This window comes from Microcebus murinus, chromosome 14 (genome assembly GCF_040939455.1).
Source record: "Microcebus murinus isolate Inina chromosome 14, M.murinus_Inina_mat1.0, whole genome shotgun sequence".
NCBI lineage: Eukaryota > Metazoa > Chordata > Mammalia > Primates > Cheirogaleidae > Microcebus > Microcebus murinus.
The window spans coordinates 11085233-11365465 of NC_134117.1; the positions used below are offsets into that span (position 1 = coordinate 11085233).

Genomic DNA, 280233 nt, shown 5'->3' on the forward strand with positions numbered 1-280233 from the left:
GCCACAAGGTGATCTCTTATCTGGGGTGACAGCAAGTAAACATGAAAAATGTGCCAGGGAACACAAAAGGACAGTGATCAGAAAGGCTTTTTCTTTCAACCTAAATCATAGTGTTTTGGGCATCGGCTAGAGTTTTCCAAGTTATTTATAACTGTCCATCCCTGTTAGGAGGTATATGTTTTATCTAAAAATAGGTAATCTTTCCTAATCAAATGATAAATGTGTGTGTTCCAAATGGAAGGCCCATAGTTAGCCACCTCATTAACAGAAGTTCAGGTAAATAATGGAAATATTACCAGCATGACACTGGATCAGGTGCCTCAAGATGTTTGTTGTCTGGCCGGGAGCGGTGGCTCACGCCTGTAATCCTAGCACTCTGGGAGGCCGAGGTGGGCGGATTGCTCAAGGTCAGGAGTTCGAAACCAGCCTAAGCAAGAGCGAGACCCATCTCTACTATAAATAGAAAGAAATTAATTGGCCAACTAATATATATAGACAAAAAATTAGCCGGGCATGGTGGTGCATGCCTATAGTCCCAGCTACTTGGGAGGCTGAGGCAGGAGGATCCCTTGAGCCCAGGAGTTTGAGGTTGCTGTGAGCTAGGCTGATGCCATGGCACTCACTCTAGCCTGAGCAACAAAGCGAGACTCTGTCTCAAAAAAAAAAAAAAGATGTTTGGTGTCTGGACACTGGGGCTCTTTGGATTTTCTTGGTGGAAGACCCTTCAGATTGGCAGAGGGCGTCTTCATAAGCCAAGTCTTAGGGAATGACGTTTGAGGTACTTCTTATTCCTGGCAGCTAATTATTGTGGAGGTAGGGGGTTGCGGTGTGTGTTCCTCCTTGGAGTTTCTGTTGTGTAGACTCAGCATCTGGCTCTTTCTCTCCAATCCTTCTTGAGGGATCCCAACGGGGCACCCAGGCCCCAGACTTCATGGGTGCCCGATACTCATTTCCTCTTCCCACTTAAGGACATTCACGGAAACCTACTTCTCAATCCTGGCTGCTCTTCAGCAACATCTGGAAAAGTAAAAAAACACTAATGTCTGACGTTTTTACATCAACCCAACATGTCCGTTGTTTTTATTTTTATCTCCATTTAATAGATAGAGACCTTGAGGCCCAGGTTAAGTTTTCCCAAGACTCCATAGTTGCCTGTGGTGGAGAAGATTTGAACCCAGGTTGCCTAAGTTTAGAGTCCTGGCTCTTAATCAAGCTGGAGACAGGCCTTGACACATGTTGGTTTCCTTCCTCTTCACCAGCGGTTCTCCAGCCTGATTGAGTGTTAGAATCAGCTGGGGAGATTTTTGCAAACACGGACGCCTGGGCCTCCTCCCTGAGCTTCTGGCTTACTTGGTCTGGGGTGGGGTCAGTGCACCGATGAGCTTTTAATATCTCCAGGTGATTCGAATGGGCATTCAGGCGGTGGCACCACTGTTTAAAAGCAAATATGTGGACCCCCTCTCCCTTGCCAGGCGTGGACCCCAACGCCCAGAGGTAAGAGGGGAGCTGGAGGGAGTGCCGAGGCTCCTCTCCTGCTGCCCGATTGTTGACACAGAATGGGCATCTGGTTGAAGGGGGCCCTCGTTTTTATTTATTTGTTTTTTGTTTACATCATGTTTAAAATATTTTTTTAACTGGTTGAGAAATTTAGAAACTGGGAGACTTTCACAGAAAAGTCCAGGTTTCAGAATTCTAGAAATTTCTAGAAATATAGCGTAACACTTGGCTGGATGGAGCTGGCAACAGAATTGTCCTTTCTAGTTAGACATGTCCTCGCTGCCTTCCCCACGGCATTCCTGTTGCTGCCCCCCGAGGGGACGGGAGTTTGCAGCCGGCATCTTGCCAGTGGTAGCCTCCATTATGGAGACCCGTGCACTTGTCTTAGTTGCTCTTCCAGATTGCAAACACCTTAGGGCCGTGGTTTTTAACCTGGGAGCAATTCTGGTCCCTAGGGCTATCTGGCAATGTCTGAAGATAAGTTTGGTGGTTGCAACTCGGGGTAGGGGGAGGGACAGTGCTCCTGGCATCTAGTGGGTAGAGGCTAGAGATGCTGCTAGACATCTTACAGCACACAGGGCAGGCCCCATAAATGAGAATTATCCCGCCTTGCAGGTCAATAGTGCTAAGAACTCTGCCTTAAGGGTAGTGTCTGTGCTTTTCACTTATCTTTGAGTCCCCTACTCCCCCAGCTGGCTTGTGGTACATAGTAGATGGTCAATTAAATGCCAGTTGGCTGCCTGACTCGTGTCAGACTGTTGGCTTTTCCCCACGTTCCCCTGAGTTTAGGCCTGATGCATGGTTGCTTTGCTCGGAGTACACCATATGGTCCCACAATAAGTGAGCAAGTCAATAAAGAGCCTGCCGTACTCAGAGTAAGTGATCTTATGAATGAAATCCAGAGCAGGGACACAGTTATTTCATCCAAAGAAAGAGACTAATTAAACACAAGATTGCTGCACATTTGTTGGGAGACCGGAGGCATTGTGCTGTGGGAGGACTCATTGCTCATTCCCAGAGAAGGGGAGCAGGGAGGAAGTCTTAATCATGCTCTTAATGATCAAAGGTGTTCCTAAGATCAATCCTTTCATTAACTGGGTGAAGAACGATACTGACCTCCTGGGACGTTTCAGGCGGCATAAATTAATTATGAATTGCTACAAATGATCTGCCTGGTATCTGGCGCCCATGCCTTTGCAGGGAAGGGCCGGATGGAATTCAGTTAGTGCTTTGAGAGAGCTGATGTTAAGGAACAAAACCTGGGGCATGCTGCATTAAGGCTCTGTGTCACCTTTTCGGTGACCACTTCGGAATAGAGACCATGCTGTGTCTGGCCTTGCCCCTAAGTTCAGGATGAAATGGCAAACCTGGTGTAGCGGGGACTAGCTCACTTTCAGTGCTGAAAATCCTTTGTCCTGAGAAACCCCTTCCTGGGATGTGAAGAGTCCTGATTTTCAGTAATGGGCATAGAAGCTCATGGGAAAAGTATAAAACCCCTACTATAGCTCAAAACGCAGGGCTGAATGCAACACTGACTTAGCGTCAAATGGTATCAAGTAGGTCATTTGCCTTCTGTGGCTGTGGTTGCTGCTTTTATCCTGGACTGCTGATGTTGGGTGGCCTTTTGAAGGTGCCCCTTGCTCACTCTTGTTCTGTATCCAGCCTGAAATGGACGGGAACAAAGCCTGGCCCCTGGGGTCCGGTGTCTGGCTGGGCGTGTTCTCTCAGGTGAGCTTGTAGGAGCCACGTGGCCTGGGGATGCTATCTACTCCGTCTGAGACTCGGTTTCCCATCTGTACAATATGGAGAATAAGCAGTCCCAGAGACTTGTTATGAGTATCGAATGGGACAATCCTGTAAAATGCTTACTGAAAGGCTTGGCTCAGAGCAAGTGATCCATATACATTAACTGTCATGAATGTGCACATTAATGTATACATGCGTTGCTCTGTTCCCCCTGGATTCTCAGCTCTGTCCCTTCAACTCAGGGATTCTTTCAGGCGCCGCCGGGATTCTGCCCCTTTGTGCTGCCATCTGGAGACTCTCCCAAAGCAACAAGGTGGGGCAGTTGTAAGGTTCATCTGGTCTGTTTCCTGACTCTCCGGGATCGCTGTCTTTTATTGTCTGATGTTCAGCCTCTTGAAAACTATTGTTTCAAATATTTTTGTCCAGTTTTTCACTAGTTTCAGGCAAGGGGGTTATGTGGTCAGATTCTACCTGCATTCTCCTTTAAACTCACTGTTGTGATTGCAAGAATCAGAACATTTTGCCATCTTCTTATCTAATCTGCTTTTACATAATGTTTTGGTGACCTCCATGCTTTCCTCTGAATTCTGTGACTTAATACATTCTATTTTTTACTCACTAATCTTGACTGACTTTCATCCTCTAATGCGATAGATTTCTCTTCTGACCAATACTATGTGATATACACACAATGCATTTTTTTTTTTTATCCTCAAACCCATCAGCTAAGGAACTGGGAGCACTACTCTGCTGTCTCCATGCACGTGTTTGCTCTCTCTGTCTTCCTAGAAGGCTGCCATCGTGGGGTGTTTCTCCCTTTCAAGTTCTTCTCTAACCTTCACTCCAGCATATTCTTCCCTCTCCTTCTTTTCCTGCACTGTCCTTGACCAAACCTTCCTCATCACTGGCCTGGAATGTTCTTTCTAGGCCTCTGCTGTACACATGATGCCATGGTAGGTATATCCATACAGCACAGTTTGATCATAGCACACCTCATGCATCTTCAGTGACTCCCATTGTCCTCAGGAATTATGCCCAAGGTTTTTGAGTTCTTTCCTCCATAAAGCCTTTCACCATCTACCAGTTGGATATATTAATATGTTCTCCTCTGTGCCTCCATGTGGGGTTTCTTCTGTCCTCTAACATTGCACACATCACTTTATTCCTTGTAGAGAGCTGTGGACTTCTGTCTCCTTACTAGCCTGCAGCCTCCTTGAAACCGCACCAGGATCAGAGCACCTCAGAGAGCCTTGCACATCAGGTGCTCACAGAATGTCCCCGCAGGCCGTCTTGTCTCTGGCTGGCATATTTTGTCCTTCTGAAATAAGCCCTTTTCTCCATGTTTCAGGGTAGGCAGCTACTGACAGGCTGATGCGTGCTTTTCCTGCACGGAGCTTACAGCTCCAAATCAGTAAGCATCAGGGGGTATTTATTGGTGCAGCCTGGGCAGCATGGCCTCTTCTGGACCAGCCCCACCCTGGAGAATTGGATACTCTGATTCGTCACAAGTCCCAGATGTGGAGGGAAATGATGGAAGAGGGAGGATTGGAAGGCTTGCATGTCAGACTGACAAGGTGATGGCACGTGGGGCCGCTTCGTCCTGTGCCCAGGAAGTGGCTGCTCAGATCACAACTCAGCTTTGTATTGATGCCTCCGTGGACTCTACACCTAATTCTGGATCTTTAAAGCCCACCTACCCCATTTAAACTCAGGTGTGATTTTAGCCATTTTGAAACTCTTCTACAAATCATATTGAAATAAATGTGATCACATGATCCATCAAACGTGAGCACAGATTAGCACATTTCTACTTCCTTTGAACTACTTGTGGGAAAGGCAGTCTGAATTAGAGAAATATCTGAAGCCTGATATATATGCCAAATCATTTTTCCTTATTACTGATTAGCGTTCTTAATCACAGACAACAAAATCCACCCTGACCTGTTCAAGTAGAAATGATATATAAAGAAATGTAGTCACCAAAGAACGGTCGTGATGGCTGAAGAGACAAACTCAAGGCTACACTCCAGAAAGAACTCCCCAAGCCCACATTGCGATACTGGGCCATCAAGGGACCTGCCACCTCTCCGTGGTCAGAAGGTTGCTGGATGTGGAGGCTGCCTGCCAGAACGCTACCAGCCCTGCTGGGGTCCATGCCAGGAGCTCTCCCTCTCTGTGTAATTCTTTCCTAAGTCAAAGTCTTGTGAGAGCTCCTCTCTCTTTATGCAACTGGGTTCTGAATCAAGGTCATGTGCAAATACATGTGACTATTTGACCTGAATCACCTCTGAAGGTCTAGCTGCAAGAGAGTTTAGGAAACTAGTGCATGAACTTTCCAGCAGAAGGAGGGGGTGGGGACAGATGTTGAATGGGGCAGCTTCCCTGTTTTTGCTCCCCAGGATGCCTCACAGAGAGAAGGGGCCCGGGAGATACTGGTTTAAGAGTGTGTGTGTGTTATGTATGCATGTGTGTGAGTGACATCAGAAAGCACTGAACTCTAATTCATGACTAGCAGGGAATTCTAAGTCCCCTCATCTATCTGGGCATCACTTTATCTTTCAGGTTATGGGGTTTGATTAACGTATCTCGAAGGTCCCTTCCAGTGTGGCTAGTTTGTGACCCTCTGAATTTTCTCATGATAACAGATGCAGAGAAGGAAATCAATGAATCAACAGAAGAAGCTTTCAGTTTTCATTTATTGATGCCTACGTCCCTAAAAGGATCTGAAGAGATGATTGCTCTAGACATTACACATATGCCCATACGTATATTTGCCTAAGGGAGAGTGGCTGTTCTTTTAAAAATGTAAACGTGTTAGTGCCTTAGAAAAGCCAGAGAAATTCCCTTCTGTCACTTCTGCTACCTATTGCAAAGCAGTTCTGATTTTGGGACTCAGAATATCTTGTGCCTTTTAGCTGGATAAAATATGTAAAGAAAATAACTTTAGGGGGCATGGTACAACACGTGCCCTGAATGATCTCACGGTAGAAATCTAATTTTGCTTCTAGTTATTTGGGGTTATAGATAGGATTATATGTCTCAGGCAGAGAAAGTCGTTAATCAAGAAAGGGGCCTCTTAATCCTTCTCCCAATTTTAATGAGACACTGTAAAATGCTTTTCGCTGGTGAATGGCAAGTGTCGGCTGCATGTGATTAGCTGGCTTTTGTGGCAGGTTTGCTGTGGTACTGCCTCCTTAGTTGTTCATCAGTCTAATCCTGCCTGACTGTCACGGGGCAGAAATTGATAAGGATGGCATTATGGCCTCCCTCAAATCGCAGGCTCATGAGGGAGCTTTCGAGACCCTTGGTGCCATGGCCTGGACAATGGCATATGGGATAAGTTCTTAGAAATCAGCCTCCAAATATTAGCGTAGTCCCTAAGCAGAACCTCTAAAGTATATACTGTGTACAGAAATAGACAGTGTCACTATCAGTGTGGGGGTAGGTTCCCCCTCTTTTGGAATCAGGACTTCAAACCTGGTAGAATGATACTAAAGACCTGGGAGTCCTCCTCCTCCCCCCCGCCCTCTCCTCCTTCCAGGTGCTGGTACCTGTGCTAGTCACTGGGGAGATAGCAGTGTATAAGATGTAGTTCCTGTCTGCAAGGAGCCCAAGGAGTAGGAGTAACAGATTCATGATACTGATCAGCAACTGTGGCCTAGCAAACAGCCTCAAGATGAAGTTCAAGGATAAGTGTTTCTTTTGTTCGTGCATCTGCAAGTTGGCAGGAGGTTGGCCGATCTGGACTGGGCACAGCTGGGTGGCTTGGTTGGGGCACGTCTTCTCCACGTGCCTTTTGCTCTCCTCCGAGGCCCAGCAGGCCTGGCAGAGTGTGCCCTCCTCATGGGGAGGGCAGAAGCTCACCAGTACAAGCAGAAACAAGCCAGGCTTCTTAAGGCCTCGGCGTGGGTGGGGCGTGCTGTCACTTCTGCCTCATTCCATTGGCCAAAGTCAGTCACGTGACTCAGCTCAAACTATCAAAAGGTGGGTCAATATGCTCCTCTCCAAAGGGAAGAATTCCAAAGTCACATGACAAAGGGCAGCAATATGGGGAAAGGTAAAAAGTATTGGGGGCAGTGATGCAATTGGTCACCACATATATTAACCAATTAGAGTAATAACACGTCGTATTAGAACTCTTTCAGATGCAAATGTCAGCAAGTCTTCTCAGACAGGCCCAAGCTAGAGTGGCGTTCATAGGCCCTGGAGCCATCAGACGACGTGTGGCTGAGTCCAGAGGCTCCGATATGTTGTCAGGGCTGTTCCGCTCTTTTGTCCTCTTGGCCTGGCTTTTTGGTGTGTTGACTTTCACCTGCAGATGGCTTTTTAAATGCATTTAAGTAAGATGACTTCAACAGTTCTAGGCTTCACCAGTTTATTGCTGCAACTGAGGAAGAGAGACCCTCTCTCCCACCTGGCAAGCATATACCAAAGTCTAGAAAAGAGCTTGACTGGCCTGGGTTAGGCCAGTGTCCATCTCTGATTCAATCATGCTACCAAGACAGACAGAGTATTCTTATTGTCTAGTCTGTGTCACGTGTCCAGCCCTGTGTTAAAGATGCAGAAGGACCCGAAATAGGCAAACCAGGTACAAATAAAGTGGAGAAGGTAGTTCTCTTAAAGGCATGTTTTCACCAGATGGCACTCATAAGCACCAGATGTCCACTTCAGTTCTGGGTCCAGTGGAGCAGACAGACAAGAGTGGAAAGATCCTACTATCTGCCCACCCATGGCAGACACACCCAACTGTTGGTCCTATACAGCCTTTTGTGCCGACACGAGGGCCAGTGACGTGTTTCGGGCAATAGGCCAGCACAAGGCAAGAGCGCTGGCCTGGCAGGCAAAAGACAGGGCTACAAGGTCCCATCCAAAGTACGGCTAATAAGGCCAGGCGCGGTGGATCACGCCTGTAATCCTAGCATTCTGGGAGGCTGAAGCAGGTGGATCGCTCAAGTCAGGAGTTCGAAATCAGCCTGAGCAAGACCGAGACACTGTCTCTACTAAAAAAAATAGAAAGAAATTTATTGGCCAACTAAAATATATAGGAAAAAAAATTAACCGGGCATGGTGGCGCATGCCTGTAGTCCCAGCTACTCGGGAGGCTGAGGCAGGAGGATTGCTTGAGCCCAGGAGTTTGAGGTTGCTGTGAGCTAGGCTGACGCCACAACACTCTAGCCCCGGCAACAGAGTGAGACTCTATCTCAAAACAAAAAAACAAACAAAAAAACAATGAAAAACCAAAGTAGGGTTAATAATGGCTGTGCCAGCCGGGACAAAGCAAAAGCCAAGCTGGGTCACTAGATGATCCGGAAGGGCCCTTCCAGCTCTCGTGCTTTGTGACTCTGACTTTGACCTTGATCACAGGATGAGCCGGAACATCTCCAGTGTGACTATCTCCCCCCAACCATGTTGCTAAGACACTTATGTGGGGTTGAGGTCAGGCAGGGAGCTGCCAAGGCCACCAGTGGCATTTATATCGGTGCATTTTCTGACTCAGCCTTTTGGCTTTCAGAGGAAGCAGGAGCTCTGGTGGGGGAGTATAGCATGTGATTTTGCTTTAAATCCGATTTTATCAAGCGTGAGCACTGGGCGTGGTGACGGCATTACAAGTGTACAAGCCAGACACGGGCCCTGCTCTCAGAAAGAAGTTCTGGGTTTCAGTCTTGGGCAAGTCACTTAGCCTCTTTGAGCCTCAGTTTCTCCATCTGTAAAATGGGGATGGTATCTACCCTGGTTACATGATAGGGCTGTTTATGAGGGTCCGTTTACAGAAAGGCAAATGCATGGCAGTATTTTGTAAAGGCCTCGTGCACCTGCATGGGATCATGTTCAGACAGGGTCCCTGTCTAATGACAGCAGTGATGGCATCATTCTGTAGTGACAGCTGTGCATTCTCAGGAGTCCCAGAAAGCACCTACCACATGACTGAGTGACTTTTTGCCTGGAGAATCTGCGACACAGAGGAGTGGCACGGCAGGCAGGCCCTGAGGCATGATGGAGAGAGGCCTTGTGAGCTCGTCTCTCGTCCTTGTCTGTAACTGCTGTATTGTCAGAAAGAAGGGCTGAGGCTCAGACTAGGCCTGAGTCTTGGACGTGCAGGTTAGATTCATTCCTGGCACCTCTTGGGCCTTGGGCACCTCCGCCCCTCTGCTGGGAGTGTGTGACGAAGGCAAGAGAGACCTTGGCATGAGGATGAGTCTCTCCTAGGGGCTCCCCGTCCTGAGCCCCCTCTGCCCAGGCCTGTCCCTTATGACTGATGTGACACTGCCTTCTGTCCTTCTGCTTTCTGTTAAGGCATTGAGGGGCCATACCCTTTAAGCAGCACATCTGCCCCCTGCGAGGGGTACGTAGCCACCACCGCCCCACCTGCCCCAGGAACACCAGACTAAATGCTCATGGCCTCGAACTCTGTTTGTGGCTGGGGTGGGGGCAGGAGGAGGCTTCAGCCTTCGGGGCTAGGGTAGGACAAGGTCGTCTGCTGGGGCCAGGCTGGGACAAGCCACTCTGCTAGAGCCCACGTTCCTCCTGCTTCCGCGAGGGACCGGCAGGGGTTACAGTACAGAGGCATACGTAGGTGTACAGGGGCGTGCAAGTTAAAGATAAAAGAGAAACTAGACGGATAAGCAGAGATGGTGGCAGAAGCCAGAAATTAAGTAATTACTTGTGATTGAGGTCTAAATTTGGCTCTAAACTTTCTGGCAGACAGGACAAAAAGAGCAATATGACAGGTTTCTTAGTCTCTTTGTCTAATTGAAAGAAGCAGGTGTTCAGAGAAGGCAATTTTTTTCCCTCTGGCACAAAGTTCTAGAAGGAATTTATCACCTGGATCCTTATATAAAGAACACCGGGTCATAGAAGTTCATTCATTGAACAATAAGGGAGGTAGACATGGCCTGGGCCTCATCACTGACACCTTATGAGCATCTGTGGCCTTTGCTGTTTCTTCCTTGTTATAGCGCTCCTCCTCCCCGCCCCTCCCCCTCCTCCTTCCCTCCCCCTCCCCCTCCTCCCCCTGAGCCCCTCCTCCTCCTGTCTCTGCTGTCTAATGTCTGTGTTTCCTGCTAGACTATAGGCTCTGTGTACACACGGGTCTGATTTGTTCTGCTGATTGCTGGGTCTCCACATATCAGAGAGATCCCTGATCCAAAAGCGTTTGTTAAGAGAATGTCATAATTAGTATTTTGGTGGAAAAACGAGTATTTTGTGGGCAATTGGAGGGATATGTAACCCAGACCTGGGAGTCAGTTGAGGGGGGAAGATGGTTTTCTGGGGAAAGTGACATCTCAGCCAAGTCTTGAAGGACAAAGAGGAACCAGGTAGGGGTTGAGGGTGGCGAAGACTGTTCAGGGACAGAGAAGGTCCCAGGGCAAGAGAGGGAGACGTGGCCCCTGCACAGAGGGTGGGGGAGAGGTGAACAGGAGCTATAGACAGCGGGCAGGAGCTGGACTTCACTCTGAAGACAGTGGGGTCCCTGAAGAGTCGTCCGTGAGCAGCTGGGCTCTGGAAGGACGACTCTGGCTTGAACTGGAGGGAAACCAAGGAACCTGGGCGAGGAACAATGGTGACATAGACTAGAGTGAGCAGAGACCTTGGAGAAAAGTGGGCAGGCTAAGAGACAGAGTGAGAGAGTGAGAGAATAAACCAGTTCAGCTTCTAGCAATTGCTGGGATGAGGGAGGCACAAGTCTACAGTCACTCCCACTCCCAGGCTGGTGCTTGGACAACTGGGTAGTACTCAGGTCTCATCAGATTAGAACCCAGGGGGAGAGGCAGGCTTTATTGGGGAAAACAAGGAGTTCGATTTGGATGGTTGCTTTTGAGATCCTGTAGGGTCCCCTGGAAGCAATGTCTGGTAGCACATGGGTGGGCTGCTCAGGAGAGAGCTGGCGATCGAGGCAGGGTTTTGAAGTCATCAGCGTATAGAAGGTAGGTGAACTCAGGGGGCTGCATGAAACCCCCAGGGAGAGGAAGATGGGAATGGGGAGAAGATCAAGCTGGACCCTGAGAATGCAACACTTAGGGGCTTGGTAGAGGAAGAATAACCAGCAAAGGGCAGTAGATCTAAAGACAAGTGATAGTGGTGTCGAAATTGGACTTTGGGATTTGAAGAAGGCTGAAATGGTCAGGGAGGCCAAAGGCCACTAAAAAGAGCAGAAAAGCTAAGGATGGAAAAATGCCTTTGACGTTTAGCAATGAAGAAGTCACCGATGAACGACTGTGGTGGGAGGTGGTGGCGACAGTGGTGGTGTTGCAGTGGGTTTAAGAATAGGAGGGAAGGGGAGCAGGGAGAGGAAAGAGGCCAGTTCCTTAAAAGAGGTTTGGCTGTGGAAGGGAGAGGAAAGGAAGGGAGGTAGTTGGAGAGAGGTGGGGCAAAGAAGGAGAATTATTTATGTTTTTTTTTTTAAAAATGGGAGAACATTTTATGGACAATGTTTTCAGCTGCAGTTCTGCCCAAGATAAAGAAATGGTCTTTGTGTAGTCGTTTCATCTGTGAGTTCAACAAAAATTCCAAGGAGATACTTCTGGATAAAGAAATGTGGTCTAAGAATTTTGTGGGAATCTCACCCAATGGAAGACGGAGTTCTATACACCCTGAGTGGGGCGTGGGGCCCTTCCAAATCAGCTCGGGCGTGTTGGGCTCCGAGTGCCTGGAGCAGGATGGCAGAGCACCTCTAGCCCCAGCTATGGAGTTCTTTGACCTGTGGCCATCAGGCTGCATGGGTTCCACTGCCCAGCCTGACTCCCCGGTGTGACGCTGGAGTCACCTGCCTTGGCATCCCATGGGTGTGTTTGTGCTGAGGGCAGCCAGTGATCAGAACTGGCCATCGGGATCCACGTGGGGCGGATGGGAAGGGAAAATATCTCATGGTGAATGATGTGTAGCAGGAGGCAGGGAAATCATCAATATACATGTCTTTGGACTTAATCCCTGAACTAAATCTACAGTTTTCCTTTCCAATCTCCCAAAAAAAAGGTGGGGGCAGGTGACGGGGAGAGAAGAAAAATCAAACAACCCCATTAAAGAGTAGGCAAAAGAAATGAACAGAAGTTTTTCAAAAGAAGATAGACAAATGGCCCACAACATATGAAAAATTGCTCAACATCACTAATCATCAGGGAAATGCAAATTAAAATAAGACATCACCTTACCCTTGTTAGAATGACTTTTACTAAAAAAGTCCAAAAACAATAGATGCTGGTGTGGCTGCAGAGAGAAAAGAAAGCATATACACTGCTGGTGGGACTGCAAATTAGTACAAACTCTATGGAAAACAGTATGGAGATTCCTCAAAGAACCAAATATAGACCTGCCATTCGATCCAGGATTCCCACTACTGGGTATCTACCCAAAGGAAAAGTCATTTAATCAAAAAGACACCTGCAGTGGAATGTTCATTGCAGCACAATTCACAATTGCAAAGATCTGGAATCAACCCAAGTGCCCATCAATTCATGAATGGATTAACAAAATGTGGTATATGTACACCATGGAGTACTACTCGGCCATAAAAAAGACGAATTAATGCCTTTTGCAGCAATTTGGAAGGAATCAGAGACCATTATCCTACGCAAAGTATCTCAAGAATGGAAGAACAAGCACTACATGTGCTCTTTAATAAACTGGAACTAACCAGTGGGCACACAAATGCACAGAGGGCAGTAAAGGTCATTGGAAATCAAGCAGGGGAGAGGGGTGAGGAGGGGAGGGGCAAACCCTACCCAGTGGGTATAATGAATACTATTCAGGTGATGGGCACTTTTATAGCCCTGACTCAAGCCATGTAACAAAAACATTTCTACCCCCTTAATATTTTGGAAAAAAATAGAGAAATCAATAAACCAGTAAGTGAGGACTAAAGCCTGGGGGTGGGGACGTAAAGCCCTTGTGTCCCAGAGGCCTCTACTTTTGGGGCCAGGGACTTGGGAGGACCAGCGAGTGGCAAGTGTCCTTCCTGAGTCAGCGACGTGCTGAGAGGCCCTTGGCTCCGCCCTGGGCCCGGCTTCCACAGGACTTGCCTGTCCCAGCGATTCCTGGCCAGGGGACTGGGGGAGCAGGGCAGATCCAGCAGCTTCTGATGCCGGAGGAGCAGGCTGGGGCTGAGGGGGGATTCCTCCAGTCCTCTCCCCAGGGGATTATAGAACATGGGTACACAAGCTTCCTACACTAGTGTAACACACTGCCATAAATTTAGTGGCATAAGCATCATAAACTTATGAGGTTGTAGTTCTGCTATTCAGCAGCCCGAAAGCCAAGGTGTCAGCGGGCTGCGGCCTTCTGCAGGCTCTGGCCCTTTCTGCATCCCGGAAGCCAGCAGTGGGGCATCCTCCATCCTTCTCTCTGCTTCCGCCGTCACACACCTCCTCTTCCTCGTGCTCCTCCCTCCGCCTTGTGGGACCCTGGGATTACACCGGGCTCACGAGAATCTCCCCCTAGAAAGACCCTTGGCGTAATCACACCTTCAAAGTCCCATCTTGTAGGTGACATGGTCGCAGCTTCTGGGGAGTAGGACATGGGCCTCTCTGGAGGCCACTATGCTGCCTGCCACAGCGGGTATCTGCTCAGCGCTATTTCCAAGAGACCCGCAGCGTCCTGAGGTTTCTCGATGGTTCTCGGGGTGGGTGGGGGGCGGGGGGCAGCCCTGAAGCCCACCCGTCTCCAACCTGAGCAGCCACATTTTTATCTCTGCGATGTGCTGGGCCCTCCAGAAGGTTTCATTTGAAGAAAAAGTTTGAAAACCACTGATTTAGTGCAGTCTCTACAGAATGAGGCCCAGAGAGGGAAGGTGGTTCACCCAACCATGACCAGCTAACAACGGCAGACCCGGTGCTAAACTCTGGGCTCCTGTCTCCCAGCCAAGTGCTTTTTCTGCTGGCTCCTCTTGGGGACAAAGCAAGACCACATTAAGGAAGGGCTTGTGTCCTCATTTATTGTTGCAATCATCATGAGCAAGAGCAGAGGGTAATTATTTTTTTCTTCTTTTTCTTTCCTTTTTTGGGCCCCATTTATGCAGAGAAAGGCCCTGTCTGGTGAGGACAGGTGAAGTTCCTGGTGTGTCACCCAGATGCACCCCCTCTCTGTGCTTCCTTGGGCCCTGGCTAGTCGCAGTGGGTATTCAGTCACACTCAGTCTCACTCCTGCCGGGGCTTCTGGGCTGCAGATTGTCATTAAATTAGCTGCGAAGGTTTTCTGTGCAGCGGGAGGCAGCGGAGCAGGGACATGGTGGGACTCGGGAGCCGTCGTTTGCTGCCCCGAGTGCCTGGGATGTGATAATTCAATCAGGGGGCGCGCTGCCTGCCCCAGCCTGGGTCTCACCTAGACACTCGCCCTACCTGCCTGGCAGCCAGACAGATTCTCGAAATGGAACAATTAGACCTAAAGCGAGCTGTCCGAACCGATTTTCCCTTCCTCCTCAACCGGTTCTGCAAATCCTCTTCCCAGCACTGTCTTCATTAGCAGCTGAGACAGCCCGGACAGGACCCAAATGGCTGGCTCCAAATCGTGTCCCCTGCACCCTGAAACGCCAGCTCCTGTTTCAGCCGCCACCTGCCTGCGCTGTTTGCGTGTCACTCTCCTGGCTTCCCCGGGTCACAACCTCTGGGCTGCCCTCTGATTTCAGGGGCTTGGCAGCCACGCCGCTGCGTAGGACCGGACTCTGGGGGCAGCGTTGACTTCAGCCGCACGTGTGTGGCGCCCCCTGGAGTTGTGCGGGCAGTGGCTCCCCTTGGGCCACACGGAAGGGACTGTTCCCGAGGCAGCCGCTCACGTCTTTGTGTCTGGCCCACGAACGATGGGGAGGGAGGAAAGGCTTCTCCCTCCAGGAGCTGGAGAAGCTCCGTTTTGCCAGTCACTTCTGTCTGACCCCATAAGTGGACACCAGGTTGGTGGCCCTCTCATCAAGTCCCGTCGCATCTGTCTGCGTGGAACGCCCCGAAGCAGGAAGAACGTGGCAAAGAGAGGAGTCTGGAAGGGCTCTGGGCACTGTTCTGATGGAGTGTCTTAGGGTGATCGAACGTCAGGACTCAAGATAGGGAAACTGAGGCTCAGTGGGGCAGGGGACTCACGAGCATATCCCTGAGCGAGTGGGCCAGGCCTTGCCTCTGTTGTTCTTTAGGCCCTGGGTGCACAGCCTTGGGCCCGAGCACAGAGACGAAGCCACTGTCTTCATCTCTGTCTCCCAGAGCCAAGCATGGGCCCCAAGTGCCGCCGATGCTCGACACAGACTGTGACACAGGTCAGTGCGACTGGGGCCGGATGGCTGGGTCCCGAGACGGAGTCTGCCCTCCCCGTGTGTAGCAATTTGGGGGACTAGAGGCAGCCATGGGCCCCAGGGCCTTCAGCACGGCTGAGGGGAGTGCTGGGAGTGAGGAGTCTGCACCAGCACTGTGCGTGGGGTGGGTGTCCGGATCTCAGGTTCCAGCCCCTGTCGTGGGTTGTGAGTCAAGTCCCTTACCTGGGCTTCAGTTTCCCCTTTGGTAAGAGGAGGGGGTTGGGCTAGGTGGTCCCCACGGTCCCCTCAGCTCCAACATTCTGAGCAAGCCTACAGGACTACAGTGAAGCACAGGGGTCGTGGGCCTGTGGCACCAGTTTCTTGTCCTGATGGGTCTAGGGAAGGTGGAGAGTGTCCCTTTTCTTCCCAGAGACCTTTAGGAAGTAGAGTCTGGAGCCATCTGTGTCTCAGGGACGGGAGCCTAGAAGGAAGGTGGGAACTCGGGCCTGGTCTCTGGAGAAGCTAGGGATGGCTCCCGGCTGCCCTTTGTAGAGGGACAGGGCTAAGTCATTAACTGGACCTTGCTGGCCCTGGGGCAGAGACATCCCAGCTCCACCTGGGACATGTCGCTGACCTTGGGACACCGAGTGCCATTTCGAATGCCACTATTGCTGGTCCTATGGCAGGGGGCACATCTGGGGAGAGGGGCTGGGCCCTAGGGGACATTACTAGGCTGATTAATGTCCACAATGGCCCTTAGGAGGGCTTTGGTTTATCTCTGGAATTGCAGAGTGACCCACATGACCTGGCAATGTGGAGTCAGGTAGAGCTGCCTCCAGGATCTGGGGGGGGCAAGGACTTCTCATTCCCTGTTGGTCCCGAGCACCCAGCACAGGATGGGGCCAGCTTTGGAGGGAGCAGAGGAATAAGGCAGATTTCAGCATAGGGGGCAGAGAGCAGAAACTCAGGGCTGGGTATTGCCCATACTCTGGGGAACAGGGGAGGAGGGGGGTGGTAGGACTTAGGACCCAGGAATAGTCCTGTCCCAGCTCCTGGCTCCAGCAGGCTTGCAGGCTATCCTTCCAGGCCATGCTGGCTGGTGGCCTGGAATCACCTGTAGCCATGGTCACTGTTGTTCTGGCTTTGATCCCTGGTGCAGGTGGTAGTAGTGACGGCTGGAGAAGATGAATGTCCCCCACTGTCAACATCTGTGCTGGGCATGACTGTTGCCCCACAAGCTTGGATGTGTAAGAAACTACCCAATGCCTCATTGAAACCATATTAACTCTGACTCTAAGGCCCTGATCCTGCCAGGCTGGGGGGAGCTTCTGTTCTCATTGGGGTCCTTCCGTTGGCCCAGGGCTGTGTGCAGCAGGTCCCAGGAGTGTCATGCTGAGCAAAGGCCGCTGCAGCTTTCACAGCTGCCCACACTTGGCCCTGCAATTCCTGGTGTCCCAGCAAGCCCCTCGGCCTGCTGCCAGGCGGTCTTTACAGCAACTTCCCCCAGAGGTCCCTCCACCCTCCCAGCTGCTCATGGTCTCCACTCAGAACCCACAGACCTTCCACCCAGGCTTGGAGAATCTCCTCTCTCCACCCCCATTTCCTGCCACTCTTGTTCTCTTCGAAGGTACTGAGCTCACTCTCCTACTTTCTGGGTTATTCAGCACTGGCCTCTTTCACAGAAGCAGGAAGAGACGTTTTCTGCAAGCATCTTCTGCTTCAGGCCCTGTACAAAAGCTTCTTTTGAACCAATGGGATGCTCAGGCTCTGACCACCTTCTTGGAGAGGCGAATGGGAGTGGGGAGTCCACGAGAAAAATGCAGATTAATATCTCAATAAATGCCCTGCCACTCCAGCGTCAGTCATTCCGGACGTATGATAGGAGTTTCATAAATTCATGCCAGTCGGTTGATAACTCAGGCTGGGTGAAAAACAAAACAAAACAAACCCAAACTCTTGACATGACATTACAAAAAAAAAAAAAAAAAAAAAAGGGAGACTTCTGTGGGGTTTTTTGTTTGTTTTGGTGAGCAAAAGACCTGAGAGAGATTAAGTGCTATTTGCAGAGATTGAATTTAACTTGTGCTGCCCAGAAATGCCTTGGAGTCTGCAGGTTGGTTAAAAGGTTTATAATTAATATTGCATTGTTGTTTCGGGTTCCCAAACGGAGAGATCTGTAGCCCCTCTCCCCTCAGAATACCCCTCAAATCCACCACTAAATTGCAGTCGACACAGTATTGATTTAAAAGAACTGCATGAAATCATTCATCAGGCATTGAGCCCAACAAATCGGAGTCGTTTATTCCTAAGTCGTTTAATAGCTAATTACAAGCTGCATAATGTAAAAATGCAGCGAGGCCCCATTAAGAATAAATCCGATTGTTTGCAAGGCGCATTATAGAAATTCAGGTCTGGCAGTCTTCCATTGTCAGTGACTGGGTATTGAGGCTTTTGGCAAGTGAAAGACCCGGAAATAGAACCACTATTTTTATAACAACCCTGTTATACTTAATGCCCATTTTCTTCTTTTAAGTGCAGCAAAATATGGAAATATTGTCATGCTTTTTGGGGGCAATTTTCCTACTGTGATTTTGTGTGTTTTGTTTTTTGTGGGTTTTTTTTTGCTGTTAAAAGCCCCAAGAGAGTGCATTTACTACCTACTTAATGCTACTGTCAAAAGATAGCAAAATTCATAAAAACTCAACTGTCAATTCAATCCCCAACAAATATGCAATTATTTCAGGCTGGTGTTTTAAGCAAAAGTGGTTTTGGTGGCAGACACTTGCTTCTATTTTCTGAACAGGGCTGGAGGGAGGTTCTTGCTTCTGGCTGTTCTGGTTTCTCCAAGGATCTCACAGGAACACCTGTTCTAACACACAGGAGTGAATTTCCACTAGCAGGGCCCTGACATTTGGCTGAATTAAATGCTGGCTTTGGTGCCCTTTTGTGTATCCCTTGGTAAGTGGGGAGCACATGGTAATTTTTCTTCCAGCCTCACGAAGCCCATCATTCTGGGGGATTGCACGGGGGTGCTGGGCAGCAAGTGACAGAAAGGCCGGGAAGGGAGGAGAAAATAGATGATCTTTCCCCATAATAATACAGGGAGACACATAAAGGGAAGTGAGTGGTAATGCTCTTGAAAGATAAACAATTGACTGCCTGTCACAAATAATTGATGACTGAGATCCTGAAGAATGTGGCTATGATAAAAAATACATACAGAAGAGTACACACGACACATTCTCCTGACATCTCGTTGCTTTCTTCTTCGCAGGAATCTTTGCAGGATCAAATTAGAAGTACTGTTTGCTGAAAGGCAATATTCCGCGCGCTCGGCTTGTGAAAGCAGAGCTCCTTGTCTCCCAGGGAGCCTGGGTTTGACTTTCATCTTGATATTGAATTTAAGCCTCGTATTTTTTTTTTTTTTTTTTTTTTTTTTTTTGAGACAGAGTCTCACTTTGTTGTCCAGGCTAGAGTGAGTGCCGTGGCGTCAGCCTAGCTCACAGCAACCTCAAACTCCTGGGCTCAAGTGATCCTCCTGCCTCAGCCTCCCGAGTAGCTGGGACTACAGGCATGCGCCACCATGCCCGGCTAATTTTTTTTTATATATATATCAGTTAGCCAATTAATTTTGTTTCTATTTATAGTAGAGACGGGGTCTTGCTCTTGCTCAGGCTGGTTTTGAACTCCTGACCTTGAGCAATCCGCCCGCCTCGGCCTCCCAAGAGCTAGGATTACAGGCGTGAGCCACAGCGCCCGGCCTAAGCCTCGTATTTTATGATAAATGCATGTAGCCCTTGGCCCGCCTGATAATAACCACCGCACCTAGAGTGGAAGTTCCTTTCGGCGGAAGGGCTGGGAGTGGACGTGTCTGATTATTTGCATCTGGTATTAATTAGCTAAAATCTCCCTCTGGTTTGAGCGGCCTTTGGAGGATTCTTTCTAAAACGCATCTGCTTGCTTTGCTGTCTTGCCTGAGTGAGGAACACCGTGGCGAACAGAATTGAATTCCTGGGGCAGGCGGCTGCCCGCCGTTCTGCACGGCCTCCTGGCCGACGCCCCGGCCAGCAGGTGGAGGCCGCAGGGAGGCTGATCTCAGCGCAGCGAGGGAGGGACTGTCTGCCGCCGCGAGCTCTCTGAGCATGGGATGGCCAGACTGCCCTGGGAGGTGGGTCACGGGTGCCCTAGACTTGGGGGAAACCGCGGATGGGGCTGGGTGAACTCTCAGGAGGGCTGACCTACCGGTTTGCATCCCTGAATCAGACAACCTTTAAATGGGCGACGCCGGTGATGACCTGCCCGATCCCCCCAGTCCTTCCCACGTCAGTGCGGGAAGGTCCGACGTCCGGCCGTCTGCACCTGAGGGCGCTTCTGTGGCGCTGAGACCACTTGGCTTGCTCTCGCTGCTCCTGCTGCAAGTGCTTGGGAAGGAATGCCCCCCACCCACGCGGCCCTCAACCACGACTGGTGGGTGTGTGGACCCCGGCCCTCTCACCTCTCGGAGGGGTTGGCCCCGTTTGTGTCTACACTGCCTTGCAGAGTTTTTTCCCAGGGGGATTAAGCATCAGCTGCCTGTGGTAGTAACGGGCTTGATCAAGCACCATTTATTGGGGTAAGGTTAGAGTTGGGGTTAGGGGTGTTTTTCCTTCTCTGCTTCACATCTCAACTCTTCTACTTGTTTGTTCTTTATCTCCCAAACGTCCTTAGCTCAGGGTCTGCCGTAGGGGAGCCCAACTGGGACGATGGCCACCTTCCCAAACCACAAAGGGCCCAGGCCGACAGTGGGGCGTGTTTGAAGTCAGGCCTGGGTAGCGTGGGCCAGAGCTCCTGGGCACCATGTGGGGAGGGGCCTCTCAGCCCCGATGAGAACAGAAATAATTCTCTGATCACCTCATGCCTGCTGTCCCCGCACCCTGTCCTGTCACAGCAGGGCCCCCATCGGCCCTGCCACCTGCCTGCGGCTGTCACCCTCCTCTGTTGCCCGAGCTCCAAGAGATGATGCTCCGGCTTTGCTTCCTATGGTCTGTCTCTGCCTTGCACCCCCGCTGCTTCAGAACCGAGGGACCCAGATTCGGTACCACAGTCCTTCCAGGTGTCTTGGCCAGCGCTACTGGCCCCTGCCCAGAGTGGCTCTCTGCCCACCCAGCCTGGCCCTTGTCTACTCCTGAGACAGTTGTCACTTCTGGCCGTCCCTTGTCCCGCCGCCTGGGTGTGACACTGAGGAGATGGCAAGGCCAAAGAGGCACCACTCTGAATACTGAATTTCATTATAGCTTTAGAGGCAGAACCATCAAGAAATTGGGCTGAGTGTGCCCAGCCTCCACTGGGTCTGAACGCATCCAGAGTCCGTCGTGTTTTCCTCCTCATGTTGAGTCTCAGAACTCTGGCTAATTGACGCCGCCCAGCGCTGAACACCTGGTTAGCGTCCCCAAGTCCTAAGTTTGAGAGGGTTTCTATGTTCATAAATTTGGGTAATGCCGGTTTCTGGGTGTTTTCATAGAATGAACATCCCCGAGTCAGCTTCTTGTCCAAGGACCGGGGGAGAAACACTGGAATCAAACGCTGCAACTCAACTATAAATGCCAACTATAAATGCTGTCGGCTGCAGATGGCTTTCAGAGCCGCGCCACTAAAACGTTCTGTTTGGGTGGCACATTTCTGGTCGTTTCTGCCTCCTCTCTATGGCACCGAAGTGAGGCATCTCTACTTCTCATGCATCAGAATGGGAGAACCTTGTCTGTTTGTCTTATCGTGAGCCTTTAAAACTCATTTGAAGAATTCATGATCCTTTAGGTTTTTTTCTTTTAATTTTTTAATTTTGTTTGAGACAGAGTCTCACTCTGTTGTCCTGGCTAGAGTGCCGTGGCGTCAGCCTCGCTCACAGCAACCTCAAACTCCTGGGCTCAAGTGATCCTCCTGCCTCAGCCTCCTGAGTAGCTGGGACTACAGGTGCATGCCACCATGCCCAGCTAATTTTTTCTATTTTTGGTAGAGATGGGGTCTTGCTCTTGCTCAGGTTGGTCTCGAACTCCTGAGCTCAAAAAATCTGCCTGCCTCAGCCTCCTAGAGTGCTAGGATTACAGGCATGAGCCACCACACCTGGTCTCAAGTTTATGAACCTTTAAATGACAGTAACTGTTCCTCATTCTAGCTGGGAGAGATTTGATTTTCCCCACTACCTAGTTGGTCTCTCCAACATCACTTGCCTCATCTGTCCTAGAGAACCTTATTTGCAGCATGTATTTAAGCACATTCGACTGTTCTACTGGGAAAGGACACTTCTAATTTCATCAGTTAAGACTGAGGTTTCCTTAGGCGTCCGGTCACCTGCGGGCAGGTGCCCAGTAGGCTGGTCATTTGAAACCTGTGAAAACAGCATTGCATTAAAGTGAACATGAAAGGCCAGTTTCTAAAATTCCCTCGGGCTTCCCCCTTCCCAGCTGCTTCCACTTTGCATGTCCCCTTTTGGCCCCTGTGTCTTCAGGCAGACCCCGCACGGGACCTGGCATTTGCCCTTCACGTGCCAGCAGAAACGGCCCACCTTGTTTCCGCGCAGACCTCACGGCGAGTCTCCGAGCGGCTGCAGAGTCTCAGCGTGCCGGCTGGCACGAACATGCTCACGGGAAGCTGGTGGCTCCCGCTGAGTTACGTCTTTACCATGTAGTCCAGGAGTGGAATTACTGGGTCAAAAGATACGGATTTTTCCTCCGGATTTGATCAATATCTCCACATTGCTTTCCAAAAGGGTGAGTCAGGGTCCTCTGCCACCCCGGTGGGCTCTGCAAAGCCCGTTAGATCCACGAGTGCAGGACGCAGAAGGAGTCCCAGCTCTTTTCTACCCGGAGCCTCTAACGTCCGTCCCCTTCCTTCTGGGGAAGAGTTAGATGTGACATCTTAAGCCACAGAACCCGACATGCCACGCTACCTGACGAAGACCGCAAGAGCCTCCCCCAAATGACGATGATGGTCACGACACACGCCTGGGTGCCAGGCAGTGGCTTGCTCTCTCTCTCTCGATTTATTTTGCTTCGTTCTTATAATAACTCTCCAAGGTTGGTATTTATTATTCCTGTTTAAAGATAAGAAAAGCGAGGCTGGGAAAGATAAAATAGCTTGCCTCGGGCGATACGACTAGTAAGCATCAGAGCCAAGATTGGAGCTTAGGTCTGCCTGACGCCCAGGTCCGCCACTGCCATGCTTGTGTCGCGGGAAGATGCCGCGTGCCCAGGGGGCTGCGGTAAGGCGCTGACATACCTCGGCAGTAACATATTTACAGAACACAAATTGTGACGTCAGGGTATTTCACTGGATAGAGGAAGCAAGCACAAGGATGCCACCCAGCTTCACCACGTCTTCAAGAACAAGGACTGTGGCCGTGGCTGTGGGAGTGAGACAGTGTGTGGGCCAGGCTGGACCAGATTTAGTCTAGACCTACAAGCCAAGGTGACACAGACACTCAAAGGCGTGCTGTCATGATGTGTGGCTGTCCAGGGGAGCTTGCTATCAGTTAATACTCTACAAATGCTATAGTATTAATACTAAGTGAGCATCTAATAGAGGGAATTGGTCTAATCTGGAGAGCCAGGGCAGGTTTCCTGAAGCAGGCATTGTTTGAGCTACAATTCAAATGATAACATTACCTAGAAGGGGGTGGCAGGCGAGGTGGGGAGACCATTCTGGCATAGGGGAATAGTATGTGCAAAGGCCCTGTGGCTGGGGAGGGCTGGAGCTTTTGGGGAACTGAGAGAAGGCTTGTGTGGCTGCAGTGCAAAGCAGGCAGACCCATGTTGTCCTGTCCTCACTGATGCTGGCTTCCATGGGTCGGCAGAGCAGGGGCCACAGGTGTGTGCTCAGGGAGGGGCTCGGGACGGTGATGGACACACAGGCTGAGGGCATTGCTACAGAGTATGGCAGCACAGCACATCAGCTTCCTCAAACCTGCTCCACCCTCCTAGTTAGGGCCATTGGAAAGCTAAACACCCCATTTCCCAGACCCCCTTATAGCTCGTGTCCCAGATGCAAACTAGGTTGTGTCAGTTAGGTGCAGGGGTACAAGGCTGGGATAGGGGAAGTGTGGCGAAGGCCTTCTTCCTGCCCCTTTAGGCTATTTTCTGATGCTGAATAAAGTCATGGAAACGCGCGGATTTCCTGCAGCCATGTTGCAAAGCCCATTCTCTAGTCTCCTGGCTGAGGAGAGAGCGTTGTAGTAGCAACAGCAGCAGCAGTGGTGGCCTCAGAGGTCCAAAATCCCCCAGTGGGTCAGTTCTATTTGTTCTGTGAGTCATTCTTGGAGGCTGGTGTCAGACAACTGCTCTAGCCCTTCCAATAATGTTGTGAGCATCTAATTCCCTGTATTCAATTCCTTCCTGTTAAAGTGCTGCGGGTGCGATGCTGTGAATGCCACACTCCCATCCTCCCCACACCTTTAGCACACCTGGTTCACCTGCAGCTGTGTGGACAGTTCCCTGCTTGTCTCCTGAAATGCCCAAGCCAACCTGGTTCTCTGGTTGAGGGCTTTTTCCAGCTCCTGGAATTTACTCCGCTAAATGCAGATGCAATGGGAGGGGGAAGGTGTTAATGTCCTGGAGCAACTTCCAGTCTGTGGCAGATGGGATTTGGTAGGTAAGTGCCCAGCTTTCTATCCTGGTGGGACAATTTGGGACATGTTCCACATGATTTCTCAGAGAGTCCCCAGTGAGGTTGAGCCCCAGTTGCCCACAGGGATAACCCACTCATTATTACAAACGTTACTGATTTCTCTCCCTTCCTGTCTCACTTTCCCTGCTTCTGCACTTGCACTTCCTGGGCTCACCTCCAAATAAACACCTGTACGTCAACCCTGTCCCAGCATCTGCTCTGGGGGAACTCAAGCTAAGGCAGAGAAATACCTATAGAGGTTTCTATTTTTTTGCATTCTAAATCTGACCAGGACAGGGAAGCACAAAAGATTGATTTACAGACACAGACAGGTATTGACATTTTTTAACCAAGCCAAAGATATTTCAGGCAATCACATTACAGTGTTTCAAATTTATATCCTCAGCTTTTCAGCCTCTTTGTAACATTGTTTTCCTAACACATTAAAATAAACCACTAAAGTTATGTCTCCATGTATCCATTGATCGATCCATCCATCCATTTGTCTATCCAGCCAGCAACTGTTTATCAACCCTCTGCTTGTGCCCAGCATTGTGCAGGAGCTGGAGATAGAGAGAATCTAATAAGACAGCCTTCCTGCTTGCAAGTTACTCACACGTGAGTAGATCTGTGCAAATGTGGTTCTGTCATTTTGAGTGTCATTCTGATTTCTGCACCGAACGCAGTTAGCATGGCTGTACAAACTCAACACTAATGCCAACTAGTGGTCTTATCCTATAAACACACTAATCATAACATTTCCATCTACCCTGAAAAGTATCTTCAACATTCAAACTGTATCTCTGTTTTATTAAAATGATCTGCATTAAGACAGTGCTTCTATGGAACTAAATTTAGTTGGAGAAACTGCACTGAACTTTGGAGTCATTAAATTGTAGTCTTTTTGTATGTGCACATATGACAGAGAAAAATTACAGCCAGCAGCGTCTATATTGAAAATCCTGTATTAGATTGCCATCAGTTGCTAATAATACATCATAATTATTCTTACAGGGTTAAGCTTTTCTCTTTCCTCTTCCACCTGCCTTGCTGAGATAACCTCTAAGGATGTCCTGGAGGATGGTAGGGCTGGAATTCTAAAGCTTTCATGACAGCTGAGCTCTCCATGCAATTCATTATATGAAAAGATGGGGAGGGGGGTTGTCAGCGAAGATAATGGCTGTGCAATTTCCAGCCCATTCTCCTTGCAGCCAGATCTTGGAGGCAGCCCATAGACCAATTTCATCAAGCAGACCCTGCTCAGCTCTCATCCATCTATATTCGGAGAGAGGCTGTGTCTGGCTCCCGCAGGAGCAGACTGGTAGCAGGGCTGGCGTGGGGGAGTGGGGCAGGGAGGTGGTTGGAGAAATAGACCAGGGCTTGTTCCCAGAGTGCTTGGTTCTGGGGTTCTTGGGTGTGGTTCTGGATGATGTCAGTGTCAAGGGGCTTCATCTGGAGGGTGGGCTGGGAACAGGAGGTTAACCCCCAGCCCAGGCTGCAGTTCTGTGCTTTCTGTGTATTCCCAGCTTTGAGCCTACCTCCAGGCAAAGCAGAAGCTCAATGAATGTTTGCTGGTTGACTGAATGTGAGGGAGACTGAGGTAGCACAGGTGTAGGGTTACTTGCAGCAATGAAATCAGCTGTGCACTGCTCCCATGGGAATGGAAGTCATGCTTTTCCCCAGGTACTGCCTAGGGAACATGATTCTTTGTAGGAAAATCCTAGTGTGGTAGCAGCGTCCAGGTTGGATTATCTATGGAGAGGAAGATCTGTGTTTGTGGCAGATGTCCCCAGCACTGTCTTTGCAGGGACTGAAGACTTCAAGGGACTAGGAGTGCTACTGCTACTGAGTCTATCAGTACCGGCTAAAAACAGCAAAATCCTGCAAAAGGAAGCCAAGCTAAGCTTTAGACACAAAGGAGGTGGCTCCTTCTAACTGGAGGTGGCAAATGTCACACATGCCATGTTTCCTGTGCAGGTTTTCATTCACACTTTCGAGGCTGTTTCATTTTCCTTCCCAGTCCTGCTACCCCCTTTCCTTCATGTCCCTTTCCACTTGTCACCCAGCATGCCCTTGGCAGATTCTCAAGGTTATGGTCAATGCAGAAATAGTGGTCTTGCCTGATTACAGTGAGTAAAGGAAACACTGAAAAATTACAGAAAGTAGCATGACAGCGAGAATTAGAAGAATTATTAAACTAAATTATAAGTATTTGAAGTCTTCTTTGAACACACTTCCCTCAAAAGAAGGATCATTTACTTCCTTGGCTAATGACAGGGACTGTTAATTATCCTTCTAAATCAAGTCTCTGCTTCTACAGTGAAAATACCTCCAAATTTTAATCGGGCACAAAGCCACTTGGAATAAAGACTGATTCCCAGTCTCTCTTACGGCTAAGTGTGGGCATATGACCAAATTCTGGTGTTTGGGGTCCATGCAGAAGTGATGTGGTGATGTGTTCAACTTCTTTTGTTCTTTCTTCTTTTGTTGTTTTTTTAAAAAATTGAAGTATAACTTACATACAGGTTTTAGCTGTGTAGTTCTATGAACTTTGACAAATGTATGCACTCCAAGCGAGATGAAGAACACTTTCATTATCCCAGAAAGTTCCCTACATCTCCATTTCCATTTTATCCTCCTCCATGCCCTAGTCCTGATAAACCCCTAACCCTGGGCCAATCATCGTCCTGTTTTCTAGCACATAGGTTAGTGTTGCCTGTTCTTGAACTTCATAGAAATGGAATTTTACAGTACGTACCCTTTTGTATCTAGCTTCCTTCACTGAGCACAATGTCTGTGACAATGATCCATGTTGTTGCTCAAATCTACTGTTTATTCCTTTTGATCACTGAGTAGTGTTCCATTGCATAGATGTGTCACATTTCATCCATTCTCCTGTTGATGGGCATTTGGGATGTTTCTGGTTTAGGACTGTTAGAATAAGGCTGTCACATATGAACATGTTTGTACAAGTCTCTTTGTGGACATGTATTTTCGTTTCTCTTAGGAATGGAATTGCTGGATCAGGGGGTAGAGGCATGTTTAACTTTATAAGAAATTGCCAAAGAGTTTTTCGCAGTGTTTGTCCTGTTTCACATTCTACCAGCAACATAATGAGAGTTTCAGTGGCTTCATGTCCTCACCAGCATTTAGTATTGTCAGTCTTTTTCATTTCAGCCATTCTAGTGAGTATATATTCATATCTTGTATTGATAGTTTTCATTTGCATTTCCCTGTTGACTGTGGACTGTGGACTAGTAACGTTGAACATTTTCTTGTGCTTATTACCTTTTCATATTCTTTCATGAGGTGTCTATTTAAGAGTTTTGCCCATTGTAAAATTGGGCTGCTTGTGTTTTTCAGAGATTCACTTTATTGAGGCATAATTTTTATATAATAAGATGCATTCCTTTCTAAGTGTAGAGTTCAAAGAGTTTTCACAAATGCACATATCTGTGTAACTACCACCACAAGCAAGATATAGAACATTTCCATCATCTGAAAAATTCTCTAAATGCCTCTTTGCAGCCAATCTTCATCCTTCCTTCCCATTCACAGCCCTGGTCGGCCACTGATCTGCTTTTGTCACTACAGGTCAGTTTTGCCTTTTGTAAAATTTCAAATAAACAGAATCATATAGTATATACTTTCTTGTACCTGACTTTCTCCACTCAGCATGTTTTTTTTTTTCTGAATTTTATCCATGTAATTACATGTTTTAGTCCCCCCCCCCTTTTTATAGCTGGATACATTCCATTGTATTGAAGTGCCACAATTTGCTTATCTAATGAAGGGCATAGCAACTGGTGGGTTGGTTCCAGTTTTGGGCTATTATGCATGAAGCTTCTATGAACATTTGTGTACAGTGTGGACATATTCTTTAATTTCTCTTGTATAAAAACTTAGAACTTGAATCACTAGACTATATGTTTAACTTTACAAGAAACTGCCAGATTATTTTCCAAAGTGATTGTACCATTTTCCATTCCCACCACTGATGCATGAGAGTTCTTCTTGCTCCATAGTCTCACCCACACTTAGTATCATCAATCATTTTAATTTTAGCCATTATAATGGGTGTGTAGTGGCACCTAAGTGTAGCTTTTTTTTTTGAGACAGAGTCTCACTTTGTTGCCCAGGCTAGAGTGCCGTGGCATCAGCCTAGCTCACGGCAACCTCAAACTCCTGGGCTCAAGCGATCCTCCTGCCTCAGCCTCCCGAGTAGCTGGCACGACAGGCATGCGCCACCATGCCTGGCTAATTTTTTCTATATTTTTAGTTGGCCAATTAATTTCTTTCTATTTTTTAGTAGAGATAGGATCTCGCTGTTGCTCAGGCTGGTTTCGAACTCCTGACCTTGAGCTATCCGCCCGCCTTGGCCTCCCAAAGTTTTAGGAGTACAGGCGTGCGCTAAGTGTGGCTTTAATTTGCATCTTCCTGTGACTAATAGCATTGAGCATATTTTCATGTGATTAATTCATCCGTATATCTTATTGGTGAAATATCTGTTCAAATTGGTGAAATATCTGTTCAAATCTTTGTTCCTCCTTTTTTATTAGGGTGCCTTCTTTTGATTGAGTTGTAAGACTTATTTATATGTTCTGGAAAGAAGTCCTTTATCAGATTTATATTTTGCACGTATTTTCTTTCAGTCAGTGGCTTGCTTAACAGTGTTTTTCAAGCAAGTACAAGGTTTTTTTTGTTCGTTTTTTTAAGCAATGAGCTTTAAAACACAACTTGGATTTTTTTTTAAGGGTACAAGTTTTTAATTTTGATAAAATACAAATTATTGATTTTTTTATGGTTTATGCTTCTTTGCTCTTTAAGACATCTTTAACTCAAATTTTTGAAATTATTTTCAAACAATTTCTCTTAGAAGCTCTATAGTTTTAGCTTTTACATGAAGGTCTATTTTCCATCTCAAATTATTTTGGGGTATGGAATGAGGTAGGGGTGGAGGTTCATTTTATTCCCCTTGCATGGATGTCTAGTTGTTCTAGCCTCATTTGTTGAAAAGACTCCTCCCTGCAAAACTGCCTTACTGTTTCATCAAAAATAAGTTGACAGTATATATTTGGGTTTACTTCTGGACTCTCTATTCTATTCCATTTATATTTTTGTCTCTATGCCAATACCACACTGTTTTAATCAGTGTGGGTTTGTTGTAAGTTTTGGAATCAAATGGTGTGAGTTTTCTTTTCCAAAATTGTTTTGGCTAATTTAGGTCCTTTGCATTTATTTCCATATAAATTTTAGAGTCAGTATTTCAATTTCTATAGAAAGTAGCATTTTTATTGGGGCTGTTTTGAATCTGGGAAGAATAAATATCCTAAGAATATTGAATTTTCATAATCTAAAAAAATGGTATATCATTTCATTTTTCAGGTCTCTTTTAGTTTTTCTCAGCAATGTTCATACTTTTCAGTCTAGAAGGTTTGCATGTTATTTTGTTAAATTTTCCCCTAAGTAAATGCTATCATAGGTGTTATTCTTTTAAAAATTCCAGTGTGTAATTATTTGCTGCTTGTAGGTAGAAATTCAGCTGTCTTATATATTGCCTGATTATTCTTAATGTTGCTAAATTAAGTTATTAGTTTCATTAAGTAGCTTTTCAGAGATTTCTTAGGTGTTTTTATATAAACAATCATCATCTGCAAATAAAGATAATTTTACTTCTTTCTTTGCAAACCTAATACTATATATTTCTTTTTCTTGCAGGATTTCACTATGTCTGCAACACAATATTGAACAGAAATGGTGAGAGCAAACATCCTTACCTTGTTTCTGATCTTGAAAAGCATTCAGTATGTCATCATTAAGTATGATGTGCATTGGATGATTTTCATAACTACACTTGAGAAAATCGAGGAAGTTTCCTTCCATTTATATTTTCTTAGAGGTGTTTTTTGTTTGTTTTTGTTGCTGTTTTAAAAGATGAATGAATTTTTTTTTTCTTTTCACTAAATCATGGCATGGGAAAAAATGAATGAATGTTGAATTTTGCTCATGTTTTGTCTGCTACTACTGCAATGATTATTTGATTTTTCTCCTTTATTCTGTTAATGTGGTACATTGCATTGATTGTTTTATATGTGAAATTAATCCTGTGTACCTGAAATAAATCCCACTTAGTTATAACGTGTTATCCCTTTTATATATTGCTGAAATTTTGTTAAGGATCTTTGTGTCTATATTAATGAGGGACATTAGTTTGTAATGTCTTATCTTGTGATATCTTTGTTTTAGTAACAAGGTTATACAGGTCCCGTAAAAACATATTGGCAAATGCTCCTTCTTCTATTTTATGGAAGAGTTTTTGTAAGATTAATATTATTTCTTCCTTAAATATTTCTTCCTTGACTAGAATTCATCAGGGAACCCATTTGGGCCTGGAATTTTGTTTGTGGGAAGGTTTTCAATTATAACTTAATATTTTTTTGACAGATATAGGGTTCTTCAAATTTTCCATTTTTACTTATGTCAATTTTGTTAAGTTGCAATTTACAGGGAATTTTTCATTTAATCTAAGAAGGAAAATTTATTGATATAAAATTATTAATATTATTACCTTATTACCCTTTTAGCATACATAAGGTCTATAGTGATGTGCTTTTATTCATAATATTGGAAATTTTCTTTTTTTTTTCTTGATTAGCTTTGCTAGGGTTTATCAGTTTTATTAATCTAGACAAAGAATCAACTTTTAATCTTACTGATATTCTCTATTGTTCACATGTTATATATTTCATTGATTTCTACTTTTTATTATTTTCTACCTTTTACTTGTTTTGTAATGTTTGCTCTTATTTTTCTAGCTTCTTAAAGTAGAGGAATAGATTACTGATTTTAAAAGGTGAAAGATTTATACGCTCTGAAGAGAAACCAGAGTATGATTTTAAATCTTTCTGCTCTAATATAAACACTTAAGAATGTAAATTTCCCTCTAAGTATGCTTTGGCTGCATTCCATAAATTTTGATAAGTTGTGATTTCATTATCATCCAGTTGAAAATATATTCAGTTTCTCATGTGATTTCTTCATTGACCCATGGATTGCCTAGAAGAGTGTTGTTTAAGTTCCAAATACTTAGGAATTTTCTTGATTTTTAAATTATTGATTTATAATTTAACTACATTTGATCAGAGAATCATACTATGAATTATTTTTATCACTTAACATTTTTTGAGATATATCATGGCTTAGTATATTTTGTAAATGTCAATTAGGTAAAGCTAGTTAATAGTGTTATTCAGATTTTCTATATTCCTACTGATATTTTGTCTATTCTATGAATTTCTGAAAATGTGATGTTAAAACATACTTTTATGGTTTTGGATTTGTCTATTTCTACCTTTTATTTCTATTGATTTCTGACACATGCATTTTGAAGTTATGTGATTAGGTATATATGTATTGAAAATTATCACATCTTTTAAAATTATTTATTTTATTGATATATAGTAGTTGTATATGTTTTTGGGGTACATGTGATATTTTGACACCTCGATACAATATGTAATGATCAAATCAGGGTAATGGGATATCCATCACTGTTAAGTCTTTTAAATGAATTGGCCATTTATCATTAATTCCCCCTGATAATATTTTTTATTATAAAATCTACTTTGTCTGATATTATGATAGCCACTTCAACATCCTTAGGATTAGTTTTTGGATGGTATTTTTTCCCTATCCATTCACATTTACATTTGTATTTATAGTATGGCTCTTGTATGCAGCATATAGTTTGGCCTTGCCTTTGTATCTAGTCTGACAAGCTCTACCTCTAAATAGGAGTGTTTAATTTATTTACATGTAATGCAATTATTTGATATGATGGTGTTTAAGTCTACCATCCTGTTATGTTATTTTATGTTCCATCTGTTCTTTGTTCCTTTTTTTCTGTCTTCTTTTTAATTAACTATGTGTATTTCATATTTTATGTCATATTCCATTGGACCATTAGCTATATCTCTTAATTCTTTTGTAAAGGTTTCTCTAGGGATTTGATAGGTATCCTTAATTTATCACAGTCTACCTTGAATTCATGAATATTGTAAGACCATGTATTCCCTTCCCATATTTTGTGCTATTGTTATCATATTTTACTTTTACATATGTTATAAATCCCACAATATATTGTTTTTATTTTTCAGTTATAGAATTTCTGTTTGGTTCTTTTGTTAATTTTTATTTTCCTTTCTATTTTTATCTTGAAATAACCTTCTATTCAGCCATTATATTCATCTTTTTATATAACTTATTTAACATATTTATAACAATTGATTTAAATGTCTTGTCTGTCAATTCTAACTATTAGGCTGTCTGTGGTTCTGCTTCTATTGACTGTTGCTTTTCCTGACTTTTGGTTACACATTCTTGCTTTGAAGGTTTCATAATTTTTTTATTGTGGAGACTGAAGAATAATTTGTTTGTTTGTTTGTTTCGTTTGTTTTCCAGACAGCACAGACTCACTCCTCTGCCTTGAAAACAGGGCGAGTGCTAATCATTCAAACTCCTCCTAGAGTCTGGTTGGCCTGCAGCCTTGATAAGTTCATCTGTCATTAGTTCTTCCCAACCTCCTGCCTTTCTATCTGGCCAGTATTTGAGTGGGGCGAGGTTGGATTGCAGTTTCAGATATTTTTGGTTCACTTGTATTCAATTTCTCAGCGCCCCGAAATCTAATCACTGTGAAGTCAAGTAGAACTAAGTCATTTGTCTCTGCTTACCTGCCCTTAATTCATGACTCCTTTCTTGGCAAAAGTTTTGGCAGTGGGAGAATTGTTGGTCAGAGTAATTTATTTTTACATTTGGGTCTCTCCCAGACTCCACCCCTGCCAGCCTACACAGTTTGTGGTAGCTCTATATTTCATGAGTTTGGCTGGAGCTATGCTTCCCAAAATTTCCTTCCCTGTGCTTCTGGATTAATTTAGGCCACAAGAGACATTTTGCACAAGACTTGGAAGATAGATGTGAAGCTGCCACTATGTCGGTTTATATTCTGAAGGTCAGCGAGGGCACCAGGAATGCTAGTTGGTGGGGGCAGCACCTGACCACCGGCTTCTCTAGCTCCCATGAGATCCCTTCCATCTTCTCCGAGTTGTGGGTCAACTGCACGTGCATCTCTAAGGTGAAAGGTATTAACTTTTCTAGTAGGTCATTCAGAGCATTAAGCTTGGAAAGAGTGAGTGAGCAATGGGGATTCCAGTTTGTCCTTGTGGGTTCAGCTGTCTTCATAGGCCCCAGTTCATCCTTTTAATTCCAGTTTGTCCTTGCCACGTTCAGCTTTCCTTTCTGACTGCTGATCTGACTGACCTCTAGTGACTTCAGGCTGAACACTAGTTGCAGAGGCAGCAGTTGGCGTGGACTGTTCTACCAGCTCCCCTCGTTGCCTAAGGCCAAACCTATGAGAAACATCCCTGGTTCTATGCCACAGGCAGTATCTTTGGTTGACTCTTACAGGCACAGCCAGCTAAGTCTAGGCTCATTTCTCCTCATCGCTGGAAAATCTCTCCTCTCCTAACATGCCGAGTGTGCCCAGACCAGCTCCCCAACCCTTCTCTGGTGGGGAAGCTGCAATGACCTTCTACTCACCTATGAAGGGCTCGTTTCCTTCTGCAATTCAGTTCATCAAGGCTTCCTTGCATCCTTTGCCCTTTGCTAGACCCATAGAAAAGTGTGGTTTTTATTTTGTCTGTGTTTTTCTTGGCGTTAATACAAGATCAAAAGCCTTTTCATCCTTCTGCATCCTGAACTTTAGCAAGACTCTGGGAAGTATCCTTAAAGGTGGGTGTGTGCCCTTCTCATCCCCTTTCTCCTTTCTGAGGCTGGGAACATACATGGTGGCTGCTTGCTGCAGCAGCTTTCTTAGGCCTGGCAACAGAGGCCACTGCCAGATACAGCAGAGGGGAGAGTGGAAGGTGTAAGGGAACTAGTATACAAGCCCTTGATAGATGACTTCCAGAATTCTGATATGCAAGACTAAGACCTTGAGTGTTTAAGCCACTGATAATTTTAGTTTTCTGATTCATGCAGCCAAATGTGTTTCCAATGGCTGGAGCCAGTTGCTGGGATTTTGTGGTGCTATTCAGGGTAAGTGGTGGAGAGGAGAATGATAGAAGCTGGGGGCCAGCCAGAAGCTCTTACATAAGACGGGCTAGTTGGGGAGGGGACAGGAAGTGAAGATAACTAAGGTTAAGGCCAGCTAGGCTGTGGGAGAAGGGAGGCTACACAGTGTGTGGAGGAGAAGACGAAAATTATTTTGGGGCAGCCTTGGTATGTGTCATGTATGTAACCTCCCTTTTGCTGCTTCATCAAGAGAGCTTCTGGAAGGACTTGTTTCTTTCTAAAACTTTAAGGAATTGGATTGGGTTTCTTTGGATGCCACCCTGTGCTGGGACAGGCCTGGAAGAGGCTCAGTCTTATTTAAGTTCTAGCAAATAATTTGAAGAGAACCCTAGGAATGGGGATGGTTCTGTTACTGAGACTCAGAGTCCCCCAAATAAATGTCCTCTGTGGGTGGGTGTGGTGGTTTCAGCAGCCGCAGAGAGTCACAGAATAGCCGATCTGCAAGGGTCCTGGGCAACCGTCCATCCACAGTCCCCTGCTCCCGGTGAAGGCAACGTCTGCTTTGACTGAGACTTGCTCTCGCTGCCCACTTTCTCCTCTGGACCTGCTGATTTAATGGTGGGGCTTCCCTCCTGGGCTGCTTGATCCTCCTGGGGACCTGTCTATTCTCAGCCTGGCTGGAGCAGACGATCAACAGACTCTATCTGGTCTATGTCTATGTTTCCCAATTGGGAATTCAGCTGTGTGAAGTTGATGAGTATGACTCTTAGTATTTCTAGGATCTTCACTGAATGATCAAACTGCAAGAGACATGACTCATTCAAAGGCAAATAGCCGACAGGGACTGAGCTGGCATTAGCACCTATGTCTCATGGCTTGCAGTCTAGAGCACTTCCCACCACCCCTGGCTTGAAGTGGCTGGTGCAGTGGGAATCGCATGGGCTCAGAGGCCAGAGAGGTGACATCTTATCCTGGCTTCCTTCTAGATTATTGTTGGCCTTACTTCCATCCCTCTGGGGTTCTCCTCTCTTTGGTGGCAGCTGAGAGCTGAAATGCGATTGTAGTAGCAAGTTCACACCCTGACCACAAATCCAAACTCCACCATCTTGGGGTTTGCTCCATGCACTGATGGTCCCAGGTAGAACAGGTAAGGCAACAGGAATTCATGACACTTGCTTTATGTAACTCAGTGGTTCTTAATTAGGGGTGATTTCGCACATGTACACACACATCCTCTCCTCTGCCTGCCCTGGAACATTTGGCGACGTCTGGAGATAATTTGGGTTGTCACAGTTGGAGGTGGAGTGGAAAGAGGAGGGAGAGAATGGAGAACACTACTGGCATCTAGAGGGTGGAGAACAGGGATATTATTAAACCTCCTCCAGCGCACAGGACAGCTCCCATGACAAAGAACTATCCAGCCCCACCTGGCATACTCTGATGACCTAACTACCTCCCAAGCAGTGACAGCTGCATCAGGTTCGTGGCACCTCAGAAGTGCCGACTGTGCATCTCAGTACAAGCCTTTAGTTTATAGTGTAAGTCCCTCCTGCCTTATCTCGTCCTTCACCCCCATCTGAATCATTTCCTCAACTTCCCCCTGTTCCCAAGGATGAAATTACAAAGATCCAGAGCTTTGCAAACTGTAACATGTATGTGAATCCCCCGGGGATCTTGTTAACATGCAGACTCTGGCTCAGTAGGTCTGGGCTGGAGTCTGAGATTCTGCATTTCTAACGAGCTCCCAGGTGATGCCAGAGCTGCTGGTCCACAGGCCAGACTTTGAGTGGCAGCGACTAAGACCACATGTTGCTCTTCCCCTAATTATATTTGCTTCTTGCATGTGGCTTTCCTCATTAGATCATTCACATGCTGGGGGCGGCATGTTTTGTATCTGGGATACCCTGGAGAGGCGGCTGGGGAGTTCAGTCTCAGAAGGACTCTCTGCCCCACTGGGCTGTGTTCCACCTTGGCTCACCTCCTCTTGAGGAGGTAAGAACTTAAACAAAAAGCTCAAGAGATTTGATGTAGTAGCACTGTCAGGTATTGGCCAGCTATTTTGTCAGGTTTCCCCGATATCTCCTTTGGATATACTCACAACATATTTCATTTCCACTAACTGAGCTTAATACATTTCCCTCCTAAAATAAAACTTATTTTACTTTTGGTTAAGGGAATCCAACTGTCCCACCACATAGCAATATCTTGAAATTTTCTTATATCTGTATAAAAAGAAGTCTGCTGTGGCATCCTCAGCTCACGGTCAGTATTTCCTCCCAAACAACATCAGCAAGTTACTCGGCCTATTGAGATCGACTTTTTCTCACATGTAGAACGGAGCTAATAATCCCTACTTTGCAATGCAGTAGGCATGACCTGGGATTTTGTTTTAATGGGGTGTGGTAAGGTGACAACGCAGAGACAAATGCCTCCAAAGGAGAGTTTATTACTTACAGTTCCCAGAAGGACGGGGCATGCCATGCCATGCCATGCAGGGCCACATGGGGGCGTGCCAGGGTCAGGCAGGGAGCAGAAGGAGTGAAGGGAGAGCATGGCCCAGAGCCCTTATTGGGGTTTCCATGGGAAGGAAGGGGTGAGGCAGGGTAGGCAAGTTTAAGCAAACTTAGGATTGGATAGTTTGAATAATGCCAGTGGGCTCTGAGCTGTAGAAATGGTCTCTAGTTGGCTGGTACCTGGGGAAAATATGGTTTGGTGCGTGAGAGTCAGATAAAGAAGGTGGCTGGGGATATGGGCTTTGGGCTGGCTGGTCTGCATATGGAAGGTGTGTTTGCAAACAAGTTATTTACCATCTCTAGGCATTCGCTCACCCTGGGAGGGGAGTCTCTCTAGGATTTGCAAGGCCTCGGGATGTCAAAGCCTCATAAAATACAGAAGATAAAAAACATGATTAATGCATGGTGTCTAGCATAGCTCAGGGTCATTAACACCCCCTGCGTTGCAGCCACCTCAAGTGAAGAGACACCTTGTATAAACGAAGTGACTTCCTACCAGATGGCTGCCCCCATGTCCCTCCTCTGGAAGACTTCTCCTGCTGCCTCTTCATTACAGGAAGTCCATGGGTGTGCCGCTCCCAACTCACAGCATTTCCCAATGACTGTGTAATCACAGACCCATGCAACCCCGAGCTCTGCTGTCCACAGAAAGACAAGAAGAATCCTACATTCTTACCTCCCTGAAGCCAAGGGACTGCCTCTGTGTTTCTATTTCATGCTGGTAGAATGAGGCTAATTTTGACTTCCCAGCAGCTCTGATTCCAGCTGAATAAGTAGAAGCAGCAAGCAACAGGATTGGAACCTGCTGGAGCAGTTAGAAATAAATTGCATGTGCGTGGATTCCAGAGGAAAGCTGCCCTGGGCGGGGGCGGCGGGGGCAGGGAGCAGACTAATGTGCCTCCCGCCTCAGCGCCATGGCTGCTGCTCCCAGGGATGACTCACAGCACCGCCGAGCAGCCTTCCCTGGGAAGTTAAAGCAACTCCATAGATTGGATGCAATAAACCCAGCAAACAAACCGTTTGGGGGAGATGGGGGGATGCAGGGCTTCGGTGAGGCGGGTGTTATTATTTCGTTGGAGCTCAGCGGGACACTCCGGGTGCTGGGCTCCCTGCTGCCAGGCTGCCTCTGGGGAGAGGGTGCCTGCACCCAGTAGGGTGCTTTTAGCTGCAATTCACAAGCCAACTTAACTCAGGTTAAAGCTTAAGGAGCTGTATGGCCTTACCTGGGTGGACATTCTCAGGTAGGACGGGCTTCAGGGTTGCATGAGGCCGAGCTTCATGAGGTTGTCAAAGACACCCAGTTCTTTCTATCTTTTCATCAGAGCGTCAGCTTCATTTTAGGACTGATCCCCTTCTTTGTAGGTTTGCTGCCAGCAGCATATGGGGCTACCTTCTTCCGCATTTATTCTAGGAAGAGGGAGAACCTTCCTAATCTTACTCTGTAAGGAAAAATCTTCTAAAATCCCTCAGCAGACTTCATGTCTTCTTGCCCAGGACCAAGCCCTGGGAGCAGGGGAATGGGGCATGTTGCAGGCTTAGGCCTGGGCTCTTGATCCAACCACTGCTGAAGGGGAAAGGGGGTTCCAGAGTTCATATTGACTAAGTCCCCAAAACCGCTGTGGCCACACAATGGGAGAGGGGTGGGACGGATGTTGCAGAGTCAACCACGGCGTCTGCTGAAGCGTGTTGTTGGAGCCAAGAGGTCTGGGCTTACGTCTGGGCTTGAGCTCTTGTTAGCTGTGTGACTTTGGGCAAGTGACTCCACCTCTCTGAGACTTTGTTTTTGTAAAATTAGGAGAAGACCTGTTTGACTTAACTTTCGGGTTGTAAAGGTCAAACGAGGGATGGGGTGTAAAAGCCCTTCTAAGGTGCTCATGTAAAGGATCAGGAACTTTCTCTCTCTCTTACCGGCTCCTTCTGGATAAACTAAGCAGACCAATCTCTGCCTCCTCAGAGCGACAGTCCAGATAGGGCAGAAACAGAGAGCAGAAGAGTTTACAGATGAGACTGGGCTCATGGCAAAATAAGAAGCCTAGAGCAGTGGCAGGAGTCAAGTGTGATGCTGTGTGCTGTTACTTCGGGGTGAACCTTGATGGCTCGGGAAAGGTGGCACTTCATTTTCATGGCTAATATTCTCCCCTTTGTAAGTAATTAGTATGTTGTGAGAGGTATTTTGAGACTACGAAAATATCTTGTTCATCCTGAAATTTTCACATGCAAGTTTTGGAATCCATTAACAATCCTTGCCTGAATCAATTGTCACTATGATTATTGCAAACTGTCATTGTCTAATTGTGTCACTCTTTCTACATGTATTCAATGGCATTCTGAAGAAAGCACTTTATTTTCAAATTCAATGGCTGAAGCAGGATATGCCTTCATACTGACCATTCAATATCATTTTCATCACATGGTACGTCCTTTCAGTAGTCAGATTTAGCGATTCCTTCATTTTGGGGGCGTCTTCCCTGAATGATACTTCTGAATACAATTTCTTTGTATTTCTGTGTGTTCTTATATTAGGGTCCTCCAGACAAGCAGAACCAAATTTATATCTATATATATCCACGTTTCTATATATATGTCTACATCTCTCTCTATATATACACATATACTTTGGATATATATATTTATACACACACACACACACACACACACATATATATATATATATATATATATGGAGAGAGAGAAAGAGAGATATTTTAAGGAATTGGCTTATGCAATGGTGGGAGTTGGCACATCCAAACTCTGCAGGGCAGGCAGGAGACCCAGGGAAGCGTTGATGTTTCAGCCTCAGGTTTGAAGCCAGTCTGGAGCCATAATTCCTTCTTCCTCAAAGTCTTTTTCTCTTAAGGCCTTCAACTGATTGGGCGAGGCCCACCCACACTGAATTACAGATAAGAGCACTGGGGTATGAGGCCCTCTCTGTATGTACTTGAATGACATCTTGTCTAGATTTCATAAAAAAAGAGAGAAGTGTTGGTTGCCCAGAGGAAGGAGGTTTGGCCAACAAAAAGCAATGTCCTAATTTAGCCAGGCATGCCAGGGTGGCAGTAGGAGAACGACAAAGGCCATTGGCTAGGGACTCGAGAACCCTGGGTCTCACTTCCTGTAATACCCTCTTACTTGCTAAGTTGCTCTGTGACTTTGGACAAATGACATAACCTCTGTGGGCTTCAGGGCCCTCACGTGTAAAATGCAGAACTGACCCTCCGAGGTCCTTGTCGGTGCTCGAGTTCCTGGGGTCTATGGAGGATTGTTTAATACACTGTTCTCTGTTACAGTCGGGAGGACTTTGGAGAGTATTTGCTCAGTTCAGGCAAATGGTAAATGTGTCGGCCATCTAATGAAATGAGTACGTTTTTGCTCTAAATGTCATGGATGTTTATTATCAGATTAAACTACAGCAGGCCTAATTTTAGCTCTTCCAACTCAAGTGGAGCAATGAAGATTAAATGTTAGGCATAATTAAAGATGCAGATGTAGTTACATTGAATTATAAACCTCATTAAGTGCAACGTCCCAGGAAGGCCCCTGAGACCAGCTACAAAGGACTTCCAGTCACAATGCTGCAGTTATTAAAATATTATAAAGTAAATCTCACTCCCAAAATATTATGACTTGGATGGAAGGATGTTTTAAAAGCATGGTTGGAGTTGGTTTCACAGATAATTTCCTTGCTGTGTTTGCAGACAGCTGGGAAGGGAAACTCACTCCTTGGCATCTGCACAGGGGGCCTCCCTGGGGCCTGGCACCCCCCAGCCCCTCCACACACACAACACGGGTTCGATTCTCCTGGGCCAGGGAGAAGAGCAAGCTCAAGGTCAGGGAGATTCTGTCCCCAGAGCTGGCAGCAGGGGACCTGGGCATAGGGAGGGGTTTTCTGAGGACTAGAAGGCTGTGTTTTTATATATAGGGAGAGATAATTTTCCTTGGTGACATTTCCATTTTTTTTCTGTCTATAAAAGAATTTTAAAAATTCACGTAATACAGAATACGATAAGAAGTAAAAACATCCAGCTACTCCAAGCTAATTGCTACTAATATTTTGGCGTGTGTATCTCTCTCTCTCTCAAATTCGACGAAAATAGATTATACCTTAAAAGCTGTTTTGCAATCTATTTTTTAAAAAATTTAACATGGAATAAATAGCTTCCATGTCAATAAATATTGATAAGGATTGTCTTTTTAATGGTTGACATTCCATTGTATGGACTTAATATTTTTAAATCAACCCCATTATTGAGCATTTAGACTGTTTCAGAAAGAGTTTTGTTTTTTTCGAGAAACTATTGTAAACAGCACTGTCTTTATTCACACATCTTTTCATATCTGTTTGATGAGCTAATGTAAGAAGTTCCTAGAAAAGGATCAGGCAAGGCCAACAACTTGGTGGTTGACGCCTGTAATCCCAGCACTTGGGGAGGCTGAGATAGGAGGATCGCTTGAGCTCAGGAGTTTGAGACCAGCCTAAGCAAGAGTGAGACCCTGTCTCTACTAAAAATAGAAAAAAATTAGCCAAGTGCGGTGGCACATGCCTGTAGTCCCAGCTACTCTGGAGGCTGAGGCAGGAGAATTGCTTGAGCCCAGGAGTTTGAGGTTGCTGTGAGCTAGGCTGACGCCACTGCATGCTAGCCCAGGTGACAGAGTGACTCTCTCTCTCTTAAAAAAAAGAGAAAAATCTATGTTTATTCTATACTGTAGTCTATTAAGTGTGCAATAACATTAGGTCTAAAAAAATTTATTATATATAGTTTAAGTAAAAAATACTTTATTGCTAAAAAATGCTAATGATCATCTGAGCCTTCAGCTAAGCATGCTCTTTCTGTTGGTGAAAGGTGTCACCTCAAAGTCGCTGGCTGTTGACTAATCAGGGAAGAGTGGTGGTCGCTGAAGGGTGAGTGTCTGTGGCAATTTCATGAGATAAGACAAACACAAAATTGCCACGTCAATTGACTCTTCCTTTCATGAAAAGACTTTTCTGTAGCACGTGATGCTGTTTGATAGCATTCGACCCACAGTGGAACTTTCCAAAAGGAAGTCAATCCTCTCGAGCCCCACTGCTACTTTATCAGCTAGATTTATGGAATTCTCTAAATCTTTTGTTGTCATTTCGACAATGTTCCTGGCATCTTCACCAGGGGTAGGTTCCATTTCAAGAAACCTCTTTCTTTGTTTATCCATAAGAAGCAACTCCTCATCTGTTAAAATTTGAGGTTGCCACAATTCTGTCACTTCTTCAGGCTCCACTTCTGATTCTAGTTCTCTTGCTGTTTCTGCCACATCTACACTGACCTCCACTGAGGTCTTGAACCCCTCAAAGTCATCCCTGAGGCTTGGAATCACCCTCTTCCAAACTTCTGTTAATGTTGATATTTTTGACCTCCTCCCATGAATCACAAATGTTCTTAATGGCATCCAGAATGGGGACTCCTTTCCAAAATGTTTTCAATGTATTTTGCCTACATCCATCAGAGAACTCGCTATCTGTGGCAGTTATTATAAAACGTATTTTTTAAATAATAAGGCCTGAAATTTGAAATGACTCCTTGATCCATGGGCTGCAGAGTGGATGTTGTGTTGGCAGGCATGAAAACAATATTAACCTCCTTGTACATCTCCATCGGAATTCTCAGGTGACTAAGTGCATCGTCAATGGGCAGTGATATTTTGAAAGGATTTTTTTTTTTTTTTGAGCAGTAGGTCACAACAGTGGGCTTAAAATATTCAGTAAACCTTGGTGTTAACAGATGAGCTGACATCCAGGCTTTGCTGTTCCATTTATCGAGCATAGACAGAGTAAATTTAGCATAATTTTTAAAGGCCCTAAGATTTTCAGAATGGTAAATGAGCATTGGCTTCAACTTCAAGTCACCAGCTGCAATGGCCCCTAACAAGAGAGTCAGCCTGTGTTTTAAAGCTTCGAAGTCAGGCTTTGACTTCTCCTCTCTAGCTATGAGAACGCCAGATGGTGTCTTCTTCCAATAGAAGCCTGTTTTGTCTACATTGAAAATCTGTGGTTTACTGTAGCCACCTTCATCAGTGATCTTAGCCAGACCTTCTGGATAACTTGTTGTAGCTTCTGCATGAGTGCTTGCTGCTTCACCTTTTATGTTATGGAGATGGCTTCTTTCCTTAAACCTCATCAACCAACCTTGAACCTCTGCTAGCTTCAAACTTTTCTTCTGCAGCTTCCTCACCTCTCTCAAACTTCATAGAATTAAACAGAATTAGAATTAGGTTCTGGCTTCAGGAAATGTTGTGATGGTTTGATTTTCTATCCAGACCACTCAAAGTCTCTCCCTTTCAGCAGTAAGGCTGTCTGGCTCTCTTATCATTCGTGTGTTACCTAGAAACACTTTTAGTTTCCTTCGAGAACTTTTTCTTTGCTTTCACAATTTGGCTGACTGGTGCAGGAGGCCTAGTGTCAGCCTGTCTTGGCTTTCAACAGCCTATCTTGGCTTCCTCACTACACTCAATCGTTTCCAGCTTTTGATTTAAGGCGAAAGACACGTGACTCTTTCTATAACTTGACCATTTAGAGGCCATTTTACAGGGTTGTTAATTGGCCCAATTTCAGTGCTCTTGTGTCTCAGGGAATAGGAGGCCCAAGGAGAGGGAAAGGGACAGAGAACAGCCAGTAGGTGGAACAGTCAGAGCATACACGACATTTATCAATTAAGTTCGTCTTACGTGGGCATGGTTTGTGGCGCCCCAAAACAAATGCGATAGTAACATCAAAGATCACTGATCACAGACCACCAAAACAGATACGATACTAATGAAAAAGTTTGAAATATCGTGAGAATTGCCAAAATGTGACCCAGAGACATGAATCGATCACATGCTGTTGGATAAATGGCGCCCACACACTTGCTTGCCACAAACCTTCGATTTGTAATAAGCGCAATATCTGTGAAGTGCGATAAAGCCAAGTGCAATAAAATGAGATATGTTTATTTAGCTAACAAGTCTGCTAGTTGGCAGTTGAAGCTGGCCTCAACTGGGCTGTTCTTCTGGGCTATCTGGGCTCACTCACATGTCTGTGGGTCAACTGCAGGTTGGCGACCTCAGGTAGCCTCAGCTGGGACAACTGGCGTGGTTTGGATTTGCTCCATGGCCCAGATATGTTCTCAGGTCAAAGGCAGAACAAGAAGAAGAAACATGCAGGGCTTTTTCCAGTCTCTGCTTGAGTGGAGTCTGCTGACACCCCGATGGCCAAGGCAAGGCGTGTGGCTGAACTGAAAATCGAGAGGTAAAGATGGAAGCGTTGCCGAGTCACATTGCAAAGGGCACAGATGTGGATTGGGGATCTTAATGCAGTCACCCTCCGACAGGCAGTCAAAGCAGACGCACATTCAACATTCTGATACGTATTTGCAAACTGTCCAGCAGATGGGACCTGTTTACACTGCACCAATGCATTGCATTAGGGTATCTTTGGTGGAGTTGAACCCTTGTCTGCTTCCCAGTAGACACTCTCTGCTCAAGGGCACCCATCTCCCCACTTCCCTGAACGTCCTGTGCTGGTCTTCTCGGCTCCTGCTGGCCTCTCCTGTTTTGAATGTCCCACCCACCATATATGCAAATCCTGCTCTTTTCTAAGGCCCACATCTGTCACCTCTTTGACTCCAGTGGATTTTACCTTGTTCTAAGCCTCTCTAAAGCAGGTATGGGGACCAACGTGTCCTAGTTTGCCCAGGACTTTACTGGTTTTAAAATGTGAAGTCCTGCATCTTCAGTCCTGGGCAAACCCAGCCAGTTGGTCATCATAAGAGAAGAGGTTGGCAAACTTTATGGGTCATCTTTAGGCTTTGTGGGCCATATGGCCTCTGTCGCAATAACTGAATTCTGTGCGTACAGTATGAAAGCAGCCATCGACAGTACACAACAGGTGAATGTGGCTGTGTGCCAATAAAACTTTATTTACAAAAGCAGGCCATGGGCTGGTTTTGGTCCACATGCTGTAGTTTCCTGACTCGTTCTCTAGAGCTTAACATTTGTACTGCACAATAGAACCCTATGCTGTGTTTTTTTCCATTGTTCCACGTGGATTAGTCTTGTCTCCACAGTTGGAATATATGGGAAAGTTAATTTCTTGATGTTATGTTCTTGTTAGTTCACAGCTGTGTAAACTTGGGTGAGTTACTTAACCTCTCTGGTCTTCATTTCCTCATCTGTCAAATGGGGCAATAATGGTACTGACCCTGTAGGCATCTGTGAAGGTTAAATGAGTTCATCTTTGCACAGTGAGTGGCACAAAGTGCTCAGAAAATGTCAGCTGCTGTCATCCTCCTCTTCCCCCCTTGTGTCTTCTTCAGTGGGTAGCTCAGTGCTCAGTAAGTTGAGTCATAGAGACAGATGGTGCTAAAGTGGGAAGGGACCTTGAGGAGTGTTTAATTCAACACTCTAATTAGAGCTGAGTGTACGGGAGCCACCCCTGCGTTCAAGAGTGCTGGGTGCTGTGGATCCCACTGACGGGGCCTCCCTCAGATGCCGCCCCTGTCGTTTCCATGGTGTCTTAGTTCGTTTGTGTTGCTATAAAGGAATACCTGAGGCTGGGCAGTGTATATAGAGAAGAGGCTCATTTGGCTCAAGCCCAGTACCGCACAGTTCTGCAGGCTGGGCAAGAGGCAGGGCACAGCATCTGCTTCTGCTGAGGGCCTCGAGCCGCTTCCACTTGTGGAGGGTGAAGGGGGCTGGTGGGTGCAGAGATCACATGGCAAGAGAGGAAGCAAGAGAGAGGGAGGGGGAGTGCCAGGCTCCTTTTATTAATAACAGCCAGCTCTAGCAAGAACTCACTCACCCCTCCCACCCAGGGTGGGCATTAGTCTACTCAGAGGTGTCCAGCCCCATGACCCAAATACTTCCCATTAGGCCCCACCTCCCACACTGGGGATTAGATTCCAACATGAGGCTTGGAGGGGACAAACATCCATGCAGTGGGCGTTTGTAGCCTCCAACCTTGGGCCCAGGGTGGATAGGCCGGCTCTCTCGGATTTGTGGCCGTAGGGATGGGGTCTTTTTTTTTTTATTTCATCATATTATGGAGGTACAAATATTGTTAGGGTTACAAATATTGCCCCTCTCCCCGATGTGTCCAATCCCCCGGTGGTGTGCATCACACACATTATGGAAGCATACACCCCTTTCCTCCTCCCCCATACCGCCTGCCCACCACCCGATAAAAAGTTTTGTTTTGATTTTTTTTTTGAAATTTTGGTTACATTGTATATCTTTGCCTCTCCCTAAGAAGGGTTAGAGTTATGCCCTTCCCCTCCAGAATACTCGCCACCTCCCTAAGATTGGGCCCCCCCCCCCGAATCCCTGGTGAGCATTGCCACCATTTGAAAACCATAGTTTTAATCAGTCAGTACCAATTTGATGGCGAGTAGATGTAGGGCCCATTTTCCATGTCTTGTGTTGCCTCACTTTGGATAATGGGCTTAAGCTTAATCCAGGATAGCATAAACGGTGCTAGCTCACCGTCATTTCTTAGGATTGAGTAATATTCCATTGTGAGCATATACCACATTTTAATTATCCACTCATGAATTGATGGGCTCTTGGGTTGTTTCCATGACCGTGCAATAGTGAATTGTGCTGCTATAAACATTCGGGTGCAGATGTCTTTATAATAGAATGTCTTATGCTCTTTTGGGTAGATGCCCAATAATGCTATTGCAGGGTCGAATGGTATTTCTATTTCTAGCTGTTTGAGGTATCTCCAAATTCTTTTCCACAAAGGTTGCACTACTTTGCAGTCCCACCAGCAGTGTAGGAGTGTTCCTGTCTCTCCACATCCTCGCCAGCATTTGTTGTTTTGGGATTTCTTGATATAGGCCATTCTTACTGGGGTTAGGTGGTATCTCATTGTGGTTTTGATTTGCATTTCTCTAATAATTAGAGAAGTTGAGCATTTCTTTATATGTTTGCACGCCATTATTCTGTCTTCTTTGGAGAAGTTTCTTTCCATTTCTGTTGCCCATTTCTTGATGGGATTGTTTGCTTTTTTCTTGTTAATTCTTTTAAGTTCTAGATAGATTCTTGTTATTAGATGGGATGGGGTCTTTACTTAGCCATTCATTACAAAGAAAACAGCAGATCTCAAAAGGCATTTTCAGGAGCACAGCCCAGATGGTGTGGGGCTCCTGCCTGGGATTCTGCTTGCAGGACCCCGAGAGCCACTTAGACACTGGCTTCTGAAGCCCTTAGAGCTGCCCAGCAAAGGGAAGTTCTTGATCCATGTGCCAGCAGTTAAGGTGTGTGTGTCCACAGCACTGACCCGTCAGTGTCTGTCTTTACTGTGTTTGTCTTCTGATGTAGCCCTGCAATTCCCTCTACTGAGCCCTCTCTATATAGGATAAAAAACGGTGTGGAATAACCAAGGTGGTCTGATCAGACATCCTACCTGGAGTGACCTTGAACTCATCCATAGTCTTCGAAGTAAGGAGAAGACATTTCACATGTCACTTTTAATGAAAAAGAAAGAAAGCTACTGCTGGAACTATTTACCTTCATCTCCTAAGCCGAGAGATGGGGGTGATTTGTTGGCTTTGATCTCCACTTGTTTAATTACCGGGAAATGAACTGTGCTCGAGCCAGCGGGACCGTGAAGTCTCACTCTCGCTGCAAACATTGGCAGCAGGAGAGGGGCAGCCTAGCCTTTCATTTTCCCAGATCAAAGCTGAGCCAGCGCCACGACGGAGGAGGTGTCCCGATGAGATGCGCCTGAAGAAGGACCAGCAGTGGGTCCTGGCCGGAGAGGTCGCCAAACCGGCATCTCCCAGGAGGTCCGCCCTCCCCCTCCCTCCCCAGGGCAGAGCAGGGCCCTGCGTGGCCTGCCTGGGCCAAGTGCCTGCCTGCACACCGCACACCAGGCTCCAACTCCAGGCAAGCCCGGCACACCAGGGTACCTGGCGTTAGTTCCGACACTGTCCGGCCAGTCCTTTCCCGAGCCTCCTCCCCTCCCCCCGCACAGCCCAGTCAGGTGGACACCATCCCAAGGCAAAGACCAGGAGGTGGTCTGAGGGGTCTGAGGTCCAGTCTCCTGCTGGTGACAAGGGGTCTGGTTTGACCTTTCTGGCAGCCCCCGAGTGCCTGAAAAGAACCTGCAAACAACAGACCCAACTCAGCTTCCCCAAGCCAAGGGTGGGTGTCACTGTGAAGACATCGTGGGAATCCCAGAACAGGAATTCCAGCACCACTGGTCTCAGGCAGCCCTTGGAGCTGAGAGAGAGAGAGAGAGAGAGAGAGAGAGAGAGAGAGAGAGATGACTGACCTAGTCCCGTGTCTTGAGCCAGGCTATTGAAGTCACAGGTTTCTGGTTAGCCCGTGGGTGTTCCAGGGACCCACCCTTGATCCAGTTAGCTGCGGGGGCAGAGCCTCCTCCCTCTGCCCCTCAGCAGCAGGTGTGGGCAGTGAAGTTCCCCTCAGGCTAAGATCAGCATTGTGAGTGGTGCAAGGCACTAGAGGCTGACTGCTTGGGTTGGACACTTGGCTGGGTTTTGTTTTTTGAGATGCAATTCAAATACTATAACATCCACCCTTTTACAGTGCACGATTCAGTAGTGCTTAGTGTACTCACCAGGTTGTGCACCCACTACTTCTATCTAATTCCAGAACATTTTCATCACCCCCAAAAGAAACTCCATTAGCAGTCACTTCCTTTTCCCCCTCCCGCAGCCCCTGGAAACCACTGGATTATTTTCTGTCTCTGTGGATTTGCCTATTCCTGGACATTTTATATCAACAGAATCTACAATGTGTGGCCTTTTGTGTTTGTCATCTTTCACGTAGCATGTTTTCAAGGTTCATCCACATGAACCTGAATCAATATTTTTTATTGCATAATATTCCATTTTATGGATATACCACATTTATTTCATCCATTCATCAGGGTGATGGACATTGTGTTGTTTCCAGTTTGGGGCTGTGATGAGGAATGCTGCTATGAATATTTTTGTACAAGTTTTTGTGTGGACACGTTTCAATTCTCTTGCATATATCCCTAGATATGGAGTTAGTCATATGGCAATTTTAAGTATAACTTTCTGAGGACTTGCCAAACTGTTTTGCAAAGTGGCTGCATCATTTTATGGTCCCTTCAGCACAAGGGTTTCAATTTTTCCATATTAACCATCTTGCAGATTATAGCCATCCTAGTGGGTGTGCAGTGGTATCTCATTGTGGTTTTTATTTGCACTTCTGAAAAATGACTAATGATTTGAGTATCTTTTCATGTGTATATTGGCTGTTTGATATCTTCTTTGGAGAAACGTCTATTCAAATCCTTGCCCATTTAAAAAAAAATTGGGTTGTGTGTTATTGTTGATTTACTGGCTGTTTGACCTTGGATTAGTTGATCAGTCTCTCTGGGACTAAATTTCTCATTGTCACAGCGGGGACACCTACCAGCAAGGTTGTTGGGAGGCAATACATGAGGTAGTGCATGTCAGTGCCCAACATAGTGCCTGAGTCATGGAAGAAATTCAAATAACTTATTGTGCCAGAGTCAAGACTAGCTTATTTTCTTGATAGCATCATCTCTCCTCTGCCAAGAAACCTTTTGTTGGGGGGACTCCGGGGGAGTATTTTGATACACAGCCTAGGGTAGGGATGGACCCACATCCCACCAGGGACAAATGTCAGTTACAGTAGATGGTTGGTGCCCTTTTTGCTCAATAGGATTTCAGAGAAAGGCCAGAGCTGGGAACAATAGAAGAACTTGGGAAGGGACAAAAGAAGACAGGATGGCTCATGCCCGGGAGGACATTTGCAGGGAAGAGGGAATCTTTAAAGGTGGTTTTTATGACGCTTCCCCTTGTGGTGTGTAATATGAAGTGTCTTCCCGCCGAGGTGTTAGTAAGGTCTCTATCTCACTAAGTATTACAGAAGTGGATGCTTTTTGAGGAAATGTGTGAAGTGCTTCTGGCTGGAGGGGGTGGGCAATGGGGCAGCTGCACATGGAGTTGCTGGGATGAGTGGAAGATGCAGACCATGGCGGGCAGAGGCCAGGACCTTTTTCCTGGCTGCTCTCGGGGCTGTTTGGGGTGGGAAAAGTGGGCATGTGGATATAGAGTGGGTATAACCAGGGCAGAGACCTCCTTGTCCAGCTGTCTGTGGGCTCAGGATCTGGCCCCACCTAGACTAATGAGTGTGGAGGTTGTACTTCTGCCCCAGAGGTCCCCCTGAGGCTGGTCTGCAGCCAGCACAGCTCCTTGGAAAGTGCTCTGATCTGGGGGATGGTCATGCTGGAGACTCAGACTTGTGGGGGGAGGGAGGGAAAGGGCATTTATTGAAACCTTAAAATCTGTATCCCCATAATATGCCGAAATTAAAAAAAAAAAGAAAGTGCTCTGAAAACATCATCCTCTGGGGCCACAATAGGGGTCTTAGTAGGGAGGAGGCTCTTTTTGGCTGGGTACTGTCTGGAAGATTCCTATTGGCCACCATAGATGCTCCCCACAATGCTCCACTGAACATTTGCAACCTACCCCAATTCATATGCTGAAATCCTAACCCTCCAGGGGATGGCATTGAGTGGTGGGGCCTTTGGGAAGTGATTAGGTCACAGGGCAGAGCCCTCATGAATGGGCTTAGTGCCTCTATAAAAGGCAACCCCAGAGAGCTCTCTGGTCCTCCGGAGAGAAGTCTGCAGTCTGCAACCCAGAAGAGGGACCTTGGCAGAGCCAGCCATGCTGGCATCTTGATTTTGTACCTCCAGCCCCCAGAAGTAGGAGAAATAAATTCTGCTGTTTGTGAGCCACACAGCCTATCGCAATTTGTTACAGTGGCCCGAACTGACCGAGACGCCATCCCCTTACCGAGGAAGTACTGCCTTGCTGGGGCCTGCCTGTTGCATGCCCCCATTGTGGGGATTCCATCTCAACTCTCGATCACCCGTCCTGGGCACCCGTGGTGGCTGGCATGCGTGCAGGCACCACCTGAAAAACACTTAGAGATTAAGTTCTCCTTTTCCACACTGGGGAAGACAATTTGGTCACGACAAGCACAATGAAGCACCCACCACATAACAGACACTGAGCCAGGCATTGTGGAAGGGACAGAGATGAACTGAACGAGACTTGCCACTTTCCAAAAGAAGCTTCCATCCAGTGGGAGGGATAGAATGAGACGGACATGCAGACAACACCCGGGTTCATGGCAGAATGGAATAAACCCCATATACAGCTAGAAGGAGCCTGCTGTGGGTAGAGAGAGCAGTTTGTTTTGACTGGGGCCCCAAGGACAGTTCGGGGCAGGGGAGGGTGCTCCTAGCTGAGGGTCCGGCAGAAGCAAAGGCGCAAGGGGGAGACGGTGTGTGGTGTGTGGGGTGCGCAGGGCAGGGTGCGTGGACGGTGGGCCGGGCGCTGGGTGTCAGGTCAGGAGGTCTGGACTTTACTCTGGAGGTAAAAAAGAGGAGCCTGAGGAGGGCTGTGGCATGGACCCCCTCATTTTAGGAAGAAAGAGAGCTAGGAGAGAGGAGAGGCTGGGAAGAACAGAGTGGAGGTTATTGGAATGGCCCAGAGCAGGGCCGGGAATGCAGGGAGGGGAGGGTAGGAGAGGGTAGGGTAGAGGAGAGGGCTGGGGAGACTGAGTCCCTCAGGGGCAGGGGACGGGTCTTCTCCGGAGTTGGTGTTTCCTGCAGAAGGTCTCAGGCACACAGAAGGGGCCGGCTGATCATCCACCCCCTCCCTAAGTCACCTTTCTGCCAAGAGATCCCTCCTTCTTGGATCCACAGGAAGAGAGGGCATCCGAGTAGTGTGAAAACCTCTGAATCAGATGGTCAGAATAGTAGGGAAAGGACAAAAACAGTGGATTCACTGCGATGACCATCACCCGGCCTGGGCACGCGCTGCTGTGAGGCTCCAGCAGCGTCAAGACAGAGGGAGCATTTGCCTTACGGGACAGAGGCGCGGTGGCCTCGCATGTCCTGAGTTGGAACCAACGGGAAGGGCAGGGAAAGATGGTCTCATTTTTCTTTTTTGCTTTGAGCCAGAGAACAGCCTGTCCTGGAGGCCTGAGGGTTTGTTAAGGGCCCTGGTTCTCGCAGGCCCACGCACAAAGGTCTGGGCTTGGGGAGGGCCCAGAACCTGTAATTTTAACAAGAATTCTGGTGCCCTCCACAGTTGGAGCACTACTGGCCTGAGAAATGTTTGCTCAGAAAAAGGAAGGGGCCCTGTTCTGTGGACCCCTGGGCTTTACTCAGGGCTCAAGCATCCAAATACACCAGGGTTTAAATGACCTTGAGGAGAGGAAGCCATTGGGTTCTCTCTTCCTATAGGAGACTGCCAAGTGGAATGCCTAGAAAATGTCCTTCCAAGTTTGCGCCAGAAACTTTTACCTTTTTGTAAGTAATAAGCCACCCGACTTTCTGTAGACCTTGCCAGCCTGTGCCTCTAGAAGAGTCATGTTACAAGTAATAATCCCAATTCTGGCTCTACCCCAGCTGTACACACAGGATCTCTAGCTCCCTTGCAAAACCACCCAGCAATTTAGGAGGTTCTCCCCAAAATAACTTAAACATGCTAAAGATTAAGCCCTCTGCCACCAGGTGGCGCCACGGGCTACCCCATGCTCTGGTGTGTGGCTGCCATCTTTGATGAGGCATCCACTGGGTACCACGTCACCCCTCCCTGGAGCCCAGGCACCGAGGGCTTCCAGGGGTCAATACATTCAGGGTTCAACTGCAGAATCGGGAAGAGGAGTCCCAAAGCCTCATGCTGAAGGCTTGATGGAGTTTTCACAAAAAAGTGCATGTGCCATTTCTCCCAATAGCTAATGGTTTTGGGGACTGTCTGCCAGTCATTGTTCTAAGTGTTCTACATGTCTGATCATGTATGATACCTTATTCTCTCTCCCCTCCCCTTTCGTAATGGAAAATTGAACATATACAAAAGTAGATAGAATAATATAATGAGTTCCATGTTTCTCTCATCCAGCTTTCACAATGATCAATTCATAGCCAATCTCTTTTTCTCCCATACTATTTATTTTATGAGCAATATTTATATCTCATACTTTCAAAAATTTTAATTTTTATTTATTTTTAATTGACAAATAATAGTTGTATATTTATGGGGTACAATGTGATGTTTTGATATCTGGTTACAACGTGGAATGATGAAATCAGTCTAATTAACAAATCCATCACCTCACATACTTATCATTTTTTGTAGTCAAAATATTTAAAAATCTATTCTTTTAGCAATTTTGAAAATATACAATGTGTTATTATGCATCACAGTCACCATTCTGTGCAATAGATCACTAAGGCTTATTCCTCCTAACTGAAACTTTGTACCCTTTGATCAACACCTCCCCTTTCCCCACCTACCCACTTCCTCATCCACTCCCCTCCCCTCCTCCTGCCTCCGGTAACCACCATGCTCCTCTCTACTTCCATGAGTTCAAATTTTGTAGATTCCATATACAAGGAGATCATGTGATATATTTGTCTTTCTAAGCCTGGCTTATTTCACTCAGCCTAACGTCCTCCAGTTTCACCCATGTTGTTGCAAATGACAGCATTTCCCTCCTTTTAAAGGCTGAATAGTATTTCATTGTGTATATAGACCACATTGTCTTTATCTGGTAACCTGACGCTGGACACCTTGGTCGCTTCCGTATCCTGGCTGTCGTGAGCAGTGCTGTAATGAACACGGGCCTGCAGGTACCTCTTCGGCACACTGCTTTCAATTCCTTTGGATGTATACCCAGAGGCAGGATTACTGGATCATGTGGTAATTCTATTTTTAGTTTTCTGGGGAACCTCCACACTGTTCTCCATAATGGCTGTATGAATTTACATTCCAACAGCGTAGAAGTGTTCCCTTTTTCCCACACTCTCACTGAAACTTACTTTTCATATTTTTGATAGTAACCATTCTAATATGTGTGCAGTGGTATCTCATTGTGGTTTTAATTTGCATTTCTTTGGTGCTCGTGATGATGAGCAATTTTTCGTATACCTGTTGGCCATTTGTATGTCCTCCTTGGAGGAGTGTCTATTTAGGTCCTTTGCCATTTTTTGGCTGGGTTCTCCCATATTTTATTTTGAAGCAAATCCTCAACATCCTATTTTATTTGTAAATATTTTAGTATGCATCTGATACAACGATGAGTCAGATAAGGACTCTATTTGTACAAAACATATTCATAACAGCATTATCACCCCAAAAGTGATTAATAATTTCTTAATATCATCAGATTTCTAGCTGTTTCACAGATGTCATACTTTTTCAACAGTTTGTTTATTTGAATCAGGATCCACGAAAAATCCAAACATTGTGATTGGTTGATTTGTCTCTTAAATCTTTTTTTCTCTCTCTCTAGGTTCCCTCCTCTGTCCTCCTTTTCCCTCTTGTAATTTAATTGTGGGGGAAACCAGCTTGTTTGCCTTGTGGGGCTTCATGCTTTGCAGTTGCCTCCCTTCATGTCCTCTAAGTTTCTCCTCAGTTTGTTGTATTTCCTGGAAGTTGGTACTTGAATCTAGAAGCTTCATCAGATTCAGGTTCATTTGTTTTGATCAATACTATTTCATAGGTGGTAGTGTATTCTTCTGCCAGGAGGCACATAATGTCTGGTTCTCGCTCTGTTTGTCTCTCACTCTCTCTGTGACATTAGCAGCCATTGAGGAGCAATGCTTCTCAATTAATGAATCAGTCATTAATTCATTAGGGATTGCAAAATGGTGACATTCTGCTCCTATCACTCCTTCTTTATTCATTAGCTGGGATACTCCTATAAAGAGAAACTTCTCCTCCACCCCGTCAACTCTTGTTTCTCCCAGGCACAGTCCTTATTGGAAAGACAGGTTAAATCTTTGATTCTTTTGCTACAATTTTATCAGTTTTCAAAATAATTAATGGGTTCTCTTGCATTCCCCAATGGTAACCAATTAGTTTGTTTTAGTATGGACCTATGGATTTAAATATATTTGCATTCATGACTCAGATTTTCCCAACTTTGGCCAGTGGCAGCTTCTTCAGGTTGGCCTCTGAGTCCTTTTGTCACGACTCTAAGAGTCTTTGATAGTGTTCTTGCTAGTCTCATCTTGTATATTTCCTGTATCAGCCCTGGAACCAATCATTTCCTGGTTCCTCTTGGTAGGAAATGGTATTTCAAATGCACCATCTGGGTGTGAAAAATGCTTCTTTCTCCTGGATTGGTGATTGTTTCTAGGCCTGTCTCAGAAATAATTCTTTTCTTTTTTAAAGATAAAATACATCATAAATGTGCACTGATATTTCCTATTCAAATTCAAGCACAGGGACTTTACTAGATTTCTTCTATCTTACATCTCTTTTCTCCCATGCCAAGGATCTGAGAATGATAGAATTAGAAAATCATAAAATCATTCTTTTTTTTTTTTTAATACCACAGTACAAGTTGAGCATCCCAAATTAGAAACTCTGAAGTCCAAAATGCTCCAAATCTGAAACTTTTTGAGTGCCAACATGACACTTAAAGGAAATGCTCATTGGAGCATTTTGGATCTTGGATTTTTGGATTTGAGATGTTCAACTGATAAGTATAGTGGAAATATTCAAAAATCTGAAAAAAAATCCAAAATCTGAAACACTCCTAATCTCAAGCATTTCAGATACAGGATGCTGCACCTGTACCCACAGGTAAGTTAAGTAACTTATACCAGGTCACGTGGGTATCAAGGAGGGCAGCAGGGCTAGGCGTGGGCTGCCGGGCCTCAGACCCCGACTATTACCAGGCATGCGGTAAGCTGCCTTTGTCTTTCTTAGCAGCTCTGCGCTCCATACGATGCCATCATGAATCCATGGGGGGCAGGCTGGGAGCCAACAGATACAAACAACAAACTGCACATCGAACTCTGCCCTCCAACGAATCTGCCTCCTGGGCCAGTAGCCTCCACCCAGACTTCCTTTCTCCATAGGATGTGTTGTCACAAGGCTTGGCCTTCACGCAAACGCAGATCTAGCGGAAGCACCGGTGGGTCTCCCGGACGTGCCGGTGCAGGTCTGTTCTCACTGGTCCCAGAGGGACTCCCGTGGCTTTCGCATCCCTCCCTTCCCATGTTCCTTTCTCCTTGTTCAAGGCCAGGGGCATCCACTTCCCCATGCCCAGCGAGTCTGGGCTTGACCTCAAGGCTCACTGGCTTTGATTTGAGGGCTGAGGCACAAGAGCATCTCGGGATATGGAGGGCCCTATCGCTGTGGCCTAATGAAAGGAGCACAGGATTCAGAGGTGGCTGACCCGATTTCCAGCCCTAGCTCTGCCTTGGTAACTTCCCCAAGCCTCAATTTTCCCAGCTGTAAAATGGGATTCTCATGTGTAAAAGGTGGGATGATGATACCAGCTCCTCATCAGGAAACCGTGAGGAGTCTATGGGCTCACGGACACAGAGACAGCCAGGCCTTGGATCTGTTGACATGCCATTTCCCTCGGGGCCTCTGCACCCCGGGACAGCAGGGGTGGCTGGGAGGGGTTTGAGTCTCAAACCTCATTTGTTGCTGGTGGCAAAATCAGGGCCAGAGCATCTGGCTTGTGAAGGTTGTCAGAAAATTTATTTTTCCTGTAACAGCCTGGGTAACCCAGCAGCCTGCTTGGTCCCCTGCGCGGTGGGTGGGCTGAGATAATTGCTCAAGTACTTTGTTAAAAGAAAAAAGCTCTCCATGTTTCCATTAACTCCCTGCGTGGGGCAGTTCCAGCCGGCTGCTCCAGGTACCATTTACAGTTCAATTTCACAGCCGAGATGGACTGAAATACCTGGAACTGCTTCCGCTCCTCTCTCTTGTTAATCATCCTTTCCTCCTGATCAGTCCCCACTCCTCCTCTGCAACTGAGAGAGCCAGGACTTTGAATTTTAAATGTCTCAAGAAGAGCTTGCTTCCGAAGTGGGGACTGATGAGTTAATTTCTTAGAAAATAAACTGAGCGCACAGGAGCCATTAAAATTCCCTGCCTCCAATGCCAACATCACAAAGAATAGCACAGTAGCACATAAATCTACTACTTGCATATGTTTACTTAATCACATTGGAATTCTCTTTGAACTTGACCCCAGGGATGGAGATTACAGAACTGGCTGGTAGCTAAAATAATCCACTGGAAAAAAAAAAAAAAAGAGTTCTGTGTCACGAGAACTTCAGGATAAGACGCAGGAGGGGCAGTTTGTTGAAAGCACCGAACCAATGTGACTTCTAAACCATTCAATTTGGACAAGCTTACCCTGGACTGGGTGTGCCTTCCCCACCTTAGGCTGTGGGTTGCAAACTGGCTGTGAGGCTAGGGCTCTCTTTGAAAAGAAATACTTGCCCCTACCTCAAGTTCCAAAGTGTCTGATCTCTGGGAAGGGCCCTGGGGCTCCTTAGGGCCGGGTAGTGGAGTGGATAGCGCGGACTGTGTCTTCTGGGGAGTGAGTGCCATCTGGGAATCAGAGAGGCCATGGCTGGGCAGGCCCAAGGACAAGCAAAGAGGAGTGAATGGTGGGTCCGAGACCATCAGTGCCAGCAGGGGCCGGCTCTCTTAGCTCCCGGCTGGTGAGAGTTGCTTGCCTGATGTGTGATTGGCTCAATGCAAGAGTCAGCACGTCATGGCCTGTGACCCAAATCTGGCCTGATGCCTGTTTTTATATAGCCTGTGAGCTAAGAGGTTTTTTTTTTTTTAATTTTTAAATGATTGGAAAACGATCAAAGGAAGCATAATATTTTGTGATGTGTAAAACATATGAACTTCAAATTTCAGTGTCTATAACATTTTATCTGAACACAGCCACACTCCTGTACATGTCTAAGGCTGCTTTGGGGCTTCGATGGCAGAGTGAAGTAGCTGCAACAGAGGTCTGTGTGGACCGAGCCACTAAAATATTTGCTATCTGGCCCTTTAGAGAAAAAAATTTGCTGGCCTGTGAATCAGGGTGGTTTGGAAGCTTGGGTTTGGAGACAATTTGGCTCTGGATGGAATTAAGCCGGATTGAAAGGAGCCGTGAACTAGTCGATCTCAGTTGGGAGCAGTTTCCTCATCTGTGAAATGGGTCTACAGATTGCAGGCGCAAGCCACCGCACCCGGCCAGGACTGGGTCTTAATTCAACTTTATGGTTTCCCCAAAGGGCCTAGCTTGACACCGACTCATCTTCAGCTTTTGTTTAAGAGAAATAAATTCAGTTGAATGATGGTCCTTTTCAATCTCTGGTGATATATCTATACCAAAATAAAATGGAGAATTAGAAACAAATAGCCAAATAATCCAGGCTACGTAATTGAAATGTGAATACATGTCTAATCTATCTGGAATTTTGCTTCAAATCCCTGCTTTTGTTGTCTAGCTGCACCTCACTGCTAACCAGGGAGCTTGAGCCCTGCATCTTATTATGGTAACCGAAGCCACTTAGAAATAACTCCACCGTGATATTTAACAAATTATTTTTAATCTGATGGGTATACTCACATTAGTGCAGCTGTTCATGTCAAAGAGAAGGGAACAGAGCGAGGGGTGTTTCGGATGCCTGCTGGGCTGGCTTCATAAAAGAAGGCTTGTTGTCTTGTATTCTGTCTCCGGTCATGCTATTTCTGCTGGGGTAAGCTGTCACCGACTTGTCGCTGGTGGCAATAATAAAACTTGAAGAATGGGAAAATGTCCTAATTCGGTTCGAAGGCCCTGACTACACAAGCAGGGGCCTTGGGGGAGGAGCCTGGCCCCGGTCTCTTTCCCAGGCCCTGCGCTAGGCAGGCTTCCTGCACGGCCCCCTTTGTTACTGCATTTCCATTTTCTTCTGCGGAACTCACTCCCAAGGCAGAGAGCAAAAGCTGCTTCGCTCACGGGCAAGTGTGGTTCACCTGCCCGTGGGACGTAGATCTTCCAGCAGAGCCACCTTCTCTGTCCTCACCATTCAGCTTAAATGTCACCTCCTCAGAGAAGCCCTCCCTGATTTCCCAGTCCCTCTCAGCAGTCCCATCCACTGTCGGCCACGTGAGTGAGCCATTTCGGAACTCGGGCTCAGGGACGCCTTAGGATGGCCGCAGCTCCAGCTGATACCTGATTCCAAGGACGTGAACAGCACCAAGTGAGAACGGCCCAGCTGAGCCCAGTCAACTCACAGACCCAGGAGAGATGCCGCGAGCTGTTGCTGCAAATCGCTGAGTGTTGGCTGATCAGATCCTCCCAGCGACCCAGTGCGGAAGTAACTCTTATCCTCTTTGGAGGGGCAGAAACAAGGGCACAGAGAGGCTGTTTAGTCCCCGCAACTGTGCCGTGAGGCATTCATAGCCCCATGTTACAGAGTTGGTAAACTGAGGTTCTGAGGGATTAGAAATCTTCCTGGTGTTCCCACCTAGCAGCTGTGGGGGTGGTAGGAGGCCCCACAGGCTCTGGCTGGGGCTCTTTGTGGTTTCTGCCCTCGGCCGAGCCTGGCTCTCTCCCAGTGGCAATTCTGCTTTTCATGCCCATCACTCCCCGGGCGAGCGCAGGAACTCACGTTTTGTAAGCTAAGAACAATGCTGGGCAAAAATAAATTCCAGATGGAGCAAAGAGCTAAACAAACAAACAACTAGAATAGAATAATATTTGCAGAAAATATAGAAGAATATTTTTGTCATCTCAGGGGAGTGTCAGTCTTCTTCAACAAGTCACAGAACCCAGCTGCCACACAGGAAAAGACCGATATACTTGGCATGTGACATGCATTTATTTCTGGTGGACAGCACTCTTCTAGAACATGGCTGAGTTCACGCTCCTTGCAGGCGGGGCGGAGGTGCGGTTCTGCTCAGCCCGGGTCTGATTCTCCCTAATCCTTCACGAATGGGGCCGCGATGACTAAAGGTTTGCAAGTTCCCATCCTGGGCTGAGGGATGCGTTGGGCAGGGCTGGAGGAGCCGAGGATGGCCACTGTCCCTGTTGAGCTAGAGATTGGGCACATCCCTACCTATCTCAGCCTTGGTTTTCCCCTTGTACATGACATGGAGGAGCGAGGTCACGCCCAAGGCCTCTGGTGCCCCAAGAGAGGGAGGCCGGGTGCTTTCCTGGCTTCCCATTCCAATGGTGGATGAAGGGTCTCCTGATAGCCACCGTTCCTGGCTTGACTCTCAAAGGGACAGATGGACAGACTTATGGGACCTACAAGGAGGTCGCCTCAATGGTCAGTGTGCTTAGAGGGAGAGCTGCCAAGCAGAGCTGGACGGGGATGGGGCCCAGGACGCCAAGGGGCCTGTAGTCCAGCTCCCAGCCAACCCCCCGAGGCTATGTGGGTCCCGTCTACCTGAGCACAAAAGTGGCCTTGAACTCAGAGGGGCTAGAATGTTCTGAGCCAGCAGGAAGAGGAGCAGGCCAGTGTGCCCAGAATGTGCTGGGGGATCACCATGGCCAGATTCCTGCTCCCTCCTTTCACAGGTGGGGGGGTTCCCCCCTCTTAAATAGTCGTTTCTGCTTCCCAGTCTGCAAACTTTGAAAGAACCACGTCTTTGGGGCTACTCACTGCTGCTGATGAGATGGTCATGTTCCCGCCTCATTGCATGACTTAGAAATAGTATTCAACTCCAAAGAGCCTCTCCACGTGCCCCAATTAAAACCATGGCACAGTCACATCACATCAGGTGTTTTGTTTTTCCTCTCATGTAGAAACTCAGGAGAAGGAGGTTCAGGGCTGGAACAGGGCTTCATGGTGATCAGGGACACAGGCTCCTTCTGCCTTTCTGCTCTACCATTGTTAGTGTATGGCTTTCATCCTGAAGGTTGCCTCTGCTCCAGCCATCACACCTGCATCCCAGGCCAAAAAAAAAAAAAAAGAAAAAAAAAGGAAGAACAAAAATCAGCTTTCTATTCTCCTCAGAAATCATACCAAGCAACCTCTGCCTGTGTTTCACTGACCAGAATTTAGCTACTCAGCTGCAGTGGGGGCTGGGAAACGGAGTTTTCTAGCTGATGGATTAAATGAGAAAGGTTTCTGAAAACGGGAGAGTGGATATTGGTGGGCAAGTAGCAGCGTCTGCCACCCTTCGCCTGGCAGTCAAAGCCTTAAACGAACTTCCATGCCAGTGAGCTCCTCCTCTTCCTTCTTCCTGCCCCGCAGGCCTGGCCGGCAGGACGCGCAGACAGGGCAGGACGGTCGCTCAGCCCTGACACCGATCACTGACTCCCCATCCAGCATTCCACCCTCCAGCTCGGCCTTCCGCTCCTTCCGAGGCAGCTGCCTGAGTCTCACGTGAAGGGCAGAGCTGCTGATGCTCTTGCTCTGCTCCTCGGGGGCTTTGGGCAGTTTCCGTTCAGCCTCCTTGGAGTTGCTCCCTGGGAAGCCACGCTACGCTGCCTTCGGGCCACGGGCTGTCACCTGCCGTGTGCTTGCGTGTGTACACGCATACTCACCGCCTACGTCCCCCTCGACTCTCTGTAACCCCCACACACACCCAAGGAGAGACAACCTCTTCCAGTGTTACTGTCGCTTAACCCGGAGCAGGTGACCCAGGTAGACGGTCTCCCCTGGCACGGAGGGCTCGGGTGACGGCAGCCTGTGAGCCGTGAACGCGTTAGTTATTTATCCTCTCAGCTAGGCAACCTCACAAATCAAATATCGGGTCTCCTTTTTAAAGCCGTTTTCGTGACAGTGGTTTTCCATTTCATCCCCCCCGAGCTAACAATATGTAATCAGTTTTCCTTAACAAATGACCTCCTTTAACTTCATTAGTTCATAATTAATTTGCTAGCATGTAACCAAGATAATTAACACTCCCGATTAGAGACAGGAAAAAGAGGAACCTCTGTTTTCATGGTCAAGGCAAACATTGATTAAAATCCGAGCTGTTTCCTAATTTTCCTTGCAATTTAATTCAGGGAAAGTGGTGATGGGTGATTTGTGGTTGTTTAAAAAATTAAATTGGAGAGGAGACAAATGAATCTTGCCACAGAGCACTTTATTACCAACTTGTGTTCTGGATGATTTTGCTTGCTTTTGCTCAGATACAGAGATAGGGAGCGAGAGGACGCAGTGGTCACTGAAAGTGTTTAATGGAGACTTTAAATACCAGGGGAGACTTTCCTCATGCTAGGAACAGGGCAGGCTGGGCGGGAGAATAAGCTAATGGTAATGACCATGATCGTGGGCGTCGCCGTCTCAGCGGCCCAGCCCCTTGCAGTCTGCAAAGCCCTTCGCGCCCCTGCTTGGTCCCCAGGCAGCTCTGTGATGGGGAGGGCAGGCGGGCCAACCCCGGGGGGCTTTCAGATGAGAACGCAGCCCCGGAAAAACGAGCGCCTTCGTGGGAGGCTGTGCCGGAGCCAGGGCCTGCGTCTCCTGCAGGCTGAGCCCGTTTCCTCCTCGTCCTCCTGGAGGCTGCCGGGACACCGATGTCACACGAGTCAGGCACCTCTCAGTGTCACTTGCACACATCATCAGAGCAGGGCCAGCACCAGGCGGAGGCACGCTAGGTGTGTAAGGCACAGAGCTGAAGGGAGCCCTCACTCTCAGTCTCTTCTGTGCCCTGGGAAGCCGGCTGGCCTCGCCGAGCCCAGGCCGTGCGGCACAGCTGGCTGACATCTGTCTCCCGAGGACTCCCCGCCAGGCCCCGTGCTGTGCAGCTCAATGCGTCAACTCATTTCGTCCTCACAACAGCCCTGGTGACATGGACATTATTGGTACCTCCATTTTACTGTTGAGGAAAACTAAGCTCAGCGAGAAGGAGTGACTTGTCCAATGTCATGGACGAGGAAGTGGCCGCTTGGTTGGCACGCTGGCCGTCTGCTCAGGGCTGGTGCTCCCCTGCGCTGCAGCCGGGCCCCAGGTGTCCCAGGTGAAGAAATGCTTGCGCCTGGACATCACCTGCCCGCGGCTGCATCCTCAGGCCTGCCCTGAATGCAGTTCCTCGGGGAGGTGTTGGGGAAGGGAGAGAAAGCCGGCGCCACCGTGGCCTTGGGGATGGTGTGTGAGTGGTGGCAGGGAGAGTGGGCCCCAGGGAGGGAGCCAGGGCACCTGGCCCAGGCCCCTCGGGCGGGCAGGACCCGGCTGGTGAAGATAGCGCAGGCTGTGTCAGGCTGGCCTCTTGCAGCTTCCCAATCTTCAACTCCCCAGAATTCCCGTGGGGGATTCTCCTCCCTTCCTGTTCCCCAGGGATGGGGATAGGGTGTGCATGCTCAGTGGGACTGGGGTTTGGGGCTCGGTGTGGCCAGCTTTAAGCCTTGGAGACCTGTGGGAGGGAAGCTTTCTGGGCGTCCTTCCAGAGCTTCCCCCCAGCACCGGCCCAAGGAGCACTTGCTCTCCCGGGAAGGAAGGCTGGGGGCAAGAGGCAGGCACTGCAGGGGTGCGAGAGCCCCCCGGGGCCATGAGCAGCTTTCTGAGGCGAGCCAGCCCAGATCCCACACGCATGGGGGCAGGAACCGGAGTAGCAGCTGATCCAAGAGGCTGTGATGTATAATTTATGCCCAGCTCCTTCCAGAAAGGCCGGCGGCTGCCTGCCAGAGGATTTGTAACTGCGGGTTTTGCTTTGATGAAGCTAAGGGGGATTTCAGGTGGTCCCTCGGGTTAGGGGTGCCTGGGTTAAGACCATCTGTGAAGAAGTTGCCCACAGGTTAAACAGCCCTGCTGCAGTCACAGTGATTGTTCCCATGTGACAGATGGGGAAACTGAGGTTTAGAGGGTGAAGTGACTTGTCCAAGGTCCCACACCTGGGGGCAGGCAGGATGTAAATCCAGGTCCGTTCGGTTTGGCCAGCATCCAAGACTATTCCCTGGGAAGCAGATGGTGATACCGTTTTAAATCTCTTACCCAGATCTCTCTGATGCCTGCAGCCATTTTAGGCAGGACCTAGCTCCGCAAATTACCCAGATGGTTCTAGCCACCCACTGAGACTGGCCCATATTTCCCTGGGAACATTTCCACCCAAAACGTGGCTCTTGCCTAGTTCCGAATGGATCGTCTTTTCTTACGGAGAGTAAGGAGAGAAGGGGCGAGGTCTGGCCATTTGCATACTTTGTACACACAGACCCAGCTGTAGGGACACCTGTACCCACCTCTCCAAGCAAAAGGTCCAGTGGTAGACGGTGAGGTCCTTCGGAACATGGCTCTGGAGTCAGGTTGTCTGGTTCGAAGGCTGGCTCAGCCTGTGGGGGACGTATTAGTCAACCTGGGCCGCTGTGACGAATACCACAGGCTGGGGGGCTTAAACAACAGACGTTTGTCTTCTCGCAGTTCTGGAGGCTGGAAGTCAAGGTCAAGTGTGGGCAGGGTTGGTTTCTCCCGAGGCCTCCCCTTGGCTTACGGATGGCGCCTTCTTGATGGTACTCACCCGGCCTTTCCTTTGTGAGTGCTCCCTGCCGTTTCTTCCTCTTCTGAAGATACCAGTCACATTGGGTCAGGGTCCCACCCTTGTGACCTCATTTACCCTAATGACCTCCTAAGACCCTGCCTCCAAATACGATCACAGTGGGGGTTATGGCTTCAACATAGGAATTAAGGGTTGGGGAAACACAATTTTAGTCCATAACAGCTGATTTTAGCCAAGAGCCTCCATCAGCCTCAGTTGCCTCATTTGTTACATGGGGATAAACGTAACTATTCCATAGTTTTGGAGGGGATTAAATGAGATAATACATGGCATATAGAAAGGGCTCAGCGTACCGGGTATCACCATCATCATCATCACCACTACATTATTTCTGACAGTCTGAAGTGAATGACTAGGACCCAGAGGGTTGCTGGCTTCACACCTCTGGGTCCTGCTTGTCTCTGTGCTGCAGGGCTGCAGTCACATCAGAGCTGCAAGGATCTTGACCTTGAAGGCAAATGTTGACTCTATAAGTGAGGCCCAGAGCTAGCGGCTCAGCTAGAGTCAGGACGGTGGCATCCTGTTCCCATGGCCTCTCGAACCATTTCAGTGACCAGTAGGCGTCAGGAGAAGGCTCCCCTCCCTGTTGGGGGCACGCATAGAGTATTTGGACGATTCGATTAGTTTTTCCCCCTTAATGTTTTATGGACTGTTTCCCGCCTGTCTTAGCGGAGCGCCTGTCACGTAGTGAATGAGCAAAAGTCATTAGTTTCCAAGTCGCTACACGTGGGTCCCCTCCCCCCAGCCCCATCAGCCCCTCTCCATAAACACAGCGTCCCAGCACCCGCTGGGATGACATCAAGCCTTCCAAGGGCAGCCATTTCCTTGCCGTATCCCATCCATGCATCTGTGTCTCCCTGGGAATTTGGACGGAAGTATTAGAAATCCACCAGGCTTCAGTCAGAAGGGCATGATGACTCACTTGTTTTGACAGTATAATATCTCTGGTTAAAAATAATGCAGAAGCTGAAAAACAAAAACCCCAACAGGGCCTGGCAGCTCAGTTGGTTTCCAACCCAATCTCCACTCCCTCCATCTTCCTCCCAGAAGAACCCCAGCTGGGCTCAGGTGTGGGGCGCCATGAGCTCAGTGGGGGTGAGCCCAGCCCTCTTCCCTTTGCCAGTGATTGCTTTAGGGCTCTGTGTGTGTGTGTGTGTGTGTGTGTGTGTGTGTGTGTGTGTGTGTGCGCGTGGCCAGTTCTGGCCAATTGGACTAGAGGGATGCCTCCTGGGGACTTGATTTAGATGAAAAGCTCCTTCCCCCAACTCTGGGTCTTCGGATGCACTTTTTTGGGAAGCGATGCTACAGCAGCTGTCTTGTAACCAGGAAGGCAAGGCCCACACAGTCGACTCAGAGAACCTGACCAGGAACCTCGACACTGCAGAGTCGTGAACTTGCCCTTGAACCTCCTACCTCCAGACTTCTTGTTATGAGAGATGAAAACCTCTAGTGTTTGGGCCAGGTTTATTCAGGTTTACTTGCAGCCAAAGCCATCCCAATTGAGGCCATCCTAACAAAGACAAGGAACAAGGAACAAAAACTATCCCCCACACCCTAGGAATTACATTAATCAAGAACCAGTAAACAGATGCAAGGGACCAAGGGCTGGTCTCATGGTCCTGCCCTCACCTGGCCAGTTCTACTGGAGACCGGCGCCATGATAGGGATGTTTTTTGGGTTGTCCTCAGCCAAGCTCTTTAACAACTCTCAAAGGATTTAATTTGGGGAATAATATATTTTTAATGGAGGTTTAACTTGAAAGCAAAGTGAACTTTGAGTGTGAAGTGCTCAAATCTTAAGCTGTATCTTAGCACAGAGCTAGATAAATCTTCGCATGTGTATACACCCACATAACCACTGCTCTTATCAGGATCTAGAACATTCTCAGCACTTCGGTAGGCTCCCCTGTGCCTCTTATGAGCCAGTACCCCACAGAGCTTGAACCCTAGTCCATCCTTCATCACCATAGACAAGTTTTGCCTCTTTTTGAGCCTGTGAGATTCACCCGTGCTGTTGTACGTAGCAGTGATTCTTTTTTTAGCACTGAGTTGTATTCGATTGTGGGAATATCCCACAGATTTATATATTTACTCCAACTGTTGCTTCTGGGTTGCTTCCCAGGGTGAGCTATCATAAGTAATGCTGCTTCGAACATTCTTGTACAAGTCTTTGGGTGGGGTGCTTTCCTTAATGCTGCTTTTGACATGAGGCTTTGCATAGACACAAGAATTGGTTAGGAATGACTGAATCCATATTTCAGAATCAAATACGTGTAGTCTAGCATACAAGTAGGGTAGCTCAAGCATGCCACAGTAGTTCCAGTTGATGACAGGTATGTTTCCAGAATAGTCTGGAATTAGCCACCAATTCCTCCCGCTAGCTTGGTGGTGAGGCCCTTGGCCAGGAGCAGCGAAGGGAAGGCGTCTGTTCCCAGTCAGGGATGGAGGAGGTCACAAGGACATTTGGATTTAGTTCCCAGTCTTGATGGCTCACGTGGTGACAGGTGGTCAGACGGTTCTCCCACCCCTCCCCCTGCCTGTCCCCCCTTCCCTGCCTCCCCTATCCTTTGTGCCACAGCCCGATGGTCCTGCCCTGAGCCTCGAGGTGCAGGCACTCAGATGCCAGCCTCAGCCTCATCTCACACTCCCTCCTCCTCAGCTCCCACCGTCACCTCTCTGCCTCCCCCTCCCCCGGCTGTTTGTCTACCCGCATCCCCACGTCTCATCCTGTTTCTGGACTTCCATTTCAGAAGCAGACTCCGTAAGCAGCCGCCGAGGACTGAGCGGGTGCCAAGCGCATACGCCCTATGCTGGCCACTTCCCGGTACAGTAGATGATGATGAATGGCACCAAGCTGGGGACAGCAGTCACCACATTTTGCAGATGGGGAAGAGGGGGCTGTGTGAGGCTGAGCAGCCAGCTCTGAGGTCCCTAGGCAGGGTTCTAACCCAGGTGCCCAGTCTCACGCTCCAGCCCCTTTCTGCTATCTGTTCCCGATAAGATGGGGGTGGGCAGGTAACATAGTACTGTAGGTGAGGGCCCCGGCTAGGCGGGCTCAGGTGTGCCTGGGCTTGGGCGCTGGGGCCCACCCCACAGTGTACGTGCCTGCTGGGCTAAGGAGTTTGCTGGGAGGGAAGCCGCCCTACAGTAGCGGGCGTCGGGAAGACGAGCTCAGCCTGGCACTAGCCATGGCACGGAAAGGGGATAGCGAGAGCACAGAGAGCCGGAGCCCAGCTTGGGGTCTCCAGGCACAGCTCCCTCTGGACTCATCTCTGCCAACTACAGGGCTGATGATGCCCTGAGATGTCAGGATGGCTGCGGGGCAGCTTGGAGCCTGTGGGACCAACTGAGGGTCCTGGGTGGGGAGGAGCCTCAGCATGGCACGGGTGGCAGTGGGACTCTGGGGAGGACAGAGCCTCTCCTGCTTCTCATGCCGGACCAGTGACATGCATGGGCAAGCCTGGTACCCCAGGTATGGCGTCATGACAGAGGTAGGTATGTGCGAGCCCCTAACCCTCCTATGGCACCTGCGCCGGAGGGCTGTGTGTGCCTCGGAGGAGCGCTTGCAGCACCTGCCCTACCCAGGATCGGAGTTCAGGGCTCGGAAACTGTGGCCCAAGGGCCAAATCTGGCCCACCACCTGTGAGCTAAGGATGGTTTTTACATTTCCAAATGGTTACATTTTAAATATTTATGAAAGGACCTATATAATATCCTCAGTTTTGGCTCTTTGCCTGCAAGGCCTAAAGTAATTGCCATCTGGGCTTTCACGGAGTTTGCTGGGTCCTGGTGTGGCCTGTCGTCGGAGTCTGGCCTTGAGGGCAGCTGACTGCCAGCGGAGGTGCCTGGCCTGCCCTTGTTTGGCTGCCCTTCTGCCACCTTCCCTGGGGGGGCCGGGATGCAGGGCTCCCTGGCCATGGCACAGTGTGCCACCATGCCCTTCAGGTCTCCCATGCACAGAGGGGGCTCTGAGGTCTGGGAGGGGGTGCCCGCCCCGAGAGCAAGCCCACCCCTCCAGCCTCCCCAGCAAAGTCGTCCCAGGGCTGCTGGCGCTTCTGTCGGCGCTGCTGCCAGAGGCAGGTGTGTTCCTGCCAACTGAGCAGCATCTTGCTGATAAAACCTAATGAGCTGCGTTTAACAACAACACGGCCCTGCCATGTGGCTTCCTCCCGGGGCTGCCCATCTGTCGGCCCTGGGAGACCACGCTCCGTGCAGCTAGAACCCTCCCTGATCACCAAGTCAAGAGAGAGCTGTGGTCCCCCAAGCCAGGCCCAGCACAGGCCAGCAATCTCCACGCTCAGCCTGCGCCAGCCCCTGGCCACCCTCCAGGCTCCCGGTGACACCGCCAGATGGTGGCTAACGGAGGGTGGAAAAGCTCCCGGGAAGGCCTGGGCCTGGAGCAGCGGGGAGAGGCTGGCCAGACACAAGGCACCTGACCATGGCCGTGGGGAGGGCTCCAGGTGTGGCCTGCCTTTGCCTGGGCCAACCAGCTTTTATTCTTGACCCCTTGCCAGCCATCCTTCCTTTCCACTCCTTGTCACTTGTCCACAGGGACCTGCCAACTGTTCGCTTGTATGTTACAAAGGACTGGCAAAGCGGAGGCATGGGTAGGTGTGTGCAGAGCACGGGCCCATGCCAGGGTGTTCTGGGGACGGTGGCTGCTCTGTGGCCACCTTGCCTGGAGACGTCCCAGCAGAGGTGGACTTTAGGCTGGGTCAACCTTTTCCCATTTCCCAGAGTGAAGGAGCAGGGACGATGTCACAGATCCGGGAACCCTGTAGTCCATCCTGTACCCCCTGAGCCACAGGCTGGGCTGTTCAGGTCAAACAGTTGCCCTGTCGGGGCTGTGACTGATGTCACTGATGGTCCTGGGCACAGTGCTAGAGAGGCCAGGTTCACAAACTGGTCCAGTCTCCACCTGGGCCAGCTGTCTCCTCCTCCTTCGGACCCATCCCAGCCTGTCTGCCTGGAGGAGCAAGTGGGTGAGGCCAGATAAGAAAGCCAGGGTGGGCCAGGCCAGATCCAGCTCCATATACTGCAAAAATATCATTATAAAAGACCCAGCCGGGCACGGTGGCTCACAACTGTAATCCCAGCTCTCTGGGAGGCTGAGGTGAGAGGATTGATTGAGGTCAGGAGTTTGAGACCAGCCTGAGCAAGAGTGAGACCTGTCTCTACTAAAAATAGAAAAAATTAACCGGGTGTGGTGGCATGTGCCCTGTAGTCCCAGCTACTCAGGATGCTGAGGCAGGAGGATCGCTGAGCCCAGGAGTTGGGGGTTGCAGTGAGCTGTGATGATGACACCACTGCAGGGGACCCCAAACTATGGCGAGTTGTGTAATTATTTTATTACATATCACAATGTAATAATAATAAAGTGCACAAAAAATGTAACGCATTTGAATCATCCTGAAGCCATCTCCCCCCACCCCACCCCATCCGTGGAAAAATTGTCTTTTATGACAAAAAGGTTGGGGACTGCTGTGCCACTGCACTCTAGCCTGAGTGAGACACAGTGAGACTCTATCACAATAAATAAATACCTAACTAAATAAAAAAGATCCGAGCCGAGCCAGGGAGAGTGGCTGCCCTACTTCATATCAGCGCGAGGAGGGCACTGTGCACACCGCCCTGCCACGGTGGCTGCAGTGCTGTCGTGAGAACACGCCACTGGGGACATGCAAAGGGGCTCCGGGCTATTCGGTGTTTGGAGCTGGAGAGAAAGCTGAGGTAGGCACCGTGCATAATAAAGTGGGCGAGTTTGGGGAGTTGCAGGGGGGCCTGGAAGAAAAGAGAAGGCTGAGCGGCCTGGTAGGAGCTGGCACGCAGGCTGTGAAATGGCTGATGGGCTCTTCGAGAGCAGGTGCGCCCAAGATTTAATTTCAAAGTGTTTTGCAGATCCTTCTGCCCTCTGTGTTTCCAAATCAGCAGCGCAATTTCCTGCTCGGGCCAGGGTGGGTGGGGGGGCGTGTGCCCCGTGGTTGGGCAGAGAGCACCTGAGCACAAACAAGCAACCCCAGAATGGAACGCCGGGGCAGGAAGCAGGATTCAGGCCAATGGGCAGCTTTGGGGACTCCCAGGGCTGGGATGTGGGAGGGGGATTGAGGCAGTGGCAATCTTAAGGGGCAGGGAGAGCGCAGGTGACACTTAGGTTATATCCACGCTAGAAAAGTGACCTGCGCCACTTGAGCCCGCAGTGGGTGCGCCCCGGCTTTGCTCTGCTGGCTGCTGGCCAATCCCTCTGTCCACACCTCCCTGGCCTTCAAGGGACAAGATGAGCGTGCAGACCTGGCTCTGTCTGCTGAGGCGGAGGGCTATACGTGGCCACGAGCCAGCCCTCCTGGGCATCGGGAAGGAGCTGGGGCATTTGAGTGTCTCTTTTATTCTCTTGTTTTATCTCAACCGACAGGGAGTAAATGGCAGGCATTAAAAGCCCCAAGGACTGCTGGGGAATTGTTCAGGACTGGGATGTGCTTCTGGCTCCCCAGGCTCCAGGCCCTCCTAGGGCCTGAGACCCAGCCCAGGTGCACATGGTTCTGGCGAAGGCCTTCCCAGAGGGGCCTGGAAGCCAGCCTAGCTCTGCTCCAGTGGAGGGTCAGGTGCAGCTTGTAGGCCCAAGGGCAAGAGGTGGGCCCCTAGGGCAGGCGTCCTCAAACTACGGCCCGAGGGCCACATGCAGGTGTTTTTGCCTGTTTGTTTTTTTTTTACTTCAAAATAAGATAGGTGCAGTGTGCATAGGAATTTGTTCATAGTTTTTTTTAACTATAGTCCAGCCCTCCAACGGTCTGGGGGACAGTGAACTGGCCCCCTGTTTAAAAAGTTTGAGGACCCCTGCCCTAGGGGTTCTCAGGGAAGGTAACCCTGGCAGGGCCAAAGAGCTAAAGAAGGTGGCCCTACGACACAGATGTGTCCTTTTCATTCAAGCTAGAGAGGGAGCCAGGCCCTGTGGGGGCCCAGGGCATTTGTCTGCCCTGGCTCCTGCCTGGGCCTCCAGGAGGGAGGCAGGCTTAGCACAGGCCTGTGCTCAGTGGGGTGCGGGGCAGACGCACCAATATATATCCCTCCTCTGCGTTCTTCTCCCAGCCCGGCATTGCTACTCCCCGCACGAAAAGAGGAGCCTTCGTTCCCTCCCCTGGAAACTGGGCGGGCATTTGTAACTGTCTCGACTAATCAAGTATGGCAAAATGACTTCCGAGTGTAGGTCATAAAAGGTAATCTAGCTTCTCTCCCTCTTGGGATGTGTACCTGTGGTGCCCTGAGTCTCCAGGTAAGGAGTTTAGCTCCCCTGAAGCTGCCGTGCTGGAGAGACCGCACAGAGATGGAGGAGCCTGAGCTACTGCAGGGCCCAGCCCAGACCACGGTAAGGGAGGGGGCGAGACTTCAGATGATTCCGGCTCCCAGCGTTCAAGCTGCCCAGCTGACGCTGAGTGGAGCCGAGAGGGGCTGCCCTCACTGAGCCCTGCAGCTCACATGCAAAAGAAACCACAGCAGCTTCACATGCAAAAGATGTGTTGTTGTTTTAAGCTATGAAGTTGGGAGTGTTTGCTATGCAGCCGTAACTCACTGACACTGGGTGGGTGGAGGACATGACTGCCTGTTCTCCAGCCATCTGCCCAGATATCCGACAGGCATGCGCTCATTCAATTCCCACAACAGAAAGGCAGGCACGTCCACCAGCCTTGTGTGGAGACGCAGACACCGGGAACCACAGGAGCTAAGTAACTCCATCATGAATACACCTGTGCATGGCAGGCTCAGAGCTGAAATCCAGGCTGACCCAGAACCTAAGCTTGTTCCCATGGGGCTGCCTCCCTGCCTGGAATTCTCGCCCAGCTCTGTCGCAAGCTGACAGACCAGCCTGAGACAAGTCCCGCTCCCTGATCTGATGAACTACAGATCCCTGGTCCTGGCCTTGGACCTGTGGCCTCGCCCGAACCCTTTCTTCTTGAGCACGTGAGGCTGGCCCCTACAGGCCCACACACTAGGCCTTTTGAGGCCAGGGGAGCCAGGATACGTACACATGCATGTCCCCTAGGGACATTGGCAATGGTGAAAACTGGGCTCTGGAGCACAGAATTTTTCTGGGGGGTGGGAAGCTAGGAAATAATACTATCTTATTATTTTTAGCACTTCCCATGTATCAGGCAGTGCTCTAAGTATTAACTCATTTAATTGTCACAACAGCCCTATGAGATAGATACTATTATTATTGTTACCCCTATAGTGCAGATGGGGAAACTGAGGCATAGAGCAGAGTTAATGAAATTGCCCAGAGTTTCGTGGCCAGTCAGGGATGGAACTGGGATTTGAACCTAGAAGAATACCAAGTGGAGGGTCTTAAATAGCCAGCTCCATGAAGCCTGATGCTGCTGTTGGTCCTATAATACCTGCAGGGGGCGGGGAAGGGAAGGAAGCAGGGCTGGGCAAGGGAGAAGTTGAGCTTTGATGCAATCCCAAGGGAAGCCTCGGCCGACCCTGCAGGGAGTTCTGAGATGGGGTGATCCTTGAGGACTTGCTATGGTTTGAATGTTTATGTGCCCCTCAATTTATATGTTGAAATCTTCACCCCTTAGGTGATGGTACTAGAAGGTGAGGCCTTTGGGAGGTGATTATTAGGTCATAGGGGTGGAGCCCTTATGAATGAAGTTAGTGTCCTTATAAAAGAGAGAGACCCTTCATCCTCTCTGCCACATGAGGACACATAGAAGGTGCCATTCATGCGGAACAGGCTCTCATCAGACACAGAATCTGCTGGTGCCTTGATCTTGGACTTCCCAGCCTCCAGAACTGCGACCAACAAATTTCTCCTGTTTGTTTATCAGCTCTCCAATTTATGCTGTTCTGTTATAGGAGCCCAGAGGGACTAAGACAGGTGGCAGGAGAATGCTGGGGGTGGGGGGCTGGTCCCGGCCAGATTCTGTTCCGTGTTTCTCTTCTCTCTGCATCCACTGTCCGTTGATCTGAGATTGCTGGAGAAAGGACAACAGGGAGAGGTGGGAGCACTGGGCTTCTCTCAGGGAAGAGCTTCCAAATGTCTTGGGAGAGCAGATTCCCATCTGAGCAGGCGGAGTCTCCACAGGGCCCGTTGCCATGGCAAATAGCCATTCACAGAGAGCCTAGCAGATTCCAGAACCCCAGCCCCACTGGTTTCCCTGTGACCCAGCACAGCAAAGAGGCTTAGTCTGTACCGAAATCTGGCCTCCCCTTTGGTGCCGGCCTGTGCCCTGCTTGCCCGAGAGTGCGCTGTCCCGACGCTACAGCTGGTTGGCCTCGGAAAAGAGCCATTCCTCTCCCGGCTGCTCAGCCTGGGTCCTGCACCTGGGCCTCACTGAAAGCCAATCCTGGCTGCTTGTGGCTAGGGGTTTCCCTGCTGGGCCTTGCAGGTTGCACCTCAAACACTCAGGAGCAACTCATGGGCCAGTGACTGAGGTTGATTTACTGTTTTGTTAGGTCAATCTGAATGTGTCTGTTTCGAGCTGCCAGTGGGGACAGTGAGGTCTAGTATATGGAGGGTCTAATAGAGGGGCTGGCCCCAGGTAGGTGCGAAATGCATGCTTGTTCCCATTCTTTATCTTTACCTCAACCCTGCCTCCCGTACTCTCTCTGCTCTCTCTTTCCCTCAAAAGTCCTCAAGAAGCCTGAAGGTCTAGAGGGCTTCCTGGAGGTGGTGCTCCTATACCCAAAGCAGGATGTATCTATTTTCTAATAAAATAATGGCCCCGATTTCTAGAGTGTCTGCTAAGGCCAGGCACGGTCTATATACTGTCTCATTTAATTCTTATTGCAATCCTTCGGGGTTTCATTATTCCTACTTTTCAGATGAGGAAACTCAGATGAAACTCAGTAATTAAGTAATTTGCCCAAGACCATCCTAGGTCACTTGAACCTGGGTAGTCTGACTCTGGAGCATTTAAGCAGCATGTAGTACTTTCTTGTATGATATCTGTGTTTGTATTAGCTGGGGGCCTCCTCCCAGCTCCCCCTCATGCCCCCCTCCCTTTGCTGCTCTGGTTCCTCTGAGAGCAGCGCCCGTTTCCCTGGGGGTCGCTGGTCCGTCCTGCCCCTGCTCCCTGCTAGCTCTTCTCCACTTTTAATAAGGCTGTGGCCACATTGGCCAGCCACTGAACCACACTGTCCCATCTGCTAGTGAACGTGGGATGAGAAAGGAGACAAGCTTGAGTGTGAGGCCTACCGGGGCCATAGTGAGGCAAGGTGACAGGCTCACGGGAAGGGATAAGGCCCCAGGACCAGGGGGAATGGGGCAGGTGTGGTCCTGGCAAGGCCAAGTGAATGGCCCAGGGTCCAACAGGTCTAGGCAGTGTGGGAAGCAAGCTCCAGCCTCCAGGGAAGGGGCTGGAAAAACTCAAGCAGGATGTTAGGTGCCCAGCTAAGCAGGCAGGGGAGCCAGAGCTGAGCTCAGGGGCTATGGGGGGATAGAGTGCTGGGAGGGAAACTGAGGCAGGAACCTTGTCCTCCTTTCTGGGCCAACCTGGGGGTCAACATGCAGGCTTATGACCCTAAGGATGACCTGGACATATATAGCCTTAGGCCTGTGGACAGTGGGATATCATCCCTGGGGCTGGCATTACCGAGCCTACTAAGACACTTGTGGCCTATTAGGATGGTCTCAGACCTAGGTAGTGCTGGGTCTGCAGGTGGGCGTGAGTGTTCTAGTTTGGGGAGCAGGGAAGAAAGTCCAGGTGAGAAGAGGTGATGATGGGACCCCTCAGCACCCATCTCTCCCAGGGTTCTGGTTGCTCAGAACTCCCCTAAGGCCTGCTCTCCAAGGACATCTAAGGGTTTGTGTTTCCTGGGATTTAGGAGGGAAAGACCTGATAACCCGTATGTAGGACTTTATACTAAAGTGTCAATGACTTTTTTTTTTTTTTAAATGGTCTGAGGACCTCAAAGCAGTCCCTGTTGGCATGATTTCAGGGGATGGAGGTATTGGTTAAGCCGTGGATGCCATCCACACCAGTAGCCTAATCAGAACCTACTTGCCTTTCTCCACGTCTGAAAACCAGAGGCTAAGGCTTCAGTTCCCACCAGGGGGTTTTTCAGTGTTGGCGTCATCCACAAACTGTGTACCTACTATGCGCCAGGCCTGCTCTGTCCCTGCTGTCCCAAGGGGCTCGCTGTGGGGCCGGCAACGCTCACGTGTCAGGAGCATCCAGTCGCAGGGCCAGGTTGGGGATGACCTCACGTCTGGCCGGTTCTGGAGACCTGCTCTGAACACCCCATCTCCGCTACCCCCTCCTCTGCTCCCTCTCGCCCCCCTCCCCCGCCCCCCAGCCCTGGCTCTGCCCGCCTCACTCCTGTTTTGACCCCGTCTTCTCGTTCCTGCCTCCGCCTCACTTGACCAACACAGTGGGAAGCCCTGCCTGTCTTGTCATTGGCACCCTGCCCGGGGCATGGCGTCTGGCATTTCCTCTCTCCGCAACCCCATGTCAGGAGCACCAGTAAGACAGGCCCCGCCTTGGGCCCACGGCGCCAGCCAGCTACACCCGATGTGTGCAGCCTCCGCTACTGGGCCACCGCAGGACGGGGGACGGAGTTGGAAGTGACAAAGTCCGCATGGCCCTTTGGGAGCCAGGAAGCTTCCTCTTCCTCCTGCCTGGCCCTCCTTCTGAGGGAGAGGTGGGGACCCCACCCCGTGGTACAAGACAAACCACAGAGCTGGCCGAGCCGCTCTGCGCTGGGCGCTTGTCCCTGCCAGCTCTGGCCGGCTGTGAGTTCCCACACTGGGACCCGTCGCTTCCAGACGGGCAGGCTGGCACGGGGAGAGCGGCGGAGGCCACTCGTTGCCACTTGCCGGTGGCCCTGTGTGGTCTGGCTCCCGTGCACGGGGCTCACTAGTCCCAGCCCCACGGCTCTGCTGCAGCTGTGGCCACCTCGCTCCACCCCGCCAGCCTCATTCCACGGAATGACCGTTGGCCACCTGCACGGGAAGACAGATGACTGCTGTCACTGGGCAGGCGTGTGACATGGAGGCCCAAACTGGGGTTGGCAAGGGCAAGCGCGGGCAGTTGTGGACGGGCCGGGAGCTGGTTGCGTCTCTGGGGCAGGACAGATGTCCAGGTTCCCTCGTGGAGCACAGGTGCCATTCCGGCCTCCTTGCCTTTCCTAATCACCTTATTGTTGGGGTGCAGCCAGCTCTCGCCTTCAGGACCTGCTGGTGGACGGGGGAGGGCACCACGGGCAGCTCCCGGACCCCTCACTCGCTGAGCCCGTGGGTGCCAGGTGAGGCTCCTCGTCCTGCAGTGACCCCGAGTGCTCACTGCCTGGTCCCGCCTCTGCCTTTGCCTGTCACCAGCAGTGCTGTTTCCCCAACTGTCTGTCACAATGCTGGAGGAAGAGGAGGAACAGGAGGTGGGGGGGGGTCACTGACTCCCACGGGACCCTGTGGTGGGAGGACTCCCCTCCTGTTGAGCTGTGGAACTAGAGGGGCCAACTGCTCAGTCTGCCTGGACCAAGGGGTTCCCCGGGAGGTGGCCCAGAGGTGGAGCTTTGCTGTCCTTCCTCCCCACCTTCCCCAGAGCCTCTCCAGGAAGGCAGTTTTGTGGTCACCACGCAGCCTGGGGTGAGCTTGGGTCTGGCCCTGGGGGACAAGGTTTGCTCTTCATTCGTTTCCCCACTTGGAGTCCTCCTACGAATCCCATATTCCAAGAACCAGTGCACTTGAACCCTGGCGAACGAGGGGGTCCCATTTCACTGGCACTGTCCCAACCCCAGGTGAGGCCGGGGACAGAGCCTGCCCAGGAGAGCTGAAGGTCCACGCTGAGATGCAGATGCATTGTCAAGCCCAAGGGTGGTGGGAGTTGAGGGGGTCAAGGACGTCTCAGAACATGAGACAGAGAAGGCCAGAGCTGAGAAAATCCAGAAGCAAAACTGGTGCCAACAAGCATTCCAAGGCCCGCAGGGAAGCCCAGTTTGATGGCAAGTCAGCCATGGGGGCTGTGGGTGCTTGAGCCTTGTTGAGGGACAAGAAGGCCCAGACAGAGCCTTGACCAGACGTGACAAGTCACATCTCCACACGGAGTGACAAGACCAGACGTTAGAGATCACACACAGTCTAGCAGGCCATGCGGGGGCAGCCAGGTGCCAGCTCCGTGCCAGGCGAGCACGAGATGCAGAGAGATCCACGAACGCAACATCCTGAGCGCAGAGCCTGCTGTTGTCCACGCAGGCGGCTGTAACCAGCACCATCAACCGGGTGTTTTGTAAGCACACGCTGCCTGGCCCGGAAGGCGGCCTGGCACTCTCAGAAAGGACTCATGGAAGAAGAGGCTGAGCAAGACAGGGCCCTGCCCACAGGGGACTCATGTGGCCGGCGCCTTGCAGATGGCTTCCCTCTAATTAATCTCCGCAATGCTCTCGGGGCTGGAAACCGGGAGAGGAGAAGGCTGGCGGGAGCAGCTGTTCAGAAGATCCTTGTACTTCGTGTCTGCTTTCAGCTGGGCAGGAGGCTGCAGGCTCCTGAGGGAGAGAGGAGCTCGCATCGGGGCCTGAAAAATTCAAGAAGTTACAGAAAACTTCCTCTGCAGAGAGACAAACAGGAAATCTACTTAGATTTTTTTTTTTTAATTTAAAGTAAGTGACACAGCTCATTCGTGTGCCTAGTAACCTCTCTGCCTGAGGTCGTGGACTGCCTTGTCCATATTACCAGTTACAGGAAGACCAGGATGGCTGAATCTGGGGCTGGGGTTCTGGGGACAGCTGAGCTGAGTCATCTAGAACAGCAACTAGAGTGGCACGTGTGGACGTTCGAGGCTAGGGAGGTGGAAACCCTCATCCCAGCTCCTGGAGGAGGGCAGGGGGCTAATGCTTAGAGACAAAGCACCCCCCCCCCACACACACATACACACAGACCCATTCCCAGAGCCCGGCCTGCTGCTGGTCTGCAAGGTCACCTTGGGGACAGACTTTGTTCACAGTGCTCTTCCCTGTCATTCCTACCAGCACCTACTCCGGTAGCACCTCCATGTTTTTGGGAGGCGACATTGACTTACAAACCAGACAGTCATCCACATGAGCCTCAAACACAGCTCTGACCCTTTTGCCCCAAACCCAAAAACTTTCAGTGTCCATAGAATTTCATGCAAACCTCTCTGCCCAGCTGGCACTGAGCACTCTGGGGCCAGCTCCTGCCTCCGCTGGCAGATCTAACCTTTGGCTCTCCTCTCTGCTTCTCCCTCCCCGGCCCAGCCTCTCCTCCTCCTCCCCTACACAAGCCCATTTCTCTTTTGCTTCCCAAACTCTGCTCAAGCTGTTCTCCCAGTCTGGGACTGCCCCAGATCAACTCCTGCCACCTCCAGGAAGACTTCCCAGGCCCTCTGGCTGGAGAGAATCTCTCCCTTCCTCCTGGCCCCCCTGCCCCCATGTCTTGCAGCACTTCCCCTTGTCTGCAGCTGTGAGTGTTATTTATGTTTGTCTTGTTCCTGGGGATGGGGACTTAATTGCATTTGTGTCTGCTCTTTCCCTAGGCCCGGCACAGTGCCGGCCCAGAGTAGATGTTCAATAGATGCCTAATTCTGGCGCAAAGACGCTTTCTGCCGTGGAGAAACTTCCAGCCCCATGGCCTCTCCACGTGAGCAGTGAGCCGAGAGTGAGGAGGGCTCCTGAGCGCCCCTCCCTCAGTGGCATCAGCCACTGGCAGTCAGGGCCTAGGGAGGCCTGAACTGGTTCCTACCAATGTGGAGGCTGCAGTCTCGTCTTCCTTTTTTACTGTTACTCTTTAAATAAAAGCAATACCCATGAATGATTTTTAAAAATTGAGCAATACAGAAAGACCTAGAAGAAAAACTAAGTCTCTCTCCCCTTTCCTGATCCCTAATCCCTGTCCCCAAAGTTTCCTGTGTATCCCCCCAGAAAAAAAGTATGTATATACCTGCATATAAATGCACACCATTTTAAACAATTACATAAGGGGAGCACAGTATACACACACTGCTCCACTTTGGGTTTTCATTTATATCTTCAAGGTCATTTACTTTGGATCTACAGAGATCAGCCTCCGTGTTCGTCGTCACTGCAGAGCAGTCTATTAGATGGATGGATCAAAATCACCTGGGCAGATTTGATCAGCTGAGAGTCATTTGGGACGTTTCCAACTTTTTGGGGTTACAAACACTTGTGCACACCTTGATGTTCCTTTGTGAGGAGGAGGAGGAGGGACCTCACAGAACTGCAGACTCAAAGGGCATGTGCATAAAAAATGTCACCAGAGTCACCAGAAAGGTTGCACCTGTTATTTTCCCACCATTGGGGTAGAAGGGCACAGCTGGTTTCCCAGCAGGTGACAGTACCCGAGACATTTTTGCCCGTTGTCCTGGGCTGTTGGGGAGCTGTCCTCCCCCGCTCCCTAGCCCTGCTGCTGTCCTGCCTCGGGCCCCATCTCTGGCCAGGTCTTAGGGCTGCCAAGCTGCCAAGCGAAAGGCGATATTCATTGTTTGGCATCAAATGAGCCAAAAGAAGCTAAAAATTGAATCAATCTGGAATTTGCTTGAGTTCAAGTGTTCCTTTTAAGGTGATGTAGTCCAGTTGATCTGGTGGAATTTATCCAGATTTCCGTGCCTTCCTAATCTCTGTGTAGAAAAGAGGAAGAGGCATTCATTTGGAGTAATTTATATGATTTTGGTGGAAGGGGGTATGTGTCTCTAAGAGTGGCAAGACTGGGTCATGGGATGTGAGGCAGGTGGGCCCAGGGTCTGAGGACCACGTGGGCACAGAGGCTCCTGCAGGCCCCACAAGGATAAGGGGCCCCGAGGACACAGGCTGCCACTGTGCGAGTGGCCCCACCTGCCTCCCGCGGTGCTCTAGACACATGGACATTCTTCCAGGCCTTGCTTAGGCCCGTCACCATCCCCCCTGCCCTGCCCCTCCCAGAGCTCCTCTTTCCTGCTGTCCACATGGCCGGCTCCTTCTTACCCTCCAGGTCTTGGCCCAAGGGTCCTCTCCTCAGAGAGCCTCCCTCGCCCTGTCCAGGGGTACACCCCTCTTCCTGGGGACACTCTGCACGGTCCCTTTGCAGCACCAGTTGCTCATTATTTTTGCACATTTGCTTGTCTGCTTTCCCACCGCAAGGGTGTCAGCCGGTGCGTCGCCCAGTGCCCAGCACAGAGCCTCGTGCAAGGAATCGCTCAGTGCGAGTTGGTGGGGTGAATGAATGCGTCTAGGAATGAATGATCAAAGGAAGAAAAGCGAGTGGGGGAAGGAAAAATCAGTGGGGCCCTTCGCTGAATGTGAACGAGTCCCTTCACCAGGCGGCAACAGAAAGGAGCGTCTCATTGGGCAGAAAGCGGGTTCATATCGGCAACTGCCCTCCGTGACGGAGGAGTCCCTAGTCCTCCTGCGGACCCAGCACGAGGGCCGTTCCTAGGGGCGTGGAGCCAAGAGGTGATTCCTGGCAGCTTCCAAACCATGCAGCAGAGAGGCAGAGAGACGTGCAAGTACAGGAGAGAGACACAGAGTTTATGGGAGCCAGGACTCTCTGACCAGCCCGAGAAAAAATATTAGGGGTCATACCTGGGGAGAGGTTGCCGGGAACTCTCAGCATGGAGCGGAGCCTACCCACCTAACGCTTGGGACGGCTGTTAAAGGCTGTGTGATCAGAGAAGCATTGTATACGTTGATGCCACTGCTCTGTCTTCCCCGTGACAAATCCGGACCATCACATGCCAGCCACTGAGAAAAATAATTTGAGCTGCCCCAAGGTGGTGCTGCCTGCCAGCCAACAGTTCACCGTGGCCAGTTGCTTTCTTTGTTCAAAAGTATACATGCAACCGTTTCAAAATTTTAATGCATTTTGCCCACGTTGTTTTACAAAAACGAGTGGAAAGTAGAAAAAAAAAGGTGCTAATATTAAAGGCAAACAACATAATTTTTCTATGCTAATACACATGCTTTAAAGATAGAAATCAGTGGCTAATCTTTGGCCTCTGTTGGATGCTTATTGGACTTACATGAGTCTCCTATAGACTTAATGGTAAAGGAAGAAAACAACATGAAAGAAAGTGCCATAAATATTTGATTAGAATTTAAAACTATTTTTGACCTCTCAGAATCAGGGCCACTATTACCTAAATGGTGTCTTGTGCAAATTAGAAAAAGAGACTCCTTTTTCTGGATAAATACAACCCTGCATCAGGGTACATAGCTGGATTTCAATCTCCGCTTAACTCTTGGCCAGATACCCTTGTGCAGTGCACAATCTGCCCAACTCTACAGTGTTGACACAATGCAACAGCCACTTACAATGTGTAAATCTCTTGCTCCCCTTCTATACAGTGAACTTTACACACATTTTCATATTTATGAAAGCAGAGGACTGCCAATATATAGTATTTTCTATTCATTTATCCTTTAAATTAGAAGGCTTGTCCCATATTGAAGACATGCCTACAAAATTTGAGAATGCAGGAAGGTTAAACTATGAAAAATTGCTTGAAGGGCAAGATCAAAGTTTAGCAGTCTCTCTGCCCCTTTTGGGGCAGCCGCTGCTCTCCACCTTGTTTTCTAGTTGTCTGTATCGCCGCTGCTTCCTTCCACTGGATCATCAACCCTCTGAGGCAAGAACTGCATGTCTCATTTGTCTCCTGACTCCCAGCGAAAGGCACAGAGCCTGTGGGAGTTTGCTAGTTCCACTTTGATAAAAAATGACAGGAATTACTGGAATAAGCGTTGTTGTAATGCAGAAGAGTGAATACATTTTCTCCGGGTACTTGAGCTCTGGGTTCCCGTAGCGTTTGAGGCATAAGCGACGCCTGGTTGAATTTGCTTCTGATTCCAGAGGTTGGTGGGGAAACCTTTGCTGACACAACAGGGCTTGGTGGAAGCTCATGGCAGCTCTTTAAGCATCAGGTCTCACTCGGGATTGAGCCGTGCCTTTGCAAAAGGACTGTGCGTTCTGGGGCCTAGTAAATTCTAGCACTTTCCTTCAATGGTACATTTTTTTTTTTTAATGGGTTCCTTCCTAGTCACCCCTAGGAGCCTGGGCTGACCTTTGGGAGCAGCCAAATGGGACAAAGGGTGAGACGTGGGAAAGGAAGTAGAGCCCACAGTGATGGTGACCACTAAACAGGATGGGATTTTGGGAACGGCCTAATCCTGTCACTTAAGGAAAAGTCTGGGAAACGCTTAGGGAAACTGCGAGGCCGGCTCAGTTGGCCACGCAGCCGCAGCCGGCTGCCTCCGCAGAGGGGAGCGAGCTGTGTTCACTTCCCCAGTGTTGGAAGGCTGGAAGTTATCTCACGTTGGAAAAGCAAAAACTATTCGCACACCCTCCCTCAGTTTCCTGAAAACTTTGATTTTTTTTTAGGTATTCTAAGAAGACTAAAAACCCCCTGCTGCTCTTTGTAAGCTATGCTTTACGCCACAGACTTGGAGGTTCTCTCATTTTAGCTTGATGCCTTTGTCCTCCCACGTGTCCATCTCACCGGACTTTCCTCCCATCACTGAGTCCGGAGAAATCTCGCCTTGTTATGCAAATGGAGCGCTGGCTCTGGGTGGGGGAAATGCCTTCACAATTTACAGATAAACCTCACATGGTTGTTTCTGAGCAGCAATTGCTTTAAAAAGGAATCTCTCGTTGAACTCCACTGGGCAGACTGCGTCCTGTGTCTCCTTCCTCAGCAGCCGTCTGGATCTCCTTGAGCTAGGAACAGCTTCTCTTGGGCTTCATGCTATCTTTTTTGTTTTCTTTGTTTTGAGACAGGGTCTCGCTCTGTCACTGGGCCTGGAGTGCAGGGGCATCATCGTAGCTCACTGCAACTTCCAACTCCTGGGCTCAAGCGATCCTCCTGCCTCGGCCTCCCCTGTAGCTGGGACTATAGGCATGCACCACCACGCCCAGCTAATTTTTTTATATTTTGTGGAGATGGGGTCTCACTATGTTGTTCAGGCTGGTCTTGAACTCCTGGCCTCCAGCAATCCTCCCACTTCAGCCACCCCAAGTGCTAAGATTACAGGCATGAGCCACTGTGTCAGCCATTCATACTGTTTTCTGTAAAAAAAAATAGGAAGTCATTGTCTGGTAAAGTCTTGCCAAAGTGTGGCCCTGGGAACAGGTGCGTCTGCAACAACACCCTGGAGCCTGCAAGAAATGCACGAGAAATTGCAGGCACCACCCCAGAACTTCTGAATCCAACCTGTATTTTGACAGTATTCCCGGGTGTTTCGTTCGTACATGGAAAATCGAGAAGAGCTACTCCGACGTCCCTTATGGCTGTAAAGCTCTGTGAAGTGTACTGTAGCCATAGCCAAAATATGCTGAGCCCTTCACTGGGAGCCAGGGCCTCTTAGGTGAGCTCATCTCATCCTGAGCACCAGCCCGAGGCAGGGACAACCACGAGTCATATTTCCGAGGTGAGAAAGCTGACACTCGGCTCAGGAGAGTCCAGTTCCTTGGCAGAGGTCACCCGGCTAATTGGAGACAGAGCTGGAGTCACAGTCAGGTCGGCCTGACCTCCCCCACCCTCCACGAGGTGTCGCCTCGGGACCTAAGGCGAGGTTTTGGAGAGGCATTGACACTTGAACTTCCCGTTGCCAGATGCCGAGGGGTTTGCCAGGCTGAGAGTGGGAAACACATTCCAGGGGAGGAAAGAACAAGGCCAGTGGCCCAGAGCGGGGAGGAAGGCTGGCAAGTTCAGAGCGGGGCCTGAGGTTTAGTTTTAACAGAAGGAATTCTAATCCTGCACGAGCTGCTTCTGTTTAGCGCAGGCTGGGAGGAGGGGAAATAGTCAAGTTACCTAAATTATCAGCCAGTTTGGATGAGGTCTAATGACATTTTAATGTGTTTTCCGAACGTGCTGTCTATCGAAGTAAAATATATCATACCAGGGGAGTATGCTCATCGTACTGGAGAAAGATCGTTCTTGTGCATTTAATTTGCTTTTTATAATTTAGCTATCACTATGTAAAAAGGAAAACTTCACCCTCCATACTTAAAGCACTGCAAGGGTAGAGGGCCCAGGAGTCTCCCTTTGGCAGGATGGACTGTTTACCAGGCAACCTTAGAGTCGAAATTCTTCCTGTATTTGTCAATCTGTCCAAGGTTCTGAAGTTGTCCTCAAGGGGTCCCCACATCACTGGGCAAAGCATCCCCGAGTCACCAGAGGTGAATGTGGAGAGGCCAGAAGTTATTTTGTAACATACAGCCATGGCAAAACCCTCGGAATCAACCCTCAGAGGCATCCACTGGAGTGAACGTTCTTTAAGCCAGTCTTCAAAGATTTTGTTAGAGGGCCTGATCTCAGGATGAATTGCTGGATAAAAACATGGGAAAGAAAAAATCAATACCTCCTCTCTAACTTGGATTTTCCTCTGCTGAGCAGGTATCTGAACCAGCTGGGAAGAATGGAACTTCGAGGAATGGAAACTGTGAGGAAAGGTGGCCTGAACAATGAAGACACGTACCCAGGAGCCCTGAGTTGGGGCAGCTCCAAGGCTTGCTAATCCAGTGGCTCTTCAATGGCATTTTGACCTTGGGCACTTCTCAGTCTGTCTTCTTCAGCATGCTGGTCTGTCCTACTACTGTCAGCTCCCCTCTTGGTCCCCAGATGGTGACAGCAGTTCCAAAAGTCACTGACATAAAAAAGGGAAGATTCACTGCATGGGTTTCTTTGTTTCTTTCTTTTCTCTCTCTTTTTATAAAGACAGGGTCTCACTCTATCACCCAGGCTGAAGAGCATGTCACCATCAGAGCTCACTGCAACCTCGAGCTACTGGGCCCCGGCAATCATCCTGTCTCAGCCTCCCGAGTAGACTACCGGTGCCACCACGCCTGGCTATTGTTTCCCCATTATTATTTTTTGTACTGATGGGGTCTCGATGTGTTACTCAGCTGGTCTCGAACTCCTGGCCTCAAGCAATTGTCTCAGCAGATTTTTCTGCTTTTGAGAAAAGGTCTGAATGCCACCACTATCTAGTTACATCACACCGTATATTAGGTGTCAGTTTCCACAGCGATAACTACCCCCCCAACTTCCCCTCTTAAAAGGCCAGACGTACAGTCTGTATTGAGGCCATAAATGAAAACACTCAGAGGAGAGCAAATGGCTATTTATTTGGAGCAGAAACTCACAAGCAGGCAGGGTGATGGGGAGGAATCATAGTGAAGGTAAAGGAAGACGTCACGCGTGCTCTGACCGCAGGCCGTGGGCATAGAAGGCTGAGGCAGACTGATCAGAAATGGGGCGTTTTATGTGAGTGGTCCTGAGTTGGAAGCAGGGGTGAAAAATAGGGACCCTGGCAGTTGTGGGTCGGGGCTTGACCTTTCTGGCCGGCTGCTGCGGGGCTGTGGCTTGGCTTCCCGGCAGGTGGTGGCTGACGTTGTGGATCAGAGATCTGTTGTCCCCTGGGGCCTGGCCATTGTCTGTTTGTATATTCAGTCCAGAGCCATCATAGAAAGCCCCTCGTCAGCATGGCATGAAGAGCCCTTAGCCTTGACTCCAAGCAAGGTGGGGTTTCCGACCCTCCTCCTGACAGCAGAGCCACCGCCACCCACAGGCACATGCAGCTCCCGCCTCTCCCACCCAGCGACGATGGCAGATCCTGCTTCCAGAACACGTGTCTTTCTCACGCTGGTCCTTTGCCTGCGCTCACCCTCCGCCTGAGTACCTTCCCTGCTTTGCACCTGCCCATCAGGGATGTCCCAGGAACCCACGCCCTGCACCTTTTCTTTCCCAAGCTCTTTCCCTCCACCTTACCTGGTTCTCTCCCTAATTGTCCCTTTCTCTGTGGTCCTGAAACTATTTGGGTGGACTTTACTGGGGTGACGGGAGGGACCACATTGTGCTAAAGGCACTCGCTACCCATTTTCCCTCCCTTATACATGGTGCTTTCTTTGTGCCTAGTATAGGACTTTGCAGATGGTAGTCTCATAACAAAGGCTTTTCTGGAGGAAGAAAGGAAGATGGAAGGAAAGAAGGAAAAAAGGAAGGAAGGAAGGAAGGAAGGAAGGAAGGAAGGAAGGAAGGAAGGAAGGAAGGAAGGAAGGAGAGAAGGAAGAAAGGAAGGAAGGGAGGGACTGTCAATGGAAAAGAAGACAAACTGTAAAATAATTCAAGGAAGTTTATTCTGAGCCAACGTTAAGGACCATGGCCCAGAGCCACTCCCAAGAAGACTTGAGCAAGTGGATTCACTGTGGCTGGGTTACAGTTTGGTTTTACACATTTTGGGGAGACAGGAATTACAAGTAAAGTCATAAATCAATACATAGAAGACATACATTGGTTTGGCCCAAAAAGGTGGGTCATCTCAAATTGGGAGCTTAGTCATGGGTGGATTTAGGGATTCTTTAGTTGACAATTGGCTGAAAGAGTTAGGCTTTGTCCAGAAGACTGGGAATCAGCAGAAAGGAATGCCTGAGTTAAGATAAGGGTCTCCCATCTTTTATGTGATGCTATACCAGAATCAGGTTGGGAAGTAAACCACATCATAAAAACCTGTTTACTGAGATGTTATCATTTGTAGACATGACTCACTAGGCCCCCTTAGAAAGGAATTTCTGGGCAAATAGTTTTTGCGCAAAGAAAAAGATCAGTGTTCAGTCCTCAGAAGGAAGAGAGGGAGGGAGGGAAGGTCATAGGTAGGGTTGACAGATAAGATGCAGGACACCAGTTAAATCTGAATTTCAGATGAATGAATAATTTTTTTTGTATGTTTCAAATATTCCATTGTAGGTAGATTTAAAAATATTGTGTGGGACGCACTTACACTAAAATACTTCTCATCCTCTATCCAAAACAAATTTGACTGGATCTCCTGCATTCTTGCTGCGAAATACAGCAACTCTGGTTATACAGCAAACACCTAATAAACTTGAAATTAGTCTGACTGTGAGGCTCAGAGAAAATCTCCCTGGTCTACTCTTCCCTTCCCCGTTGGCAAGAACTCTGCCCCTGGGGCTGCACGTGCTTTGCAGCGGTTGGGCTGACATGATAAAGCCCCAACGGCTGGCTGGCTCCTTCCCTGGAAATCCAAAGCTGGCTGGCGGTTGCCTAGAGAACCTTGGACACCTCTAGGGGAGGAGAAATGCTTGGAATGTTAGTGGGAAGACCGGGAGAAGGAGTCCTTAAAGGGCCCTTTCCTTAAGTCCCAGGCACTTCCTTCTCATCAAAAGATATGCGATAACTGTGAAGTACTGTATTTCCCCAAAAATAAGACCTACCCATAAAATAAGCCCTAGCAGGATTTCTAAGCATTTGCACAAAAGAAACCCTACCTCGAAAATAAGACCTAGTGATGGGTGTGGCTATGCAGCGTATCTGCACAACCCATGCTTTTCGTCACGGATCGGTAAAGAAGAGGAGCAGCCCTTCTCATCTGCCCCATGAGAGCTCTATTGCTCAACATGAGAGATTGGGGCCAACGGTTCTAAAGGAAATAGTCACAAGAAATTCAGAATGCAATTCAGGGTTTGGAGAGTTATGATGTTCCAGAAGAAGATGACTTAACTACATTTGCATAAATGTAGATTGTTGTACTGTACTTAAAAAAAATAACACATCTCCTGAAAATAAGCCCTAGGGTGTCTTCTTGAGGAAAAATAAATATAAGACCCTGTCTTATTTTCAGGGAAACACGGCACAACAAGGTGTTTCTTTGTATCAAGGAGGCCTTGCGTGATAACGCGTGGTGTTCAGAGAAGCCCTGCACCATCAGGCGAGAGGAAAAGACAAAGGCTGGTCCACACTGTGTGCTGACTCCCTCTGGATCCCACTTCACCCTTGAAATTGTGGGGGGAATGTGTGCAGTGGGTTGAATGGTGACCTTCAAACCCTGAGACTGTGACCTTGTTTGGAAATGGGGTTTTTGCAGGTGTAATGAAAGATCTTGAGATGAGGTCAACCTGCAGTATGGGGGGGCTGCATAAGGACACATGGAGGAGGAGACAGACGCTCGGAGGAAAAGGCGACGTGAAGACAGAGCAATGCAAACCCAGGCGCGCTGGAGGCATCGGAAGGTGGAAGACTCAGGAAGGATCCTCCCCTCGAGCCAGAGGGCGGATGGCCCTGATGACACCTCGATTTAGGACTTCTGACCTCCAGAACTGCGAGAGAACAGATTACGGTTGTTTTGAGGCACCGAGTTTGTGACAATTTGTTAGGAAAGCTACAGGAAACCAGTAGGACATAAGGCTAGAGTCCTAAAGCAAAAGGTACTGTTTCACATTTTAATATCATGTGCAGAACCGCAAACCAGCGGTCTCCAAGTGGGGTGTTGGACACAATCCACTGGGCTGTAAAATAAGAAAGCACTTATACTTTCCAAATCTTTTAAGATTCAGATTGGCACTAGTAGCTTCCTTCAGTGGGTGAGTCGGAGGGTCCTCTGTTACCCACCGCACAGGGATGCTCACAGAGGCTCTGCAGTGGGGGGGGCCCACGGTGGCCCAGCCCCTGCACATCAGTGCTCGGGGGGATTTGAGATATTACAGTCTACATGCACGTGGGTAAGCGGATTTACAAACAACATGATCTAGTTTTAACTAATCTTTATGAAATGAAAAAATGGTTTTAATAGATTATTATAGAGAGACTGAGGATTAAAGGAAATATGAATAGTACAAGTCCAGAAAACAACAAGAAATTAGCAGAGCATATGTGGCTAGCACGAGCTCTCTATCGGCACATCATGGGGGGAAAATGAGATCTGACGAGAATTCAGCCTTCTTGTTCCCCCAAATTAAAATTATCAGGAAGGTCCCTTGAAAGATGGATATCGTTCACAATAAAGCTTATCCTTAGTGTATATTGTGCATTGGAATATTAGTTATTAATAGTAAAAAAAAACAAACATCAAAAGTAACATTTAAAATATTTCTTTTCATCTTTAACTCATCTATTTAAAAATTCTATTTAACGGAATGTGCATGTAATATATACATATTATATATATGTATATATACATAATATATGTGCATGTATATATGTATACATAACATATACATATATACATGCATACATTGTAGTTGCAGAGTTTTAAGAATTAGTGATTTCTATGGACTGAATTGTTTTCCCCCCAAATTCATATGTTGAAGCCCTAATCCCCAGCGTGACTGTATTTGGGGATAGGGCTTTTGGGAGGTAATTGGGGTTAAATGCATTCATAAGGGTGGGGTCCTAATCCAATAGGATTGGCTGCCTTATTGGAAGAAGAGGCAGAGAGAGCTTGCTCTCTTCACGTACCTGCATGGAGGAGACGCAGTGGGAGGACACAGCGAGAAGGTGGTCCCCTGCAAGCGAGGAAGAGGGGCCTCACCGGAACCTCACTATGCTGGCACCCTGATCTTAGACTTCCAGCCTCCAGAACTGTGAGCAACTAAATTTCTGTTGTTTCAGCCACTCAGTCTGTTATTTTGCTATGGCAGTCTGAGCAGACTAGCACAGGGACATATGATCAAAAACATTTGGGGACCACTGAGAAATGGGTCAGTGTGGTTGCTCATGGCAGTAATGACCCTGTTTGTTCTCCGTTCCCTGCTTCCATGCCCTTGCGTGGTTTCTTCCCACAGGACTCTAGCTTTGGCCTTGTGATTTGCTTTGGCCAAAGGAAAAATGGCTAATGCGTTGCAAGCAGAGGCTTAGAAAGTGCTTTGGGGTTGGAGCTTGCCTTCTTTCTTACTGTGGGACCTTTTGGCAGCTACTGAATATCTCCCCACAGCCTCCTGAAGGTTGAGAGACCAGGCCAGGGAGGCTGCAAACATCCCAGCGTAGACCTGGGACCCTCGTGTGAGGCCATCCTGGACCACTCAGCTCTGGCTGGTCTGGTGCAGACCACAAGAACTGCTCAGATCACCCACAGAGTCATGAGAAAGTGGAAACATTTATTGCTTGAAGCCGCTAAGTTTTGGGGTGGTTTGTTATATAGCAAGTGCTAAGTAGTGCAGCAGGGTAGGTACATTATAAGATCTTTTGCCCAGTTTAAATGCACTGCAATCTACAGAATAGACGATCATCAGACGAGAAGACTTTCAACAGTCCTTCCAGTTTTGTCTTTGCATTGCCAGAGCCTAGCACATATTAGATGCTCAAAACTGTTTGTTGAGTTAGTGGAAGATGAATCATAGCAAACATACATTGAACGTTTTAAAAATACTTAACCCTTCACCTAAAATATGAGGTAGGTACTATGATTATCATGCCCATTTTAAATGGGGCAATCAAGGCTTAGAGAAGTCACTTGTCCAAGATCAGATCATTGGGAATAACTGAGTAGGGACTGGGGCTCTCCCTGCATAGTAGCTGCTAAGGTACTGTGCAATACTACCAATTCTAGACTGCCTATCTTTCTATATGGAATGAAATTCTAAGAATAAAAAGCTAGAGAGTCCCTCTGTTGCCTCAGTTGTCAGGTTCCTGCATGCATACAGTGATGGTTGGGGTCTGATCGCTTAGCTCTGAGAACCAGGTTTCTCATGACGGTGGCAGCTGTGGGCCTGTCGGGCCCTGCTTGATTGGGAAGAGGTCACCAATGGAGGTCATTAGGAGTAAAAGACACACGGCCCAGGAGCTGGCGGCTTCGATGCCAGTACCTGGGAGGGGAGCCAGGCTGCTGCTCCAGCTTGGGCTCAATGAGAACTAATTGATGCCAGTTGCATTCCTAGCACCCAGGTGGTGCCCATTATGCAAAGGAACAAAGCCAGCTCGGGAGAGTCTGTGCTAGGCAGGACCTCTGCAGCCAATAGCTTCCCCTGGTAGCTGTCTGTGGGAGGCTTTCTGTCTGTCCGTCCTGACGTCCATTCATCTTCAGATGGACACCAATTGGATTAGCCTGGTAGGGTCTGTGCACAAACTGCATGCTGGTGCCACTGGGACTCTGTTCATGGCAAGCTCCTATCTGAGAGGAGCAGGTCTGGCAGCTTCCAGAAGCTTCCAGAAGAGGACTCTAATAGTAACTGGTGCGTGTGCTCAGAGTGTTACATCAGGTTATTCTCTCAGTCTTTGAAGGGGATGAGTTCCCAGTTCCAAGTGCTTCCATGCTGTTATTCTCCACGACAGTGTGCTGTTCTGGCTTATTTTGTTTGCTTATTTATTTGCTTTCTTTATCATCTCTCCCCCATTGAACTTCCAGCTCCATGAAGGTCAAAGTCCTGCTTGGACTTTGAATGCCTTTTTCGCTATGGTATCCTCAGCATAATGTCATGTGAAATGTACATGTATGATAAAAATGTGTTAGGTGAATTTCTTAACGACAGATATCATTACTCTTATTTAATAAAATAGGAATCTAAAGTTCAGAAATGTTGGGTAACTTGCCCAAATTTATACAGCTAGTACATAGTAGAAAACCAAATTCTAATCTGAGTTCAACTGACTTCGAAAGCTATGAGATTTTTCTAAAGCATGAGGCAGGTACCACCTGTGGTAGAAGAGAGTAGTTAAGTCATGCATACATATATTTAAAAAATATTATAATGCAAAAGTCATTTCCTTTCCATTTATCCTTCAGTTCTGATTATTTAAAAAAAATAATTTTTCCAAAACAGAGCAGACCTCAAGCTCAGCACCTGAATATCAGTATGAGGTTTGGCTGTGAGAGGCAGAAAGCCTGGTAAGAGTGGTATAACAGGATAAGGTATGTTTCCCTCTCATGTAAAAGAACCAGAGGCAGGCAGCCCAGGGTTGGAAAGGCAGTTCCATGATTGTCAGGAACCCAGACTCCTTCCACTCTTCTCTGGCATCCTTATCATGTAGAGTTGACTTTATAGCCCCAAGATTGCTGGTGCAGCTCCAGCCATCATGTCCACCTTCCAGCCATCAAGAAGAAGGGGACATTTCTGCCTCATTCTTTCAGGACCATTTTCTGGGAGTCATATACAATAATTAGGTTTATAGTCCTTGATCCACTAAGAGAATTGAAGAAGGGAGGAAGGGAGGAAATAATAATTTTGTTTCTATCACTGTTTTAAGTGCCTAGCTTTCACAAGGCCCATGGGCCCATTGCATTCAGCAGAGCCTCCAAGCTGGAAGCTTTGATCAGAAGCTCAAGAAGTGCTTGATTATTGGACAGGCTGTAAAAACAGGACTTGCCCTGTGGCTCTGGGTCCAAGAATGATGAGGATAGGGAGTCACTTGGTACTGGGCCTTGTAGGGGAGAAACAATTTCTTTCCTTCCCACGAGGTGTGTGTGTGTGTGTTTGTGTGGGTGGGTGGATGGGTAGGAAGTGGCCGCTCCCCTCATTGTGTCACCAAGCCCAATGAAGGGGAAAGATTGCAAAAGAATTCCTTGCAGGGCTTGGGGGTTTCCATGGGAAGTAGAGCCTGACAGTCCATCCCGATCAGATGGTGCTCGGGCCCTGGACACTCTGATCTCCGGATGGGCCTCACTGATCAGGGTAGAATAGGGCTAGAGAGAAATGCCAGAGCAGAGAGCAGGCTGGGGCAGGCACCTGTCCGCCCATGTGTGGCCCTGAACACCCACGTGTGTGAGTTTCCCAGGTATCCAGGTTCAAGGTGGAAGCTGGCTGCCTCCAGGCAAAAGGACAGCTAGAGGCTGCTGGTGTAACTGCTCAGGTGGGTGGTGCAGTGGAACCAGACCCCCACATGAGGAAACTGGACAAGGGGAGGCCCCCTGGGGCCTAAGCCACCAGCATCTGCCCCCAGTAAGGGTTAGCCAGGCAAGAAGCCCCCACGACGCACAGAGGACTGCAGCATGACAGTGTCACCAGGAGACCTCCATGCTTTCCCCGAATCTCTGACTCCCAGCTAGCCTCCACCCTGAGAAGCTGGAGAAGGGGAGGCCAGTCCCAGAGGCAGACCATGCTCCCCTCCACTCCAGGTCAGAGAGGAGGAAGAAGAGGAAGAAAGCAGACTGCCTGACCCCATGCAAGTCCCTGGGCCCCCAAGCCCAACCGTAATGGGGAAGGGGCCGCCTTGGAATCAGATGAGGGATTAGAGCTCTAAACCAGATGGGGCTGAGTTTCAATAGGGAAAGGGATCCAAAAGCTCTGAAATCTGCCCAAGACATTGTGAAGCGATGGGAAGGGAAGAGTTAACAGACCCCGGTTCATTCTTGTATTCACCAAATGTACTTGCCCCCTACTATGTGTCAGGCGCTGCCAGGTGCACAGTCTCTGCCCTCACCAAGAAGAGGGAGAGACATGAGATGGAAAACAAACACACTCCAGGGGCAGGAAGCGAAGAGTGCTGGGAAGGACTTCTGGGGGTGGGAGCAGGGAGGGAGGCAGCCAGCTCCCCGAGGGGGGTACTGAATGAGGGCTTGAATGAGGGAGGAATTCCGTGACCGCTGGGGGAAGATCAGTTTGGGGGACATCAGCGTTTTCTCCTTGCTTCTCACTGGGGGTGGCCCAGCGAGCCTGGTAGGTCTCTCAGAGTGTGTCCAAGCTGGCTGGTTATTAGACTCTCAGATTCCCAAACCCAAGCCTGGGGTTCTGATCCAGTTGCAGGTGTCGAAGCTGGCTGGTAATTAGAATCTCAGATCCTGAATCCAACCCTGGGATTCTGTCCAGTTGCATGAGGAGGGGCGCCAGGAACCTTTCCCAAAACTCCTCATCTGAGTCTGATTATCTGAAAGTCAGCGCCTGACACATAGTAGGGGGCAAGCACATTTGGGGAATACAAGAATGAACTGGGGTCTGTTAACTCTTCCTTTCCCATCGCTTCACAAGATCTTGGCTGAGTCAACGCTCACAGCTACCACTCACCAAGCACGGGCTGGACCGAGGAGGGGGTTAGAAGCGTGGCTACTGATAGCTCTCACAGTGTATCAGGTACTCTGTGAAGCACTTTACCTGCATTAACTTAAAAAAATATAACCCCCCTTGTAAGAACACTGAGGTGGATACTATTATTCTACCCATTTTATAGATGAGGAAAGTGAGGCTCAGAGATATTAAATAACTTGGAAGGTCTGGCATCACCCTGGACAGGTGAGTCCAGGAGGGGGGAAACAAGCAGAAGGTGACAGCCTGGATGCAGCATGAGAGATAGCTGCCCGGAGAGAAGCAGAACGCAGAGCCCACAGGGGCCCGGTGGGCAGATGGAGATAGTACTTGCCTTGGCTCTTTGTGGCGGGACTATGGATCGCACCACCCCAGGGTGGAGGGAGACAAATGGAGCCTAGGAACAAGAATTTGCCTGGAACATATACCAAACCCCTAGCAAACTGGAGGTTCCATGTTCAACATATCTAATGATAGGAACTCGGTGGAAAACCAAAATAGTAACTGTTCTCAACTTCTATCTTTGTGGCATCCCCCCTTGATTGACTCAGGGACACATGTCCCCTCTGTCCTCTCCCTTTGCTGTGCCTCTGGTAGTTTACAGGAGGCTTGAATGGACTTTGTTTTCTGTCTCCAGTGTTCATGAGATCGTGGTAGTCTTCTAATAAACACTTCCAGTTAGTTCGAGTGGTTTCAGATCCCTGCAGCCAACATATCCCTGTCTAGAAGAGAAATAAATGATGGGATGGTTTCTGACACAGGCAAGTTGAGATGTGGCAGCAGACCACACCTGTTAAACTCTAGCAGGAAGCTGGGAACTGAGAGCTGGACCTTGGGTGATATATTAGTTAAGATAATGCCAGCTGCGGTGACATGAATGCTGAAAACCTCAGTGGCTTAACACAAGTTTATTTCTTGTTTGCACCAAGGGTGTGGCTGTTCCTGGTGAGACAGCCTCGTCCAGGGAGCAGGTCCTTCCACCTTGTGGCTCTTCCCTGCCGTGTAACCCTGGAGTGCTCTGTAGTCAACCACACATGGGCCAAGCCTGCAGGAAGCACTCCTGCCCAGATGAGACAAAGATGCCCTCCACTCACTTGTCATTGGCCAGAAAGGGGCCTCGGTCACATGATCCCACCAAAATGCAAGGGGGCTGACGCTATGGAGAACAGTATGGCCATCCCTCGAAACGGTAAACACAGAATCACCATCTGATCCAGCAATTCCACCCTGAGGTATGGAACCAAAAGAATTAAAAACAGGTGTTCAAACAAATTCTTGTACACAAATGTTTGTGGCTTTATTTACAATAGCCCAAAGGTGAAACAGTGCAAATGTCCATCAATGGATGAATGGATGAACCAATTGCAGTCAATTCATACAATGGACTATTATTCAGCCATTAAAAAGAATGAAGCACTGATACCTGCTACGACACAGATGAACCTGGAAAACATGGTAAGTGAAAGAAGGCTGGGCAGCTGCTACTTCCTAGTGCCAACCACACACTCCAGAAGGGTGTCACGTGTGTCTGGTGACCAGCTAAATATCTGTGAGTGCATATCTGCCCGCGCAGTGCCCCCAGAATACACATTCACCTCGTCCCCAAGGGAAATAACCTAAAGACCTCTCAGGTCATTGTGTCCAGCTCAGAGCTGAGGATGTGCAGTCCTCTCTCCAGTTTGGATGTGGCTTCTCTTGCCTTGGTGACATATAAATTAAAGGCACGAGTTATCTGAATTTGTCCCTCTGCCTCCCTGCCCAATACACAGGTGGAGTGGAAACAGCGTGACTACACTACAATCCTATATTCAGAAAGGGGAAGAATGGGAGAAAGACAGCAGCCCACGGCTATGGCAATCATGAGATCCTGCTGTGCATGCATTGAAGAGGTGGGACCCCCCCCCCCATGGGAAGCCCCTCCAGTTAGACCCCATTCCAATTCCTGGGAGGAGCACCCTGATCCATTTTTCTTTATGGCCCTGACTCCACCCTTGGAGAGATTTCTCCTTGATCATCATCTCCTGGGCCACATCTAAAGTGAGTATTGGGGAGTTTACCCCACTTAGAGGGTGTGCAGCTTGCCAACTTCCCACCTGTGCAATCTTGGGGCCCCAAGGTTGTTTAATGCTTGAACAGTGAACATCTTTCCCAGTTTGGGCTCATCATTTCTTTGGCAATGAAATGCCCTCAATAATGTAGTAGGCTTTTTACTAGACACAAAAAATACATACTATATGATTTTAGTTATCATATTCAAGAACAGGTCAAATTAAATGGTGACACTGTGTAGTGCCAAGTACTTTCCTAAAAAGAATCCCTTTGATTGGAATCATCCAGATAAGGGGACAGAAAGCGGCTCAGAGGGACTGAGTGACTTGCCTAGAGTCACACAGCCAGGTTGAGCAGAGGCAGGACTGGAGCCCACGCCTCTAAATTTACTGCTCGGAAGCTCTTTCACTCTAGTAAGGCGTGAACAGACATAGTAGTTACCAAATGCAGCTTTTTCTTTTGGTGCTTTTAATTAGCATATATGAAATACACTGCCAATCTAATTTAATTATAATTAGGTAACCAGAAGGCTGATTATGTTGTAAATTTAGATTAAAGAGCTGTTGCTTTCAATTAGGCTTGATTGTAAAGTGCTTTGACACTCTTTCTGGCCTCAAAGAAAGTTCATTATATAATTTCCCCACTTACTTTTATTTTGCCCACGGGTCTGGAGTGCTAGTGACTGGGCTAACGTTCCCAGGGTACCCCCAGTGTGGGACAGATCTGGACCTGGTCCCTATCCTGTTGGTGGTAAGGGCCCCTAGCCGCTGCGGGGCAGTTGTGTTGGGGTGCTTTCGGCTGCAGGTAGTGGAGGATCCAACTGAAAATGCTCAAACCTCAAGAGGACTTAAAGTCTCAAATGGAGGTAAAGCAGTTGTAGGGTTGGTTAATTTGCTTTCAAAACATTCCCAGAGACCCAGATTCATGCCATTTTCCTGCTGCACTGATTTCAGCATATTGGATTCCATCTTCAGGGTAGTCCCTAACTGGTTTTGTGATTGCTGCAGCCCTGAGCTTTCCTATCCACCCAGAAAACATTTCCTTCTTTGTTTCCATTGGGCCTCCAGTAGACTTCTTCTCATGACTCCTTGGCCAGGATTGCAATGCAGACCTATTCGTAAGTCAATCACCGTTCCTAAGGAATCACCATCTTGTAGGGTCTTTTCTGGAGACCGCGGCTGCCTGATGCCAGCCAGCAAGTTAGTAGAGGCAATCGGGATAGGGTGTGGCTGGTGGCTTGGTTACCAGCAGTCCGTACCTGCAACCAGTGAAACCAGTGTGGCCACACCCCAGGCAGGCCTGGTGGGGGCCCAGCCTGGGCGTCCAGTGTGATGACCGAAGACTCCAGCTGCAAGTAATTGCTTCCTGACTATCAGATGTCTGCCGTCTCCTGTGGGCTACGCTTTAGCAGGGCTTGCAGCTGTTGCCGGTATATGGCACAGTCAGGCGGGGAAAAGGATAGAAAAGAGAGGGGAAGAGAGAGGACCTTCTAGAAGATGATGAAGGAGGTGAGCTGGCTGGAGAAGAGGGAAAGCACCCCCACCAGCCCTGTGGTCTCTGGGGACTGTTGAGAGATCTGCCCCTTGGAAGTAGGTACCAGAGAGAAGGCAGCTGGCAGTCCTCAGCACCCCTGCAGTCCTCAGAGCATTATCTGCCCAACCTGCACTCTGCTGGTCCCTTGTCCCAGGCTGCCTCCAGATGTGACCATTCTCTTGCTGGCCAGCCACCTGTGACTTCTCCAGTGCCTGTGCCACGCATGGCCAGCTCTGCTTCCCTCTGCTGCTGTGCGTGGCTACTTGTGGGCAGAGTGTGATGGACACAGGCACAGGCCAGGGCAGACTCTGTGCTCAGGTTCCAGCTCCTCTTCCCTCTGACCTTGGAAATTTCCTCACGTTCTCTTCGCCTCAGCTTCCTTGTCTGTAAAAATTCTACTCACAGGGTTCTTGTGAGGATTAAATAAAATAATGGCCTCCAAGCTCTTTTGAACATGGCCCTTAGTAAGAAACATACAATTTATATAAAGACACAGGAAAATATATAGCATATGACCATTGAAATTAAGTGTGATCTACTCTGGTATTTTCTGTTCTATTCCTTTTCATTCTGTTTCATTAATAAAACGTGCTGGTTGAGACCCTTTGGGGCAGGGGGGAGAGAAGAAAATGCTTAGCACAGTATCTGGTATGTAGTTAACATGCAATGAACATTTGCTATTGTTATTAGCACTGTTAATAGTAGCCCTAATATCACTAATAGAGTCATGCACCACATAACGATGTCTTGGTCAGTGACAAGCCGCATGTATGGGAGTGGTCCCATAAGATTATCATGGAACTGAAAAATTCCTATTGCTGAGTGATGCCTTAGTGATCCTAACCTTGTGTAGGCTTAGGCTAATGTGTGTTTGTGTCTTAGTTTTTATTTTAATATTTTTAGAGATATATTGTCCAAGTGGGCCTCAAATTTCTCCAAAGATCATCCTGCCTCAGCCTCCTCAGTAGCTAGGACTACAGGCATGCACCACTGCACCCCGCTGTGTCTTAGTTTTTAACAAAAAAATTTAAAAAGTAAAAAAAAAAATTGAAAAAAGCTTATTCAGTTAGGATATTATAAAAGAGTGAAAAGGTTGAAAAAAATTAGAAGTTTAGAAAGTAAAAAAGTCATAGGTTAACTTATTATTGAAGAAAGAAAAATATTTTATTTATAAACTTAGTGTAGCTGAAGTGTACAGTCTTTGTAAAATTTACAGTAGCATATAATGTCCTAGGCCTTTGCATTTTTCACCACTCACTCACTGACTCACCCAGAGCAACTTCCAGTCCTGTAGGCTCCATTCATGGTAAGTGCTCTATACAGGTGCACCATTTTTTATTTTATACTATATTTTTAGTGTACCTTAGATATGTTTAGATACTTACCATTGTGTTACAATTGACCACAGTATTCAGTACAGTCCCAGACTGTACGGGTTTGCAGCCTGGGAGCAATAGGCTGTACCACGTAGCCGAGGTGTGTAGTGGGCCATCTTGTCTAGGTCTGTGCAAGTGTGTGCTGTGATGTTTGCACAACGACAAAATCGCCTAACGATGCATTTCTCAGAATGTATCCCTGTCGTTAAGCCATGCATGACTGTTATCCATGGTGCTCTGGGCCACATGGAGAAGCTGGCTAGTGCTCTGACCACCATGACCCCCATATCCCTCAGGACTGGTTTAAGGGCAGTTCTAGTCCAGAGGAAAGGCAACCCACGCCCTGGTGTGGGGCCGGCACACAGCTCTGCACGGTAACTATGAGTTTCCTTCCCTGACTTAGAATTGTGCAGCCACCTCGGTGACATTCCCATTCTCAAACCTCAAGAATGATGCTTAAATTCCCACTTTGGAGACACGGTGCCCCCTGAAAGAGGTTTGTGTTTCGAATCTCTGATGGCTGCGCAGGTGGCCTCTGCTTCCTCACGGAATGTGCTCCTCGCAATGCTGGGACGGCTGAGTGCACAGAAGCTAACAACGGGGCCACACCGCTCCGAGAGGCTGGTCCATTCTCATAAAGCTGAAAATATTAATATTATAAAATCTTCAATGATGATGGTCCTTTTCGCCAGTCCCTGACAGTACTTTGTTGCTTTTTGGATTTAATTTTGTTCTTTACAGTTAAATATGTGAGTGGCCGGCTGAAGTCTAGAGCATGCCCGATAGAGATTAGAATCCCTGCTGCCTGGCTCCTAATGGTTTCTCTCTGTGCCTAAACGGGCTTCACTTTATAACGTTTTAAAAATCACTGGTATTAGTTCATCCAGCTTTCCATTTTCTACTCATTTTTTATCAAACAATGAGGCAAAAACATGCAATTTTTATAAACATATACTATTGACCAGATAGAGTGCTGCTGCCCAAACTGAGCTGTGGGCTGGCAGGAAGCACCGTTGTGCCAAAGCTGGGAATGCCTGGGCGTAGGGTATAAAAGGCAATTTGAGGTACGATATATGCAAGGGCTGATTGTGTATGGAAGAAATGAAGTTGAGACTCATTCGTATCTGCTTCATCTTAAATATGACAAGATAGATACCAACTCCTCCCGGATGATCAGTGTGGCCTTTAAAAGGCACCCTGGCCTCTACCCAGGGCTCATCCACTGAGAGCGTTGGTGCCAAATCAGGAAGCATCTTGGTCCAACCACCTGCAATGCCAGTGAGAGTCGCCTGGGCTGACTAGCCATGAAGAACCAGGTGTCTTGTTCTCGCTGCTGCCAAGCATGGATCTGCCCATGGCACCTGCCAGTGATGGCTGATGGCAGAGGGCCAGTCCCACATTTCAACCCCAGGAAGGGCCTCCCTTGCAGGCCACAGCTGAACTGTATCAGGCCTGAGTAGCCTCTTCCTCTAAGACTCCTCTAAGACTTCCTCTAAGACGGGGATTGGACACACCGGACCACCCGATGCTGTTTTATCCTCTGAAGTGCAAGCAATGACTTTTAAGAAACTTCCAAATTCTCATCTCCAAGCTTCTCTGTAGTCCTCTGACATAATCTTTCACTCCTTTGCTCCTGCACACCCCCTTCGAGAACTCCTGCTCCACAATCAGCATATTCTTTTACGTATGTTTTTCTTCAAACACTCCCTCCAAGTCCTTGCCTTAATCTGAATTTAGCTATCCTCTGAGTGCTACCTCCCTTGTGATCTCTCAAGGGGACACTTATTTCTCATGCTTTATACTCCCCTGACAGGGAGGTGGGGTTGGCACCCTTGCTCCCATAACTGCACCCATTCCATCTTCCCTTCCTTCTCGTGAGCTCCACTGAGGCTCACACCGTTGGGGTTTTCCACCCCGCCTCCTCCTAGTACTATCTCCTGGTCATTACCACCCCCTCACTGTTGTTCCTGGGTCACCTTCATGCCAACTCCTGCCATTGTCCCCATGAGTAGCCCTCCCAGTCCCCTGACTCGCTTTTTCCTAGCCTCCTTATGAGGCCCAAGTCTGACATTTGCAGCCAGAGTGCAAATGGAGGTGCGTTTGTACATCAAAATATTTAAATGTTATACGTCCAGCCAACAAGCTGTTAAGTAACACAGGTCCTGTCCTCCTTCCTTGACAACTATACCTTTAGATGATGACAAAATAAAAGACAAATTTATAGTAAAATATTAAGCATGACTTAATGTAACTATTATTGTATACGCCTAGGTGCTCTTTTGATGGGCTGATAACATTTGGTTAAATGATAAAAAAGTCATACATAATTCACAAATTATGTTTGTATTTATATATTGCAGTCTGTTAAGTAAATTACTAATTATGTTGTTATAATCAAGAATTTCACATAATTTGTGTTCTATTGAGAGTAATGACAAGTTAGGCAATCTTTCTGGGGACATTGTTGTTCTTAGGGTGTTTTTCCTTAATTTCAAAATGGAGAAACTATATTCTTTTGAGGTCAGAGCAACTGAAGTTGTCAACTAAATTCTTAAAGCAATACTTAGATTGGAAATGAACCACAAATTTAAAATATGATGCTCAAACATTTTGTTGGAGTTGGGTTGTATATGATCAATTATTGTCATGGAAAATAGTACAAAATACTTTAATTTCATTATATAAATTGCTATCACTAATATCATAGGTTTCAATGTCCCTTACAACAACAAGATCTATACAGTATATTTTTAAGTATTTTCCTTTAGAATACTTCAATGCTGGGATATAACAAGAAAATTGACAACAGCAGCATGTTATTCAATTTGTTAAAATCTTGCATCTTGATTTATAATGGGCAAAAATAATCTCTATAGAAAAATTCAAGGAAATTTTGGGAAAATTGTACATGAATCTGCCTCATAGTCATGCAAACATGTTTGCTTCCTTCAAAATTTTATTTAAAAGTTAAAAAAGATTTAATCCTTTAAAAAGTGAAATAGACGACCTTAACTCTGGTTTTCTTTTGTAAGCAATAGTTCACACCAAATAACTGTGGATAGTGCAAATGCTAAAGTAATTTCATTCTCCACTAAGGACCACAATTCACTCATATTTGAGGATCTTTTATTGTTCCGCTTAACTCTTCAGTGCATCTCATCTATCTTGTCTAAATTAAATTACCTTAACATAGCGAGTGGCTCCAGGACCTTGAATTAGAACACAAAATGGACACTCAGCACAACTGGGAAATGATACTTTGTATGCAAGAATCTATTGCATTAATGCCAAGTGGAAAGGATTTGAGAAGTTAATTAATTTGTTTTCTCTCTTGGTTAAGTGCTTCGGTTGCTCAGATATTTTCTGTGCTCTGAAGCAGTCTCTGTCTCAAGGCCAGTGGCAGACACCGCCCAGAAACGTTCATGGCATCCAGATGTGGTTGCTTTTTGTTTATGTAAAGTGTAGAGGAGCACTTGCTGGGAGCTGCCTGTTGAGAATGAATGTGCAGGGTTGTGCTTATGCTACACTGTTCTGAGCATTGAATCCCAAATTGCAGAGGTGCGCACATGTCCTTTGATTAGCTTAGCATGTGTGTATGTGTGTAGTATGCAGAGCTGTCTAAAATGGGGGCCCAGAGCAGTGGCCCTTTTTGAGGTGAGATCTCCCTACCTCTAGGGACTTTGTTCCATTTCCATCTTGGCCAACCTTTCCCACAGTCCCACTGTACCCGTCTGTATTTTTGGTTGCAAACAACAGAAACCAACTCTGTTTAACTAAAGTAGAAGAGGAATTTATTGGAAGGACATTGCGTAGCTCATAGAATCAACAAGACGTTTAGGGAATCTGGCCTGGACCACAGAAACCAAGCGAGGCTGGGCAGCTGAGGATGCATCCCAGGTCACGCAAAAGGGCCGTCTGGTTAACATATTGCCTCTAGTGCTGCCCTTACTGTGAGCCTTGGACTCTGCAGATGTCATGAATCATTTCCAGTGACTCCCGTGGTTTCGTGTCACTCTCTTCAGACTTGAGTACCCTGGCAGAAGGGCCTGGTTGGCTGAGCGCAGGCTGTGTGCCCTTGCTCTCAGTGATGGCGGACAGGGAAGGGAATGTCTGGCACCCTTTGGCTTCCTGCACAGCAGGAGGTAGGGACGTGCCGCTCACCAACGCACACAAAATGTGAATGTATCCAAATGAGAAGGCAGTCAGGTGCGTGGTAGCCAAACAAAAAGAAAGACAAATGTCCCCTAGTCCCGTTGTAGATCTTGTCACCAGCAGCAACTGCAAGACCTTTGAAATCATTAGTTCAGACAACCTACCTTTGGGTTACGACCTATGCTGCTAGTTTCTTGCTTAAGGACAGACATCCTTCCTTGCAATAGCTCTTCAACTCTCGTCCATGAACAACCCTGCTTCCCTCGAGCCATCTGCTCCATCTGTCTTTACTTCCTTATCCAGTTGGAGTCCATAGCTGATTCATCATTTCCACCACTCACCAACCTTTCCTTCCATTGCATGCATCTGATAAATCCTGCCTTGGAGAGAATGTGATCATCTATCCAGGTCTATACCAGAGTGAGTTATCCTTGAGAGCTCTCTTTCGCTCACCCTCAATGTCTAACGCACCATCAAGTACTGTCCCTTCTAATGCCCAAATCTGCAGCCTTCCAGTTCTTTCCATGTCTACTGCCATTCTCCTAGCCCAAGCCACTGCGATCTTTCCCCTGAAGTATTGTCACAACTCCCTAATTGGTCTCTGTTCTCACTCTTTCCTTTCCTACAGGACACTCCCCTCAGGGTGGTTAGATGCCCTTGTAAAGTGCAACTCACAGGATGTGCCACTTCTCGGCCTCTTTTCTATTGAAACAGAGACACAGCATCCTCAGAGGGACTCACAGGGACTTGCATAATCCAGCTATAGCCTATCTTTCTGTCCTGTTCCCTCCTCTTCACTCCACTGGAGTCTCATTGTCTTTCTTTCAGTTCATAGATAATGTCAAACACCTTCATCCTGTTGTTTCTTCTGCCTGGAATGTTCTCTGCCCAACTTGTTGTCTTGTATGTTGTCTGGCATGCTTCTACCCATCCTTTCATCTTAGCAGAAATATTCTTTTTCAAGGAGATTCCCTATGATCCCCCAAAGTCAAACAATTTTCTCTCTAATGCCCTCTCATGGCACCTAGTGTTTTCCTTCACAGAGCTGGCCATGCTTTGGCTTGTGGGTTAATTGTGTAGCGCTTGAATGGAATGAAAACTCCATGAGGGGCAGAAGTGGTTTTTTGGCTTGTTTTCTCTCATAGCCCCAACACAATACCTGAAAACAGAACAATTTGTGATGAGTGAATGAAAGGGATTGCCCTGCAACGGGGTGCTAGTAGGAACACTTCATTTTTTTTTTCCTACAGCCTCTTTTAGCCTAAAGTCATTTTCTTCAGCTCCTAAATTCATTTGGTTTAAGAGAGAATGTGCATCGTTATCTCTGTTCCCCTGCTAGGATGGAATTTAGGATTCAGATGCTAAGACATAATAGGAAGGAATAAAATTGCACATGGAAAGAAATACTGAATAGAGAATACTCCCCCGAGTGGCTACACATTTCCACTGTAAGCAGTCATCTCAGTGTGCTTGAGTTATTTACACATCTCTAATCCTCTTACCTTTTAATCAAGATCATTCCAATAGCTTTGCATTTAGGCTTCCAACTGCATTATACATTCACAAATCATTTCTTTGTCAACACTGCATTGGTACAATTATAATCTCGCAGGGATTAAAAAAGTATTCATTCTTCTTTGTCCTAATATAGTTTACCTCCATCAAGGATGCATTTTTAAGTTTTCCATGCTTATTCTTTCATTTAAGTAATTAACAATAAATTTAAAATGAATAACAATAAAAAGGAATCATCTATAATGTCTGTAGGTTGTCTTCTACAGTCTTCTCTGACTCAGTTAGTTCCTACTTGACTAGAAGAGACATGTACAGTTTGTGGATTTTTTCGTATTTTTTCTCCTCTTATTGCTCACTTCTGAGCAATTTCATCCTTTACTAACAATGCCATAATTAGATGGGTAGGATAGATGAAAAGATATAAAAATAGCAATAGTAAGCTTTGTTTTATCTTAGGGAAAAATGTGTCTCATAGTACAAGCTATGTTGTAAGATTTGACTAAAGAAAGAAAGACTGTTGATGTGAAATAAGATTTAAATTAGATTTAAGCTAGTCATGCATTTATTCATTAAAAAATACTGAACAATTATAAATACTCTGTGAGAAAGGTGACATTAAGGTATTTAAAGCCATAAAAAGACTAATTCTTAGTGAACAAGTCTCTGCAGCCTCTCATGTTTAACTATTTTAGACAAATTATGCATTTTATAATTAAATAAACATGAGTTATGTCTTTCTTGATTCTAACCAGTACATACACAATTTTGCAAGGATATATTGACTAGGGAGATATTTATGAAGGGCAGGTAGTGGAGAGGTTGGGATGAAGTTAGGTAATGGGTGGGTACCAGGGGATTATGTACTTTGGCCTATAATGGACATCATTGCCTATCAGCATTCATTGAAACCTCCCAAATTGACCTCAATATTTGTTCTTAGCCAATGTACTTAAGGAGAAACTGAGCCCACTCTGAGTTCCAGGGATGGGACTTATTTTCCAGGAATAAATCCATACTCTTTCCTGCAAAGGGCTCTGGAATCTAGGTCCAAGTGCCATGTGGTTAGTTCAGGAATGGGCCAATGAGATATTGAGAGGAAGTCTGCTGAGGGCTTCTGGGAAGAATTTGCTCATAACAGTGAGCTACCAAAACTCCCGGGCCTTCTTCATCTTGACATTCTTGTCCATATATATGAAGACTGGGGCTGTGGCTGCCATTTTGCTGGCATCCTGAGGGTGAAGCCTGCACAAGAGGAGAGCAGGACAGAGAACAACTGCAGAGACGCAGGGCTGAGGCTGAGCCCTGCCTCACCTCCACCCTGCCTAGACCTTCTCAGTCTGTCAGCTAATGAATAGCCTTGATTTTAAGCAATTTTTATTTGAGATTTCTGTTTCTGGAATCCAGGAAAAACATTTTAACCTATGGAATCCCAATTTATAGTTCCTTAATGTTGTTTTTTATTTTTTAAATAAAAGATTGAAAGAAAAAGATTAAAAGAAAGAAAAAGATTAAAATCATCCACAATCCCATTATCCCTACATAACTGCTATTATTGTTTTGAGTTAGTCTTGTCTTTTTCTTTTTGTTAATTCCCCTGTCCCCAAGAAGACTCAGGTAAAACAAAGGTGTGTTTCCTAGTCTTGTCTTTTTTTTTTTTTTGAGACAGAGTCTCACTTTGTTGCCCAGGCTAGAGTGAGTGCCGTGGCGTCAGCCTAGCTCATAGCAACCTCAAACTCCTTGGCTCGAGTGATCCTACTGCCTCAGCCTCCTGAGTAGCTGTGACTACAGGCATGCATGTAGTCGCGGGCTAATATTTTATGCCAGGCTAATATTTTTGTATATATATATTTTTAGTTGGTCAATTAATTTCTTTTTATATTTTTAGTAGAGACAGGGTCTCACTCAGGCTGGTTTTGAACTCCTGACCTTGAGCAATCCACCCGCCTCAGCCTCCCAGGCGTGAGCCACCACGCCTGACCTAGTCTTGTCTTTATGCATATAAACTTACATAGGTATTTTACATATGTTTATTCTGCTTTAATGAGACTCATAGTAGATTGGGCAATAGAAACAAAAACCAAACAAATGAATTGTTAAGGGGAAAAAAAACTCCAAACTCTATAAAATAAAGAGATTTATTTTGAGCCAAATATGAGTGACCATGGTCCACAGAGCCACGCCCAAGGAGTCTTGAGCAAGTGGTCCTGAGATGGTCAGGTTATGGTTTGGTTTTATACATTTTAGGGAGACAAGAATTGAAGGAAAAACCATAAATCAGTACATGAAAGGTGTACACTAGTTTGGGCTGAAAAGGTGGGACACCTTGAAGCCAGGAGTAAGGGTGGGCGGATGAAGAGGTGGGGGTTGCAGGGCCTTACAGGTTATAGATAGGTTCAAAGATTCTTTGACTTGTAATTGGTTAAATAAATAAAGCTTTGTCTAAAGGCTTGGAATGTTTTAAGGTAAGGGAATCTTAATCAGAGACAAGCCACAATATACTCAAATGATCTGTTAAGCAAATTGATAGCCTGCAGGTGATATAACCTTTGCCCTGCATGGCCTTAGGTCATGTGAATAATTTAGTATCTTATTGTCACAGAGAGTTTGTTTTTTCAGTCTTATGATCTCTGCATTAACATCAACGCTGGGCAATTTTTGTATCTAAACTCCAAAAGGCAGGGAGTCTAGCAAGATGTGTCTGACATCCCTTCCCTTCACGCCTAGGAACTCAGTTTTAAGGCTTTTCTGGAGTCACCTTGGCCAAGAGGGGGTCTGTTCAGTGTTTAGTCAGTGGGAACAGGAGGCTTAGGATTTTATTTTAGTTCACAAGATAAATATCTGTGACTAAGGAAGGTTATAATAATTATTAACCTACCATTTTGGGGTCAGTTTTATTAATAATGTTAATCCCATCTCTGTATCTCAGAACAAATCATCAAAGATTTTAAGTTAACAACTATTAAAATAAAATATGCTTAAAGTATAACAATGCCTCATAATGCCCACACAATCAACCAGTTATCAATACGTTCATTTGGTTTCTCTTCAGCAGGTGGTGGTTCTTACTTATGGCAAGTTGTACCCTGTCAGTTACCACTTTGGCCCAACCCTTGTTAGATTTTGACTTAATGGTTTGCCCAGTATGTTCAATTTTTTTGAATGTTTCTTGACAGGAATGTGTATTTTGCAGCTGCTGAGACACTGTTGTATATACATTTATTAGATTAAGCTTGGTAATTGTGTTATTCAACTCTTCTAGTCCCTTAAAGATTTTTTGGTTCCCTTGATCTATACATTGATTTCCTATAACTAGCTGCTGTAACAAATTATCACAAATGGGTGGCTTAAAACAACAGATGCATATTCTCACAATTCTGGGAGCTAAAGGTCTGAAATAAGTGTGTCGGTAGGGTCACACTCCCTTTGGAGGCTCAAGAGAATTCATTCTTTGCCTCTTCCAGCTTTGAGTGGCTGTCAGCATTCCTTGGCTATGGCTGCATCACTCCAATCTCTGCTTTTTTGGTCACATTACCTCCTCCTCTGTGTCTTCTGCTTGTCCCAAATTTCCTTTGCCTTTCTAAGTATACTTGTCATTGGATTTATGGCCCATCCCATAATCCAGGATGATCTCCTCATTTCAATACCTTTAATTACATCTGCAAACATCTTTTTTTTTTTTTTTTCCAAATAAGGGCACATTCACATGTTCCAGGGATTAGGACATGGACATATCTTGGGGGGGGGGGCTCAAGCAACTCATTGCAATTAGAGAGATAATGTGAAAAATCACCTATTCTGATGGTGGATTTCTCCTTCTTGTTCTTCTGTCAATTTATGCTTCATACATTTTGTAGCCATGTCATTAGACATGTTTATGACTCCCGCATCTTCCCTGTGTATTGGATCTTCTATTGTGTAGAGACCCTTTCCTATCTCCAGTTACACCCCACCACCTATCTACTTAGAAAGTCTGTTGGTGACAAACTATTAGTTGTTTGTCTGAAAAAGATATAATTTGTCTTCCTTCTTCATTTGCCACGTGTGGAATGCTAAGGTTTTGTTTTTCCCCTTACCATATCACTTAATTCTGTTTTACTTAAAAAAAAATCTTTTTCACATCCCCAACATTGAAGGGCCAGAGAATTAAAAACATGTTGATTCAAAAAATGTACGTCATTGATTAAAATGCGGCAGCATTGTCTAAAATCGAATCATTGCAAGTGACTGGTGAAAATGTTCCATCAAATATAATGCAGAATATATTGGGAAAGTGTATGTAGAGAAGCTGAAACGAATGTGGGTATTGAAGTGCATGAGAGGTAACAATTTCTGAAGTGATTCTTTACTTCACACTAATTACATACCTTGTGGAAATAAAGATTCATTATCTGCTGACTTAAATGTAACAGAGGGTTTTTCTAGACAGCTTATCACCAGTAGCTAGAAAAACCTCCACAATAAACAATTATATTTTCATATGATATACTAGTAATACTAGTATTGCTATAATTTGAGAATGCAAATTAACTCTGAAGAATGAAGGAAATTATAACAGAATGCACAATTTTCTTCTTTGGTCCTCACAACCTCCAATTTGTAGTTAGATTTGTGAAACAGTGCAGGAAGCTTGGCATTTTTGAAAAAGCTGCGTTTCTGGCCTCAGTGTGTGGAGGAGTTATGGAACTTTAAAAACACCCACGAATATCGCAAACGCATTTATTTTCTCCACCACCCTGTTAAGTGTGATTCAGTTTTTATTCTCGGAAGGTTTGGGTGAGAACCTGGGCGCTGAGGACCTGGCCCAGGAGCAATCCGACCAAAGGCTGCTCAAGGCTGTCCCACCCGTTTACATCTGCGACCCTGGGTCCTATATATATCTCTGTCCCAAGCAAAGGCCAGGCCTGTAAGGCACTCAGAGGTGAGCAGGCCCGGTAGGCCAGGGGAGAGCGAGAAAAACACCTCTGAAAAAAGGGCCAGTGCCACAGCTAGCGCCAAACCCGGCTTTGAGCGCATCTTCAGCAGCTGACCGGCTCCTTGTCGTCTTGGTAACTAGACTGCGAATGCGAATGCGCGTGCGCAAACCAAACTCCTTTATCACGTGAGGCCGGGCAAGGGGGCGGGGCCGAAGAATGCCAGTCCCGACCCATCGCGCCACACCTCTCAACGCCCGGCCGAGGCGGGACGAACCTCTTCCCCATTGCGTGGGGCTGACTCGCAGCTCCCGCCCCTTTTCGATCTGCTTTCTCGCGGCTGGTCTCTCACACCACGTGTCCTCCTGGCCGCTCCCCCAGCAGCCCTTTCCAATTGCCTGTTGGAAGCCGCTGTAAAATGTCGTGAGGGACGCCGCTGCTTTACGGCTGCCTCTCCCAGACGCTAGCCCCGGAGCGCCTACCGCCGTCAGCTGTGTCTCCGAGCGAGTCAGCTCCACCGAGATTAAGGGAGCCGCCGCGCCGCTGTCGTCTCCGCTGCGCTTGTTCCGGTGCCTGGCGATGTGAGCTTGTGGAGGCAGCGGTGCCCCCTGGCCCGGGGTTGAGAGGGGCGGCAGGTGCCTGTGAAGCGGGCGGGTGCCGGGGGCCAGCAGGATGGAGGAAAGCATGGAAGAAGAGGAGGGGGGCAGCTACGAGGCGATGATGGACGACCAGAACCACAACAACTGGGAGGCCGCCGTGGACGGTTTCCGGCAGCCCCCACCACCTCCGCCGCCCCCCTCGTCGATTGCAGCCACTGCCCGGGAGCCTCCGGGGGGGCAGCTGCTGGCGGTGCCCGCGGTCTCCGTGGACAGGAAGGGCCCCAAGGAGGGGCTCCCGATGGGGCCGCCGCCACCGCCGGAGGCCAATGGGGTGATCATGATGTTGAAGAGCTGCGACGCGGCCGCAGCAGTGGCCAAGGCGGCCCCCGCCCCCACCGCCAGCTCCACCATCAACATCAACACCTCCACCTCCAAGTTCTGTGAGTCCAGCCTTTCCCTAGCAGCCTTGGCTTTTCTCCTCCCCACTCGGACTCCGAATCCACCCCCTCTTGGAGCAGCCTGGCTTCCTTTGTTTCAGGCCTGGGTCTCTTCTCCTCTTCTCTTCCCGCCCCACCTCCCCCCTCGTTTGGTGTCCGCGGCCAGCGCCTAAGCGGCCCTGGCTTCTTGTATTACCTGGCCTAGAGAGGAAGCCTGGTACGCACGCAGTCCCAAGTTCCCCTACAAACTCGATTCTTATCACAACTGGCTGTCTGAACATTAGGAAGCTCTTTTCTCATCTACCTCCCCTTAAAGTTTCGCCCTTAAAGCTGAGAGGAAAAGTAAGGCTGCCTGAGTTTCGTTAGGAAATGGCCTTCAGTGTTTTTTTTTTTTTTTTGCAGCCAGAGAGAAAAGAAATCTGGCAACTTGTGTTCTTGTGGTTTTAGCCAGTCTGTCTTAAATAAGTCAGGAATTTGAAAGTTGACCCATATCTACACCTTGTTCTTTCTCTTTTGTGTACACCTTTGCATTCTGCTAGGGAAATGTGCTAGTTGCTTTCCAGTGCAGTGGCAGCAGCTGCGACGTTTTGAAGGTAATGCATAAAATCACTTTTCGGAGCATACACTGGTAAGAATAAGCCATTCAGCACATGTCCAAACCCAAGATTCTTTTGCACGTTGAACTTTGTTGTGTTAGTGACCTCCGTTAACGCTCAATTGCAGGTGGAAAGATTTAAGACCAAAATCTGTAATCTGAAATTCCCTCCAACCATGATGTATGTATGCTTCTATACCTAGGGAAAAAAATGTGCTTTTGCTTTCAGTGGTTTTTTTTTTTTTTTTTTTTTTTTTTTGCTGGTGGGGTGGTGAAAATGAATGTGACTGTCACAGCCAGGTTTTTCTCTCCTATTATTAACTGCAAGTTTTGAATGGCATCTGGTAAAGCAACTGGAGATTTCGTTTCTAGCTACTAATTTTATCAAGCTTTACCAGTTAAGTGTCCAATTAGCTGTGCAGAGAAAATATTTGCCTTGGTAAAGATATAAAGTCACAATTTACACTAATTTTTTTGTGTGTGTTTGTGTGTGGGGGAATAGCACTTAATCTTATTTGCCTTATTTGATGCTGCGCTAGATATGTAGGTGTGATTGGTAAGATTTGTATATGATTTCTTTCTCCTATTATGCAAACATGGGAATAACGTTTATATTGTATAGTTTGCATGTTGAATGCTGTGCGGGTGAAACCAGATGTTGTACAAAGTGGCTGGGTGACTTAACTAAATGCTGAAGGAAGCTTGCTTTAGTGCTTAAAGTTCATTTGAAGAGTTCAAAATACAGGCTAAAGTTAAGAGCAGAAATCAGTGAAATTGAGAACAAAAGAAGAATTTGCCAAACCAAAAGATTGTTCTTTGAAAAGGTTTATAAGCTAGACAGACCTCTGATAAGATCAAAAAGATGCAAATAAAATAAATGAAAAATGGAAAATAACTCTAGATTATTAAAGAATGTTATGAAAAACTATAGATTAATACATTTGAAAGCCTATATGAAATGTATAATTCTTAAAAAACTATTAACTGAAAATTGATATCATAAGAAATAGATATAGCTTGCATTGACTGATAAACCGAAGTAGTAAAGACCTCCACTTTTAAAAACTCTTGATCCAGATAAGTGACTTCCATCAAATTTTAACACTTAATTCCTTTTTACAAGTTATGGAAAATGGGGGTGGAGATAAATACGAAGCTCATTTTATAAGGTTAATGAAATCATGATTCTAAAACTAGGTACAGACAATCTAAAAAGAGAAAATTACTGGTCTGTTTCATTTGTTAGCATAGAAATGAAAATCCTACACAAAATATTAGCTCATCAACTCCAACAGTGTGTTGAAGAATCATGGTCCACAGTTAGTCTAGAATTTAAGCATGGTTCAACATTTATTTATTTATTAATGGAATTTATCTCATTAATAGACTAAAGGAGAAAAATCATGATTATCTCAATTGGTGCCATAAAAGCATTCAATAAGATACAGTACCTATTTATGATAAAAACTCTCAGCAAGCTAGGAGTACAAGATAACTAGATAAAGGTCATTACCAAACCCTTCAGTAAGTAATAATACTTAGTGGAGAAATTTTCGATACATTCACTTTAAGATTGGTAACAAGATAAGGATGTTCCCATCACTACTGCTGTTTAATATGGTAAGAAGAAGGGTCCTGGCTACCACTCTAAGGGAGGAACAATAAGAGAAGTGATAAAACTCATTTGCAGATAAATTACCTAGGTGAAACATTAGAATCAAGAGAAAAATTGTTAAAACTATTAAGAGTGTCACAGAATTGCTGGATTAAGATCAACTTACAAAAATTGATAGCATTTACTAAACTAGTGATAAACAACTAATAAAGGTAATCACCTTTATTATGTATATAGTAAATGTATACAATAATAGTAACAAAACTATAAAATCTCTAGAAATTAACCCAAGATTACACATTACCTTTAAGGAGAAAACTTTAAAAAGAAACTAGAAGATGATCTAAATAAATGGTGCAATTTGCCATGCTCTTGGATTAAATTATTATCATAAGAATGTCAGTTTTCTGTTTTAATCCATAAATTAAATTTAAATGCCATGAAAATTACATTTTGGTTTGTTTGCCAAATTCTATACTCTATATCTAAAATTTATATGGTGGGTGGAATAAAGTTTGTAACTAAATCAATCTTAAAGATTTATTTTTTTGCAGGGGAGGCTTGCCTTATCAGATGTTAAGATAATATTTCAAGGCTGTGGTAATAAAAACTGGTATAAGTACAAGAATAGAAAAGTAGACCAAGGGACAAAATAGAGGGCAGAGACTTACCTATATGTGTATATTTGGGAACTTAAGATAAAGGTGGTTGAGCTGGGCACGGTGGCTGTAATTCCAGCTACTTGGGAGGCCGAGGAGGGAGGATCACTTGAGCATAGAAGTTCAAGACCAGCCTGGGCAATATAGCAAGACCCTGTCTCTATATAAAATGAAAGATAAAGGTGTCATCATAAGTCACCGGAGAAAGGAGTCATGTTGTTAGGGAGAGTGGCTCATTATATGGAGAAAAAACAAATTTAACACCATATACAGGCTGGACTCTGAATGAATTAAAGACCTAAATGTGAAAAGAGGAACTATCAAGTTAATAGAAAATGTTAAGGAACCTCTTTCTCTAGAGACAGGGAAGGACTTATTAAAGCTTTAAAAGCTTGTAAAGGTGAAAATGATTTTAATTATATAAAAATTAAGGATTTTTATTTAGCAAAGGACAGATGAAAGAAAAAGGAAGATATTTACCAGGCCTGAAATTGACAAGAGATTATTACCTGATTAGACAAGAGATGACTATTCATCAACAATAAGAGAGCAACAATCTCTGCAGAAAAATAGATAAGGGGTATTCATAAGTAGTTTACAGAATAGGAAATCTGACAAGAATAAAAAGAGAGGAAATTATTAATAACCAGAGACATGCAAATTAAAACAGTGGAATATCTTTTTTCACCTATTAGGTTGACAAAAATTAGAAAGGTGTAATGTAATAGTGCCAAGTATAGGTGGGGATATGGAGCTATAGTAAAACTCAAACTTGCTGGTGGGAGTAACAGTGTAGTTAGTGGACTTGTGAGATATTGAGATCCCCCAAACCTCTGTGGACCAGATAATGAATGAAAGATAGATGGAGTGTTGATATGGCCCTGAGCTATGACAGGACAAAAAAGCATTTGTTAGCTTGGTTGATACATACTACTGTGTTTCCCCGAAAATAAGACCTACCCATAAAATAAGCCCTAGCAGGATTTCTAAGCATTTACGCAATATAAGCCCTACCCTGAAAATAAGACCTAGTGATGGTGTGGCTATGCAGCGTATCTGCACAACCCATGCATTTCGTCTCGGAGCGGTAAAGAAGAGGAGCAGCCCTTCTCATTTGCCCCTTGAGAGCTCTATTGCTCAACATGAGAGATTGGGGCCAATGGTTTTAAAGGAAATAGAGTTGCAAGAAATTCAGGGTGGAATTCAGGGTTTGGAGAGTTATGATGTTCCAGAAGAAGACGACTTAACTATATTTGAATAAATGTAGATTGTTGTACCGTACTTAAAAAAAATAACATATCCTCTGAAAATAAGCCCTAGGGTATCTTCTTGAGGAAAAATAAAGATAAGATCCTGTCTTATTTTCGGGTAAACACGGTAAATGTGAGGGCTGGTGTTAGTTTGTCCCAGTGAAGAGACCATATCTGGAGCAGCAGCAACTAAGATTGGAGTCATCACTGGATGTAATTTACTGTAATCCACAGTCATTCTCCTCAGAGAATGGACCCATATCTGGGTCCATTTGCTCTGGCCAAATAGGCTAGTGAAATCAAAATGTTGTAACAATCACCATTCCTATCTTTTAAGTCTTTGAAGTTGGTAGTGTTTTCTGTAGTTTCTACAAGGATGTGGTGTTTGTTGCTTTGTGTTTATGATTTTGGTAGGAAGGGGGCACACCTAGGGGATTCCACTTGGTCCTTCCCTCACTGACAGTCCTGACTTCATAGGTAAGGGAGCCATTAGCTTGTGTTCAGGTACTGGGGAAATATCAGGGTGTGACCATGGCGCCCCACTGGCCCCACTGTGAGATGGATTGAGGCCAAAGCACTATTTATCACATGATGTCCATAGGCCCCTGAGGTGCCTATTATAATCATCATTTCCACTTTATATCTGAGAGTTGTTTCTACTTATTCTTTGTCACTTTGGAAATTGAACTATCCTATTGAAAGCAGAGAGCCCCTTTTAATGGCAGTATTGTCCTTCTTTAACCCAGAACTGCAAAGGACAATCTCTACAGCATTTTCTAAGGATATTAGTGCATCCCTCACCAATATATTTCTCAATTACTTGGTAAGAGACCTTCTCAGAGCACAATTGAGGGTGTGTGTGTGTGTGTGTGTGTGTGTGTGAGAGAGAGAGAGAGAGAGAGAGAGAGAGAGAGAGAGAGAGAGAGAGAAAGAGAGAGTTAGTATATGATAAATACACTTTTTTTTTTTTAATTACTTTTTTAAAGAGACGGTCTTGCTGTGTCACCCAGGCTAGTGTGCAGTGGCATGATAAATTCACTGCAGCTTCCAACTCCTAGTATCACTTCCAACTCAAGTGATCCTCCTGCCTCAGCCTCCCAAGTAGCTGGGACTACAGGTATGCATCACCTCATGTGGCCAATTCCCTTATTTTCATAAGGCCTTGCTATGTTGCCCATGTTGGTCTTGAACTCCTGGCTTCAAGTGATTCTCCTGCCACAGCCTTCCAAAGTGTTAGCATTACAGGCGTTAACCATCATGCCTTGCTGATAAATCCACTCTAAACATTTCTATCTTCTAGTCTAGGTTCTTTCCTCCACATACTAAGGAATTTCTCTTGTCCTAGACCTCCTCCTCCTGTTCCCTCTCTCCTCCTCTAGCTTTTCTTCCTTTTCCTCCTTTTTTTTCTTCCTTGTTAATTTCCTTCCTTCTACACCTTTTCTCCTCCCTCCATTTATGTTCAATAAAGTGTACCAATGTTAGGTGTGTAGTTTGATTTTTTAACCCATATAACTGTCTTATTTGGGATTTGATTTTACCCTACTTGTAGGCAAAAAGCTAGCCTATTACTATTATATATTGAGTATTCCTTATCTGAAATGCTTGGGACTTTTGTTTCAGATTTTGGATTTTAGAATACTTGTATTATACTTACTGGTTGAACATCCCAAATCTGAAATGCTCCATTGAACGTTTTCTTTGATCATCGTGTTGGTGCTCAAACTGTTTCTGATTTTGGAGCATTTTGGATTTCAGGTTTTGGATTTGGGTCGATCAACTTGTATTACTGGTTGCCAGTGGAAGCCAGGAGACTCCTGGGTCAGAGACAAAGGAACATAGCACAGTACACAGCATGAACATCATCATTATTTGGATAGATTTTCCTTCCCAAGTCCCAAGGCCAAGATGGATGCTTTATCAGTGGGTTCGTTTTGTAGCTGAAGAATATCAAACTTGAGAAATACCCTGCATTTATAGAAAACAGTAAGCAAGCCTGCTCTTTGTCCAGGGTGAGTACTACCACATCTTTCAAAGTTACCAGGTGCGGAATGGCCCAGGTTCAAGAGCAGTTGGTCACAGCCTTGCATTCCTGGCACACTCAGGAAGACATGCAGGAGTGCATGAGGCCCAAGGAGGACTCTCTCTCTAACAGTTAACCACAACAATCAAGAAATGGAACATTTCCATCACTCTAAAATACTTTCCTACATCACACTGCAGTCAGTAACCCTGCCCCTAGCCCCAGGTAGCCACTGTTCTGCTCTCTGTCTCTGTAGGATTTCATATAGATGGAATTATACAGTCTATGTTGTACTGTACCAGGGTTCTTTCCTATTACCCTGTTTTTGATAGTCTTCCATGTTTTTGCATGTGTCAGTTATTTTTTCCTTCTACTGGCTGGGTAATAGAGTCATAGTCTTTTTTTTAATATACCACATGGCGTTTATCTTTTCATCTATCAGTGATCATTTGAATTGCCTCTGGTTTTGGTTATTATGAATAAAGCTGCTGTGAACAGACATGTGCAAGATTTTGTATAGACATAGGTCTTCATATAGGTGAGATTCCTTGGTCATATATTATTTATATGTTTAACTTTATGGGAAACTGCCAAGATGTTTTCTAGGTAGTTGTACCATTATATATTCCTACCAGCAGTATATAACAGCTCCAGCATCCACATACTGATACTTGTACTGGCTAGGTTCTACATTCTTGGTATTGTCAGTCTTTCATTAATAAATTTTGGAAACATGGTTTGTCAGATAATATGTATTACGAATGTTTTCTCTTTGTGGCTTTTTTTAAAACAATATCTTCTGGGAAACAGATGTTTTTAATTTTGATGATGACTAATTTGTCAGTTTTTTCTTCTCTGGTTTCTGTTTTTTATATCCTAAGAAATATTAATATTCATGTACCCAGCAAGATTTTTTTTCCTGTATTTTCTTCTAGAATTTTTATGGTTTTAGCTTTTATATTTAGACCTGAATTATGAGTTGATATCTGTGTACAGTGTGAGGTAAGGATTGTGGCTCCTTTTTTCCATATAGATGTCCAATTGTGTCAGTACTGTTTGTTGAAAAGACTGTCCTTACTGAGTTACTTTAAACTTTGTCAAAAAATAATTGACCATATATATATATGGGTATCAATTTTGTTCCATTAATCTGTTACTTGGTGCATTATATTTAGGGTTGTTATATTTTCTTGATGAGTTGGCTGTTTTTTCATGATGGAATGTTTATCCTTGGTAGTATTTCTTATGCTTAAAGACTGTTTTTTTTCTGATATTTATTCCACGTTTTTTAGGATTATTTGTTTGCATGATATATTTTTTTACCATCATTTTATTTTTAACCTATTTGTGTAATTAAAATGTATTTCTTGTAGACAGCATATAGTTGTTGGATCTTGTGTTTTTTAAATAAGTCTGAGAATCTCTGCTTTTTAATTGATGTGATTAGACCCTTTATGTTTAATGTAGGGTTTAAATCTGTTGTCTTGCTATTTGTTTTCTCTTTGTCCATCCATTCTTCTTTTAAAAAATTTCCTTTTTTCCTGTCTTTTTGATAATATTTATGATTCAGTTTTGTATACAGTTTGTCTTATTAGCATGCTTTTTTTTTTTGCTCTTTAGTGGTTACTTTAGGATTTACAATATGAAAATTTAACTTATAATAGTCTACCTTCAAATAATATTAAACCACTTCATATGCAATGTAAAAATCGAATAGCAGCATACTATTATTTCTTCCCTCCTGTCCTTTATGCTATCGTTATCATACATTGCTGTCATACATTATACTTCTAAATATGTCATAAGCCCCCAAAACACTATTAATTTTGCTTAAAACAATCATTTATCTTTTTAAAAAATTGAAATGAAATTCACGTAACACAAAATGAACTATTTTAAAGTGAACAGTTCAGTGGCATTTAATTCACAGTGTTGTGTAACTATTCCTCTACTAGTTCTAAAACATTTTCATTACCCCAAAATAAGATCTCATACCCATTAAGCAATTAGTCCCCAATCATTCCCCCACCCCCACTCCTGGCAGCCACCAGTCTTATTTTCTGTCTATTTTAGATACTTCATATGAATGGAATCATAGTGTGTGAAATTTATCTTTTATATAATCAAAAACTGGTCTTTTTGTTGCCATTTCTGTCATTCTTTCCTTTGTGTAGATTGAAGTTTCCATCTCTTATTTTTCTTCCATCTTAAGAATTTCTTTTAGTATTTCTTATAGTGCAGTTCTGTTGGCCTTGAGTTTATTTAGCTTTTGTTTGTCTGTAGAAGTCTATTTTGCCTTCATTTTCTAAGGATATTTTTGCTGGATATAGAATTCTAGATACACATTTTTTTTTCCTCTGTCAACTTTAAAGATGTATTTCCATTGTCTTCTGACCTTTGTTTTTATTTACTTATTTATTTTTACAATAAATGTCTGAATAGTCTTAGCTTTGTTCTTTATATAATGTATCCTTAGGGGGGGTCACATTTAAGATTTTCACTTTGTCTTAAGTTTTCATTGTTTTGATTTTGATGTTCCTTGGGGTATGGGTGTTTATGTTTATCCTTTTTGGTGTTTATTAAGCTTCTTGGATTTGTGGGGTTTTAGAATTTGTCAAATTTGGAAAATTATCATTCATTATTTTCTTTTCAGAAAGAAAAGAAAACCTCCCCCCCCAACACAGTTACACATATGTTAGATCACTTGTTATTACACTGTCTGCTCCTATTCCAAATACATTAAATGAATATAGTGGTTCCCTGGATGTGTTGGGGAAGGGGGCATGTGGGACTGAGGGTATGAAGATAAAAGGCAATGAATGAGTGGAGGATCTTGCACTGACTGATGATAATGTGCCATGATCTGAGGAGACTAACTCAGCCCAGTGCACCAAGGTGCTCTCCTCTAGGTGAATAAAAGCTTCACAGTATTTTAAAGGGGTCTCAGTGAAGTTATTCTATTTTTAAAAATTAACTGGTTCAAAAATGTGTTAAAATTGACTTTGTAATTGAATAAAAGTGTTAACTAATTTTATTAAATCCTAAATAAAGTTGCCTTTAAATTGATCAGGTCCTATCTGCCTGTTTGCACAAAGGTTGTTTGCTTTACAAGTGGATCAGTTAATGTATTCAAGTCTTAAAACATGCACTGTTTGCAGCATCTGTGGGGTGGTTCGGCATTTCTTCCATCTCAGTGGAGTTGTGCTGCAGCAAGCATCACTGTGACACTGACCCATTGGCTGAACGTCAGGATCTTGTTGTGGATCTTGTCTTGCCATTTTTTGACACGTATTGTGCAAATTGACATTGGTGAAATGGTAAGAGAAAGCCATTTTAATATTTACTTAAGGCCCAGTCCCAAATTGCAAAAGAAAATGAATACTGTTTACATCTTATATAAACTATAACTGTGTATACTATAGGTGATCATGTGGTAAACTGTTAAACTGTAAACTGTTAAACTATATAAAAATTTATTGTTGATGTCCTTTAATAGTATGTCTTAGTGAGGCAAACTGGCTATTTTTCCTCCTACACTTTCAGACATTGGGCTGTTAACCTTTATAGATAGAGTTGCATAGATCTGTAATATGTAGTTGCAGTTGTGCTAATTAGACATCTGAATGATATTTTATTCAATACCTATTTATTTATTTATTGTATGCCAAAGTATTATTTTAGCCTCTGGTAATGAATGAGACATAGTTTAATTTGGAAGATGATGGAAGACAGATAATTATGATACATTATGATTAAATGCTATAGTAAAGTTATAGAAAGAGTATGTGGGGGTGGCATGGAAAGGGAGCTAGACTTGAAGAGACTTCCTTGTGTGTGGGGGGGCAGCCTGTGCCAAAACCCCAGAGTTGACATTATTTTTTGGAACATAGTGTGAGGAGGGAGTGGCACAAATTAAATTAAACCTGGATATATAGAAAGGGCTAGATAGTGAAGGACTCACCATGTTAGAGGAAGGATTTTCTTCTGTAGGATTGGGAGCCACTGAAGGGTATTAAAGGAGTCAATTTGGTAAAATTTATCTTGTGTGTTGATTTATATTTGGATGGAGAGAATAGAGGCTTAGATACTCGTTAGGTGGTTGTATTTATTGTAGTCTAGACAAGAGATGAAGTCTTAAGTAAAGCTTTGAAAGAGAGGAGGTTTCAGATTTTAGAGATATTTAAAGACTAGAGTCTACAAAAGTTGAGGGAGGGTGAGTGTGGATGAAGATTCAGGATTGTTGGCTTGGATGACTGGGTAGCTGGCACTGCCTTTGACCCATATATGGAAGAAGTGGAGGGGTGTGTGTGTGTGTGTGTCTGTCTGTCTCTCTCTCTGTTTTCAGGTGTCTGGAACATTCAGATAAAGAGGTACACAGACAGTTGGTAAATCTTGAACTTTCTCATTGCCTTCCTGTGTCTTAGAATATTGGAAATCCTGAAATAATAATTTAACTTCAATAGATTTGTTTTTCTGTTTCTGAGGATTTGAGATTCACCAAACTCTTTGAACGTCAGTGACAACGACAGCAAAAAACTTTGCTCTTATTAAAATAATACAAGTTTATAATGTAAAAACTAAAATGGTTTGAAAAGATACATGATGAAAATCAGTGGTTCCCTCCACTACTCCTTCCCATTCCTAGACCTGTTACCCAAAGTCTGCTGTTTGGCTGTGATTCATTTAACTGTTTCTTCTGGTATTTATACGCACATTTCAGTGTTTTAATGTAGTTATTGCTTAATTTATCACTTTTGTATTATTTATTGACTTTCTGTTGTTAAGATGAGTATTTTGTTCCCTTATACCTCTACTTACCACACCTTTCCAGTTCTTTTAGTATCACCATTTTTGGTCTAATCAATAAGCCATATTTACATTATAGCTGTGCAGATATTCACTGAGGGCCAAAAGTGTACTCAAGATTACATTTTCTTTCACAAAGTACTTTGCTTTTGCATTGCTTGTACTTGCGTAATTTTTATTGAACTTAATCTTAAATCTTTTTAACAACTTCATTAGATTCACCAAATAACTGTCACTGATGGTTTTGAATTGCCGAGGTTTTTTTTGTTTTTTGTTTTTGTCTGCCTGTGAAGCTGTTAGTTCTCTTGTTCCTATTTATTCTTTAGGATCAGTGCATAGTTGCCACTCAGGGATTTCCCAGATAGTTAGAATGATTGCTTCTTTATGTCTTCCTTTATATTGGTGAATTCGTGTGTGTGTGTGTAGAACATATCTTCTGGTAGTCTCCTGAGAAAGAATGTGTGGATAAAGTTTCCAGTCTAAAAATGGCTGTTTTCACACTTAGTTGATAGTTTGGGTATAGAATTCTTAACTGAAGATAATTTTTTCCTGGGAAATTTTTGAAATGTTGCTTCATTAATTTTAAGTTTGCTTGTTACAATGGAGAAGTCAGGTGCCATTTTAATTCTTGTTCTTTTGTGTGTGACATTTTTTCCTCCTGAGAAAATTCTTATATTAATGTTTTCTTATATTAATGTGTCAGTATTCCTCTTCCTTTACCTTTGCTCTATTCTCTTTCCCTGGAATTATTGGTAGTCAAATGTTGAATTTTCTGTTTTGATTTTCTAAGTCTGTTAACTATATTTTGCTATATTCCTTTTCTCTTAATGCTCTGGGAGAGTTCCTTGATGTTGGATTTTTAAAATGGCTATATTTTTAACTTTAAGAGCATTTAGAGTGCTACTTTTTCATGACAGCATTTTTTAGTTTTTATTTATTTATTTATTTTTTTGATTCAGGGTCTCTGTTGCTTGGGTTAGAGTGCAGTGACATACATCATCATAGTTCGCTGTAACCTCAAACTCTTGGGCTCAAGGGATCTTCCTGCCCCAGCCTTCTGAGTAGCTGAGACTACAGGTGTGTGCCACCATGCTGGGCTAAGTTTTCTGTTTTTTATAGAGCTAGGGTCTCATTCTTGCTCAGGCTGGTCTCAAAGTCCTGGCCTCCCTAAGTGCTAGGATTACCAGTGTGAGCCGCTGTGCCAGCTAGCATTTAAAATGTTTATTGTATCTCTCTGAGGATGATAACTATAGTTTTGAAAAAAGTTTTCTTCTATTCTCTGAATTATCTTTGTTTTTAGCTTTTCAGATTTGTTTGTTTTTATCTCTTTTGTCTGAAACTTTCTGTAATATCTTTGGTGATCCTTAGCTGTCTATTCCTATTTAAATTGAAAAAGGCTAATTGATAGTTCTGTGTTTGTAGGGGACCTTGCCAAGTTTAAGCGTTGGGCTTCAGTTTAGGCTGATTGGATGCAGAGCTGCTATTTTGTTGAGGAACTGCCAAATATTAGTATGTGAATCCCTTTTCTCTGGGACTGTTCAGTTTCTTTAGAGAAGGATTTTCCATTCTGAAAGAATAGTAGAATGGATAGGTGGAGAAGGAAGTAAAGTACATTTTTCCTGACTGATGACATTCTAGAATTAAAGAGAAGAAGCAGAGCTAAATGTTTGAGCATTTCTTATTTTGACTTTTACTTAATCCACCACGTTTGTGCTTTAAACCCTCTCACCTCCTCCTGTGTATCGAGGTCTCAGTTTCTCTGCAGAATAACCCTTCTCTTTTCTTTTTATTGGAACTAATCTCCACCCCACCCCCTACCTCCTACCTATTTCCAACTCTCCCTGAAACCCACATTTATTATATCCTCTCCTAATTCCTAAATTTCTCAGGGTCTTGCAGGGCAATATTAGTTTCCTTAATACTGATATTCATCTCAGCATCTGCCTTATGCTGCTACTTTAAGGTTCAAACTTTCCTGGTCTTAATGCCAAGGAGAGATTGACTTGTTTAAATCTTGGAAGATACTATAGAATTTCAAAAGTATGTTAGACCTGCAGTTAGCATGGTTTACACCTATGTAATCTCTGTTGGGCAAATACTTTATATTTTGAATTTTGAATACTTGAATTTTGTGAGATTTTGGATTAGGTGGAGTTGGAGCCATAATGGATGTCTTGATAGCCTTGACCTTTTCATATACCTATGTATCTCTTAGCATGCTCATTTTAGGGACTGTGTCACAGGTGCAGGTGTGATGTTGCAATTGTAAAACAGTGTTGTGCAGTAGATCTCAGTCTTGCTGGTAGGCCACTGCAGCCAGGTTTTGATTTTTTTAAGATAGTAGTGATGATAATAGTAGAAAATTCTTTATTACTACTATCTTAAGAAAAAAATGTTATTTTATTACATTTTCTGAAGTTAAAAATGTGTGGATTTTTAAGTTGTAAAGCAGTAACAGTGTATTTCCTACACAAGTTTTACATGTTTTGGGGGAAGAGGCACTTTGTTGGAAGCAAGGCAAAGCAGGTTGTTACATAGTTTCATATAATTGGTATGTTACAAGCCTTGTCTGGACCAAAATGTTTTCTTGTTGAGGGAGAAAGGACACAGAAGCCTTAAAGAATGTGTTAAAGAGGACTTTTATAAATGAAAATATGAGATCAGTGTTATCTGGTTATTTGTTTACATGAATGTAACTCCATGTTTAGGTAAATGTTTATATAATGTAACAATATTATGAAGAATGACTTTTAAATTGCCTATCGTGTTTAAATTATGCAAACTATAAACGCTACAACTTAGAAATGTCCCAAACAAACACCTAAAGCACATAACTTTTAAAAGGCTTTTAACCTATCTTAGAAATAGTTGCTTCATTAAGGACTTACCCTCTTCTATTTGGCAAATCAAAATATACCTGAGTAGATAGTACAGGTTTTTTTCTTATAATAAGAAAAAAAGAGAAGATATTTAATGCTTTGCATATTCCCAGGGATATGTTCTGAGAAATGTGTCATTAGGCAATTTTGTAGTCATGTGTACATTTTAGAGTACACTTATACAACTTAGATGGTATAGCTTAGTATACGTTTAGCCTGTATAGTATAGCCTATTGCTCCTAGGCTACAAACCTGTACATCATTTTACTGTACTGAATACTGTAGGCAGTTGTAATACAATGGTAAGTATTTGTGTATCTAAATATATCTAAACATAGAAAAGGTACAGTAAAAATACGATATAGGAGATAAAAAAAGGCACACTTATCTAGGGTACTTACCATACATGGAGCTTCAGGACTGGAAGTTGCTCTCGGTGAGTCAGTGAGTGAGAGGTGAGTGAATGTCCTAAGTCCTAGGATATTACTATAATCTTTATAAACACCATACCCTTAGGCTACACTAAATTTATAAATTTTTTCTTTCTTCAATAATAAATTAACCTTAGTATACTGTAACTTTTTTACTTTCTAAACTTTTAAATTTTTAAAAACTTTCAGACTTTTTTGTAATAACACTTAGCTTAAAACATAAACACATTGTACAGCTGTACAAAAATATTTTCTTTAGATCCTTAGTCTATAAAGGTTTTCTGTTAAATTATTTTATTTTATTTTTTTACTTTTTAAACTTTCTGTTAAAAATGAAGACACAGACACACATTAGCCTAGGCCTGCATGGTGTCAGGATCATCAATATCACTGTCTTCTTACCTCCACATGTTTTTTCACTGGAAGGTCTTCAGGTTGCAGTAACATGCATGGAGCTGTCCTCTCCTATGATAACAATTCCTTTTTCTGCAATACCTCCTAAAGGATCTGCTTGAGGCAGGTACAGTTAACTTTTTTAAAAAATAAGTAGAGGCTGGGCCCAGTAGCTTACACCTATAATCCTAGCACTCTGGGAGGCTGAGGCGGGCAGATCACTTAAGGTCAGGAGCTCAAGACCAGCTTGAGCAAGAGCAAGACCCCATCTCTACTAAAAATAGAAAGAAATTGGCTGGATAACTAAAAATATATGGAAAATATTAGCCAGGCATGGTGGCACATGCCTTGTAGTCCCAGTTACTTGGGAGGCTGAGGCAGAGGATTGCTTGAGCCTAGGAGTTTGAGGTTGCTGTGTGCTAGCCTGACAGCCACGACACTCTAGCCTGGGCAACAGAGCAAGACTTTGTCTCAAAAAAAAAAAAAAAAGGTAGAAGTAGTACACTCTAAAATAAATAAATACACTCTAAAATAAGATGAAAAGTTTAATAGAATAAACACATAAACCAGTAATATAAGTCATTTATTATCATTATTAAGTATTATGCACTATAGGTGAGTATGTGGTAACACTGTATGTTTACACCAGCATCAACACAAACACAGTGCTGTGATACAGTTAGGATGGCTACAATGTTACAACGGCTACCATGTCACTAGGCAATAGGAAGTTTGCAGCTGCGTTATAATCCTACGGGACCACTATCACATGTGCAGTATATGTAGTCCATCATTGACCCAAACAAACTGTCCAGTTCTCTTAGGAGCAAGTAATTATCACTGTCTCCTTTGATAGTATCAAGTTATTGTATTTTCCTTTTGAGAAAATATTAGCTGAGATTTTCTTTTTTAAAATAAAGATTAACACCCCCCCCATTTATTTATTAAAGTACAATATTTTCTTCTGATTCTAATTCTCTTCTTGAGAGAATCTACTGTGACCATTTCTTTATTCCCAAGGGCTTCTTCTCTCCTGTGACTCCGATTTTATTCTTGACCCTCAGATTCTCCCTGTCTAGTACTTGAAAGAGTTCAGTCATCCCTTGTGCCGGAGGGAGCAGAACATTCTGCCAGAACATTTAATCAGATTTACTAGATTGTTATTGATAGATGGGCACACTGTGGTAACAAGAAATCATATTTTTCTTTTAGATAACATACACTAGCTGGATTTAAATAGATAACCCAGAGCTCTTTTCTCGTCATCTATTCTGTTTGACTATCTAGTTATAATTAATTATAGTTAATCTAAAAAGTCACAATTTAGACATAATTTAGCCTGTTAAATTTGTCTTATTTGTTTTATGATTGCCATTGCTATATTCTTAAAGTTAATTCTAAACAAAGGTGGCTTTTTTGGTGGGGAGAAGGGATATGGGAGAGTAGAATTTTAGTGAGTCTTTGGTAGAAGAACGGATCCTAGCTGCCCTTTTAACATTTTCTTTTCTATATTCACACCTTTATATGACCCTCCAATTCAACTTGTTGAGAACAGACAAAGCATGTGTTAGCAACCGAGGCTGTCCTGAGCTGCTGAAGTAGTAGCTTTAGGCAGTGGTTTTCAAACTTTAGCTGGCATCAGAATTATATGGAGGGCCTGTTAAGCAGCTTCCTGGGTTCCACTCACCCCGGGATTTCTGATTCAGCAGAGCTCAGTTGGGGCCTGACAGTTTGTATTTGCAGCAAGTTCCCAGGTGATGCTGATGCAGCTCTAGATCTCTCACTTTGAGAACCACTGATAAAAGTTTAATCAGTCTTTGTAGCAGACCAAGAATGAATTAATAATGCCTACTATAATTTCTGAATTTATTTTTCCCTTACAAAACAAAGAAATAACAACAACAAAACTCAAAAGTATCTAGTATTGCTAACCCGATTTGCTTTAGCCTGTGTTAAATTATATCAAATGTAATTTAAGCTTTTATTCCAAAACAACCAGTAAGTAGTATGCCTTGGACTATTTTATTATTAAGCATTTATTTTGACTTACTAAGTTACTTCACTTTACAGATTTTACTGAGTACCTACCATGTGTAATGCATTGTTTAGAGTTGGGGCTCTAGCAGTGAATTCCTTCTCTGTGGGGCTTATATCTAGTTTGAGGGTGATTGACAATAAATAATATGCCAAGTTTTGGCAAGTTATTTGGCTTAAAAAAAGTACAAGGTTGAACATATTCCTGCCTGTTATGAATTATAATCTTGAATGATTGCCTATTTATTGGCAATTTGATAATATTTCTTGAACCTAAGATTCCATCTATTCCATGTGTTTCAGACTTTGTTTCATTTTATTTTAGTGGAGGTCAGTTAAACTTTTTTTTTTTTTTTGAGGCAGAATCTCACTATCACTCCTGCTAGAGTGCGGTGGCGTCATCATAGCTCACTGCAACCTCCAACTCCTGGACTCAAGTGATCCTCCTGCCTCAGGACTACAGGTGTGTGCCATCACACCTGGCTATTTTTTTCTGTTTTGAGTAGATACGAGGTCTTAGTGTTGCTCAGGCTGTTCTTGAACTCCTGGCCCAAAGTGATCCTCCCGCCTCGGTCTCCCAGAGTGCCAGAATTGCAGGCATGAGCTACTGCACCTGGCAGTTAAACTACTATCTTAGTAGGATTTATTTAGGCTGTATAAGCTTGTTATCTTATAAATATGTGTTTCTAGGTTTAAGCCTTGTGGCGTGATGCTTGGAGGCTTACATAAATGTTTTAAAATTATTTGGACTTGAATGTCTGTAGAGGGTCTGTGCATTCTGCAGTTCATTGAGGCTCTCGCCACTCCTTTTTCATTCTTATACTAGGCCTGCTTCACTCATATATGTTACTGATGTGGCCTTTGTAGGCATTTGAATTTGTAGTGCATTCTTTAAACAATTTAAAAAGTACTCTGTTATTTTCAAGCTGAAAAACCTAAATGAAACATAATAATTTAATGGTAATGTAATTTTTATTTAGATTTCATGCTTTAACTTTTGCTCTTATTTGCTGATATTGCACATTATATACAGAAGAGCAATTTAATTAACTACCTAAAAAGTAGAATTCAAGGAATTCTTTAGTTCAGGTCTGTATATACTCTTTAATTGGCGGCTCATGCCTGTAATCCTAGCACTCTGGGAGGCTGAGGCGAGAGGATCACTCAAGGTCAGGAGTTTGAAACCCACCTGAGCAAGAGCGAGACCCCATCTCTACTAAAAATAGAAAAGAAATTAATTGGCCAACTAAACACATATAGAAAAAATTAGCCGAGCATGGTAGCGCATGCCTGTAGTCCCAGCTACTCGGGAGGCTGAAGCAGGAGGATTGCTTGAGTCCAGGAGTTTGAGGTTGCTGTGAGCTAGGCTGATGCCATGGCATTCTAGCCTGGTCAACAGAGTGAGACTCTGTCTCAAAAAAAAAAAAAAAAAATAAATATATATATATATATACACACACACACACACATACACACACACACACACACACTCTTTAATCACATAAAATGTACATTGAGAAAAGACACCACACCAATATCTTAGTAGTGGAATTATGAGTGGTTTATATTTTTTCCATTTGCTTATCTATTTTCTAATGTATACTTAATACTGAACTACTAAAATCAAGAAATAAAAAGTTGAAAAATATAGTCTAAATTATGCAGCCTTGCAGGTCACCAAAGATTACTTCATGATGCTCCATCTTATAGCACTCCATGTAACCTTTTAAAATTAGTAAATTAGCTATTTTCTGCATATAGTATGAATTTTGGCTACTCTTTCTTTTGGTCAGTCTAAAGTTTTCTATGAGCAAAGTTGAAAGTGAGTACATTTCTCCGACAGTTTTAAAGTCCAAGACCATACATACGCACGCACTGAAGCTATATGTGTCAGATGTTAAACAAACTAAGAAAAACAGCTAATGGGTTTTGTTTTTTTAATCAGGGATTGGATTGAGATAAGGAAGTAAATAACAAATATTCAGGTAATTTTACTGGATTGTCTTTTTAAGTACTGATTGCAGATTGTTATGAAGAACCGTCCTAATCTTGGCTAAGAGTTTGTGCTGCCTAGTGTGTACCAACTTCAGTCTGTCTCTAGTTCTGCACATGCTTGTCTGTGTTCTGTTACTCTCTCGCCACTGTGGTGAAGATTGGCTGGTCTCCTGAGAAGAAAGTTTTGTTAGCTAGTATGTAAGGTCAGCTGAATTGGCTTCCTGTTTATTTTTCAAGTAAAATATATGTGGACATAGATGTATATTATATATAATACATATGTGTGGATATAGATAGCAGCTTTTTTTGTATGTTGAAATAGGCTTTAAGATTCTCTACTGTGACTCATGCCTTTTTCAGTTTGCTTTTTAAGTCTCTTTTCAAAGATATTTAAAAACAGAGTATTCAAAAAGAAATGCCCATGAAAGATACCCTGGAGGTATCAGCAGTCTCTGCTTCTGTGGTGAATCTCCATCTGTACGTTTACCTGCAGGACTTTACATTTTAGTTTCCTTTTCCTCCTCCTCCCTGTCATTGATTTGATTTGCTGAAGTGTGAAGCCTGTGCTTGAGCAGGAGGAGTGCTCCCAGCTGGAGCCATAGGAGCTCCAGGATGTCTCCTATGGCTCCATAGGATGGTTTATTGAACTAAGCAGTGGAGAAGCCCTTGGGATTGGTATGTTAATTCTTGGCTTTACCGCTGGCAGTTTTCTTTGGGAGCATATCACTTACCTTCTTCAACTTCAACTTACCTTCTCAACTTTTGTTATAGAGCAGGTAGATGATGTGGTTTAGGTGATACACTGATACGGGATTCAGTAACTCAGAATCACACAGTGAGAATGTAATTTCTTTTTCTGTTTTGTTTGAATCCTGATTACAAAAGCAGAAAGATAGTATTTTGGAGCTAGTGTGTAATACCTTGTGACACCCGCCAATCTCCCTTTTTAACAGGGAAAGCAAACTTCAGGCTCAGAACCTTTTAGAACCTCGCTAGAATTTAATAACATTTATTCCTATGTTGTCTTCTGTTTAATGGCATGTGACACAGCTTTTCTATTTTTGATACATTCATTTTATTTTTTTTAAATGCAAATAGTTTTTCAGTGCAAGAGAGTGACCCTGGGAAGCAGCTCTAAGGAAGCTGGGGAAGGGAGACGGGAGGTAAGGAAGCTGGTGAAGTCAGTCACCACTGTGGGCAACTAGAACTTAATCCCTGTGGGGAACTCTGGGAGTCAGCGTGGCACATGTGCCTTAGAGTTATCTCACCAAAGGCAGAGGGACACCGGATCCTCAGTCTTTTGAAGGTAGCTCTGGGGGTGTTAATTCTCCAGAACTTCCAGCCTGCCTCTCCTACAGGCAGAGCAAGCTCTGGCAGCCAGACAGAACACTGAGGCAAGTAGTTGTAGGTGTGGACAGAGTAAATGGGTAGGGCACCAACAGCATCTGCTACACCCCCAGACAAGCTAAGCTTTTCCTGCAGTCCTCCTCATCTTTTCTTTTCTTTTTTTTTTTTTTACTTTCTCCAGAAGCCTCTAAAGCATCTTTTTTTTTTGGAGACAGAGTCTTACTCTGTTGGCCGGGATAGAGTGCCATGGTGTCAGCCTAGCTCACAGCAACCTCAAACTCCTGGGCTCAAACGATCCTCCTGCCTCAGCCTCCCAAGTAGCTGGGACTACAGGCATGCGCCACCATGCCTGGCTGATTTTTTCTATATATTTTAGTTGGCCAATTAATTTATTTCTATTTTTAGTAAGACGGAGTCTCGCTCTTGTTCAGGCTGGTTTCAAACTCTTGACCTTAAGCGATCCCAGAGTGCTAGGATTACAGGCGTGAGCCACTGCACCCGGCCAGTCCTCCTTATCTTACTGAACAACAACTTCATCCTTTGGTGCCCAGGCCAAAAACTTTGGAATCATCCTTGTCTTTTCTCTCATGTGTCACATTTAATCCATCAGCAGATATTCTTGGCTCTACCTTTAAAATATATTCAGAATCTGACCTCTCCTTATTGTGCTTCGTTCTACCACTTGGCCCAACCCACCTCCCTCCCCATCAACTCACAGACTACTAACTTAGTTTACTCTCAACACAGCTGTTGGAATGATCCATATAAAAGTGAGGTCACATCACTCTGCCCAAAACCGTGCAGAGGCCCCCATCTTGCTCAAAGTAAAAGTCAAAGCCTTTACAATGGCCCATAAGGCCCTATGTAATCTGGTTGTGTGGTGTGTGTGTGTCTATGTGTTGTTTTCATGTCCGAGCACGTGTATGTGTATGTACCGTGCTTTTTGTCTTTAGCCTTACATCTAGTCAAAACACTCCTTTCCTTACCCTTCCCTTTAGTGTAGGTTATGTGATTCATTTGTGAATTAGATTGTCTCAATTTGCATTCTATCTTTACCACTGCAGCCTAGTTGATTTTTTAAAAAAAATTTACATATGGTAAATTCACTTTGTGGTGTATGGTTCTGTTGGTTTTGATAAATGCATGGAGTGATTGTATCCTCTACCACAGTTCCATGTAAAACAGTTCATTGCTCTAAAAATTCTCCTGTGCTACCCCTTTATTAGGTAAGCCTTGTCCCTACCTTCCAGCCCCTGGCAACCACTGATCTGTTTTTCTTCCTACAGATTTTTCTTTATTAGTGTCATGTAAGTGGGACTCTTACAATATGTAGCCCCTTGGGTCTGGCTGCTTTCACTTAACAAAATTCATTTAAGGTTATGCCATGTTGTATGCATATTTCTCAGTAGTTTATTCTTTAAGTGTCCATTAAATAAATTTAAGTAAAAACAAAAGTGAATTGATTTAAAGAAAATAATTGAATAAAAATGGTATAGGTGGACAGAGATAGAAAAAAGTCTTGAGCCTGAATGACAAAGGTGTAGAAATCAGGAATGTGATAGCAAGATGGCTGGAAAGGCTTTGCTTTACCTGGCACCTCTGCCAATAATTAGCCATGTAGTCTTGGGGAAGTCACTTAACTGTTCTGCTTCCCAGTTCTGGTGTAAAATAAACAGTAAAAACCTGATCTAGAAGTTGTTAGCTCCTATCTCCAGGGCTAACTGTGGTTCGTAAGACACAGGTACTGGTATGTTGTTTGGGTAGCTCTTTGCTAACATTAGCGTTTCATTGCTGTGAAGTAGCTGTCTCCCCTGGTTTTCAGAGTTGTTAGGACCAGCCCTTATAAATGGTTTTATAAAACCTAGAGTGAGGGAGTAGAGCCTGTCAGTAGGAATGAAGTAAGCCTTCAGCGTAAGGTTCCAATTCGTTGACTTTTTTTCTGTTGGGCTTATCCAGTTTAAGATAGTGAGAGCCTGAGTTAGAGCTGTAGTAATGTCTGAGAAGTACTGGTGGTACTGTAAACTCAGCAGATTTTCTGTCAACCTCTTCTGTGACTGTAGCATTTGGATCTTAATTCCCATAGTCCTATCCTTAGGTGAGTTTCCCAGAGATGTCTATCAAGAGTGATGATGATCAGTGTTCACAGTTTCCCAGAACGTTGTTGTGGCTCACTAATAGGCCACTTTGTCATATAATTGACAGTATAAGTTTGAGGGTCAGAGCATGTTTGAGATTGATCCAGTGATGACAGAAACTTACAGAAAACCAGGAAGGAAACCAATGATGATTGCTTGTTTTGTTAGTTTTAAAGATGGACAGATTCATAGTAATTCATTTTAAACTCATGGCTGCTTAACATCCCTAACCAGGGTCCCTTTTTTTTTTTTTTAATTGAAATGATGTTAGGTGTGTCAATGTTAAATCAGAAGAGTAAGTGAAAGGAATTTAAAAGAGCAAAATTGCTATGATTTGTGTTTCCTTTGCATGGGGCACATAGTAATTTATTTTACTTTTTACTTTTAGTAATGAATGTTATAACTATTGAAGATTATAAGAGCACATACTGGCCAAAATTGGACGGTGCCATAGATCAACTTTTAACCCAGAGTCCTGGTGACTATATCCCCATATCCTATGAACAGATTTACAGGTAAGTCAAGATTTAATTTGCCTGGGTTTGAAAGGGTATATTGAGGTTTAGGGTAACTTGAACTATGCAGCATGAAAGCATGTAATATATAATACATAAGGTGAGGCTCTGTAAGTATATATTCTGCCTTTATTGATTGGAGATTTGATTTATACTTTTTGATCCAAAAGTGGTTTTCAAGTCAAGATAGATGTGAAACCACACTCTATTAGACTTCCTCCTACCTCAGCCTGCCACTTCTGCCATACATAATGCAGAAACTGTGGAGGTCAGTGAAAAAAGCAAGAATGACTGAAGTATCTGGTATAAAAATATGTGTTTTTAGTCTCACAGGAAGACCCTAGTTTAATCTGTTGATATTTATTGACACACTATTCTAACTCTGTTTGATTGTTTTGTTTCCCAGCTCCTGGTAAATGGAAGCAGCAAATTAGGAACTGAGGTGGGATATGAGATTAGCATGGTGACAGGAGGAGGAAGTGACAACTGTGCTGTTCCACATAGCTGATGTACAAAGTGTTGTATTGCAAACATTTTTCTGAGTTAGAAACTTTCTCTCTACTGATTATCACTCTTTCTCCCTTATTTTGACATTCATTTAAAAGAAAGAGAGCAAGAGAGAACCTAGTTTGTAAGTAGTTATCACATTCAGACCCTAGCTTATCACCTAATGTTAGATTATCTAGTACTGGTTAAATTTGTAATAGACTACTCAGAAGAGATTATTTGCAGCTGGTGGTACTATCTTTTCCATAGCAACACTGATGGGGGAGGGTAAATTTTTATTTAAAAGCTGCAATTGGTCACTTTTTTTAGATATGAATTAATTATTTGATCAGTGGCTGTATATTGAAAGTGTGCTTTAACCTTAGGTTGTGTTAAGTGCTTCATCATTAACTTAGTTTTTTTTTTTTTTTTTTTTTAACAGTTGTGTGTATAAATGTGTATGTCAGCAGCACTCGGAACAGATGTATAGTGATCTGATTAAAAAGATAACTAATCACTTAGAGAGAGTCTCGAAGGAGCTGCAGGTAAAGAACTGATTGTATTGATTTTTGCTTCCCTGAGTTTTTATGATTAGAATGAGCCTATAATACATTTGGAAACTTGTTAATTTGATTATGATACAAATCTATAAACATTTTCTAGATGAATGTTGACCAGATCATCTAATCTTTGGAATAGATTATTGGTTTGAAAATTTTGACATAAATTGTGGAAATTTTTAGATCGAATATATTTCAGACCTTATCTGATTCCATTTATTACCTTATCAACATCTCTTTCATTTAAAACCTTATTTTTTCCCTAAGCCAGAGGAACTCTGGAGTAAGAAAAAAATATAAAAAAATAAAACCTTACTTTTCACTGTTAACTTTTCATATTTTGTGACTTTTATAATACAAAAATATGTGTGTATTTTAACTCTTTTAGGTAACCTGTATTATTATCTTTGAAGAGTGGTTTACCTACTAGTTGCTAATACTTGCCAATATAAACAACTGAAGTCAATACTTTATTGATAAACCTCCTGTAGATGGGCATCATCTCAACTCTAAAATTTGGGTCAGGTTGCAGAAAATATTCTGTCCAAGAGGGAGCACTTGGCTTGATCCCCTAATTTGTTGTCCCTCCCTGCCTCAGTAAAGCTTCCAGTGCTTGAAGGTCAGGTCCTATCTTTATGTCAGGGCCAGATCCCAGTTTAGTTTTGGTGTAGAAGTAACATAATGCCTAGAAAGATCACTCAGCAATAGATTACCAGAGTCTACACCACAATTAAGAAATGGTCCAACATTTTCCAATAACTACAGTTTCTAGCAAGTGCTGGGGTGTGCTTTTGGCTTGGATATTGTTTCGCATACACTTGGAGTTCTGAGGTGTCTTAGTTCCCCCCCCCCCAAATAGTTGTACTAAGTAGCTTTATTTTTCCTTTTTTTTTTTTTAACTGTAGCCAAGGCTATGTTTTATCATAGTCAAATATATACTTTTCCTGCGGTTAGTGTGTAAATTGTTTTGTCTTTTTCCACCAAATACAAAATCTTTATTCATTAACAAATATACTTAGTGCCTAGTCATTGTGTATAAACTGTAGATGAAACCCAAGGTCTGTGCATTATAGCTTTGAATGATTTGCTTTCTAATTCTTGATCCCACCCTCTCTCTGAATTCTCATCTGAATCCAGTTTATTGCCAAATCCTATTTACTCTGGTCTGTCTCTGGACTTTGTACATTGTCTTCACTTGCTGGCATCCTAGTCAAGGTCACCATCATCTCGCAAGTATTCTACTAAAATGCTCATTTCTACTGGTTGCTCTGCCTTACTTTATTGCTGAGTGTCTTAATTTATCTAACTAGTTTTTGATTGATGAATATTTAGGTTGCTTCTAATCTTTGGCTGTTACTAACAATGCTAAAGTGAATAATCAGTCTTGTAAGTAATGTCATTTACTAAGTTCATATTGTGGTTCACAAAGGTTGTTTCAAGTTGTACTCCCACCACTTGAAGGGAAAGGACTCTAATAAACTCAGTTAGAAATGAAAAAAGAGAGGTCACAACAGACACCATGGAAATACAAAACATTATCATGAATACAAGTTGTACTCCCACCAGTTATGAATATGTCAGAGTGTCTGTTTCCCTCACTGTCGATATAGTCTATTAGGAAACTAATTTTCAGTTTTATATTAATATAGGAATGATCCTAAAGATTAAAACATAGATAAAGGGTGATATCTTTTCTGATGTTAGTATTTTTAAAAGGGATACTATGTAAAATCAGGGAATTTAGTTTATTTATAGAATCAATACATGTCTCACTTTGAGTTAAGTAATATGATCCTATAAAAAATCTTGGGCCGGGCGCGGTGGCTCACGCCTGTAATCCTAGCTCTTGGGAGGCCGAGGCGGGCGGATTGCTCAAGGTCAGGAGTTCAAAACCAGCCTGAGCAAGAGCGAGACCCCGTCTCTACTATAAACAGAAAGAAATTAATTGGCCAACTGATATATATATAAAAAAAATTAGCCGGGCATAGTGGCGCATGCCTGTAGTCCCAGCTACTCGGGAGGCTGAGGCAGAAGGATCACTCGAGCCCAGGAGTTTGAGGTTGCTGTGAGCTAGGCTGACGCCACGTCACTCACTCTAGCCTGGACAACAAAGTGAGACTCTGTCTCAAAAAAAAAAAAAAAAATCTTGCTTCAAAATGAACTGTTTTATAGGATTATAAAGTTTATAACCATTATTAAATAGCAGGGTGTAGTGGTTAAAGCCCTGGGGACTGAGGTCCTGCTCTTACTCTGCCACTCAGTAGTTATACGTGTGACTCTTGATCAAATGTGCCAGTATCATCTTGTAAATGTTCTCCACATTAAAATGAAGTAGATTTATCCTTTACACTAAATTGTAAGATATTTTTTCTTCTGCTTCTTGCCTAGCAAATGCTTCTTCATTCTTTTCTCAGACTTAAACCCATTTGTCCTGTCTGTGTAAAGCCTTTGGAATGTCTGCACTCCCCTCAAAACAAAGCAGAACAGAAGAGACTATTGGCATTTCTTCTTCTGTGGACCCATTGCTTCTTGGCAGTTGTCCCGACCTGCGGGACCTTCTGTTACTCTCGGGGGTCAAGGGGGACCTTGCCTGAAAGAGATGGGCGAGAGAAAGGAACGAGACCAAGCAAATGGTTGTCAAGGTCTGCTTTGCTTAGATTCTTAGTAGGTTTTGTAAGCATACAGAAACAAGGAAGTAGAAACAAAAAAATAGAGTGGGGCGACGATGAGGCTTGGGTCTGGGTTAATCATCCCCAATCAGCGTCTTATCGGTATCCTGTTTTTGACTGCTTACTCAACTCCAACCTGGCAGGTGGTCGGGAACAATTGCAGTCAGCACTCCCTGGAGCATCCCGTGGTCAGGACGTCATGGAATGCTTTCTTCTCGGAGCTATAGCTGGAATTTTCCAGGGCGAAGTCCGTGCGTAGGACGAGTCATAGGGGAGTTGAGGGTCTTTGAGGGTCCTTGCCTCTAACATCTCCCCCTCTCTTTATTAATATGAGGGAGGTTTATATAAGTTGGTGGAGAGCCTGTCTTAGGCTACGCGATGTGCTTCCGTGACCAGCACCCCAAATATAAGATCTGGCGATTAATGTGAAGGTGAGGCCTCTGTCTTAGGCTATGTAGGTGGCATCCTGCTCCGGCACTTCTGATTATGAAGTGTGCCCCCAGGCATGGACCTACAATATTCCGTCATGGAGTTACCTCACTGCTGGCGGGGTGTGCATCTGGCACACGGCATCGCGATAATCCCGTCATGGGCGTCTCCACAGCCTTTGGAACCAACTGCGTTCCATGTCTGAGGCAAGGTCTCAGAAATTTAGACCTTCAGTGGGTGTATTGGGAGACTCTCCACGGAGGTCTTCTCTGGAGCCTCTTTGTTCTAGCCGTTGGTAAAACACGGAGACCGATTTTTGTGTGGCTGCGTCTACCTGTGACTTGACAAAATTAGTTAGTTTTTTGAAAGCCCAAGGCCCAAAGGTGAGGAGCAACAGAAAGCCTACAAGCGGCCCTAAGACACTGGGAAGCAATGTGGATAGCCAGGGGGATGTAGAAAACCAATTTTGATACCATGCCTCACTTTGTTCTCTCCGTTTTTTTCTATCTTCTAGGCTCTGTCTAACTCTCTCAATGCTATCTTCTACCAGACCTGTTTTGTCTGCGTAAAAGCAACATTCTTCTTTAAGTGCTGCGCACAAACCTCCCTCTTGGAGGAACACTAAGTCTAGACCTCTTCTATTTTGCAACACTACCTCAGAAAGTGAAGCGAGGGATTCTTTGAGATATTTTAGGCCCTGCTGTAGCTCTCGGAGATTGTTATCGATGGCAGCAGAGAGCTGCAGGTATTGCTGGTTGGAGGTGACTAGAGAGGCCTGTTCCAGCCCCTGTGGCACCAAGGCCTAGAACAACTGCGAGTGTTATGGCCGTGATGGGCTCCCTTTTTTCCCGGGGCATTGTGGTGCCGCACTCCCAAAATTTGAGCAGTTCGTCAGCAGGATGTACAGTGAGTCTGGGGAAAAGCATGACTAACACACAATATTCTCTATGCTCAAGAAACGTTGCAGTGACTACATACGGGGTAAGACCGGAAGAACAAGCAAAATAAGAGGTGTTAGATGCCTGAATATACTGAAAGGTGGAGTCGACAGTAATTGACTGATTACATATTTTTTCTAAGGGTACGGGGGGAAGCATTCTTGGGCTAAGAAGGCAAAGGCCTAGGCCTGTGACTTGGCTGAGTGTCAGGCCATCATGGGTCTCCAGGCCCCATCTGAGTTTGCTGGTGTCGTTAGTAAATAATAGTTTACCAAATGTAGCGACACCCTCATAGAAGGGAGGCTGGGGGGAGTAGCATACCCAACACTCTTGATATTCTGAATTGTTGGCCTCTCGGATGGTCCTGACAGAGGCGTTGACTAAGGTGAGAATTAGTTCTGCAGAGGAGGGGGGCCCCTCGGGCAGGGTAGGTTGGTATAGGGAAGTGCTAAACGGAAAAGGGGACACAGCTGGGGAGGAGGGTAGGCCCCTGGAGGGACCGTGAGGTCGAGGTGGGTGTAAGTCGTGGTTAGGACCTATTGCGACCGTAGGACCTCTGGGGAGGCTTTTAATTAATTTGATTTTAAATGTGAGACCAATGTCTCTTTTAGCCATGTAAAGTCTAAGTCCCCATTCAAATCCCCTGGACTGATCCCAAGAAGCCTTTTTTCCAGCTTCGGTGAATGAAATTAACAGGGGGTTGCACCATTGGTTGTTACACTGAGGATCAGTGGGTGGTTGTGGGGTGTAAGGGGACGAAGGAGCTTGACGGGGAAACTGCTTTTTGACAGTGATATAATCCCAGGAAGAGGAGGGATTCCAGTAGGCATCACCGGTGGTCTCACAGCCCCAGGAAGCACAAAAGAAGTCAGGGGCGTAACCACATTGGTAGTTGTTGGTACGAGGTCGATGGGCCCCCAGGCAAACATAAAAGTCTTTATATCTCGTTGTAGAGCGTCCAGCTCTCGAGGAGCAAAGGCCTGGGGAGGAGTCAGTCGTTGGAGGGGCTGGCTGAGGGGCAAAAAGTGCGGGAAGGCCCCACGCAGGGTCTTTAGCCCTAAGAGCTAATACGCATAGGTCAATTTCTAATGGATCCCATGGTATAACGGTGGAGAGACGTGAGGAGGAATTGGTAACATCCCCTGCCTCATTATTTGGCATGTATAGTTGTAGACCTGGTGGATGTTGGCTGCGGCGGTGTTCTTGACCGTGGCCAGAACTAGGCACAGGAGGGTCAGCGTTTTTTCTCGGGGAGTCATTTTTTCTGGAAGAGAATAGAATCAAGAATTCTTCTCAGGGGGTTCCCTGGGTGGATTATATAACTTAATCATTCTCTCAGGTAGCCATCTGGCGTTTTCTGCCTGGGTATCATAGATACAGGCATGTCCTTTTCCCCATATAAGGACGGGGTCAGGCCCCAACCATTTGCCTGTAAGCGGATCTTTCCATAAGGCCTGTGCATAAGTATCCGTGGTGGATGGGTGCCAAAGGCGGTCGGCGGCCGTTTTACCGCCAGTGTCAAAGGTGAGAAAATTTAAAATGAACAGGGCATGATTAAGCAGGGTTTTGGAATTACCTGTCAAGGGATATAAAATTCCTCCTCCCGATTGTAGTTTGGAGAGCGTATTTTTTAACGTCTGATGAGCTCTCTCTATAATACCTTGGCCCTGAGGGTTGTAAGAAATGCCTGTAACATGCTTAATGCCTAACTGAGCACAAAAACTTTTAAAATTGGAGCTGACATATCCCGGGCCATTGTCAGTCTTAATAACTTTAGGCTGAGGGAGGGAGGTGAGACAGGCTATAACATGGCTGATAACGTGGCGGTGGCCTCGCCTGTTTGTAGGGAAGCAAAGATAAATCCACTGCAAGTATCTATAGAGACATGTACATATTTAAGCTTTCCGAAAGGGGGGTAATGAGTGACATCCATCTGCCAGAGCTCCCCAGGGATCAGGCCGCGAGGGTTGACTCCTAGGTGTGGCTCAGGGAGAAGGGTAAAACAAGCCCTGCATTGGCGGACGATTTCTCTGGCTTGTTCTCTAGTAATGGAGAATTTAAGCCTGAGGGTATGGGCATTGAGATGGTGTAAATCATGAGCCTGGCATGCAGCGCAGACAGGATCAACAGTGATAGTGTGAACAGCGCCTGCAACGCGAGTCGCCTGATCAACAAGATTATTTCCAGCTACTAGAGGCCCAGGAAGGCCAGTGTGGGTGTGAATATGGCCTATGAAAAAGGGCATAGAGCGGGAATGAATGAGTCTTTGCAATTGCTGAAACATTTGAGTGGTATTGTTGGAGGGCCGAATATGAGGCACAGTTTCTAAAGTGGCGACAGCATGAGCAACATAAGAACTATCAGTATACAAGTTAAATGGCGACTGATCTACGTTTTTGAAGACCGCGACTAAGGCTGCTAACTCAACGAGTTGAGCAGAGGAGAACCCGGTGGGAAAACTGTGGACCTGGCCATTAATGCTATAGGCCGCGGTGCCTGAGGAGGATCCGTCGGTAAAGACTAAGACGGCTCCTGGAATGGGGGAGACTCATGTTTTTTTGGGAAATATTACAGGTGTCTGATAGAGGAACTGAATTAGTTTATCAGGGGGGTAATGATTATCTAGTTTGCCCTGGAAAGACGTACAGTTAACTGCCCAGTCATCATCATTCTGTATTAGCCACCGAATTTGAGAAGCATTGTAAGGGAGTATTATGATATCTGGATCCTTTCCAAAGAGTTTAAGGGAGTTTTCTCGCCACAAGCGAATAATCTTAGCTACTAAGTAAGGGTAGGTGGGAAGGACTTTAGGAGGGGAAGCCGACAGGTGAACCCAAAAGAGAGGCTTGCCCTGCCAAAAGAGTCCCGTGGGCGAAAAGGGGGTAGGGAGGACAATGAAGTACAAGGGGGAGTCGGGGGAGAAGTAGCCAATGGCCTGTGCATTTATGGCCTGCTTGACCAAATTAAGTGCTTGCTGCCCTTCTTTAGTTAGGGAGCGTGGAGAGGTTGGATCGGCATCTCCCTGCAGGATGTCAAATAGGGGTTTTAACTGTCCTGTGGTGAGTCTCAAATATGGGCGAAGCCAATTAATGTCGCCCAGAAGGCGCTGAAAATCATTAAGGCATTGAAGAGAGTCTTTTCTGATTTGCACCTTTTGGGAGAGGACCTTATTGGGGAACAATTCAAAGCCTAGAAACAGGTGAGGGGGGCAGACCTGAATTTTTTCAGAGGACAGGCGGAGGCCTCAAGCTTGTAAGGCCGCGACAACCTGCATGGTAACTTGAAGTAAGGTTGCCTCGTCGGCTCCGGCAAAAAGAATGTCATCCATATAATGAATTATATATAGCTGAGGATGTTGAATTCTAAAAGAATCAATTGTCTGAGCTACATATTTTTGGCAAAGGGTAGGGCTGTTGGCCATGCCTTGAGGCAATACTTGCCACTGGAAACACGGGGAGGGTCCTATACAGTTTACTACCGGGAGACTGAACGCAAAGCGTTTGCAGTCATCTGGGTGCAATGGTATGGAGAAGAAGCAGTCTTTCAGGTCAATGACTATTTTATAGTAGCCTTTGGGGATGGCTACGGATGAAGGCAAACCAGGCTGGAGTGCCCCCATGGGAACCATTGTTTGGTTAACAGCCCGTAAGTCTTGTAGCAGCCGCCACTTGCCAGTCCTTTTTTGGATGACGAAAATAGTGGTGTTCCATGGTGAAGTAGAGGGCTCTATGTGTCCGGCAGCTAATTGTTCCTGCACTAATGCTGTAGCTGCGGCTAGCTTGTTAGATGGGAGGGGCCATTGATCGATCCAGACAGGTGAGTCACTCTTCCAAGTGATTTTATCTGCCTGAAGTGCAGGGGGATCAATGGCCCTTACGAAAAATGGTCTTTGAACCCTAGTCCTGATCTGTCTGACTTAGGGAGGGTGGTCAAGGGTGCTCTTAGTCCCTGACCCTCTTTGCCTAAACCCTGTCCTGGGAGGAATCCCTGTTTAAGCATTTGGCTGGCTACAACTTCATTGGGGCTACACATAATGACATTCATTTGTGCAAGGATATCACGCCCCCATAAGTTAACAGGTAGGCTCGGGACTACAAAGGGTTGAGTAGTACCTCTGTTTCCCTCAGAGTCTTCCCATGTCAAAATTTTTGAGCTCTGGAGAGTATCTCTAGACTGTCCTATACCTTGCAAGTGCGTAAGGGAGGGCTGCAGTGGCCATGAATCAGGCCAGGCGTCTTGGGCAATAACCGTGGAATCAGCGCCTGAATCAAGAAGGCCTTCAAAAAGTTTACCATCTAATTTTAGCCGCAGGGTGGACCGTTCTTTGGTGATAGCTTGGACCCAATAGAGATCAGAAGAGCCAGGGCAGGAAGCACCTCGGTTAGGGGCGATGGCTGGGAAGGATGTATTACGGGGCAAGGGTAATGCCCAAGCTAAGCGCTGCCCCTTAGAGACATACACAGGGCCTGTAAGCGCACTGGCTAAGATGTTAATTTCTCCGGTGAAGTCACTATCTACTATGGAGGGGTGGACTATGAGCCCTGCAAGAGTGGAGGAGGCTCGGCCCAGAATAAAAAAGAACATGTTAGCGGGGGGGGGGGGGGGGGGGTCCAAAGGAGCCAGTGGGCAAAATTTGAACACCATCCTCAGGTCTTAATATTGTGTTGGAGGAGGCACACAAGTCCACTTCTGCGCTCCCTGTGGTTGCTCGGAGGAGTCTAGGGGCTGGGGATCCTCCTGTCGGCTGTTCCCCGAGGCCGACTGAAATTGAATAGGGCGAGGGGCCCGGGGCTGGCCCCTCAGGCCGTTTCCCGAAAGGGGGGGGGCAAGGGATTTCCAAGGGCATCAGTCTTAGAGTGGCACTCACTAGCCCAATGGTATCCCCTCTTGCAGCGAGGACAGAGGGAGGGGGGCCAAGTTGGCCTGCCTGGTGGTCCACTGAGGTTAGGGGCAGCAGAGGAGGTGGCTAAGGGACACTGTCTCGCAAAGTGCCCTGGCTGACCGCATTTAAAGCAGTCCCTCTGTGCCACGGTCCCTTGGATGGCGGCCCCAACTGCAAGCTGCACGGCCTGCGGTACCTTATGGGTGAAGGGGTCAACATCATTACACATTCTAATCATGTCATTAAGGTCTTTATTTTTGAGTTTGCCCCTGAGGATGGCCCTGCAAGTGCTGTTGGCATTTTTATAGGCCAATTGTTTAATAAGCCTATTATTCTCATCTTCGTGTCCGAGGGTTCATTCAGCAGACTCTAAAAGCCTGCCCACAAATTCACTAAAACCCTCTTGAGCTCCCTGGGTGATTTTTGTCAGGGGAGTAAGGACAGATCCCGTAGAGGGAAGTGTACGCCAAGCACCGAAGGCGGCTGCGGCGGTCTGAGACAAAAGCCCGATCGGGAGTCCCCTTTGGCGCTGTTCAGTGGCAAACTTTCCTTGTCCGCTAAGTTTTTCAAGGGTCCAAGATGCAGAATTGGGGTTTTTTAAATTATTAGCAGCCGTGGTCTGACAGCGGTCGAGAAAGTCGGCCTTCCAAGAGAGGAACTGCCCGCGAGAAAGGACCGCCTGAACTAGTTTGACCCATTCTCCGGGGAGCAGGTAGCTGCCCCCTGAGGCTGCTTCTAGGAGGGAATAGGTAAAGGGTGCATTGGGCCCATGCGTGCTAACAGCAGAATTTAATTCTTTTAAAGTCTTAAGTTTTAGTCTGTGGAACTCAGTGGGCTCTGCAGTGGGCCCCGGGACTGCCTCCTCTAGGGGGTCATCACCTTCACTTTCCCTTTCTCTCTTTTGTATCCTCATTATCTGAATCTTGGGGCGGGGACTGGCTAGAAGAAGGGGCGGCAAGGTCTCCTTGCCTATTAGACCTGGTAACTACCGGGAATGCTAGGGCTTTATGGGAGGACTTTAAGGATTTTTTATTTAAGGTGGCGTATGACTGGGCGGTCTCATGATGTGGGTGGCTAATGAAGACCGAATCTTTAAGCGTATCTTGGAGGGAGGACAAGTCTTTGGAAAGCTGGGCAAACTCTTTTTGAAGTTGTAAGACATCCTTTAATTGCATAACCCTTTGACTTAAGTCTTCTTTGGCACGCAAAAGTAAGGGCATTGTAAGGGGAGGCATTAACGAAGGTGCGCAAATTTGGGGTGCGTAAGGAGGAGGCCATTCGGGATTGTGATATCGGGCCGCTTCCTCTCCGAGGGTTGCCTCTTCTGCGGGGTCGAGGGACTCTTGGAGGGGTTGTTTCTTGAATACCGGGTAATTAAATGCATGAGGGGCTGTACCCTCTGGTAAGGGAGGATAGAGGGTCTTGGTGTCTGGCTTGCTAACCGGAGCTCATCCCTAGATGTCTGGAGTTCAGCCGAGGGGTCCTGAGGGGGCATATTAATACAAACCGAGGGGCAAGGGGAAGGGCATGTTGGTCCCTCAGGATTATTAGGGGAAGTTGACCCTTTGGCCTCCTCTAACTACGTTCTCGAAGCGGACCGTGACACGGGTCGGAGGCAAAATTCCGCTACGGAGAGTAGCTGCTGCTTATTGGGATCTGAATCTGCCCCTTCAACAATATCTCTGATTAGTCCCCAGTACGAGAAAACATATACAGGGACGGCATCTGGGCCTTGATTCAGAAGTAAATTGTTTAACTCTCTGCCTTCCTTCTGCCATTTTCGTGGGTGAATCTCAGGTCCACTAACAATAAACCAAGGACAAGCATGATCAATGAACACAAAAAACTTTACTAGGTCCTTTTTCTTAACTCTAATTCCTCTCTCTCTGAGTGAGGCCTTGAGATCCTTAATAAAAACGGCCTCTTTAGACAATGAATGGCCCATCTCGATGGGATGACAATGTAAAAATTTACTCACCAGACCGTCGACTCTGTGAGCGGCAGAACGAGGGTCTCTGTAGGGTTTCCTTCAGCCGAAGAGCGCACTGCGGCGTCATCCGACAAAGGTCCGTACCTCGGGCCCCGCGTTGGGCGCCACTTGTCCGGACCCGAGGGACCTTCTGTTACTCTCGGGGGTCAAGGGGGACCTTGCCTGAAAGAGATGGGCGAGAGAAAGGAATGAGACCAAGCAAATGGTTGTCAAGGTCTGCTTTACTTAGATTCTTAGTAGGTTTTATAAGCATACAGAAACAAGGAAGTAGAAACAAAAAAATAGAGTGGGGCGACGATGAGGCTTGGGTCTGTGTTTATCATCCCCAATCAGCGTCTTATCGGTATCCTGTTTTTGACTGCTTACTCAACTCCAACCTGGCAGGTGGTCGGGAACAATTGCAGTCAGCACTCCCTGGAGCATCCCGTGGTCAGGACGTCATGGAATGCTTTCTTCTCGGAGCTATAGCTGGAATTTTCCAGGGCGAAGTCCGTGCGTAGGACGAGTCATAGGGGAGTTGAGGGTCTTTGAGGGTCCTTGCCTCTAACAGGCAGTAACAACTCTATTAGGGAAGTGATTGTGTTATTGTATCTGCTTGCATGTCTAACTGTTAATACTTCATAGGCCTTCCCTTGAGGGCAGGGACTCTGTCTTGTTTGTCTTTTTATCCTTAGTGTCTGGCTCAATTACAACTTAGCAAATGTTTGTTGAATAAATGCTCAGTAACTAACTATGACCTATACCAATGAAAAGAGTAGCATGATTAGCTTCATAGTCTTTTTTTTTTTTTTTTTTGAGACAGAGTCTCGCTTTGTTGCCCAGGCTAGAGTGAGTGCCGTGGCGTCAGCCTAGCTCACAGCAACCTCAAACTCCTGGGCTCCAGCGATCCTCCTGCCTCAGCCTCCCGAGTAGCTGGGACTACAGGCATGCGCCACCATGCCCAGCTAATTTTTTACATATATATATCAGTTGGCCAATTAATTTCTTTCTATTTATAGTAGAGATGGGGTCTCGCTCTTGCTCAGGCTGGTTTTGAACTCCTGACCTTGAGCAATCCGCCCGCCTCGGCCTCCCAAGAGCTAGGATTACAGGCGTGAGCCACCGCGCCCGGCCTAGTTTCTTTCTATTTATAGTAGAGACAGGGTCTTGCTCTTGCTCAGGCTGATCTCGAACTCCTGACTTCGAGCAATCCACCTGCCTCGGCCTCCCAGAGTGCTAGGATTACAGGCATGAGCCACCACGCCCGGCCTAGCTTCATAGTCTTTTTATTAGAAAAAGACCACTAATCTTTATGTTCATTAGACACATAGGCATTTTATTAATTCAGTATTACAAGTATGTGGCCTGGTGTAATCTCTTATAGAGATCATAAGGCAGTTTTCATGTGGGACAAGTGTATATTCTAGGCCTCAGGAGCTAGAGACTTTGGAGGGAGCATTTTGTTTGTAGCTCTGGTTTTCATAATGAAATATTGTTGTTATGAGCCAAAACAAAAGTGTGGAATGAGTTGCATTTGGCATATAATCAGAAATTTAGTGTTGGAGTTGATAAATCAATGAGATGGACCTACAGGGTATCATCCTCTGTCTATCAAGGGCATCTTAAAATAGCTGTGGGTTTGTAAGTTTATATGTCAGAGTGACTTATCTCTATCCAAAGGTAAATCCTATTGGGGAGACTGAAGAATATATGAAATAATGTTCCGTACTCCCCAGTTATTTTTGATGTTTACTAAAAAATCTAGAGAATACTGTTTTCGGAGATTTTAAAACATCAATTTGTTGAATATAAATATTTTTATATGACAGTATAATCTAACTTGCTGCCTCTTTAAAAAAAATCTACATTTCTTTCATTTTCAGAATAATGTCTTTTCTACCACTTGAATAACTTTAAAAAGTTTTTTTCTGTTGTTAATAATGTTAATCATTAACAAATAGCTAAATACACTTAGTATTTTCCTTACTATTATATTTCTCTGCATGTATATCTATACTTTTTTACTTTCTGTTGGATTGTTTGAAATTGTGACAGTATATTTTGCCTTAGCTATTTTTTTAACCATTCTCCTCTCCGTCCGTATTAACTCCTCTCTTCTTTAAATGTGATAATGAAATTCTATATTTATTTTCCTTTTTCCATATCTTCAAAGCCTCAATATGTGCATTTCTAATTCTGATTTTTTCGATATACTAATGAATGGAAATAGATGTATGACTATATAGAGACAATTGGTTTACTAGTTTAGTAAATAATATTCTGAATAGTTTTGGAAAGTTCTGTTGAAACGTTTAGAAATTACCATACTTTTGGTGGAGGCTCAGACTGGGACCTCCAATTGTCTATTGTTTTTCTTATAGATAATCTCATATTTATGTCTGAATCTAAATTCCTCTTCACCCAAGTCAGTTTCTTTCTTAGTCTTGAGATTTCATATTCATCTGACTCTTTTTTCCCTCTTATTTCCAGTTGATAGTCAATGGAATACTACGTCTCTTGCTTTTGTCCTCTTTCATTCCCATTGCTGTCATCCTTTTGCATGTCATTATTGGTTTGTGCCTGCACTAATGGAGTATTCTCTTAATTGGTTTGCCTTTCTACAGTCTCTTCTTTTGGCTAAGTAATCTTCTAAAAACTGTAATTTCCTAGGCATACATACTTGTTCAAAATCCTAAAAATTCCCTGTTGACTTTCTCAATCACAGTTGCTTTCTTAATCAGTATAAAAACTGAGCTGGTTGATTGGTTGCAGGGGTTCCTAGTGGGAAACCTGATATAGCTAGCACTTGCCTCTCCAAATATGCAGGGTACTCTGTTAGCTACACTAGTGGATATATAATTGATAAGACTAGAAAACTTGTACCACCCTTTTTGCTGAGAACAATTATAAAAACTAGACCAAGAAACTAACAAAAAAGTGAAGAATTTTAGGGCCAGGATCTGGGAAAAGGAAACCCAGACTTGTACTAGGGCCAGTTACTTATTCTGGAAGAGGAGGCTAATGGGCTGAGAAACTTCATTGAACTTTGGTACACTTGTGGGGGTAGGGTGATAAAATTGGAGTTTAAGGCCCACGACACCTGAAGGACCACATCCCAGGAATAGTAAGAGCAACAGAATATAGACTAGCCTTCTCAGTAGCTAAAGCCTGATTCCTGATAGGATTAAGATTGTCTGAATTTGCCAGAGCCTCTAGTTTCCTACCAGAAGCAAAAATAAATGGTTTCTGGAGAATGATAACATTATCTTAGGCATTAAATTGTTTCTAGAATTTTTCATAAATAGTGTCTGCCACTCAATCAGAAATAATTAGTCATAGTAGGAGATGAGGTGACTATAAAACTAGGAGAAATGGTAAAATACATTTTTAGACAAGAATTAAGAATATTCATCACTGATAGTTTCTCACTTTAAAGAAATAATGAAGTGTTTTTCAGATAGAAAATGTTTCTGCTAGGTGCAGTGTGCTACACCTATAATGCCAGCACTTTGGGAGGCTAGGAGTTGCAGACCAGCATAAGCAACATAGTGAGACCCTGTCTCTACAAAAAATAAAAAATAGTAGCTGGATGTAGCCCTAACTTCTTGGAAGACAGGCACGAAGATAACTTGAGCCCAGGAATTTAAGGTTGCAGTGAGTTACGTTGACGCTACTGCACTCCAGCCTGGGCAACAGAGAGATCCTGTTTTTTAAACTTTTATAAGCTGGCTAAAAAAAAAGTTAAAAACATTTTAAAAGTTTAATATAAAATTTTTTTAAAAAGTAAGGAAAAAAAAAGAGAGATCCTGTCTCAAAAAAAAAAAGACAGAAAGAAAATGTTCCTAGATGAAACTTGGAGATTCAGGTAGGAATGAAGGACAGAAAAGATAAATATGTGAGTGTAGGTCAATAATAATGATAATATCTTGGGGGTGTTTGTGTGTATATATCAAAAGCTCATGACAATAATGTGTAAGGTAGAAGGGAGTAGATTGATTTAAAATGTTCTAAATCCTCTGCATTATCCAGGAAGTGGTAAAGTGCTAATTTATTTTAGACTATGATAAGGCAAAATGTAATCTATTGTATTAGGATAATCACTAAAGGAATAGTAAAAGAAAGTGTAATCAACAAGATAGACGGAGAAAATGGAATGATTTAAAAATAAAGAAGTCAAGAAAGGATAGAAAAAGGTACAGAGAAGAGGTGGGACAAATATAAAACAAATAGCATAATAAATTTAACTTCTATTTGTTACTATGTAAAATGTTAAAGACTTAGTACTGCATTTAAAAAAAGTAAAAGAATTATCAGACTGGATGAAGTTTGACAAACTTACTAAATGTTGCTGACAAAAGGCACATCTAAAATAAAAGGATACAGAAAAACTGAAAGCAAATGATGGAAATAATTATACCATATAAACAGCCGAAAGAAAGGTGATACAGCTGCATTGATATTCTAAAAAGTAGGTTCAGAGCAAGAGATATTATTGAATGGAAAGAGAACTTTTTATTTTGACAGAAGGTTCAATTACTAAGAAGATAACAATTCTAAATTTGTATACACCTAATAACATAGTCACAGAAATTAACAGACCCAAAAGAAGAAACAGATAAATTCACAATCATGGTGAGAAGTTAATACATTTTTCTCGGTAACTGACTAAGTAGACAAAACAAACAAAAACCAGGAATATAGAAAATTTGAACACATGATAAATAAACTTGACTTAATTACAGCTCTGCATGCATTAATTGCAGAATACATATTCTGTTCAAGTCAACCCAGATCATTTATGAAGATGACTCTGTTGCTCATAAAGTAAGTCCTAACATATTTTAGGAAATTTAAATCATAATCAAATTTAAATCATGTTCCCTGACTCACAATAGAATTAAAATTAGAAATCATTAGCAAAAAGGTAACTAAAAAATCTTTATATGATTGAAAATGTATAATAAAGATATACATTCAAAAACCCATATGTGAGAACAGAAATTATGGTGGAAATAAGCACATGTTTTGAACTGATACGTAATGTCAATACTACATATCAGGCCTTGTGGAATTAAGCCAGAGTCTTTGGGGAAATATTAAGCCCTAAAATGCATATGTTAGAAAATAATAACGTCTGTAAATCAATGGCTTTAACATTCTATCTCAAGAAATTAGAAGAAGAACAAATGAAGCCCAAAAAGGATTAGATGACGGTTTCTGTTAGTGGACCGTTGGAAGCATAAGAAATATTCAGAGCACTATGGTACAAAGCAAAATAAGGAATGTGCTGTGTCAGAGCAAGGTGAAATGATCAAGTCAGGTAGAAGAATAAAGAGGAAGGCAGCATTGGCAATGATATGTCATGAAGAATGGGTAGGTGTTTGGGGAGAAGGTGTTTTGGGCTGAGAGAACTTCATAAGGAAAGGCTGTATTTTGGAAAGGTATGGGATATACTCGGTAATAAAGAGTGGTCCTACGAAGATAGATTGTAAGATATTCCAGGATATTAGGAGGAGATAAGGCTGAAAAAGGCAGATTGGAGTTGAATTGTAGAAACCCTTAAATGCCAGAAGTTGCATCTTAGAAGATCAATGTAAGAGAATAGATTGGAGTAAGAAAGAATGAGATATAGGGAAACAGTGATTATGGTAGGCTAGGTGAATTATAGGTCTTCTGTTCTGTATCTGTAATGCCAAAATCCAAAGAATGCTTTGAAAATGGGAAGTTTTTAAATAATTTTGTTGCCAAAACTCATGTAATAATAAAACTTTATCTAGGCCGGGCGCTGTGGCTCACGCCTGTAATCCTAGCTCTTGGGAGGCCGAGGCGGGCGGATTGCTCAAGGTCAGGAGTTCGAAACCAGCCTGAGCAAGAGTGAGACCCCGTCTCTACTATAAATAGAAAGAAATTAATTGGCCAACTGATATATATATAAAAAATTAGCCGGGCATGGTGGCGCATGCCTGTAGTCCCAGCTACCCGGGAGGCTGAGGCAGAAGGATCACTCGAGCCCAGGAGTTTGAGGTTGCTGTGAGCTAGGCTGACGCCACGGCACTCACTCTAGCCTGGGCAACAAAGCGAGACTCTGTCTCAAAAACAAAACAAAACAAAACAAAACTTGATCTAAACTCATGTGAGGAACTTAATGGGAACATTCTTTCATTTTCTGCCAGAAATATCACTGTATTGTCCCAGTTCCTGTTGGGTATTTTGCATAATATATGATACATGTATTATAATACTTTCTAAATTTGAAACGTTCTGAATTATGATACATATCTGGCCCCTAGGAGTCCTGAATAAGAAATTTCATACTTGATAATGAAAAGGGAGGAATAAGTGTCAGGGGATGCATTGAGGAGGTCACAGAAACAGTGTAAGACTTAATTAGTAAGTTACCAAATTAGTAACTTCCATATTTGTTAGAGAGGTAGGGCGAGAAGATTCAAAGATCATTTTATTTTTAGTAGAACTGTTAGGATTTTATTAGAGGGGACTTGAGGTAGGGAAGGAGAATGATAGTGGTTTTAGAATGTTCAATTTCACAAACTTTTTGTGTCTGTGTGCAAGGCAGTTGCTAGATGCTAACAGTATGGAGCAATTAAAATATGTGTTTATTCTTTAGCACCTTTTAGGTGACAGATACAATGATATTTTTAATATACTGGAATTTAATGAGTGATAGGATGGGGGTATAAAATGAGTTATAGGTCTTGCTAATTTTCCCCCTTGTGATATGTCTCATATTTATCCTCTCCACCTCTTTAGTTTAAGTCCTTGTTGGTACTTGACAATAGAAAAAGATACCTAGTTTGTATCATGGCCCTGTATCTTCCACAAATCCATTTTGTTTATTGTTCTCAGACTTACCTACGTCACCTCTTTTCTTAACCTCTCGACTCTCCATTTACCTAAAGAGCAAAGATCATATTCCTTAACTGTGATTTAAAGGCTCTTCACACTCTGAAGTTAGTAAGATAGTGCAACAGTATTTTGCTTTTTAAATTTAAAGAGTCTGTGTCTTTTCATCTTTGTGTCTCTTGTCTTTCTATTTCTTTTGCCACTACTTTGCTCCCTCCCTTTCTGTAAGGGGGCTTCTTTTTGTCTGTTAGGTTTTGCTCAGCTTTTAATTTCACTATACCTGGCAGGCTCAATTAAGTTCTCTTATTTGCTTCTGTAGTCCTTTATTCATGTTGCTACTATAATCCTTAGTTTAGCACTTTGGCATATATTTAATTACCTATCAGGTTTTCTCCTTTGCAACATTGTGAACATCAGGCAAGGATCCTGATTTACTAAACTGTTTCTTTTGGCCTATTACAGTCTTGAATTAAGTACTTATTAAATAAGTGCTAGTCACAGCACTATTGACCAGATGTTTTCAGTCTCTTCATTCTGGATACATGGTAAGATTGTACTTGATCCCATTAAAGTTAGACTTGGTCAGGTGACTTGGTTTCGCCCATGAACTGTGAGTGAAAATGAAGTTGTGTGTGGTGAAGTGTGTATCCAAAGATCTGAAGCCTTTAAGATTGGGACAATCCATCTGATAACTGAGATGGCTAATAAGTGACTAACGGTCGGGTAGCATCGACAGCGTGGGTACGCTGGACAAAGGGATGATTCATGTCCTAGGCAGGAGGGAGCTGGATGCTGTGAGATTTCAACACGCCACTCAGAATGGCACACAGTTTAAAACTTATGAATTGTTTATTTCTGGAATTTTCTATTTAACAGTTTTGGACTGTAGTCAACTGTGGGTAACTGAAACCTCAGAAAGGGAAACTGGCTGGGGGGGTGCCAATGTAAGGGATATATAATCCTTTACTCTTAAAACTGTCTTAAATGAGACTTTCACATTTTGATTTTTTTTGTGTGTCTATTAGAATCCAAAATCCATTGGAATAATTGTGAGGCATTTTCTCCCCAAGTAATGTTGAGAAATCTATTGTTTACATTAATGTACTTTATCAAATTGAGAGTATACTTTCAATTCCACCAAATAAAAATACTCTGACATATTGATGTAGTAGCTTTATACTCAGTAACCCATTAACACGAGTGTTCCTTCCAACAGTTCTGTCAGTGGTTTGGAACTTACACTGTACATTAGCCCTAGTAAACATTGTTTAAACAGATTGGTTCCCAGGTCAGGAATGGCACCAATAATAACCTGAGTTCAGGGCCTTGATGAGGAGAGGCCATAAACACAAAGAATGGGAAGGAGGAAAATGTTACAATTTTTATTCTCAATAGGGCTGAATTTATAATAGTTTAAATGAGTATTTATCAACTGTTTTAATTAAATGGAAGTTAACTAATTACATTTAAGCCATTCATTTTAATAAAATTAGAGTAATTTTGATGTATTTTAAGCTAAATATATCTTGGTTTTAAGCTAAATATATAATTTGACTCTAAATCTAATTAATAATGGGAATTCATAGAAACTAAACCATAATCAGTCAACAGTAGTATTTAACTTTTATTCACTCTACACAGACACGAGATTGTGTGTAAAAGCTTTACTGCCAAACTGCCAATAAAGTGAGCCAGAGTCCCTTGTGTAAAATCAGAGCAAAGATTGCTTTGCTATTTGTATTTTGTCCAGTGGGTGGCAGCATAACTCAACTAGTTGTCTTGTATGTGGTCATTTGAAATTTTGTATATTTTTAAGAGGCTTTAATTTCTAGATCTGTTAAACTGCAGAGTGTGTTCCAAGAAAACTTTCTTCTCCCAAATACTCCTCGCTAGAGTGAAGAAAATTTTAGATAAGAAAATTGCTTGATATGCTTTCTTCATGGATTTCAAGTAAGATAAATATCACTGATAACTGGTAAATAGGTCCTGACATGTGCATTTTACTGAAAATGTTTCAGAATGAGTTATTTGGAGATCTATTTTTTAATCTAAACTAGAACTTAAAGCAGTTGTTATAGCAAAGTTGTCCGTATCTCAGAGAATTTGCCAGTGAGACACCCTAACCCTCAATCATTCCATAAACTGTTATTGGGACTATAATTCTAATAAGTTTGCTATTATCCTTTGAAAGCAGGGACTGTGTTTGCTTTTTCCTGTGTCCTCATAGAGCTTAATATAATACCAGGCCCCAAATAGAGATCCAGTAAAAGTACTTATTATAAGTTAATAAAAAGCATGTGCTTGCTTTACAGCTCATATTAGTAGAAGTATCTACTTGTTACATGTAAAACAGCATTTTGAATTAAGAAAATGAGGAAAGTAAAATCACTTAAATAATGGACAGTTATTTGCATTTGTTACCACAGTGTACAGAGTATTGAATACAATTATGAATTGTATTCTTTTAAAAATACACTCTTTGTTTTGAGTTAGAGTATGTACTTAAGTTGGAGACCATAAGGGAAAAGGTTTCCTTTTTTAAAAAAAGCAAATAGCTGTAAGTAGTGTTTGCTAAGTGTCATGAGATGAGGTACAGAGGAAAGTGGGAAGTCATCCTGGCTTGTCTGGCTTCTTTGGATATTTTCTCCATTAAGTAATCTTTGAACCTTTTATATCTACTCAATGTCACCTAACTAATCAGTTTAAAAGCTAGGATTAGAACCCAGATTATCTCATGGTTGTGTAGATAAACTAGAGGAATCACAGAGGCCAGACTTCACTTTATTATTCAAGCTGAAATCATATTTGGAAAATGAGAAAAGTCTTATTTTAGAAATAAACAGGGATCATTTTCCATATAGTAGTAGTAGTAATAATAGCAGTTAGCTTTGAGAGGTAAGAGATCTAAGTGAAAAGAGAAACGTCTACTATCTTGTTAGACTCAGTTGGACTTCTTTATTGTAGCTTTTAATTGAAAACCATTCTTAAAATTTATACTAGGAATGTCTAGTATGTGTATTATAGCTCATAATAGTTCCTGAAGATCATTTACCCTCTATATAACTTACTATTTTTTGGACATTACTTTGTTATGGAAAATAATATCTGCACAGCAAGAATGGGAATGGAATGAGAATGTAATGTCAGGTATATTTGTCTGTTTGGTCCCTGGTAGTCCCTATGCCCCTGAGCCTTGGGATTGGGGCTAAGTGTTCCCATCCCCCTTCTCCTCATCTCAGTCGCAGATAGCCTTTGCACCTCCTTAGCTGAGGGTCCAGAACAGGGATTGGTAAACTTTTTCTCTTAAAGGGGTTAAATAATAAATATCTTCATCGGCCTTATGGTCTTTGTCCGATTACTATATTCAACTCTGCTGTTGCAGCCATTGACATTCTATAAATGAATGAGCATTGCTGTGTTCCCATAAAACTTTATTTATAAAAACAGGTGGTGGACCAGATTTGGTTTGCAGGTTTTAGTTTGTTGATCCCTGGTCTAGAGCACAGGTGGGTTTCTCCGTCCCATCCTGGGGCAACCAAATTTTGTCTTGTATCTGTAGGGGGCCTTGAGAGTGAGCAGATTTCCTGCACTTCTGTCTATAGCAGTATATTTTCACCTTGTAATAGTTCAGAAACCTGGGCATGAGTGGATTTTATACCATGATGAAAATGGTAGCTGACCTGTACCTGTCACAGGAGAGCTGGATGATTACCTGCCCATCTTCCAGTGGTAGACAGTTTTTGCCTCGGGTTAAAGAAGGGTCACCAAGGTGCTGGTGGGTTTCTTAACCCTTCCTTTCAGCAAATGGGTTTTACAGTTCCAAAGCACAGTTTTTTGCTTGTATAGGACCTGTATGAAGTGTTTGTGGGCTTTTTAAAGCATTCCTTGCCCCATCCTCAAACCTGGCCAAGCCAGGCACATCTGTGCCATGGAGGGTGGCCTCTCAGTTCTCTTTCACTGCCTTCAGTCCTTCTTTTAATGACACAGTGGAAACTCATTGAAAAAGTTTCATAATAGGTGTGGAATGTCTTTGTGTTGAAGCTCCCAGGAATTCTATTCTGCTAATTCACACTTGGCCTTTAATTATTCATTACAACTTCTCTTGTTTTTCTTCCTGCTTTTATGGCTATAGTCACCAATGGAGAAAGGTTTCACTTATCCTTTTTTTCCTTAGAGGAGCTTGTTACTCTTTGGAATTCATTTCACCTGGTTGGACATTGCAAGTGGAAGATAAAGAAACCTTAGGTGTCTGATGAGCCCCCCAAAAATCAGGATTATTTTGGTTAACCAGCTTTTTCTTATCATAAGGGTGGGAGCGATGTTCTCTCATAGCTTTCTGCATTCTCGGCTGAGTGGAATTTCAGTTACATTTTAATAACTTTGTAATCACTGAATTTGATAGCAGTCAAGAAGCTGTTACATTTTGAAAGAAAGATTCACCTATAGTCTGCTACTAATGTTAAAATGTTAGTGTGTCATACTTTTGTTAATTTCAGTGGTGTTTGCAGCTAAATTGTCTCTTGTCAGGCAGTAAATGCCAAGTGATGCATGTGTGATTGCTGCTCAGCTTTCTCTTGAATCCTCTAGACTTCCTTCCTGTAGGGCTTCTCTCAGTCCTTTGATGAGGCCTAATGTAGAGACTTCTAAATGTTTAACAGCTGCTGGGTCAGCTGTTTACAGAATCCCTCTAAGTTCTCATTAAAAATACACATCTCTGGATAGGTTCTCATTCAGGACTTTGGAGTGTGGCAAAGAAATTTGCATCATTACCAGTCTCTTCAGACGATTTGGAGAGTAGCTTTCTTTGGGGTCCGCTAGCTTATGGAAATGCACAATTGTTCCTGAACCTGGTCTCTCTCTTCTTAAGCAGGGGAGTGCAGTGTATCTTATGTTTTAGATTGTGTTGTTGCTCAAGCCACTCAATGCATCTGTACCACTAGAGTGCTCATCTGGATTACAAACATCCACACAAACCTGGATAATATAAACAGCAAAGCACAGCCTGAGTATCTAGTGATGATGGACATGGACAATGACACGTCCAGACAGTAGTTAAAATTAAGTTGTAGAAAGAAATTTGACCTGAGAGAGATGTTGATGTATAGCTAAGTGATAGAAACAGTTTCCAAAATAATCTATATTTGTTTGAGAACAGATGCACACACGGAAGAAAAGGTACAAAAATGTTAATAGTAGTTATTTACCTGTTGGTAGTGGTTATTTTTCTATAGTTGCATTTTAAATTTCTAAAAAATTTCAGTGAACATGTATTATGCTAAAAATGTTAGTGGCTTTGTTATGTTTTTTAGATAGTTCTCTCCCATCCCTTCTTCCTCCCTATTTCATTTTAACATGCAAAAGTCATTAATTTATTTGAAGACTATCAGAATGCTTTTGTGAAGAAAAAGCACACATTTTTAATTATTTTCATGTTTCATCTTGGTGAGGTAGGATGGGGAAGTAGAAGAGGAGGAACATAAATATAGAATGTAGGATATAAATATGTGTCTTGTCTTTTACATCTGCACGTGTAACTATTACAATTAAAATGAATTAAAATGAAACAAAAAATTCAGTTTCTTAGTTTCCTTAAGCACATTTTAAGTCCTCAGTGGCCACACATGGCTAGTGGCTATCATATTAGTGCAGATATAGAACATTTCCATCATCACAGAAAGTTTCATTGGGCAGTGTTGACCTAGATTAGAGTATATTTAAATCTATTGCCTAGTAAAATTATTTAAAAAATCATCTTTTTCTAAAATTAATATATGTCTAATTAGGGTGACTGACCAACCAAACTTCCTTGTTTAGCTTTGAAAATTAAAGATGACAAGTTTGCCTTCCCCTTCCCTTCTGTAATGGTATAGTAAGTATATCACATCTCTCCTTCCTTTTCCTGTTCTGAGACATTTTTCACACTTTACTTACTAGGACCATATATATATGTATGTGTGTGTGTGTATTTTATTTTTCTTTTTAAGAGATAGTGTCTCACTCTGTCACCCAGGCTGGAGTGCAGTGTTGCGATCTTAGCTCACTGCAGCCTTGTACTCTGGAGCTCAAGCGATCATCCTGCCTCAGCTTCATGAGTAGCTGGGACTACAGGCGTGCTCCACCATGCCTGGCTAATTTTTAAATTTTTTGTAGAGATGGGGTCTTATTATATTGCCCAGGCTGGTCTTGAACTCGTGGCCTCAAGTGATCCTCCTGCCTGGGCCTCCTAAGTGCTGGGGTTACAGGTGTGTGCTGCTGCTTCTGGCCTATGTGTCTGTATTTTCAGTGGTATTAATATTTAGCAGATTGACTGTTTAAAACTAGACATTAAAATTATTTTCTTTTTATATGATACATAAGATTATTATTTAGTTCTATGCTTTTTAAATTTTATTTTCCTTTGAAATTACAGCCTACAAAATATTATCTGTATGATGTTATTCGTTGCAACACGGTCTGTGATAACAAAAGATTAGCAACAAGCTATCAACATGGAATCTGATTAAATACACTCAAGCATTGTATTTATAAGAATAGATCTTAAATTGTGTGTTTTTAGGACGTCTGAGGGTCCCAGAAACTCTTTCAGGGATCTGTAAAACCAAAACTTTCCAAAAATATTATTAAGATATTACTTGCTCTTTTCACTATGGTAACATTTGCTCTGGTAATGCAAAAGCTATGGTGGGTAAAACTGTTGGTGCCTTGGCATGAATCTTCACTTCCACATGCTTGCAGTAAATTTTTTTTTTTTACAAGCCAGTTTTACTTAAGACTGTCCTAGATGAAGCAGTGAAAATTATTTTTAATTGTATTAAATTGCGATTTTGAGTATACTTTTAAAAATATTTTGTGTGAAGGAATGGGAAGCTATAAACAAAGTATAGTGATTGTTTTGAGAAAAAGCACGTGTGGTTGTTTGAGTTTTGAGCTAAACTAGCCTCACCCCAACAGAACACTATTTTTAGTTGAAAGAATAACTGACAAACTGTGGTTATTTAGCCTTTGGTGTTTGACAGACATTTTCTCAACAATGAGTGAAATAAGTCTCACTTCAAGGAAAATGACTAACAGTATCTGGTACCAGTAAGAAATTTGAACTTTTAAGTGAAAACTAAAATTTTGGAAAATTTGTACCTATAACTGTGACCTTGATAGTTTCCCAGTACATAAAAAAGACTAATGATGAGATAGGTGGTGATACTAACAAATTTTTTTTTTTGATATTGGGTAATGGAATGTGTCAACATTGGGAAGATTAACATAACTCGGTGAATCAGTATTTCCCAAATGACCAATTTGTAATGTTAAAAATGTGTGTAAAGGATCCATTCAAAGTACAAGATAGACCAATGTGTTTTAATGTAATTGAGTGCAAAAAATCCATTAATAGTTTCAGATTTCATATTGCAACTAACCTTTTAAGAAACTACCACTTCCCAATTTTCAGAGAGGAATATCTACAATTATCTGAAAAGACTATTAAAATATGCCTTCATTTTCCATCTACATATCTGTGTGAGGCTAATTTTTCTTCATATATTAATACTTCAACCAAAACAACTTATCACAATTCAATACAGAAACAGATAGGAGAATCCAGCTGTTCTATTAAGCCAGGCTGTAAAGAGACTTGCAAAAATGTAAAAACAATCATGCTTTTCTACAAATTTTTTTTGTTTTGGAAAATAGTTATTTTTCATAAAACTATATTAAGATGCAATGAGTTTATTATTGTCATTTTAGAATGAATACATATCTTTAAAATCCAGTTTTAATTTCTATTATTCTAAATAGTCATAGATATAACCCACATATAAACAAAAGCTTTTTGGAATCTTCAGTTATTTTTAAGAATGTAAGGGCGGCGGGGTGCCGTGGCTGACTCCTGTAATCCTAGTACTCTGGGAGGCTGAGGCGGGTGGATTGCTCAAGGTCAGGAGTTCAAAACCAGCCTGAGCAAGAGCGAGACCCCGTCTCTCCTATAAATAGAAAGAAATTAATTGGCCAACCTAATATATAGAAAAAATTAGCTGGGCATTGTGGCACATGCCTGTAGTCCCAGCTACTTGGGAGGCTGAGGCAGTAGGATTGCTTGAGTCCAGGAGTTTGAGGTTGCTGTGAGCTAGGCTGACGCCACGGCACTCACTCTAGCCTAGACAACAAAGCGAGACTCTGTCTCAAAAAAAAAAGAATGTAAGGGGTTCCAGAGACCAAATTGTTTAAGAATCGTGGAATAAAACCAACTCCAAGGTACATTGTTAGGGAAAGTTCAGATTTGTGTGATTATACCTTCTCATTTGTATAAAAAGAACTGGTAATAGGATATTTATTTTCTAGTTATAGGCATAAAATCCTCATGGAAGGATATAAAAGAATTAAGTATTGGTTCAGAGAGGAAGGAATGAAAGGTAATCTTTTTAATCTAAACCCATTTGAACTTATTTGAATTTTAAATCAGATGAATGTATTACTCAGAAAAAAGAAAAGAAAACATTTCCACCCACCTATATTACAAAATTAAAAGAATCGAGGTTTGTTATGAAAAGTTGGAGCAAGTTTGGAGTAATGAATATTACTTTTCTGGCAACTTACTTGTTTCATTTGAGAAAAAGTGAAGCTTGCTTATTTTAAGTGCAAAAAATTTCATATAATATCCAAGCCAAAAACCATCATGTTGAAATAATGTAAATCAAATAGGTAGTATTTTCCCTAGTGGGGCCCAAAGTATACTGAAATTAACTTTTAAGGAGGAACAGTTTTACTAGATTTTTTAAAGTGGCTTTTATTTTTAGGTTTCTACTAAAGAGATTGAGTTTATTTTAGAAGACTGTTATAATTTTTAGTCCTGTCATATAAAAGGTTTTGAATAAGTGCTGCATGAAATGTAGAAGTAAAAAGGCTAAGTAAGTGTTCTGACATTTGATTCAGTACAAAAAGTACTTTTTAATACTCTTAACCTTTGAGGTTTTGAGAATTCTTGAAAAGAATAAGGAATTCAATTTTATTTATTCTGTCTACTATTAAACGTGCCTTTTGATCAATGTTCATACTTTTAACTTTTGGGTAGATAAAATGTCTTTTTACGAAAGGGGAAAATGATTTAATGCAATAGCTTTTAAGATTTTCTTTTTTCATATAATTCTTCTAAATTTTATTTCTTTGAATGCTGAAATATCACTTCCAGAGTTCTTTTGAAGCAGTTTAGAGGAAGATATTACATGTGGTTCTGTTCATTAGTTATAGTTAAAAGTTTGCCAGTAATGTTGAACCATTTCCCCCTAGTTCTTTAGTAACAAAGAATACTTTTAAAAATGTTAATGGATTTTTTTAAAGTACTAGACAAATAGGTAGTTAGAAAGTAGTTTTACTTACTGTTACTTAGTAGCATATATCTGACATTTTTGAAAGCACTTACACATTATTTTCTTTGCTTCTCAGCACATCTTGGAGGTAGCACAGTATTATTTTAGATATATGGAAATTGAAATTTAAAGGGCTAAATGAATTGCCTAATGTCATACAGCCTTGTTATATTAAATAATAAAAGAGGATTTTAGATTTAAACAAAATTCTGTCCTTGAAAAAAAATGCATTTATCTATATCTACTATGTTCTAAGAAATGTGGTTAGCAGTGGAGATAGACAGGACACATCTTGCTCTCCAGGGACTTGAAGTTAGTGGCAGAGAAGTTAGTGGGAGAAGCGCGTAAGTGCGGTTGGTGCCCCACTGAAGGGCTAGGTAGCTCAGACATTTTTGAAGAAGTGACACAAATCTTGAGGAATGACTAAAAGTTAACCAGGGTGAGTCTGATTAGGGGATATAGAGAGAGATGTTCAGGTAGAAAGGGCAGCAAAGGAGGCCTTAACACGCTAGTGTCGTTTGAGAGGTACTAGTAGTTTTGTTAGTACTGTGCTGGGCTGCATGTGAGAAGGAGCAGGAAACCAGGAGCATGAAACCAAGAAAGGTAGACAGTGTACTTGAAATTGAGAAGTTTGAGCTTAAAAAAAAAGAGGTTTCAGGGTGCCAAAAAGAGAATTTAAATAGATGTAGAAGGACTCAAATGGACCAAAGTTTGAGTCTTAGTTCTTGGGCTTATTATCTGTGGAATCATTGTCAAGTGGCTTTTTCTGAGCCCCAGTTGCCTTATATGTAAAATGGAAATAATGTTCAATTTGCAGGTAGTTAGGATGACTAAGAAAAAGAATTGTAAATAAAGTACCCAGTGTGTACCATAACCTTTGAGTACTCAGTAATGGAACATGAGTTAGGAGAAATATAAATAGTTCTCCACACATATTCTAAGTAGAACTGAAAAACTGAGTTCACTCTTATTTTAAAATAGTATTGGAACATTTAGACATTTCTGAAATAGCTGAAGTGGTTTTATAATTTCACATGTTTAAATTTAATATTTGGGAATCTTTTGGTGTAGCATTTCTTAATATCTTTGTTTGAAAGCAAGACATTATATATAATATATGGTTGTCAGATTATAGAGACTGCCACAAATTAGACCTTGTTTAGAATCAATTTTGTTTGCATTGTTTTGTACCTTGCCCATCCCCCAACACCCTGGCCTAAAAATGAATTCTCAGGTGGAAGACCTGGATCTATCATTTGCTAACACTCTAATCTTAGGCAAATCACTGACCCATTTAAGTGGTTCTTTAGTATTAAAATGGTATACCTAAATTAATTTAGCTTTAGAGAATAAAATGAAATAGTACATGGATGCCCTTTTGTAAAATACAGTGTCTTAGCTTGGGCTGCCATAAGAAAATGCAGTTGACCCTTGAACAACACGGGTTTGAACTGCATGGATCCACTTATACGTGGATTTTCTTCTACCTCTGCTGCTCCTGACACAGCAAGACCAACTCTCGCCTTCCTCTTCTTCCTCTTCCTCAGCCTACTCAATGTGAAGATGAGGATAAAAACCTTTATGATGATACACTCCACTTAATGAATAGTAAATATATTTTCTCTTCTTTATGATTTTTCTTAATAACATTTTCTTTTCTCTAGCTTACTTTATTGTAAGAATATAGTACATAATATGTATACAAAATATGTTAATTGACTGTTTATGTTATTGATAAGGCTTCCTGTCAACCGTAGGCTATTAGTAGTTAAGTTCTGGGAAATGAAAAGTTATACATGAATTTTCAACTGTGGGGGATGGGGTCGGTTCCCCTAACCCTTGTGTTTAAGGGTCATCTGTACCACTGACTGGGTAACTTACACAAAGAAATTTCTTTCTCACAGTTCTGGATGCTGAGAAGTCCAAGATCAAGTTGCTAGCTGATCCAGTTCCTGGCGAGGGTTCTCTTTCTAGCTTGTAGATGGCTGCCTTCTCACTGCAATACTCACATGTCCTTTTCTTTGAGCCACGTGGGGCAATGGAGAGAGAGCTGGTGCACTCTGGTGTCTCTTCTTGTATGGACACTAATCATAGAGGATCAGAGCCCCACCTTTGTGACTTCATGTGGCCTTAATTCCTTCCTTACTCCAAATAGAGCAGCACTGGAGTTTAGGGCTTCAACATATGAATTTTGGAGGGACATATAAATTCAGTCCATAACACAAAATAAATTTGGAAGTGCTCTCTTTTGATGACTTTATTTCATATTTTGTAACAATGAGTTAATACAAAGCATGTCTTATATTTTTACTACTCTCCAGAGTTGCAGATGTATATGGATCATTTGAGTCCATATTTTCTAGCTAATAATATTTATAATTGATTAGGTACAGAAGCTGTTTATAACCAAGTTAGCATAGAACTCAGAATATTAGTGTGCCTAAGGTGTAATTATAAAAATTCATTAGCCTATTAAGTATACTATTAATATGCTTAATAGTATATTAAGCTAATTCCACTTCTTTGAATTTCTGCCCCCCACCCATTCCAGGCAGAAATATAGTTTGTTTTCCATAGAAAAGGTCTACATATTTCAGTGATAATTTAAAAGGTCATACTGTTCATCTTAATTTTGAATATACCTTTTTACTCATTAAGAGAGTAAGCCTTTTAATTGATGTGTTAAGGTTACACAGTTTTTAAGGATGGCTAAGTAAAACCGCAGATTTTGGAACAAAGAAGTCTTAACTAAACTTGGGGGTATATGTACCTTCCTTTTCTTTATTGTGAATCTTGGTATGAATTTTGAATTCCTTGTAAGTCTATTTTCATTTCAGATTGTGTTGGAAGGTCTTTTACCTGGTTTCCCAGAATGATCACATTTATGTTCTTTCTCACAGGCCAGCCCTCCAGATCTCTATATTGAAAGATTTAATTTAGCTCTTGGACAATATATGGGAGCATTGCAGAGCATTGTGCCTCTTTTCATATATATGGTAAGTTAGAGATGTTGCCTCCTTTCCAAATACGTAGGTGTACTGGTCTAAGCATGTATAGATGCAGAGAATTAAGCATGTTCTATTTTTCTTTTACTACATTTTGTGTTTGAAATGGAAATTAAGTTATGTTGGTGATGTTTGATAGTTATTGACATAGAAGAATTATTTAGTTATTTTTCCTTTTTCTATTTTAATATTATTTAAGTAACAATTGCTGAATAGAGAAGTAAGAATTAATGATAAGCAGTTACCCAGTAAGCATTTATTTTATTTGTGCCATGTGAGAGCACTGTGCTTGGTCCTGGGAAAATGAAGATTTATAAGACTTTCTGTCCTCAGAAAGTAGAGAGTTAACAAACATGTATCTAAAATACAATGTATGATAAATGCCAGGTAAGTCATTCCATAATAAATAGAACAATAAAGTATTTATTCTATCCTGATGATCTCTTATGTTTGGAGAGTTATGCTATGAGTATAATTTATAAACTGTGATTTTGTTGATTTGCTTCCTCCCCATTTTAAATATACAAAGTCGTAGAATCTTAATGTTACTAGCTCCTGTTGAACAGAGGGGCCATTAGAAACCATTACCCCAATTCTTTGTTTATTAGATTAGGGAATAGGATTTTGAGGTGGATCCTACATTCTATAGCATGTAGATTGCTATATGTGGATACCTATCTTACAAATGACTTAATCACCATAAAATGGACTTTACTTACAAAAAAATTTACCTCCACCTTTAATTTAGAAGGCACTTTCCAAAAGATCATGTAGTACTTCATGATTTTCATTTACACTTATTTATTCCTTGGATACTGACAATTTTAAGAGTTTTCTGGTTAAAATAATATAGGAAAGGCCAGGCAGAGTGGCTCACGCCTGTAATCCTAGCACTCTGGGGGGCCTAGGTGGGAGGATCACTCGAGGGTCAGGAGTTGGAGACCAGCCTGAGCAAGAGTAAGACCCCATCTCTACCAAAGATAGAAAGAAATTAGCCAGGCGTGGTAGTGGGCACCTGTAGTTCTGGCTACTTGGGAGGCTGAGGCAGGAGGATCACTTGAGCCTAGGAGTTAGAGGTTGCAGTGGGCTATGATGATGCCAGGGCACTCTACCTACTGCACTCTACCGAGGGCAACAAAACAAGACTGTCTCAAAAAAAAGTAGAAGAAACTGGTTTTTGCCTTTTACCAAGACTTTCTTAGAAGAAATTGATAATAAGGCTTTGCTTTTGGTTTAAATGCCAGAACTCCTTTATGAATCATGAAACTAGTGAAAAATATTATTGATGATTAGAAATAATTTCATCTGAGTCAGCAGAATTAACTTCTTGGAAAGGGTCAGGAAGCCTGGGAGGTAGCCACCATTATATCATTTTGGTGAAAATCCTTTCATGGTTTATTCACCAGGAATGTATGTTAGGTCTAAGTATCTTGTACTTATAGAGGAAATATTTTATTTCCTTTCTAGCAAACTCCTTATTCTTGCTTTTTAAGAGTTTTCAGTGAAGACTGTGAATGGAAGTAGAGCTGAAAGACAGGGCCTTTTTGTGGATAAGGGCATTAAGGGAGGGTAAATAGGCTTCAAATTTCCATGTCTACCATTTTAGTGGCATTTACCAATAAGCATGTTGGCTAGATGCATTAATAATAAAAAAAAGGCCTAACTTATCATGACTTGGATTTTGAGTCAAAACATGAATAACTAATTTATAAAAAATTAGGTTAAACAAGTCAAGAAAGTGATTTACACTTTTCTGTAGTGCCATTGTTACTTTCTTAAACTTTTTAGTAGGATCTTGGAGTTTTTTAAGAAGTCTGTATCATTTAAGAATAAATGAACTTCAAATTTATCCTTCTAGCTAGCAAAATTCAAGTAAGGGATGTTAAGGTTGTAAAGTAAAGCTTGTTTTTCTTTTCTAACACTTGTGAGGGCAGAGATACTTTTCTTATAGATTAAGAGCTTGAATTTGCTTTCTAGTTATTTGTGAAATTTTGTTAGTAAATTGTTTTTATTGTCCAGAAGATAGAAATTCTTCAAACTTTGGTACTGCTTTGTTGGAAAAGTATATTACTTAAAGAAAATATTTTGAAATGTAAACCTATTAGCTATAATTGGCAAAATGTCCTTTCCAACAAAGCATAGAAACAAATTTTTTTAAATATTACTTATTAGTTAAAATTAGTGTCTTTATTATAAGTCTGTCTATATGAATATTTTAAGAAATCAGTCATTAAACTAGAAAATAAATTGTGTCTGATACCATAAGTTACCAGAAAAGGTTCTTATTAAAAGACACAGAGGTCAAATAAAGACATATATTTTTGTTCAGAATTTTGAAACTTAACATTATTGTACCTGAGAAAAAGTTGAATGTCCTCTGTTATTTAAAGAGGTAAAGTGAGAGTTTCTAAGTACTTTTGAAGTTTTCACACTATTTCTATTTAATGAATTCTGGTTATTTAGTAAAGAGTAGGAAGGACACATTAAAATGCTATGCATGAGAATCTTAAACATTACTAGGACAATATACCAGGAGAGAAACCCACTATAAATGCAGAAAAATTTCCTTTGGGAGTTAAACAATTATATTACCTTTTATTTTTGTGTGTAAACTACAAAGTTTCAAAGAGATGACTAATTTACTTCAAAGACTTTAAAGTATACTGCCGAATCAACTTTTGCTTTAAATTTTGAATCAAAAATCTCAATTGTAAAAGTAGCTTTGTAGTTGAAATTTTTATTAATTTAATTAAAAAATAAATTTTCACTAGATATTTCCAAAGAGGAAAATAATGTGGGGGAAATAAACCCCAAATAGTTAAGAAAAGTGCTATAAAAGTTGGAAAAGGAGAGGTGATAGGCCATACCTGATACTAAAATGAAGAAGGCTACTGTAATTAAAAGTATTTGTCATTGGTGCAGAGATCAAGAAACAGAGCCTGGAAGTAGACTGAAGTTAATGTAGGGAGTTTAATAAAAAAGGTGATATTTCAAATCAGTAAGGAAGGAATAGATTATTCCATACCTTGTGTTAGGACAACTGGTAGTCATTTTACAGTTGAGGATGAGGGAGTCTGATCAAACCTTATTCTTTATAACAAATTCGAAATGGTGTAAGTTTTGAAAAATGACATGTGAAGAAGACTAGAAGAAATCATACATAGTGTTAGAGTGAAAAAACACCTTTCTAAATGAGACCCAAACTTAGAAGTCGTGAAAGAATGACTATGACAATATAAAATTTAAAAGCCTTTGTGTAGCAAAATACTATAATGTAGAAGTAGGTGGGAAAAAACTGCAATAAATTTGAAAAACATAAGACACAGGTTTGCTTTCCTTGATAAGTTTTCGTGAATTAACAAAAAGACCAACAATCCTATTTTTCTGTGAAAAATAGACAAAGGATATGAATAGATCACAGAAAAAGAAATGAGTGGCATATAAACATGAAAATATACCCAACATCATAGTTAAAGAAATGCAAATTAACTTTTTTTAAAACCTCTTTCGATTAGTAAAATTGAAAAGGTTTGATAATATTCAGTTCTGGTGAATCTATGGGTAAACAAGCTCTTCACACTTTTGGTAGAAATATAAGTCCCCTTTGGAAGGCTATCTGGCAATATTGTTCAGAGTTAAAAATGCGCCAACTTTACCTCAGGAGTTGTACCTCTAGGAATTTATCATACAAATAAACTTATAAATATATGCAAATATATATGGAAGAATTATGCAGTATTATTTTTAATGGCAAAACATTGGGGAAATCTGTATTATCATCAGTAGGGGACTATTATTTAAATAATTCATGGAAGACAGTAGAAAAATATGCAATTAAAAATAATAACGTTTGTTCTTTTAGAGAAAAATCTTCCAAGACTTCACAGTAGGTGAAAAAACGAGGTACAAAGCAGTGTGTAATATTTCCTAATTAGTGAATGAGTTTTTTTTTTTAAGGGAATAAAAAAGCACATTCACATATATGCAAGGAACAATGTAGAAAGAATATATGAAAGTTTTCCCAATGTAGAATGGACCTTTGGGAATGGGACAGAGGGTCTGTGTTGGGAGACTTCTTTTTATTGCATATCCTTTTGCTGCATGCTTTTTATTTTATAACCTTCTATATCTTATTTTTATAATTTTTTAAACAGAGAAAAAAACTTAGGAATTAAGAGACAATCAGTGAGCAACTTGTTAATATATTCCTTTTTGTGTTTTCCGCTCTTATACATCAAATTTACACTTTATATGAACAAATTCGATCTTTTTGACTTGACACTCATTCTAGTCGGTACTTTCAGCTGCAAGAAACAGAAAACATGATTCAAAGTGGTTTAAGTAAGTAAGGAAAAGTATCTTCTGTAGAACCCCAGAAATAAGGCTATCTGCAATGTTGTTTGAATTCATGGTTCAACAGTGTTAGCAAGAATTCAGGTTCTTTATGTCTCTTTGCTGTCCACACATCTGTTTTATCTTGTTCTCTTCATGGTTATGACTGTAAGAAACTTTTCCCTCAATCCAACGTTTCTCTAAGTCTGTGAGTGGGCTACCTTGAGTGTCTACCTCTGAACCAAACAAAGGTGGTCCCTAGGGAATGCCATAAGCATTAGACTAATCATTGAAGTTGAATGTTCATTGGGGAGTCAAGCCAGTACGTGCTCACTGCCTGCTTTCAGCCAGACCATTGATAAGTGGTGTACCTTTCATTAGATGATGATGTATTTTTAAAGGGCATGCCATACAGTATGCTTCCGTAATGTATGTACATTCGTCTAGTTAATGTTGGGTATCTCCATTGTTCTTTTGGAGATGTATGGTTCCTAGCATTTTATCTTTTTATGCTTTCAACCCCATGCCAGAAAGACATGTAACTAATAGTAGCAGGGTTTTTGTTGTTCGATGTTGGGTTTTTTTTGTTTTAATTGATGCTTTTATTTATAGTTTCCTAAAATAATATTTAATAATATTTAGTGCTTCAGTTCATTAGACTTTCCCCAATTGATACATGAAAAAGAATTTATTTTCTTTTTCAGAATAAGTTTTACATCGAAACCAAGCTTAACAGAGACTTAAAAGATGACCTTATAAAGCTGTTTACGGAACATGTTGCAGAAAAGCACATTTACAGCCTAATGCGTAAGTAATGATTCAACTTAGAGGGTTGAGATAATACTATCAGTTATTTTTCGTTGTTCTTTTTTTTTTAAAGTCTGTGAACGCTGTCATATAAACCCCAATGTTGGCATCTTCTGAACCAGATAGCAGAAGGTGTTGAATGCCACCCTATTCTGTAGGGAGAGACACTGAGGAATTGAAAATGTGACTTGAAGGTCACCCAATGAGCTAGGAGCAGCTTAGCCAGGTCATGGGACATGCTTTTTTGTCTGGCCTGATGCTAGTTGTCTTTTTTTTTCCTCCCTGACAATGGGGGATATGTTATTAGGAAATTCACTCCTAACTTTATTACCAATAACTCTAGAAGGAATGCAGTGTTGTGTCTTTGAAATGGTAGTACAAAATCCTCTCTAATTTTTACTCTCTAGTGCAGAAATCCTTCTCTGTTCTGACTCTGTCATTTACTAACTACGTATTTTAGGCAAGCTTTTTTTGCCTCTTGTGGCCCTGCATTTCCTCTTCTGTGAGTTAGGATTTGTACAATATTTAACATGGTTACATAGCTTATTAATAAGCAGATCAAAGTACCAAGCTCAGTTTCTCCTCCCCATTCTCAGGTCCTCTGCCCCTTCACAGTAGGTGGCATTTCTTCCTACCTTTCCTAAAAGAATATACTTTTCCAGATAGGGTTTAAGAAGTCTCTACAACCTAATGTCTCAGTGTCCTTTAAAAGCTCATTTTGTGCAATATATATCAAATCATTTTTTAGAATTTGGCACATATTCAGATATGCAGTATGCATTTTTGCTCTCCTGTTAATCATAGTTTCTATCATAATGAAGTTTTACCAGAATTTACAAAAGAATTGTTTTAAGCTTGACCACAAACTATTTTTTCATTTTTCATTTTAAATTAAGAGAAGGAATTGTTAAACATTGGCCCAGTTTATTTTAGAAAGGCAGGGTTTTCAGATACTAGTGTAGTTGAAGATAATATGTGTTTTCATTATTACGTTTCCAAGAGATTCTAGAATCAGAATAGAGGCCTAGGATCTTAGGAGTATGACATGAAATTTTTTTTTTTTAAGGCTGGAGAGATGTTTAAAACATCTTTAAACATTATCTCATGAGATATTTCAGCTATTAATTGTAACCACTTAAGTATTTCCTCTAATGGTGATGTTTTCTTTTTGCTTTTGTTGCAAAATAGAGAAGAACATTTTGAAGTCTTCCTTGTTAAAATTCTATCTGGAAATGTTACCATGTGGTTGAAAAGCCCATTTATTTTGTAAATATGTTTTTATATTTACCAGTAATTTGGAAATCAATTTATTGGGCATATGCAAAAAGAATATTCAAAAGAATGTAGTAGCCCAGATCTGGTGAGAGAAAATATAAACAGATTATTTCTTCCCTTTGTTTATTATATAGTCTGGCTTTCAATAAAAATTACACTTAAAGGTGAATATACCTTTTCTTTTTCAAGTAAACTTATTTTGTAAATTGGATAAAACTGAGTTTATCACATACTTACTGAGCAATTACCAGGCATTATACTTAAGAGTACGGGATACAAAAAGTGACTGCTTGTCTTGTTGGGTTGGGCTTCAGAACAAGGGGCTCTATAGACATTGAACTATGCTGTGTGGATGATCATCAAAAGGTTTTTAAACACACACACAGTTTATATGTGGTAGGATCTGTTCCGTACACTTTACAAATATTAACTTAATTCTCACTACCCTAGAGGATAGATACAGTCACCACCTCCATTTTATAGATGGAGAAACTGAAATAGAGAGAGATTAAAATGAATAATAACACAGCTGTTAAGGATTGATGTCTTGTCTCTGGTTATACATTTTCCTATCCAACAAAACAAATAACTGCACTCAATTCCTGCGACTTTATAAAATCTGATCAGTAATTCCTTCTTGTGGCTTCAGATACACTTGGAAATGCTAATGTTCCATTTATTATTGCTGGATAACAAAATCATCCAAAAACATAGTGCTTAAAACAATAGTCTTTTATTTTGCTTTGCAATTTAGGGAGGGTTTGGTGGGGCAGCTTGGCTCTGCTCTGCTCTGCTCAGCACTGGCTGACGTGGCTCACCGGGAGGCTGGCTTTCCTTGTGGCTCATTCACATGGCTGCTAAGTGGTGCTAGCTTTGATTTCTCTCCTGTTTGCTCCAAGAATGATTATCAAAGGATATAGGAAATGGAAACTGCCAGCTTCCTAAGTCCTGGGCTCAAAAACTGTCAGTGTCACTTTTACTATATTTTACTGGGGAAGTGGTCACAGAGCCCAGATTCTAAGAGAGAAGATGTGGATCCCTTTTCTCAGTGGGGGATTCAAAAAAAATTGGGGGGCCATGTCTTAAAACCAAATAACAAGGCCAAGTGAACACCCTCTCTGCTAATAAAGAATTGATACTTAAATGCCCCATATTATTCATTAATAGTATGTTTCATGAATGAAGACAGTGACTTCTTACTGGAGGTAAAGCTTGTTTTCTGGCACCTCCATGGTATAATCATTTTTATATATATTTGCTTATAAAATAAAGTAGCTTCTGTTTTTGGCCAGTAGTAAAATTGTTTTCCTTTGAAATTAATTTTTATTTGAATTTAACTCTGAAAACAGCAGAACTACTAGGATCTACGTGGATCAAGGTATCTACGTAGTATTTGTGTTGGTGATTCTGAACCAATGTGACAGAATAAATATGTAGCAATGGGGTCAGCTAATGGTAGCAATTTCCTAAAAAAATGTAATATGTTGGATTTTGTAGTAGAAGATTTATAGTTCAGTTTGCATAGAGAGTTTTCAATGATTACATTTTAATAAATTTCCTTAGGAAATTCCGCCTTGTAGTTTAAAATTTTTTGAAGTCAAGAGTTAGTTTTAGTTATGATTTTGAGAATTGCTTCCCACACTAGTAAAGGAGAGAAGCCCCTGAGCAAGCCTGTAGCACAGAAGAATACTTGAATGAACAGAGAAACTTGGTTCTGGTGTCAATTCAGGTATAAAAAGTATGTGACTTTTAGCAAGGCACTTCCTTAACCTGTCTAGACTTGAATGTTATCATCTGTGAAGAAAGTGATTAAGATTAGAAGTTATCTAGGTTATCTGAAAAGCTAGAATAGTTTTTAAACTGTATGGTTTGACATTTATAATCAGTGGGGTTGTTAGAGGATGCTTGTTTCTTTAATATATGATTTTTAGAAGAAAATTGTTATAAGGGTAACATTATATTCTAGTTGCATATAAAAACAGCATTTCAGTGGTGGTATGGTAAAGTAGAAAGAGTACAGAATTTAGAGTAAAACACAAGTTCTGGAACCTCTTCTGCCACTAGCTAGCTCTGTGACTTTGTATTTTTCTTCTATTTTTATTACTTCTCAAACCCTCATCATAGGAAAGCTCTGTGACTTTGGATGACTTACTCAGTGGTTTTTGTTTTGTTTTGTTTTTAGCCTCAGTTTCTTTATCTGTTTTATAAAAATAAGGTAGATGATGATAAAGTTTGTGAGAAATTCAATTCTAAATTAAATCACGTAAGAATTAAACGTATGTAAAGTACCTGGCACCTGCTAAATACTCTTTCCTCTGTCAAGTTACCTCTCCTTCAAATTCCTATTTCTTTTTCCTTAAAAGGGGAGATTAACTAGAAAATCTTTTAAATTCCTGAAAGGAGTTTAGGTGGAGAGGATTTTAGCGAAATGTTATAACACTTTCTCAACTCCAATAATCTTTTGTTATTGAATGTAATTTATTTTCAATTCATTTCAAATTATATACATTTTTATATCTATCTTTGTAGCATATTTAATTTATCATTTCTTCATAGCTATCTAATTTGACATAGGTGATTATAGTTATGATAGGGGTGGTTTGTAAATGTATATACTTGACCACATAAGTAGTATGTGGTTGAATATGAAGAGTTAGTGGGAAAAAGGCTAATTAAAGTCCCCCAAATGGTAAAAAAGTAGGAAGATGGATATATAGAGAGCACTTGGATTTTGGGTACAGATTGAAATTAGAACTTTTAGTAGAAGAGACTCTCAGAAACGAACATTTAGAATTTCAGTAATTAAACATTGCATTTTAAAGCAAAAGATTTTCTGAAATACTTAACATTTTTCTTCTTTAAAATTTATCCATGCCATTCAAGATTGTAACTATCAACAGATGATAAAATTGGAAGGACAAACTTGAACAGTACACCTTTGATGACCTTCATCATATAAATTCAAATGAAACATTGTATGTTTGAAACTATAAAATTCTCCTTGGCCTAGTAAAATGACATTTCCACTTTTAGGAAGGCAGGGACAAAGGAAAATAAGTTTATATGATTTTGCAAGCCTGGCTTAGTGTAAAATCATGCCGGGTTTTTTGTTGTTAGTAAACTGCAGGTCTTTGAGAGATAAAAATGAGCTATTTTAGGTTAGTTAGTAGTATCTGTTGTATCCACTAAATAATGGAATTTGATTGTATCTCTTAGTAATGTTATCCAGAGCAATTACTCCTAATCTCTTAAACATTTTTTAAATAAAGTGTTTATGTGGCAGTATGACAATTCAAAAGAAAACTGACTCTGTTGTCATGTTTAGAGTCAGGATCATGTGGTTACCTAAGTCAGGAAAATGAGAAAGATGGGCCATCATTATCTCTAGCCCTTAGCTTTCATAAGAAAAAAGTAGATGCAGCTGTAGCATTTGGAAAAGTGAATTTCCATCTCTGATCACAGTTACTAAAACTACTAGTATGTGTCTTTCAGAAAAATGCGAAGAGCCTCAAATATGATGACTTAGGGAAGGAGAAATGATTGGGGGGTGGTTATTTTATGATATTTTATTCCCCAAATGTTATGGAAGCACTTTCAGTTCACTTACTAAGTACCATGAATACTATTGCTTTTAGATAGCTTTACTTAACTACTTCTCAGAACCTCCATGAACTGATTCATTTCACTTAGTGTTCTAGCGGACCTTTATGTATTTACCTGTTAGATTGAGCTCTGCTATACTGGATTTTTTTTTTTTTTAATTTCCTTAGTATATAAACTCTTGATTTGTCCTCTTGGGCTGTTCTTTCTTACACTTGTTTACCCTTCAGTCTCTGGGTGAAATAGTAATAGAGAAACCTTGACAATCAGATTAAGTTTACATTCTTTTAAACCCACTTTCTCTTTTTATTTCAGCTTTACTTCTAGAAGCCCAGTCAACACCATTTCAGGTCACACCTTCAACTATGGCAAATATTGTGAAAGGCCTATATACTCTCAGACCAGGTAAATGTTCGTTACTTCTGTTGGAATTGGACCTGTTTGTTTATGTTGTAGCCTTTCCCAAGAGGGAAGTGGTTCTATGTGTGTTTTGTGAGGCCTAATGGTATTTGGATTTGCTAGAACAAATTGAGTAGATATTCATCATTGTGAAATGTAAACTCAGAACTCACTTGGAACTCTTTCTCTACTTGTGAAAACCAATCAGTTTGGTTTTTGTAGGACCTGTGAGGGAAATACAAGAAATAATTTGTAGGATAAACATTGGATAAAATTGAATCTCATGTTTGGTCTGAATCTCAGTCTTTATTATTTAGAGGGTTTCTCCTTCACTTTCTACCCCATGCTGCAAATATGCACAGACATTCACATTCACAACTTCATCTTCTTGGGCCTATTATGTTTCTTGCATGGAAGCTAGAAGTGTTGGTAAAGTTATAGTCATTTCATAAGGATGTTTTGGGGAGAGATATAATCAGAAGAACAGAGTCAGAAGCCAAAGATCACTATACTCAAAGGCATGGTTTATAAATTATTTTAGTGTATGTATTTTAGAATAACAACACTGTGGATTTAAAGTAATCCCAAGGTGCTTTTATATATGTCTTCCTGTTTGTAAGCCAGAATCTCAAACTAGCCAATTATAAAATGTCTATGGGAGAGAGATTATATAAATTGTCAGAGTAGAATATTATTCTACAACCCATAAACACAAAGGATGCTTTTTAGACACTAATTACCTTTTCATGAAATTCTTTTGTTGTGTGAGGCTTAAATGAAATAAAACATGATGTGAAGAGCTTAACACAGTACCTAATAACATAATAAGCATGCAAACATTAACTGCTGTTACTACTATCAATTTGAGTTTAATGGTTATTTTATAATATTTTAATTTATTGATGCTTGTTTGCCTAATTAATTTAAAAGACATGTCAGAATTTAGCTAAAATGGAAACCAGGTAAAAACTGGTACCAGCAGTATGGACTGTGATTTTAGAAACACCTTCTTAGGCTACTTTAAACGATTAGTGACTTCTGGAGTATTCAGATTTACTGTTACCTAACTTTATATGTAGGTCTTGAGCTCTATTCTTTATAATTTTTAACAGAAATTACTTGTATAAAGTAATTACTTGTATAACATAACAAAAATATTTTATCGCAGTGTCCAATAAGCTGATATGTTTCTTTTTCTAGTTTCTCAGAATTTTGAAATTTATTTTACTACAGTGTGATAAAATGGCTCATGATTTTTCTGTATGTGCTAGGTTATGAATGATTTTTTTTTTCATTTATGTTAGAAGGCATCCAAGTGTAGTATGACAAATTCTACCTCCCAAGGAGGCAGCTTTATCAGCTCTGGCTTTTATCATAAGTAACAAAATTGCAGAATAAAGCTAATCACTAAAGGTAGCAGAAATTGTAGATACATGTTTATCTAAAGCTATTTTATCCAGGTTTAAGCTCTTGTAATAGGATTTATACTACTTGTGAGGAAAATTCTGTGTTTGAGAATTGTCCTTTTGAAAAGGTGAATTTTATCACTGACTAACCTTTTGCTGCCCTGGGCATTTTCTGAGATACTTTTAAACAAATTTTGACATTTACATGTCTTGCCAGTGCCTGTTATGTTCCTGGTTTATTAAAGCAATTTTATTCACCTGGTAGATTAAGGTTAGAATATTTTAAAAGTTGAATTTTGAATGTAAAAGTTTCTTCCATTGCAGTGGTTCTCAAGTGCTGATCTTTATATGACTGCATCTGAATCACCTAAGAGTTCTTCAAGCTGTAGATTCCTGAGCTCTAATTCTTAGAGATTCTGATGGCTTATCATTTTTGTTGTGTTTCTGTCTGGTCTTTAGAAGCTCAGTTTAGAAATAGTTTCAGCAATCCTATTCTACCTTTTTTCATTTAATACTCACACACTTTCTTTGTTTCTTCATCTTTATTTTAATAATCACCTGGAGTTCCATAAAATATCAGACTGGTTTGCCTTCTGCCAACTCTGACTGGTTAGTAATTCCTGGGAGCATGTTATTCAGACCTTTCTAAAGCCATATTTGAGCTGAGCTAGAAGGATAGACACTACTGAAAATGTTTTGCCATGAGTTTGTGCAAGGTGAATGGTTTGGCCCTTGTATTATTTGCAGTACTTATTTGCTATCTTTAACTTAACCTATTCTCCTATTTCACATATTTTACCTGCACTTTTTTTACTTGACCATTGACACAGCATGCCACAGCATCAAACAAGGCTTTTTCTGGTTTAGAATTATTTACTCAGTTTATAGTTTTAAAAGTAGGCTTACTGGATTAAAGAGCATTGACACTTTTATGGTGTGTATATATATGTATATACATGCGTGTGTGTGTGTGTGTGTGTGTGTGTGTGTGTGTGTGTGTATGTGTGTATCTCCAAAATGTTTTCCTAAAAGGAACATTTGAAAGGGCTAGATTGCTAGATCAAAACAATTCAAAAGGGATAACTGTTAATTGAGGACCACCAAGGAAGGAGAATACTGGTTTTATCATGCCCTTGATGCAGGTGGGTATTATTTATATTTAATGTTCATTGAGTCAAGGGAAGAGAGTATATTTATTTTAACTTTAATTTTTTGAATATTAACAATTTTTGAATATTCTCTTTATTTTTTCTTGTGAATAATCTGGTCCTGTCTTTACTCATTTATTTGGTCTTACTGATATGTGCAAATTATTTATAATATACTAATTCATCTTTGTCATGTCTGGTGCAGATATTTCCCTGTGACTTCTTTTTGCCTTTTTATTTTCTATAGATTAGTCTCTTGATCTTTTTCTTAATAATTTGATAACCACTTAATTCTATTTATATATATTTAATTTGTTCTAATTTAGCATGGGTCAAAAAAAATATTTATTTTCAAAGTTATCAGTTACCTCCAGCTCACTTATTAAATGTTCAATCCCTACCCCCACCCTTTTTTTGTGTTGCCTCTTTTTTCCCCCAGTATGTTTACTTACTATTAACCTGTACTATTCTATTCTGGGGCCATTATATTGTTTTATTAGGTCATTAAATATGAAATGTCTGATTTCTAATCATAAGTTAGTTTATTATATCTCAAACAAGAAGTAGTACAATTAATCAAAGTATGTACCTAAACTATCAACACAGTTTTGCCATCTTAATGGTTGCTTGCTTATGCCAGCATCAAAGAAGCCCTGGAGAGAAAGTGGTGATGAAATTGTGAAAGGCATTTTCCACAGCTTGTTGAGAAATGAATATTTTTCCTTGTAAGAAATGGTCCAAAGCCTGGAAGGAAGTGGTAGTCAGTTGGTGCAAGGTCTGGTGAATATGGTGGATGACCGTTTCCAAGTCCAGTTTCTGTGGTTTGAACAACATTGTTTTTTGGGACATGTGGTATTGCAAGAGGATTGGCCTGTCTCTATTGACCAGTCTCAGCTGCTTAATCACAAGCATCCTCATCATTTCATACAATTGGTTGCAGTAGACATACGCTGTAGTTGATTGACCAGGTTTCATGAAGCTGTAGTAGATGATACGAGCTCTGGACCACCAAACAGACACTGGTAACTTTTGCTGATGAATATTTCGTTTTGGACTGTGTTTCGGCACTTCATCTATATCCAACCATTGTGTTGAACGCTTGCAGCGGTCAAAAAGAATCCATTTTTCACTACATGTCACAGTGTGGCATAGAAATGGTTTGCCTTTATGTTGTGACAGTAAAGAAAGGCAAGCTTATGGATGATTGCTCTTCTGACACTTGTTTAATTCGTGCAGAACCCATTTCTTCAGTTTCTTTACCTTGCTGATTTGTTTCAAATGGTCTAATATTGTTGGAATAGTAATGTCAAACCTTGCTGCTAATTCATGTGTAGGTTGAGATGGTTTCACTTCTACTACAGCTTTCAGCTCATCATTTATCCACCTTGGTCTCAGGTCACCTGCATGGCTCATTTTCAAGATTAAAATCACCAGAATGGAACTTCTCAAACCATTGATGTACTGTGCATTCATTAGCCACATCCTTCCCAAACATCTCATTGATACTTCAAGCTGTCTGTGCTGCATCGGTTCCACGATGTAGTTCATATTCACCTTTTGACTTACCCATGGTTTCACAAAAATTGCTGTAAAAAATATTTTTGAAAGATAATCATAAGCCAAAACATGCATTTGAAAGAATGAGGATGTACCTTCACAATAAAAAGAAAAACAAACAAACCAAGAAGTGTGAAAGTGAAATGTCAGAGAAATCAACTGTGTCAAAGTTAGTATTTAAGGAAATCGGACACTCTATACCTAATAACCTAATAATTAATGGCTAATAGGGCTGGTATTTCTAATGAGTCCCTTCCCTCCAAGTCCCCTTCCATCCAGAATTGTTTAGTAATCTCATACATGTTTTCCTCCATATTTAGAATTTTCTATAAGATTAATTAAGAAATTTCCTGGGGATTTTTATTAAATTCTGTTAAATCAGTAAAATATAAAAGTATCTGCTTTCTTCATACTATAAATTATTTTTAGAAAGGAAATTTAACTTCTTTGTTATGTTCTTTAGCAGAATGAGATTGCATTAATTTTTTCCCATTTTAAATTTCTAGTTTAATATGCTTTTACTCTTTGAACAAAAGAAAACTTTACCTTTTGCATTTCATTTAATTTTTCTGTATGATTTTCTTAATGAATCTTTTCGTTCCCTCACAGAGTGGGTTCAGATGGCTCCAACTTTATTTTCTAAATTTATTCCAAACATTCTCCCTCCGGCTGTGGAATCTGAACTTTCTGAATATGCTGCTCAAGATCAGAAACTTCAAAGAGAACTTATACAGAATGGTTTTACAAGGCAAGTTGCTTTTTTTCCTTTAGCGACAAAGTCTATCCATTTCCCTAGGGCAGATTGGCTTGGCAGGGAGAGATGTCAAGGTTCTTAGAATGGGAACTAACTGTCCAAGAGTCAGAGAGGTACTGATGCCACTGTAAGAGATAGTTAGCTCCTTGTCTGCAGAAATTTGAAGCTGGGTTTTGATGTTGTGGAAGTTGCTCTTCATTACATGCCTTTTGAAAAAGGGATTTCTCCTTGCGTGGGCAGTTAGTTGGGCAACCTCCAAGAGCTATTCCAACTTTGATTGTTTCCTGTTAGTCCTGAGCATATGGGAAAACATAGAGTTTCTATGATCAGTTCCAATGTATTTTTACGACTACACTGGCAAAGAGGCTTTAAATTCTATATTTCATATTATCACTTACGCTTTAAATTCTAGTTGTTTCTTTAAAATTGGGGTATTTCTTTATACATGTCTAGAAAATTTGCCTCCCTTGGTTTTGATATATACAGTTTGCTCATTTTTCTATTTTTTTTTGCATCTTATCATGGCAATATCCCAGGAAATCTTACAAAGTATATTTTTCAACTAAAATACATTAATATATTTTGTGATTCCCTATGGGAAAACACCCTGTTACATTACCAGATCATTTAAGTAATACCTTTTTCATAATCTATACTTTAGCACTTTTGCATGTCTTCTGTTATATTTGGATCCCTGACATTCAGGAAGAAAGTTGTGAAAAGAAATATGCCTGGCATTTCTTATGCATAGTTGTGTCTACACATAGAAGGTTGAGTATTGACTCACTCATCTGGCTAGGGCAGGGGATGGATATTTATCTTTCCAAGGTTCTGAAGCCAAACTGAATTTCAGAAAAACTAGCCTTGACTAGGATCATTGTTACTAAGTCTCCAGTTTCAGCACAGATTAGGAAAGAAAGCAGATAGTTTGTTTGTTGGTCCATGGATTGGCATTTATTACCTTTATGTGTCCTGTATTTGTGTGGGAGTGGGAGCATTGAGTCATCACTGATCATTTATACCCTTACTGGCAGCTAACACAGGAAAGGCTCAATGAAGCTGTATAGATGGGCCTGGAACACCCGCCTTACTGTGGCTAGGGGAGGGAAGTGCCAATAGGAAATGCTGGAATGTCCATAGCTAGTTTCTCCTGCATGTGGAGGTGTTGAGTATAATAATTGCAATATTTCTGACATTAATGGCAGAATTTCTTAACTATTAATTGAGTGGTATTATTTCCATACACAGAATGAGGCCATTTAATGCCATATTAATTTTACTTATTCAGTTTTGAAGACTAATTAGTATATTTACATGGTTCAGATGTCAAAATGATATAAGAAGTATACATTGAGAAGTTTTGTACCCACCTATCTGTCTACTCCCATCCCATCAAATTACCATGTTGATGATTCCTTGTGGTATTTTTTTTTCTTTATTTTACATACAGATACAAGCAAGCACAATATCTGACCTTATTTTTATTTCTTACAGTAGTTCCATTGTGCAGATGTAGTATAACTTATTTAACCCGTCCCTGGTAACTGACTAGTTGAAATACTTCTAGTCTTTTGCTATTACAGGCAGTGCCGCAGTGAATAACCTTGTATGTGGATAATTTGGGGCATGTTGCAGGTATATCTGGAGAGTAAATTCCCAGAAGTGGGAAAGCTGGGTCAATAGTACATGTGGTTGTAATTTTGATTAATATTACCAAATTGCCCTTCATAGTGGATTCTGCCATTTTGCATATTAACTAGCAAAGTTTGAAAGTACCTGTTCTTTGTGGCCTTGTTTGTACAGTATGTTATTATACTTTTGGATTTTCACCAATGCAGCAGGTAAAAATTACTTACTCAGAATTATTTTAATTTGCATTTTTCTTACTATAAGTAAAGCAGAACATACTTTCATGTTTGCATTTCTTTTTCTGCAGACTACCTGTTAAAGTCCTTTGCTCATTTTTCTATTTGTTAGTCTTTTTTTCTTGATTTCAAACGACTCTTTCTATAGTGAAGAAATTGTTTGTGCAAGACAAATATTTTTCTTAATTTGTCTTTGCCTATAGGTGGTTTTTGTTTTGTCATACAGAAGTATTTTTAATTTTTGTCTACTATATCAGATTTTCAGGGTTTTTTGTGGCTTATGTATTTTGAATTATAGTTAAAATTTTTTTCTTAAATATTTTTAAATAAATGCAAAATTTGAGCATAATCTTGTTTTTATCCCTAAGCTCACCATAATTTTGAAGTCTTTTATGCTTTTATTTATGGTTTTATTTTTTATTATAGTTGCCTTTCACTTTTGACTTTCATTCATGTTGTATTTGAATGTTTGCTTTTAATTTGAGATGAGCTTATTACTATCTTAAAACAAAGAAACAGTATTCTGAAAACTTTTATTTGTGTGAAGCAGTGTAGGAATATAGCTCTCGTGGCCTTCTCTGAGCATCTTGAGTTTGCCTTCCGGAATAATGTGTGTACTGTGTAAACATGTTCAGAGACACTTCCCTGATTTTAATTTTGGAACTGGAATAAGAGAACAAGGTGTAGGACTGCTTGGCGTATAGTGGGTCTTGTGTCACATTTGCTTGGGATGAGATCAGTAACTGAGTCCTTGAATAGCCTCAGGTAACATCACCTTTGTACATGAAGGACTCACATGGCATTGTTCACCTAAGGCCCAGTGGGTTCCATTCAGGGAAATACCTTGGATTTTTGGTATAAGATGGAATTCTTATATATAGCTTCTGGCTTAGATTTAAATGTTAGGCAGTATTTGAAGAGGTGATGAAATTAAAATGTTTTATTTTACAAACTTAATCAGGCCATTTTATAATTAAATTAAAACTTTATTATATGTTTACTATAAGGATTAAACTCTGCCTCATAAATTGTTCTGATAGGTTCTTTGCACAAAGTAGGCCTGCCAAAGCTGACCTTCTCATACCTGCTTCTGAGCTTACTGGGACTGGCCAGAAAGGACTTGCACATGCCATACTTAGAAGCTGATGGAAAGGCTGTCTCTGCTCTTTTGCGTGGATATTCCACATTAATGTCTTCTTTGATCACTGTTTGGCTAGGATTATTTTGGAAGAAGTGGTTTCCAGTGATGCAAAAAATTTTGAGAATATAGTATAGGCTATCTAATAAGAATTCTGTTACTGGCTATTCTGATATGAGCAGTCATTTTATGGTTTATACCTAACTAGCCCATGATTCCTGTCTGGTGTTGTAAACTGCTTTTTCATGTAAGATGATGTTCTACTTATGATGTATGGGTCCTAAATAGGTAGCACACAGCTTTAATGTGGAGGGTGCACAGTAAATCTTTGAAATAATATGTAAATGTTGTCAAATTTATCCTCTTTTGCAGTTAATGGACAGATTCTCATTTGAGCTGGAATTTTTGTGAAACATAATGTTTAGGTGCATGGAAATATAGGGTAGAGTTATTTCAAAGCTAAAATATATAAACGCAATATTTTCTTTTTATTTCTCAAGATATAATTGAATTGATTGGGGAGGGCTGGTGTCTGTTGTCAAAAATCACTGTGGAAGATGATCACTAGATCTAAATGACCTAGGTAAGAAGAAAGCTATGTCTTTTAGCTGAGAGAGTCACCCCAAAATTTGGGCTTTTTCATTTAGTAATGGGTCTAATTTTCAAATAGCCTTCCAGACTTCTGGAATTAGGTAACATCTTTGGCAGCATTTTGTACATCACATTTATATTCTTTTTTCCTGCCTCCTGTTGTTTTCACGTCTGCATTTTTCTCCTGTTATGTTTGCATGATCACTTTGTATTTAACCTTAGAAGGGTGGTAATGAAGGTTGTGTCTAAAAGTTGAGGTTGCAGATATAAAATTCTCTTCTTTTTTGATCATTAACTGGTTTCAAAATATTTGGTGACTGCTACTGTGATGATACTAGCATAAATATTATAACAATGTACAACACTCAGTTGGCTTTGGCTAGGTGTAGTGTTAACAATAGAGGTATTTAAAAAGTGGTGTGAGGTTCAGTCAGTTTAGAGTGCTTTAGTCTGCCAAAGGCTAGTTCGTGCTAAATGTTGTACCTGGAGAAAAACCTTTCAGAGGTCCCGTAATCTGTCTTCTTTATGCCAGTCATAAATAAGGCTCTTCACTCAGCCTACAAGAGGTTTCTGCCCTGGTCCTAAACATAACCAGAGAAAGAAAGTGAGGAACTTTGGTTATCTGGCAGATTATTCAAAAGCAGGAAATAGTGATCTGGATTTTAATCTATCTGTGAGACTGTTTATGAATTATTCACTGATTTGTTAATTCAACAAATATTTATTGTATCTTCTATGTGCTAGACAGTGATCTAGGTGTACTGGGTTGAACAAGACAGGAAAAGTTCCTGTTTTCATGGAACTTACGCTCTAATGTTGGGAGACAAATAATTACATGTAAAAAATAATTTGAAGTAATACTTCAAAGTACTTTGAAGAAAATGAAACAGAATGGGATAGAGAGTGAGTGACGGGCATGTGTGGGGGCTGTTCCAGCCAGTGTGTAAGGTAATGCCTTCTGAGGCGGCGACAGTCCAGCCAGCGCATAGACCGTGGGGAGACTAGTGTGCAGCTGCCTGGGGTGGGGAGAGTGTTGCAGGCAGAGATGATAGTAAGTACAAAGGTGTTGACATGTCCTAGGGACGGGGAGCCAGGCTAGCTGAAGCGAAATGAATAGAGGTAGAAGATGAGGTTGGAGAGGTAGGCAGGAGCCATGTCACAGAGCTGGGAAAATGAATTGGAATTGATTTTTAACTGTAATGGGAAGCCACTGAAGGGCTTTAATCAGAGGTGTGAACTAATCTTATTTATGCCTTTATGTAAGATCACTCTGGCTCTTGTCTGGAGTAACAATAAGGCTCATGCAGTTGTGTAGACAAACAATGATAGTGGCTTGGATTGGGATTATAGCAGTGGAGTTCGTGAAGAGTGGTTGATTTTGGGATAATGTTTTAGGTCAGAATGCTCCGGAGTGAGGGGAAGGGGGATCAAGGATGACAGGGGACTTTGGCCCAAGTGGTTGGATGAATGGGGGTGCTGTTCATCAAAATGAAAGACTGAGGCAGCAGTGGGGATGGGGTGGAGCCAGCATCATATTCTGGCTGTGGTAAACTGGCAGTATATCTAGTCATCCAGGGACATGGTGATGAGGCAGTGGGACCTACAAATCCCGAGTGTAGGGAGGAAATCAGAGCTGGGTATAGAAATCTGGGTGACTCCGGCATGTGGGTAGAATTTAAACCATGGGGCTGGTATGATCACCATCCTAGACTAAGAAGAATATCCATGGAGAAGAAAAGATGGCCAAGGAGAGACTGTGGGGCAGATCCAACAGAGGAGACTAGAAAGGGAGGGTGGAAGGAAAGTCGGGGGTGTGTTTAAGCCTAAAGGAAAAAATGTTTCAGGAAGAAAGAGATCAACTGTAAAAATTCTGCTAAGAGACTGAGGAAAAAGCTAGTGAGTTGGTCATTATTACTCACTACTTAAGTATTTTAGTCATTTATCTGGATTATTGTCTGAGAAGCTGGAGAGACAAAAATAGGATTGATGGTAGCACAGGACCTACTCAGAACTTCTGTTGTCTTAACTCTAAAGTGGAACTGGAATTTCCTCTGTGTATTTGAGTATGAACTGGTTAATAAACATAAAGGTTCTTGTTCTTCCACCTGCAAAAAGGGTTTGAAGATACATTAAGATTGTGAGATTTTTTTCCAAAGCCTTAACATAGTTTTTGGTTTCAAAATAGGAATTTTAGGGGAAGATTTTTAGTTACTCTGTTTTGTATTTGAAATTTGCCTTGATGTGTGCAGGTGAGGATGTTGAGAACAGAACCCAGGTTTGTCTTCAAAGATGGATTTTAGTCTGAACCCATTTCTAGAACTCGGTGTAAACTGTCTTATTAGATGATCCTTCCTTCATTTAATAGCTTCCTATATTAAAAAGACAGCTCTCTTTAGCTAAGAATATTGATGTTATAAATGGATCAGTTTATGTTTAAGTTTAATGTCTATTACAAAATATGTTGTTGGGTTAGAACTGAAATATCTACTAAATTTCCATTATCAAATATATCAATTTGTTTCTCCTGTTTTGGTGTGTAAAGTCAGTTGTTGACTGTGTCTTCTTTTCTTATCCTTAGAGGTGACCAGTCCCGGAAGAGAGCTGGGGATGAGTTGGCTTATAGTAAGTAATGATGTTCCTTCCGTTTTGATAGTTTTGTGATGTAAGGCAGCCAGTGGTGATAACTGTACAGTGAATGTGAACGTATCCATGGTGTTCTCATAAGGCATGATGTGTGATCAAGGTCAGGCTGTTCAAGGTGGCAGCTCTGAATGCCAGTTGGTGGTGGGGTTCTCAGGCAGTTGTCAAGAGGCCACCAGATTCTTTAGTCTCTGTTACGGTAAGATAATGATGATCTCGGCCCCTTGCACTGCCTTCCAAGCCACATGGTTTAAAGGAATTGGGGAAGGGGTGAGAAAAGTGTGTTGAATAAACAGATTTCTGCCATTATCAAATGCTATCTGCAGTTCATACTATTTCCTCTTCTGATGTGTTTTCAGACAGCTCATCAGCATGTGCAAGTTCCAGAGGGTACAGATAGTGAATGTAGTGAAAGTACTTTCCTTCCTGAAAAGAGGACACACTGGAGCTGCAGAGACTGTATTCAGAGCACAGCGGGGGCCTGCAGACACTCAGGAGCTCTGTCACAAGCTGTTCTTGGAAGAGGATGTTGGACTTTTAACTTTGGTTTGTAATTTTAAAAAACAAAAAACTAACAAAAAAAACATAAAAACAGTTGCTGCTAGACTTGGGGGTGATTTTGAAATGGGACAATCTTTTAATGAGTTTATGGATAGATTCTGTGAGGAACAAGCATCTTGGAAAGTGACCATTGCTAAGTGAAATTCAACAGCCAAAATCAGCAGCTTCCTCCAAAAATATAAAAGCAGAAGAATTTTTTGTTTTGGAAGCACTTGTTTTGTTCATTTGTGGACTTGGCACTTCGGCGTATTGGTTTCACATGTCAAGATATCTTTTGCTTTAAAACCAAGCAGATCATTACAATACAGTATTTTTCACCCATAATCAAAACAACCCCCTTTAAAAGAGTTGGTCTTTGTTTAGCATTAGAAAGTCTTGTTAAAGGAAAATGCTAACTCTGCTTTTGCTAGAATGTTATATCCCCTGTCAGTTCACAACTGTTTTCTACTCTGTGCCTTGAGCTTTGTGCACTTTGCAACTGTGTAACCATGTTGTCAAACTCACAAATGCCTCCTGGAGAAGTTTATGGTATCCCAGACTAACCCACAAAGACGGCAGGTGTGACTTTGTAGCAGGATGCTGATTAAGTGAGAAAATAGAAACCTGTTGCACATTGGTCAGATTTGCCCCTGCTTCGCGGAGTGTGTTCATATTAATGTTGGGGACCAACTCTTGTAGAGCATGTCCATTCTCTGTCACTTAACATGATTTCACCAGCTGCTGTAGCATTGGCCGTACTCTAGTTTAGGGGCGTGCAGTACTTCAGCACTAAAGCTCCCCTTTGAACGTTGTTGAGAGGCTGCTTCCTGTGATGCTCTAGGAAGCAGATACAGTTATTAAATCCAAATATAATCAGTGGTATGGGGTTTCTGATCCATTTCATTTTAAATGAGTGAGATAATTACTTTTAAAAAGTCTGCAGTCTGCATCTTTTAAACATTATATTTGAGTGTAATAGAGAAGTGGCAACTGCTGTTTTATGATTCCCTTCCAGCTGTGGCAAAGCTATATTTTGTTTCTCCCCACCCACACTGCTACTTAGTTCTTCATAAAGGTCTCTGAAGCTTATTCTAGCTGTTTTCGAAAGACAAAAATAGAAAGGTGTGGCCAGGGAAAAATACTTTTTCTTCTCATTTTGCTTGGATCTAAATTGAGTATAGACCTCTATTGGGCTATGTCAGACTAATAGTATTTACCTCTTCAGAGAACTTGAGAAGAAAAAAGACATGCCAGGGACACTGTCACACTTCTGATTTGCAGGTCTTTCATAAAGCTGCTTCTGTATGAGTCCAGTTTGTCATTTTGGGGGTGTGGGACAGGTAGGAGAGTTAGAAGTGGGATATTGGGAGCAAGTCAGTCATCTGACAGAAGTCCTTGATTTGTAAAATTATTATGCAGGGAAGTAAAACTAAAGGTTGTCAGATTTATTTTTTTAAGTACTTATCTACCAGAGTTGGTGGATTTTGTGGAGGACTTTAACTGGGCTCATTTAACTCTATAAACATCTTGGATTGCATTGATGAACACTGAATTATTGTAAGACTTTATGCAGGCTCTCACTATGACCTGTACAGTTTGATTGTATGATTTGATTAGCTACACCAGTAACATTCTAGTATCACAGAAGAACTCCATTTTATCATGATGATCAAATTTTACTTTTCTCAATGGAATGCTTGCTGCAGGTTTATTATAAATAACACCTGGAATGGAAGTCTCTCTTGAGTGGTTTTAATAATAATTCTGCAAGGAGTAAAATTGGAACATTTCTTTAAATATGGACGATTTCTTCAGGATCCTAATAATATACCCAAGTGCTTTTTGTGGGAGAGAGCATTCTTTTTTGGCCAAAACCAGAAGAACTTTCCCTACAAAAAAAGCATTGCATTTTGATGTGAATTAGTATTAAAATCTTTGGATGCTTTTGCATTATTAAGTTAATGGAGAAATTTTATATTCTTTTAATTATTGTGTATGTATTAACAAAAGGTGAAGTAAAGTTTGCAAAATTTAATTTCTATAAATTTTTACACAGTGACTGCAGCCAGCTATGGGTCAGGACTGGGTACCACAGAGCCATGGTTGGAAGGTACTCTAGAAAGGTGTATACATTGTCCCAGTGTGTGTGTCCTGCTTGTTACTCATCTTGACCCCTGAGGTACATTGCAGTATAAAGAACCAATTTCTTTGAAACTGACTTTGCTTATTTATTGGGATTCTTGACAGAATTCTTAGTTTGCAGCATAGGAGGAAATAAAATTTTTTGCCCCTTCCCCCACCGTCTTGTATTGACCAAACACTATTTGCCAGAAAGTATTTTCTTGTGTGTTCTTGTGTTCTTGCCAGTACAGTATACAGTTTTTCTGCCCCAGTGAAATCCTAGCTTTTGTACCAAATTATTGAAGGCCCAAATCATTAAAGACAGAAAATTATACACATAGATTCATTGTCAGATTAGTCAACACATGCAGTTGATTTGGCTGAACTGACAAGTATGTCTGTGCAGCCTGAAACTAAAAGAAAGCCAGGTCAATCATCTTGAAATAATAATGTGAAAGTAAATAGATCGTAATTGTTTGGAGAGATGGTACATATTTTAAAGGTAGGCCTTAAGCTTTAGTAACAGTATCAATTCCATGACATTTGTTATCACAGCTGTACCCTAACCTGGCAGGAATTACTACCTTTTTCTGTGGGGCAGAAAGCAAAACCTGGTATTGTGACTATTAGCCTTAATATAGTTCTTATAAGAAGAAACACAAACCTGAGTTGTGCATTGTTAATTTTTGTAGAAATGTTACCTTTTTTTCTGCCCCTTTTATAAGTTTGTAGCAGTTACGTTTACTTTCTTTGAAGTCTAGGATAAAAGCTAATTTGTGGGTAGATGAGACTGCAGAAGAATGGATGCTCAGACCTGTATAGCTGTCACTCCCTTGCTGATGCCATGCTTTCTGTTGGGTTGCAAATTTGCACACATAAATAATTCCTCAGGAAGAGTTTGCACATGCATCACCTCGCAATATTCTGTACTGACCGAACAAGGGATTTGAACGTTTTTCAAAACAAAAGTATAACTTCTAAATGGTGATCGGACATGTACTAGCAAAGGTAATGGTCTAACAAAATTGGTTTCTGCAGTTATAAAGTGAGCAGGTGCACTTGTATCGTAGTATTTAAATAATCCTGCTTAATCTCTCTTTAAACAGAATAACCCTTCCAGATTTTATCTTATTATTGAGGGTGGCTGTCTTTTCTTCTATTTTTTTCTGATTTATAGCAGTCAAATATTTCCATGATTATTATGCAAAAGACATTGCCCTTGAGCTAAAATTTGTTTAATAAGCAGCTATTATTGAGATAACTGAGCACTGTTTAATGAATATACACTAATCTGAGATACTAAAAAGCTTTATAACTAAAAAGCAAAACAAAAAAACCTACACTAGCTATCCAGCCATTGTTTGGATGTTTTGAGTTGACTTTTTACAGTGTCTCATTGGCCTTTTTAGCTTGGAATATTATGTTTACTTTAATCCAAGTCTAGGCCTCTTAAGAGGACCTAAAAATTAAAGGTCAGAATGTCAGTCCCTTGACTGACACCTATGAGGTTTATAGGACCTTTTTGGTTGTGATTACTGTTTTCAATAAGACTGTATAAGATGAAGTTCACTTTTATCAGAAGTTAAAATGGAGGTCTTACGAGTTCATGGAGAAATTGCTGTCGTTATTTTCATTACCTTGTTGAAATTCACCCTAGTTTCTGGCTATCAGAATATATGAAAGGAGCCCTGTTCTTTTCCAAGTGAAATGATTACTCTTCTGTCTCTATGGTTGATTAACTGAAGTCATCACTGACACCTTCCCTCCTCCACTGGCCAAGATCCTATTTTGAACCTCTCTTCAGAGCTGAGTGGAATGAGTTACATACACTGTTTCTGCTTATGTTGTTGGAGTGGCTGTGGGAGAATTAAAGAAAATGCTAATTGGAGACCTATTCTTACAGGAACCTAGTATATATTGCACCCCTGCTGGTTGAAAATTATCTTCATTTCTGGTTGGACTGCATTGTTTAGAAAAATGTTAATGGCTTACAATTCTGGGAAATTTATAGTGTGACTCTGGGGTTAAGAATTCTATGGTTTGGAAAAAAATAAATATTTTGTATTGATTCTCACATGTCATTTTAATGTTGTGACTGTGTACCAAATGCAATAAGACTGTGAATAATCTCTTAGAAGGGTGTGTTTTGTTAAACAGATGGCAATTTACTTGCTCTCATTAGTCCTATTTGTCAATGTTACAGCCATGCACTTCAGGAGAAATTATTCAGATGTGAAGTTGTGGGGAGCTATGGCTAGAAACAGGAATCTATATGAATAATTTGGAGGTCAAGTACAGACAAGAGGCTTTTGCCACCCACCAGCATAGCCAGAGCAAGGATGAAGCAATGAAGTCTAGTCCCTGGTGGTGCATGTCAGAAGTCGTGGTGAGCTCAGAACAGGGTGTTCTGTACATCAATTCTTTTATTAATCCAAGAAAAACAAAATGGTGGATGGCACTCTTATTGACCTGGGATACAAAGCCACTGACTTTGGCTCTTGACCTTTAACTCTTGGTGGATTTTGAATCACTCCTTCTGTATTAGGGTGTGTGCTATCACTCTAAAACGTGGTTAATGAAATAAATCTTGTACAGATGTCCTTGGCCTTGTTATGTTATATTATAAGCCTTGTACAGATGTTCTTGGCCTTGATATGTGGTTCACTGGAACTTTGTTATTAATAGAGAACATTAGATTTTGCTTACAGTATATTCATAATGCCTCCAAAATAATAACCACATTCAGCACATCTGTTGCCATAGTTAATTAGCCTGCAGGATGAGTGTTGATCTTGACCTCTGTACCAGTGACAAAAAAAGTGTGTGGTGTGTGTAAACCACACACATATATATTCCCTCTATATATATAGTATGTATACATATATCGGTGCATATATGGGTTTTTTCCCCTAACACTGGTACACTTTCTTTCTTTGTGGGCTTTGGGGTTTTTTTGCATATGTTGTACCATGCTTTTTCTATAATCCTTTGTGTTTTCTTGCTATGAAGTTAATAATACCCCTAGGTTTTTTTGTAACCTTACTTTATGATTTTAGTTTTTCTTGCTGTCTCTTTAGAAGCATCTTTTTTTTTTTTTTTTTTTTTTTTTTGAGACAGAGTCTTGCTTTGTTGCCTAGGCTAGAGTGAGTGCCGTGGCGTCAGCCTAGCTCACAGCAACCTCAAACTCCTGGCTCAAGCAATCCTACTGCCTCAGCCTCCCAAGAAGCTGGGACTACAGGCATGCGCCACCATGCCCAGCTAATTTTTTCTATATATATTAGTTGGCCAATTCATTTCTTTCTATTTATAGGAGAGACGAGGTCTCACTCTTGCTCAGGCTGGTTTTGGATTCTTGACCTCGAGCAATCTGCCCGCCTCGGCCTCCCAGAGAGCTAGGATTACAGGCGTGAGCCACCGCGCCCGGGCAGAAGTATCCTTTCTTACAGTGTTCTCAGAATTCCAATTCTCATCCCCCTCTTTTTTTAACCTTAACTCTATTGTAATGTTATCTACTTTTTGCTTACCACATATAGAATTCAGTGACTTTATCTTTTCTTTTTCTTTGTATTTAAATCATCTGACAGTTACCCTTTTCACTCTCCAACTCCTCAGCCAAATAAGGTGCTATTTAAACTCTCTCCCTTCTTTTAACAGATTTTTTTAACTGAAACAAAAAAAACAAAAACTTTTTTATTAGAACCAGTTATGTGTCTGTGTTTTTATGTGTTTATTTCCTCTATTGGCCTGTTTCTCAGTAATCCAAAACTCTAAAGCATCTGGAATTTCAAAAACATGATAGCAGAAAGAATATAACCTAGAGAATCTGAGAGCAAAGGTTTGTCTCATCTTAATTAGTTGTGTTCTTGGGTTATTTTTTTTTAAACTGCCTCCCTATATTAATATTAAGCCCTCCTCCCTGCTTAAATTATTAGTGGTAGAGAGCAAGTAAGGTATAATGAACGATTCTAAACTTTCTAATAATGCTCTTAAGTGTCTAATAATATGCCTCAAAATATATAAAGAACAAATGGACACAACTACAAGGAGAAATAGATCAATCTACCAATATAATGGGCACAGAAGACCAAATTATTAAGATTATTAAGAATATAGATTTAAATAGCATAGCTAGTAAATTTGATCTGATGGATATACAGTCCTTCCATATCCTTGGGGGATTAGTTCCAGAACCACAGATACCAAGAATACCTATATTCAAGTCTCATAGTCAGCCTTCTGTATATGTGGTTTTCGTATCCTGTGAATACTGCATTTTTGATCCACCTTTGGTTGTGGATGCAGAACCCAAAGATGTGGAGGGCTGACTGCATTTATTGAAAAAAGTCTGTGTATAAGTGGCCCCACAAAGTGTAAACCATGTTGTTCAAGGGTCAACTGTATGTATGTGTGTGTATATATATATACACACACACACACACACACATATATATTTAAAAAATTACACCTTTCACTAGGAAAATAAGCATTTTTTGCAAACCAAAACTAACAGTGTATTTAAAGTATAATAAATCATGGCCAAGTTTAATTTATCTTAGGAATGCAAGATTGGTTTAATATTAGAAAATCAATTGATGTGACTCATATTAATGGATTACAGTTTTGTGATCAAATTGTCTATGAAAATTCAAAGAATCTATAAGGCAAATTAGAAGATTTAAGAGTTTATCAAGGAAATAGTACAAGGGTGGAGCAAGATGGTGGACAAGAAAAACCGCCTGCTAGAGTGTCTCTGCAAAAGACAGATTTTAGAAGAAAGTGGAAGAAATAAGCAAGCACACAAGCATACATTGGATGTGGGTCAGAAGGAGGGGTACCTGAGACTACAGGAGGCTCCACTGGAAGAGGTTGTGGAGGAGAACTGGAAGAAAAGAGCCCCCGAGAAGCTTGGAAGCCAGCGGCATGGGTAGGTAAAGCAGTTAACTTTCCTCTCCCTGGCATCTCGGACTGCTAGTGGGCTCCTCAGTGGTTGGAGAGACCTGTGAACACCAGCCCAGAGATGCCGCCACCAGTGAGCCTCTTGCAGATGCGGCACCAGTCTCCCAACTACCTCAGGGCACCTCCCTGTGCACAGACCCAAGCCAGTTGGCAGGCACCATATTGCTTCATTCTCCCCTCCCCCTTCCCTATCCCTGGCTGCTGAGGGAGACAATTTAGCCACCACCTGGAGGCATCTCCAGGAAATGGGACCTTTCCTTTTGGGGCTCTACAGCAGACTGAGGGGTACTCAGACTGTGAGCTCCCTACCCACCAGCCCTCCCAGGTACTGCTGGCCTGGTGACTCCTGGAGAACGGCACAGATCCTGAGGCTGAGAGACATCGACCCAGCTTGGGCACTCTGTGGGTGACTTAGGACTAACACTCTTTTCCCTGGCAGGGTCAGGGATTGAATTTGGGGGCCCAGGGGTCAGACCAGATCCCGTGCACCCAGGTTAAGCATTGCCCTGGGGCACAGAAGGGATATTTGTGTATGAGCCTACTAAGCTGTGTGTGCCTTCAGGGGTGGATCAGTGTGCTTGAAGGGCAACTCTCCTTCCACAGGAGGGCTGTGTGCCCAGCCCAGGCTGCTAACCTGGGCAGGGAACCTCCTGGCCTGCATCACAGCCAGAGGAGGCCCACTGGCGTGAATTACTGCCTACTGGCAGAGGCCCAGGAAAAGCCACAGAGTGGGGGAGGGTGGAAAGGAGGAAAGGCCTGCTCCAGACTGCAGGTCTCAGGCAGTGCCACTCCACACGCAGACTTTCAGGCTCAGTGGGGCCATTCCATCCCCTCCCTGAGAGCTGTTCCTAGAAGCAGAGAACAGGGCTTTGACCCCTGCTAACAGCATTTGTGGTGCTTGAGGGCAAGCTTACCCAACCTAGCTCCACCCAGACTCACTCCTGGACGAGCCCTCACTGAGGTGGATAATAAGGACACACCTGGAAGTCCCAGGACATCACCCACCACGTGAGGCACAAGAGTGCCTCTCCAGAGGAACAAGAGCTGATTACAGGACCTGAAAACAACACTGTAGACTGTTTCTCCTAGCAAGCGTCACCTACTGACAGGGAGGTCATTCTGCACACCCTTTTACTGCATCTGCTGACTCATCATACAGGGTGTGGTCGAATCTCTCCCACAGCCACCACCCACTGGCTCAGAGACTCAACAGGGTGGGTCATCCAAATGAAAATCTCAAGGTAAAAAGCAACAACTGATCCAGATGGGAAGAAATCAGCAAAAGAACTCTGGAAGTATGAAGACTCAAAAAGCACACCACCAAAGAGGAACACCAGTTCTCTAGAAATGGACATCAAACAAAGTCAGAACACTAAAATGACAGAAGAAGAATTTCAAACATGGATTGTGAAAAAACTCAAGTGACATGCAAGAAAAATGGATAACCAACACAAACCACAGACACACACATCCAGGACCTGGAAGAAAAAGTCACTAAAGAAATTGAAATATTAAGAAAAATCAAACCGAACTCTTGGAAATGAAAATCTATTCAGGGAACTACAAGACATAGTGGAAAGCCTCAGAAACATGGTAGATCAAACAGAAGAAAGAATCTCAGAGATTGAAGATATCACCTTCCAATTAAATAAGTCATTCACAGAGATAGAGCAGAGGAATAAGAGAAAAGAGGAAAGCCTACAAGAGATGTGGGATTATGTGAAGAAACCTAACGTGAGGGTTATGGGGATTCTGGAAGGGGAAGAAGGAAACACACAAGGGTTGGATAAGCTATTTGAAGATATAATAGAGGAAAATTTCCCCAGCCTTGCTAAAAATATAGATATCCAAGTACAAGAAACTCAAAGGAACCCTGGGAGATTCAATGCAAACAGGAAGACACCAAGACATGCAGTCATCAGACCAAAAAAAAAAAAAAAATCAACTAAAGAGGCCCTTCTACCAGCTGTAAGAAGAAAGAAGCAAGTAACATACAAAGGAAAGCCAATCCAAGTAACACCAGAGTTCCCTACTAAAACCTTACAGGCAAGGAGAGACTGGAGCCCCATTCTCACTCTTCTGAAATGCCTGGCCTAGAGTCTTGTACCTGCAAAACTAAATTTTGTATATAAAGGAGAAATCGAGACATTCTCAGATAAGCAAAGACTGAGGGAATTCACCAAGATAAGACCAGCCCTCCAAGAAGTACTCAAAGAGTGTTATCCACAGATCAGCACAAATAAACACTCATGAATGTAAAATCACTCAAAAGCTAAAGATCAAAGGCCAGATACCACAATGGCTCAAGAGAAAAAGCAACAAAGTTCAACCCAACATAATGAACAGAAATCTGTCCCACCTATCAGTTCTCTCAATAAATGTGAATGGCTTGAACTCCCCACTCAAGAGATACAGGCTGGCTGAATGAATAAAAAAATATAAGCCAAGTATCTGCTGTCTTTAGAAAACATGTCTAACCTGCAAGGATGCATTTAGACTAAAGGTAAAGGGGTAGAGAACAATATTGCAAGCAAACAGAAGCCAAAAGAAGGCTGATGTGGTGGCTTTGATTGCAGATAACTTAGTTTTTAAACCAAGAAAACTAATAAAAGACAAAGTCACTATATAATGGTGAAGGGTACAGTTCAACAAGAAGAAATAATTCTAAATATATATGCACCCAACCTTGGTGCACCCAGATTCATAAAGCAAACTACTTGATCTAAACAAATAGATAAACAACAATACCATAATAGTCGAAGACTTTAACACTCCACTGACAGCACAGGACAGATCCTCCAAACAGAAAATCAACAAAGAAATAATGGACTTAAACAGAACTCTAGAACAAATGGGCCTGACTGACATGTAGAGGACCATTCTACCCCCAAACCACTGAATATACATTCTTCTCATCAGCTCATGAGTCATTCTCTAAGCTTGACCATATCCTAGGACACAAAGCATGTCTCAAACAATTTTAAAAAATAGAAATTATACCATGTATCTTTTCAGACCACAATGGAATAAATGGAGAAATCAATCCTAACAGGAGTTCTCATTTCTATACAAAGTCATGGAAACTAAACAACCTTCTGCTAAGTGATCACTTCATAAATGAGGAAATCAAGATGGAAATCAAAAGATTCTTTGAACTAAATGACAAAGGAGACACAAGTTACCAAAACCTGTGGGACACAGCTAAAGCAGTCCTTAGAGGAAAGTTTATTTCCATAAATGCCTATATCCAAAAGCTGAAAAGGTCACAAATAGACAGCCTAATGAATCAAAGAGCTAGAAAAAGCAGAACAGACTGATCCTAAACCCAGCAGAAGAAGTGAGATCATTAAGATCAAATCAGAACTAAATGAAATTGACAACAAGGAAACTATACAGAAGATTAATAAAAGAAAAAGTTGCTTCTTTGAAGAAAAAACAAAATTGACACCATTGGCTAGACTAATGAAAAACAGAAAAGAGAAATCTTTATTAAGCTCTATCAGGAAAAGAAAAGGAGAAATTGATGACATGGAGATACAAGATACAATTTATGAATACTACAAAAACCTTTATGCACAGAAATGGGAAAATGTGGAGGAATGGACAAATTCTTAGAAACACACAGTCTCCCTAGGCTCAACCAGAAAGAAATGGAATTCCTGAACAGAACAATATAAAGTACTGAAATTGAAACAGCAAAAAAACAAAACAAAAAAAACCTTCCTAAAAAGAAAAGTTCTGGACCAGATGGTTTCGCACCCAAATTTTACAATACCTACAAAGAAGAACTGGTGCCAATCCTGCAGAAATTATTCCACAACATCGAGAAGGATGAAATACTCCCCAACACATTTTATGAAACAAACATAACCCTGATACCAAAACCAGGAAAGGATGCAACAAAAAAAAAACTACAGACCAATATCTCTTATGAATATAGACACAAAAAATCTCAACAAAATCCTAGGTAACTAAATCCAGCTGCTTATCAAGAAAATAATCCATCATGACCAAGTGGGCTTCATCCCATAGATGCAAGGATGGTTCAACATACAGAAATCTATAAATGTAATTCACCACATAAACAGAAGCCCAAACAAAGACCATATATATGATCCTCTCAATAGACGCAGAAAAAGCATCTGACAAAATTCAACACACTTTTATTATAAGAACACTTAATAAAATAGGCAGAGACAGGACTTAACCTAAAAATGATACAAGCCATATATGACAAACCCACAGCCAGCATCATACTGAATGGGGAAAAATTGAACGCATTCCCACTTAGAACTGGAACAAGGCAAGGTTGCCCACTATCTGCACTATTATTCAACATAGTGCTGGAAGTCCTTGCTATAGCAATCAGATAAGAGAGCAAAATTAAGGGCGTCCAAATGGGGGCAGAAGAGATCAAACTCTCACTCTTTGCTGATGATATATCTAGAAAACACCAAGTCTCTTCAACCAAGAGACTCCTTGAATTAATAAATGAATTCAGTGTAGTCTCAGGATACAAAATCAATACACAGAAATCAGAGGCATTCATATATGCCACTAATAGTCAAAGTGATAACTGAATCAATGACTCAATTCCCTTCAAAATAGCAACAAAGAAAATAAAGTACCTACGAATGTATTTAAGGAGGTAAAAGGCTCTACAGGGAGAACTATGAAACACTGAAGAAGGAAATAGTGGAGAACGTAAACAGGTCAAGACCATATACCATGCTTGTGGGTCAGCAGAATCAACATTTTTACAATGTCTATACTACCCAAAGTGATCTACAGAGTCAATGCAATCCCTATTTAAATACCATCATCAGTTTTCACAGATACAGAAAAAATAATTTTACACTTCGTATGGAACCAGAGAAGACCTCGTATAGCAAAAGCAATCCTAGGCAATAAAAACAAAATGGGAGGTATCAATTTACCAGACTTCAAACTATACTACAAGGCTATAGTAATTAAAATAGCTTGGGACTGGCACAAGAACAGGGACATTGACCAGTGGAACATTGCAGAGAACCCAGATATAAAACTATCCTCTTAAAGCCATCTAATCTTTGACAAAGCAGACAAAAACATACACTGGGGAAAAGAATCTTTATTCAATAAATGGTGCTGGGAAAACTGGATAGCCACATGTGAAGACAGGATCCATACCTTTCACCTCTCACAAAAATCAACTCATGCTGGGTAACTGACTTAAACCTAAGGTGTGAAACTATTAGAATTCTAGAGGGAAACGTTGGAAATACTCTTCTAGACATTGGCCTAGGCAACGAATTTATGAAGACGACCCCAAAGGCAATCACAGCAGCAACAAAAATAAATAAATGGGACCTGATCAAATTAAAAAGCATCTGCTTTTAACTACTTTGTAACTGTCTCAAGAACAGACAACCTATAGAATGGGAGAAAATTTTCGCAAGCTATGCATCTGATAAAGGGCTGATAACTAGAATCTATTTAGAACTCAAGAAAATCAGCAAGGAAAAATCAAACAACCCTATCAAAAAGTGGGCAAAGGACATGAACAGAAAGTTTCCAAAAGAAAACAGAATAATGGCCAACAAATATATGAAAAAATGTTCAACATCTCTAGTCATCAGGGAAATGCAAATCAAATCCACAATGAAATATCACTTATCTCCAGTGAGAATGGCCTTTATTAAAAAGTCCCAAAACAAATGTTGGCATGGATGCAGAGAGATAGGAAGACTCCTACATTGCGGGGCGACTGCAAACTAGTTCAACCTTTGTGGAAAGCAATATGGAGATACCTTAAAGTGATACAAGTAGATCTATCTTTTGATCCAGAAATCCCATTACTGGGCATTTACCCAAAAGAACAGATAACACTCTACAAAAAAGACACCTGCACTCAAATGGTTATAGCAGCACAATTCACAATTGCAAAGTTGTGGAAACAACCCAAGTGCCCATCAATACATGAGTGGATTAATAAAATGTGGTATATGGAGTACTATTCAGCTATAAGAAACAACAGTGATATAGCACCTCTTGTATTTTCCTGGATAGAACTGGACCCATTCTACTAAGTGAAGTATCCCAAGAATGGAAAAATAAGCACCACATGTACTCACCAGCAAATTAGTACTAACTGATCATCACCTAAGTGGACATATAGGAATAACATTTATCAGGTGTTGGGCAGGTGGAAGAGGGGAGAGGAGGGGATGGGCATATACATACATAATGAGTGCGATGCACACCGTCTAGGTGATGGACATGCTTGAAGCTCTGACTGGGGGCGGGGAGGCAACACACATAACCTAAACATTTGTACCCCTATAATATGCTGAAATTAAAAAAAATGTCAAAGTTTATCAAGGTTTCTGGGACAAAATCAATTTGCACGTACATGTCAATTTCATCTTTTTATGTAACAACTACAAGCAGTAATGTGTTTTAATTTGTTAAGTAAATTAAGAAATACAATTTATATTTGGAATAAGAAATATAAAACACCTAAGAATAAATCTTAATAGAAAAGTATGTAGCCCTTAATGAGAACAAAAAAATATCAAAACTTAATGGACCGTAATAAATGGAGGGATGTGATGGGTAAGAAGACACCCAGTATTATCTAGATTTCACTCTTTCTCCATATTGGTTAATAGATTTGATATAATTCCAATAAAAATGCCAACGGTTTTCATTATGGAAGTTGACAAACTGATACCACAATATAAGTGGAAGAGCAAAGGGCCAAGGATATACAAGACATTCATAAATAGAATGTGAAAAGAACTAGCACTACAGGATTATAAAACTTACTATCAAATGTAGTGATTAAAACGGTGGCTGTGCTGTATGGAAGGATTTTACAAACAAGATAGAAAATTCAAACCATGAGCTGAGTGTGGTGTCCTGTAATCTCAGCTGCTTGGGAGGCTGAGGCTATAGGATTGCTTGAGGCCAGGAGTTCAAGACTAGCCAGGGCAACATAGCAAAACCCTATCTCTTAAAAAAAACAAAAAATTAGTTGGGTGAGGTAGCATACCTGTAGTCCCAACTACTTGGAAGGCTGAGGTGGGAGGATCACTTGAGTCCAGGAGTTTGAGGCTGTAGTGGGCTATGATTGTGCCACTGCATTCTAGTAGGTGACAAAACAAGACCCCCCATATCTTAAAAAAATGCAAGCTATCGATGAAAAAATAATTTGGCTACATTGATAGTAAGTACCTTTGCTTACCAAATATGGCATAGAGTGAAAAAATGAGGCCAATCTGGAATAATACACAGATATTCACAATATATACATAACTATATTACTATTAAAGATCACCTGAATACAAATTAGTAATACAAACAACTCAGGAGAATTGAACACAGGCATTTCATAGAAGAAACAAACCGCCTATAAACATGAAAAGACATTCAGCCTTATTAGTAATCAGGAAATGCACATTAAAACCATAAATAATATTTCCTAGCTCCTGAATTTGCAAAAATTATAAAAAAGTCCTGTGATGACAGGAAACTTCATCTTATACATTGGTACCATGGCTTTGGAAAACTATTATCTAGTGAAGTTGAACATAAGCATCTCTTATAGCCCAGTATTTATATTTGAAACTCATACATGTGTACCAGGAAACGTACAGGAATGTTCGTGACAGCATTATCTGTAATAACCACAAGGAAGGAAGAGAAAGAGGGAGCCAAATGTCCATCTACCATTGTGCAACAAGGTGTATTTGTGCAGAATTCTGTAGAGAGGTAAGGTCATATCGCCACAAGAGTCAACATTGATACGTCTCAGAAATCACATTGAACAAAAGAAGCAAGTCAGAAGAATAGAGCCAGTTCTTTATATAAAGTTCACAAACAGGAAAAACAAAGCATACTGTTTAGAGATTCACCCACAAGTAGTAAAACATAAAGAAAATAATTATTAATCTAGCATTTAGGGTCCCGGTCTCCTTGGGTGGCAGGGGATGGAGGGGAATGGAACAGGGAGGGGCACAGGGTCTCCTAAGCAATTGGTAACAGGAACATTCAGACCATGGGAGACATGTCAGGTCTCTGAATTAATACAAAAATTCAATGCAAAGCCAATCTAAATACCAAATAGTATTTATATTTAAAAACTTACATGCAAGTACAAACAGATAATAATAGGAAAATCTTTATTAAAAGAGGAAAAATAGAAGGAACTTGCTGTACCAAAAAACACATCACTTTAAAAAAAATAGTTAAAATAGTTACACTGGTGTGCACATGGACAAATTACTGGAAAGTGGTTTAAAAACAAACTCAAATACTTTTAAGAATTTAGAGTCTATTAAAGGTGGCCTTTTGAAATTCTGGCTATGATGGATTATTTAATGAAAGGTTCTGGTATAAATGCAGAGACACCCTGAAACAGAATTTATCTAAGCTGTGCCCAGATTGCTGAGCCAGGGAAACCCTGAAAGAATGTGTGTGGTTTTAAGCTAAGAAGTTTGAAGTGATTTGTTACACAGTGATGGATAACTATTACATACCTGGCAGGTATGATTCCTTTCATACCATTCACCAAAAGAAATTCCAGGTGGACTAAAAATTAAAGAAGAATTGTAAAAACTAGAAGATAATGTTGGGGGGGGGGCGGTTGGAGAAGTTTAGTCTAAGGATACAGGCAATGGCATGAAACAGGAAAGCCTCTCACCTGCCTTTGAACTCCATGGAGTGCTCACCCCCAGCACATGTGTGTGTGTGTACACATATATATATTTAAATGTTTAAATTTGAACATATGTTATTATACTAATACACATAAGAAGAAATAGAAAATAAAAAGATGAGGTAAAAATGTTTTAAAATATTGTTTGTGGTATTTGTGGTTAAAAAATGGCTCTTTATAAAATTTTGTGTTCTTTTAGTGAGAACCATATGATTAAAAATTGCTTTGTTTTTGAAACTCCTAGTTTTAACACTTCATAAAAACAATGTTTTGGTCTTAAGGTAAGTTTATTTTAATGCATGGTTTTAATGGCTACTATAGCAGGAAAAGCCACTTCATTAAGATCTGTGGCTCTGAATATGGCTGTTCTTACTAAAAAAATTTTCCAATTCCATCCACCAATTTTGCAAAGGTATTTGTGAGGTTTTTATAATAAATTTCCATCTTCCTCGATGTCAGAAACCACATTTCCAAATGTTGTTCTTGCTGAATAATTAGAAGTGTTGCTTTTTTATTATTGCTAACAAATGCGTTCAAACTCTACTGAAACTTATTTTTGAATCTCGTTTCCCAAGTTTAACTGTGGACTTTTAAGAGTTTTTATAGGTGACAGTTTTGGGCAACATGTTTTCATCAAGCTGGAAATGTTTCTAACCACTCCAAAATGCTCTTAACATGAATCTCTTTTGGAAAAATAACTACTTTCTTGCTCATGGTTAGTAGGTCATCTTTGCCTTGAGGGGTTGGATAAAGCCTGTTCATTCTTTTACAAATTACCTTCTAGAGTACATATTACTTACAGACAGTTGTCACCATAGAAAAGGTTGGCAGATTCAAACATTTCTTTTTATCAATAAACAATATATAACATCTTTAAGGTTGACAGTATTTTTAAATGCTACCATGAGATAGTATGAGATGGCCCTTGAAGTCAGGAAGGCAGAAGTCATGATCTCTGGTGTAGTGGCAAAACTTGGGCTTTGGATTTTAGATGAGCATAGTTCAGCCCCAGCTCTGTTCTCTCCTAGTGATGTGCTTTGGGCAGGTTACTTGTCTGGGCCTCAGTTTACCCTATGTAAAGCAGGGATAATTCCACCCAGGTATGGAGTGCTGTGATGATGAAAGGAGAGACTGCATGGAAGTTGCCCAACACAGAGCTGGGTGCTGAGCAGGCACCCAGGAACCCAGCTCTCTTACCAAGCCCCAGGCCACTCACCTGTTACTAGTCCAGGCAAGCCCAAGTGGGGTCTCCACTGTACAAAAGGGGAGGCCTGGGCGACTTAGTAGGATCCTTTCTCTAATCCTCAAGACCATCTGCCAGATAAAATGACTCCTTTTAAGGAGGTTGATCCCCAGTTCTCTCTGCCTGTGACCTGTCACCATGACCAATCAAGTTTTGGGACTGCTCTTTTGTGAAGATAAAGTCACGTCCTAAGGGAAGGTGCTCGGCTTCCTGTGTGCAGTGACTGTTGGATATGTCTAAGATTTGCCCAACAGCTATTCCACAAGAGGTTTAACAGAAGCCAAGGCTGGGACTGAGTTTTACTCAACATCATTTGAGTCTGATTTTTTATTTTAGCAAAGCCTGTTGCAGCCCCTCCAATTTGGACCTCACGCAGGCTTTGAGAAGCATCACTGCCCAGGGAAGGGACGGCTTGGCGAATAGCTGTTGGGCAAATCTTAGATATATCCAACCGCCTTCTCCATGAGATGAGATGCATTGCAGCAAGCAGCAACAGGTGGGCCTAAACATTGCTCACCCTTCATCCAAGGTGACAGCGGGGGGGTTCAGACCTGCAATATTTGGAGAAAGAAATGGAGTGGAGATTTGAAGACATGTGGAGCAGACCAAAGAAATGTTTTATCTCAAGTGGGGTGTTTTTTGTTTGTGTTTGTTACGAGGCAGACTTCTCAAACCCGTGGTGTTGAGAGAGAAGCTTGACGGAGTTTGGGGCCCACTCCCCAGGGCAGAAGCCGAGAGGGAGGGGACAGGCCTTGTCCTGGGTGCCTTTTGGTTTTAGGTGCAATTGATAGAATTCTTGGATCCACCTGGAAAGAAAGCCGAAGTCTATTTGCTTCCAAACCCCATGGGCTCTGGGAAGGAGGAGTAAATCTTCCTTTCAGAAGAATTCCAAATAATCAATGTAGAAAGAATGGGGGGGGGGGGAAGCCATTAATTACATGGCTAATACTGGCTACAGACAAGATCAACTGGTGAATCCTGGATTAGTGGGTGAAAGTTTAAGGAGAAAGAGAACAGTTGCATATCCTGTGGTGAAATACTGCATGGCCCGGGCGGTCCTAAACATGTGTGTGTGAGTTTCTTGGTTTTGATGAATGGACCACAGTTATGTAAGGTTTTAACACCAGGGGAAGCTGGGTGAGGGATTTACAGAAACCCTGTGCTATTGTTGCCACCCTTCTATAAATCTAAAATTATTAAAAATATTATTTTTAGTCCCATGGGTTTCTCAGAGGCTTATAAAGGGACATGAAGTACCAGTTCTCACAGGAATCTGAGCCTCAAATCCCTCTTTCGAAAGCCACCAGGGAGCAGCACTAAACTCCAATGTGATGGGCCTGATGGCCAAGTTCCAAGTTCATAAAAAAAAATTGTTTCGAGATAATTTAAATGTTTTTCTTTAAACCAAAGGGTTAGCACTTAAGCCGGCATGCGAATTCATCTGTGTTTTGCTGGCAGTGTTATCTTGCTGGCTTTGACCGTGCAGTTTTGGCTTCCCATCAAGGACTGGAGAATCGAATTGACATTTATATAGCTTTGGCCAAAATGTCATTGCAGCGGGTCGGGGGAAGCTTTGGAAGCAGGGCATTTGAAGTCCCTGGGAGCTGGTCTTTTGTAGCTTGAGATCTTCCCTGGGCAAGGAAGCGGCTTGCACTCTTCCCTCGGGCTTTCCAAGGACGACCTGGTTGTGGTCAGACTCGCCCAAGTCTCCACAGACCTGGAGTTTCTGAGTCTACAGAAAACCCTGCTAGATCCAGCGGATGATCCCAGGTGGCGATGTGAAGTGTGGAACGCTTCAGAGCTACACACACAGCGAGGAGGAGATTAAGGCACCGGGCCCATCTGCCAATACAGGAAGGACATCAAAGGCAAGAAAGCGGGCACGGAAGGGCTTTCTCTTGGGGGTGCTGGCTTATGGGCAAGGGCGCCTTGGAAGAAATATGGGAAGGAGCATCCAAGTGAGAGGCAGGTGCTATGGGGAAGATTAGATGCAAAAGCACTTTTGAGAGAAGACTGTTGGTCACATCAGGCCCTGGCCGTGTCCACACGGGCAGGCCACCTCGGGCTAGAGCCAGGGCCCAGGAGAGCCCTCATGGGCAGGAGACATGAAGGACCTGGAGACCCGAAGGCGAAGGGAGTGAGCAAGTGGCGGAGCTGGGACATCGGCCAGGACTTCTGAGAAGCAGCATGGTGCAATTGAAATAGAAGCTTCAGACTCAGGCGTCCCTGTGGGGTCAGCTGGCTCCAGGCCGTGTGAGTTGTGTGTTCCTGTGCAGGTCACGTCAGCTCCTGGGCTTCAGCTTCCTCTGCTGAGAGACCAAAGTCCTCCTGCCTTCACTTCTGCCCTGGCTGCATCTTTCTCACCTTCAGGTCTCAGAATAACAACTGCCCCTCCTGTTACTGCGTCCACTTACTATTTACTGAGTGCTTACCGTGTCCCGGACACTTTGCAGCGCTCTGGGTCTATTGTCTCAACTCATTCAACAGCCGCTGGAGCTCACAGCCACGAAGCGACCTGCCCAGTGTCACCAGCTGTGGCATAGCAGCTGGTTCTTAACGATCACACACTGTCGGGGGTTGATTAAGGGCTTCAAGATGTGACCATAACACACGGCCTGGCAGAGCAGGTTCTGCAGGTCACAGGGAAGCTGAGTTCATGGCACTTGGGCTCCTCTGCCATCCAGGCAGCTGAGCCATGGTGGAGCATGGCCTGATCTGCAGCCACAGGGAGGAAGTGGGCACTGAGCCACTCTGACCTCCAGTCTCTTCATCTACAAAACAAAGAAATTGGCCCATGGTTGTGGACACTGTTTGGGTCTGCTAAGCTTCCACTTGCCGTTCTTGTAATTTTCTTGGGGGAACTACTTCTCCCCAGTCAACATAGTTTTGGGGGGCTGCTGATGAAGGGGTTCTTCTTCCCTCAGCCAGCAGATGGGCGTGTAACCCAAGCCAATCAATTCCTTTCTCCTGGAGTTGGGACTGTGTTTGGGGCAATTTGAAGTCTGCAAAGGGGAAGAGCCAGCTCTTCCCGGGAACAGAGACACCCAGAGACGTGCTGGGGAAGCTCCAGGGGCAGCTGTCTGGTGCTTGCCCTCCCACGGCTTCAGCGCCACAGTGGCCTTTTCTTCTTCACCTTAAAGGGTGAGGGTCGGTGTGCTGCTTGCAGGCCATATACAGGATCCCCTGGGTGCTCTTGCTTTCCATGTAACCCTCTTCCTATAAGTAGGGTCTTTGTTACCCACTTTGGAGCATTTATTTGCGAACAAATAAATGAATGCATTTTAAAGGTGGTGGCTTGCCAGTTTCTTCCCTCCTCTGCATTTTCCCTCTGTGCAGAAGGGGGAGACGGGGTTGATCCCTGAACCAGGGATCCTGGGGTGGAGTGCCCAGGGACACAGTCCCGAAGAGCCCCCGATCCTGGTCACCACCTGGCAGAGAAACCCAGGTGTCCCCTCACCCTGGCGTTGCAGGGGCGCCTGCCCAGCTCCAAGCGAGCCGGAGGAGCGTGCTCCAGGGAGCCAATGCCTGCGCAAGGGTATGGCACGTCTCTCGAAGCCCTGGTCCACACCGTTTAATGAACTGCAAAACAGTCCAGCCGCGTCTCCTCCAGCTGACCATCTGCGAATTGCCTTCACCCCGGTGCCCAACAGGGTGGAGAACGCGGTTCCATCTCCAGGCTGCAGTGAGTGCATTTCTGCCTCTGCAGCGGGAGCTCCAGGCTGCGTCTCCCGGGCTGCCAGGGGACCCGTGTGCCCCGGGAGGGAGTGGGCAGGTGATGGCCCTTCCCACACATAGCAGGCTCCCAGGGGCTGGGGGGAGGGGGCAGTCAGGGGTAAGGGAAGGCTCAGTTTCTCTTCTCTAAACGAGGTGCCCGCTGAGTGAGCCCTGGCTGTATGCACATCTCACACTTCCTTTCGCCCATGGGGTGGGCGCTGTCACTTCCCTCCGTTTTCCGCGTGAGCTTCATTGCTGGGTCCTGAGCAGGGCTGTCTGGCTCCAGGGGCACTTCTGGTGCACTGGTGGCGCTGTGAGGCCGGCCTGCCTGTTGTCCTCAGGGCCCTGCCCTCGGACACTGCTGTCGCACCCTGGGCCCAGCCACACTGGTCATAGTGGCACCGTAGGTTCCACCTACTTGGAGGGCTGCTCAGGGCCTCCTCGCCCGTCCCTGGCTCCTACCCAGCGAGAGGAGAGGAGAACTGGAGGCTGCCGGATCACCTTCCGGTGTGCAGTCCGTGTGCCAATTAGGAGCACAGGCCTCCACGCTCCGCCACGGCAGCCGTGTGACTCTGGTCTCTGTCCCCCCCCAATACACTGGGGGATGCCTGCTACTAGACAACGAGGCTAGTGCTAGCACTGGGGAAAATGACAGCAGCTCAATTACAGTGAGTTTAGATGACTTTTTTCTTTAAAGAAAAGCAGTTATCACTTAGTGTTTAAAAACCAGCAGCAATTACTATCATACTGTCTAGCCAAAGCCCGTTATTCAAGTTGCCTTTTAACTTTCTCTTCTTTGGGCTAAAATTAGATGCTCGTTTTCTTTTTAACTCGATAAACAGTCGCTGCGCGGCCTCCACGTATTAGATCAGACGATCTCCATGGTAATCTGGAGCGGCCACCTCTGATTAAATCTGTGCCCGGCCTCCGTCCGAGGCTGCAGTCCCTGCGCGAAGTCACGGAGGCTTTCAATTGCCGCGGGCTTCTGTGGTCGGGCTACGAGGCGCTGAGCACTTCGTGCACGAGCAGGCACTGATGGCCGAGACAGCCCCACGGGACAGCTACTAACACTTCAACCCCATTTTGTAGACGGCGTAAGTGGGGTTCAGATGAATTCAGTGACTCATCCGAAGCCCCTCAGATACAGGAAACAGCTGGTTTCAACTGGGTCTGAGCTGGGCAGCGGCATGGCGGGAATGAGGCCCTGAGCCACCTCTGCGCGTCAGCACACTAACAGCAGCCAAACCTCACCCCCAAACGCTGCTCAGACTGGCTCATTTGGCAGCTTCCTCGGACTGGAGGCAAAGTGCTGTTAACTCAGCGAGGCAGCCCTGGGCGCCTAATTCTGGTCTAATTGGCCCTGATGGGCAGAGATGCGATTAACAAAGCAGCGAAGGAGTTAGCACCTGACTGCTAAGTGGGCTGGCAGCCTCTTCCCGAGCAAGGAGTCCTGGGACTGGGAGCTTGGGAGCTCTGTGATGGACGGCTCTGTCCCCGATGGCAAGGCAGGGGGGCTTAGGTCTGGGTGCAGGGTGGGGCTCAAGTGTCTCCCTCGTCTGCTCAGAAATGGAGTGAGGGGTGGGGAACATAAATTCAGCCCCAAGGAGTCAGGAAGGACCCGAGAGAGACACACACAGAGCAGCCTGCACCACCCTGTGCCCCCCACAGCTAGCCCGGGAAGTAGGTGCCCTCATTATTCCCGGTTTTCAGATGACGGCTGAGGCTCAGAAAAATACCTGGTGTCACACGGCCAGTAGGTGGCAGAGCCGACTGCCCCTCACCCACTCGCAGCCAGGCCATTTCCCAGAGCTGTGCCGAGGTCCTGACTTCCCCTGGCCAGCCGGCTGCCCTTCTGTTTCCTCACTGGCAAGAAAGGGGGCTCCTAAACTTGTCTGCAGAACTGTCGCTAAGGGAGCGCATAAGTAATGCAGCTTTTTCCCTACCCGGCCCTCCCACCGCCCCGAGACTCTGACTCTGTAGGTCTGGAGCCGGGCCCGGAAACCCGCGTTTCAGCCTCATGCTCCAGGTGACCCGGACGTGCATGGCGGGTCCACCATATGACGGACAAGTAGGCTAGATTCTCGAGTTCTAACTTCTATATTGTGTGCAAGTTGTCAGAGTCAGAATGGAGTCACCAATGTCAAACAAAACGCTGACAAACAGGGCCCAGGCAGGCTAGGAAGTGAGAGATGCTCTCACACATGCATGCCTCATAACAAAAACTAGCACAAAAGATCTGCAAAAACCACAACCTTGGACAATGGCCATCGCAACCTTACACAAAAAGAATACTTCTGCAAAGACATCTGCCCAGCCACTGCCTGTCCAACCTTGGACTGGTATCACCCTTGTTATTGATCTTTATAGCTAAGGATAATTATAACATTTCAAAACAATCATGTGATCCTCATTTCTTCCCTTTAAAACCCTCCCTGAATATGCACACATTCCCATTGCAATGCTCTATCCCCACATAACATCCTTAGGGATGTTTGTTATTTAGGTTGACAGTTGTCTAACAGAAGACTAATTCTTAAGTCAAGTTTGTACTTTTCAACTGGAATTCACGCTGCCTCCCCCCTCCATGCCCCCCAGTGCTCCAGGCCTCCGGGACAGAGATCCGTCCAGGCCCCCCGTCCCCTCGCCACAGCTCGGGCAGGGACGCCACATCTTGGAGGCCGATCAGTCCCAGGGAGCGTGCTGTCTGCTGGTGCAGTCAGGGTGCGGGATTACCCAGCTAGCTGACGATGGGGTGGGGGCCTTGGCACGGAGCCCCCCAGGAGCCCTCTGCGGACGTTGGGCAGGGCTTGGGCCTTGCTGAGTGGAGTCTCCCGTGTGCCACCCTCTACCTGGCCTCCCTGGGGCTCCCTACTGTGAGGCTCTCGGGAGGGAGCAGAACAGGAGCTAGGAAGAGTGGACAACACTCTGGGGACAGGCTAGACCAGCCCCAGGAGCACCAGGAAGGGGCCGCCTGGCAAGCGGAGCCCAGGTGGGCGCCAAGCCACACCACCAGCTGCTCGGAATTCTCTCCGCAGCCCCACGACTGACCTGGCATGGACAATGACAGCAGATGGGCGCCAAAGGCGGGCCGAGGAACACCAGTCTTCCAGAGTCCTCACCCTCGTGCGAGCAGCCCCTCTTTATTGAGTGCTGCGTTAAGCTCTCTCTTTGCACACCTGATCTCATTTCCCCCTCCAGCTCTCTTTGCACACCTGATCTCATTTCCCCAGTAGCTCTGAGAGGCTCAGAGAGGTTAGGCACTAGTCTAGGGTCACACAGCCAGCAAGCATGGATGCAAACCATGTGCTCCGGCTCTGGCACCGACATTCATCAAGTTAGTTGTTCATGCAGCAATTATTTATTGAATGTCTATTTGTGCTGGGTACTGTCCTTGCAACCAGTGGGGGCCCTAAAACTCCCAAGCACAGGTCTAGGGCTCCAGCACACATCCCATGTCACCCTTCTGGCCCTAGTCCCTGGGGAGGCCGATGGGGTCTGTTTGTTGCCGGAGAGGCAAATGCCCCCACTTCAGCCAGTGGAACGCTGCAGGGGAACGGTCTTCCAGAACCTCCCGTCAGGCTCAGGCAGGTACCTTGGCCGGGGAGAGCTGATCCCTGCCCGCAGCTGCCCTCTGAGCGGGGCCACGGGCGTCAGGAAACCCGCAGGGCAGGGCTGGCGCATGGGGTGGGGGGACGCAGGTCTCAGCCTCTCCTGGCGAGGATTCTAAGTCTCCCTGGACAGTGTCCCGGCTCTTGCTAGTGGGGCCACCCAGGACTCTCACTGGCTTCATCTGACACTTGCTTCCGTCTCCCCCAGAACCCCAGAATCCCTCCCTCTCGCCAAGCTCAAAAGGCACACCTGGCGTGCGGGGAAACTCGCTCCCCAGCCCAGACTTTTCCAGTTAACTCGCCTCCGCCCCCGCCCTCTGCGCACCGAGCCTGAGCTTCCACTCGGAGCGGGGATTGCTGTGGAGCCGCGACGAGAGCCGCGAGGTCCAAATCAGTAGCCACTAGGCACAAGGGGCTCTCTAATTACATTTAAATTTCGACTCCATGGAACTCCCGCCGAGTGCTCCGGACGGCATCTGGTCATTTCCACTTCCCCGTCTCTTTTCCAGGAGGTCTAGGGCTCATGATCTTCCTCTCATGAAAATTGGCACGTGTGTGTGCGCACACACGTATTTTTAACTTTTTAGGAAGGTTGCCCCATGCAGATGGATCCTTCCGTTAGTTTACTAGGCCTGTAGTTCAGAGAAAAGAATCTCAGAGTGAGATCCTTTCACACACAGTTGGGGAAACTGAAGCCCAGAGGGGGAAAGTGACTAGCCCAGGGTCACACAGCAGCCTAGCATCAGGATCAGGCTTCCTGATTCCTTGTCTAGAATGATTCTCTGGAACTCAAGGTAGTGATGATCTGAGGTTTGAGTTATGGTCTGCTCCGGGGAGAGTTAGAGGGTTGTTGACAAGTCTGCAGAACCTTGACATTGGAGAAAGTGGAGGAAGTTGATCAATAGCAATCAATTTCTAAGGCTCAGCAGTCAAGGGGCAACTGTCAGAGGGAGGAGGCCCCTGCCTGCTAATCTGCGGGCAGCCGAACCCCACATCTCCAGCGCGGTTTGCTACATTTATTATTCTTGATTTAATCTCGTGTGTAGAAATCACTCACATGGTTCCAAAATTTTAAAATATAAAAAAGCATATAGTGAAAAATTTTATCTTGCATCTCTCATCTGCCCAGAATCTCTTTTGTCCACAGGTAAGCAACCGTGTTCAATAGCTTCTCGCATCCTTCCAGATTATCTTTGTGTAGATGCAATGTGCAAATACAAGTGTATATTCTTTTTTTTTTTTTTTTTTTTTTTTTTTTTGAGACAGAGTCTTGCTTTGTTGCCCAGGCTAGAGTGAGTGCCGTGGCGTCAGCCTAGCTCACAGCAACCTCAAACTCCTGGGCTCGAGCGATCCTTCTGCCTCAGCCTCCCGAGTAGCTGGGACTACAGGCATGCGCCACCATGCCCGGCTAATTTTTTATATATATATCAGCTGGCCAATTAATTTCTTTCTATTTATAGTAGAGACGGGGTCTTGCTCTTGCTCAGGCTGGTTTTGAACTCCTGACCTTGAGCAATCCGCCCGCCTCGGCCTCCCAAGAGCTAGGATTACAGGCGTGAGCCACCGCGCCCGGCCTACAAGTGTATATTGTAAGTCCTCCCTCTCTATCCACTGTCCTTCACTTTCGCTTTGACAGCTCCTCCCTGCAGTGCAGAGAGCCTGTCCCCATGCTTTTGTCCCAGCTGCATGACATTCTATTACCCTGACGTATCTAGCTAGTCCCATATGGGTAACTGTTTAGGCTGTTTCAGATCTTTGGCTAATGTAGGTATTCTGGAAGGAGAATCCTTGTGGAACATGAGCACGTTCATCCACTCTGGGATTAATCCCCAGGAGTGAAATCACTGGTAAAATAACATATGCATCTAAAATCCGGCTTGCTATTGCCAAATTAATCTCCTTAGAGGTGATACCAATCAATTTAGACTCCCACTACCATGTATGAGAAGGCCTGTCTAGCCACAGCCCCACCAACAGAGCGTGATATTAAACTTTTGGATTACTCCAAATCATATAGGCAAACTACAGTATCTCAGTACAGTTCAATTTGCATTTCTCTAATTTTTTTTAAGAGACAGGGTCTCATTCTGTCACCTGGGCTGGAGTGCAATGGCATGATCACAGTTCCCTGCAGCCTTGCTTCGGCTCAAGCAATCCTCCCATCTCAGCCTCCCAAGTAGCTGGGTCTACAGGTGTGTACCACCATGCACAACTATTTGTGTTGTTTTCTTTGTAGACACGGGTCTCACTATGTTGCCCAGGCTGGTCTCAAACTCCTAGTCTTAAGCAATTCTCTCACTTTGGCCTCCCAAAATGCTGGAATTACGGGGGTGAGCCACTGCACCTTGCTTGCGTTTCTCTAATATTGATTAAGGCTAAGCCCTTTTTCCTATGTTTAGGGGACATTACGTTTGCTGCCTTTAATCAGCCCTGCGTTCTTTTTGATAATGGACCAAGGCTCTCTTTTCCCTTCTAATCTGTAAAAAATTTAAAATACAAAAAAGAACAGAGAACAATTGGATCAAGGCTCTTGAACTTCATGTGAATATGGGAATGTTCTTGTTCCGTACTTTCCAATATGGTAGTCATTGGCCACACGTGCTATTGAGCTCTTGAAATGTGGTTAGTGCAACTGAGGAACTGAATTTTGAATTCTATTTAATTTTAATTATCAATAGCCACATGTGGCTGGTGTGGCTACTGTATCACATAGCACAGCTTGAGAGGCAATAAAACCAATAGCTGGAGGGTCCCACATTCTAGGAGACTGAACCATTTGTTCAGTAAATAACAGAGCGAGGCTCTCTAAATGAAAATGATGTTTATTAGTGAACGGGACATTGCAATAGGAATAGGTGTGCCATAGTAAACTATGTGTAGTCAGAGAGGTAAAGGAAGACAAAGGTTTTGAAAAGAAAAATGGGGAGGACACATGGCTGTTTGAGATAATTATCCTTGGCTACGAGGATCAGGAACAAGGGTGATGCCAGCCCAAGGGTGGACAGGCCGTTGCTGGACAGGCGTCCTTGCAGAGGCATTTTCTGTGTAAGGTCTTGTGTGATAGGAATTTATGCACAAGCACCCTTCTCTTCATGACTTCTCCTGGCTCTATTTGTCAGGGTTTTTTTTTTTGTTTGTTTTTTTAACAGAAGCAACTCCATCCTGATTCTGCCAACTTTCCCGCATTCTCAGTACAGGACTCTGCTGGACACAACCTGTTTGTGCCCAGTAAAGCTCAGGCCACAGCAGCTCAGTGGCTATGAGCAGGGTGGCAGGACGGCAACCGAGTCAGCAGCCAGGGTTCGAATCCCACCCCTTCACTTCCTAGCTGTGTGACCTTGGGCAGGTTACTCGGCCACTCTGAGTGGGTTTTCTCTTATGTAAAATGAGGATATCATTGGCTTCTGCTCCAAAGTGTTGCTTTGAGGATTGGAGGGATGAACTGGTAGAGTGCACTGGAACCCTGGGAGCGGCCGGCCCGCAGACACACTCCTCCAGGTTAGTGCTGAGCTAGGTCATGAGCACTTAGGGTTTTCCCGATGCTCCAGGAACCGCGTAGGTACCCTCCCTCCACACTGCAACCCCAAGTAGCTTTGGCATAGCCACTGTCCTCAGCACCACTTGGCAGGGGAGGGAATTACGCACAGAGAGGTTGAGTGACTTGCCCCAGGTCACACAGTGAGGAAGCAGAAGTGCTGGGCTTCAGACACACCTTTGGCTGATTGCTGAGTCTGCTCCACTGACCGTCCTACTAGACATTCTCTGACTGGGGGGCTGGATTCTCGAAGGCAGTGGTTCTCAAAGTATGTTCCTTGGACCACCAACGGCGGCATCTCAGAACGTGGCAGAGATGCAATTTGGGGGGCCCTGTGGTCTGTGCCTGGACGGGGCTCTCCAGACCCGCCTGTGATCTGAGATTGTCCAAGAAGGGTGTGGTCAGTGAGGGCTGACCTGGCCCCCGGCCCCCCGGGTTGCTCCTGCTACTGTTTTCCTCCCAGTAACCAGCCCCGTGCAAAGCGGTGTGGACGGGGACGCCACGCCGTGTTTAAAGAGAGGCACCTCCGTGGCTGACAGCTTGCTGCGAATGACTGTCAGCATCAGATGACAGGAATCGGGCCCCAGTGGGAGCATCTGCCAGAGCTTGGAGCGTCAAGGTCCCCAAGGGAAGGAAAGGGGAGGGAGGAGATGGGGAAATGTGAGCGTTGGCGGTGGCATGCGCCCCTGCGAGCACTCGGGCCTCCTACACTGTAGTTCGCATCACCTGGGCAGCGCCACAACACCCGGCACCTGGACCTGCCCCGGGGCAATGAACCGAGACCCTCTGGAGAGGGCCCCGGGTGCCGATCATTTATTAAGATCATTTTAAAGATCAGGCAGCATCCCCTGGAGATCTCTAAAATGCAGGTTCTGATCCAGTGGGTCTGGGGTGTAGCCCGAGTTTCTGCATTCTAACAAAAAACTCATCAATCGCTTTGCCAAATGACCGATTTGTGTAACCAGGTTTCCTATTTGATTTGGTGAGTATGATATTTAATATCTTGTTAAATTTCACTCTTGCTCAATAAATTTTATCAGCAGAAAGCCCATTGTTGGCAATTCCTTTGAGAATTTTACTTTATGATAATTTTTCATGTAAGATATTTCAATTCATTTGGATAATTTTATAACTGGCAAAATGATTCTTGGTGAACGGGCTGCTTTTAGTGTCCCTGGAGGTGTCCTCTCAGCCAGCCCTGTGGGGAGCATGTCCATATAGGCAGGTCTTTGGGCGAGACTCTTACTGCCCCAGAGACCCGAAAATTCACCAGACTCTGTCTTTGCCTCTTTTATATTGGGGGGAATCTGCTGCTAAAGTATTTGGGAACTAGATCTTTTTATCCAAAGGCTGCATTTGACATTAGAGAAACATGAGGCTCAGAGAAGTCAAGCAACTTGCCCGAAGTTGCACAGCCTAGGCCATCAGCCCAGATGGATGCTGGAGGCCCTGCAGTGCCAACTCACAGGCAAAGCCAGGCCCAGGGCTCAGCAGCCCCTGGTGCCCAGGATCGCCTTCCTGGTGTGTGTGTGGGTCCCTCAGCTGACACACAGCCCAAGAGGCCAAGGGCAGGGTCCTGGGGAGTTTGGATTCTGCATCCTCCCTTCCCCCACCACCCTGGTGGCATTGACAGTCTCTCTCTCTCGGGGTTTCCTGGCCCCATCTCCCTCGTCTTGACAGTGGCAAGAAAAGTCCACCTCTTAAACTTGGTCCCACTGAGGGTTTTGGAAGCCAGAGAACAGGTGCTTGTGCCTGCCACCCTGTTCCCAAAGGGGACGATCCTCCCATTATGAATGATATTGTGGACCCAAGGGAGGAGCAACAACGTCAAAGCTACAGTAGAGGCAGCAGCTGAGGAGGCCAGGTGCTGGCACCTCGCCCTTACCTGGAGGACGAGCGCAGGCTCCGGTGGGGCTGGGCTGCCCCCAGCTGGTCGCAGGAAGGGGAGCCGACAGGGGTGAAACTCGGGTCCCAGAGCCACTTGCAGGAACTGACTGGCAAGACTTGAGCCCTGCCCCAGAAACCAGGAGAAGGAGAAGGATTTGTTCTGCAGCCTTTGCTGAATAGGCACCTGCAGTCCCCAAGGCCACTTGTGACCAGAGATCAACCCATTAGAGAGCGTGGGGGCACGACACACCTTCGGAAGTTATTCTGGCCCAGGCTCTGCCTTCGGGCGGGTCAGTAATTCCATGGGAGGAATGACAGCCCTGAACCGGCCCCCGCTTCTGACTCAGGGCTGGATAGTGTCTCCAGGTGTCATTCGCATCTTACCTCCCTTTCCTAGTCACCCAGTGGGAACAGGGGCGACAGGGCAGGCCTCAAGGGCTACAGAAAGCTGGGGACATTGGAGTGGAAATGATGGGGAAACTTCTGTGGGGGGGTTGGGGGCTGGAGCAGCTGCTGGGGACAGGGCTGAGCCTGCACCCCCTGGCCGAGCCCAGACCCACGGGGCGGGCGGCTCCTGAAGAGGGGACCCTGCAGGGACTGAAGGGACAGAAGGGCTCTGCTGGGGAGGGGGCAGGTGGTTTGCCTCATGGTTTTCTGGGCAGCTCTGCCCACCCATCTCTGAACACCCCCCATCCCATATGGACTGTTCTAGGGTCCCTGTCCCCAGCCAGGGCCAGGCACAGGCGCCTGGACTTCGAAGCCTGGAGAGCTGAGCAGACCGGTCTCAGCATGTGGCTGACTTTTGTCAACAGCTCCAGTGAGCGGAGCGGAGCCTCTCTGGTCCCCTAATTGGAGGTGGGATTTTTCTATTTCCGAGAGAGGCCTGTGCCAGGGAGGAAGGTAGGCGGCGTGGGCTGCAAGTGGCCAGCCTGGGTGGAATGTTTTCCCAGCCCTCATTTGAAAACTGAGCTGAAAAACAGACCTCCCGCCTGACTCAGCGCCATTATCCCTAATTACATTCATGATGCACCAACCTCTGCCTTGCGAAGTTCCTATGGCAGCGACTGGAGCGTGATGTGCACGGCGACGGGGGGAGAAGCGGTCTCCTGGCAGGCCTGCCTGCTCCCAGCACCTACAGAGTTCTAGCAGGGAGCACAGGCTGGGGAGGGAAGCCCCTGGAAGGAGGCGCTGTGAGACGGCCTTTGTCCCAGGGCGGGGAGGGGGGTGCAGGACGGGGCCTTCACTTCAGCCCCAAGGAACCTGGGGGATGTGGGCTCTGCTCCGTGCCACCTTTGCAGGCTGGTCCCCCCGTTTCTGGTTCTCGTCTCAGCGGGTCTCAGGTTGCTGCCCCCGGGGAGTTTCTGTTCTGAGGCAGAACACATCGATTTGCGTGCACACGAAAACTCTCCATTTCAGAACCATTCAGTATAAACTGAATGCAGGCATGAAAAATGACAAGGTAGCTCTTATAGGAAAGAATCCAAAAGCATATCTCCCGTACCCGATAAAGTGAAAAAAGCAGTTTATAAAACAATGTGTTGAGTATGTCTCAGTCTGCTCAGGATGCTCTAAAAGAGCATCACAGACTGGGGCTTAAACAACAGAAGCTTATTTCTCACAATTCTGGAGGCCAAGATCAAGGTGCCAGCAGGGTTGTTTCTGGGGAGGGAGGGCTCTCTTTCTAGCTTGCAGACAGCCGCCTTCTTGCAGTATCCTCAGACGGCCTTTTCTCTCTGTGCCTGTGTGCAGAGAGACCTCTGGTGTCTCTTCTTCTTCTTATAAAGACACCAGTCCCAGTGGATTAGGGCCCAACCACTGTTTTGTTTTGTTTTGAGACAGAGTCTCGCTTTGTTGCCCAGGCTAGAGTAAGTGTTGTGGTGTCAGCCTAGCTCACAGAAAACCTCAAACTCCTGGGCTCAAGCAATCCTCCTGCCTCAGCCTCCTGAGTAGCTGGGACTACAGGCATGAGCCACCATGCCCGGCTAATTTTTTCTATATATATTAGTTGGCCAATTAATTTCTTTCTATTTATAGTAGAGACGGGGTCTCGCTCTTGCTCAGGCTGGTTTTGAACTCCTGACCTTGAGCGATCCGCCCTCCTCGGCCTCCCAGAGTGCTAGGATTACAGGCGTGAGCCACCGCGCCGGCCCCAACCCACTGTTTATGGCCTAATTTAACCTTAATTATGTCCCTAAAGGCCCTATCTCCAAATAGAGTTAGACCTTCAACATATGACTTGGGGGAGGGGTACATAATTTAGTTCATAACAGAGTATGATCTTGTTTGGGTCAACAAGCACATGTATGTGCAACAGATTTGTGGTTGTCATTGCTTTTTGCAACAACTGTGTTCTCAAAAGGGTGGGTCTGGTCAGATGGACCCACTTTGGTCTGTGGATCATTGGAGGGGGCTCCAGGTGTGGAGTGGAGCTGAGAAGCGCCAACTCTCTCCATCTGGTGGGAGGTGGTCGGCTTGGGGCTCCTGGGGCAGTTCTGGGAGTCAGGACTGAGGGAGGCCACGCACGGGCAGGGGACTCCTGCCTGTTCTCGGAAATGCCTGGGAGGATTTTCCACGGAAGCGGGCAAATCAGCCGGGTTCTGGGCCTGGGTTAGTGGGGGTAGAAGCAGAGACAGCACACGGGGCATGGGGACCACAGTCGAGGGGGCCAGGAGCAGAGGAAGCCTGGGAACAAGCAGGGGCAGGGCTGTGGCTGTGAGGGACTATGAGTTGGCATGGGCTTAGCGACCTCACCGGCGTCTCTAAGGGGCAAGGGGCCCCAGTGCATATTAAATATTTTGATATTAGAAAAAGATCTAAGAGAAGGAAGCATGTAAATATTTTAGCATGTGCTTTGATGTATGTGGGGTGACAATGAGGGTGGGAGAGAGAGGAGTAAGAATTATTTCCTTCTTTATAAGTTGATATGTTGTCTGATTTTTTATGAGCATGAATTGCTTATGTAAACTTAAAACAATAGTGTAAGTTTCCTTTAATAAGTACATAAGCTGAGGAGTGAATTCAACAACTACCTATTGCTATGGTATAAATGTTTGCATCCCCCCATATTCATATGTTGAAAGACTCCCGAGGTGACGGTGTTGGGGGGTAGGGCCCTGGGCAGTGAGTAGGTCCTAAGCGTGGGCCGAGTGTGTTAGCCTGTTTTGCGCTGCTGTAAAGAAATGCCTGAGGTTGGGTAATTTATAAAGAAAAGAGATTTATTTAGCTCACGGCTCTGCATCTGCTTCTGGTGAGGACCTCAGGGACCTTCTAATGAAGGCTGAAGGTGAAGGGGGAGCGGCAGTGTCACATGGAGACCCAGAGCGAGGCGGGGTGGGGGGTGCCCTCGCTCCTTTAAACAACCAGCTCTCACGTGAACTAATAAAGCGAGAACGCGCCCATTACCCAGGGGAGGGCGCCAAGCCATTCAGGAGGGATCCAGCCCCGTGACCCAAACACCTCCCACCAGGCCCCACCTCCAACACGGGGGTCAAATTTCATCATGAGATTTGAAGGGGTCAAACATCCAAAGTATATTGCCCCTCATGAACGGGATCAGTACCCCAGTGAGAGAGCCCCCCCCAGCCGTCCTTCCACCATGTGGGGACGCAGAGAGAAGCGCCATCTATAACCCAGAGAGCAGCCCTCACCAGACGCTGCACCTGCTGGCAACTTGATCTTGGACTTGCTGGTCCCCAGAGCTGTGCGAAATGAGCTTCTGCCGTCTATAACGGGCCCAGTTGACGGTGTTTAGCAATAGCAGGCTGAGCAGACTAAGACAGCTATTGAGCGCCCACTCTGTGCTGTGTTGTAGACACAGAGATGAACCAGATAGATGACTTTATTCTTCTAGCAGCCGATTAAAGAATTTAAAACACTAGCAAACCAAACAAAACAGGCCCAGTGTGGCCCACAGCCCAGCAGGATCTAGTCTCGGCTGCCCCAGCGTTGTGGGCAGGGCGGGCGGGGCATGGGCTTGGGGAGGAGAAAGGAGCTGGAAGGGGACTGAGTCAGGTGCTCAGAAAACAATTTTTGGATCAAAGATATTTCTACAAGTGTCGCCTTCCCTCACTTCCTGCCTGTTCCCTGCCTCTCCTGGAGAAAAGAGCAACCTAAATATGGGTTATTATCATGGTGACAAGATTCCCAGGGGACTGTATCTGAACTGTTTCATCCCAAGTACGATCACCTGGGTTCTTCAGGGGAGAAGCAAGCAGGCTCACGCCCTTTACGCAAACACTTCCCATTCGGAACCCAGGTTCCTGTCCCCATCTCCTCCCCCCTCGCCACCAGGGCAGCAGGGCGGAGGGGGAGCCGGCTCTCTCTGAGAAGGGAGGACACACGGCCTGGCTCTCCTGGGCTCAGGGTGCTTAACAGTTTCCAGGGCTACTTCTCCATGAACCGGCACTCGCAGGAGTGCATCTGCCGTATATTATTTGATTAGTCCCTCCAAGGGTATCTTAATTTCTCCTTTCCAGGCACGTACTCCAGCCAGATGGTTTGAGAAATTACATCTCTGGGCCTGCTCTAATAAGGCAATTATTCCAGCAGCACAGCAACAAGTCCTGAGCGTGGTCACGGCCTTAATTTCCATCTGGGGTGAGAAAACACGGACATTTTGAGAAGCTGCAGCTTTCACATGACCCGTGCACAGAGAGAAAATCCAGGCAGGGCCATGACTCCGGGGTGCTGTTTGTTCTGTTCCCCCTCTCATGGTCTTTGGAGATTTGGGAATGGTGAATGGGAATGAGCAGGGGATGGAGCTGGAATCCCAGTTCTGCACAAAAGTGTGTAGCCCTGAGAAAATGATTTCACCTCTCTGGACTCAGTCTCCTTATCTGTAAAATGGGTGTGATTAGAACCGCTCTAAAAGTTTGGTGGACATCTGCTGTTTATTGGCTGCTCAATGCCTCTTCTCCCTCTTTAAGTGACAGTTTCTTGACTTCCTTTTGGGGAATTACCTCTCCACTGTGTCCAACCCCAGAGGGATATAAACCATAGTGTCCTGCCTGCTCCTGGCCAGGGTGGTCATATAAGAGTGATTCTAGAGATATCCTCAGACAGGCCAGTGCTCCTTGTCCTGACAGGCAGGCCTGACTGGACTCCTGGGTGGTGCTGGTGCCTAGACCTAGGGGTCTGCCAGCTTCCAAGTCCTCATCTAATCCCATGTCTCCAGCCTTCTCATCACGTCCATGAGCTAACCAGAACCCTTCTAAGAGTTTGTAATGTAAGCTTCTTTGCTTACATTCTCTGCGGTTAGTTTCTCTTGCTTGCAACCAAAGAATCCTAAGTCATCCACAGGCTCGCTGGGAGATGGGAGAGAGTGAGTCTGTTGTATAAGTGCCTGCCTCAGAGCCCGGCATACATGGCACTCAGCCAACAGGGTTCTCTCCCAATCTCCGCCCAGGAGAGCAGAGTTGATTAAGGTGGAGAAGATCGCCTGAGACAAGCCACCACTGGCAAGGCGAGGCACACTCCAGAGAGCCGAGGCTTGTCTGGGTGAGGACTCTCTGCTTCCTTGCTTTGGTTCACCTGTTCTGGGAGACGACAACTGCCTTTCCCTCTGGGATCCTTTTCTCACTCCCTTCTGACTCCTTAGGGTGGTGGTGGGGGGATGCTCAGGGGAGGGGCTAGAAGGGGCCCTGAAAGTGGGGGCAGCGGGGCCCCAGAGGGGTGCCTGGCCACCTGCCCACCAGTTTGCCAAGCCTGCCCGCCTGCCCTCCTCCAGCGCAGCCGCAGCGCCGGGGTGGCTTGGCGTTGCCTGTGTGCCCAGGTCAGCTGCCTGGAGCCTCATCTACTTGCCTAAAACTCAGAGAGGCAGATTTGCCGGGGCCTGCCTGACAGCAGTCATAACATCCACATGTGTCAGCAAGAAACAAACGTTCACCGAGTTGCATTAAATGTGCAAAACCACTTCAGAATCGCTCACCATTTTTTTCATTAAAAAACAAAAATCTATCTTGTGAGAAATTAAATTGCACAGAAAAGTACTGTCTTAGTCCATGTACTGTTGCTATAACAGAATCCCCGAGGCTGGGAAATGTACGGTACTGCAGGCTGTACCAGACGCACGGTCCTGGATCTGCTTCTGGTGCGGGCCTCAGGCTGTGCCCACTCTCGAGGGGCAAGAGGAAGGGGAGCCGGCGTGTGCAGAGATCACATGGCCAGGCAGGAAGCAGAAGAGAGAAGAGGGAGGGGCCAGGCTCTTTGTAACAGCCGGCTCTCACGGAAACTAACGGTGAGAATTCCCTCCCCCTGAGGGAGGACATTAACCGATTCATAAGTGATCCACCCCCCATGACCCAAACACCTCCCACCAGACCCCACCTCCAACACTAGGGACCAAATTTCAACATGACTTTGGGGGACAAACATCCAAACCATAGCAAGTACAAAAAGGATATCACCAACACTTGTATTTTCACCACTTAAATTAACAACAGGTAACATCTTATCCTATTTTCTTCCACACTTGAACAACAACAAAAAACATTAGCAATGGGGGTAGAGTCCTGTTGGACTGTGCTGGCCAGTCCCATTTCACTGCCCCACGCTCCTGAGTTAACCACGAGCCACGGGTGCTTCCAGGCTGCCATGAGCACACACATCTCACTTTTCCCACCCAACATTGTGCTTTTGAAATCAATGTTGATATACATAATGTAGAGTCATACACAGACTTCCTTTAAGCTTCTGTGAAGCATTCCGTGCTGTGGACATCCACTTTGTGTTGAGCCCTGGGCACTCAGGTGGTAATTCCCCCCACCCCCGCAAGGCTGTGCCTGCACCCGCCTCTCTGAGCACGGGTGCAAGTCTCTCTCAGAAGGGGACTCAGTGTGCATTTTCAGCTTTATGCGGTCCTGCCAGTGGCTGCCACTGTTTACTGCCTGGTTCTCCCTGCTGCCCTCTGTCTTACAGGGGCGTCCTCCTCTCTGATGACTGGTGGCTTCTTCCACCTTCCCGCTTTCTCTCCCTCCGCCCTCATTCTTGCCTCTCCTGTGTCCTTTACTGGCCTGTCTTTTTCTCTCCTCCCCACTTGGGCACCCACGCAAGGCTCTGCTCAGGCCCCTCTAGTCTTTGTTTATTCCAGAGCCTCACACTCCCAATAGCGAGGCAGATGTGGCTGAGATGCGTCTCATCTGGCCAGCAGAATGTTCTGGAAGCATTTTGATCCCAAACCTCCCTCCCCGGGTACTACCTCCGTTATCTAACACCAACCTCACTGATGTTACTGGCTTGGTGCCTGCAGTGCAGACAGTAGGGTGGCTCGCTCAGCCTCTGTTCCCTCCTCCTTCCAGGATGGCTTCCTCTCTGTGGAGGTGGAAAGGCTGAGCTCTGCACGGCCCTAGCCGCCTGCCGGTGTGGCTCTAATTTACCATCAGAGTCACTTCCTCAGAACTCGAATTCAGACCCGATGTCAGTGGGGACAGTCGCAGCATCTATTTCAGTGGTGGAATCCAGCAGGCATGGTGTGGCCTGGAGCCAACAGCTCCGGCTCGGCACCCTGACCCTGGCCACCAGGAGCAGCCCTCCAGCCAGTGGCTGCGCCCCCACACACCCTCGGCTTCCTGATTACAGCGGAAGTGGCAAGTCCCGGCCCTCAGGGGCCCTCACGTTCTGTGACTTGGGGGAAATCTCTTCTCAGCCTAGAGATGATTTGCTCCTCCATCCCTTCCAAAGCTTCTGTAAGTGCGCCATCCCCTGACTTGAGTTCACTTGTACTTACACTAGCTAGAGTGGTTACTGTTGTCTCCCGACTAGCAGAGGCCCTGAGGGAGCGGGGTGCTTGGCTCCCAATTTAACCCCTTCCTTCCTCTGAGAGTACATCTGACTTCAATTTCATTCGCCTATTCATTGAATCATCCAAAATACATATTAAACATCTACTAGATGCTTCTCACCACACTGAACGTGGGGGTTCAATGATGAAAGGAGGTGGAAGCAACCAGCACTCCTACTGTGGCCTTGGGGAGCACGTGCTCCCTGTCTTCTAAACCATGTGTTAATAATGTAACCCACACACATGCCTTTGGCTCCTCACACCCGCATGACCCCTCGGTAAGTTCTGGCATCCTAGTCCACCTCAATAAATCAATGACTTGATTCCACAGGCTCAAGAATCCCAAGGCCCCACCTTCTCCAAGCATATCCTGTGTGGACACAATGACAGACAAGCCACAGAGGAGGAAGCTGTTACCCGAGAAGGTCACCTGTGTTCTGGAGGTCTCCAAAGGGCAGCATTAGCATCTGCCTGGCCAGTGCAGTCAATCCGGGAGCCTGGCGACTTGGGGCTGAGAGAGCTGATAAATTGCTGCTTCTTCCCAAGACAAAGTGCCTCGTTAACTCAGCTGACAGAAACAGCTGCTTCTCCTGCAGCTGAGTTGGAATCACATCTGGGGAGGTTTTAACCAAACAGACCATTTGTTTTTGTATAAAAGGATGCTCTTAACATTGAGATCTGTCATGCTCCGAGAGAGGGAGTGGGAGAAAAAAAAAAACAAACCCATGAATATTTTTTACTTTAAATGAGTCAGGGCAGTTGCAGGGACATACATACTTTCTTTTCCTTTCCTCTTTTAGAGTTGGAAAGAAGCTTATGAATTATTTAATCCAGACTTCAAGATAAAGACTATTGCCAGAGATAAAGAGGGACCTTTCATAATGACAAAAAGGCCAATTCATCAGAGGACATAACATTCCTAAATGTGCATGCACCTAGCAGCAGAGCTTCAAAATATAAGAAGCAAAAATTAACAGCACTAAAGGGAGAAGCAGAAAAATCTACTCTCACAGTAGGAAACCTTACTACTTTGCGCTCAGTAATTGGCAGGGCGAAGGATCTTTGGTAGACAAAGGATATGGGAGGTCTGAACGACACTGTCAATTCGCTCAGCCTGGCTGACATTTATAGACCTCTGCTCCCAGCAACAGCAGAACACATTCTTCCCTCATGCAAACGGAACGTTCACCAAGATAGACCATGTTCTGGAGCACAAAACAGATCTCAGCAAATTTCAAAAGGTTAAAATCGCATAAAGTATGTTCCCCAACCAAAATGAAATTACACTGGAAACAAAAACAAGGTATCTAGAAAATCCCCAAATCTTTGGAAATTAAACAACACAATTTTAAATAATCTATTGGTCAAAGGAGAAACCACCAGGGGAATCAGAAGGTGTCTCAAACTGAATAATGACAGTGTTCTATTTCCCTCAGAAGTACAGTGACCAGCCGTCCCTGTCTGCCCAGGGCTGTGCCGGTTTTGTCACTGAAAGTCCCTTGTCCTGAGAAATCCCTCAGTTCTGGGCAAACCAGGACAGTTGGTCGCCCTATGAAGTGTTTTGGTGTGGACTATAAGTTGTGTGGTCACCTTACGTACAGGGCTTCTATCTTTTCACGGAGGTAGCGTCAGTGGTACCACTGAAAAGCTTTGGGCTTCAAGTAAAGTCCTGTTGTTTATTAACTGTGTGACCTTGGGCAAGTTACTTCACCTCTCTGGGCCCCAACTGTGTTGTCTTCCATGTAGGAGCTAATATGATCTACCTCGCAAGGCTTTTTATGAGAAGTAAATGAAATGATGTGACCGTAGCGCCTGGCCCAAACATGCTTAATAAACAATGTCCACGATGGTTATTATATCAGCTTTGTTAAAACAGAAGTTTTGCTTGTTCAGCTGTAAGACAGGAAAAGGCTTGGACATGAGTTAGTCCAAATGTCCCATTTAACATTACAATAATGGGTAATATTCATGGAGCATTTGCCATGAGCCTCTTACTGTTCTAACTGCACCTTACAAGGCATCTAAGTCCCAGAGAAGGGCAGTGATTTCCCTGCAGTCACACAGCAAGACAGAAGTGGATGTGGCATCAGCTTCCAGGTCTCTTTAACTCAGGGATCTTTCCATAATATCTTGCAGGGGTCTCCCAGTTTTGAGGGGCATCAGAAAGCAGAGGGCTGAGGGGGTCGGGCAGGTCTCAGGGACCTGGCATGGGGCCCCAGCCTTCCCTGCTGAATGTTCAGGAGTGACCACAGGACTAGGCTGGCCTGGGCAGCCACTGCCACAGGCCCTGCCAAAGCCTGGGGAGGCCCAGGGGTGGGAGGGGGCTGCATTGGTCCCAGGCTGCTGTCACCAGCAGGAGACTCTCTTCCCGATTCAGCACAGTCCGTCTGTGAGCCAGCTCTGAGCCCTGCTCCTCTCTGAGCTGTGGCACTATGGCTCAGGGCTTCCTTCTTACCACAGCACAGCGAGGGGAGGGCACAGGGCCCCGTGGACCTCCAGCGGCGTCTCTTGTGACCTCCTTGCTTCCTCCCATATTGCACTTTGTGTGGGGGCTCCATTCAGCTGACTTGGTCAAGGCTCAGTGCTGACTGTGACAAGGGATGTCCAGAGTACATCACTGTGGTGGGGAAAAATGCCGGTGTGAGGCCACTCTGACCTGGCAGAGGTGGTGGCGCCCTGGATGCAGGGCTCTAATTTCCTGCTTTATTTCCCCACTGAGAGGGCACACACTTTTCTGGGTGGCAAAACGCTTTGTTAGCAACTCTCATTATGAATTTTTGGAATTATGTGATCCCTGAGGCTCATTTGCTCAAAGTGCTCCCGGGTGCAGAAGTCCCTGAGACGGCGTGCTCGGTGGAGGGCCCACACCCAAGGCTTCAGCCTCCACCTGCACAGGAAAGTGCCCAGCGACCCGAGTCCTAAGTCCATAATGGCATCTCCACCTGGATGACAACACCCCAAACACAGCTGGTCCCAAACGGAACCCTCATCGAGTTCTCTTTCCGTACACAAGCCAGAGCCCTGGAATCTGCCTTTCAACCTCTCCCTTCCTTTCTGTCCATAACCTATTTTCTAGACATGCTGGAGGTGGCTGTTGATCAGGCGGATGTCCGCGATATCAGGTGATTGGAAGGGCATCCACATTTGGGAACAGAAACTCCTAGGAGCTCAGTTGATAAATTCAGGAGGAACTTGGTGGTCCAGCCAGGCCACCAAGGAGAGAGGGAATTGGAGGGGAAAGGAACACACACACACACACACACGAAAAAGGCAGAGCTGGGCACTGAGTTTGAGTTTCTGGGCTTGCTTAAAGTAGGAGCTGTTGGGATAAACTCCGCAGTGAAGAACTGCCGAGCTGCCAGCTGTCGCGGTGGTCAGCTGGGACACAGAGCAACAGGGAAAGCAGTGGTCCAGCCTTTCTTCACTCACTGTGGCAAAGCAAGGAGAAGCCAAGGGGGGGGGCTGCTCCTCAGGGTTCCATTTTCCCAGCAGCCGGGTCCTGGGTGAGGATTGGATGGCCTGCAGGGCAGACAGGGGAATTGTCCCATTGCCGAGGAGCTCGTAACAAAAGGCTGCTGCCTTTATGCACCTGCAGGGCTTGGAGAGAAAGAGTATCGAGTCAGAGTGGAGAAAATGTCCCAGCAAAGCGCCCCCCCCCACAAGGAACCCTTGGAAGTGAGGTGCATCGGGGGTGTACGCATGGCATGTGCCCATCCATGCAAAAATCAAGATTTTGCACCAAAAAGTCCTGTGCTTGTGATAGTGAATTTTCATATATATATATATATTAGTGTGGCTACCAAAATACCTGGAGATGAGATAAAAAATATGGTAATTATTTGATACTGGGAAATTGAAAAATGTAAGATGGCCATGGAATGGAAACTGAAATGTCACAACTGGATGGTACCTTTGCCCTTGTGGACAGATGCTCCAGGAACATGGTACAGTTGGCATGGCAGAAGACAGGTTAGTGAGGCAGGTTGTTGCGTGTGAACTTTGTGGTGGAAATTTTAAAATTATTTTACCTGTGTAGAGTTTGAGGTAGACTAATGGATTCCACAAAGCTTCCCAAATCTCAGTGGCTTAATACAGTAAAATTGCATGTCTTGCTCATGTCACAGTTCAATGTGCTTTAGTAGTGGTCACAGGGCAGTGTGGGCAGGGTTTTGTCTGCTCCATGCTGTCATTCAGGGACCCAGGTGTCTTCTAGGATGTGTGTGTGTCTTTGATTTTCTAGATCTTGTCCTCTTTGTGTTCAGCCAGCAGGAAAGACATACCATGAAGGACGTTTTCTAGGAGCCAGACCCTGACGTGGTGTCCTGCAACCCTGTCCACATTGCCATGGCCAATACTTCGTCACAGGTTCCACCTAAAAGCACAGAAGGCTGAGAAACACAGCCCGGCTGGTGTCCAGGAGGAAAAGGAAATGGAGTTTGGTGAACACAAAACTGTTTCTGCCACAGCACATTTCTTAGATGATTTGGGGTGTTAATTTGATTCCCTGTTTTCTTGATGAATATTAGGAATTTATGGGACACCACCACTAAGGTAATACGTATGTGTCCATGTTTCTCTGGGAAACTAGAGCTCAGCACTGAAGCTGCCAGGTGCAGGGAAATAAATATTGACAACAGTGAAGAAGAAATTTAAAGGAGAATAGAAAACAAATTCATATATGAAGCTCAAGGGGAGAAAATTAGTGGATTTTAAGCAAAACTTCAAGAGCGAATATTTTCTGTGGCTCTGTCCCTTTGGATTTTATCTTTTGTCAAGTGAATGAGATATTTTTCTTTTAGTGACACTGGGTACTCTGTACTTTAGGGCTATTTGGTGATTCCCTGGGGAGAGATGTGGGTTTCTCTTTTCAGACAGTTAATATTCAGTGCTGCTCTGGGGCAGGTGACGGCTACATCTGCACAATTCGAAGTCAGTTCCGGGAAGCTCAGCCAAAAGTCAAAAGCAGACAAGGACATGGGAACTTGCAAACCTTGAGGGAAATAGTTATTTAAACACAAGTTCTGTGCATTTTGCCAGGAGCTCCATGGACAGTTCTTATGGGGAATGTAGATTATTTTTAACTGATGGTAAAATGTAGAAAGACACACATACAAGGAGGAGCACTGTGAACTTGTCAGTGGACAGTGCTGGTGATTGGTGGCTGACAGTACAAGGATGGCCTCCGGTCACATGGGCCCCCACCCATGTGGGGTCCTCTGGGACAGTTACAGGGGAGCTGGGCCAGAAGGGGGTGTGGGTTGGATCCCATTCAGTTCTGAACATGGCTGTAAGGGGAGGAAGGTTGTGTCTCAAATTCCTGCCAGGACATGGAAGCCCATCTTGCTTCTCAATTGGGAGTCGACGCCCCTGGAGACAGATCTCAGACCCCTTCAGGAAAACATGGCAGGCATGTCCACAAGGTGCTGCAGCAGCCCCTTGGTCTAGATGCCTGTTTACAACTAGCTCTGTTGAATGCATGTCCGCTACCTGCACTCCCACCTGGGGGATCCTGGGGTCGTCCCACTGGAAGGACATTAGAGACAGGGTGTGTGAGAAGCTTCTCTGTGTCCTGCAGCCGATTGAAGGATGGGGGAGGATTCTATCTAGAGGAGCCAGTTAGTCACAGAGTTTTCCCAAAGCAGGTTGTATCTGTTCTTGCCCAAGGAACGGGTATTTTTAAAGACATCACTTTTGACATCCAAGAAAGCCCTGAAATGCAGTGGGAAAAAAGGGGACCTTGCTTTTTCATTTGGAAAGCAGCCTATATACAAAATGGGCAACACAGCACTTAACTACTGTGAAAAATGGCAGGGGCTGTCAACTATATCAGACAAAGGGACTGAGAAGCCAGCCAAGTCCCCATATCTGCAGCGGTGGAATAAAGCTTCTGAATGCAGCAGATAGGCTGGAAGAGGTTTGAGAGTTGATTATACAGCAGAATATGGGGAAAACTACATTAGCAGCTATCATTATTATTTTATTGGCATTATATTTTAGTGCAGAGCAATATGAGGGGGAAATGCAACAAAAAGGATGGCTAGGAGAAATAATCACACCTGACATCCTTTTGAGACAGACAGACACACAGTTTAGAATCCACTTGTCAAAGTGAGGGAGGGTTGGGTGGAGTGATTTATGTCAGAGGCGACATAAATCTTGGGTTCAGGAGGAGAAATGCATTGTTTCGCCAGGAGATGTAGGAGCTGAACAAGCAAAGATGTGCTGGTCCAGCAGGACTTGAGGAGGAGAAGGGGGGCCTTGAAGGACACATGGGGGGAATGAGAGGAGGTGGCCCATGCGTGCCCGTGGCAGTGGTTTACACCCTGCTGGTGGCTGAGGACATGGTGGAAATCCCGGCAAGGCTGCCCTGGGCACATGCCCTTTCCGTTGTCCTGGCACCAGGTCCCCATTTTACCACTCTGGCATTAAACGAGGATGAACAAAGGCCAAGGAGGTGAATTATGACCAGGGGCAGAGGCCTGTGTGGTTTGATGGCACTCTGGGACTGCCTGGTGCAGGAATTTGGGATGGTTTGTGCTGTAGACAAAGACGGTTTTGTGAAGGGGATGAACAGGTGATAAGCCCATATGTCCAGAAGAGAGGGAGCCCCCTCCTGGGAGCTGCTGTCCCAGGGTTCTGCTGTTGGCTCCGAGAGGTCTCAGGATAAATATCCAGGTGCTTTTGCCATGCCTGCTACCGTGCGTGCCTGGAAGGAAACCTGGCACTCTAGGAATCCAGGCTGGGTAAAGGGGGTGTGTGCTCTCCAGGTGCTCTGGGTAGTATGTGGAACAATCCAGAAGGCTGATACTTTTCCTTTCCCTTTGACCCTGCTCCCCTCCCTGCGCCACCCCCAAGTTCGGCCCACCCAGAGGTGGTACAGGGAGTTAGCCATGGTCCTCTCCGTCCCATCACGGTCACTTCTCCCTGCCCTGTTCGGCCTCTCCCCTCTCACCTGGGCCTCTCCAGCGGCCCCAGCGGGCGCCCGGGTTTCTGCCTTTTCCCACTTCAGTTCACCCTGCGTGCTCCCACGTGAAGGAGCTTCCCTCGCCTATTTAGACCTGCCACTGGGCCCCAGTTCTTAGAGAATAAAGCTCGAACTGCTTAGCCCGGTTACAGGATCCTTCCAGACCTGGCGCATCCTTCCTCACCTGCCTTCTCCCGGCGCCTGACTCTCGGCTGCTGCGCTCTGCAGCCTGCGCCTCCGGCACTTCCGGCCTGGGCAGCCTGCGCCTCCGGCACTTCCGGCCTGGGCGGCTCCAGCTTCCGGGTCTTTGTGTATTATTTCTCTGTCAGACTCGTTCCAAGTGTAACGTGCCCCGTCCCCTCAGGCTGGAAATGGCCGTCTCCATCGCCTCCTCTGGGCAGGGCTATGTACCTTTTCCACATAGCTTGCCACTGGGTCAGTTCATACAAAATCAAGTTTGCTGAGCGCTCCATTGCCAAGTCACCACATTCACTGATAAAATAATAAAATAAAACACTACTGGATAGTTTTAATTTACTGGTTTTCCCTTTGTCTTCATAGAAGTGTTTTAAGGACTGTTCGATTGGTCTCTGCCCTTAACTCCCAGAGGCGAACAACAGAGAACGGCCCGAGTGCAGAGAACGGGGACTCGCAGAGGAAGAGCAGGGAAGACTGGGGGACACGGATATATTCACAGGGACGTGTAAATAAGACTACCGCCTTGAGATGATGTGCACACTGAATATAATTAATCCATTCAAAAATACAGTCAAGAAAAATATATTCATAAAGAACATTTCTGAATGTATAAAGAATTCTTTTGGCTGTATTCTTCTTATGAATAAATAATATATTAAGAAGAATGTGTTTCTAGGAATCTTCATATTCAAGATACTCTTAATTTATGCATATTTTCTTGGCTCTCTGGGTCTTTCCTTCTCTGCACCTAAGTGTTATTAATGGCTATTCTTTTGTTTCTTTAACCTAAACAGCTTCAGTGCCTTCAACTTTTACCCCTAGATGTGTCTTCTTGGCATATATATAATATTTGCCCACGCCTTTCTTCCGAACTGGCTCCAGGTCAGACTGAGCCCTATGTGAATGTGTGAGATAATGGAACAGTCATCTCCTTAAACTCATAGCCTACACTTCTATTCATCCTCCTCCTCCTCTTCTTCTTCCTTCTCCTCCTCATTATTATTAATGCTGCCTAACCATGTGCTAGTTTTCTTAATAATAACCTCTCACAATGAGTTCATGCTGAGCTTGCAGCCAGATAAAACTCCTCACACCTCACCCACATAACTTGCTCCTAGGCTGGGGGAAAGATTCTTGAACAATAAAAATGAGACTACGTCTTTGTTGTCTAAGCCCTTATCTTTGAGTGGGAAACAAGGACCTGGGACCTGCCATTATTTAAAACTGAGAATTTGCACTCCTGACGTTGTAAAATTGTTTCAGCAGCATTGGTTTGGCACTAGTTCCAATATTTGTAGCATATGCTTGATATCAATTTTCTGTAAACCCCAGAAACATGGAGTCTTGATAGCCTGAATCTATTTATATGTGATCACTTGCTACACTTGTGCAATTCCCCTGTTTATTAAATCATACCATGGCTTCAGCAGAGTCCTCTCTGGCAAATTCTGTGACTTAATTAGATTTTTCTTTAAGCATACAAAAAGAAAGCATATTATATTTCCAGACAGTGTTTTCACTGACTTGAAAGCGCTTCCCATCAGCGTCTAGGATTGGAGGGTGCCTTCACTGACGCTTTCCACCTGCTTAATTCTTTCTGACTTATGTTGCTTGAGGCACATGTCAAAATTAGCCTTCAAATACCGATTTAATCTCTGGCATAATTACATTGCTCTTTACCTCTGAGGATTTTAATTCTTGATCATGTGCTAGAAAGTGACAAATCTTCCGGAAATAAAAAAAATATATATCTATTTAATATTTTAAAGGAAGCCGGCTGATCGTAGGAGGAATTATGCATGAATTAAGTTACACGGAGGTGGCTCATCATTTAGGCAGGTGGCTGACACATGACTTAGCAATCGAAGAGCCTCCAGTGTCCCCAGCTCTGCAGATCTGGTCCCTCGCAGATGGGCCACACTCTTAAGGGTGGATGGGAAGAACACTAGAAACCAACACACAGGTTCTCCATCTGTTAATGTGGTAATAACAGCTAATATTTGCAGAGAGCTCACTCTGTGTCGCTTGTTATTCTAAGCACTTTAGTCATTTGATCTTTGAGGTAGGTGTAAAGATTAGTATGTCCATTTTAGAGATGGGGCAACTAAGGCCACCAGGAGGTTAAGTAGCAGCTCAAGGTCACACCTCTGGGAAGTGGCCCAGCCTGGATTTGAACCTAGCCTTCTGGCTCCATAATCCACACTCTTGACCCCGTGCTATATGGCATGGGAGCAGTTGCTGCCCCCTCCATCTTAGGGAGGAATCCAATGTGTGACTCTATCCACGCTGGGCAAACTGCTTTCCAAGCTCGGAAGCTCCTTGGTGTTCTTAGAACCACCCAACGCCCTCACGTGAAGGGTTGGGTGAGGAGGCTGACGGATCCCAGTGTGCAGCCAGGTTCCACCCCTCCAGCCATAGGATCTCTGGGATGTCATTTCAACTCTCTGAGCCTCAGCAACTAAGTCTGTAAAATGGGCATAACCATCTCATCTACTTCTCAGGGCAGCTGTGAGGTAGATACAAGACAACAAATGTTGGGAGCACCAAGAACAACTGTAAGGGGTCGATAATGGTTGCTACCATGCACTGAGCACAAACTATGTGCAGGCACCTGCTCAGAGCGCTTTATACAGGGTGTCTCGCTGAGGCTCATGGGAGCGCTCGACAGCAGTACTGTCTGTTACCCGATTTTACAGATGAGGAAACAGGCCAAGAGAGGTAAGTGATTCACCCACCATTGCATAGCCAGGAAGGGTTAGAATGTTTGAGCCTATGTTCTAGCCCCCTGGCGTGCTGCTCCCACTGCAGACCCTGCACGAAGGGGATCTCTACTCCCCTGTCCATGAAGCCTTCTCAGTGGCTACCTTTTGGTGCCCACCCAGTCCCCCCCAATGCGTCCTTGCTTTTGTATGTTGCACTATGAGCTTGTTCCCGTGTGCACCGCGTCTCCTTAGGTGTCCTCCTTCCTGGCTTGACCCGGGTCTCCCATCAGCCTTTCAGAGTGACTGCTTTTGAGTGAGTGGCAGTGAGTCTTTTTTCCTGCCCTTTCCACGTGCCCTAGTCCTGCCTCTGGGTTTGCTCCTGGAACTCTGCATGGGGTTGGGTGTTTGGGGCCTCTGGTCTGAGTGACTGAGCTTAAGGAGAGCAGCTTAGGAGACCAGAGCTCTGTTGGCACAAAGAATAACTCACTGGCAGGCCACAGGATTCTGCGGGTTACACTCATGGGATTAATTCAGAGGATGTGGATACATTAATGCTGCTGGACTGTGACTCCTTGGATGGCAAGGAGGGGTGGGGCCAAATGCGGGGAGGTCACCTGCTGGCCGTGAGCTCGTTCACTGCTCTTAGGCCCCATCTCAGTCTTAATGTCTCAGGGAAACCAAAACCCACCATCTCTGCTCTAAGCCCAGCTCCTCTGCAGCCCTGTCTATTTCAGCCCAAAGGCCAATCTGAGTGAAAAAGTGGAAGGAGAACAACATTGTACAAATCAATTCTTTCTCCTATAAAATCAGTGCTCTGCCTTCAAGGAATCAAAGGAGAAATCAAAGGTTTGAATTTATGAAGCAGACAGGATACTGTCTCATGCTAGCTCCGAGGAAAACTTTCTCTTCTCATCCCAACTGGCTGGAATAAACACCATGTCTTAGGGGCGCACTCTTGCTCACAGCAGGCTTCAGCCATTTCTGGAAGTTGTCAAGTCTCCTTCATCTAAATTGAATTTAAGCAGAACCTGCAAATGCTGTGGGGAGCAGGAGAGACATAAATTGCCTCCCTGGCTGGTCTCACGGGGGCAATTAAGCCAAACAAATAAAACCCCAGAGAAGGAGAGACACCAAGCACAAGTGAGAGCTGGACCAAGGAGAGGACAGCCACAGGCTTGGGGGAGTTGGGAGGAAGGGGAAGCCAATGTGAGCTTGAAATGGTTCATTGTTTTCTTGATTTTATTAAGAAAACCGGGATTTTAAAAGATAGACATGATGGAGGATGCTCTTGTTACAGGGGCAAGCAGAGCCTAGACAGAGGCACGCGTTGGGCATGAACAAGCTGACGCTGGCGGGGAGCCCCTTTCTCTCTTTTGGTTCCTGTGTGTTCACAGCCAGGGTGCATAGAATGAGATGTGCCATGAGGGGCAGGGATCCCAAGTGGATTCTGTTCCTCCTGCAGGTGGCCATTAGTGTCAAAGAGACACCCTCAACACAGATGAAAGGACCCTGGAATGCGAGTTCCAGGGGATTGGGGCCATGGCCTTGCTTGGCTCCTGAATAGCTGGGCGACCTTGGCTTGTCCTTCAGCCGAGCCTCAGCCTCCTCCTCTGTGAAACTTCCTTTGCCTTCCAGTTCTGTGGCTGTTTTCCTCCAGGGGCTCCTTGGAAGCACCTGGGGGCCAGGGGTGAATTCTGCAGCAGCCATCACACCAAGGCATCCACGTGTGGTTAAATGGAACCAGGGACCCAAGGCTATCGTGTTTTTAACAGTTACCCCTTCGCGACTTCCTCCATCCAGAAGGATGTGGACCATTTATGACATGTGGAGTTTCAACCCCGAAATCACCAGGTCCCCAGCATCTGCTGTCACCCGGCCCCACCCAGATTCCAGGCTCGGCACTTGTTGCTCTCCCATAGCAAATGGCAGAGGCACTGGTAAGAGGTACAGGCTTCACCAAGGCTTGGTGGGAGATGGAGGAAGGGTTTGCTTCTTACAAACTTCCCTCGTGACATCTCCGTTCTTCCCCTGCAGGGCTTCGTCCATTTGTCTGTCTGCTCCCGTGTCCTCATCCTATTCCCTGTGCCTCCCTCCTTCCCTCTCTCTCTCTTTTTCTCTCCCCACTGAGTAGACAAAGACTTGTTTGGGGGAGACTCTCTCCTTAAACTGCAGACAGATTATAATATATAAGTCATTTCCCCCATGACACAAACATTAGGTGGGAAAAGCAGGTGGCAGTGAAGCGAGACTAGAGAAACAACATGAAGGGGCGAGGGCATTTTGTGCACAAATATGTGCCTTGAAGGCCTGTGCATGCACAGGGAAGGGCCACAGATGGGGCTCTGGGGGCCTCAGCACTAAGCAGGACGTACAGTCTGTCACATGAGTCCCAGCCTGTGCATTAGCTTAGGGTAGGTGCAATGCGGTAGACTGATAGCTGTCCCCAGTGGCCACTGTCACCTTCTTCTGTAAGCAACAGAATTGGAGGTGGGTATCTGGCTGCATTCCCAAGCTTCCCTTGCAGCAAGGGATGGCTGTAGGGGTTGTAGGAAGAGGGGTATCTAACTTCTGGGTCTTTCCATGGTAAGGACTAGGCACGTGTTCCCTGGTCTTCTAATTCCTTCCTTCTGGCAAAGGAGTGATGAGACCTAGACCCAGAGATGGAAACCACGTGTTGAGGATGGCCTAGCCTCTGCCACCCCTGGACATCTACCTCTCAGCTGTTTCAAGAAGAAAATAAATTTTTCTCTAATTGAAGCCACTGTGTATTTAGGGCCTCATTGAAAAGCAGCTTAGCCTGGATTCAAATGCAACGACTACTCTTGCACTGAGACAAGGAGATGCTATCTACTCAATTCATCCTCTCCACACTGATTGAAAGTGCCACCTTTATTCTAGGCTGTGCTCTTTTCTCCGAAATGCAAAGCATCAGTTGGAAGCAATGAACTAGAAATATATATTGCAAAATGGAGAGACCTTAAAAGCATAGTATCGAATAAAAGCATGATTACCCAGAACAAGATTTATGGCACAATGACACTTATGTAAGTTAAGCTTCTTTCCAAGCCCGCACTATTTCATTTCAAGGATATACACGGATATTCAAGGCTGTATATGAAATCAAGTCAATGTCCAGGGAGGGGAATAAAGGAGGAAAAATAATAGGTGTTTCCAGGAGAGGGGCCTTGTTTGGACAGATGCCGATAATGGACGTGAACTGCGGAGGCGGCTAACTCCCCACCTGGCGTTACGCACACGCACACACACACACACACACACACACACACACACACACACAGGCATACACACGTGCCTCCACACGCACAGCCCTGCTGTGGAGAACAGAGATAAGGGCAGGTTTAGGTGAGCGAAATCCTACCTGTGATCTGTGGCGTGGGTGAGACATTTCCACTGCACAAACCAGAGGAGGTGGGGGGCGGGGCAGACCCTAAACAGGTCTTTTCAGGGCCTGTGTTTTGGCCCGAGCTGCATAGAGTGGTCTTCTCAGATGACACTGGGGAGCCTGCTCAGATGCGGAATGAAGGATGCAATTCTGACCCAGCTGAAGGCCAGAGGGCGAAGCTTCTAGCACAGCACTTACTGAACTGGAACGTGGCACCAGCCACCTGGGACCGTGCTAGAGTGCGGGTCCTGACTCGGGAGGTCTGTCTGGGGCATGAGGGTCTCGTTTCTAACCGAGGCACAGATGCCGACGATGCTGCTGCTGATCCACGCGTCATACCGCAAGCAGCGAGCCCCTGACGTAGTTGAACCCATTTTTGGTAGTCCAGGAAATAAGATTTAAAAAGTGCAAGGAAGTAACGGAAGCAACAAGGTCTTGAGCCGTAGCATTTTCCCCGGACTGTCAGCTGATATATGACTGGCCAGCCCTCTACTACCTTGTGTCCTGTGTGTTTTCTTTCTTGGCAATGAAGATATTTGCATAAGAAACATCTCAGGGGCTGGGCACAGTGGCTCATGCCTATAATCTCAGCACTTTGAGAGGCCAAGGCAGGAGGATTGCTTGAGACCAGGAGTTTGAGCCCAGCCTGGGCAACATACTGAGATCCCACCTCTACAAAAAATACAAAAATTAGCCGAGCATGGCAGTGTGCACCTGTAGTCCTAGCTACTTGGGAGGCTGAGGCAGGAGGATTGCTTGAGCCCAGGAGTTTGAGGTTGCTGTGAGCTATAATTGCACCATTGCATCCCAGCTGGGTGACATAGTAAGACCCTGTCTCAAAATCAAAAAGAAAAAAAGAAACATCTCAGGGAACTCTCTAGCTATGCTGCTATACTTAATTTTGTGAATTTGATGTAAGAAAAAAACCCACCAAAATCCATTAATTGTGTTCATGAAATTTGTGATACCACAGGAAAATAGCTGGGGAAACCACAGAAAGACTGTTACACATTTTTTTTGTTAAATCTTAATTGTAAAAGCCTCATCATAACCAGCAGAGCCTTCCCGTGGCTGGAAAACGCCCAAAGAGCGTGAATTAGTCATTATTTTGATCGGATCTGGTGAATCACAGGATCGAACAAAACACCACTTCCCAAACCCTGACGACGGCCGGCAACTGCTCAGGCTGCCTGGCCCCGCAGGTCTGGAAGCCGGAGCGCACACACATGGCCAGGGCTCACGGGGAGGAGACCGCGTCCCTCTGGGTCCTTCCCTCAGCGCATCGTGAATCCGAGGGCCTAAGGTGATTTCCTGGACATGCAGGAAGGCCAGACCTGTGGAGAGAAAAGCTAAAATGAGTCTTAAAAGGGTGTCCAGGTACATCAGGTAGAAAGCAGAGCACCTTTCTGAGAGGTGGGCCTGTGGCCAGGTGTGTGCAGAGAGGCGGTGCCACCCAGCGGTGTGGATGGTTGACAGGAACGTCTCAGGACCTCACTGTCTGACGCCCAGACTCTCGAGTTCATAGAGGCCTGAGGGATAGTCCAGCTCTCGTTTCCAGCCTGCTCCGCAGACAGGACAGGAGAGGCCGACCTGGGCGGGGCTTGCTCTGGGTGACTCAGACAGTTTTTGTCCATGTGGGGATTTGTGCCCAAGTGTCCCGGTTTGCAGCCCTGGGAACATTACTGTCCACCCTTAGGTCTCATCAGGCTGTATTCCCCTCCCCCACCCCCGCCCAGCCCCCAGCTCACTCCTGCAGGGCCCTGGCTGGGGGCCCCTGTCGGACTGAGCCCAGCTGATCCTGGCGTCCAGTGACTTCGATTGTGGCCTCGCATTTTGTTAGCGAGCAATTTTGGAATTTCGAGCTTAAGTGAAGTCTCCCGTGGGCATTTACATTTACAAGCAGATTAAACAGAGGTCCCTCTGCTGAGCCCGGAGCCAGGAGGGTAGCAGTGCTTAGGTCGAAGCGCACACTTTACACCGGCTCTGCTGGGCTGGCCAGCGCCCCTCCCTGATAATTTCCCCTGCCCAGCAGGTCGCATGAGGCCCCGGTTGGCCATGGATTTTGTAAGGACAACAGCAGCTGGCTGTGCCCATGGGAGCTCTGGACAAGAGGGAGGGCTCACCAGGAGAAAGGGGAACATGCAGGGAAGACCACTTCTGGGGAGACATGGGGGTCTTTTCCAGCATCCATGAAGAGCACTGTTTGGTTCAACAGCAGCATTCCTTCCTTTCCATACTCACCGGGCCCTCATAAACCCTCATGCCATATATAAAGAACTCATCAAGCAAAAGAGTCCCCTGCAGTGCTAGTGAGGGTGAATGGGGTCGTATCTTGTGGCTCACGGTCTCCCTTTGCTGAGTGTCCCCTGGAGAAGCCCTGCCCAAGGAGGCATGTGGGAACGTGTCTGGGGTAGTGAGAGTTGTCACAGCGGAGTGTTGCAAACACCCTCAATGTCCATCAACACTACTCCTTTTCCATAGGTTCAGATAGATGTATGTAAAGACACAGGGAAAGGTCTAGAAGGACAAGTGCACCCTCTACAGGACGGATGGGGACTGAGGGTGGAGGTCAAAGGGGACTTTAGGCTTATCTGCCTTTTACAAAATAGGAGAATGTGTTCAGGTGTTACTTACGTCACTAGCAATCATTTAAGAAGAACAGGATGGCACACAGAGACAGCGCTGAGCTGGTACCATGCAGCTGTCTTCCGGCATCTACCATGCAAGGAGCGGGTACGGCCGGAACCGGCTGTCGGGCTGTCCAGGCAGGAGGGCAGGCTGGCATGTGGATGATTTGGGAAGAAGGGAGGCAGGCTCATGGATGCACCGCCAATGGCAGCCTGTGGATAGTGGTTCTCACTCCCAGATGTGCGTCAGAGTATCCTGCAGTGCTTGCTAGAAATTCATTTTCCCAGGCCTCACCTTCAGTGGCTCTGATTTAATGAGTCTGTCTCATGGTCCAGCCATCTGCATTTTTAATAAGCTCTAGAGTTGGTTGTGATGAAGGTGGTCCTTGGGCCGCACTGAGAGGAAAATAATACTTTCCTGTTATTTACCCTTTACTGAGATAGTGCCTCTTGATCTCTTTAAGGGTGAAAGGCAGGGCTGTTTCCTTGGCGACAAAGGCCCTCTTGCTGAGACAGAACACAGAAGGCTCCACTCTCCTATACGTTTAGACTGCCAAACTGCCAGCCCCGAATGTCACAAGTGCGTGCACGCACACATGCCTGTGATTCAATTGGAAAACATCACGAGGACCATTCTACTTCTGCATTTTGTCTAAACAAACAAACAAGAAACAGGAAAATGTCCCCTCATGCTACATAATGACACCAGCGTGAACTTGGATGTGTCTAGATAATAACTCGGAGGCAGGCATAATGAGGTGCGGTTTGCATTCATCACCGAGTTTTGTTGGGAGACGTATATTAATGGAAACCCGAGTAAGGGGCTTCTGCAAGGTCAAGGTCCTCATCTAAATGTGACTACAGAGAGCCCTTCACTGCTACGTACCACGATGCAGATGCCAGATGATTTCCACCATCCATAAAAGCTATTTCCGGTTGATAATGAAGGAGGGTTGGAATCGAAATGGGAAGGCAAATTGCCTCGTCCCTGCCTCTGAAAAAGAGCGTAACAGAAATGGCTTTCAAGTGTTCTGTTTTGGTCCCCGTGTTTATTTATTTAATTATGTATTTGTGTGTATTGTCTACTCCTAATAGACTAAGCTGAGACACACTGTTCATGCTGCTGACATCTGAGTATTGACAAAAAGACCTATCAAAAGTTAAAAAATGAAGACCTGCTGAGATCCTGGATTGAGCAGTCTGCTCAAGGGTTGAGTCTTGTGTGTGTGTGTGTGTGGTGATCTTTGCACTGCATGTCACCAGAGAAGGAGCCCTGCCTGGGGCCTGGACCTTCAGGAACACGATGAGGTCCCGGGATGGTCGCAGAGGGTTTTCTGCGACCAGAGAACCCGGATAAGCCGAGGGCAGAGGCTGGCGCTGCTGTAAGATCTGTTAGGGGCCCCAGCAACTCAGCCTGCTTCAGCCTCCCCCAGCCCTGGATAATCACATCCCAAGTCGGCTTCATTGTCGGCATCATTCGTGGCCACTTGGGATACTGGTAAAGTCATACATTTCAAAATTAAATGAAATGATTAGAAGAGAGGAGAAAGGGGCAGTGATCTGCAGCGATTTTGCCCTGTTGCTCTACCCCAGGGCCTGGCAGGGATGTAGGGGATGGCTGGGAGCCCCTCCCCGAGGGAGAAATGACGCTGAGCAAGTGGCTGGGGGAGCAGAGGGAACAGTTTCCTGACACACAGCGACAGCCACAGAACATTCCAATGATTCCAAACACAGGAGGAACAAACACTCCCTTCTCATTCATTTTATGCCATCTAAGCACCTAAACTCATGGAGATTCATAATGGACCCAGATTGTTGTGTATGTTATATGCAAACATAGAAAGAGACGCAGTTGAGCAACAGGTGCAATGTTGATATGGTTGAGCAAAAGAAAAAAATGTTATGAACACTTTAAAGTGCATCTAAATAAATAAGCAACAATTCCCTATAAGAGGGAACACAATTCTAATCTGATAAAGCAATTAGTAAATTCCCCGGTGACCATTACTATCTCTCTTTCACAGCATGTGGTAGTAGCATTTCTCATGGTTTGTACAACACAGTGATTTTTGTAAGCTTCTTTCTCGATCACTAGACTGCAAATTTTTAGATAATAATGTCTTTTTTTTCTCCTTTGGTCTCTGATTTTTCCTACAATATCTGGCCCTGGGCTTTGCATGCCTGGCAAACAATGATTGAGTGAAGTAGACTGAAACACAGTAAATTCTTCTGACTGCAAAGTTTGTCTTGTGGAGTGACGTTCAAGTGGAAGAACTGGGAATTGCACCCCAAAACCAAGAGGCAGTGGCACAGGCAGGACAGAAAACAGTTATCCAAGCCTGGCCACCCCTACACACCTCTAAGCTGTGTTCTTTCCTACGTGTTATATCGCTGGGTCTTCTCAACACCCCCAGAGGTGGGCATTTTGTGTTAATATTTTCCCAGGCTGAGGTTTTCCCAGTATAAAGAACTTGCCCAGGGCCTCCCAATAGTGGCAGAGCTGTTACCCAAGCCCGGGAGCTGTGTGCTTGCCCTTATGTTGGTTTAGGTATTGGTGATGAGTTCTCTTTTCCCTTTGGTAATTGACTTTGGCTATTTGGGGGTTTTCTTCTTTTTTAAAACATCATTCTTCTCCATTTTCCCTGTTGCTATTTTAGAGAAAGTGGTAGGTAGGACGGATCAGGAAATGAAATGTTTTCAAAATGCACTCTGAGCTCGAGGTGTTTGAAGAGAGCTGGCCGTGAAGGCTGGTAGCTCTCTCATGTTCAAGGAGGATACTGGGTGAGATTCAGAAGTGCCGTATTAGTGTCAGGCAGTAGTTCTCAACCAGGGCCGATGTTGCCCCTCACCCTTGCGGGGATACTTGACAATGTCTGGAGACATTTTATTTTTTTTAAGACTAGTCAAGTGCAGTCGTTGAGAAGGGGGGAGGAGTAGAACAAGGAATTCTATCTGTAACTGTGAACAATCAAGTGAGATAACTCTCACTACCTTCGGGCCAGCCGTGAGACAGTGTCACAACTGGTGTGCATGCTACTGGCACCCAGAGGGCAGAGGCCAGGGCTGCTGCTAAACATCCTACAATCCACAACCCACAGGACACAGAATTCTATGGCCCAAAATGTCAAGTGCCCAGCATAAGAAACCCTGTTATATGGTATCTATATTTTTGTATCTTTGGAAGCTCATTTTATTTTTGAGTTTTATTTCTCATAAAGGGGAGCACATGTAATTACATATATTAAGGAAAGCTAAATTTATACAATAAAAAAGGTCCATAATACTTTTTTTTTTTTGAGATAGAGTCTCACTCTGTTTCCTGGGCTAGAGTGCCGTGGCGTCAGCCTAGCTCACAGCAACCTCAAACTCCTGGGCTCAAGCAATCCTTCTACCTCAGTGTCCCGAGTAGCTGGGACTACATGCATGTGCCACCATGCCCAGCTAATTTTTTTTTCTATATATATGTTTAGTTGGCCAATTAATTTCTTTCTATTTTTAGTAGAGACAGGGTCTCACTCTTGCTCAGGCTGGTTTTGAACTCCTGACCTTGAGCCATTTGCCCGCCTCAGTCTCCCAGAGTGCTAGGATTACAGACGTGAGCCACTGTGCCTGGCCTGTAATACTTTTGCATTCATGATTCTCCCGTGTTTTTCTCTGCCAGTTTCATTCAAAATCAGGCAGAAGCAAGTAGCAAGTTCAGAGAGCACGTGGGTCTGTCAATAGTGTTTGCTCTTTAAAATTGGTGTCACTGCTATTAAAGACTGATGACAGAGGATAGTGGACATTTGTCATGACTCATAGCTACCTATCATCTGCTTATATTTTGGGGAAAATTCTTAGTTATCTGCCCAAAGTGGAAGCCAGAACCCGGGATAGGAAGTCTGGCTTTTGGGAAGCTCCCAGGTCAGAAATGGCCTTGCTGTGGGCAGCAGTGGCAGTGGGGGTGTGTGGGCTCTTCATCAGGGTGGTTTGGGAGGCCTGGCCTTCCTGCTGGTCCCCCGGGCTTCCCAGCAATGATGTGGGCACTCTCCCCACCCCCAGCCAATAGCAAGGAGATTAACCCTTTGTCTGCTATGACACAACCTTTGCTTAGAGAAGCTTTTTATATTTTATTTTTATTTGACATATTGATCCCCTTTTCAATGTATGCTGGGGAAAAAACTTTGTGTGAAAAAATCTTTTGTGTTTATTTCTTTGAGTATTTGTATAATAAAGAAACGTGTCCAGAGGTGGGTGTAGGGACAGTCACCCAGGGGTCATGCGAGTGTGCCAATCAGCATGAATGGGTGCATCCCTATGTCCTCAATACCCTGACTGCCAACTTGAGGTGGGTAATTCAAGTACAACCATTAAGCTAAAGAAATAAGAAGTGATTGAAAACAACAGCTATAATGAGATATGTAAGTCTGAGAAGAATTGGAAATCAAGAGTCTCAGAGATTGTTAATTTACTAAAGCCACAGGGCTTTTCAGTTTTTTTTTTTTGTTGTTTGTTTTTTTTTTTGAGACAGAGTCTTGTTTTGATGCCCAGGCTAGAGTGAGTGCCATGGTGTCAGCCTAGCTCACAGCAACCTCAATCTCCTGGGCTTAAGCGATCCTACTGCCTCAGCCTCCCGAGTAGCTGGGACTAGAGGCATGCGCCACCATGCCCAGCTAATTTTTTTTTCTATATATATCAGTTGGCCAATTAATTTCTTTCTATTTATAGTAGAGACGGGGTCTCGCTCTTGCTCAGGCTGGTTTTGAACTCCTGACCTCGAGCAATCTGCCCGCCTCGGCCTCCCAGAGTGCTAGGATTACAGGCGTGAGCCACCACGCCTGGCCAGAGCTTTTCAGTTTTAAGATTGGGTTTCCAGGAGATTGTTTCCACAGTCCCTCCAGCTAGTTGACTCCATCTCTGGAAAATTCTGCACCGGACAGTGAGCTCTTTGAGGGCAGGGAGTGTGTCTCACTTGCTCATATTTCTCTTAGGATACTTTGTCCAGAGCTTGTCAAATACTAGATTCATTTCAAATACATATGTTATATATACCTATGTTGAAGTAGCAGGCTTCATCATTCCCTTTTATCCTGTGGCAGGGAAGAATTTTCTAGCCCACCACAACTCCTCTGTTCCCATGGGAGGGCTTACCCACCCCCTTCTGGGGAGCTAGCCCACACTCAGGACAACTGAAGGGAGAGAAGAGTCAAGACTTTGCTGGTCTAGTCACAAAATTATGCTATTGCAGGGAGTCCATATTATAAAATAAAGATACTTTTGTCTTGTAGATTTTCTACTCTGAGGCCATGTCAGGAATAGTCACCTCTGTCCCCTAGAGATTCTCTGGAATCCATGCAAAGTCTGCCTGAAACAAGCATAGTTTGACAGGCGACACGTGTGAAAAATAAAGGGCTGTTTTATTCCATCCTCTTAACTTCCTGTGGGCAAGATCATTTGGGACTAAATTTTCTTTCTAGAAAAGTCCTGTGCCTCCTGCCTTCCAGCATTAAGGGAATAGTCAAGAGCTTTCACACTGGCTTGGCTAGAGAAAGCCCAGCGTTTGCTTAGGTTTCCAGCCCCAAAGGTCGGGACCCCATGTGGACCCCAATTGAAATGGGGCAGAAGCAAAGACGGACACCCCACATAGAGGACGCCTCTGGGTTAGCGCACACAGGCCATGGGGGACTCACTTTTTATTTATACAGGATAGAAAGAAAAGCCCAGCCAAAGAAAGACCATTTCTGGTCAGAATAGTAGATTTTAAGCCTTCACTGCGTGTTTGGGAAAAGCTAGGCGGGGCCGTTGAGACATGACCAGTGTGGGCATAACCGGGCTGGAGGTGATAATTAGTATGTCTGGAGTCTGTGATGAGAAGTGCTTGCTCACAGTCATCTAACAGAAACACATGGGGTTTTCATCACTTTTGTATGAGGTGTCATGTCCGTTCTTACGCTGCCTGTCACAGGCTGCTCTGCCCCAGGTGGCCACCTGTGCCATGGCCAGGCGGGGAGTTGGAGAGGCTTCTCGGGCTGGAGCATTGCTCAGCCTGAGATGCCAAGGGGGTGTCTGGCTCTTGGAACATACAGGGCAGGCTTAGAAGACAAAACTCACTTCTGGGGAAGCTTCTGCCCTGTGACTGGCTGGACATAAACAAGTTTCAGACAATTGCTCCCTTTCTACCAGGAATTAAAAACCATCTCTAGTGGTTTCCTCTATGTTTGGGCTGACTACCACATATCAGCATGAACTTTGTTGGCATCAAATCTTCAAATCCCTTTAACCAAGCTTCCTGGACCCTAACCTGTTTTCCACACCATGTTGCCTGTTGCCATCGTTAGCAAAGACCATCCTCTCAAGTTCATACAGTCCAAGGTTTTGTCTTCAACATGGGATAGAAGCAAGGAACATTTTGAGTGAGGCACAAAGATCTATTTAATTTAAACATGAGAAGGTTAGAGTTATAGCCAAAATTTTTAGAGCTTTTTTCAATAAACCATTGGGAGGGTCCCTATATTTATTCAGTCCCATTTGAACCTGCTTGCATTTTCAGTCTGTGCAGGTGCATCTGTCATTCATTCCTAGCCCCCCTGCTTATTAGCTGTGCCATTGTGCTTAGTTACTTAACCTTGATGAGCCAGTTTCCTGATCTGTAAAATGGGTATAATAGTTTTGAAGGCATCGAATGAGACAATTCCTGTGAAATACTTAGCACAATGCCTGGCATGCATAAAGTCTTAATAGATGGAGGCTATTTTTATTCATTCAATGAAACAGACAAGCATTGGGTATCTGCTTGGTTCATGGCATATCATAGGTATAAAAATGCTTCAAGACATTGGCTCCTGTCCATAAAGAGTTTAAAGTCAGGGTTGATGAAGGCAGGGAAGTTAAACACTTATGCAATTTGAAAGGTAGAAAGTAATAAAGAACAGAAAGATTATAAAATGGAGAATTCTTTGAGAAAAGAGTAATATTTGAACTGGGTCTTGTAGGATATGAAGAATGCAGACATGAAGAGATGAGTGTGGATGAAGCAACTGACTTTCTGGAGGAAGAAAGCAAACCCTAAGATTGGAATTGGACAGGAATGGTGGGGGTATGTCAGCATGCAGCAAAGGCTGGCTTGAGATAAGGAATAAAATGGACAGAGGGGGGAAGTCAGACCACAAAAATGAGGGAGGGTCAGAATGGGAGTGCAGGCTGATTGGAAATGCCATGCTGAAGGGTGTGGCCTTGGGTTGATGGGCCGTTGAAAGCTTTTGGGGAATGGGAGGTAATAAAATCCCTTGGTTTACTGTCTACTGTATGAAATGGTATCTTTTCTTCATTTGTCCCAAATCCTTTTTGTTTATTTATGCCCTTTCAGGTTTCTGGAGCCCTGTTAGGACAGGAAAGGGTGAACATTACTGTGATTTAATCATGATGTGCTGGCTGGGAGAGGGACTAGCCTTATCTCCAGTGAGGACAAGAGGGAATGAAGATCTAATGTGGACTGTTCTATTCTAAGATGTTCATTTTCTTTCCACCTTGCAAATATTGATAACACTAAAACCCTTGCCAGACTTTCTTTGGAACTTGGCAAATGATCAACTCTCTTCTCTGGAATATCAAACCCAATATTGAACCATCAAATACTGATATTTGCATGGCCTTTAGTTATTGACAATGCTGTTTTATTATTACTTTTACTACTGTATGTGATAATTGATCAATATAATGATATTGACCAGAATAATGGCTCTAGCTGTGAGGTCTAAGTACATCCCAAATCCTTTTTAAATCTACTTTACCACAGTTTTCTTCTGCTTGAGATATTTAGAAACAAAAGAGTACCTCTGCTCTTGGGTATATACAACCCTGCTGGTGAATGTGATGAGAAAAATTACTGGGTAAGGGATTAGACAGCCACAGATTGTATCCTATTTGGAGCTGTGTAGTTTTGAAAAAATATCATACTGCTTTTAGCGAAATTGATTGTAACTCAGGGAGTGTAAGTTTAGGATAGATATGGGTGCATAAAATTGATTGCTTTTGTTCCAATGTTGACTTTTCGTCTTGTATGAGTGATTCATTTGAATTTGGAGGGTGGAATAATATGTTGCTTCTTTACAGTCTAACAGGATTTCTGTAGCCACAGAGGACAAAGTACAAGGGATTACTACCCGAGAGGGGACAATGAAGCTCCATCCTCTAGAAAAAGGAAAGAAGAGGCTGAGGGAGGAGATAGCATCTAAGGAGGGAGGTTACAAACCGCCTTTCCCCTCTGGCTTCTGCCTTCCCTGCCCAGGTTAATTTACATTTCAATGCAGACTTAATACTTCTAAAGATTTTATGAAATTTCCAAGCTCAAATGTTTGTCCTCTTTGTCATCCTAGCTGCATTCCTGCAATTATTAGTACAAATATTTCAATCCTAAAATGAGGTGAGGAGGCCTCTGAGTGTTTATTAAAGGAGGGAGAGGATAGAGTCCCAGTCGGAGAACTTAGATCCTGTGCTGGGAGAGTCAGGCAGGTCCCGCCTGGCGGGTGGTAGCTTAGAAAGAAAGTGCCAGGGAGACAGGTGAGCAGGCGAGTAGCAGGGGCGGATAGTGAAGTGCATCTGTGTAGGGTGACCGGCAGGAGGGCTGCATTTTCTGACTCAGGGAGGTAAAGTCCTTGGCACTACGGTGACCCGCAAGAGAAGCAAAAGTCACGACTCTGTGATCCCCAGAGACTCCGGCTGATCTGCCTCCACTCCACCCTACTCCTCTAGGAGTCAGAAGCCTCAGCCTAGAAAGCAGGCGGAGAGGCAGCCCTTTGAACCGGGCCACGTCCCTTCCCCGAATGCCTCAGACCCAGAGAGTGGCAGGAATTCCTTAACCGTTGTCCTCTGCCCCTCCCCACGGCAGCCCCGCGCCACGTGGCAGGACCGGCGGGAGCTGTCCGTGGTGCTGAACCCTTCCTAGGCCAGGCCGGCCCCGTCGGCCGCGAAGGCACCGCAGCCTCCGCAAAGGTCTTGGTGCTTCCGCGGGAGGGTGAGGGCACGAAGGCCCGCGACGACCTCCAGGCTGTATATTTTATATTTTAAATCCCTGCCCAAACCCTCTAGTGACTCTGTCTGCGGTAGCCGGTAGAGATCCAGCGCTTAAACACGGGTCCCGCCGTCTCCCCTACACCTCTTGATGCATCTCAACCCCCCACTCCTACTTTCTCCCCTGCACCTGCCCTCTTGAGACTGCACCGGGTTGTCGCGACAGCCTGGCGCTTCACGCCTGTCCTCCGCCCTCCTCCACTGCGCTCCTCAGAGCGCGACTCTCTGGGGCGCTGCAAGCTCCCGCAGTGAGACGCTCCCCTCGCTGCTCTGGCCCAGGTTTGCCAGCCCCTCCTCCCTGTTTGGGTTCCATCCTCCCCACATTGTCCTCCTCACTAGTGCTCTAAGCACCGAGCCGGCCGCGCTCCGCCCCCACTTTCCATACATGGGAGCGCTGGAGTGGGGGGCGGGGCGGAGGGGAGGCGCTCCCCGTCTTCCTCAAAGGCTGCTGGCCCGCTGGGAACCCTTGCATCCGTTCAGCTCCCGCGGACAAGCGAGAAGCCTGGGCCGCCGTCGCGGGCGGAGGACAGCTGTGGACAGAAAGAATTCTGCCCTTTCCTCCCCGGCGCTTTCCCGCCGGCCAAAGCCGGCTCGCAGGTAGGACCGCGCTCCTGGGGCTGGCCCCTGTGGACTGCGAGGGCTGTAAATTCAGTAGGAGGTGTTTAAATAACCCGTGCATGTCTAACCTTGCGTATGTTTCTCGTACAGAGGTGGGAGGTCAGCACTTTTTATTGCTTTTGCTGTCGTTCTGGGGCCAGTTATTCCAAAGCGAGGACTTGGGTGACGGGGGAGGGACGCGGTTGGTGGAGGGCGGACAGAGAATGGGAAGTGATGAACTTTGGTTATCTTTGGACAGGTGGCCATGGCCTCACGGCCCACTCGGGGCCCCGGGGGCCCGGAATTGCTTTCCGGGCTGCCGCCTGCGGTCACAACTGCGGCCAACCAGAGCGCAGAGGCGTCGGCGGGCAACGGGTCGGTGGCTGGCCCCGAGGCTCAGGCCCTCACGCCCTTCCAGAGCCTGCAGCTGGTGCACCAGCTGAAGGGGCTGATCGTGCTGCTCTACAGCGTCGTGGTGGTCGTGGGGCTGGTGGGCAACTGCCTGCTGGTGCTGGTGATCGCGCGGGTGCGCCGGCTGCACAACGTGACCAACTTCCTCATCGGCAACCTGGCCTTGTCCGACGTGCTCATGTGCGCCGCCTGCGTGCCGCTCACGCTGGCCTACGCCTTCGAGCCGCGCGGCTGGGTGTTCGGCGGCGGCCTGTGCCACCTGGTCTTCTTCCTGCAGCCGGTCACCGTGTACGTGTCGGTGTTCACGCTCACCACCATCGCCGTGGACCGCTACGTCGTGCTGGTGCACCCGCTGCGCCGGCGCATCTCGCTGCGCCTCAGCGCCTACGCAGTGCTGGCCATCTGGGCGCTGTCCGCGGTGCTGGCGCTGCCCGCCGCCGTGCACACCTACCACGTCGAGCTCAAGCCGCACGACGTGCGCCTCTGCGAGGAGTTCTGGGGCTCGCAGGAGCGCCAGCGCCAGCTCTACGCCGGGGGGCTGCTGCTCTTCACCTACCTGCTCCCTCTGCTGGTCATCCTCCTGTCCTACGTCCGCGTGTCGGTGAAGCTCCGGAACCGCGTGGTGCCCGGCTGCGTGACCCAGAGCCAGGCCGACTGGGACCGCGCGCGGCGCCGCCGCACCTTCTGCTTGCTGGTGGTGGTCGTGGTGGTGTTCGCCGTCTGCTGGCTGCCGCTGCACGTCTTCAACCTGCTGCGGGACCTCGACCCGCGCGCCATCGACCCGTACGCCTTTGGGCTGGTGCAGCTGCTCTGCCACTGGCTCGCCATGAGCTCGGCCTGCTACAACCCCTTCATCTACGCCTGGCTGCACGACAGCTTCCGCGAGGAGCTACGCAAGCTCCTGCTCGCTTGGCCCCGCAAGATCGTGCCGCATGGCCAGAGCGTGACTGTCAGCGTGGTCATCTGATGCCCCTGAGCCAGGCCCTGGTGGAGCAGCTGCATGTCCACTGGCCTCCGTGGGTGCCACCCGCGGTCGGACTGGAGAGCAGGTGCCCAGCACCAGAGCTAAGCCAACACGGGGCAGCATTCCCAGCCCGGCCCTCTCGTCCAGCTCTCTACCTTGTCTTGTGTGTTTGTGTAATGTTAAGTGGGCTTTGCTGAGCGTCTTGTTCTTTTCTTGGAGGAGGCCAGGGAGAGGGAGGAGGATTTATTGTTTCTTCCTTATGCCCTTGAAGGCCAAACAAACCTCTTCCTCTTGGTTCAGGAAAGTCTCCGAGAGCCGTGCTTGTCTCTTTGCTTCCCTTTCCTCTTGCTCAGCAGTAAGATGAAAGAACGGTGTGAGTGGGATTTCCAGTGACCCCGTTGGGCTTGGTATGGCTTTTCCGTTTGCCTTTTTACAAAGATCCAGGTGAGATATAATACCTGATATTGCATAGTCAATTTGAACCCCTGAATTTCTAGGATTTCAGGTAAACGTGTATTACAAATCTACATCTAGGATTCCAGCATTTCCCGAACGAGACCTTTATATACCAAAGAGTTTTAGTTTTAAAACCACTTGAATTTATAGTACGAAACCACCTACAAGCCACCTTTCAAAAGGTCTTGCTTTTGTTTTCCCTCCACCTTACTCCCCAACTACTATTAATATTTTAAAATGGTGAGAATAATTGGCCAATGAAGAGACAGATAAGTAGAAATAGATAAAGATGAAAAGGCCCAATGCACTTAAGATGACAAGTAACTGTACATAAGGACAGACATCCTCTGTGTGTGTGTGTGTGTGTGTGTGTGTGTGTACACACCCAGTGTTTGCCACAAGGCAGGCACTCAAATATTTGATTTTCTGAATACTCTATGTAAACCGTGTGCCATTCTCTTGCATCCCCTAATTGCTCATTGCAACAGATCAACAGCTGTCATCTGACTGCTCAGCACCTGCTCTGTAGTGATACTTGGAATATGATCAACCCAGAGTACAAGGACTGGGAGAAGTTTACTTAAGGACAGAACAGAAACTGCCACCCACAAGATGTGTAGATGGAACACTAATTACTTCTAGGGTCAAGGGAACAGGTGAAGGCTGTTGAGCATGACACCAGGCTGATAATCATCACGGTAACCTCCTGAGAGTTCTGTAATTGAGGACAAGTGCGCTGGGACAAGGGTCTCCACACTGAGTGTTGGAGCAGCCAGTGGGGCAGTGAGGTCAGGAGCCGTGGGAAATGACACAGAACGTGCAGCTGTCAGATCAGCCCCTGTGTCTGGCGACTCAATCACCATCTGTACTGTGCTGGTTCTTCTTCCCCAGCTCCCTAAACACAAGAATCACTGTTTCCCTCCTCCTGCTTCTCTTAGTCTCAGACGTGAGCTCATTCACTCACTAAAGTGTGCCCTAAAAGGAAAGGAAAGAGAGACTATATGGGGAAGACAAGGGTTAAATCCTATTACACTCATGTCAACAACCACTTGGTTGGGCTAGTTAGCAGTAGGGTTCTTTAGTAGGTGCAGGCCTAGACTTTTAGCATGTGAAGAAGGGCTAGAAAAGCCTGGCTTGGGAAAAAGGAAAAAGCAGGTGAAGATGGGAGATGCAAATTACCCCTGGCAATGGCGCTAAATGGACTCATGCATGGATTGGAGAACAAAGAGCCTGTGCACTTATAACGCAGCCAACCCAGCAGCATTGTGTTAGGGCATTATTGCCGCTGCCCCAAATGAGTTCATCTTCCAGGGACCCCAGGGACAGGCGCTTGTGCTCCCAGCAGCTTTATTACTTAGGAGGCTCAAGGCCAGACAGTCCACATTTCCTTAGAGCATTTTTTGATGGGTATGTGTGGAGGACATAGAGGGTAGGGGAAGGAGATGGCTTAGTTGGGGAGGAATCTGATTCATTGTGGTCTCTTTTTTGGAAGGTTTAAATCACTGCTTATCAGCCCTGGCTGCTCTTAGAATCATCTGGAGAACTTAAAAAAAAAAAGATGTCCAGGCCCTCCACCAGGAGAGTCTAATTGAGTCAAGATGGCCTGGGTATCAGTATTTTTCAAAGTGCTTAAGGTGACTTTAATGTGCATCCAGGATTAAGCACCTCAAGAATTATCCTCTTTCTAATGAATCTGAGAAGTGAAGCTTCAATTGCACCTGTTGAAGATGTTAAGAATCTGGAGTTGAATTTGACAGTGAGTTACATGTTATACTCTAGTCTTCAGACAATACTTGATCAATCACATAAAGACAAATCATTGTAATCAGAATTTACAGAGATTCACTCCAGTTTCCTTACACATTTCCTATGTCTGTGTGAGTAGTTCAATCAGGTTAGAAGAAACATCGTCCAACTTTAGGTCAATTGCATTATAAAGTTATATACCATCAATTATTTTAAATCTTAGTTGTCAAGGTGTTTGAAAAACTAAAGTGCTCCCTGATTATCTTGATTTAAGACTGTAGCGATTGTGAGAAAAAAGTATCCCCATTAATTACTAGAAAAGCTGTCACTAGTTTCTGTCATGCCTACCTTTAAAATTAAAGTTTTAAACATTTATTTGTACTTTATAAAGAGCACAAAGAGGTTGTAGAATTAGGTTGTGCTTATAAACATCTGTACAAATTATGAAGAGTGGCAATTAAACAGCAATTAATTCTTATGACATCTGAAATCTATTTGGGGCTAGTTTATAAATCAAACCAATTTCTACAAAATTCAGAGGTGAGTCCCAGAGAAATATGCATTGGATTGTAGGTAGAAAATTTATTTAATAATTCATTTTGGTTAATATCAAGCAGCTAAGATGTGTTCCCAGGCCTCTTGCTGCAAGGAGCCACACAGGCAGTAGAGCTGGGAACTGAGCCAACTTGGTACTTGGCAGCAGCCCTTCCCAAGGCTAACGGAGCTCTGTCATCCTCTTTGCAAGCATTGGCACCAGGTCTCACTTTTGGCAGCTGATCAATACATTTATCTCACTAAATCGGCAGAGGAGTGTTTTCAATGTGTGTTAGCAACAGTTACCTACCTGGAAATAGCAACTGTGAGAGCCGCTAAGGTAACCATGTTCCAATTGATGTAACCTTTTTGATCTGTCATTCTTGGGAATTTTCAGTCTGCTCTTTGGCCAGGATAGCCAAGTTCCAGGTTTATTTTCCCAGGTAGGCTCATCAACCACCTCTGTCCTGTGGTTTGCATCCTTGTATGTCTAGTAATGTTTCAAATGCGAGGCACAAGATTGACCTCAAGGGGACCCGGGCAAGAGTGTGGATAGATCTGGCAGTGAACACAGGACCCATCCCTCAGAGATGAGAGGTCAGCAGCATCTTTGTTTCTCAAGGCAGGTCCTTGAATGAGTTACCTCCCTGCACTGATGTCTTTGCTATGTGTGTAAGATGCATGAGTTGCTGCGTCTCCATGCAAAGCCCCTCAGGCTGGGGCTCGTACTGTGTCTGACACGTTGCGCGTGTTCAATAAATATTAAATCAGTTGCAGTCTTCAACCCTGGGATTAATAAACCAAGCCAGTTACACATGTGGGGTAACTATACAATCTCAGGATGGCCAGGGTCAAAGCAAGATAAATCCTATCAAGGACAACATGCTACTCAACCTAGATTTGCCAATTCCAACTAATTCCAAAGATGAACTATTTATTTGGGGTCTTCTGTGACCCCCTGCCCCAACCTCACTAATGTCAGCACTTCAATATATGGCACCAAGCTCTGTGCTGCCGAGACTGCATGTGCCTAAGTCCACAGGTCCATCAAAGTGAGAGCAGAGAACGTTATGCTTAATTCCTGTACAATCGTGAATCTGCATAATTATTTAAATGTTAGCATTTTATCACCCATTTCTCACATATACCTTGGGAAGCCCTGAAAGCATTCAACACGTGGGTCTATAAATAAAATAAAGAGGATTCTAAAATATTCATGACAGTCATCAACATGATTTTCTGATACATCTAAAATACCATTTAAAAACAGATTTATTGTACAACTTTTCAGGGACCCATTTATCCTGCAAAGTGAGACACACTAATATACAGATGTTAGAAATGTAAAATATTTATTTGGATTGGATGAGGGTTGCAATCTTGATTTGTTGAAAGACTGTGCATTCCCAATCAGTCTTGGAAGAAGAAAGCCTTATTTGTGAAAACTAAGTGTGCACACTTATAATGGGTTTTGGTTTGTTTTTCTCTGCTATTCAATTCAATTCTCATTTCCCTCTCTATTTCTCTGCTACACCTTTTTCTGCTACTTTTCCATATCTACAAAATATCTTCTCTCTGAAGCCCCTTCTGCACCAGTGAGGGGAGGTGGTGGGATCCAAGCATCAGTCTTCTGGTCGGTCTTTATAAAGTGGAGAACGGTGAAGAGAAACCTGGCTAGTTGAATCTCGGGGGCAGGCTGCACCAGCTTAGGGAGGGCTGCAGCTCACTGTATTTCCTGCCCAGGGGGGGTCTCAGAGCTCACACGATGAGTGTTTAACACAATCTCCAGGCCTAGGTGGATATAGAAGTTTGGATAGAATCTCCATAGGGCCCTTAAGCTGATAAATCTCACAGAGAGCTCTCAAGAGGGACCTCACAACGAAAGGTCAAATGTGTTTCATTTTGATGTTTGGTACTGGAGTAAAGAAACCTGAGCCTGAAAAAGCAAAGGACAAACAGTCTCTGCCTTTAAGCATGCCCTGCCTCCTTTCCCCCTCCCTCAGCTCTCACAAAATCCTCTTCCTGACTTGCTGACGACTAAGTCCCCTAGTCCCAGAACTCATCTCCTCACCCTGGAAAGACATCCAATGAGGAATGGAAAGCCATTCCTACATCCCCCACCCACCCTTGTTATTGCAATGAAAAAATCCTTTTGAGCTGGAAAAATTAAATAACAACTCCAGGTTTGAGCTCTAGTTAGAAGTCAGGCACTGGGCTTTTCTCCCTAGCCCAGAACACCACAATGACCTCTGGGTCTTCACCCTAGAAGGTCAGCCTGGTCCCCTGGGCAGGAGGCCCAATGCTGCAGCATAATATGCTCTAGGGCAGACAGGTAATGTGGCCCGGCCACAAACAGGTTCCTGCAAGGAGACCGTCCTTCTGCGGTCACTGCCCTTTGCAGGGCAAATGCTGGGGCACACCGACCTCTTCATTATTAGAAAGAGGACTCAAGAGCAGTCACAGCTGGAAAACCAGAGCACTTAGTTTTGCCATCTTAACAGTAGCTAGTGTATGCCAGCAGCCAAGAAGCCTGAAGAGTGAGTGCAATGAAATTGCTGAAGGCATTTTCCACAGCTTGTTGAGAACTGAATATTTTTCTTTGCAAGAAGTGGTCCAAAGCCTGGAAGAAGTGATAGTTGGTGCAAGGTCTGGCGAATACAGTGCATGACAGGGAGTTTCCAAGTCCAGCTTCTGTAGTTTGAGCAGCATTGTCTGTGTGACATTCAGTTGAGCTTTGTCTTGCAAGAGGATTGGCCTGTCTCTATTGATCAATCTTGGCTGCTTAATCACAAACATCCTCATCATTTTGTCCAATTGGTTGCAGTAGACATCCGCTGCAATTGATTGACCAGGTTTCCTGAAGCTATAGTGGATAATTCCAGCCCTGGACCACCAAGCAGACGCCATTTGATTTTTTGGATGAATATTCAGTTTTGCACTGCGTTTCAGCACTCCATCTTTATCCAACCATTGTGTCAAATGCTTGCAATTGTCAAAACGAATCCATTTTTCATCACATGTCACAGTTTGGTATGGAAATGGTTCGCCTTTATGTTTTAACAGCAAAGATAGGCAAGCTTCGAGACAACTTCTCTTCTGATGCTCGTTTAATTCATGCGGACCCCATCTATCCAGCTTCTTTACCTTGCCGATTTGTTTCAAATGGTCTAATATTGGTGGAATAGTGACTTCAAACCTTGCTGCTAATGCACATGTAGGTTGAGATGGATTTGCTTCCACTCCCAGCTTTCAGCTCATCAACATCCACCTTGGTCTCAGGTTGCCTACATGGCTCATTTTCAAGATTAAAATCACTAGAATGGAACTTCTCAAACCATCAACATGCTATGTGTTCATTAGCCACATCCTTCCCAGACACTTTGCTGATGTTTCAAGCTGTCTGAGCTGCACCGGTTCCACGACAGAACTCATATTCAAAAATAACATGAATTTTCAACTTATTCATGGTTTCACAAAATTGCTCTAAGAAATATGAAAGATATTCACAAGTCAAAACATGCATTTGAAAGACAGAGGATGTACTTTCACCAAAAAAATAAAACAAGAAGTGTCAAAGTGAAACATCAGAGAGATCAACTGTCAAACTTAGTACTTAAGGAAATCAGACATTTCATACTTAATATCTTAATACATCACCTTACATGACCACAGGTGAGGGTTTCAGCCAGGAGCCTAACACCACTGAGGAGGGTTTACTAACAAAGGGATGCTCACAAAGGTGGGGGTGTGGTGCAGAGAAATACGAGGGATGGCACAGTAACCAGTAGCTACTAGAAGCAGAGGAGCTGTTAGCTGTTACCATCCCTCCATCTGGATCAATCTGGAGACAGGAGTGGGGGGAGGAGCTGCTGAAACTCCAACCACAGAGTCACTTAGAGAAGACCACTTCCAGATGAGCAGCAGCCTCAGGTGGAGGGACAGAGCCAGCTGATTCTGCACTGGGCTGTATGTAGTCTGTCACTCTGGGATAGCCCCACGTGTCCCCAGAGAGAGGGAGCCTGTGGGAAAAGTCAGTCCACAAGAAACTAGAGCACTCCCAGACACACCTGAGTGTCAGTAAGAAGTGCCATGCTAAGGCCTATTCACGCACGACCTTGGAGAAGGCTTCACGGAGGCAGCCTTCTGGATGACATTTGGGCCAGGCTTTGAAGGATGTCTGGGATTTTAAATGATGAAGCGGTAGTGGCAGGAAAGGGTGCTCTGGGCAAGGAAGGCTGGAACAAAGGCAGAAAAGGGTGCTGCCCACTGGAGGGAGTGCAGGCTGTGCTTGCGAGAGACAGTAGTGAAAGGCTGGCTGAAGCTAGGTTCGGGAAGACTAACACTACCAGTTAAGGCTGGGCACAGTGGCTCACGCCTGTAATCCCAGCACTTTGGGAGGCTAAGGCAAGAGGATTGATTGAGGCCAGGAGTTCAAGACCCGCCTATGCAACAAAGTGAGACCCTGTTGCTACAAAAAATAAAAAAAAATAGCCGGGTATGGTGACACACATCTATAATCCAGCTACTTGGGAGGCTGAGGCAGGAGGATCCCTTGAGCCCGGGAGTTTGAAGCTGCAGTGAGCTGTGACCATGTACTCTAGCCTGGGCCACAGAATGAGACCCTGGCTCTAAAATAATAATAAGAATAATAACATCAGTTAAATTTATTGAATTCCTACTGTATGTTAAGTACGGTTCTAAGTACCTTACATCAACACATTAGGAAGTAGGCATTCCCAGTATTATCCTCATTTTACAGATAGGAAAGCAGACATTTAGGGAAATCAAGTAAAAGTGTGACAAATGGTAGGCGGTGGAGCTGGGACTTGGACCCCAAAGCCTGTGTCCCTAACTACTGCACTATCCTACCCTGATTCGATCTAACTTGAGTCTGGCCCTTTCTGGGAGGCAATAGGGAGCCATTGAAGGTTTATAATGAGTGGGAGATAAAGGACTTGTTCAAGAATTTCTAGGACCTAACTCTGACAACAGGGACAGTGTGGAATGGGGTGACAGGAAACAGAGGGATGGATGAGTGAGAGAATCATCGCCATGGTCCAGAAGAGAGAGAATAAGGACCAGAACTGGGACGGTTACAGTGAGAGTGGAGAGGAGACAGGTAGGAAAGGGCCCTACAGAAAAATTAGCATCAGATATCTGAATGTCTTATCTGGTTAACGTTTTCCTATTCGCATTGGGGAGGGAAGGTAGCACGCGGGATCTATGCATAGGTGCTAAATACCTACAGCAATCAGGAGCGCTTTCCGAGGAAGTAACCGAATACCCAACTAACCATGAGGCACAAATCCTAAGGACCTTTATTATCTGACTTAAAAAGAAGTGTGCAGGCGGGTGGTTTTCAGGTTGGTCCAGAGCTCAATGACGTCACTGAGGACTTAGGACTTTTCTATCTTTTGCCTCCATCCATCCTTTGCTGGTTCACCTTTATCCCCATCCTGTTACCTCATGTCTTCAAAATGGCTGCCGAAACCCCAGACTCACCCACATCCAAGGCAAGAAGGAGGGGGAAGGGGAAGCAGGGTGGCCCTCCCTCCATGCAGGAAGGCAGAGGCTTCTCAGAGACCCCTTTCATGCCTCATTGGCCAGAACTGGGCGACATCCCCCCACCTGCAGGGAATACTGGCGAAGAAACCCTTTGACATCTCTGAAATGGGAGGTCTATAATGGGCACGGGTCACCCAGCCTGCAGTGACTGCCACAAGCCCACGGGCAGCGTCGTCTTCAGGTCTATCTTCAGGTCTCCTTTCATATTCGAGGGAGAAATGAAAGGGAGCCGGGCCTGAGTGAGCGCGGCTCGCCGGCGGCGCCCACCCTTGCCAGCTGGCGTGAGTCACGTTTGATGAGTCACCGGCTGCGTCGCAGCAGATACTGCCACAGAGTTGCAGTTAGTTCATTTTTTTACAAATGTCATAGGCAGTCATAACGTGCAGAGGCTCACAGGCCATGAATACAGATGCGAAATAACGTGAAGATACCGCATGTTGATGCACGACGGGCCTAACTGCTCTAAGTTTTCTCTTTTTTATCACATTAATTCTTTCAGATGATAAGAGGGGGAGTCGAAGTTACCTGAGCTGTCCCCAAACTCCCCAGTGCAGACCACTGGCCGTGGCTTGGGCATTTGCTACTGCACGTTTGGTCAGCGTTCCCTGAAGGCCAGGGGTGAGCGTGCGCCTGCCGGGTACTCTTCCTCGCTTAGGGCGTCTGGACCTGAAGTTTTCTGAGGAGAAGCCACCAAAGTCAACCTCCTTCCTTTCGAGGGATTGTCACGTTGGAGTCTCACCAGGCCCGGGACTGTGGCTAAGAATGACTGTGGTGGTTCCCTAAGGGATAACCCTCAGGTGACCCCTGGCTCTCCTCTTCTTAGGAGCCCTGGAAGCTTAGTCCTAAGTTTGGCCTGGTGCTTCCAGAATCCTGTCTATGGTCACGCCCGCTGCGTACTCGGGGCCTCTGGCTGGGCCCCTCCTCCCTGGCTCTTCTCCTGGAGGGAGAGAGCTCTTCCTTCCGGTCTCAGCTACAATGTCACCTCCCCGGAGGAGCCCCCTCTGCCCACCTCATTTACAGTGGCCCGGCCTCTGTCCTTCAGCTTTGCCCTCCCTGCTCTCCTCAGGGCACTCCTCACGGTTCCTCACGACACCTTTGTTTGTTCATCTTCTCCCTGAGACGGGAGCTGCATGGGGTGGCAGCCACACCTGCTTTCTGGCACCTCCCAGACATTTTTGTTGAATAAACAAATGTATCCGATGCCCACACAGTGCTGGGGTAGCAGGGCAGGTGTTCTCCCCGTGTGGGGCGTGGGTGGGGCGAGGGGAGTGACTTACTCAGGTGGCACTGCTACTGGCCGGGGGGCCTGGGATTCCCACCTGGGTCCTCTGGCTCCAGGTTGGGGCCCACCACCCCAGGCTGTGCTTTAGGGTTAGGGGCCCAGGGAGGACTCTCCTTTTTCTCTGCCTCTGCCCTGGGCCAGCCATGAGCTCTTCCCTGCCATGAGCCGGGCTGGGCCAAGGGCGCTGTGACAGCAAGGACAGTGCCTCCTGACACCGCCCGCGCTTTTGCCTGGGGGGTTCCTACTGAGCCCCCAGCGTTGCCTCTGAAAGTCCTCATGGTGCTGTCTGGGTTTCCTGTCTAGCTTTTCAGACAGAACTTCCCTTTGTACCCATTTGTGAAGTTATGGATTATATCACTTTTCAAATAGCCAAAGCAAATGAGTTAAGCGACTCGCTTCAAAATGCAGATGCCGTTGTCCAGTTAGAATCGATTGAGGGGTCCTGAGCCTGACCGTGCGTTAGAACTATGTACACGGCCTTTTAGGAATCTGGGTTTCTACCCAGTCCCTACCGAGACCTGCCAGATGAGAAATTCTCGGTGTGCAATTGTACATTTTCACAATGGTGTTTGGGAGCCATTTCAAAAACAGAGTTGACCCAGTGGACATGTTAAACTAACAGTCTTGCTAGGAGACACTTGCCTGAGTTGTTGAACCGGAATTCCAGCCCTGAATCGGTCCAGGTGGGGGGGAATGGGGGGGAAAGGGGGGGGAGGAGGAGATGCTTCTCAGGTGCCTCAAATTCGTAAGATAGAGTCTCCTTCCCGGCATTCCCCAGTCCCGCTTCTGTGGAGAGCTGAGGTCCCCTGAGGGGAGATGCAAGCCCCACGGGGGCCTCCCCGGTGCCCCAGGCTCTCCAGGTCCTGGGGAGCGGCTTGGAGGGCTTGGTGGGCGCACACAGCAGGTGCTCGGGGTCCTGCTGCCCTTGGTCTGTGAAGGCAGCACGGGGGTGGCAGCAGTGTCCCTTCCCACCCCGTGCATCTTCAGCGCCCACGGCAGCGCGGGGCCAACACCGGCACCGGGTGCTACAGACGCAGAAACTGAAGCTCAGAGAAGCGATTTGCTAAAAGTCCATGAGTGGTGCTGGGATTTGAATCCAGACCTAGGCGGTCCCAAAGCCCCTTCAAGGCACAGTGTCCCGCACCACATAGTGGACATGATAATAATGATGACTAACAATAATAATATTTAATAGCAATAATAGTTATAGCTACATTTTATCGAAACTTGGCTACATGCCAGGTGTCTTACAGCTCGCCAGGGAGATGGGTCGGTAGGTGGAAGCCCCATGAGGGGGAACTGTGATTGCCCATGTATCTGCTAGCTTTTGCTGCATAACAAACCACCCCACAACACAGTGGCTTAAAACAACAAAAATATGATTTCTTACGGTTGGGTAGGTCAGCTGGGTCCTGGCTGGCTCAGCTGGTTTCCATCTGCTGGCGGGTGGCTGGGGCTGGTCGCCTAGGGTGACCTCGCTTTGCAAGTCTAGCGCTGCTGCTTTAGGGACCCTGGGCTAGAACCGCTCACCTCTCCACGTGGCCTCTCCTCCTCCCGCAGGCTACCGGGTGGCAACATGCCAAGACAGGGAGCAGAAGCTACTCAATCTCTCATGGCCTAGGCTGGGGACTCACACGGTGTCCCCTCTACCGTGTTCTATTGGTCACAATGAGCCATATGGCAGCCCAGATTCAAGGGGCGGGGAAATAGGCCAGCCTCCTAATGACAGGAGCTATTAACACAAGATATTTGTGGCCATTTGCAATCTACATATCCTGCACTTTGGGGTCAGGAAGTTAAGTCGCAGAGAGATTAGGTAGCTTGCCCGAGACCACACAGCTTGTGAGTCAGTGGCGAAGTTGGGAATCAAACTCAGGCTGCCCTAAAGCCCAGGTTCTTTCCCGATCACACCTGCTACCTCTCAAGAAGCACGCTGTTTCCTAACACGGGGGGAGGGGTCCTGAATCACTCTCTCTCTTTGTCCCTGTTAACTCTGTGTCTGCCACTATCCTTAGATGCCCAGACAGCTGGTCTCCTGGCACATGTTGTACAAAGACTGGCTCTCAGGCAAAGCTAAACCCACAGGTGGGTCTCCCAAGCACACCCACACCCTCTGATCATGCTGCTCAAGGGAGGTCTGACACTCTATCATTAGATGGACTTCCCTCCTTCCTTCCCTCCACCTCTCCCTCCTTCCTTCTCTCCTTGTTTCCTTTCCTTCCCCCTCCCCCTTCCTTCCCCCTCCCTCTCCCCCTTCCCCTTCCTCTCCCCTCCCCCTTCCTTCCCCCTCCCCCTTCCCCCTCCCCCTTCCTCTCCCCTCCCCCTTCCTTCCCCTCCCCCCTCCTTCCCCTCCCCCCTTCCTTCCCCCTCCCCCTTCCCCCTCCCCCCTTCCTTCCCCCGCCCCTTTCCTTCTTTCCTCTCCCCCCTTCCTTCCCTTCTTCTTTCCTTTCTTCCTTCAAATATTTATGACTCATATCTTTCCGCCTTTGCTACTGATTATTTCCCTCTTGAGTGGAAGGATCGGGAGTGCTTTGGCTGTTTGAATGAATGCCCTACTTACACCAGTGCATGAGCAATTTATCAGGCCATTACTGCTCAGGTGCTCATTATGCTAATCAGCAGGTAATGATCCTCTGGGGCCGCAGCTGAAGCCTGAGTAGAAATCAGCCTGCCTGGACCAAGAAAAGAAAGATCACGATAAGAATGTGTTTATGTGCCAATTTCTCATGCTCATCCTCAAGGCATTTAGGATGTTTGTCTTAATGAATCCATTCATTACGGGTGATTTGGTTTTGAGTTATTTAACACTCAAAGGACACTCATCATCCTTACCCTGTGGTCAGCACACCTGCTCGTAGACCAACAGTTCACCTGCAAACCAGACTCACAGTGAACAGGCCACCTCCCTGACACTTGCGGCTGATGGAACCGATCCTAAAAGGGGCACACAAGCCTCACACGTTGGCTGGGCGTGATGGCTCACGCTTGTAACCCTAGCACTGGGAGGCCGAAGAGGGAGGATTGCTTGAGGTCAGGAGTTCCAGACCAGCCTGAGCAAGAGCGAGACCCCGTCTCTAGTAAAAGTAGAAAAACTTAGCCAGGTGTGGTGGGTGGCAAGTGCCTGTAGTCCCAGCTACTCGAGAGGCTGAAGCAGGAGGATCACTTGAGCCCAGGAGTTTTGAGGTTGTGAGCTAGGCTGACGCCACGGCACTTGGCACTTGCCCAGGCAACAGAGTGAGACACTGTCTTTAAAAACAAACAAACCAGGCCGGGCGCGGTGGCTCACGCCTGTAATCCTAGCACTTTGGGAGGCCGAGGCGGGCGGATTGCTCAAGGTCAGGAGTTCGAAACCAGCTTGAGCGAGACCCCGTCTCTACCAAAAATAGAAATAAATTAATTGACCAACTAAAAATACATATACAAAAAATTAGCCGGGCATGGTGGCGCATGCCTGTAGTCCCAGCTACTCGGGAGGCTGAGGCAGTAGGATCGCTGAGCCCCGGAGATTGAGGTTGCTGTGAGCCAGGCTGACGCCACGGCACTCACTCTAGCCTGGGCAACAAAGTGAGACTCTGTCTCAAAAAAAAAAAAAAAATAATAATAAAAAACCAACCAACCAACCAACCAACCAAAAACCTGTCACCGTGTCACAGCAGTAAGGTTGATTTCTGTATTTGATTGTAGCCTGTCACTTTAGGACAGGACAGTCACTGCCCCTATTACAGAATTCTGGCTGCAGCTGTGCCTGCAGGGACTTGGAGAAGATTGAGGGTTTCCCCCTGGCTGGTCGTGCTGCAAAATAAAACACCCTGTTCCTGTGGGGTAGAGACTCTGAAATACGCGTAGGGTTCAAGACCTTCAGAAGGAGCCCCAGGGAGCATCTGGTCCAATCCCCTCATTTAATAGATTAAGTGACTGAGGCCCAGAGAGGGTGTGAATCTTATCCCAGGGCACACAGCCTGTGTTAGTGGCACAGTGGGAACATGCAGCAGTGATTTTGTTTCAATTCTTAGTTTGATTGTTTTTCTGATTTATAAATCATTAATCTTATTGTTAAAAAACAATATATAAAAGTATAAGGAAATACAAAGCATAAGGAAGTCCTATACATGGAAAAATGTAAGTGATTTCTTAAGCTCTCCAGGCATGCCATTGTGAGTGCATGTAGGGTCAGGCTTACTTCAGGCACCATTAAGAATAAAGCAGCCAACGAGAATAGCAAATATGCACTGATTGATAGGTTTTCCTGCAAAACAATTTATTGAAAACAACCCCGTACCCCCTGATTTTACAATGCCAGACAGTCAGTAGATTCAGTTCTGGCCAAGGCTTAGGCAGGGCAAAGATGCTGACTTATATTTGTATTTCATGGCTCCACCTGGAGCACCACACTGGACTGCCAGGGACCGTGGGACTCACGGACGTCCAGTTCCCACTGTGTCTGAGCCCCTGGTAGGGCTTCACCATTATTTCTTTTTATCAACACCCCCCTGTAAGAGATGAGTATTAGTGTGTGTGTTTAGGATGGAGAAACTTAGCTGCTGAGAGGTGAGCTTATCTTGCCCAAGACTTACAGCAATAACCTTGAAGCAGGGTTGGTCCAGTGGGGAGCACTGTGGGGGTGAGTGAATGCCACCTCTTTGTGCCCTTGGGACCCAGCTTACAATTACAGGGAAGGGACATCTGATGGACCTGAGTTTGTTCCCTTGGCCAATTTTTGTTGACATCTCAAAGGATGCTGACTTCTGTTGGCACTGATGACAGCTGCTCCAGTCTTTGGGCCGTACCACGTCCTGTCTGGTTTTATCATGGTTTTCACGCCTGTCTTCTGGCCCTAGGACAATTGTAAGTTCCCAGAGACGGAGACCACGCTTCATTCCTCATACCACCCAGAGAATCTAGCCAGTGTCGAAAAGCATAAATGGGTAGGTGAGCATGAGAGCGAGTGAATAAGGGAATGAAGACGCTCTTTTCCCTGTAGTGAGATCATTCTGGGGACGTTTGTGTTGGGGGCTGCTCAGCCCCCGCTCCTCCTCTCTGGTGGCACTCCCATTTTCTTTGGAGGAATTAGCTCTTTCCCGTGGTTCCAGACTGACGGGGCTGCAATCAGCTCCCTGCCCTCTGTGGCCAAGGGAACAAAGTCAGGCCAAGCTCTCCGGACTGTTTTACGCTGGAGAGCTGGGAGGGTTAACACAGATCTGGAACAAGGCTGTAAATGTATCTTGAATGCAAATGGATTCCTTTATTCTAATAGGGATGGAAAGGAATGCATTTGCTTGATCCAAGGCTATATGTCACACACCAGAGGCCACATTAATATTCCATAGCAAAGACACCACACCCAGCACAGCACCTGCAAGTGAAGCCGCCACTCGGTAGGGTATGGAGCAGTACCTCGCTGTCTCCTAGCATCTATCTGGTTTTTGCAGGGTCCAGACTTGTGAATAAAATGGAGACTATGAATAATCACAGTTCTGCGTCCTGTAGGTCTATACAGGTGGCGTTAATTTGTGCTGTTCCCTCTGGGATACAGTATTGTTTTTGCTTTGCCCCTTTGGCTGGGAGAGGCTGTGTTGGAGTTTTCCCCATGGCCTTCCCTGTTCTGATAGCTCTCTCCCCACAGGCCATGAACCCGGTGTGGAGGTTATACTGTCAAGTGAGTTTACTCTAGTTATTTGGGGATCACAGAAATGAACGCCAGGTGAATCCAGGGGCCCCGTGGGCAGACTGGGAGCCAGAGCTGGCCGGAGGTTCATTTCTTACCTGGTTCCCACATGCCTCCAGCTATAATTGGGGGGCATGATGAAGTTTGGGGTCTCTAAAAGGTCTCGTGCCAACTTTGATCCTGCGTCTGACAGTCTGAACTGTCTGGCTGTCCCGCCCCTCAGTGGACAGTTGGGTGAGTGAATGGCGGTGGGAGCCCTGAGGGGGAGGCCGGGAGAATCGCAGCCACGTACACTCGCGCTGCTCTTGCGAGACCTTCCTCCTGAGACCTACGCTCGGCTTTAATCCGTGGATTCTGGGTCTAAAAACTGACTTGGGTCCAAAAACTGGACACCAGATCGTGACTTTTGTTGGGATGACTATGCTTCACTTCTGGATCAAAATTTTGGGTACATTAGCGCAGATGTCCCTGTCCCATTCTTTCCCAAGGGCCTTGACCTTGGCACGCTTAGGTTAAGAGCTTGGTTACTTTTGCAGTTAAATCTGGGTTTGAAATACAGCTTTCACCGCTCTTTGGCAGCAGATGGGAGCCTTCTTATATTTTCCCAGGAAGACCCTCTGGCTTTTACATACAGCTTTAAATTGACAATCACTCTCAGCTTTTTGTTATTTTTTCAAGTGCCAATCAAGCTTAGCAATGGCCAACAGTCTTCCAGTATCTTCACAGTGGCTCTCTCTCCCATGTTTCTCGAATACCTTATACACTGCCCCAGCTGGCGCCTCCCTGCCATCGGTTTGCCACTGCAGTGTGAACAGGTGCACTGCTACCCACACCGGGAGCTGTCCGGGCTTCCCCTGCCACTAGTGATGGGGTCCGAATGCCAGTTGCATGGTTCCATGCCAATGTCTACTTTCTCGGACCATTCTTGGCACCAACGGTTTCAAGTTAGGTTACCCAGGAAGCAGATTGGAGATTAGCATATGAAGTGTTTATTAGGAAGTGCTCTTGGGATCAGTATCTATGGAGGGGAAGGGAAGGAGCAGGAGAGGGTAGAGGGAGGTGTTGATTTTCAATCAGGGCAATAGAGGCCCCAGCTGGTCCTGTGGGTTGCTCTGAAGCTGGTGGCTCTTCAGTCGTCCCAAGTTGGGGCAAGCGGCTGGGCTTTTATACCCCAGCACCAATCAGTTGTTGGACACAGGCTGTGCCTAGCAGGGATGGGGAGGCGGTCTTCTTTCCAGCTGAAGCAGTCTTGGAAGGAGGCCGACAGCTGAGCCTGTCTGCTGACAGCTGGGGAAACCTCCTCTTCCCCTAAAGGCAGATCTGGTGACGTGCCACCGCGCTCAGCGTCTCCGTGTCTGCTCCTGAATGAAGGGACTCTGCCCACCGTCAAGTCCCTCTGCCAGCAGCACTCGAGAGTCAGGAGAGGCAGGGAAATTCCAGGGTTTCTCTCCTTCTCACCCTCTTCACTTCACTGTACATGAAAGGAACAAGCAAAGCGGGGATTTATTTTCTTACCTTCTCTCATAATTGAAGGAATCGACAAATTTTAGCTATAGATGAGTCAAAAATAGAGGTTAATTATTTTCTGATCCCAGTTCTCAGACCCACCGAATTCTTAACCCTGATTAACAACCCCTGCTGTTAAGGATAAAATTGAATATATTCTTAACCTCGAGCCCAGAGCAATAACAGTTAACCTCACAGGCAGAGATTTCTGGCAGAGACAAAAAAAAAAAAGTCATTTGAGACCAAGAGCCCACAGTGATCAATAAATAAGACGAGAGGCAAGGGCAGCCAAGAGCACGGCTGGATCTGATTAGGGGATGACAGGAAGCCAAGTTTCTGGGCCAGACATGGGATCTCAGGGACTCCTGCTACCCAGGGCCGTGGAAACTGAGTCGATCCATGGGCAAGCTCTGCGCAGCCTTGGCCTTTGCTGGTCACCCCGAGAGACTGCAGGAGAGAAGGGGATGGGTCTTTGGCAATTAGACGGGGCACAGTTTACGGGCTTTCCCACCCCTCCCAGCAGCCGGCCAATGACGTGCTCCGCTCTTGTTCCTGCTGCACACAAGCAATTTTCCTCCAAGGACATTGTGTTCTGCATTCCAGCGTTCAGGGCCGGGCTCCCGAACAATGACTATCCAGGCAGCCCCCGATGGGTTTGGCAAATGCATGGCATTTTCATAAAAGGCAGGACTGCATTGGAAAGCCCTTGCAGCGCCCCAGGAGCTACATCTGCAGGGAAATTAAATAAGCTCCCCAATTTACAAGTCGCCAATTCAGTCCTATTGGTCTGGGGCAGGCCTGATGCGATTTGAAGGGCAGTTAGAAATCTCTATTGCCTCATTCCTTGCTGTTCTATCCTTTTCATTAAACTAATAAATGATGGTGCCTCGAATTAATGGAAGGGAGTGGTGTGAAAAACCAGTGGCTTCGGAAGGAATATTATTATGTCTGAAATAATAGTGCAGTTGCTAAGGAACGAGGCTGGACAAGTTAATTTTGTTGGCATAACATCTCCTCGTTATTTAATCCTGCAGCGTGTACTCATTTCATCCGTCTGTCACCATGCCACCGAAGCCAGGAGGAGCTGCTAATTGCAGCACCGAGGTTGAAGACAGACCTGTCCAAACCTTGTGTAAATTTCAACTGTCAAGCGAGGCCCCGAGCTTTGACTTTACTGCTAGAGAGACCATCCCCTTCTATTTCAGGAAGAAAGCTGGCAAGGGGCCGCCACTCAGTTCTGCCAGACACAACTCTCCTGCGCCCCAGGAGTGGCTCTGCATCCCGGATAAGCACTAGTCACCCGGGCGCTTTGAAAAAAGACCAATGTCTGAACCCCACCCCCAAGGGTTCTGATTTGATTGTTCTTGAGATGAGGTCTAGGCTTGGGGATTTGTTATAAAAGTAGCTGCTCCCCCAGTGATTCTAAAGGGCTGTGCAGGCTGAGAACCACCGATGTATGGAATTGCTACCCTCCCACTGCTCTATCTCATTTTCAAAGTCCCAGAGCCTCTCAGAAGTTTTTTTTTTTTGGTAGTTTTCTTGTTGCTTTCTCCCGATCTCAGAAAATGCTACATATGGCAATGTGCTTTTAATGAGAACTCACTGGCACCAGCCGCAGTGTAGGATCTCTTGGAATCCTTACCATGATCTTGTAAAGTGGGCAGTGTTGTTATTTCAGTTTTACAGGCAGGGAGACTAATGCTCGGGGGTGCCCACCTGGCAAGCCATAGATCCAGGATTCGGACGTAGCTCCAACTCCAACGTTTGTCTACTTGTGCCAGTGACTTCTGCCCCCACCGAGAACCCGCCGGCCCATGGCCGGGAGCTCAGCCTCCGCCCCTGCGCGGGCCCAGCTCTGGTCCTGCAGGACGTGGACAGCCTTCCACGTGGTTCCGACGACAGCAGCTTGGACCCCGGGTCCTGCTCTGGACGTTCGCGTTGGCGCCTCACCTCCACCTCCTGGGTTCCATCCCAGCCTTCTCACCAGCGAGTGACCTCGGCCAAGTGTCTTAGCTTCTTTCAGAGCCAGTTTCCCCACCTGTTGTTGGGGTGACAAATGCACCTGCTGCCGGGGACTGTCGTGAGGAGGATTAAATGGAATCACACACAAAAGCACTTGGCATGGGGTCGGGCACTGGTCTCTCACGGAAGGTTAGCTATTCCCGTCATCGTTATGACCCGAGCGCGAGAACTTGGAGGCTGCGTTTCTCCTCGGTCTCCTGAGGCCCAGCGACGCCAGCGCCCGGCACGGTGTCCGGTTCCAGACGCTGGACAGCTCCCAGCCGTCCCCGGGCTTCCCGGGGCTGCTCCCTGGGTTCCCCGGTTCACACACAAGCAGCTGACCCCAGAGGCCGAAGCTTTGCCTCTGCCCTTGATGCATAAAACCACATCAGGTGAACAAGGACCCTTCCCCAAATGTGTTAAGTAGAAGCTCTTTTAGTGCCAAGACAGAAACCCAGCTTGAACTGGCTGTGGGATGACAGGAAACGTGTGGGCTGCTGCACACCCCGCCCCGGCTGCAGGCATCCCGGCTGGGGCTCACGGGAGGCCCCAGGCTCTGTCTCTCCAGTCCTCGGCTGTCCTGTCCCCTGCGCTCGCTGCGCTCTCCTCAGCTCCCAGCCGCGCAGGCTCGCAGCTCCGTGATCAGCAACCCCAGGGTACCGGAGTTTCTTGACCCCAGCAATCCCAACAGAAATCGCGGGGTGCGCTCGGGGCAGACCCGCTCGTCCGGCCGGCGAGGCGCACATCGGCCGGCGCTCGGACCCGGAGCTGCCTCCCCCGGCGAGCGGCCGCGCGGCTGCACGGCGCTCCGAACAGGCTCGCGGCCTGTGGCACGGCCAAGGGTCCGGTTGGAAGGAAAATTAGATTGTGATGCGGGGAGCTGCTTAGGAACGCTTCGCTTCTCTTCCAGATGTTAAAAAACAAAAAGAAAACCAAACCCCAAACCCTCAGGGGCTTTAGACGTATCGAGAGCACTTCAAGCGCGCAGGGGCTAGTCGGAAACTGTGTGAGCCTTGGTCGCCACCTCGTGGCAAGGAGTGGGATTTTCCTAGGATGAACTTTTTCCTGGGAAAGGCTTCAGCCTGGGAAAGGGGGCAGGGAGGGAAGGAGGGAGGGGGGAAGGTAGGAGGGAGGGGGGAAGGTAGGAGGGAGGGAGGGAGGGAGGGGGCAGGGAAGGAGGGAAGGAAGGAGGGAAGGGAGGGGGCAGGGAGGGAAGGTGGGGGGCAGGGAGGGAAGGAGGGAGGGGGGAAGGTAGGAGGGCAGGGAGGGAGGAAAGGAAGGAGGGCAGGGAGGGAGGAAAGGAAGGAGGGAAGGGAGGGAGGAAGGCAGGAAGAAAGGGGGAAGGCCTCAGATGTCACCTCCCTGCCTGTCCTAAGGACTACGGCTCAGTGTCCTTGACCTTGGCAGGAACATAGCAAGAATGACTCATGAGTTAGTAGATAGCACCACTGAGCAGTGCAGGGATCAATGCGAGGGACACAGAAATCACAGTGGCCACCACGGGGAGCCCCCACCCAGAAAGCAGGATACGACAACGCAGTAGCACTGTTTCAGGATGTGGGAGCTATCTGTGGGGGCCCTGGGGAGGGAGGCACTGTGGCTACCCAGACACGCGGACAGGAGTGGCTCCTTCCCAACGCCCCATTCTCTGCTCTGTTTTCCCTGCGGACATATCCCCAGGGCTAAAACCAGTCTCTGGCACAGTCTCAGCTTTGTCGACATCTCTTCTCCCACTGCTCACCTGCAATCCATCTTCTGATCCAGGATTTTAGGATCAATACTTCCCCTCGCCAATGACAAAGATTCTTTGCGTGGCCAAACTTTAGTGAGGCTCCGGAACCTTCCCCTAGGCCCAGCTGTGCACGTCCTTATAAAATCCAGTTTGAGCAAGAACCCAGCTACAGCTGTCTAGCCAGAAGCCCCCATCCTCCATATCTGATCACCCTCTCCGATCAGGTTCCTCACCCCCACCAGCCCCCCGTGATGTCTGGTCACCCTGGCCTGTCTTCAGCAAGAATCCTCCTGACTCCTGATGTTTCCTCTTAGTAATATCCTAGCTCTGTATTCTTTTCCAACTCTGCATTTGGAGTTGAGCCCAGCTCTATACTAAGACAGACCTCTTTCTCCCTATTGCAATAGTTCTGAATAAAATCTATTTTTATGATTTTAACTGCTGTCCAATTTGGGTTTTTCTTGGACACTGACCACTCCTGCACCCATCAAGAGTTCATTGCACATACAGCGCGTGGCCGCGCAGCAGAAACTCTGAGAACGGGTAGCTTAAAGTAGGCTCCTTCATCCTGAATCTGTGTCCTTGGAAGTCATTCCTGGTGTCATCTTACACACGTGAGCTGGGAGGGAGAATTGGCCAGGCAGAGCAGGTGCTGTGGAGCCCTGGACACCCAGAGCTGCAGGGGTGACTTCACGTCGTCTTTGCCCTGTTCCACCAAAGGGGCAGGACTCTGGCACCCTGAGGGCCCAAGCTTGTCGGTGGTCTCACAAGCTCTGCCAGGCCCTCATTCTCCCTCACCTGGGAGAGCCCTGACCAAAGTAAGGGCCCTGGGCTTCAGGCTTCTCCCCTGCGTGGAGACACACCTGTTCCCACCCTATTTGCCTCGTGCGACCCCCACTTTGGGGCATTGGAGTCTCTCAGGGTTGCACTTTGCCAGCTGTTTTCAATTGTATAAGATACAACAGGGAACAGCCTGGGCCATCGTAAGGGAATGATTAATTACACAAAGAGCTACGAGTTTATGAGCCAGCACCAGACTCTGTTCCAGGTCCTCAGGGTAGAGCAGTGAAGTGGCTGAAAGTGTTCCTTCCCTTCACGGAGAGAATATTCTAGAAAGGAATCAGGATTTTATTTTCGTTGCAATGGGTCTTCATGAAGAGTTTTAAGCAGGGACTGATTTGGTTTACTTTTAACAAGTCTCACTTGGGCAACTGACATGGGGGCTGAGAGAGAAGGTGGTGGGGGGAGGTTTGGAGGCTCCTGCTGTCCCCCCCCCCCCAAGGACGAAGGCTGGGGCTGGGCTGGGCACAGCACAGGGGACGGATGAGGCACACTTGCCAGGACTTGCCGAGGATGGGCTGTGGGTGTGGGAGGGAGAGAGAGGATGTAGGACGACCCCATGTCTTTGGCCTGGGCGGCTGGTGGACGCTGGTGCCAGTGACTCGGATGGGATAGCCGAAGGGGCAGCAGGTCCAGCGTGAAAGTCAGGAGTTCCGGTCTGGCCATGTTGGGTCAGAGAAACCTCCCAGAGGAGGGTTCCAGGGCACCGGGAGGCACCTGACACCCTGCGGGAGCACCCTGGGCCCACTTCTGGGGCTCGGCTCTCTGGTGTCGGAGAGCAGCCCCTGGTGAGCAGGGCTCAGTGAAGCCGCTGTTAAGGAGGCCAGACCCGCCACACCTGGGCAGGAAACAGCAGAGCTGCAGTTTCCCAAATTAACCCAAAGGCAGCGATGTCCTGGGAGGCGCAAGGAGGGGCCCAGAAGGTGCGTGCTTCACAGCAGCCCCGTGTCTGTGGTCAGGCGGGTCTGGGGAACCTGCTAGAATCGGCTGTCCCAGCTTCTGTTCAGGACGCAGGTCCCCTGCTCAGTGAGTGTCTGTCAGCCCGGTGGACTGAACCGCCAGGGCCCTGGAGTGTCCCCGAGACCCCTGTCCCTGCACACCTCGGTCACCTCACTGGGAGACAAGAGGGCACAGCCATGAAGAAGATCATGGCTGTGAGGTCGGGTAACCTGGGTCCCCTCAGCCTCCAGCCGCCTACCCGGGCGGAGTTATGGGACCTTCCTTCCGGGTCCCTTTCCTCACCTGAGGAGAGCCAGGTACCTCTCGGCCACATGCTGAGGCTTCTGTGGGCGAATGTAGGTGAGGCGCCTGGCACAGGACACGGTGGCCCTCCACCATCCAAGGGACAGTCCCCGAGTCGTGGAAGCTTCCAGACCGACTCCTTGGACACCTTCGTTTCAGTCCACGGAAGACCCTGCCTGCCCAGGGCTCCAGCCACCATCCTTAGTCATTTGAGTAATGTGCCACCTCCCGTCTCTCCACCAGGGGGCAGGCCAACGCTGTGGAATGGAGGCAACTCCTGGGCCGGGCAGCACCCCAGCCTGGAAAGCCAGCCTCCCATGGTCCCCGTTTGCAGGGGAGGGAGGGGACCTGAGGGGGTCCTGGCACCCACAGTGGGGCTGGATTCCTGCAGACCTGGGCTGAGGCCATCTTCCGGACCCAGAGAGAAGGGTTCCTGAGGGATGCCGGGGCCCCTCTCCTGGCCGGGAGACTCAGAGCACATGCCCAGCAGGGCCGAACGCAGATTCCCAGGCCCTATCAGCTCTCCTTTTTTGGTGAAGGGCACAGTGGGATATATCTGGAACCCGTCTTTTTCTGTCGGTTGAATTATAGGCGACAACGGCCATGTTTCATACACTCCCTTTCCCTGTTGGGGGGACTCTTGGGGAAACAGCCAGTGAGTTCATCTGCCCCAGGCTCGTCTGGACTCTTTCTTGAGTGTGAGAATAGGATGAGAACCTGCCCAAATCCTGGAATTCTGCTCTAGAAAGGGCTGCAGGGGCCCTCGGTCCTGCCTGGGATGCTGTTTGTTTGAGTTCTGTCTGTCCCGCCAGACTGTAAGCACCATGAAGGCAGGAACCATAGCTGCCTCACAGCCCACGGTGTCTCTAGACCTAACAGGTTATCTGTTGCATAATGGAATGACGGAGGAATGAATGCATCCGGGGAGATGGAACATAGCAGGATGTTCTGGTGTCAGTGTTTGCTTCCATGACAAAAATCTTAGTTTCAAAATCTACCTAGCTCTGTGGCCCTGGGCAAATTATTCAAACACTTAGGGTCTCAGTTTCTTCATCTGTAAGATGGGAAGAATCATGGTGTCTATTATGTAGGGTTGTGGAAAGGAGTGCCGGACACAATGCACATTGCCTGGCATCGATCTGGTCGATGCTGTCTCAGCGTTAGCTGTTTGTCCTGGTTACGTATTGCCATGTAACAACTAACCAGCCCCAAAGCAACGGTATACGGCAACAAGAATTTTGTTATGTGCACAGATTTTGTGGACCAGGAATTTGGAAGGGAACAGAGGGAGATCTCTTTTCTATTCCGTGATGTCAGAGGGACCTCAGTGGGGATGATTCCAGTGGCTGGGGGTGGTGATGTGAATAGCTAGAGGCAGGAACAGCAGGGACTGAGGGGCCCCTTCCTAGATGGCTTCTTCACTCAACCGTCCAGGGCTGGGGCTACGGGGGGACGCCGGGCTCAGCTGGGACTTTCCTCCTTCTATATTTGTGACTCCTCTCTCTGCCAGTGGGAAGCCTAGCCTCAGCCATGCTCAGTATATTATTTATTTGCTCAGAATATACAGAAAGTGGTTTCATTGCTTGCTCATGGCTCTGTGTTTGTGTGTGGGGAAGCTTACTAACTAACGCTTGGTATTCATTTGGATTTTTTTTTTTTTAAACTTTAGTGTAAGGACATAAGGTCTAAATATATTATCAAAAGTTACTTGGACCACACTATTCTTATTATATGAAAGGGAATCCAGGTCAGAGAGGAAGAGTGACTTGTGCCAAGTCAAGAAATTCCCTGCCAGTGTCAAATTCTCCAACTGCAGTTTGCCTCTCCAACGAAGCTCTCATGGTCTAGCTGCCAGTCCCTGTCAGTTTGTCCCTGCGATAGTTTGTCACTTTGCTCCTCACTGAATGCTTTGTGCAGGGACTTCAGAGCGTTCTGTGTCAGGGCTTCTTGTGAGAGGAAATAATTTAATAACTTGGAGTATTTTACTAGTAGCCTAGGATCAAGAAAATGAAGAGGGCAAATTTGGTTGCAAATAAAATAAGGTTACACCGCTAGAGCCATTTATTTCTCCCTGTGGTCAGCTTGCCTTGGGGACTTACTTGTCAGGCAGAAGCCAAAGAGGTGACAGTGGCCATCAGGATCTTGCTCGTGACTTTAATAACTGTCCCTTTGTTATTTCAGAGCAGTGATGTTCATTGTTCATTGTTCCTCTGGGGCAGACATTCTCTATGGTGCTGAGGAAACTTCCTTCCATTCCTAGTTTACCAAGAATTTCTAACAGGGAATGATGAAGAACTTTATTACTGGCCTTTATAGAGGTGATTTAGGGTTTTTTTTTTTTTTTTTTTTTAATCTAGCAAGTACTTTCTTATGGGCTTACTATACACCAAGGATTGGTATAAACATCGTTACAAGTGTTAGTTTATTTAGTTCTCACAATACCCCCATAAAGCAGATAACGTTAGCATCCCCACGTTTTGTGGTATTCTTTTATGAGATGGTCAGTCGGACTGATCACAGCAGGAGACAGAGAAAGGCTCAGGAAAAATCAGCGTGTCATACTCACAGGGCCTAGGAACAGGAGGCGTGGGAGCTCCACGCAGAGCCACGTGGGGAAGACGCCATGGCGGCCGGGTGGCAGAAGACAGGAGCGAGGGGAACATTTAGGCCATGCCTTTATTGGAGTTTCTGGGGAAAGGCCAGGCAGGGCAGGTGAACAGTTTGGGATTGGCTACTTTGGACAATTTCTTCGGGCTACAGGAGCGGCCCCCAGTTGCCTGATACTTGGCTGTGGGATGATTAGGGCAAAGGAACACTGTCTCTTGGAACACAGGGGCCAGACAGTGGGAGTGGGGCTCTGCATCGGTCAGTTTGTATGTCAAAGGTGTGCTCTAGGCTGGGCTCTCTGTAATCTCTAAGAATTGACTGGCCCCAGACAGAATTGACTCTCCCCAGACAGAAAGGTTTTTTTCTTTAAAGATGTCAAAACATCATAATATACAGAAAATTAAAAAAATATGTTTACAATGCACCTTATTTTACAGCAAGAGAACTGAGGCACAGGGAGGTTAGATTGCTTGAGAGAAGTCACAGAGGGAGTGGAAAAGCCAGTTTTCTAATCCAGGTGTTCCAGCTTCAAAATTTGACTTGGCCCCTGAGTGCTCCCTTGCTACTGTGTTATACCTTCTTTTACCTACTGATGGGATAAATTACACTAATAGCTTTCCTGGTGTTGAGCCGTGCTTGTACTCTAAATCATAGTTGCTTATGGCGTTTTGGTTGTTTGAAAATATTGCTTGATTTGATTTGCAGTTTCAGTTTGTATCTGTATTCATGCAAATTGTTTTCTTTTCATGGTACCCCATCAAGGTTATGCTAAGCTTAATGAATTGAATTGGGGAACTAACATTTTTTACAGACTTATGGAATTATTTGTAAAAAATAGAAATAATAGTTTGCTGAAAGTTTAAAGAAAAGAAATAGCCTGTAAAACCGTGTGGGCCCTGGGGCATTTAAACCATTTTTTCAATTCTTAGCCCACTCTTTGAATTTCTTGCAAGGTTACTATTCTGCTCAGATTTCCCATTTATTGCTCGATAATTTTGACAAATTAATTTATGTTTTCTTAGAAAACCATCCATTTTATCAAGTGTTTCAAATTTATTATCACAGAATTATACTTGTTATTCTCCTATGACTTAAAATGTCTTTCATATCTTTGTTTATGTCTCTTTATTTATTTCTAATTCTCAGTATCTGTTTTCTCTTTTTTTCTTAATTACACTATCTGGAGATTTGCTTATTTAGCTGTTGTTTTTTCTGAGTAATGTCTCTTTTTAATATTTATTAATGCAATTTTCATGCTGTTCTTAGGTTTGCTGTTTTCTAAGGAACATTGTCCCCTTCTGTTGAGGCTGAAATCAGAAAACCTATCTTTTGTTCCCCTGAAAAAATTTTATGATGTTTTATGTCCCGGCCCGCGGGACCTTCTGTTACTCGCGGGGGCGAGGGGGACCGTGCCTGAAAGAGATGAGCGAGAGAAAGAAACGAGACCAAGCGAATGATTGTCAAGGTCTACTTTACTTGGATTTTTAGTAGGTTTTATATACAGAAAACAAGGAAGTAGAAACAGAAAAATAGAATGGGGGAATAATGAGGCTTTTCTGTGGGCTAATCAGCCCCAATCAGCATCCCAATGGCACCGGAAGCTCTTTGTGATGGATCACTCAACCCCAACCTGGCAGGGGGTTGGGAACAATTGCAGGTGGCATGCCCTGGAGCAAGCATGGCATGGAATGCATTCTTCTTGGAACTATAGCTGGGGGGCTGGGTGCTATTTTCCAGGACGAGGAGGCCCTTGCGTAGGGCAAGTCGTAGGAATGTGAAGGGTCTTAGTCTCCAACAGTTTTAGTAACAAGATTATCATCACACAGTGGCAAAGGCTTCCATGATCCTCTATCAATTAATCCATTGATGCATTCAGTAAAGCAAATTTATTTTTTAAAAAGCATAGGCTACTGAATGGTTACATTAAATGTTTTTAGAGTTATTTAGGCTAATAAAAGAGAAATAAAAGAGAAAATGACAAAAGAGAAAAATGGCCAATAAGCATATAAAAAGATGCTTAACATCGTTAGTTACCAAAGAAATGCAATGGAAATTACAATGGGATGCCAAAACACACCTGCTGGAATGATTAAAATTAAAAAGTCTGGCAATACCAAGTATTGTCAAGGACATGGAACAACTAGAATTTTTATACGATGCTGGTGAGAGTGTAAATTGGTATGACTGCTTTGGAAAATTACTATTTGGCAGTATCTATCTACTAAAGCTCAACATATGCCTATCTGGTGACCCAGTAATTCTACACCTAGATATATACTCAAGAGAAATGATTTTATATGTCCACCAAAAGACATACCCAAGAGTGTTCATAAAAGAACATTCATATATTCCTTCTTCATAATAGTAAAAAACTGAAAATAGCCCAAATATTATCAATAGTAGAATGGATAAATTTTGGCATATTTATACAATGCAACATCATATAGCCATAAAAATGAGTAACTGTTACACACAATAGCATGGCTAAATCTTATAGACATAATGTTGAGTGAAAGAAGCTGACATACAAGTATACATACTGGTTGATTCCATTTACATAAAGTTCAAGAACTGGTAAAATTTATTATAGTGCTAGAAGTTAGAATAGTGGTTACCTAGTCAACAGGGGTATTGACTGGGAAGGGGGCAGGAGGGGCCTCCTGGGGCTGAAAACGTTCTAAAGCTTGTTCTGGGCGGTGGTCACGCGTGTATATAAAAATGTAAAAATCAATCAAGCTACTCTTTTGGGATACATTTAAGATTTGAACATTTGTCTATGCATTTTGTATCTTATAAAATTACGCCAACTAGAAATCTGTCACAGCAGTTCATGCGAGGCAGATCCTCCTGGATGAATACTACGTGGACCGGAACCAGCAAATAAACAAACATGTGGACATTTGGATTTATTGCCATCACAGATCTGGCCAGTGACCCGAATCCTGACCATGGCACTCTCCCTCCTCCTTCTCAATTTAAACCACAATGCAGAGAAAGGAAGGAGAGGGAGGAAGAAGAGGAAGAAACACAAGGAGGAAATAGTGGGCAGGGCATGACAGAGTAGATTACACTTGTTTGTAAATTGGGGAGCAAAATTAGAGCTGCCAAGAGAAGGACCAGAGCCAACCCTGAAGCCCGTGGCCACATGATCACCTTAGAGCTGTGGTCCACAACCCCCTGGCTGTGGACCAGTGATGGTAAAATAGTCCCATCATAATTAAATGTCTTTTTTAAGACCTAGAATATTGTTGGAGTCCCCAGTCATCATCCTGATCACTCCACAGTGAGGACTTGTCATTGCCCCGGACGCCAGAGGGAAGAGCGTGGGGGAGTGGTTACTGCTCCCAGCCCCTAATTTAGAGTGTAGTTCTTGGAATGTATCCTTTATGGGAATATCTACCCCCGTCTCCATTCCACCCCAGATTTTCCCCTTTCATCTAAATTTTTACTAAGAATCCAGTTTAGTGAGGATGTGGGTTGATTTTACCCTCATGTTACTGTCACGGCGTGAGTTTCTGAGAGGTGCAAGGACAGAGTCACAGTTCCTGCTGCCCCTGCCCAGTCGCCTCCCTGACGTCCAGCGGTGATTCCACACGAGTTCGAGTCCATCTTCCAGTCTGCTCAGCAGAACTGGAGCACAGCGCGGGCGGGGGCGCTGCCTCCCACCAGTCTGGATGGAAGCTCCAAAAGGGAAGCCCAGCAGGGAGACGCAGACAGCGGGCTTACCCGGGAGCATGCACCCGGGAGTATCCTAGGAGTAGCACCCCAAGCCCAGCTCCCATGCGTGGCCACCACGTGGAAACCAAACTGGCCACCTTCCCAGTTGTGGGGTGAGAGTCCCACTGAGGTCAAAGATCAAGCAGTGACCTTGAAAGCCATCTCACGGTAGACATTCCACATCCGGTGATGGATCGGTTGGCAACACCTCCTTGAGGAGTTTCCCTGCTCTTCTTCGTGGTCTGAAAGAATCCAAAAGCTGGCGTGACTGGAGTTCAGTTTCCCGTCTGAAAGAACGAAGTGGAGTGCTGCACCGCTACCAAAGGACTCCTAGCCAGCAAGCGGCTGGATCTGCAGGGGTGGGGGTGGGGGACAGCTCCCCGCAGGGCTGCAGGAGGCTGTGGGCAGTCTGGGGGCCGTGGCTGCCTAGTTGGGCCCAGTCGGGGGTGGGGGGAGAGCTTTTGATGCATGGGCTCAGTGGAAAATTCAGACAGGAAACAGTCTTAAAAACTGATAATTGGAATTTTTATCATTTGAAGTTTAGCTTAAATAATATAACATTTTATATGGAACTTTAAAGGGCAATTTGACAATAAATACAGAAAATGTTCCAATTTCATTTACATTTTTTTTTAAATAGAAGAGATGTGGATAGAAAAAGAAATAAAATGGAATAGCTTGTGCACCCCACTATTAGACAATAATAATAATAATAATAGTAATTGCTACCATTTCTTAATGTCTCTCACGTACCAGGCACTTGACACACACACATTGTCAGACAGACCTGA

The 280233-nt window shown here is 45.1% G+C and overlaps 2 protein-coding genes and 1 long non-coding RNA gene across 3 annotated transcripts; 2 read left to right on the forward strand and 1 right to left on the reverse strand.

Annotated features, from left to right (window-relative positions):
* Positions 1-109520: 109520 nt before the first annotated feature.
* On the forward strand, positions 109521-195123 carry CACUL1 (CDK2 associated cullin domain 1). Its single transcript, XM_012739142.3, has 9 exons — positions 109521-110212; positions 132757-132883; positions 133812-133914; positions 163940-164035; positions 169081-169183; positions 174374-174463; positions 179178-179316; positions 185495-185538; positions 185916-195123. Exons 1-9 carry the CDS (start codon positions 109846-109848, stop codon positions 185954-185956), a joined length of 1110 nt encoding a protein of 369 aa, XP_012594596.1. The 5' UTR covers positions 109521-109845; the 3' UTR covers positions 185957-195123.
* A 31822-nt stretch (positions 195124-226945) lies between these two features.
* Positions 226946-230863, reverse strand: LOC105857034 (uncharacterized). The gene is made up of 3 exons (XR_012922940.1): positions 230784-230863; positions 227916-228007; positions 226946-227232 (listed from the first exon to the last, which is right to left on the reverse strand). It is a non-coding gene; the product is annotated as an uncharacterized LOC105857034 (long non-coding RNA).
* An 18576-nt stretch (positions 230864-249439) lies between these two features.
* PRLHR (prolactin releasing hormone receptor) lies at positions 249440-250552 on the forward strand. Its single transcript, XM_012739137.2, has one exon. It carries the CDS (start codon positions 249440-249442, stop codon positions 250550-250552), a length of 1113 nt encoding a protein of 370 aa, XP_012594591.1.
* The last annotated feature ends 29681 nt before the right edge of the window (positions 250553-280233 follow it).

What these genes read in the sequence shown, in the direction of transcription:
- CACUL1 (XM_012739142.3), top strand. Translation starts at nt 109,846, where the DNA reads ATGGAGGAAAGCATGGAAGAAGAGGAGGGGGGCAGCTACGAGGCGATG. An exon ending in GAGTCTCGAAGGAGCTGCAG is followed by an intron (nt 133,915 to 163,939) that starts GTAAAGAACTGA and finishes TCTTTCTCACAG; the next exon opens with GCCAGCCCTCCAGATCTCTA. An exon ending in TGGGGATGAGTTGGCTTATA is followed by an intron (nt 185,539 to 185,915) that starts GTAAGTAATGAT and finishes ATGTGTTTTCAG; the next exon opens with ACAGCTCATCAGCATGTGCA.
- PRLHR (XM_012739137.2), top strand. Translation starts at nt 249,440, where the DNA reads ATGGCCTCACGGCCCACTCGGGGCCCCGGGGGCCCGGAATTGCTTTCC.